General features: G+C 48.9%; 3 protein-coding genes and 2 long non-coding RNA genes across 17 annotated transcripts; 2 read left to right on the top strand and 3 right to left on the bottom strand.

Annotated features, from left to right (window-relative positions):
- Positions 1-24,913: 24,913 nt before the first annotated feature.
- On the bottom strand, positions 24,914-145,241 carry CACNG2 (calcium voltage-gated channel auxiliary subunit gamma 2). Its single transcript, XM_030856091.2, has 4 exons — positions 143,818-145,241; positions 41,233-41,316; positions 27,013-27,153; positions 24,914-25,529 (listed from the first exon to the last, which is right to left on the bottom strand). Exons 1-4 carry the CDS (start codon positions 144,026-144,028, stop codon positions 24,994-24,996), a joined length of 972 nt encoding a protein of 323 aa, XP_030711951.1. The 5' UTR covers positions 144,029-145,241; the 3' UTR covers positions 24,914-24,993.
- Positions 144,677-184,112, top strand: LOC132597889 (uncharacterized). 9 transcript variants are annotated; one of them, XR_009565305.1, is made up of 9 exons: positions 144,687-145,411; positions 145,968-146,005; positions 146,375-146,477; positions 156,443-156,645; positions 158,993-159,143; positions 163,655-163,933; positions 164,865-164,929; positions 166,046-166,155; positions 182,159-184,112. It is a non-coding gene; the product is annotated as an uncharacterized lncRNA (long non-coding RNA). The 9 variants fall into 9 exon arrangements; XR_009565302.1 differs by having other exon boundaries at positions 144,677-145,411; positions 145,968-146,477; XR_009565300.1 differs by adding an exon at positions 159,721-159,766 and having other exon boundaries at positions 144,685-146,477.
- A 4,930-nt stretch (positions 184,113-189,042) lies between these two features.
- On the bottom strand, positions 189,043-208,032 carry IFT27 (intraflagellar transport 27). 5 transcript variants are annotated; one of them, XM_060305927.2, is made up of 7 exons: positions 207,612-208,032; positions 200,712-200,791; positions 200,325-200,384; positions 198,616-198,723; positions 196,556-196,673; positions 195,531-195,640; positions 189,043-189,270 (listed from the first exon to the last, which is right to left on the bottom strand). In XM_060305927.2, the coding sequence occupies exons 1-7, from the start codon at positions 207,643-207,645 to the stop codon at positions 189,172-189,174; spliced, it is 609 nt and encodes a 202-aa protein (XP_060161910.1). In that variant the 5' UTR covers positions 207,646-208,032; the 3' UTR covers positions 189,043-189,171. The 5 variants fall into 5 exon arrangements, with proteins under 5 accessions (XP_060161910.1, XP_030711948.1, XP_060161908.1 ...); XM_030856088.3 differs by having other exon boundaries at positions 198,664-198,723; XM_060305924.2 differs by having other exon boundaries at positions 189,110-189,270; positions 195,531-195,697; positions 198,660-198,723; positions 207,612-207,785.
- Positions 208,033-208,252: 220 nt separating this feature from the next.
- On the top strand, positions 208,253-241,546 carry LOC132597979 (uncharacterized). Its single transcript, XR_009565539.1, has 3 exons — positions 208,253-208,382; positions 229,694-229,776; positions 234,008-241,546. It is a non-coding gene; the product is annotated as an uncharacterized lncRNA (long non-coding RNA).
- PVALB (parvalbumin) lies at positions 227,128-244,987 on the bottom strand. The gene is made up of 5 exons (XM_030856087.2): positions 244,965-244,987; positions 244,588-244,664; positions 242,755-242,887; positions 241,349-241,458; positions 227,128-227,344 (listed from the first exon to the last, which is right to left on the bottom strand). The coding sequence occupies exons 2-5, from the start codon at positions 244,646-244,648 to the stop codon at positions 227,316-227,318; spliced, it is 333 nt and encodes a 110-aa protein (XP_030711947.1). The 5' UTR covers positions 244,649-244,664; positions 244,965-244,987; the 3' UTR covers positions 227,128-227,315.
- Between the last annotated feature and the right edge of the window lie 18,376 nt (positions 244,988-263,363).

Below are 263,363 nucleotides of genomic sequence, written 5' to 3'. Positions count from 1 at the left end.
TTTTCTACCTGGCTTCTTAGGTTTCCTTATCAGCCTCCCAGCGTGTCTCCTTTATTGGGAAATATATTTTCTGTTAGATCAGATATCTGTTCTTGGCTCTGCCACTTTCTAGCTGTGTAGCCTTCACCTCCCTGGACCTCAGTTTCCTTATCTGTAAATTGGAGAAGATAAAAAGGGGGTGCCGTGAGGGTAAAGATAAATGTATGTGAAAATACTCAGGAATCCCACTTACCAGTTGGGCAAACTTAGACAGGTTATTCGATCTCTCTGAAACCTTATTCATTTGTAAAATGAAAATGTTAACAGCAGCATCTGTTTCCATAAGTACTCTCCTAATCCGCTCATCTTCCAGTTTTCCTACTTTTTGTTCATGCTATCCAGTGAGTGGTGCTCATTGCAAAACCTTGTAGTCAGTATTGGTAGCTCCTTTTCCCTTTTCCACCACATTCAATCCTTCAGTAACTCCTCTTTATTCTTCTTTCAAAAGACGTCTTGAGGGCTTCCCTGGTGGCGCAGTGGTTGAGAGTCCGCTTGCCGATGCAGGGAACACGGGTTCGTGCCTCAGTCCAGGAAGATCCTACATGCCGCGGATCGGCTAGGCCCGTGAGCCATGGCCGCTGAGCCTGCGCATCCGGAGCCTGTGCTCCGAAACGGGAGAGGCCACAACAGGGAGAGGCCCGCGTACCGCAAAAACAACAACAACAACAACAACAACAAGACGTCTTGAGGAAATTCCCTGGTTGTCCAGTGGTTAGGACTCTGTGCTTTCATTTCACTACAGGGGGCAAGGGTTTGATCCCTGGTCGGGGAACTAAGATCCCACAAGCCTCAAGGCGTGCCCCCCCCCAAAAAAAAAACCCATCGTGAATGCCACCACTTTTCCCCCACCATCTTCAGCCTCATGCTTGGACTCCCAGTGTCCACTCTTGTCCTTCTAGGGTTCCTTCTCTGCATGATGATCAAAGTAATCTATTCACAACCTTCTAGCAGCTTCCCATTACGTACTGGAGTAAAATACAAATGTCTTCCTGTGGACTGTCTGGTCTTGGCTACCTATCCTCTTTATATCCTGCCATTTTATACTCACTCTCCGCAAGCTATCATGCTTATTTTTGGCCGCACTGCATGGCTTGCAGGATAGTTCGCTGAACAGGCATCAAATTTGGGCCTCGGAAGTGAAGGTGCTGTGTCCTAACCGCTGGACCACTAGGGAGTTCCCAATCATGCTTTTCTTTTTATGCCACAGGGCTGTGGTGAGAATTAAATGAGTTAATGTAAGTTCTTGGAATGGTACCAGGCACATGGTGAGCAAGAGTGAATGAGGACAGGGCAAGTCTACTCAGAGGGGTGGTTGGTTGAGGACACAGGCTAATGAAGATCTAGGGGAGATGTATTCCCGGCACCAGGGAACAGCAGGTGACAGGGTCTCAAGGCAGGAAGGAGCCTGGGTATGACCCAGAAAGAGGAAGTGGCCACGTAGAAATGTGCAGGCCACAGAGCAGAGTATGGGATTTTATCCTCAGGATAAAGGTAAGCTGCTGAAGGATTTTGAAGTGGGGAGGGAGGGAGGTCATGCCCTAATGTAAAGGAGGGTCATCCTGTGGAGACTGGATGGGCAGAAAGAGGCAGCAGAGGCGTCTTGAGAAAGGAATGGAGGAAAGATCTTCCACCCAAGCCCAGGGGCCCATAATTGAGAATGAGACATACACTCCAAATCCTTCTCCATCTGGGGTGGGCAGAGACGTCACAGCCAAAATGGAAAAGACGATGAAACTTTGACACAAGAGAGAGACTGCAGCAGATGGCCTGTGGGCCCACAGCAAAAAAAAAAAAAAAAAAAAAAAACACCAAAAAACAAAAGACATGATCCGAGCAATTCAGCTAGAGTACATCTCCCCCTATATTTTAGCACATGTTACAACTTACTATTGATATTGAGTACATTATCATTAATTGAGTCCCTATTTATGTGCCCAGGGTAATGTGCTAAATTCATTTTCTCATTTAATTCTCACAAAACCCCATCCATTCATTCATCAATTCCCCAAATATGTGTCACCAGGCACTGTTCTAGGTGAGACAGCAAAGCCTCTACCTCACAGAGCTGACACTCTAGAAGCAGAGATGGAGCCTAAACAAGGAAACAAAAATATTTCAGAGCATGAGGAGAACGATGAAGAAATGAAGCAGAGTCGGAGGGCGAGGAGGGGTGGAGAGAGAAGCAGCTGTTTTAGGAGTGGTGGTCGAAGATCTCATTGAGGAGATAACTCTTGAGCAGACACAGGGATGATGGGACCAGGCCAGCCGTGAGTAAATCTGGGTTCATGCATGTTTCTTCTATCACATGGAGCACCCTGAGGGGGTGGGGGGTAGGGCCTGTGTTCTCAGTTGCTAGAACAGTGTCTGACATAGAGCAGGTGACCAGTAAGCATTTGTTGACTAAATCAATGAATAAAGGGATCAAAATTGGTGTGAGCTCATTTGTTCAGCTTGCATTATAAGAGCCACCACTTTTGCAGCAGGATCCTGTGTATATAATGATCAATAGTGAGAGTCTTGCCTTCAAAGAGCTTCTGTTCTAGCCGAGGGAGTGACTGCAAAAGCATTTTCTAAACTAAAAAGGGGAGACCGATAGGTGCCCGCCAGGCCCTCCATATTCATACCCTTATGTTGTGTCTAGAAGCAAGAGGCACCATTACTGCTGTTTTCTGATCAGCTCTTTGTGCTGTTCTGTTCTGTCCTGTCCCTTCCAGATAAAACAAATGCATTTTCTAATAGGAACCTCCAATGTTTTAAAAAGGGAACTAGCATTTATTGAGTGCGTACTATATGCCAGGTGCTGTGCTAGTGCTTTACATAAATCGTCATCTCTTCAATTCTTTCTGAGAGTTCTCTGAGACATTCATGCAGGAGGGAGAAACAGGCTCAGCGCGGTTGGGTACTTGGCCCAGTGAGTAAGTGGCTGCACTAGGATATGAGAGCAGTTTTGTGCCCTTAAAAGCTCCCTGGTGGCGCAGTGGTTGAGAGTCCGCCTGCCGATGCAGGGGACACGGGTTCGTGCCCCGGTCCGGGAAGATCCCACGTGCCACGGAGCGGCTGGGCCCGTGAGCCATGGCCGCTGAGCCTGCGTGTCCGGAGCCTGTGCTCTGCAACGGGAGAGGCCACAACAGTGAGAGGCCCCTGTACCGCAAAAAAAAAAAAAAAAAAAGCTCCCATCCACGGTGGTGGAGAAGGGCTTTCCTGAGGTTTGGGTTTTCTTTTTCTCGCCACTCTTCTGTCTCTTGCCTCTGCTCTCTGATTTACTCAAACCCTTCTTATGCTGGATATCAGTGGCAGCTCCAGAATTTCCCCATGGGAAGGGCATAGTGAGAGCAATCTGGTGGAAAGGGGGAGCCCCGGGCTTGTCTTGAAGCTGTGTTTGCATAGCAGATGTCCTGCTTTCACTGGGGTTGTGTGTTTATTTGGGGAAGGCGCTCTGGAGATTGTGAGGGGGCTGAGCCTGCTCCTTCAGCCGTCTCCTGGCAGAACTGCTGAGCATCCAGACAGGACAGAACTGGGAGAAGGGGAAGGGATGAGAGAACAGCACCGATCTCTCGAAGGCTTTCTATGTGTGTGGCATCTCATGTATTTTGATATTCTAGACTGTGAGGCGGAAGGTTGTTGCCAGCATCTGTAGTATGCTCTGAGAACTTGGCCAAATTCAGGGTGACCATATAATTTACCATCCAAATTGGGGCACTTTTTGGGAGAGAAGGGGTCAGTATCAATAATTATGCCAGACAAAAGGTGTAAATGGGGACTGTTCCTCGCAAATTGGGAGGTATGGTCACCCTAGGCAGAAAGGAAATAAAATTGGCCTCTGTTCTGGTCATCTGTTGCTGTGTGACATCTCTCCAGAACTTGGTGGTTTACAACAATCTGTTTATTCTCTCTCTTGGTTTCTGTGGGTCAGGAATTTGGGAAGGGCTTGGCTGGGTGGTTCTGACCTGGGGTCTCTCAGCCAATGGTAGTTAGATGTGGGGGGAGCTGGAGTAGCTGGAGGCTGGCCAGACCATTCTCTCTTTCTCTCTCTCCATTTCGTCTCAGGGTCTCTCTATGTGGCGAGTCCACATGGAGAGTTTGGGCTTCCTCACCACGTGGTGGTCTCAGGACAGTCAGACTACTTATATGGGGGCTGAAGGCTTCCAGAGGAAGTGTTCTGACCAGTAATCTGGGAGCTACATGGCCTTCTACGGTCTGGCCTCAGAGGTAACACAGCATCAATTCCACCCCTTCCCTGGGTTACCAGCGAGTCACAAGCCTGCCCATAGTCAAGGCACAAGGTTCTAGAAGAGAACGTGGAGTGGGAGATGCTATCGTGGCCTTGGTAGGAGCAGAAAATCTGCCGCGGATGTAAACTGGCCTTTTGTAAGAGTCACCAGTTGGTTGTCTGCAAACGTGTGGCTGCAGAGTTGGGGGCACATCAAATGCCAGGGTTTCTGAGCGAGTCTGGCTGGAAGGAGTCCTGGAATGGTTTATCAAGGGAACCTGATCACAGGGATGGAGGAGGGACTGGAGATGCAGAAGGGGGAGGGTCCTGGAGCCAGAGCGGGCCCTGTCGAGGGGGCTGGAGTGTCACCCCCATTTCCTGGGCAAGAAGGTCCCCTCAAGCTCCCTCTGCTGATGAATGCTTCTTCAGAATAACACTGCCACTTGTTCTGACTCCCTCCTATCACGACCGTGAATCCTCACAGAGCTTTTACTGAAGGGGGGTATGTGCTGGGCAGGCCAACAAAAGCGCCGGGTCCTGCTGGCGGCTGTATTTCTTGTGCTCTCTATTAATAGATGGAGCATCTGTTTATGCGTCAGCCTTGCAAGCCCCTGCCTTGTGTGCAGACTTACCCCAAACTGCAATGGACTCGCCAAGGCCTCCTCTGGGGACCTGTCAGTGTGGCCACCCCCTTCCAGTGCAGCAACCTTGTGTGCCTTCTAGGAACCAACACAGGGATTACCATCCCATTTTATAGATTTGAAAACAGAGGTGCGCAGTCAAGAGGAATGTCTTGCTCAAGGTCAGCCAGCTGCTAAAGGTGCAATTGGAATGGAAACCAGGTGTGCCTGAAACCAAAGCTGGCACTCGTATGCAATTCCAAGGTCCGAGAAAGCTCTGAAAACCGAAAGCTTTCTCATGAGGTTGGGGCAAGCATTTGATGACAAACCTGTTGTGAATTGGACGTGAGGTTATTTATAGTCTTTCTTTTACCCCACTTAGCATGAATATGTATGCATTTTGCTGTATAGGAATATTGAAGAGCTTACGCTGTGTATGAAAGGGTTTATGGAGCACTGCCCCAGAGATTGCTGGGCATGTTGTGTAATATACAGTAGGCCCACCATAAAACCTTTCTGAAATCCAAAGAATTCCGTTAGCAAACACACTGAGCCCCACGTGTTTCAGGTAAGGAATCGTGGACTTGTACCAAACTTTTCTGTCTCAGCGATGCAAAGGGCACTACCTCCATTTTACAGTCGAGAAAGACTGACTGTGGGGGAAGTGGTGCCCAGGCCAACTCTGTGGAACCGCAGCATTTTATCATCCTGTAGGAGGGTGCGCCGGGAGGAAGGGAAGCCTTTGAATCACCAGCCCACTCCAGCCTCCTAAGGGCCTTGTTGCCCCAGCAAAATTTTAAAAATAGAAAACCTGGAAGGATTAAAGCATCCCAAAGGATGCTTTAAGTCCCATGGAAGAAAGGGAGGCTTGCTGTAGGTTCCGATGTTTGGCATTCAAATTTATTTTTTATCTCAGCTGGATGTACACTCACCCATCACAGGATCAGTTCTCAGAATAGAGAGGTACCTGTTGAATCATCCACCCCACTTCCTGTCTGGTGCGGGCATCTCTCCAAATGCTGAGCCATCCACTTCTCTGCTGTGGCCTGAGATATATCAGGATTTGCAGCCCTGGTGACAGGAGACAAAATAGACTCCCATTTCCTTCGGAACCATTTAGCTAGTTTAGAGAGTGCTTGACTGTTTCAATGGGATGAGCGAGAACCAGGCTTCTCCTGGCCCCTCCTCTCTGCCCTATACATTTTCCTTTGTTAGAAGCTGGGGTTTGTTGCTCTGGGGTAAACGGTAAACACTGACTTTGGCTTGATCTAGCTGTATAGTCTTGGACTAGTACATACCCCTCTCTGAACCTCAGGTCCACTTTCTGCAGTGCATGCGTTGTTCTCTGTTTCTGCCACATGCCCTGGCTCCCACTGTCCTTAAGACTGGAAACCGTACCTGGCAGCTTCCCAGAGAGCTTTATCGGGGCTAAGTGACTGCAGGTGATATTTAAGCGGGGGGCGTCTCATGGGGCAGTATGGTATCACAGCAATGCAAGCAGAAATTTGTGGAGACAGACTGCCTGAATTTGCATCCTAGGTTATCAGTAGCCACGTGACCTTGGGCAAGTTGTGCGACTGGGCCTCGGCATCCTCATCTGTAAAATGGACAGAATCATAGTAGGTAAGTAATGGGAATTAAGTCAGATAATATGTAAAGTGCTTAAACAGTGTTTGGTGTGCAGTAAACCCTTAATCCATGCCAGCTGGATTGGCATGGTCACCAGAAACCTGTAGGGTTTTGACTGGGGCAAGATATTACAGCATTTCAAAAGCAATCTCTTGTCGCTTGTAGGGAGCCAGTTCCTGGGCTGCTCACTCAGAGTTCAGAGAGAGAGACCCAGTTGTGCTCTCAGGTAGCCCAAAGTCTAGTGGGAAAGTAGGTGTGACTAATCCAGGGGCTGCAATACCTATGAAGTGCCTAATGAAATAGATTTTGAACTACCTTTAAAAAGCAGATTTCACATAAAAATCCAGAATTTTGGCTTCTCTTAAGATTGAACAACACTGGGTTGGCTTTTCTGCCTGAGGATAAGAAGCTGGCACTGCATACGGGCTGCCCACAGACCAGGGGCTCTCTACCACAGTCCCCACTATTCCTTATTGCATCGTGTTTGACCCACTTCATGTTCATGAATGTGTGCTGCCTGGCCCCCTGGGAATTTGCAGATAAATTACAATGCAATGCTGTGAGTGCTGTGGGAACAGGATGAGGGATAATAATTCAGCCTTGGGCAGTCAGGAAGAGCTCCTCAAGGGAGGCGAAGTCACAGCTGCTTCTCTCTAAAACCTGCAGAAGCCGCTGAACACCCTCATCTTTATGGCTCAAGGACACTAATAGAGGACACAAAGGCAGAGCTGGCAGGGATCTCTGACATAACCAAAGCTAAGTGGCCTGGCTGAGGATGGCACGGCTAGGGCTAGAACCAGGACTGTCAACCAGAAATAGCTGGGGGCCTTGGGTATCAGGAGAATTTGTACTCTGGAATCTTTTTTTTTTTTTTTTTTTACATTTGTTTATAGTAGGCCCTGAACTGATACAGTAGTTAATAGAAAAATTTAAACAATTGTGTGTTTTCAGGTTGTTTCTGTTCTTTGGTTCTTATGAAAAATGCTACTATGAACATTCACGTACAGGCTTTTGTGTGGACATACGGTTTCTTAGTTATATGCCTAGGAATGGAATTGCTGGGTCATATGGTAACTCTATGTTTAAGTTTTTGAGAAACTGCCGACGTTTTCCAAAGTGGCTGCATTATTTAAAAAATCTCACTACCAGTGTAGAAGTTTCACCCTTCTCTCATGCCTTGCCAGTGTTTTGATATTGTCCATTATGTACTCTGGAGTCTTGAATTTGAGGCCTGTCTCTGCCACTTACTTGCAGCATGACCCTGGATAAGTTGTTTTACCTCCTGAAACCTCGTTTTCTTCATCTGTAAAAAGCTCTAAGGATTCTGACCTCAAAGGAGCATCCTGAGGGCCAAATAATGAGAAAATGGATAGGGGGACACTCATAAACTCAAGAGGGCTCTCGACACGTGAGGGTCATTATAATTGTTGCAAATTAGCCACCTTCCCCTGACAGATTTGTCACCATCTCTTCGACAGAGACCTTGAAGGGGACCTGCCCCCCATCTGCCTTTGCCAGTGCCTTGTGGGAGCAGGCATGGCCTTTTTCCCGGTGTGGACCCAGGAAGGGGATGTTTTGGGATTCTCTTACCTTGGCTGTGAGCAGGACTCTGGGTGCAGAGCCCAAGGGCTCCCCTCCTCCAAGGTCAAAAGAGGTGCTGAGCTAGAGATGGGAAGGAAGCAGAATTTCCTGGGAAAAAGAGGAGAAATATAAATAATTCCTTAATCTTCTTCAAGACCCCTACCCCTGCATATCAGGGGCTACCTTGAAACCCCTTGTCAGTGGCTGAAACTATTGAGGTAGTATAGCGTTGTGGTTGACTATCTCGATTTGGGGGTCACCTTGTCCTGAGGTCAAATCTTGGCTTTCCTCCTTACTAGTTGAGTGTGTGTTTTGGCAAAATTGTAAACATGTCTAAACCTCAGTGTTCTCACCTGCAAAATGGGATTCTTTTTATTTATTTTTATTGAAGTATAGTTGATTTATAATGTGTTAATTTCTAGTGTACAGCAAAGTGATTCAGTTATATATATATATATATATACATTCTTTTTAAAATATCCTTTTCCATTATGGTTTATCATAGGATATTGAATATAGTTCCCTGTGCTATACAGTAGGACCTTGTTGTTTATCCATTCTCTGTATAAAACCTTACATCTGCTAACCCCAGCCTCCCACTCCAGCCCTTCCCCAACCCCCTCCACCTTAGCAACCACCAGTCTGTTCTCTCTGTCTGTGAGTCTGTTTCTGTTTCGTAGATAGATTCATGTGTGTCATATTTTAGATTCCACATATAAGTGATATCATATGGCATTTGTCTTTCTCTTCCTGACGTACTTCACTTAGTATGATAATCTCTCGTTGCATCCCAAAATGGGATTTGTAAAAGTACCTATCTTATAGAGTGTTGTGGAATTAAATGAGATTATACCATAAAGGGTTAAGCACAGTGAGAAGTTCAATAAGTGCCAATATTATTGGAAATAATAATAACTATCATGTTTGTACATGATTTTACCATTTATGAACTAGTTGTGCTTTTCTTATCCCATTTGATCTTCACAAGAACTCTTTGAGGTGGCCAGTGTAGGGATTATGACCTCACTGCACAGATGAGAAAACTGGAGCCCAGAGAGGGCAGCAGTCTGCTCAAGGTCACACAGCTTATGAGTGACAGAGCCAAGTTTAAGTCTTCTCAGATGAAGGAATGACAGTGTTGTTCACAGCGCCAGGCCAGTCCACCTGCAAAGGTGGCCGGGCTGCTCCTTGGGCACACCAATTTTCCCAATGACCTCTTCACAGGGAAATAATCCAGTGTTGCTTCAGACCCTCGTTGCCCCTGTTTATACTCTGAACCTGTACCACTTCTGAGGGTGAAGAAATTTCTCCATGTTCTGTGTTGTCAGACTGATTTTTCCTTGCATTTGTCCTAAAACGACCTCCATGGGTTCCCAGCCATCCCTACCCAGCCTGATCCCTGTTGACCACCGGGAGGTCCATGTGTTCTGAGTTCTGGCCACACGATGGCGCTGCTCCCCAAGGCATGAAGAGTCCTAACCAGCGCTTTGACTGCATTTCAATGCCTTGACTATCAATTAAACACCTACTATGTGCAAATCACTGTGGCTGCTGAGGAGAGGGCTTCAGTTATTTATTAATGTCATCATAAGCTATGTAAATAACAACAACAGTAATAATAACATTGGTACAGATTTTCATAGTTCATTGAGCAATTCTCATACGTTCCTTTTGCCAAATAATCCTGATATCTTAGGTGAGGTAGGTCTCCTCACCCCCACTTGGGGAGGAGACTGAGGCACAGAGAGGTGACAGGCCTTGCATAAAGGCACAGAGTGACACATGGCAGGCACTCGATGAATCATAGGTGGTGGATTGAATGGGGTGGACCCGGCAACCATCTTTTCCATGCCATTATTTGTCTGGGCGGGCAGGGACTGTCTTATCTGCCTTTCAGCCCCAATCCTAGGCCGGTGCCTGGTCGAGGGCTTCAGAAGAACTCTGCAGCAGGGAGAGGGGAAGCAGGGGGCTCCCTGCAGGTTGCTCAGTCTCCCTGAAGCCGCAGTGCTGAACAGTCAGCCAACTGCAGCTCCCAGGCCAGGCCTGGAAGGCTCTCTGGGTGCGCTCAGGCTGAGAGATGCAGCCTCTGGCTTGGAGCTGGTGGAAGACACTGCAAAGAGAGGTCACTGCTTTCACCACAAGGCATGGGCAGGGCATGAGTGACTCACCATAATTTGACCCCTGACGGCTGCCAGGTGGCCGAGGGGACAGGAATTGCTCATTCGTTCATTCACTCATTTATTCATTCAACAAACATTTCCTAAGACCCTGCTAAACACGAGGGATACAGAAAATGTATCCATACATTTGAAGTGAAAAACACAGCCCCTGTCCTCTTGGAGCTTTCAGAGCAGCAGGGGAGACAGAGGGTAAATAGTGAACAATACAGATTGATAGGTGTTGCTCAGAGGTCTGTTCTAAGTGCCATGGGGGTGACTGAGTCCACCAGGGGCAGGAGGACAGGCTACACAGAGGAGGGAACTTTTGCAAGATCCTGAAGGATGAGATGAGTTTGCAGATTACCAGGCAAAGGGAGTGCAAAGGTGGAGGGAAGGAAAGAGTCAGGGGTGATGGCAAGTGCACGGAAACAAGTGCTGTCAAAGGCCATCGGGCATTTGAGGATGGGTAGGAGGTGCAGCCGAAAGACAGGGGGGCAGCCAGAGAGGGGCCATGAAAGCCATCCTCAGGACAGTGAAATGTGTCTCGTCAACGTCAGGGAATGTTTCAAGAGTTTTAATCATCATGCCAGGAGCTGTGCTAAACGCTGGGATCCAAAGTGGAACATTGTGGTTCTCACCGTCTCCCTGGTCGGGGAACTAAGATCCCACGAGCTGCGCTGTGCAGCCAAAAAAAAAAGGAGCTCAGCGTTTCATGGAGAAGGTGAACAAAGAGAAAACCATCACTCATGTTTCCCGAGCCCTGACTGTTTGCCATGCATGGCGCTAAGTGCTTCCTGAGCACTGATTTATCACCTACCTTGCAAGGTAGATACTGTGATCACCCCCATTTTACAGATGAGTAAACTGAGGCTTGGAGTACTTAAGTACAGTTGTCCAAGGTCAGAGAACTAGTCATGGTGGAGTCAAGGCTTGTCATTTTGGCCTTTGAATGGTCACCTTTACTAACGTTAATTCATTCATGTTATATAGATTTTTTTATGTATATGGTTCCAAATTCAAAAGATGCCCAGTGAAGTTGCTTTCGCTTACATCCCTGCTTCCGGCTCTCCCTCCCCAGAGGTGACCACTCTTACTAGATTCTGGTGTTTCCTTCTAGAGATGTTCTATCCAGACTCAAGCACAAAAGGTAAGAAAAGACAAGTGCATGTGAGTCACAAGCGTGGGCTTTGGGAACAGCCTGCAGGGGGCTGAATCCTGACTTTCTTGTCTGAGCTTTAAGAGTGTTATCATTATTTGAGCAGGGGGACAGGAGGGCTTGGAGGGTGGGCAGGGGGTGCCAGGTTGTTTGTGTGTGTGACGGTGCCGGGTTGGACTTGGGGGGACGGTGTGGTGATGGGATGGAGATGAGGGAGGGAGGACCGTGGGACCTGGAGAGAGACGGAATGGGGGCCGAGCAGGGAACAGAGGCTACAGAGGGGTTGTCATGCCAGGCAGGTGTCTGGCAGGGCTGGAGGTACGCTAAGAGGGACAGAGATGGCCCCTGGGGCCGGGACAGTCCATGTCTGAGGCCTCATGTGAACTCCTGGAACAGTTCCAGCTCATCAGGCCATGCACCAGAGCTGAGATGCTCGCAGTGGACTGACAGGGAGGCCGTGGGCTCTGGAGCCTGGAGGTCTGGCCCAAGTGGCCCACGGGGGAATCTGGGCAAATCCTTTCCCTCCCCAGGAGTCAGTGCCAGTGAGCGCCTCACAGAAGTTTATCTCCCCTACTGTTTTTCACTATGGAGGGAAAGGTGGGCTTGGGGATGGGGAGTAGAAGAGTTTGGGAGAGGCTCAGCCTGGGATAGGCTGTGGGCTCAGGATCCTGTTCTGGAAGTTTCCAGGCTGCATCTGAATGAGTGTCCACAGTGCCTAGAGCTCTCCTAGGCAGGGTAGGAAGCCTACCTATAGGTAGAATATTACATGTTATGCTAATGTGTATGTAATATGTTAATAACGTGTAATGCACGTGGATTTTATTTTGTTTGATCATCACCTCTCCTCTTCTGGAGCCCCATCTAGTTGGATACTGAGCCTTGTGACCCAGCCCTCAGGAGTCTCTGGTAACTCGCTGGCTTTCTGGAAGAACAAGATGTTCCCGACTCATCTTGTGCTTTCCCTTCCCCAGTCCTGGAATCAGCCTTTTCTCCAAGGAGCCCTGGTTCCCTCCCGTGAGGAGTACTCTTTGGGGGCTACGGCCCCGGGGGGAGAGACGGAGGGAAGTGGCAAGTTCTGGGGGGAAGAGCCTCTGATCTGGGCAGCCCCTTAGCTCTGAACAAGTCCCTCCCGCTCCCCCTGGGGTGGGGGATTAGAAGACCAGTTAAGTCCTTTCCCAGACTCGACTGAGGCCGAGAACAAGACGTGGGAAATATTCACACTGTGTGCCTTTGGGCGGCAGTGGCACTGTGGAAGCCCACGGACCTAGATTCAAGCCCTAGCTCTGCTGCCATGTGTCTGAGTGACTCTGCATGCATTACTTAACTTCTCTGAGCCTCGGGGTCCTCGTCTGTGACGTGGGGATAATAGCACCTACCTCGCAGGACGTCCAGGGGGATTACATGGGATGACACGTGTAGATGTCTGACTTATCTCGCCTAGAGCACGTGCTCAGTGGATGCAGATTCCCTTCCTCAATCACGTGACTTCAGCAGCCCAGGAAATGAGGACTGGATTACTGGACGGTCTGGGAGAGGGGAAGAGGGGAGGCTAGGAAAGAGGAGGAGATGGGAAATAGAAGTCCATGGACAAATAAAGAGGAGGGAAGGTTAGCTCAGAATAGGGAAGATGATTCATTGTCAAATCTGTCCAACAAAGAAGGCTCTCATTGCTTGGGGGAGGTGGAGAGCCTCCTGTCACCAGAGGTGTGCAAATAGAGGCTGAGCGACCGTGCGCCATAGAGATATTTCTGTGAGGACTCCTGCATTGGCCAGGAGGTTGATTCATCCACTCAGCAAACTTCTGGAGAGGGCTGTCCTTGTCCGGCCCTATAATGGGACAGGGGATGCCAAGGTGAATGGGACATCACCCCTGGCCCAAGGAGTGCCCAGTCCAGGGAATGAGCTGGACTTGAGGGTCCCTCCTACTCTGCAGTTCAGTCCTTTAAAGCATCCATGCCTTGGAGGGAGCTGGCTGAGGATTTTCAATACGTGCCTTTTGGTATTGATCCACTGGGGCTGAAGCTGGCCGGGGAGCGGCAGGAGAACGCCGCAGTGTTATTAGTGCGGAGGACACGCTGTAATCTGTCAGTGTCACCCTGGTCGCAGCTGGCTGGGGAGCCATCCTGCTGTTAACTCCTCCTTTCCCAGCAGCCACCAAGCACACAACCTGCACAGCACCCTCGTCAGTGCCTCCATCTGTCCCTGTAGGAGGCAGAATGTGGGTGTTTACTCTTTTTCTAGTTGGCATGAGCCCTCTGCCCCAGTCACAATGATTTATTCAGTGTTTTCCAAACATACCTGGGACATTCCTACCTCTGTACCTTCAGTTACCAGCTTTCCCTACCAGCTATGGTCACTGAGTTTACTTTCCATCCATCCATCCATCCATCCATTATTTTAATATCTAAAAAAATCTATCCATTTTTCCACTTCTCAAACCAGCTCTCCATCATCCAACAATCCATTCCATCATCCATCTTTCCACCTATCCATGAATCTATCCATCCAGCCAGCCAGCTATCCACCCACCACCCACCCTCCATCCATTCAACCTTGCAATTTAGTTCAGTCCAGTTCAGTTCAACTCAGCTCAGTTCAATTCGGCTCACCTTTATTCAGTTCATAAGATTCCTAGGTCTTGCCATGTGCCAAGCAAGTGAAAAGTGAGTCATGTCTCTGCTGTCAAGGAGCCCAGGGCAGAGGCCTCCTCATCCGTCATGGCCAGCTTTGTGTCTCACTTCTGTTAACACTTTGCCAGTCCCCTAAGCGGAAGCAATTGACTCTAAAGGGCTGTTCTGTGGAAGAAAGTTTAGTCTGGTTTTCACAAACTCCACAGGACAGAGCTAAGGCAAGGAGAGAGGCAAAGTGTGGGAAGGAGGTAAGAGTGTGGTGAGCCAGTGGGGCAGGGATTTTGGGTCCGTGGAGGGAGGAGCTTCCATTCAGTAGTGAACAATCTAGCAGACAGAGTGGTTGTGTACTGGGGGATGGAGGTAAATAGAAGGGGGCGAGGAGATCACTATTGGAGAAGTAAGTTCATGTAGGGGTGAAGACATGAGCTCTGGAGTCGACGGACTGCTGGGCTTACTGTCTAGACTCTACCGTATTGTTGCTGTGTGTCCTAGGGCACATATCTTAATCTCTCTGAGCTTCAATGTCCTCATTTATAAAATGGAGATAATAATAGGATCTAGCTTATCATGTGGCTGTTATGGTTATCATGGAAAATGCTTAAATTAAAGCCTGGCACAAAGGGAAAGCTCAACAGATTCTAGCTATGATTATTATCACTCTTTGTTGAGTACCAGCTACATCAGGGCACTGTGCTAGGAGCTTTCACATTCAGTGCCTCCTCAGAGCATCCCAGCCACTAATCCTACATGGAAATCATTGAACCCATTTGCAGATGAGGAAATGAAGGTTCAGGGAGGCTGTTTATTTTTAATTTTTTTAATTTTAATTTTTTTATTTTTTGGTTGTGCTGCTCGGCCTGGGGGATCTTAGTTCCGCGACCAGGGATCGAACGTGCATCCCCTGCGTTGGAAGCGCGGAGTCTTAACCACTGGACAGCCAGGGAAGTCCAAGGCTGTTTCTTGTTCACGTCACACAGCTGGTTAAGGATGGAGCTGGGCTTCAAATATAGGCTTTTCTAACTCTACTCATGCTCTCCTGCCGGCCCTTTTCTGCTGCCTTTCAAGGGGTGCGTGCTCTCAGATGCCAGGATTCAAAGACTTTCATCTCAGTTTCTGTTTGGGACACTCTTTTGGCCTTCCGTACTTTTAGCCTTGATTGTTAATTATTGTTTCATGTGTGTTTTCTCTCTTTTCCAGAGAGTGTGAGATCAAGAAAAAATTTTTCTTTTCTACAGCAACTGAAGTGTTGACTTTGACCATGAAAGCTACGGAATTTATGATGTTTCTCTTTTTGCCTTGCTTGCCAGGAAGCTTGTACTGTTGTCACATTGCTTCCTTCTCCTTTCCATGGTTTGGGTTTCTACTTTTAACATCCTTTTTCTTTACGTTTCTTTTGCTGTAAGCTCTTTCACCCTTGGGAGGAGCTTTTCATGAATAGACATTAATTGAATGGAAAAGGGCAGATTACAAATCACAAGTAAATAACTCAAACAAAACGATGAACTTCAGGAAAGGGATGTGTTTTACTTATATCTGTCCCTCCCACTGTGTCTAGCCATGGCTCTGGCTTGGTGAATTTTGCATGGAAACCTCAGTGGTGATTTTTCATGTCATTTCTGGGTCAGGGGCTGTCTTTGTACTTGGAATAAAATTCAAAGGCCTGCCCCATGAGGACCAACCCCTGCCCACTTCTTGCACCTCCTCCTGTGTCACTTGTCCCTTGCTCACGTAGGATAAAGATTGGATCATCTTTTAGATCTACTCACAGGCCAAGTTCTTTCCTGCCTTAAGAAACGAGTATTTGCACATGCTGTTCCCTCTGCCTGGAACCTCCCGCTCTCTTCCATCCCATTTTCCTGGTCCTCCCTCTTTACCCTTCAAATTTCAGCTGAAAGCCAGTGTCTCAGAGAGGTTTGTGATTATATAATTATTTGATTCTTAACTTGCTAATTTTTCCTCTTCCCTGCTTGAACATGAGTTGCAGGAGGCTGGGACCATGTCTTTCTTTTTTTTTTTGCGGTACGCGGGCCTCTCACCGCCGCGGCCTCTCCCATTGCGGAGCACAGGCTCCGGACGCGCAGGCTCAGCGGCCATGGCTCACGGGCCCAGCCGCTCCGCGGCATGTGGGATCCTCCCGGACCGGGCAGACTCCCAACCACTGTGCCACCAGGGAAGCCGTGTTCTAATGCTTTTTATTCATTAACTTCCTAACATAACTTAACCTTAACATAATTTAACCTTATGTGTTAGGTGCTATTATTGTTTCCCTTTTGCAGATGAGGAAACTGAGGCATAGATACCTTGCCCAAGGTTGTGCTGCTAGTAAGTGGCTAGAGCCTGGTTTGAGCCTGGGCAATGTGACTCCAGAGCCCACCCTCTTAACCCCCAGAACTTTCCGCCTCTCTGAGCCTCAGTTTCCACATCTGTGAAGCGGGTGACAATACTTGCTTGCTAACCTATAATAGTATGTGGTTTGGTAGTGCCTGGAACATTGTAGGCTCCCCCAAATTCCAGTTTGCTGTGGCAAGACAGATAACCAGGGGTCTGGCCAGGGAGGGCATTAAAGCCTTTACTGTGAGGGCACTGGGGAGCCACTGAAGGTTTTCGAGTGAGGGAGTGACATAAAGAAGCAGTGGTTTAGCTCAAGTCCTACCCTTTCCCTCCCCTGGCTTCCTCCCTCCTCTCCCCCAGGAATCACCCTCTGACAGCTAACGACATCCTGCCTGGCGTTGCTGTCTGAATTTCACATCCTTATGTCTTATCACCCCCATGAGATCTTGAACTGTTTAAGGGCCATGACAGGTCATCCCAGACTTCCTGACTTGAATTGGATGGGAAGGGCTACTCCCCTCCCTCTCATGACAGACATTCTTGCTCCTGTTGGGCTCATCTCAGAGGGCTGCCTCAGAGAGCACATCTGTGGGCCTCTTTCCTTCTCCTCTTTGAGTAGTAGAGGCGGAGAGAGGTGCCTGGGGGTGATCTTACCATTTGCTTCTTATTCCCTTGGGATCCTTTGCATAACAGTGTGGGTGAGGTGAGACAGACGGGTAACTCAGTGGGAGAGGAAGGAGGGAGAGAAAGCAAGGGAGACCTGGGGAAGGAGAGCCAGAGCAAGAGAGAGAGGGAGGCTGAAAGAGAGAGGAGGAGGGAGGCTGGGTTTATTGCTTCAGGGCTGGGCACTCCTGGTGACAAAAATGGGCCATCTCACCTAGGGTGGCGTTCCTTTGTTCTGACCGATGTTTTGAGCACGTATAGACACACGAACGTACACACATGCTACATGTGTCCATATAGATGCGAGTGCTTACCTGTGCCTGTAAATGCACAGACGGGTCTACAGGTGCACGTAGATTAAGTACGTAGAGAACTACGTGCGGCGCGCAGCACGTCATGCTGAAGCACCGCCTGCTCTCTGTGCCCACCCATGGTAGTTCACCCTTCTCGCCACGCCTTTGTGCAGCTTATCACATTTCTCAGCAAGCCTCTGTTTCCCTGTCCATGGTCCTGTCTCTACTGAGTGCTTCCTGCAGGAAAGTCTGTGTCCTTGTCACGTCTGTACACTTGGGACCAAGATCAAGACCTGGTGGAGGGGACGTGGTCAAGAAAATTTGACAGACTGAATGGATGTGTTTGTGTGAGTGGATCTAATTCCATAAGTGCGTGTTTGTGCACACTGGCACACACAGGCATGCAGGCACGTAAGAATATGTACATGCACACATGCTCACAGGCACACCCACTTTAGGGGCTATGAATGTGCCTCAGAGGTGTGCATGTGTGAACATATATGCACACACCATAGCTACAGCCTTATGCAGTGATATGTTGGTGTTTGACAATCAGCTCTCTATTAAAAAAGAATTGCCTGATTTGTAGCATTCGCCCATTTCTGTGGTGTAAACACTCCCATCACAGCCAATTTCAGGGTGCCAGTGTGTTGTCACTGAACTCAGAGAGGAGAAGAGATGCACGGTGGTGGGTTCGTGTGAGCCTGTAAGAGGCAGCCCTTGCACACGCTGGATTTCTGTCTGTGATAGAGTGGCGGAGAGGGCAGGCAGGGCCAAGTTCCTCTGGCCTGGCCTGGGGGAAGCTGCAAGCTGGCCCACAGACAGTTCTTTCCAGAGCCTGTGCACCAGGGGAGTGGGGCAGTCGTTGGCTACCAGCCAGCTTTCTCAGCATCGGCTTGGAAGCCGGTCCAAACTGATGCTCCTTGTTAGGCAGGTCTAGACACTCAACAAAACAGCAGCCTTCTCTCACCCCCGGCAGACACGCTCAGAGCTTTTGGAGTTTGGTGAGGTCAGCACTCCTGCGAGGAGCTTGGAGCATGAACGGAGGAGGGGGAAGGAAAGCTTCAAACCTTCATCAGACGGGGTGGCTGGGGATGCTGGAGGCCAGGTTCTGGGACCAGCAGCCTGCTTGAAGCCAATTCATTTTGCAAGTCTGGTTTGCAAGTTGCTTGACTTTTCTGGGCTCTAAATAGTACCTTTTTCCCATGAAGGGGTAGGTCTTCCGAGCTCTACATCCCCTTATCTGACCCTCCGGGAGTAGAAGCCCTTGGATTGTACCCTGAGTTCTATATTCAAAAGCCAGAGAGAGGATAAGCTGCCCCCAGACATGGACGAGAGGGGCCCTGGGCTTTAGGGGACCTTGCTCTGGCCCTCCTCCCACCATGCCCCTCCCTGTGGGGGGAAGAGTCCACAGACCAACGCGACGTGCTCACCCTGAGCCCACACCTCTCTTGTAGCCCTTTCTCTCTGGCGCCTGCTTTTCAGAATTTCTGCCCAAAGTCTCCTGAGCCAGCTTCCAGGGCTGGCCACCATCTGTCTTGAGGTTGGACTGGCCTGAACAGTGGCTGAGGAGTCGCTGTTTCAGGCGGCTGTAGCTGGAACTTGGATGTGCAGGCTGGGATGGGCATCCCCTTTGCAGGAGAGGCCCCGCGTGTGCTGGGTGGAGCTGGAGATGGGAAGGGAAGGGGGCTGGGCGGTGGGCTCCAAGCCAGGGTGGGCTTGCCCTGTGCCACTTTTGGGAACAGAATTCAGAGGGGGGTGAGAATTCTAAATTCAAACCTCGTATTTTAGGTCATAAGGAGATAGATTTGTCAGGATAGAACATATTTTAAAGTCAGTTAGTTTGATTTGTAGCTGTTAAATATTTAGATTGATGGTATGGGGGGCCCCATTTGACTCTTGCCCTTGGACCAGCAAATTAAAAAAAATTTATTTATTTATTTATGGCCTCTCCATGTGGCATGCGGGATCCTAGTTCCATGACCAGGGATCGAACCCACACCTCCTGCATTGGAAGCATAGAGTCTTAATCACTGGACTGCCAGGGAAGTCCTGGGACCAGCACATGTTAGGGGTGAGCTTGGAGGAAGAGATGCTTGAGATTGATGGGAAGCTTGGCAGTGTGGCCCAAAGGCTGAATTGAGCAGGGAGTTGTGAATGTTGGCCAATTCTAGAGGGGAGTCTTCTGGGGGCTCCGGGGTGTAGGGCTGGCCTTCTCTTAGGTCTGTGTCACTCAGGTCCGCTCTGTGTGCCATCTCTTCTACGGCCTTCCTTCAAATAACTGACCCTGGCAGTTTGCCCAGAACAGGGCCGGATATTGGTGGGTTAGTCCTTTAGCTGCCTTCAAATGGGGCCTTTCTCTCATGTCAAGGGTCAGATCCTCCTGAGAGGTTAGCCGCCTTTAAAGGCTGAATGTTTGTGTCCCCCCAAAATACATATATTGAAACCCTAACCCACAATGTGATGGTATTTGGAGGCAGGGCTCTGGGGAGGTAATTAGGTTTCAGATGAGGTCAGGAGGGTGGGGCTTCCACGGTGGGATTAGTGTCTTTATAATAAAAGAAGAAAGACCAGAGCTCGCTCTCTGCCATGTGAGGAGAACACAGTGAGAAAGTGGCCGTCTGCAAGCAGGAAGATTGTTTTCACCAGGAATGGAATCTGCCGACACCTTGATCTTAGACTTTCCAGTCTAAGAAAGTCTAAGAAATAAATGAGAAGCAAGAGTCTGTTGTTTAAACCACCCAGTCTGTGGTACTTTGTTACAGCAGCTTGAGCAGACTAAGCCACGTTTCATCTTGCCTTTCACATTAGGAGAGTCCCAAGGCCCCCTGCTAGACCCTCCCCATTCGTCTCCCAATGCACAGTCCCCTCCGAGGAGCACCTCTGTATGGGGGCCCTCTAAGTACAGCGGCAGGGTCATGTCCATTACAGGCTGCACACTTTCACAGGGAAAACTGAAACCCTGGAGTGTCACCGGAATGTTGATGGGGGCTGATCTATTCTAAAACTGAAAACTCAAGGATGTCATGCTCATGGCTTTCAAATATCGGAGGGACTGCTGTGCTAAAAAGGGAAGGGATTCATTCATTGTTGCTGGAGTCAAAGGAAGAGGTGGATTGAAATTCATTGAGGGGAGGAGACTTTTACCAATGAGCACTACCCTGCACGGGCTGGGGCTGCCTAAGGAGGGAGTGAGCCCCCTGTCACTGGAGGTGTGCAAATATCAGTAAGGGATATTTAGGAGGAAACTCATGACCTGGGGACTAGGGTTATTCTACTGCCTGGCTTCTAAGCCTCCCATCCCTCAACTGAAATCTGAGAATGTGAGTTCTCAGATTTCGGCTTTAGGATGGTTCTAAATGAGATGTCAGAAGTTGGGAAAGCAATGAAAGAAATCCACCAAAGTGAGGACCAAGCTATAAAAAAAATCTTTATTTCATGTACCAGGATTTTTTTCTTTTTTTTTTCTTTTTTTAATTTTCAGCTTTTTAAAATTTTTTTCTGTTAACAGTTTGAAAAAAAAAGGACCCACCAACAAAATAAAATGGAGGTTGGTTTCTTGGACTGGTTTGAGCTGGACATGAGCAATCGTCCACCCTGGAGAACGGCGCCTTTGCAGTCCTGAACACAGCTCCTTCCCTCCAGGCCCCCTAGCCCTTTCACCCCACACCTGGTTGGCCCTCTTCAAGGGTACCCAGGCCCCGGGTCTCATGGCCTGGGAAGAAGCGCTGATTGCCATCCCAGACACTCTGCCGGAACTCAGAGAACTGGGACCAATTTTCCTCTTTGGACCATGCCCGTGCGTTTGCTGTTTTCCTTCTTTCTCCCTTCTCTCTAGTCCTTGATCCTTTCAGGTTTGGGATCTGATGGGGGCAGTGGGCAAGGTTGAAGTGGGGAGGGAGAGATTGTGATTTCTGCCCAGACTGAGAAAGACTGAGTGGCCACCACACCTGGCACTGGCCGCCATGGCTCTGTCCTGGGGCTCCGGGACCCCCGTGCACTTCTGGGCTGGCAGGCAGATGTTCTGTCTTGTGGCTCAGGCTGGATTTAGGGTCCCAGCTGCTACTGACCTGAGAAAAGAGCTTTCCTTTCCCAGACAAGAGATGGAAAGGGCAGCTGAGAGTGGGCAAGCCCCCAAAACTTTTCCAGCCACTCCCCCCAACTCCCCAGACCTCAACCTAAGAAGCTTCAGGACAGGCCAGTGTTAAGAAAGAGACCAACCAAGCCGTGCTGTTGGGGACAGCAGGGGCCCCACCTTCGGCAGAGTGACCGGCAGGCTGGGCTGAAACCTGAGCTTGGGAAAGTGATTGGCTTTCTTTCATTCTGAAGTGGCCTTGCTGCTCTGGGAAGAAAGGGGAGCAACATGGGCTGCCCCCAAACTTGAGTCCGTGGTCTAAGTTTAACTTTGGGGGTTGGTCCTCATGCTGGGACCAAACTTTGTGAATCTCTGCTCTCCATCCCTCAGCCTTCACCCCTCCCAGCAAACCTTGGAGGACCCTCCTTTTCCCTGACCTCTAAAGACAGTGGGGGAAGCCTGGTGGCTCATCTTCTCCCAAGGAAGTCCCCTCTGCTCCCTGTGACCGGGTTATGGCATTCAAGGAAGGGGACACAAAGTCAAGAGTGGCTTTGGGGACTTCTGGTACCTTTCCCTCTCTGAATGGCAGAAGACGTTTGCTCACATGTGTGTATTTTTGCTTTGACACTGGATGCGGGGGTAGAGGGTTGGGAGCACAGTGAGGAGGCATATGGTGTGTGTATGTGTGAGTGTGTGTGGTGTGTGTGTGTGGTGTGTTTGTGGTGTGTGTGTGGTGTGTGTGTGGTGTGCGTGGTGTATGTGTGTGTGTGGTGTGTGTGTGTGTGGTGTGTGTGGTATGTGTGTGTGGTGTGTGTGGTGTGTGTGTGTGTGTTGTGTGTGTGGTGTGTTTGTAGTGTGTGTGGTGTGTGTGGTATGTGTGTGTGGTGTGTGTGGTATGTGTGTGTGGTGTGCGTGGTGTGCGTGTTGTGTGTGGTGTGTTTGTAGTGTGCGTGGTGTGTGTGGTGTGTGTGTGGTGTGTGGTGTGTGTGGTGTGTGTGTGTGGTGTGTGTGTGTTGTGTGTGGTGTGTTTGTAGTGTGTGTGGTGTGTGTGGTGTGTTTGTAGTGTGTGTGGTGTGTGTGTGGTGTGTGTGTAGTGTGTGTGGTGTGTGTGTTGTGTGTGTGTGTTGTGTGTGTGTGTGTTGTGTGTGGTGTGTTTGTAGTGTGTGCGTGGTGTGTGTGTGTGTGTGGTGTGTGTGTGGTGTGTTTGTAGTGTGTGTGGTGTGTGTGGTATGTGTGTGTGTTGTGTGTGGTATGTGTGTGTGGTGTGCGTGGTGTGTGTGTGTGTTGTGCGTGTTGTGTGTGTGGTGTGTTTGTAGTGTGTTTGTGGTGTGTGTGTGTGTGTGGTGTGTGTGTTTTGTGTGGTGTGTTTGTAGTGTGTGGTGTGTGTGTGTGGTGTGTGGTGTGTGTGGTGTGTGTGTGTGTGTGTCTGAGTGGCTGACTGATGTTTTGGGAATGTTCTTGATGTCTGGGGGCTGGATGGCAGCCATTTTGGTCATCCCTTGGCATCTTCCTCTGGGCAGGTGGCAGATCTTAAGAGTCATCGACACCAAGAAGAAGAATGGGCCTTTGGAGTTTCATCTGGGTCAATCCACATGCTTACACGGGGGGAAACTGAGGCCCAGGGAAGCCACACAGCCAGGGATTCCAGAATCCAGAGCTGGATTCTAGACTGGTGCCCTTTCCTTGCATGCGAGCGGTGTGTGTGTGTTTGTGTGCGCGCGCGTGCACACGTGTGCATGTGTGACCGTGGTGTGGTGGGAGTGCACACGTAAGCATAAAGGCCAATATAGAGCTTTGTTATCAATGGCTTTGGTGGGCATGAGTCAGTCTTCTCTGAATCCTGCCTCTGGTTGGGGAAGGGGATGGAAGGATATGGACTGAGTGTGTGTCCCCATGAGTGATTCCAGCGCTGGGCTTCGAGGACTGTGCATGCGTGTGTGTGTGTGTGCGTGTGTGTGTGTGTGTGTGTGTGAGAGAGTGGGGTGTGCGATCTCACTTGTGTAGACCGATTCTCTCTCTTTCACTTTAGTAGCACTTTCCTGGAGTAAGGAGGAGATCTTTTCTATCAGCCCCATGCAGCTCCCTGGGGCCTTTCTCCTCTCCCTCCTGCTTGAAGCCCAGCTCTCATCTCTCACAGCAGCTTGTTTGTTTCTTAAAATGGATTTGTATATTTGTTTTCTGTTTTCTCTTTACAAGTTCCCTGCTAAATTTTAAGTCCCCCACCCCACCCCATTTTTTTGTTTGTTTTCACAGTTTAAAGCTGGAAAAGAATTAAAAGAAAAATACTATCTGATTTTCTTGCAAGTAAATCCACTTATTATATATTTACATTTATTTATAGTCTGTGGTTTTTTTATTAAAAAAAATCACCACTTGTTTTTCCTTTTTCTTTTGTAAAAAGAAACCTTTTTGCAGTGTCATTGTTGGACCCGCTGGGCCCTGAGGGGGCTTCAGTGAGTCCAAGGACCCCCAAAGGGTCTGTGAACCCCCCTCCCAAGGGGCTGGGGGCTTATGAGTCTGGGGGTCCACCATCGCCCCAGGGTCATCGCATGGCCCTGAGGTGAGGGGTGAGGAGGGAGAGATGCTTTATATCCCCCGGGGGGTGGGCATCTCCTGCCCCCAAGACAGGAGCTTGGGGCAATGACCCCAAGAAGCTCACCCTGAGGATTCCGGGGTTTTCCAGGCATCTCTGCAAGCCACCAGCAGCCATCTCCTCTCCTTCCCTTCCCTCAAGGCCTAGGAAGTCATCACAGTGGGTTAAGGACCATTAAGGACTGGGAACCCTGGGGCCGGAGAAGCCCCAGGTGCACCCCCCTCCAGGCACCTTTCGGACAGGAGGGACCAGGGACTCTTGGGTCACCTGGAGGCTTACAATTGCCCCATCAATGCTGGGTGGAGCCGGCTTGCAAGCCACCTAGCGTTCCTAGGGCACCCATGCAGAAGCTCCAGGGACCTGGCAGTGACCGGGAGGCTCACCTGGCCCCGGGGCCCCTGAGTCTCCACCCCCCGACTCACCCAGGGAGGCAGAGCCAGCTTGGGGTTAAAGGGAACAGAAAAGTAACTCTTCCGCATGAAAAAAAAAGTAACATAAACCCCTGATAAATGCAAAGAACATTTCCCTTCCTTTCTGTTCCTTCTCCTTTTTTTTGCTTTAATATTATCTTGGTTCCCTTGTATGTTTTCATTTAAATTGGTTTTTATTAAACGTTAAAATAATGGTACATGGGAAATCATGCATTTTCTTTTAGATTTATTTTCTATTTTTAATTTTTATCCTCTCTTGCTTTTTTAAAGTTTGTTTTTCCTTCCCTCGTTTATAGTTTTGCACATTTTCTATTGTTTTGCTTCTTTGTTCCTCTTATATGTTGTTCTTTTTTTTTTTAAATTTACTTATGTTTTTCTCTTTTTTTGTTGTTTTTGCTTTTGGAAGGTTTGTCCCCCGTGGATGGTTTCGCTTCCTCCCCCTCACCCCCCCACCCCATGGCCCACCCCGCAGGCCGCGCCCCGCCTCCCGGCTCTGTCCGGGACCCTGGCGGCGGCGGCGGCGACGGCGACGGCGACGGCGGCGGCGGCGGCGGCGGCGGCGCAGGCGAGGCCCGCGGGAGCTTCATACGGGGGTGGTCCGGCGGTTGGCTGCGTTGGAGTGGAGAGAGTCTTTGTTCTCCTTCTGGATACAGTTGTGAACTTGGAGGAAGCTGTTATCCCTGTCGGAGTTGTAGGTGGCGGTGGGCGTGGTGGCGGCCTTCAGGGGGTCCCTGCTGAGGGTGTACATGGAGATCTCCGTGGACGGCAGGGTGTTGAAGCCCTTGATGCCCGCGGGGGAGGCGTCCCTGGAGTGAGAGGGCTCGCTGGAGCGGGAGCTGGAGCGGCTGCGGCGCTGGTAGCGGTAGCGGTAACTGGGGATGCGGGTGATGGCGGAGGCCTGGAGGTAGTCCGTGGCGCGGGCCGTGGCCCGCAGCTGTTTGTGCCGGTCGATAAACATGTGCACGGCCAGCACCCCGACCATCTCAGCGATGATGAAGGACAGGGCTCCGAAATAGAAGGACCAGCCGTACGAGTAGCTATTCTTTTTGGAGTCGCTCTTGGAAGGGTCTCCGGCATTGGCAGATATGTACACTATGATGCCAATGATGTTACTCAGACCTGCGGGCAGAGGGTGGGCGCGGGCGGAGAGGGAAGCAGAGGGAAGGATCGTTAGTTTCCAAGGAGGATGCCAGGCCCCGGGCAGGATGAGGGGACGGGGAATTGCTGGAGGGTCTTTTCCTGGTCCAGCGTTTTCATGGAGAACGGATGCGCCGGTCTAGAAGCGTGTTGCAAGCAAGCACCACCTTACTATCCTATTATTCCATTTGGAGAGAGCTGCAAAGGGAAGAGCTAATGGAAACAGAGCTATGGGAAGAAGGGAAAGAAGCAAGGGGCATCCTACAATGTATTGAGTAGTAATAGTAATAATAATAATATTGTTTATTGAGCATTTACTACCTGCCTTCACTGCTGAGTGCTTTTCAAGGGGTTTGCAGATGAGAAAACAGATTGCAGAGAGGTTAAGTAACTTGCTCAAGGCTGCACAGGGATTTGAAGCTGGTGTAGCAGGGGGTTAAGACTGGCTCCTAGAGCCAGACTGCCTGGATGCAAAGCCTCTGGCAGAGGAACCGGGGTCTGAATTTCCATATCTGTACTGACGAACCTAGTTGCAGGGCAGGAATAAAGAGGTAGACATAGAGAATGGACTTGAGGACACGGGTTGGGAGGGCGAAGCTGGGGCGAGGTGAGAGTAGCATCGACATATATACACTACCGAATGTAGAATAGTTGGCTGGTGGGAAGCAGCAGCACAGCACAGGGAAATCGGCTCGGTGCTTTGCGATGACCTAGAGGGGTGGGAGAGGGAGGATGGCAGGGAGGCTCAAGAGGGAGGGGATATGGGGACATGTGTGTGCATATGACTGATTTGCTTTGTTGTGCAATAGAAATTAATGCAGTACTGTGAAGCAATTATACTCCAATAAAGATCTATTAAAAAAATAATAGGACTTACTCCTGTCGGGTCATGGGGAGGATTAATACATGTGAATACATGTGAGTTGATGCATGTGAGTTAATAGACATGAAAGCTGTTAAGTCTGCACGTGGTAGGTGCTGCTTAAACGTTAGTTGTTCTTATTAAATGGCTCATACTACAGCCCATGTTCTTTTACTGGCATCTGAAGCCAATGTGACTTGTCACATAACTGGGTTGAGAAATGTGGTTTTGGGTGCCTGCCTGCTCCCACCTGGGTAGGACAGTGAGGGGAGAGGGCAAGTGAGGATAGGCCTAGTGTCCTGAGAGGATCCTGGGATTGGGGCCTTTTTCCAGGAGGTGGGAGAAAGATGCATCGTTGGGCTAAAGGACAGAGTCTGGGGATGGTCCTGGAGGACTCAGTGGCGGGGCTCGGGCATTGCGTTGGGGCGGGAGCCCCAGCACAACTTGTCTTCCTTGCGACTCAGCCTGTTGCAAGGCCCGGAAATTCCTCTCTGCTCTCCCCTCCTCTCTCTGCCAGGTCCTCCCAGCCACTGGGCACCCAACCTCAACCTTCTCCCCACTGGTGGGCCTGGACTCTGGCCCACCTGGCTCAGCAGCTGTTACCTGCAGACACAAAGAAGATGCCGGCACTCAGGATGATGTTGTGTCGAGTCTTGTAGAACTCGCTGGCTGCGATGCAGAGTCCACCCATGAAGAGCAGAATCACACTCAGGATGGGGAAGATGCTCGAGGCCCTCACAGCCCCTGGAGAACACGGAGGGTGGGGGAGAGAGAACAGCAAGGCTATGACACAGGGGTTGGGGGGGAGGACACAGGAGGGAGGAGAGAGAGCAGTCTACAGGAGCCGGCTGGGGGGTGGGTTATGGACACAGGACCAGGGTGGAGGTTGTTTCGCAGTCCTAGAGAGGGAGGGAGAGGGAGCAATACACTGTCTAGCTCACAGCCCTTCAGGGATGCTCCACTTCCTCAAGGATCAAACCCCAGCGCTTTGTGAGCCCCACAGGGCCCCGTGGGACTTGGTCTCTGCCCATCCCCACATTCCCTCTCATCCAGCCATGGCAAACTTCCCATGACTCATTAATGCACGTTTCTTACTTTTGACATACTGAGCTTTCTTCCTAGAATGTCTTTCCTGCTCTTTTTCACTCAGCAAACTTCTATTCATCCATCAAAACCCAGTTCAAAAGTACCCCCCCCACACACACAAAGCATTTTCTGACTTCCTTAGGCAAAGTTATTAGCTCTCTCCTCTGCACGTTGGGGCACTTGGGGCACATGGAAAGGCAGTGTGTTTTAGTGGTTGGATGCTGGCTTTAGTGTTTATTAGCTGGATAAGTTTGGGTAAGTCATCTCACCTTTGTGCCTTAATTTCCTCACCTGTAAAATGGGGATGGTGATAGTGCCTGCCTCCTAAGATTGCTGTGAGGATTAAATGAGTTAATTCTGATAAAGTACTTAGATAAGTCTCTGAAGGAACATAGTAAACATTTGATAAATGATAGTTATTATAGTAAATATTTGCTTATATATATATGTGTCCACCATAGGTCGTGGGTTCCCATGAGAGCCAGGATGTAGCTGTTTTTTCAGTTCTCTCTCTTCATTTGTTCTGTCCCCACCACCTAGTTCAAAGCCAAAGACACAGTAAGCCTCTGATACAAGCTCGCCTTGTGAATAAACACGGAGAGGTGGTCCAGGAAGAGGAAGAAGCTGACACATTGCAAAGAAAAAAGAAAAGCAAAAGCAAAAGCAAATTAAAAAACCCTTCAGGATAAGTTAAGAAGGAAGGGCTAACAGGCAGGAGAAGAAAATATTTTAATGAATATTTTACTCCTGCGTGTGGGAGGATGAGAGTGCAGAGGGGCACAGACGGCTGAGGGCAAAGGGAAGGCGGCAGGGGGTGTATAGTGGGGGGACAGTGTCTGAAAGGGGACCCAGAGGGGTGGAGTCCTCTACAAAGTGTGTTTGGAAAGTAAAATATTTTTTTCTATCCAGATTCAAATAGGCAGAGAGTGATCTCAGGGCTCCTGACTCCCTGTCCTAGGAGCTATGGACAGGCAGGAGACAGAGGTGTCTGGAGGCTAGTGTAAGGAAAGGGATGCTTTCTTGACATGTTTGGGTGGCTTGAATGGTAACCTAGGAAGTTGAGTCCTTTTAGACAGAGGGCCCTTTGGCTCGGCCCAGAGGTTGGCTGAGGGTCTGTGTTTTGGAGGGGAAGTGCCCCTCCCAGTGCCCCACCCCTGTTCCTTTTGGTGGCAGTGTGGCCACGAAGGATATGTGAAGAAGAGAATTTTTCTATATAGCACTTGAAGAATTTTTCTAAGAGTTTCAGGCAGTTTGCGGTGACGTGTGATGTAAGACCCTTCTCTCCCCCCTGGATCTTCTTCAGTAAGGCTACCCTGCAAGTGATGCTCCTGGATGAGTGGATTGCTTTGGGGGGCCTTGCAGAAGGGTGGAGTTCTGTATCCGGCAGGGGGGACCTGAGCTGCCCATATAGAAGCAGTGGCGAGAGGGTGGAGGACAGCTGTGTTACTCGGCAATCTAGTACCCCTCTCCCACTGCAGGCGAGGACGGTGCTGCCTCCTTCCCAGACCCGAGTGGATGTTCTCTTCCTGCAAGTCATTTCTGAGATAACAAGCTGTATCCCCAACCTGATCCCCCAGCCCACACACCCCCGCACAGACACGCATGCTCAGACGTGCACACTCATAGCTACCTGGATGTCATAAGCACGCGGAGACGGTAAGAACGTATTGAAGACCCAGAGCACAAGAGATAGTATTGGTGAAGCACCCACACCATGTTGGGTCTGATGTGCACGTTATAATTTAATCCTTGTAACACCCCTGCAGGGTGTATTTTTTGCCACAATTTACAGATGAGAAAACCGAGTTTCAGAGAAGTGAAGTAACCTGCTCAAAGCCACCCAGCTAGTAAGTCAGGATTCAAGCCCAGATCAGCCCAACTCTTGGACTACCCTGGACTCTCCCTCTGGGGCTTTCAAAGAGCCTGGGAAGCATGCAGGGTCCAGAAATTGGGGTTCTGGTCTCAGCTCTGCCACTCACTTGCTGTGGGGCTGAGATAAGTACCTTGCCCTCTCTGGTTTCCCCATGTGTAAAATGGGTGTGGACTGTTAGCCGATTTCTAATGCTTTTGCCCTCTCCACGTGGATATGATTTCTGACTGAACTGGAAAGGGGGACGACAGCACAAAGAAAGAAAGAGAGACTGGTGTGACTTCCAAGGGGCAGTGGTGGCCGCTCAGATGAGCGAGGCAGATGAAGTTCTCTGACCTTCTCCCTCCAAGAAAGCAGGTTCTTCCTGCCCACAGTATGCTGCATTTGGCAGACTGGGACTGCATCCTCAGAGCTCATGCCTCACAGCAGCCCTGGGCCTGACGTTTCCAGTTCAGTCTGGTCTGCTGTGGGAGCCTGGATGTCCCAACTCAGCCTTCCTGCTGGCAGAGAAAGGGAGCGCCAGCTGTGGAGGGAGATGAGAAACTGTGTGTGTGTGTGTGTGTGTTTGTGTGTGTGTGTGTGTGTGTGTGTGTGTGTGTGTGTGTGTGTGTGTGTGTGTGTGTGTGAGATAAAGAGCCGGGAGGCTGGAGGGAGAGGTCTGTTGTATTTCAGCCAGCAGAGAGCAATGTGGAGAAAACAGGACCACTTCACAAGGTAGCAAAGCAGCTTATGATATGGCGACAAGCAGGCAACACGAACAGAAGCCTCTTCATTCCGGCAGAGCCAACCCAGACACTAGCCTCCCTTGGAAGACGCCTCTTTGCCCAGAAAAAAGGTGACAGGGGAAGCTGGTAAACAGCGCCAAGCCTAGGAAGGCCGAAGTCCGCAGGACCCAGATTCAGGCTGGCAGGAAGCTGGTTTGGAGCAGGCAGGGACCCCTCCACTGAAACAATCTCTCGAAAGAGGTCTTTCTGGCTGGGCAATGTCACAGACAGAATGGGGATTTTGGAGTTAAGTCACACCTAACTTGAGATCCTGGCTTTGTCACTTACTAACTGTGTGACCTTGGTCAAGAAATTAATACAACGTTGTAAATCAACTATACTTCAATAAAATTGAAAAAAGAAGAATCTGCATTTTAACAAGATCCTGGTAACAAGACTTGTATGTGTCTGAAAGTTTGAGATGCACTATTGTAAGGATTAAATTGGATAATTTCTGTATTGTTTCTGATGCTAGGCGGGCAGTAAAAGGTAGCAAGTTTTGTTATTTCTAATGTCCTTTCCCCTTCATGCCAGACACAACTTCGCCACGAATTGTCCTGACTTCCCGCTAAGGCTGGGGTGGTCTTACCGCTAAAAATCTATCGTGAGGGGCAGAAAATAGCTCATTTATTCAATGCACAAATATTTATCGATCCCTATGAGCAAGCGTATGGAACTACGTAACACCTACTGACATTTCTGGGGCTTCCTATGTGCCAGGCCCTGTGCTAAGTGCCTTCCATGGATGAACCCACTTAAACCTCCTACCAACCCCATGAGCCATGGGCCTTGGCTCAAAGGAGGTTACAAATACCTAAAGCAGGCACTGGTAAACTTCTTCCGTAAAGGGACACATCGTCAATGTTTCTGGCTTTGCTGGCCGTATGGTCTCTGTTGCAATTCCTCAACTCTGCCCTTACAGCCTGAGAACAGCCGTGGGCAGTATGTGAACAAATGAGTGTGGATGTGTTCCAATAAAGCTTTATTTATAGAAGCAGTTTGTAGGCCAGAGTTGGCCTAACCGTTGCAATTTGGCCACCCCGGGCCGAAAGCATAATACACTGTACTGGGGAAAAGCTGTGCGGTTCAGAGTGGGGAGAAGCTTTGCTCTTGACTGAGTGGCCGTCACCATGCCTTGTTCCAGGCTGGGCACAGGAGGCATAGGGGTGCAAAACCAGGCCTGGCCCATATGCCTTTATAGGGCTTACATTCTCATGAAGGAGATACAGCACAGATGAACACGAAATTACCAACCAGGATGAAGTGCTGAGGAAGAAAGGGGCCCATTTGGCACTGTGCAGGCAAGTGACAGGCTAATGTCACCCGTCGATGGCCGATGTTGCCTGAGGCATCAGAGTGTGGCGGGACTGTGTACATATATGAACCCATTGCTTTCATTTACAACTCCACGCAGTTAATTACCCCCATCACACACAGGCTAAAGCTGAGGCTCAGAGAGGTTAAGCCTTCGCTCAAGGCCACACAGCAAGGAAATGGAGGAGCTGGGTTTGTGAACCCAGGGATTCTGACTCTAGGCTCTGGGTGCCTAACCACTGCACCCCCGGCTCTCAGAGCATCCTCTGAACTCACATGGGCAACAGGGAGGGTTTCCCCGAGAGGGGGATGTTGGTGCTGAGATGGATGGATAAGAGAAGCTAACTGGCAGAATAGAGGCAGGGTGTTCTAGGGAGGATGTGGCATGAGCAAGGGCTGGGGGAAGCATGGCTCGTCTGGGGACTTGAAAGGGCTGATCACAAAGAGTTAGTGCGGGGCCTTGGGGAGCTCTGAGGAAGATGAGGCAGACTGGGGCCAGGCCACACAGGAACTCACGGGTTGTCTTTAAAGGATCCGCCTGCCAATGCAGGAGACACGGGTTTGAGCCCTGGTCCGGGAAGCAACTAAGCCTGTGCCCCACAACTACTGACCCTGCACTCTAGAGCCCGCGAACCACAACTACTGAGCCCACGTGCCACAACTCCTGAAGCCCGCATGCCTAGAGCCCGTGCTCCGCAACAAGAGAAGCCACCGCAGTGAGAAGCCCACGCACTGCAACGAAGAGTAGCCCCCGCTCACTGCAACTAGAGAAAAGCCCGCACACAGCAACGAAGACCCAGTGCAGCCATACATGAATAAATAAATAAATACATACATACATTTATAAAGGCCTTAAAGCCGACAGGGCTGTCATGATCTGATGTGCATTTTAATAAGCAAATGAATATGTCAATCCCAATCTCTCAATTTATCCACCTTCCTTACCCCCTGGAAACCATAAGTTTGTTCTCTACATCTGTAACTCTATTTCTGTTTTGTAGATAAGTTCATCTGTACCCTTTTTTTAGATTCCACATATAAGCGATATCATATGAGGTTTGTCTTTCTCTGACTTACTTCACTCAGTATTAGAATAGATAACTAATAAGGACCTACTGTATAGAACAGGGAACTCTACTCAATACTCTGTAATGGCCTATCTGGGAAAAGGATCTGAAAAAGAGTGGCTATATGTATATATATAACAGATTCACTTTGCTGTACATCTGACACTAACGCAACATTGTAAATCAACTCTACTCCAATAAAAATTAAAACAAACAAAGCAAATGAATTAAGAAGTGGTCCAGGGTAGCCACAGGGCACCAGGAGGAGGTTATTGCTGCTGACCAGGCGATGGTGGTACTTGGACCAGGTGGGTACAAAGGGTGTGGGCAGAGGTGGCTGGGTTTGAGGGATGTTTAGGAGTGATGAGTGGATATGGGTGGAGAAGAGGGTGGTGTTGAGGATAACTTCTGGGTCTCAGGTCTGCTGGCTGGCTGGATACAGCCACTTATGCAACTGGGAGAGGATCAAGCCTAAGGGGTGAGGGGAGGGAAATCAAGGTGTGGTTTGGGGCACGCGGAGTCTGAGGTGTTGTGCGGAGGGACAGTCGAATGTGTGAGATTGGGAAGTGGAGGTGCACTCTGGGCTGAAGCTGTAATCAGGGGTGTCACAGACACAGACGTGAGCACAGCAGTGTTTGAGCTTGGAAGGGTACAAGGGTTCACCGTGAGGCTTGGGGAGCCCCAGTGTTTAGTGGTGACACAAGTCATCCCACCCACTGCTCACACACTACAGCCAAATTCTGTAGACAAATCATTTCGTGATCCAGTGCCCTGTGGGCCTGGCCCCTATGGTGTCCTGCTGTGGTGGGCACAGCTGGAGGACAGGCAGACAGCTGCACACGGGGGCCCCGCTTCCTCACTCAGTCTGGCGGGGGTGGAGAGAGGTGGGCAGACCTCTTCCTGGGGCCCACTCTTTGCCTGGCCCGTCCTGGGGCCTGAGTGTGGGCTTTCCCTTCTTTGGATCTCAGGTCTGGCTCAGATGAGGTTGGACCAGATGACGCCTAAGGTTGCATCCATCCCTCGTGGTCCTGTGCCCCCCAGACCTCTGCTTAGGAACCACTCAGCCAGGCTGGCCAGGTGCTGGTCATGCCTTTGATCAAAATAGTTGCCATGATCAGGTATACAGAAGGCAGGCTCCTTATTTTCTGGGCACATTTAACTTCATGCCTGTTATTCCATTTGGAATTTGATCCATTCTAATGGGATAGAATCGCAGATGTGCTGGGGTTGGGAGGAGCTTCTGGGCTCTGGGGTGTCTCTCGCCCTCTCCTCCTGAATGCTGTGAAAAGGGATAGACTGCCGTAAATGCATGCAAGAGTGAGTGTGAGAAAGTGTGAGTGTGAGAGAGAGTGATGGGAGAGAGAGGAGGAGAGGAGGGGAAAGGCAGGGGGAGGGAGAGAGGGAGGGAGGCAGAGCTGCCCAGAGTGGTGGTTAGGAGCGTGGGCTCCTGATGTGCACCACTTACGGTCCCATGCTGGTTCCCCCACTGGCTGTGTGGCCTCTGTGCCTCTCCTTTCTCATCTGTATAATGGGGACACCAACAATACCCACCTCCTAGGGGTGTTGTGAGATGAATGAAGGTGACGTATCAAGTGTCAGGCCAGGCACACACATAGTCAAGTGTCCCATGAACGTTTGTGATATCTATTGACACAGGAAAGGGATTTTGGAGTCCAGCAAGCTTCCTCTGGGAGCACCACCTGTGCAGGTGCCGGATGCTTTCCCACTTCCTGTGGTCTCTGGGGTGGGTGATCAGCTGCATGTGCTCAGGAGAGACGGCCTGAGCGCATCTCACTTGCTGCATTGCCCGCCACCCCCCTGAGCCTCAGTGCTCTCCTCTGCGGCAGGGCAACGACCAGCACACCCAGCTCCCAGGGCAGCAATGAGGGGTGTTGAGTCAATGCATCTGAGGCTATTAGAACAGTGCCTGGTACCCACTAGCAACAGGAGAAGTTAGTTCTCACACAGCAGAGCGTATCATTGCTGCTTCTCATGGGCCTGGGGTTACCTCCACTGAGGTTTACTAAAGTGCAGGTTGCGGAGTCAGCGTGGTGGTTGCTGGATCCAGCACTTAAATAAATGGACCAGGACAGAAGAGAAACTGTCTCTGCGGGCGGAGGGCGCGAAGGGGAGGCGCCGTTCGAGAAGCGTTCGCTCTGGTTGCATGGATGTGAGTTAGTACGATTTATAGCTTAGATGTTCCCTGACTGCAGGATGTGGTCACACCCACTGTGGTGATCTCTGGAAGGAATGTCCCTCACGACAGTTTTGCTGGAAGGGGCTTCAGGTCCGGGGCAGAGGACAGGAGCACGCAGCCTGGAAAACCATCACGGAGGCAGATGGCATCCCAGAAAGTGTGCTGGGCTGGGGTAAGTCACTTTCCCTCTCTGGATCTCGGTTTTTTCCTCATCTGTAAAATGGGAGGATGGGGCTGGGTGACCCTCGGGGCATGTCTATCTCCAGTATTTCCGGAGCTGCAAGGATGTCTCCCTGAACTTCTAAACTCTAGTGGGAAGGAGGGGGTGGTGGACTTCCCTCAGTGCTCCCCTGGGGCAGCTGGGGAGCCCTAACAAAGCACCTCCCTAACCCTTGTCTCAGTGTATCCTCAGAGCCCCCTGGGGGACTGGTATTCATCGAGGCTCAGAGAAGTTGAGTAACTGATCCAAGGCCACAGAGCAGAGCTCACCTCGGATTCAGGACCTTTCACTCCAAGTCCCAAGCTCAGACCTTGACTCCTGGTATCCCTCTCACCTCCCACCTAGGAACCCGCTGTGTGCCTGGTGGTACTGGCAGAGGGGAGTGGAGAAGGGGGAACAGGGAGGAGGGGGTTCTCTGAGGCTGGGAAGGGTGGCTTTGGTTCAGCTTGAGACCCTGCATCCGCCTCAGTCCTCATTCTGGGGAGAGGGTGAACGTTCCAGGTGGCTCTAGTGAGGGTGGTCCCTCACTCTGACTCAGCAAACATCTCCCGAGCCTGACTGGGGGCAGGCCCTGTGCTGGCCGGGGTGGGAGCAGACTCCCTATCTGCAGCTACTCCCTGCAGTGTCCTCAAGCTGTTCACCACCCAGTGGGAAAGAAGAGTCTGTAACAGAAGTCGTAACACGCAGGCTGGAAAACAGAGCGGTCGCCTCCCTGCGACCCAGCCTTCTCGACATTCCCAGCCTCAGAGAAGGGTAGCACTGCCCACTGTCTCCCAGGCAGGATGCCTAGATGTCATCTTTTTTTTTTTTTTTTTTTGGTACACGGGCCTCTCACTGTTGTGGCCTCCCCCGTTGCGGAGCACAGGCTCCGGACGCGCAGGCTCAGCGGCCATGGCTCACGGGCCCAGCCGCTCTGCGGCATGTGGGATCCTCCCAGACTGGGGCACGAACCCGTGTCCCCTGCATCGGTAGGCGGACTCTCAACCACTGCGCCACCAGGGAAGCCCCCCTAGATGTCATCTTGCGTCCTCTTTCTCTCACCTCCCCCCACGCAGGCTGTCAGTAACACCTGCCGGCCTCACAACCCGCCCCCTTCTCATCTACCTCCCCGACTTCCACCCTGGTCTGAGCACCTGTGTTTCGAGCCTGGATTCTGGCCGTAACCTCCTACTGGTCTCTCTGTTTCTGCTGGGACCCCATAGTCAGTTCTACAGCAGAAGCAGAGCGGTGCTGTTAGCGTGGATGTCAGTCCTCGCCTCTCTGCTCAGAACCTTTTCGTGCTCCAGTCTCAGAGTAAAGCCGACACCCACAAGTCCTGGCCTGGCTTCCCACCCACTGCTCACACCCTCTGCCTCGCCGCATGCCAGCCTCAGACACTTTGTACTGGCTGTTCCCTCTGCCTGGAACCCTCTTCTCAGGGCATCTGCAGGACCAGACACGCTCCCTCACTGCCTTCAGGTCTCTGTTCAAACGTTACCTCCCCAGTGGACCTCTCTGACCACTGTACTGAAAACTCTCGCACTCCCTCTCTCCTTAATCTTTATCCTTCCTACTTTTCACTGTGTAACATACCGACAATAATGGCTAACGCCTCCTGAATGCTTACTGTGCTCTGGGCTGGAGGGAAGAGCTGTCTTACACTGACTCACTCAAGCCTCATTACAACCCTGCGAGCATACGGATGAACATCCCATCGGGAGGAGTCTGAGTACCGGGGGAGTTAATTGAGAAGTGGCAGAGCTGGATTTGAACCCAGGCAGTGTGTGCTAAAGCCCGCCGTCACATTCTCCTGTCTCCTACTGGTGGTAAAGTTCTGTAAATTTACCCCCAAATAATCCTCAGGGTCCTACCTGCCTGGGCCGCTTTCCACCTCCCTTACAAATGGCCCCTCTGTCTCCCTTACAGGTGTCCGCCCCTGACCCACGGCTGCCCCCAGGGAACTCTCCTCCTGCCTGTTCTTGATCTCAGGGGGTCAGTGACTCTGGGAAGATGTCAGCTCCCAGTTCAAGCGTAATCAGGTGAGATGTCTCCTGAGGGGGAGGAATAGGCCCTGTCCAGAGCCCTCCCTCCCTTCCCCCTTCTGTCCACTTCTGGCTTTGGAAAAAGAGTAGTTGGCATGGCAGGGCCCTGATACTACAGCTCTGGGGTGTGTGTGTGTGTGTGTGTGTGTGTGTGTACATGAGCGTGCGACCTATGGGGGCCAACCCCTCTCCTCCCCCTGGGCAGAGTGTGTCAGGGACAGCAGCCGTTGCTGGGAGAGCTTCACCCCACCCTGCAGTTAGGGGCCACACTACAGGGATTTTGAGGTCTTGCACACAGTAGGTGCTTAAGACATGATTGTGGAAGGAAACTGAATTCTTCTGAATCTTCTTCCCCACTCCACACCACATTGGGACAGCTGGGAAATACCACACACACACACACACACACCACGAAGAGACCCATGCGCACACAAGTAGACACATGCAACCACACAGGCGCTTACATTTAGATTGATAGCCACTCACGCATGGACGTGCAGGCATCAAAACACACGGAACACAGTACAGACTCATGCTCTTGTGCACAAGACACAGACACACCGACACACCCTGAGCGTCATAGGAAGTCACACCCTGGTCACCACTGCCTCTGCGCTTCACCAGCTTGAGGTAAGGAGCTTTGGTAAGGAGGGAGGGGGCTAGGGAGGAACCACACACCGCAGACCCAGCCGCTGGCCCTGCAGAGCTGCCTGGGGAAAACAGGCTGGTCACCTTTCCTTTGTGGGTAAGGTAGCAATAGGTGGGCAAGGCTTGTATCGGCCACATCTTCTTGGGGCCAGAGGTCCAGTGGCCCGGAGTGATGACTGGAACCGGCTAGAGCTGTTCCTCCCTGGACACTGCAGCTCAGGAGAAGCTGTGGACCTCCTCAAATACTCATGGAGACTGGGGAGTAAGAGCGTGCATGCGTTCATTCAGTCATTCATTTGTCCCATCAGATGTTAATTCGGCGCCTTCCTTCTGCCCCATCCTCCAAGAGGCACTGGACTTGCCTGAAGCTTGGCCTGCTGGCTTGAGAGCAAGTGAGCCCCACTTTCTCTGCCAGCCCAGGAGATAAGCTCTGCGCTCCTGGCCAGCCACGCCCTCCTAGCATTCTCCCTCCTCCCTCTCTGCTCCAGATCCCGCATCCAGCTGGTGGATCGTGGATGGCAGGGGTTAACCAGGCCCCCTCGCTGGCCACCCCTCCTCATCTTCCTCCCTGGGGCCTCCTCCTCTGCCTCTAAGCCTTGGAGTCTGAGGCTCAGTTCCTGCACCTCTTCTCTCTCTGCACCACTCCCTTGGGGCCTTCATCGAGTCTCACGCCTCGAAATATCATCCCCATGCTGACAGCTCTTAGACTCCTGTCTCGGGCCAGGACACCTCCCCGTGGGCCTCTGTAACTTAATGTGGCCGGTCCTGAGCTTCCATCCTTCCCCATCCCAACCTGCCCCCTCCACGGACACACACCTTGGAGTCATCCTTGATTCCTTCCTGTCCCTGGAAATCCACATGCCGCCTTTCAGAAAATCCTGTATGCATACCCTTGGGAATACTTTCAGGCTCTGACCCCTTCCCACCTCCTTCACTGCCACCACCTTGGTTCAACCTGCTGTCGTCTCTTGTCTGGATGATTGTAACAGGTTCCTTGCTTTTTGCTTCTTTCCTTCACCAGAATGTAACCCTCACAAAGGCTCTGACTTTCTTTGTTTTGTTCACCTTTGGGTCCCCATACCATCAACAGTGTCCTGTACATGGTGAGTGGTAGTGAATGTCTCCTGAGTGAATGAATGAATGAATGAATGCTTCTAGAGTCCAAGTCTCTGCATTGGTGCCACCTTCCTTAGGGAACCCTTCTGGAATGATCGCCTCCAGTCTGGGTTGGGGCCAGGCTCCCTCAGCACCCCACACTGCCTTCTATCCCTGCCTGAGGCGTCTCTGTTAGGTTCATGGGTCTGTCCAGCCTTCGTGGCAGGTGTGCTGTAGGTTTAACAGGCCAGAACTGGAAGCTGACTCAGGCCCCGCCCACCCGGGTGCAGCTCCACCCACCTCCCTGGGCCAAAGGCACGCCCATCTCCAGGAGAAGCTCCGCCCACCTCATTGGGCCAGCGATCCTCCTAGAAGAACGACCTCTGTCTTCTAGCTTCTCTAGCCAATCAGGTTACAGCTTAATGGAGGATGATGGGAACTCACATCTTCCGACTTTAAAAAGTCACTTTTGTTGTCTAGCCCCAGACTGGCATATTACAGATCAAGGGTCAGCAAACTCTGCCAGGTGAGGCCTGCTGCCTGTTTTTGTAAATGAAGTTAAGTTTCAATGGAGCAAGCACAGCCGCGCTCGTGTGCTACTGTATTTGCTTTTGTGCTGCAAGGTCAGCTATGAGTAGTTGGGACAGAGACTGTATGGCCCACAAAGCCTGGCATATTTACTATCTGTCCCTTTACAGAAAAAGTGTGCCAATCTCTGTTACAGATGCTCAAAAAATATGGTTGGATTAAGTCAATTCAAGTCAGACCCTCGGAAACCTGCGCTGCTAATGTACGTTCAAGTCTTCTGTCCAGAGACACCAAAATGAACCAAACACTCTAAGCAATTCTCTCTTTAAAATTAGGGAAATGGAGGTATAGGATAGGTAGAAATAGCCATTGAAGAATCCTATATCTTTCTTTTGTTTAACAAATAGCATTTATTGAGAACCTACTATATTCCAAGAGCTGTTCCAGACAGAGCAAAGAATGAGACAAGGGTCCTGTCCCAACAAGCGCTTGGCATCTGGATGGTAAAGCATCACACCCTCACTGTGTCCAGCCAGTGCAGCTTTGGGTGCTGGCTCTGCTGTGTCCCTCCTTCCACCTCTGCCCTCGGGTGTGTCTCTGCCAGCCCCCGCATCCCAAGTCCAGCTGTTCTCAGAGGGTCCTCCCGCCAGGCTGTGCTCTACCTGCAGCCACGGACTGTGTCTTACTCATTCCTCTGGATCGCCACAGCGCTGAGTACGGCCTCTGACATACAGAAGGTGCTCAGTCTGCCTTAATGCCACCACCAGGCTCCTTTGAGAGCCCCAGACCCGGTAATGGGGATGACGACCTAATGACCCTTTAGGAATTCCATCTAAGAGCAGCATCTATGCAGGAATTCATAAGGGGAAAGGATGAGCTTTGTAAGATATTTCCCCCCTTTAAAAAGAAAGCTATAAATGACGTGATGTTTCTTTCCCTTCTCTTCCCAGCTGCCTGGCTGGCTTCGTGCTCCATGGGCTTGCAGTGAAACCCAGATTTCAGGCTGATCTGAGAGCTGGGTTTGATGTGAGGGGTAATTATTGAAAGCGACAGGGGTGATCCATATAATAAAATGCCCCCTATATTTTTCATAAAAGTGATCCAAGGGTAATACTAACCGATGCTGTGGGGGGATGGGAGGGAGGCTTTGGCCCAGGAAGGGCACCTGGGAGCAGAAGGGGACGGGCAATGCTCCTGGGAGGAGAGTAAACTCCCTCAGGAAGTGCTGCCTGAGAGCCTGGAGCAGAGCTTTCAACCTCGTCTGCTCGGGGCGGCTTTGCTGTACCAGGTATCAAGGACCCTTAGCCCATCTCCTGGAAATCCTTTTCTCCCAGAACATTTTGCCTTGTTAGTTTTTGCTGATTCTTGAGAGATTTCCTTTGGGTCTCAAAATACTTTCTCTTGATAATATGTCTCAGGTGGATTTAAGATCACAGCTATTACATCAGGATTTAACTTTGACTTGACTTGTGGGGAAAGAAAAAAATCTCATTGTTTCAGTAGAAGTTCCAGTCTGGCACCACCTGATAAGTTTCTTCATTGGGTTATTCAAGAAATAGCTACTGAGTGCTTTCTACATGCTGGGCCCTGGGCTGGGAATACAATCATGAACGAGATAGGTAGAGTCTATCAGAGTCCTAGTGGAGTTGGCAGCACTGCGAGGGAGCTGGTTGCTCAAATAGACAAGGACCCCACAGCGTGATAAAGGTGCTAGGCTCTGGGAACCCCTTCAAGGGCATGGAGGACTTCTTGGAGGAGGTGATGTTTCAGCTGAAACCTGGAAGATGAGTAGGAACTTTCCGACAAAGAGGGGAGAGAAGGGCGTTGCAGGCAGAGGGAAACGGCATGCATGAAGATTTGGCCACTGGGCAGGAGGGGAGGAGGGAGGCTTAGCTTTTTCCTGCCCTCTGTGGTGACAGGGACCTCTAGATAGTCCTGGCCTTTGACTCTCGAAGGATGGAAGGGCAGGACCCACCACGAGGAAGGAGATAAAAAAAAATTGCATGCACTCACGGAGGAAATATTCTGCTGTGTCAGCTTCGTAATCTGCATCCTCTGGGAAGTGATCAATTTGCTTGCAGAGACCTTTGAAGTTCCCTGGAAAACAAGGGAAGAAAGAGCTCGTAAGACATCCTAGGCTCCGGGGATTCAGAGCCCACCGGCCTCTTCCAGACTTCTCGCTCTTCTGAAACTGGCTCAGCCCTCTCCCTCATCCCCGGAGGAAGGTATCGCTTTGTCTGTTTGGACATCTGTCTGGTGAATCAAAACACACACACCCGCGGTGCTGTGGAGAGGATCTAAGGCTTAAGACTTCAAAACCCAGCCTTCCATCTCTGCATCGAGGCTTCTGAGGATTAGCTGAGGCGTGGCGGGCAGTGGAGGTTTGAATCTGTGCTGGGGACTGCCACGGAGGAAGCTGGTGAATGTCAATACACCTGCCTCTGTGCCCCAGCCCGGCTGGGAGTCACCTCACGTCTTACACGCGAGAAAGCAGATCGCTTTCCAAAGAAGGCCGACCCCAGACGGGGCTGGAGAACATTCCCACAGACCTTTAGATGAGATTGCAAAGCATTTTCTCACTGGCAGTTACATAGAATTCACTATATGAAGCCCCTGAAAGTTCTGAAATACCCCTAGGGTTGAGCCCCCCAAGGGGGCTGGGCCCTCTACCAGGCTCTTGGACTAGGACCCAACCTGTGAGAGGGGTATTAGCATCCCCATTTCACAGATGAAGAAACTGAAGCTCAGGGAGGCTAAACGACTGAATAAGTACTCATGGCCAGGAAATGATGGAATAAGGGCTCAAACAAAGACCTTTCGGTGCTAAACATCTCCTTGGTGATTGCTGAGAAAGTGAGAGCTGGCTCAGATGAAAACCCCTAGCCCAGTGTCCAGCGGGCCCCCAGCAGTGATCCCTAAATGAATGAGTGAACTATTGAATGCGATCTTCATAAAAACTCATGTGGAGACTAGAATTACAAGCACGGCTGCTTCATGACACCAGAGACTTTGTCTGTTTTATTTGCGTTGTATCCCCAACACCAGCATAGACACTTAAATTTCTCTGAATGACTGAACCCTCGAAGCTGTGCAGGGAGATACGGCAACCGCGGGTGAGAGGCAGGCTTTGCGGCTGGACTGCCCTGGCCTTGGGTCTGACTCAGCTTCACAGAGACGCCACACCTCAGTTTTCTCAGAGGAAAGTGGAGATCAGAGCAATTCTTCCTTCACAATTGTCATGGGGATTACACGAGTTGACATGTCGAAAGCGCTCAGGGCGGTACCTGGCACGTTAGTAAATGTACTGGGGGTATTGACGTGAGAGAGGTATGAACCTTGACTACATTTAGCCCCTGACATTCAGGATTTTCCTGTGACGGTAGCTAATGTAACCTAATTAATACAGTCCCCAATACGTGTTAGCAATTTCTTTTCTTATTACAGGATATTGAATATAGTTCCATGTGCTATACAGACCTTGTTGTTTATCCATTCTATATATAATTGCATCTGCTAATTCCATCCCTCCCCCATACACCCTCCCCCTTGGCAACCACAAATCTGTTCTCTGTGTCTGTGAGTCTGTTTCTACTTTGTGGATAAGTTCATTTATGTGATATTTTAGATTCCACATATAAGTGATATCATATGGCATTTGGCTTTCTTTTTGACTTCCTTCACTTAGTATGATAATCTCTCGGTCCATCCATGTTGCTGCAAATGGCATTATTTCATTCTTTTTTATGGCTGAGTAGTATTCCATTGTATAAAGAAGTTTTATTATTATTATTTTCAATTTTATTTATTTATTTATTTTTGGCTACGTTGGGTCTTCGTTGCTGCGTGCAGGCTTTCTCTCGTTGCGGCGAGCGGGCTTCTCATTGTGGTGGCTTCTCTTGTTGTGGAGCATGGGCTCTAGGTGCGCGGGCTTCAGTAGCTGTGGCTCGCGGGCTCAGTAGTTGTGGCTCACGGGCTTAGTTGCTCCGCGGCACGTGGGATCTTCCTGGACCAGGGCTCGAACCCATGTTCCCTGCATTGGCAGGCGGATTCTTAACCACTGCGCCTCCAGGGAAGTTCCTCTCCAGAGTGCCCGAAAGCCACAGACCTCTCATTTTCAGGATCGACTTCCAGCCCTCTGGCGCGGATCTTAACGCCCCCGCCCTCACCCGAAGGAGCAGTTTCTTTTCTTATAGGATCCTGAGCCTTTGTAACCCATGGAGTAGGTTTTATCATGTACTATAGAAATTATTTAGGAATTTTAAGGCATTAGTACACAGACCTGTGCATACCACATATAGCTGTATACATAGGATACAGGTGTGCTTATATAACTAAGTACTTTAGGTATTTCTTGCTGTTATCATGTTACGTAGGTAATTCTATACTACATATTACAGAGAAGATGGTTGATCCTTACTCTCCAACCCCCCCCCCCCAACTGTCTCTGAACCAAATTCGCTTCCTTTCCCAACTTTTGCAAGAAAAACAATTCCCCAGAGCATAACGGAACTTCGGGTAGCTTCACTGCAGCTTTTTAGGATCCGAAGAGCACAGCGTTTCATTCCAGATGCTCCCATCAGGGCAGCCGTCTTCTAAGTGTGGTGGGCAGTCTCTTCTCTTGCTCAGCACCCTCCCCACCCCATACCTTGCTGTCTCCCCCTCCTCTGTTGTCCTGACCACGTCCCACGCTGCTCTCGGCATCTTGCTGCATTAACCGGAGGCCTCGCGCGCCCCCTACTAGCTCATCCTCCGTCCAGCCACACACTCTTCTCTCCTGAGAAGAGTCTTTGTACCCGCTGCTAAGAGGATAACATAGCCTCCCCATTGTTAAAAGTAGAAATCAGTGTATTTACAAAGCACTTTGCAGAGCACTTTCATTTTCTCTCAATTCAGTCTGGCAAATATTTCGTCAGTGCCAACTTGGTGCCAGGCGTCTTTACGAGGAATCCGTACGGGAGGGGAGGTGCGGAGAACGGTACTGACGTGCCCCGAGACTCCTAAAAAATTGGGGTCAGTGTTCAACCCCCAACCAAGGGATCACAGGTGGAGCCCCCACGTCTGTCTTCTAAGGGCCCCACCCTTCAGGCTGGGGGACCACACCTGCACCTTCTCCCCACGCAGCCTGGCTGTCCCGCTGCCCCAGCCCGTGCCTCCGTCAGCCTTGGACCGTTGAGTCCCAGCATGATGCCTAGCGCAGGAGACGCACTCCAGAGATGCTTGTTGAGAGACTGTGTCAAATAATCAGCAGCCAGACCTCTCCGGACCTGGGAATCCAGCTGCTTGTTTGATGTCTCCTGGTGGATGTTTTAAAAGCACCGTACACTCAGCAGGTCCAGACTGGAACTCATGATCTGTCCCTCAAGCCTGGTCTTCTGGAGGCACCAGCTAGGTCAGCCAATGCCTCTTCATCGCTCCCTTGTGAAAACTGAGCCTAGCCATCATCGCCGACATCTCCTCCTATTCCCTGCAGGCTCCATTCATCACGACGTCCTGTCTGTATTTGCTCTCAGTATCTCTCAAACCCATCGATTCCTTTCCAACAATAGTGACACCCACGGCCAGGTGGGTGCTTGCTTCCCTGGATGACTGCGGTAGCCTCCCCACTGGTCATTTTGTACCCACTGTTATCCGTCTCTACAGAGTAATCATAGTGAACCTTTGAAAATGCAAATCTGTTCAAGCCACATCCAGTTTGAAACACTCAACAGCTTCTCGATGCTCTTAGGGAAAAGCTCAACATCTTTAACAGGGTCTGACCCGGACTTCTGTCTGGTCTCACCTCCCTCTTGGTGCATGTGTCATCTCTGCTGTTCTTCCTGCCATGCTTGCTCCTACCACAGGGCCGTTGCACACGCTGGTCTACCTTCCTGTGCCCCCATCATATCCTTTGCCGTCCCTCTCTCAACCTTCTTTGGCCCTCCTGCACTGTGCTAGTGGGGTGTCTGCCACTATGCTGGCTGCTCTGTGTTGGAGGGAGGTGTTAAGGCATGAATGATGCCGGTGGGAATGTTCTGGTAGAGAGGGAAGAATTGATAACCGAGGGAGGGGATGGGGCAATGCAGGAGCAATGTGAGAGGGGATGAGGTCTGGGACACAAGTGCAAGGTTGGCCTTATATGGACGATGGTGTGTCCACCGCACCGGGAGGGAAGGGGCATCTGTGGGTACAGATGCAGGGGATGAGTAGGCATGGTGGGAGCTTGTGACACTTCTCTTCTGGTTGCTTTTCTTGATGAAATGGGAAGCATACTCATCAACTGAGGATGATGAAGGGGAGGAAGGGTTGGAGATTTGAGGGAAGTGGAAAGTGAAATTTTTCTCCATGAGAGTGGGAGAGGGAATGGGCCAGGCTTGAGACATGAAGTGTGGGTGTTGGTGGCTTGAAGGTCCCTCTTGAGATTCTGTGGTTTCTCTGAATACATTTAGTATGTGGCTGCAGTCTAGCTGGAGAGTTGCCTTTAACCAGGATGAGAGTCAGTGAGATGAACGCAAGAAGGTGAGGGGAGAAAGGCAGTGATTCTGAAGATGGATCAGGCCCTAAGCTGGTAAAGGGGACAGTGAAAAGGTGGTGGGATCAATGTACTGGAAACGTAAGGTGAGGGTCAAGGGATGGTGGCGGGAGTGAGCTGGAAGGGTGGGGCATGGGAGTCAGATGCAAAAGACTGAGATTGTGGAAGGGGCGTGTTTATTGGTAACGTCAGGGTCAATGATAAGACCATGAACCGGGTGGCTCAAGTCGGGTGGAGGTAGGGATGCCATTCAAAGTATTTAGCAAAGCTCATACAAATTAATATAGAAGACAAAACGAAATAACTTTTGTACATAAAATAAAACTAAATGTTTGCTTTTATTTCCTACATACATCAATTACATATTATAAAACTGCTTACCAAGTTAAATGTTGACGTGCAAATGATTCATCAAATTATTCTAATGAACCCCAACTCAGTGGTTGGTTTTTAGAAATTATTGGTGTGATCTTTTGATGATGAGACTCTTACAAGCTAAATGATGGCCTTGTCTGGACCGAGATTTGACACAGGGAACCATACCAGATGCTTCTGGCCCTTCTCTGTTAGAGGAAGAGTCATCCTGTCTCTGTGATATAGAATTTTCTCCTAACCCGCCTGATGCAGTTCAGTTGGGGACTTCTCTGAGAAAATAGCCCTCTGTCCTGGAAAGTGGCAGAGCTGGGAGTGGTAGAGTGGGCGTGGTGGTGGAGGTGAGAAGGACGGAAACCTCAAGAGGCAGTGCTCTTGTGGGCAGTGGGGTGAGCACAGCCCGGTCCTGCCACTCAGGATCCTTCGAAGGTTCTGTTCTTCTTGGGTCCTTGCATACCCCCTGCAGAGCCAGATGTACCGGGGCCTGTAGAGGCACAGAGCTCACCCTCCATCCATCCTTGGGGAGTGGGGAGAGGCCATGGGCCTCAGTCCCAGCCCCTTCCTTCTCTGCCTGTCACAACCCTGCTCAGCCCTCTTCCCCATACTTGGTGGGGCTGATTGATGCTGTGGGGTTTCAGTATTAAACAAGCAATGATGCAGGACTTGTAAGGGCTGGCTGAGCGAGGGGGAGAGGCCAGGTACTGCGAGGACTCTCTGCCTGCTTGTGAAATCTCCCAGAGGACCACAGAAGTAGCACTAGGGAATGAGGCAGCAAGTGTCTCAAAGAATGGGTGGGGGGAATGCCCGGGAGGCAAAGAATAGAGGTGAGGGGGAGTCAGGGTAGAGAAGGCTGGGATGAATTTCAGGGAGAAAGGATTTTAGGAGAGAGGCCGGGAGATGGAAACAGCAGGGAGGGTCCCACCACCCTCAGGCCCAGGGCTGTGGGTGATAAAACACCCCCGTGTGGGGGATGGCAGGGGGTGGTGTCCTCAGGGGAGGACAGGTTTCCATCAGAGCAAGAAGAGAAGAGATTGAGAACATGGGGGATTTTTGCCGACATCAGGACAAAATTCCAGAAATCCCAGAGCAAGGATTTGTGGGGCTGGGGGAGTTGGTGATTGGGTTAGAACTCTGAGGGATGAATGGTTGGTAGTGAGGAAAGACCCAGATAACCTGGAACTCAGGCTATGGCAGGATTGGTCCCAGTGGTCTCTAGGTTGACGGTGATGATGAGGCTGTGAGCGTCAGCTGGAAGCATAAGGGGTCTCCAGGAGCACTCGGGGCTCTGTGGCCCAGGACTCAGTCTGACTAAGGTGGTGCTACCAGTAGCATCCCATCACTTTTGGTGGAATTTAAGTTTGGTAGAACATCTGTGTCACAGACATTACTACCGACAGCGAAGAGGGGTGTCATCTTGTTTTCCTGATGCCAGCCTAGAGTTCTGCTCTATTTCTTTCTGGTTGGTGGTCATCAAGCCCAGGAGTTGACACATCTTCAGGCATAGATGGATCCAGGTGCTCAAAAATCTGGTGTCTCTCACCATCTCTGATCATCCTTCCTCTCTCCCCAGGGTAGAGACTAAGGGCTGACTAAGTGCTTGGGCCTGGTGTGGTGGAGGGAAACCTGACCTGATTCTTGCTCTTCAGGGGCACGCAGTCTTGGGGGAAAGACAGAAAGCACAGAATTTATTAGAATGTAATGTCTCACGTCATTAGAGGGATGTATAAGGCCTTATGGGAGCATAGTTTTTCAGCTGACATTTGTGTAGCACCAACTGTATGCCATGCTTGTGCGATCTGCTGAGGACACAAAGGAAAAAAATATACTTTCTCCCACAGAGCATGCCATCTATGGGAGACAGAGAACAGAGGCTGTGGGGTAGCAGGATGTGTGTTGTGACAAAGCAGGGCGTGTCTGGGAGCACACAGAGGGCTGCAGATCCAGGTGTGTGAGTGTGCAGGTGTTGACACAGGCCTCCTGACTTGGAAGGTGGAGGAGTTAGCCAGGTGAAGCAGGTAGGTAGGGATGTGTGTGTGTGTGTGTGTGTGTGTGTGTGTTGGGGCATGTGAGGAAGCGGTGGAGGATGAGAAGGGATTCTAGGAAGAAGGGCCGGCAAGAGCAAAGTCAGGGACCTGCTGGGCACACAGGAGGGAGCAGAGTGTCTCAGGGGTCAGGCAGGTCCTCCAGGGCAGAGTTGTGGGTAACAGGGAAGCCTGGAAGCAGTGGTGTGCTGGAGCCGGCTTACATCAGGGGAGCTGATTGTTAGTGTCTCTTCCTAACTCACATGAGTAGCTTGAAATCAGCCATGGTGGTAGTGTTTGCACCACGGGAATCGGCAAGCACTACAAATCAAGGTCCCCTTTCCCTGCCCAGAGCCAGCTGTTAAACATTTACCAGGACACACTTGCATGAAGGGCAATCCCGTATGAGGGCTTGGCTGGTGCAAAGACGTGACATCTTCGTGGGATTGGAGATTTACAGAAAGATTGGTCCCATTGGGAGGGCTGGATGGGTCAGTGTGAGGGCAGGAGATAGCTGGGGAGGGGCAGGGGCCAGGTCCCGCAGGGGCTTGTGGTCCAGGCTGAACTGAGGAGGGGGCATCTCAGCGTCCACTCCCCCTACAAGCATTGGCTTTGAGCTTTTGGAGGATGAAGAGGTGGGGGGACTCTCCCACCATGAACTATATAAAGGATTATTCTAATCACCGCGAAATGTCTACTGAACCTCCACCCCAGAAGGGCCAGCGATGCCACGTCAACCCCAGAGCCCAGGGACTTCAGGCCAAGCTGAGGTGGGAAGGCCACGGGCTGTGCCTGAGGCAGCTACAACTCTGCCTCCAGGAATTTCCCACTTCAGATTGAAAATTTCAGCTTGCAGGTATTAAGTAGTTTAAAAGGAGGTTTCATCCGCTTTGTAAAAAGCACATTAATATCTCACGGCACCCACTGCTGTCTCATTTATTTGAGATGCAATAAACTCTCATAAACCTGGTCATTAAGGGTTGAACAGACACTGTTTTATTTTCCACGTATTCACGAGAGTCTGAAAGAGCAGCTCGGAGCCGGGAGGGTGCGCGGAGGGGGCCGGCTGATGCACGGGGAGGAGATCGGCTAAGCGATATTTTAAGTGAAGCAAAGGAAGGGCTTGGTGGGAGCTGCTTGTGCTGCGTTTTAGACCTTTTCTGCTCCTGGCTGTTTGCTTTGCTGGCAAGGGCCCTCCCTGACCGCAGGGATTAAGGACACCTTGGGGCAGGTGGGCGAGTCCTGGCTCGTCCCTCTCGGGAACCCCTGGCCCCAAACAGCGCTGGCACGGGCTGCTGCTGGAAGGTGTGAAACGACAGCCTTTGTGGCTGTGATAAGTCCACTCGTTCCCCGTTCATTCATTCGCTTAACTGTTTTGAATGCCTGCTATGTGCTAGGTCCCATGCAGGCACCGGGCCGGGTTACGTGGGGTAAGAAGGATGTCCTGCCTGCCTGCCTTCCTCGATTCTGCCCTATCTTGTGTCCTGAGCTCTCACCTTCCAGAAGCCCTGGGCACAGCCCTGAGCACTTGCCCACACAACCTCTGGAAGTATATCCTGTCCTGATTCTTGTCAGCTCCTTCTTTAGTCCTTTCAGTGTGATGTGGGGGAGAGATTGGACCCCAGACTCAGAGAGTTCCAGCTTCTAAGCCTGGCTCTGCTCGCTATGAGCTGTGTGGCCCTGAGCAAGCCATGTGACCTCCCTGTGCCTGTTTCCTTAGCTGTCAAAGGGGGATATTAATCTCTGCCCCGTGGGGAGATTCTGAGGACTCAAGGAGATAACAGAAGTGAAGGCCCCTTGTGCAGTTCCTAACCCAGAGCAGGCACTCAACAAATGTAATCCTTCTTTCTCTTTCTTCTTCAAATGATGCCTCTTTCAGGAAGCCTTTCTTGATTGCCCTTAGTTGGAAAAACTCTCTCCCTCCTCTATGCCTCTGTGAAGTGCTTCTAGATTTTAATGGGCATAGGAGTCACTGGGGGATCATGTTAAACCAGATTCTGACTCGATGGGTCTGGCCTGGGGACTGAGACTGCATTTCTCACAAGTTCCCAGGTGAGACTGATGCTGCACGGTCCCTGGAGGACCACACTTCGGGGTGGTTTTCGAGTACTTTGTATCTGCTTTGATCATATTTTGTGTTCTGGTATCATTGTTTAGGAACAAATGGCTGCAAATCTGTAAGTTTCTCAAGGACAGAATTTCTTCTAGAGAGTTTCCTGAACATACCACATTTCCCTTGATTCCAAGATGCTCACATGCACATTTCAGTGAAATTGGGTTATGTCTTATAATTGATGGGTTCATTTACTGCTGTGTGTCTCTTTTCTCCTGAAAAATCATTATTACTTTGATGGTGTGTCTCATAATTAATGATAATGGCTACACAACAAGTGTTTATTGAACAAATGGACAAATAAACAAACGAATCTGTGTGTATTTGTGTGTGTGTGTGTCTGTGTGGGCAGAGAGTGTTCTATACGTTTCCATTCTCCTGAACAGATGAACATTATGACACTATTAGAATTCCTGGGGCACCAGGATCTTTTGTACCTCTCTTATTAAAAACTTATTTGACAATATCAAAATATGTGTATAACCCAAACCCCAGCAATTTCTCTTAGAAATTTGCCTTGGGAAACCCTTGCATGTATGCATGAGAAGATGTGTACGAGAATGTTCCTAACAGCATTACTTGAAACAACAAAACACTGGAAACAACTCACATTTCTATTGTCAGAGGAATGATAATATCTTGGAGTACATTAATATAATGGGATATTACACGGCATTGAAAGAGAGTAGATTACAGCTACACATGTCAACACGGTTGAGTTCTACACACATAATACTGAACAGAACAGAACAGAAATAGACTCACAGGCATAAAACATGAACTTATGGTTACCAAAGGGGAAAGGGGGGAGGGATAAGTTAGGAATTTGGGATTAAAATATACATGTTACTATACATAAAATAGATTACCAGGGACTTCCCTGGTGGCACAGTGGTTAAGAATCCACCTGCCAAAGCAGGGGACGTGGGTTTGAGCCCTGGTCTGGGAAGATCCCACTTGCCGTGGAGCAACTAAGCCCGTGCGCCACAACAACTGAGCCCGCGTGCCACAACTACTGAAGCCCGTGAACCTAGAGCCTGTGCTCCGCAACAAGAGAATCCACTGCAATGAGAAGCCTGTGCACCACAACGAAGAGTAGCCCCCGCTCGCTGCAACTAGAGAAAGCCCGCGCGCAGCAACGAAGACCCAACACAGCCAAAAATAAATAAATCTATAAAAAAAATTTTTTAAAATGGATTACCAACAAGGATCTACTGTATAGCACAGGGAATTATATGCAATGTCTTGTAATAACCTATAATAGAAAAGAATGTAAAAAAAGAACATATATATATATATATAAAACTGAATCACTTTGCTGTACACCTGAAATGAACACAACATTGTAAGTCAACTGTATTTCAGTAAAAATAAAAACAAAATACTGAACGTAAAAATCAAGCCACGGAAAAATACATATGATATGATTCCATTTTCACATAGTTAAACGTGGACAACTGAACTGGACGATAGATTGTTTAGAAATACGTTTGTGGTGAAACTGTAAAGTCAAGCAAGCAGTGTTAAACACGGAATTCAAGAGGGCATTGCTCCGAGATGGGGGAGAGTGGTTGTGGTGGCAGAGAGAGGACAGGTCAGCTTCAGCGCACCGGGAGGCGCCATTTCTTAACCTGGTGGTCAGTGCGCAGGCCCTCATTTTATTGTTATTCTCTATGCTTCGCTATGGCAGAGGCTGCTGGCTGTTTCCTAATGTCTCGTTCTTGCCGTCTTCCCACATTTTGCCGGGACAGATGGCTTCCCAGAATATAGACTTTAGTTCCCAGCCTCTCTTGCAGCTGGCGGTGGCCATGTGACCAAGCTCTGATCAATGGGGTGTAAGTGGAAGTGGAGGGAGAAACTTCTGAGAAATGTCCTTCGGGGGATGGCATGTGCCCTTCTCGATGACCCTTTCCTCTAGGCACGTGGAGTAGGGAGCTCCAGTTGCCATCTTGGACCATGACACAACCTTGAGGATGGAGAGCTGCATGATGGAAGAATCAAATACAGACATCTGGGCCATGCCGCCATGGAGTGTCTTATCTCCTGAACATTGTGTCTCCAGAGTCAGGTGATGGGAGAGAAATAAACTATCTTTTTAATTTTAGTTAAAAGCAACAACCCTTGTTGCCAAACCTAATCATAATCAATGTAATCATACGTATTAAAATAGTCTTCTGTATGTATTTAATATTAGATACATTTTAAAGAACCCTCAGTGCCTGCATAGAGCAGGTGCTCACTACATATCTACAGGACAATTGAGCAAAAGAATGAATTAAAAATTATCTCAATGTTCCTCACAACCCCTTTGTTCAGGATAAACTTTGCTCCGGTTCAGTGCTGGCTGTGCCTGTAAATAAGGGAAGAGGTGGGCAGGGGCGTTGCTGAGAATGAGTGTGCAAGGGAGAAAGTCAACTTAGACAAGGGAGCCAGGAAGGAGGTGCAAGACAGTGGGTTTGACTTCAGACAGGAAGAGGGAGTGGATCCCGGTGAAGATAAGTGAACGAGGATCGTCGGTGCTTAGAGGTTGTGGACGAGGCCCCAGAGATGTTGGTCAGGGCCTTACACTGGGGGCTCTGGGTGTCACAGGCAGGGGTGCCCTCACGGGCTGGTGGATCAATATAAGCCTGATGAAGACTGAGAACTTGGAACGATCTGGGTTCTGAACTTCAAGCCCCCTTCATCACAGCCTTGCAGCTCTGTCCCCCCTACCCCATAGTGCTGACACTGGAGCAGGCTCCCGGGGGCAGGAAAACCTCAGACCCACAATCACCACAATGTGATTGAAAGCCTGTTCCCGATGAGGTTAAGGACACTCCACAGAGGTAACAAGTCAACCTAAAATGTACTCTATAAAATAGGCCTGTAGGTTTGGATGTTGTCATAAGCCGTGAGGAAACCTCTCCCAAACACAATTCTATAAGTTCAACTCCTGCTGCTAGAGAGATAGCGAAGGTCAGTGGTTAACCTCAGAGTCTGGAGGCGGGCAACCTGGGTTCATATCCCAGTTATGCCACTGAACCTCTCTGAACCTCAGTCTTTTCATCTGTAAAATGGGCAGACAGTAGACCTATCTCATAGGGCTGTGAGCATTGCATGACACACTGAATTGAGAGGGCTTAGCACAGTGCCTGGCATCCAGGAGGTGCTCAATATAGTAGCACCAGTCAGGTGCTACTGCCTGGGCCCCGTGCGTGGGGTACAGAGGGGTTACACACAGTCTCTGCTTTCAAGAAGCTCACAGACTAGTGATTACATTCCGATGTCAAGACTGCTCCCAGGTGGAGGCAGGCCCAGGGAGTACGGGAGCCCGACAGGCATAGATCCTCTGGAACAGGACTGGTCAAAGGACACTGTCAACCCCAGAGCCCCAGGAGTAGGCGGATAATGAATAAATACTGCCATGTGCCAACAGCTCTAATTCATCTTGAGAGGCTGGTGGCATAGTGGAAAGGTGGCTGGGCCACATAGTGAGAGAAGCTGGTGCTTGAGCCCTCTTTCTGCCACGTCTTAGCCGTGTGATCTTGGGCAAGTCATTCACTTTGGGATTTATTCAATATTTCAGCTGGTCCTCAAACTTCTCCTGAGTGCCCACTAGCTATGGTGGTTGAGCTGGGCGCCGTGGTAGAGAGGGGATCGGTACAGCAGGAGTGGCCATCCCCAAGAATGGTGTCTAGGAGACACTGAGACAAAAAATCAACTTATCTGACCCAGAGTGAAAACAACAGCAAGGGTGGGGATGGTCACGGTTTTGGTCCCTTGGAGAAGCCGCCACGAGCTAGGTGCTGGGCTAAGCACTTTACACTTAATCCTAAAAAACCCCTTTTATTATTGTCTCCACTTTAAAGGTGTGGAAATAGAGGCACAGAGAGGTGAAGACACGCACTGAAGGATTCACAGTGTGAGCGAAGGAGCTGGGATTTGACCCCAGGCAGCGGGGTTCTAGTGACCACTAGGTGACATTGTTACAGCAGAGCATGGGAAGGTGGAGGGTGGGCGGGAGGGTGCCTGGCTCCGTCTGGGTGGTGGTGGGCTGTCAGGAAGGCTTCCTGGAAGAAGCTCCATCTCAGATGAGCCACGAAGGATAAGTAGAAATTGGCAGAGGAGTGGGAGGGTGGGGAGGTGCTGGGAGGAAGAGCGAGGGTTAACCAAAAAGGGAAGATGGGATCCTGCAGCCGAGAGCTTTGGTCTGTCTGAAGGACAGATGGTTGGGCTGGATATAAGCCTGTGTGTGTGTGTGTGTGTGTGTATGTGTGTGTGTGTAACCAGTCCAGAGAGATAGTAGCTGTGGTCAGATTATTTGGGACCTAATAAGCCACGCAGAGTATGGACTTAGCAGCAGTGGGGAGCCGCCTGCTTTTAAGCAGGTGGTTAATGTGACCAGACTTGTGCTTTAGGATGATGGGCCTGGTGGCCGCACGGGGAGTGGACTGGAGGGACAAGCCTGGAAACCATGAGCCCAGTCCAAGCCACCAGCATCTCTTGCCTGGACCAGTGCGATGGAAGTGGTCCAGGTGAGAGATGGAGGTGGCTCAGGCAGGGTCAGGACAGTGGCGATAGAGAGATGTGGGTGGATATGAAGTCAGTTGAGATTTATTTATCTGTAAAATGGGGAAATGGGCCAGTCCTACTTTCCTGAGGGTGTAATTGAAGAGATGAAATGAGGTGAAATTGAGAGCTAATAAACCCACTTGGTAACTTGCAAAACTCTCTGCAGAGGTGCAGGCTGATTACCACAGTTATCCTTCAGCGAATGTGATGGGGCCAAACAACTCTCCCTCCATATATATACCTCCTAGTCCCCGGACAAACTGCTGCTCTAAAACCCACTAGTTGTGCCACCTTGGGTAAGTCACGTCCCCTCCTCTCAACTTCTATCTTCTCCTTTGTAAAAGTGTTTATGTTGTAAAAATGAATAAGATAAGGTGAAGAGTACTTGACACTATGCCTGCCACATAGAAAGCGTTAGGAAATAAAGATCTTTCCAGAGCTAGCGTCTCTTCCACTACTCTGTGTACGAAGATCACAGGGCCTGGCTGCCAGGATGCGTCCCACAGGCACTGTCATCTGAGGGACCCTCCTTCCTGCCAGCATCTTGTGAAGGTCTTCAACATGTTGCCCAGATGTCTCCATGGAATGAGAAAATGCCAATGACCTTTCCCGCTTTGCATACTCTCCCTTGATTTTTTTGACCACCAATTCCCCCAACCCTCTTTGATTCATTTTCGTCTGCTCAGGTGTCTTCAATTTCATGGCAGAGATCCAGGCCAAAGTGGTCAAATGCCATGGAAACCACTGGCCCACGCGGATGGAAATGTTTCATGAGATGAGGATCCACAGGCCTGGGGATGCCCATCTAACCACACTCTTGTTTCCAAACCAAACATGCTCAGAAATCTTCAAGTCTCCCATTACCTGAAGCACAAAGGGCAGACATCACGGCAGAGCCAGATTCTCAGCCGTGTCCAGTTGGACCCAAAGCTTGCCACCTTATCTGCTCTGACTCTTGTCTCCCAGCTATGCTGGACTCCGGAGAACGTTTGCCTTTCCCCTTTCCTCACCATTGCATACACTTTCCTTCCCTGCTGAATCAGACTCTCTCCTCTTCTCCATCTGAAACAATGCCCGTTTCACTCCAGAGGGTAGGAATGTACATGCAGGACCGGGACTAGGGTCAGGTGCCTGGGGTCCAATTTAAGGAGGCACTCATCCTCAGGGTCGTGCAGGTGCAGTGAGCACCTCCTTCAATTCTGCAGCTTGTCCTAGCCTGGCCCAATGAAGGGGAGAAGTCAGATCAGCACCTGGGTGGGTGTTGTGGTTTTCAGAACTCCCACGGTAGTGAGCTCCCTGTCACTGGAGGGGTTCAAGCAGAAGGTGGTCAGCTGCCTCTTAGGGATGCTGAAGAGGTCATTTCTATACTAGCTGGGAGGTGGAGTAGGTGCTTCTTAGGTCTTCCATCCTCCGGAAGCTAAGATTTACGGAGCCCTCCCTAATCCCACAGCTCAGAGCTGCCTCTCCTTTCTTTCAACTGTGCTTTCACCTCCAGGATCACTCATCTGGCAATTAACCACAGGCTGCCTCATGACGGCTCTTGTATTGCCGTCTTGTCATTTCAAATTTCACAAGTGTACGTGTCATTTTCCTAATAGCGTTCCACATGCATTGAGGAAAAGGATTGAACTGTACGCTTTCTGTTCTCTCTCTCAGTGGGTGAGGGAGCCTCTCTAATGTTTATTAAAAATCTTCTCTGTGCCGATACTTTACACCTCACTTGATTCAATTATCACATCAACCCCTTGGGTAGGTTCTGTTAATGCCCATTCTACAGATGAGAAACTGGAGGCTCATAGAGCTTGATTAATATCAGCTACTCTTTTTAATAGAAACTCGGGACTGATGCTATCCGGCTGCCTGGGTATGCAGCCTCCAGCAAATTGCTTAAGTGATTTTGGCCTCGGTTTCCTCACTAGAAAATGGGATAATACGGACTTCCCTGGTGGTTTGGTGGTTAAGACTCTGTGCTTCCAATGCAGGGGACACGGGTTCGGAGAACTAAGTTATCCCTGGTCGGAGAACAGAGATCCCACATGCCGCAGGAATAAAAAAAAAAAAAAACAAAACCGACAATAACATCACCAATTTCACAGGTTCTTGTGAGGGTTGAATAAGTTAACATGCATGTCAAACTCTTCGGACAGTGCATGCCATGAGCCTTCAGCACATATCACCTGTTATTAGTTTCTATTGTCATTGTTATCAAAGGAGTCGTGAGCCTTGTCATATCTAGAAAAAACAATGATCAGAATGCGAGTCTTAGTATTTCCCGGAGTTTAAATAAATCTGGACCAGTCATCCAGGTGGGAAGACAGGGCCATTCACTGTCAGAGCTTGTGATTTTCTCAGAATTGTCCCTCTCTCCGGGAGAGAGAATCCTGCCCAGAAGCCATTTGTAGAAATGGAAACGTGAGTATCTCATGAGTCTAATTGGCAGGAATCCATCCCCCGGAACTTGATTACCGCTGGGGAAATTGCCAAAAGAGTTTTCAAGCCTACGAAGCTGGGACTTCCCTGGTGGTCCGGTGGCTAAGACTCCGAGCTCCCAATGCGGGGCGGTGGGGGGGCCTGGGTTCAATCCCTGGTCAAGGGAGCTAAACCCCACATGCCGCAACTAAAGATCCCACGTGCCGCAACTAAGACCTGGCACAGCCAAATAAATAAATACTTTAAAAAAAAACCCTGAACAACTATTTCTAGAATTAAAAAACTAAATCTAAAACAAAACAAAAACTACAAAGCTGCGGGCAAGACTCGGTCTTCAGTTATTGATTCATTGATTGATCAAAAACATGTTGGCAGACTTCCCTGTGCTAGGCACTCTGCTAGCGGAGCACATAGGGATGAAAAAAGCAGAATCTTCTCTCTGAAGCCTTCGTAGTCTGGGGGAGGGGTGGACCCAGTGAGCCTCAGCCCCACAGAGCCAGCCTGTACTCAGAGAGGTGCAAACAGGACAGCCAGGCTGCCCGCCTTCTGCCTTTTCACCACAGTCTGCAAGAGGAAAGGAGTTCTTGAGGGATGAGGAAAATTACTGAGAGAAGTTGCAGCTGACCCAGACAGCTCAGCTGGGACGAGGATCAGGCGGCAGGCGGGGCTGGGTGAACCAGTTGCCGGGTGTGTGTGGAAGAGATGGAGGGAGGCTCTTGAAGGGGGTGGACCGCCAGAGCCTCTGCCACCCCGCTGAAGAAGGGTGGGCTCTGGGAAGATCTGCTCCGCCAGTGCCTCCGACTGCAGTTGGCTGCTAAGAGCAGCACTTTGGTTGCTATTGGAAATGCAAATGCCATTTGCATTTCTGTCACTTAAAACAATGTGGTGTTGTGACACTCTGGAATTTGAAGATAAATGTTTAATAAAAGGATTCAGTTTGATAGAATGTCAGAACTTAATTAGATCAACAAAGCATGGAGGGTTTTTCAGGCCCTTCAATTAGGACCTATTTCGGGGTCTGGTCTGATGAATCTCCAGCGCCACTGAGGTACTGCACGGGCTGGCGTGGCGCTTCCGAGTCTGAGGTCTGCCATTCGCAGATTCTAGTTCAAGGGCACTGCTTTCTGCAGCTGTAGTAGAGGGAATGCAGGGTTCCGGCCCACTCTGTGTGGAAACCTGCATTTGCTAGGGTTGGGGCTGCAGCAGTCACCGTAGAATGACGCAAATGAACCCTAACCTATGTGAGGTTCAGGGCCATGACCCCAGGTCGGGTGAGGACTCCTTGCACTGAGGAACTGTCTTCAAGCCCACTTGGCCCTGACCCCAGGGGCAGAGAAGGTCCAGGCTGCTGGACACTGGTAAACAATCCTGTTTTCGATCCTAGCCAGGGCTGACGTTTTGCAGATATGTACTGATACAACTATAGTGGTTGTCATATGTGGCTTAGTGACGAGAATGCTGTCCAAACACCCCCAAATCCCCCTTCTCTCCACTTGCCTGGCCACACTGGCCCCCCTTTAGGATCTCCTGGACTGTTCCCCCAACCAGCTACTAAAGTGTTGGAGCCCAAGGCAGGTGCCTCCAAGATGCTTCTCCAGCACCATGGCCAGCCTCCGTTCTGCCTGGTCAGGGTCTAGATCTCAGCAGTCATGCAAAATGCTATCGCCCCAGTTCCAGCCTTAAAAGTGACAGCAGTCTGGGTGGCAAGAGGTTATAGACCTAGTAGTGGGAGCTTCGGGGTCAGACCCCACTGAATTCAAGAGCTACAGCACCGCTGCCTATGAGCTGTGTTAGTTCTCTGAGCCTTCTCTGTGAAGGGGGTTAATAACACCTACGTCCAAACATTGCTGCAAAAATCAAAGAACATAAATAATGTAGGTGGTTCCTGGGTGTAATGGTTAGCACTTCAGATTCATACTCCAGAAATCCAAGTTCAAGTATCAGTGGGATGTTTTTAAAGGGTGTAGAATGTATAGTTTAAGAGTATAACGTCTGGAGCAGACTGTCTAGGTTCAAATCTCAGCTCTGCCATTTACTAGCCACAGTCTTGGGCAAGAAATGTCACCTCTCAGTGAGTTTCCTTATCTGGCAAATGAGATCGTAAATATCTATTGTTGGAAGGGTAGATGAGCTAATGGGCTTAGGAGAGCATTTGGTGCAGAGTAGGAATTCAGTACATGTTACTATATTTATATTATGTAAATGTCTGGCATAGAATAAATGCTTAATACGTGGTAACAACCACTTTTGAGGATGGTCCTTACCAGTATTCTTCACCGCCTGCATCAATGTTTTGCACTGCTTTTGGTCCCCCAAACCTCATAACTTCTTAGAAGAGAGAAGACCATCTCATGGTGACGCTTCTTCCCTCATCCCTCCCAACTGGCCAGCATCTGCCAGGTTATTTGGCTCGTGACATAATGAACACAAGCATACAGGTCCAAAGAATGCCCTCCCCCGGGTCTCCTCAATCCTGTTCCCCTGAAAGTAGCATGTCCATCACCCTCCAGGCTACGATGCTACTTAGCAGGCAACCAATACGTTTAAAATCAATGAATAACGAGGGAATTCGGATCAAGGAAGCCTTTCATCCTAAACTTGGGAGAGGATGTTTTTAACCAGTGGTTTACCAGCTGCAGACATTTCATCAGTGAGACATGCCCTTTCCCATGAATACTGTGATTTCCAAAGTGTGTTTTGCTGTTGCCAGCCCAAGAGATGCTAGTAAGAGATACATCATGATGGGGTTCCTTTAAGTTGAGGCAATGCTGGGTTAAATGAGGTTAAATACATTTCCTTACTGTAGGGCTTTCTGAGGCTTTACTCTGCTAATTGCATTCTCAAAATCACCTTTGGGAACATAGTGCACAACCCTTCCAAAAATTCATTTCAGTAGATGTGTGTGTGTGTGTGTGTGTGTGTGTGTGTGTGTTTCATATCATGGGGCAGATTCTTTAGATTGTCCTTTGGGAGACATTGCACTAAATGAATCTTGGATTTTACACCTGTGCCTTCATGCAGAGCAGAGGGTAATGAAAAAGTATAGAGTACAGAGGTTTCCAACACCTTTTTTTCCTTGAGTGCTAGCACGGGAGGTGTTTTTACACATGTCCCTACATCTGCCCGCTTCCGCTCTGCCCTGTTGGCACCATTTGACCCAGCCAAGCACTCCTCCCTCCTGAGGCACCCTCTTCCCGTCATGCCTGGGACCACACGGTTGCCTAGTTTTCTCCCTGCTCATTTTAGACTCCTGTGCAGCTCCTCTTCCTCTGATTATCTTGTTCATTTGGTGTCCTTGGGGCTCTCCCCTTGACCTTCTTCTCTTTTCATTTTATGTAAGTTCCTCCCAGAATCTCATCTCATGGCTTCAATTTTCATCTACATACTGATCACCCGCGAGTCTCTATGTCCAACCCAAACCTGTCTTTTTGCCTTTGACTTTATGGTGCGCTGGCTTCCCCTCACACACATCTCACAGATATCTGCACCTCAGCCTGAACTTACTGCCCACTGTCTACATAGACCCTCTTCCCAGAGGCTCTTTCTGAATAAACCATACCTTCATCCAGCCGGTTTCCCAAGCTGCAAATCTCGGAGTCATCCTTGATTTCTACCTCTCCATCCTCACTCTTGTCTAATTGCCAATTCTTTAACACGTCTTGAATCATTCATGCCTCAGTGCAGACTACTATCCACTTTCTGTGCATTACTACAATACCCTCCACCACCCAGCTGGCTTCCTTGCTCTCCTCTTACCCACTTCCAATCTACCCTCCACCCTGCAGCCACTGTGATTTGCAAAAGGTGAAATCTGGGCTGCCTCTTCTCTGCTTAAAGACCTTCAGTGGCTCCCCATTCCTACAGGATAGGGCTCTTTGGCAAGGCCTCCAGGACTCAGCACAATTTGACTGCCTCTCCAGTCTCTAGCCTCATCCTTCTCCAGAAGCCACGCCCCAGCCACCCTGAGCTGCCTCGACTCCCATGAGCCACTCCACGTGCCTGCTCCTACCTCGAACTTTCCCACATCCTTTCTGCATGTATTTCCTTTCCCTCTTCCCTACCACTCCCTCCTCTCTGCCCCCCCTGCCCCCATGCCTCCTACTGGTGCTTCAGTTCTCAGTTTACTCATCAGTTCCTCTAGGAAGGCTACCTTGAAGTCTGCTCCTGCCTCCACATCACCCCAAAGAATGGGCGGACCCCTCTTCTTCTTCCCACAGCCCTCCATGCTCTCCCATTTGGTAACACTTCCCACACCACCTTGAGATGGCCTGTTTCCTTGCCACTTAGAGAGCTGCTGGGTGTACCATCATGTCTTTAGGCAAAAGGCAGCCTGCCCACCTCCTCGTGTCTCCAGATGTGCCCACGCAACATCTCAGCCCTTGCCAGGGAGCAGCAGGCAGTGGGGACTAGCTAGTGGGGATGCCACAATCACTTTTCCTGTGTTAGTGTAGCTAGCGAAAGGCTTGTGGAGGGAAGAGATTGCAACTTTTGACTTAAATGAGGTTTGGGGATTTTCTGCGGTTTGCAACAATCCATCTGCCCGTTACCAGCTGTGATGTGGAACTGACAGCACTGCGACTTGCTGCACAGGGGGGAGGGGCTCTGGAGCCTGGAGGCAGAATTGACTTCTCCTCTCCCAGCTTCTCTTGTGCCTTCCCTCACCCCCTGAGCAATGCCAGACTGGCAGCAAGGGTCTTTGTCACCAGGCACCATGACTTGGTTTACTTCCTGGTTCCCTCACAAGAGGATGCCCAGCATTGGAGCAGGGACTGTAGAGGTTTTATTCACAATGTATTCCCAATGCCCAGCGAGGGCCTTGGCTTATAGCAGGTGCTCTGCAGAATGAATGAATTTAAGGAATGTGTTTGCAGCCATGTGACCGCTACAGCATATAAGCCTCCATCGGATTGCGTAGGAGGAACAGTGCGCGCACAAGGTTTGTAGTGATCGGCTGGAGTCTCGTACACAGAAGACCAGCGAGCAAACTGCACGAGCTGCTGCCCAGTGGACACATTTTGTATATCTCATAGGTACCAGGCTTGGTTTAGTCTGCAATGACTGCTACACTTAGCTGCCACCCTCCCCCATTCACTCAGCTCTAGCCACATAAGATTCCTAGTTTGTCTTGAAACACACCAGGCAGGCTTCCCCCTCGAGACCTTTGCACTTGGGACTCCCACCCACCCTCTTGTCCAGCATCTACGTGGCTGCCTCTCTCACTTCATTCAGGTCTCTGAACAAAAATCGTCCGACGACCATCCTATGTCCCCTTAGCAGGATTTCTTTTTGCTTCTTATTTAACCACTAGCTGATGTCTCATCACATTTTAATTTGTCTCTCTTGTTAGAATAGAAGATTCACAAGGGCAAGGCTTTGATTTGCAGCCCCAGTGTTTAAATCAGTGCCTGCCACATAGACGGTGCTTGACAAATACTGACGGGTTACTTGAATCAATCTCTGGCCTGCTTTGATTTAGCCTTCTTCTTTCTAAAGAAATAATGTCATAGTGGGTATCAGGTAAAAGAAAACAAGACCTTAACTGGCAAACTGCACTGAAAGATAAGAAAGTGTGTTTATGTTCATCCCCTCATTTATTCCTCACAACTACTTAGGAGGTAGGGGGAATTTTCAGTTCCTATTTTTCTAACCCAGGGCTCAGAAAAATAAAGTCATTTGCCCCGAAGATTCCAAACCTGATATCCCTTGAATGACAATGTCCTCGAATTACTTAACCTCTCCTTGTCTTGGTTTCCTTATCTGTGATACAGGGATAAGGAAAGTAAATGCCTCATTGAGTTGCTGTGAAGGAGTTAATTTGGTTCAGTGCTTAGGGAAGTGTCTGGCACATTCCAAGAACTCTTTAAGTGTTAGTTATTATTATTGGGCCATTTTCACACTGAATTTTAATTGAAATTCCCCCTTATTAAAATTCTATCCTTGAGTTTCGGATGTATTTTTCACGCAGTTGTATTGTAGGTAAGGTTTCTATTCAACAGTTGTCTTTTACTTTTGAGCTCTGTCCTCGTGAGGCTGCACCCCTATTGAGCAGGGCTTTAAGGTGCATTGGATTTTATTGTTTCCAGTTGTTCTTGTTGCTCTGTCTTCCCAATGAGAATGTAAATCCCTGAAGAATATAGAGTATGGCTAATAGAGACCTGGATGAAGTTTACAGTTTTCCCTTTCTCATTTACATATGCAATTTGCTAGGAATTGATTTTTTTTCTATGTGGCGCGAGGTAGGGGTTGAGATACGTTTGGTCCCCCATTTGAGTATCCAATTGGCACAGTCCTGCTTATTTGGCTCATAAGGTACTCCCTGCCTGGATTGGCATCTCCTTTCTCATGATCTAGTTGAGTCCTCCACGTTCTTCAAGGCACAACTAAAATCCCTCCTCCTTCATGAAGTCTTTCCTGATGAATCCATTATTCACTTGTTCGATCATGGTTTATTTTCTACTCTGTGTTGGGCATTGTGCTAGGCATTGGGGATGCAAGGCACTGGGGCAGAGAGAATGAATCAGGGACCATCCCTGTGCTCACGACATACACAGGGGAGGGGCACAGAGATATCCACTGAGTGATGGTACATGTGGGGGGTATAGGGAAAGAGAAGTTCTGAGAATCCTAGAGATGTGTAACTAGGACATGACCCAGTCTGGGTGTTCAATGAAGTCCTCCTTGAGGAATCTGTGTTGACGTGGAGACCTGAAGGATGACCAGGAACTAGCTGGGCAGAGAGCAGGGAAAGGGGACACTGATATTTCCCCATCATCAAGTGTGTTAGAGCACTGGTGTATTTATCACTCTTCAGGCTTCATGTCTTATCTACCTACCAGGATGGATGTTCCTTGGGGACTAGGAGCAGAAACTATTTTTTAAAAAATTATTACGGGGCTTCCCTGGTGGCGCAGTGGCTGAGAGCCTGCCTGCCGATGCAGGGGACACAGGTTCGTGCCCCGGTCCGGGAAGATCCCATATGCCGCGGAGCGGCTGGGCCCGTAAGCCACGGCCGCTGAGCCTGCGCGTCCGGAGCCTGTGCTCCGCAACGGGAGAGATCACAACAGTGAGAGGCCCGCGTACCACAAAAAAAAAAAAAAAAAAAAAAAATTATGGAGCCTAGCATAGCGCTGAAAGCAAAGTAGGTAAGTTAGCTGGTGATGGGTAGGATTATTATGTCAATCTAGTCATGTTGAAAAGGTTGTAATCTGGAAGTTGCTCAGAGATTGGACCCGAGGGAGGGGAAGTTCACGGGCTTTTGGAAGTGGACACACCTGGTGTGAACCTTGGCTTTGTCACTTACTTAACCCATTTGAGTCTCAGTTTCCTCATCTCCGCCCCCCCCAGCAAAAAAAATAGATGTATAATCATATCTACCTCATAGGCTTATTACGAAGATAAAAGGAGGAAATCTATGTAAAATCCCTATCCCTGGCACCTAGAAGGTATTCAACAAAAAATCAGTCTCTTGTCCCTCTTCAGTTCAAAAGGCAATATGGTGTGGTGGGATGGAGATGGGCTTGGGAATCAGACAAGGATTGAACTCTGTGTTCATCGCCTCTCTGAGCCTGTTTGTTCACCTATAGAATGGATTAGTAGCTTCTGCTTTTGAGGATTTCTGAGAAGATTCATCAGGATAATCTATGTTGAACACCTATCCCGTTCTAGGGTCTGGTAACTCTGTTAGTCATCAGTCTAAAACTTAGAAGCCTGACATGTTTTAGCTGTTTGCCAAGAGTATAAACATGAAGACCTTGTAGTGTCTGTCTGGCCATAGTAGCTGATGAGTTAACATGTGTTGAACGACTGTCTCTGACTTTATGTGGCTACACTCCGTCCTAGGCAGAGGCAGGGGGCAGAAGTGGGGGGGTGGGTGGTGAATTCTGAGTTGTGTGCTGGTGACACCTGGTGATTTCTGGATGGGTCCCAGGACTCGGGTCTGGGACTCTGCCAATCTCTCCTCTGTGACTTTGCTCCCTTGGGTCTTGGAAGCACTGACCTCCTCTTTCTTCCTCCTCTTTCTTCCCGAAGAGGAGCCCGCTGCCATATGGCCATGACTTCATTTGGGCTGGAACCTGGGTGGAACCCAGAGGAAAGCAGCCAAGTGTGCCTGCAGGGGCCCCTCTGAGGCAGCTGCTCCTCTGTCACATCCCAGGCTGCAGAGGCTGCCCCGACTTGCTGCCAGGTCTGCTCTCTGGCCTCACACGAGTGACTGGCTTTCCCCTTCCTGGGGAGGCAGGTGGCAGCTATGTGCTCTTGGTCCCCCTCCACCTCTCTGTCATCCTGATGGCCACGGAGGCTTGCCTGCTCCTTCCTGCTCCTGGCAAACCAGAAGGAATGAAATGGGCGTGATTAAGCAAGAGGTGTCACTGTCAGTGTACGCGGCTGCTCTCCTAGGACACTCCTCCAGTTTTGAAAGGAGTCAAACGACAGAATGGCATGCAGATGGAGATAAAACTTAGAGAAAAGGCCAGGAAATTCACTTTTAGTGAGTGCCTACGACATGCCTGGTACTTTCCATAAAAGATCTTTTAAAATTCTCACAGCCAACCACTCAGATGAGGAAACTGAGAACCAGAAATGTTGATGAGGGATTGCCCAAGCTCACACAGCAGCCGTGGGCCAGAGCCAGGATTTAAACTCAGTTCTGTCCACCTCCCAATTCTATGCTCATCCCACTGCATCAGGATTTCTCAAACTTGAGTATCGCAGGGGTGTATTAAGTGAATATCATTCTTATGGCTCTGTAAGATGACAGATTAAAACAAATTCTGATGTTTATAATGTAAAAACCAATTTCTTATGCTCACAGCATACAAGCTTAGAGCTCTTATACAATTTTAAACCATAAACAAAATTACCAAGGAAATACAGAGGTGCTGTACTAATTGAATTCAAATGAACAACACTGATTTAATGTGATGAATGATGTCATTTTGCTGGAGTCTCTTTTGAGTTCATTATGCCTTGGCCAGTACGCGCCAAGTGATTACTCTGTTTATCTACCAGTGTTTTCACTGTGAATTAACTCAAGACCCTAACATGTAAATATCACCACCAACTAAAAAAGAATATATATATATATATCTGAATCACTTTGGTGTACATCTGAAACTAAGACAACATTGTAAATCAACTATACTTTTAAAAAAGAAAGACCACCATCATGTCACCTCAGTCCATAGGAGCCTGTCATCCACGTTGCTTCTGTTCTTTTCTCCTTAGTCTGTGACAATTAAGGCAGTAAATTTCCTGCCCAGTGATGCTATTTTTGTGATGTAAAATTAAATTTATCAAATAATTTAAGAGGTGAAAGCGATGCTCTACGAGTCTGACTTGCCGTCGCCACAGACCACAGCAAGAGAGAAGTTCAGTCTTTGTAACGTAAAAGATTTCAACCTGACAGCCGATTGTTGTCGCTTGAAAGTTGGACATACCTGCCACTCTAGTGGCAGCTGGACATGTTTATCAACCTGTTAAAAGTTAAATGCTGTCACTTGGGGTGGTTGCTTTGTGTGAACACAAAGGCAAGCTCCAGCGCTGAAATGGTGTTCAAAGGGGTCTCTTAAGAACCGTATAAGCCAGTTATGCATAAGTGGATTTTAAAAGATTATCATCAGCTAGAAAATGCATACGAGTGTGGGCGTACACACACACAGAGCCTGGACCGTGAGTCTAGGAAGGACTTCACTCTGGGAAATCCTCCCCTGCCCCCTGTGACTGCGCTCAGATTAGACTAGCAAAGACAAGTGATGGGACATTCACCTTTCAGCAGAAATCTTCCCAGTCTGTTTGCAGAGAGCAAGTGGCTCAGAGAAGCATTCCCTTACTGGCAGGAGAACTTAAGGCAGGTGGTCCTCTTGGAGGCAACTGAATTCTTCTCAGCCAAGTGATAGCACAATTCTCACTGCAGAGTGAGGCTTATAGTATGGAAAGGAATGTGTTCACAAGGATGCACTTGGAGGAAAAGGATTCTAAAATTTTCTCTCTTTTCCTTCAACTAAACAATTGCTACCTACAAAATCTCCTCAGGTTCCTTCTGCCAGTTCATTTGTTCTATGATGTCGTGGAGTGTTTGAGAGTATAGACTTATGAGTGAGGTGTCCCGGATTTGAATGCCAACAACGCTGTTTACTGGCTGTGTTACCTTGGGCAAGTTACTTAACCTTTCTGTGCCTATTTTTGCTCATCTGTAAAATGCTGCTGATAGTAATGTGTGGCCACCTACCAGGTTTGTTATGGAGCTCACATGAGGCATGCATATTAAATACTCAGTGTGTGGTTTTGTATCATTGAGTCCACGAGCCAGTGCAAGATCACATCTGCATTATTCACCACCTTGTATCTGGCCAGAGACCAGTAAGAGCTCCAAAAAGAAGGAATACAGTATTTACTATTCAAGTCCTTATCCTTCAAGATGGCTAAGTTGTGTTTCACCTCCTCTGGGAAGCCTTCCCCACTTCCGGAAGCTCGGAGCGAGAGCTGTCTTCACCAAGCCCACTCCTGGCTGCTGGATTTGCCACCCAGTCCAAGTTTGTTTATTCTGGTGACATATTTTATCTTTAAGAATCTTTCACCTTATGAGATGGGAGCATTTTGAGGGCAAGGATGATTTTGTTTTTGGCTTCAGCCTAATGATTAATAATGATATGGCATAGGTATTGAAATCATTCTTGAAATTGAAAAAGAAGTCATAAGAACAGAATGAATTCCATCCCTAGTGCCCATATGTGCTTTTTACTAAAAAAATCAAAGGTTGAATAGAGTTTGTGCACGTGCGTGCATGTGTGCGCACCACCCCGCCCCTCCAGGAGCTTTCCCTTTTTGCTCCACACACCCACAGGTGCTGGGACACATGCCTGTCCCCCTCCTTTCCCCACAGTACAGCTGCATTTGTCTCCTGGGACAGTGTCTTATTCATCCTGGCATCACAGAATCGAAAAGGTACTGGCAAATAATAGATGCTCAGTAAATATTTCTTTTTTAAAAAATAATTAAATTAATTAATTAATTAAATTAATTTTTTGGGCTACGTTGGCTCTTCGTTGCTGTGCGCGGGCTTTTCTCTAGTTTCGGCGAGCAGGGGCTACGCTTCGTTGTGGCATGCAGGCTTCTCATTGCGGTGGCTTCTCTTGTCGTGGAGCATGGGCTCTAGGCGCAGGCTCAGTAGCTGTGGCACACGGGCTCTAGAACGCAGGCTCAGTATTTGTGGCGCACGGGCTTAGTTGCTCCGCGGCATGTGGGATCTTCCCGGACCAGGGATCGAACCCGTGTTCCCTGCATTGGCAGGTGGATTCTTAACCACTGTGCCATCAGGGGAGTCCCAGTAAATATTTCTTGAATGGAGCTGAATTAAAAAGACAACTGGTGCTCCAGCCATTTAAGACAAACTTGCAGGTTTGCAAGACAAGCCTCAGTGTTTTCCATCTTGTTAAATATGCATGTTGGTTCATGTATTTGCCAACGACAACAGCACTTAAACAGCGGGTGACATTTACTGAGGACTTGATATCTGCTGCTCTCTCTACTCAATGCTTTATACCTATGATCTCATTTAACCCTCCAAACATGATTATAAAGCAGGCGCTACTATCACCCGCTGTTTAGAAACCGGGAAACAGACATAGGTGAAGTGACTTGCCCAAGGTTGCCTAGCTAGTCAGTGGAGGTGAGGGATTCAGACCTGGCCAGTTGGCTCAGACTCTGTTTCCCAAGTCCCCACTATGCACTGGGCACAGTCTAGGTGTGGTACAAATCACTTCATCAGTAGCTCTCAATTGTCAGTGTGCCCCAGAATGTCCTGGAGGGCTTGTCAAAATACAGGCTGTTGGACCCCAGTCCAAGAGTTTCTGATTGAGTGAGTTTGGGGTGAAGCCAGAAAATCTGCCTTTCTAACAAGCTCCCAGGTGCTGGCAGTCTGGGGATGCACTCTGAGAACCATTGGTCTAAATCTTTCTCCCTCACTCTTAGAATAGGAAAAGCGATACTAGCAATGTATGTAGACACAAGCTATCGATGGGCTGGACCGGGGCCAAAAATTGTCCAGTGAGAACAGAAATTCAGCTCTGGAACTCAAGTGGGAAGAATGAACAATTTTTAGCCCCTTCTTATATGCCAGCCCCGCTCTGACACTAACCTACTTCAAAGGCAAGACATCTTCCTTATTCAGTCTTCAGAACTCGGAGAAGTAACAGAGGCATAACTTTGGAGAAGATTTTGAAGTGTTAACAGTATAGAACATTTGACATTCATATGCTGGGGCCAGACCAGCTCAGTAAAAGTCACAGCTGTGCCCCTTCCTGGTCATGACATCTTGGGCACCGGATGTAATTGCCTTGTGCCCTGTTTCCTTGTCTGAGAAATGGGGTGACAGGAGGACCTACCTTGTAAATGTTCACTGTGAGGGTCGAGTGAGTTAGAACAGCAGTGCCTAGCCCGAAGTTTGTCAATGACTTTGTTAATGGTTAGTTAGCACAGAAAGACTGGAAGAGTGAAGTTCAAGCCACAGAAAGGGAACTGGACTGAGAGTCTGGGGAACTACTTAAAAACCCATGGTAATAATACTGATGATAATGATGATGATGATAATAATAATAATAATAGATACTTGTATTGCTCATTGAGACATTTGTGGGCCAGCCATGTGCAAAATGCTTTACTGCAAAATTTCACTGTGTCCTCTCAGTAATCCCAGTTATTACCTCTGCTCTCAGGAGGGAGAGTCTGAGTCCCTACCTGGCCTCATTAATACTCTGTGTGACCTTGGGTGAGTCGCCTGACCTCTCTGGGCCTCCAAGGTGTGGCTGGCCTCAATGTTCTCTAAGGGCTGTGCTGCTCCTACCTGGTGGCTCCTCATATCCCGTATCATTAAGACACATCCGTTCTTAAAGCCTTGGGATCCCCAGAGCCGAGAGCTCCTCTCCCTCGAGCTTCAGGTGTCAAAGGACCAAGCGCCCTGGAACTCGTGATTTGGAATTCTAGACACCTCACGAATCGTTCCCAAACCATGCACGACTTTTTTTTTTTTTTTCTGTACGCGGGCCTCTCACTGCTGTGGCCTCTCCCGTTGCGGAGCACAGGCTCCGGACGCGCGGGCTCCGCGGCCATAGCTCATGGGCCCAGCCGCTCCGCGTCATGCGGGATCTTCCCGGACCGGGGCGCGAACCCGCGTCCCCTGCATCGGCAGGCGGACTCTCCACCACTGCGCCAGCAGGGAAGCCCCCACGCAGGACTTTTGACTTCTGGGCCTCTGTGTGGGAGGTGGCGGGATGGCCTGAGGTGAAGCTGTGAACCAGACAGCGGTTTCAGGCACCTTCTCTTACCCACCCGGTGGTGGAAGTCAGGGCCCTTCTTTATGTGGCGCTGCCTGCCTGCCAGATGCCACACGACATCCCCCGGGCTCCCTGAGCCTGTGTAGCGAGCCCATGATGGAGGGACATACGAAGTGTCCCTTTTACAGATGAGAAAACAGGTCTGGAGAGGTCAGGCTGCTCACCCAAAGCCACCTGGCTCGAGGGTCAGAGCCAGGATTTGAACCCCGGCTTGCCTGTGTCCCAAGCCCATATTAGTGACCACCACCCTAAACTGTCTCTCCGTGTTTATTTCTTCCACTTTCCCCGGATTCCTAGTTGTCCCTTCACTCGGCTGGCCTCTCTCCAAACCTGCTCTTAGTGTCCCAGGGAAGATCTGATAAGCACCTTCAAGGCATTAAGAAGCAGTGAAGACATCCAACCGCCAGACTGTGGTTTGGTAGCTCTGGGGTGATGTGTCCTCTTGATTATGAGCCACAAGGTCAGATGATCCTTGGGGTCCCTTCTGGATCTAACATTCTTTGAGGCTAGGGTCCTAAAATGTGTTAACAGGGGAATCTCGGCAGCTCCCTTAGGCTTTGCACAATCCCAGGTGTGGGACTGTAGCCCATTTCAAAAATTAAACTCAACTCTATTCTTTATACAGTGGAAAAGCACCGGATATGGAGTATGAAAACTCCCTCTTGCTCCCCCAGTAACTCTCTGTGTATGACCTTGGGCAAGTCCCTTCCCCTCTCTGGGACTCATTTTAAACGAGGGTTGGATGAGATGATCCTTCTTGGTTCTACAATTTGGAGATCACATTCTGCCTTCCAAATGCTTGTGTACCTGCCCACCCCCTTGCTGGAAGGCAGGGTCCTTCCAGAAGGGCACCAGTACCCCTCCTTTGCCTTGGTCAGTGTTTCCAGGGTCCAGACAGCACTTCTCATAAATTCAGTGTTCAGTCAGTACCGTAGAATGAATGAATGATGCCTCAAATGTATCTAGTAGGCTGTACCATTCTGCACATGGTAACGTATTACATCCAGATAATCATCCACGATAGCAGCTAACCTGGGTTCTTAAAAAGGAACTGTATTCTCTTTTGTCTGACTTGATAAAACAGCTCAGCTTTGGAGACATTGTGTTTATCTTTAACTACAGTTTAAAAAAATAATTTCTAATAAAACCTTCTGAAAGTAATTTGACAATCTGGGGTTTTCTACCTCTAGTCATTTTTCTTGGAGGAAAACAAACAATGAAAACAAGTGCTACGCAGTTACAGGCAATGCTGCTTGGAAATTTAAAGGTACAGAGAGGAAAAATGGAGCAGAGTGAGTTGGCCGTCTTAAAACCTGGTTATACATTTTCATGGACAACCTTAAAATTAGTGTCACTTGCAGACCAACTAAGAGCTCCAAATTCTAATGCTATTTCTCATCCTGACTTGTTTTAGCCTCTGAACGAGTCATTTAAATGCTCAGACCCAGTTTGCTCTTCTGGCAAAAGCTGACGGCACCGACCTACTTTCTTCTTATGCGCTGTTTCTTTCTCTCCCCATCCCCACTTTTTTGTCTTTTAAAGGTTCATCGAATCCATATCGCTCTTCCCCATTTTCCCCTCTTCTTCCTTCCTCTTTCTCCTCCTTTACCCTGCCTCTTCTTTCTTATTTTTCGATTGGATGAAATGTGGGATTAGAAAAGAGAAACTGTCAGGGTTTTGTCGGTCTGTTCCCTTTCTTTATCAATGAAGGCAGTATTTAAGGAAGAGCTTTGTGGATTTCCCTGCAAAGGCAAGCTGAGAACCTCAGGCAACCGGGAGAGAGCATTCTTCAGAGTCGAGTGATAGTTTGGTTCTCATCTACTCAATGTTTGGCTTTTAAAACCAGATTCCCAGCCCTTTGTGAGAGTTCCAGCTCCAATGTTAAAATGTATCCCTTTATCCAAGCAGAAAAGTCCTGGCTGATTAAGGAGATCTTGGGCTTGGCCTTGGCCTGAGGAAGGATGGACAAGTTCAGAGTAAAACTAAGGCCCCAGAGATGGTCAGCGAGCCTATGAGGAAAGCATTTATTTGGTGCAAGCTTTTTCAGAGATTTTTGAAATTGAAGTATAGTTGATTTACAGTGTTGTGTTAATTTCTGCCGTACAGCAGAGTGATTCAGTTATACATATTCATACATTCTTTTTTATATTCTTTTCCATTATGGTTTTTCCCAGGATATCGAATAGAGTTCCCTGTGTTATACAGTAGGACCTTATTTATCCATCCTATATATACTAGTTTGCCTCTGTTAACCCCAAACTCCCACTCCATCCCTCCCTACAACTCCTCCCTCTTGACAACTGCAAGTCTGTTCTCTATGTCTGTGAGTCTGTTTCTGTTTCATAGGTAAGCTCATTTGTGTCATATTTTAGATTTCACATATAAGTGACAACATATGCCATTTGTCTTTCTCTGTCTGACTTACTTCACTTAGTATGATAAAGAGATTATATTGTTTAATTGTGGTATAATCCTGCAAACTAGATATCATCCTCACTTTACAGATGAGGAAACTGATGTTCAGAGAGGTTAAGTGACTTGGTCAGGGTCATACAGACAGGAAGTGGCACAGCCCTTCTGACATCAAAAGCTTATTTCCATCAAAGTTTGTCTCCTTTCTGCTGAGCAATGCTGGCTCCTGGCATCAGGCTCCAGATGAGTGGATTGGAGCCAGACAGGACAAGACTGAGGGATCAGGTGAAAGCCCCCTGCTCCCATTCCTGCCCGCCCAGGATCCTGGATGGGCAGGGGAGAGGGAGGAGGGAAGAGGGATAAGTAGGGCTTGAGGTTGTGCACCTGGAAAGTGGGAGATGGGAATGGGGCTCCTGGCTGTGCTTGTGTGTGTGTGTGTGTGTGTGTGTGTGTGTGTGTGTGTGTGTTTGTGTAGAGAGAGAGAATGAGGATGAGAGAACCAGGGTAAATATATAATTAGGTGTTGTCTATTTCCAAAATGAAAATAGCATTATGGTTTATTTCTGATTTTAAAAGCAAGGCATGCTTGTGGTAGCAAATTTAGTCTGTACAGAAAGGAATAAAAAAGAAAGTGAAAACAGCCTATTATCCCCAAATCTGGAGGTAACTGTGACCCACGGCTGGACTTGGAGTTCTACATTCCCAGGTTTAGCTACCTTAAACTCACCTTGGTCTTGCCTATTGGTGAGTTGCCAGGGAGGCCTCCAGAAAACAGTTACCATGAATAACTCTGATTTTCAACTTTTAAACTCACTTGTCACTTTGGGATAGCCAGGTTGTTGTCACCTGATAACTTCTTTGGGTTTATTTTATCTAAGAAGAATTGTAAAGCTAACAAAAGAAAATTAGCCCATTAAAAGTCATGTTTTCAAAGATTAAGGAGATGGGAAAAGTTTTGATATGATATTAAAAAAAGAGAGAACATAAGATTATGTATCCGTTGTGATCTGAGTCTTGCTTAAGATACGTATCTACAGTAGAGAACAAACTAGTGGTTACCAGTGGGGAGAGGGAAGTGGGGAGGGGCAAGATAGGGGTAGGAATTAAGAGGTACAAACTACTATGTATAAAATAAATGAGCTACAAGGATGTATTGTACAATGCAGGGAATACAGCCAACGTGTGATAATAACTATAATGGAATATAACCTTCAAAAATTGTGAAGTACTATGTTGTACACCTGAAACTTATATAATATTGTACATCCATTATACCTTAATAAAAGGAGATATCTCATTCACAGAAAAAAAGACATAGAAATTCAGTATTTTTCCTGAAATGTTATCAATGTTTATTTCTGGGTGAATTATTTTAATTGTCTTCTTTATATTTTTCTGTATTTACTAAAGTTTTGTAATGAACATGTTTTGCTTCGACAAAGAATAATACATGTTATTTTAAAAAAGATAGATGTTTGGGACCGAGATATTTTCGAAATACACAGTGACTTGTATGTGCGGAGACAAAATGAAGCTGAGTATTAAGCAATTTCCCATTGACCTTAATCAACGTTCTAGTCTGGATGGATATTGGGGGCTGGGGTGGAGGAACTGGCAGAGAGAATATTTGAGTTTGCGAAATATTTCTTTCCGGCAAATGCCTCAACTCTGCACCACCTCTTATGAGTGGAAACACCAGTTAAAATGAGCAAGAAAAAGTTTCTCTCGTGATTTCCCTGGCGGTCCAGTGATTAAAACTCTGCACTTCCACTGCAGGGGGCGCAGGTTTGATCCCTGGTCCGGGAACTTAGATCCCGCATGCCAGGCAGAGCAGCCAAAAAATTTTAAAAGTAAAGAAAAAAATTTTTTTAAAGTTTCTTTCTGTAGACACTGCAGTTTCCCATTGGAAACGGATGGTTTTGCCCATGGACATCTGCCGGAAATCAAACAGAAGAGACAGGTAGGAGAAAATGGCCTGTAATTTTGGCTCTGTGGATGTGTGTCATATAGTACATTCCCCCAGCTTGGTATATGTTTCTGGTAAGAAACTGTCAAGAACTCCCTTGAAAGCTGCCTCTGTTTGGGTCCGCTGGCAGGGAGATTGGGAGCCCCAGTCCCTCCCGGGTGGAGCTAATATTCCTCTCCATCCTCCCACTGCTCTGTCCTTTCCAAATGAGTGGTAAAGACGACAATAAAAACCAAGGATCCTTAAGTCTCAGGAGAGAGTGGAGAGGTGAAAGAAGGTCTGTTTTATGGTACATGTTCAATAAAAAACGATCTACAGTTAAGTCATTTTTTCTTCTTTCTAAGTGTTAAATTGAGAGGATCCAGTAAACTAAACCCCAGAGAGAGCTTGGTCTAAATAAAAAATTCCGAAAGCTGTCAAAACAAATAGCAGCCAATCAGAAATACAATGTCGAGGGAGGCTTCAGTTCCCAAATAGTTCAGAGAAGTGTTAGCCTGTTACAGCAAGAGTATAGACTTAAAGGGACATCGGGAGGGAATTTAGGATGCCTCCCAAATCTCAAACTTGGAGGCTGATTGAGAGAAATGAGTAATACGGGTCTAATTTTATCTCTTAAGGAATAATCAAAGCCCTAACTATCAGTGAAGAATACATTCTTTCACTCATTTACTAGATAGTCACTGAGTGCCGTCTCTGTGACGGCTGTGAACTGGGTGATGGAGATGCAGAGTGGAAGGGCCCATCCCCAAGGAGCCTGGAGTGCTGGGGGAGGAGCCGTAGCTATAATTCAGCTATATATCAGCTATACAGTGATAGGGGCAAATGCTGCCTATTATTGTGGGAGATGGAAGAGAGGCAACTCTGTGTATGTATGTGTGTGTGTGCACACGTGCGTGTGTGTGCGCGTGTGCCTGCACGCAAGCTGATGATTGGCAGCGCTGAGTCTGAAGGATGTGAAGGAGTTAGGCAGGTAAAGGGGGCCGGGTGATAAGCATATAAGCCAGACAGGTAGAATAACCGTGTGTTCATTCATTCATTCAACACGTATATTGAGCTCTTACTGTGTTCCAGGCACTGTCCCAAGAACTAAGTGAACAAGAGAGATGATGTCTCTGCCTTCAGAGAGCTTATATTCTAGGGGAACAGGCAATGAACAAGTAAGCGAACAAATCAACCAAGAAGAGGCTTTCAAATAGTGATGGGTTGTGACGAATATAAGAAAGTATAAGGTGACCTTAGGGCACAGTGGGCATGTAGGGGGCCAGAGAAGTCATCTCAGAGAGATGACCTTCCATGCCATGGAAGGTCACCTTCCAAGGATCCTGTTGGCCCCGTGAGAGGGTCAGATGCAACACTGAGTCAGCAATGCAAAGACCTGGGGAAGAACACTCCAGGTGGAGAACACAGCAAGCGTAAGGGCTTTTGGATAGGAATAAGCTTGGTGTCGTCAAGGATCACAAGATAGGGCTGTGAGTGAGGGGGACGGTGGAAGGAGGTGATGTGGTCAAAGAGGTGAGCAGGGGTCAGATCATGGAATGCCTGTGGGCCCTGATGAGGAATTTAAGAATTGTTTGTAAGGGGTGGGAGTGGGTAGGTAGAACAGTTGCTCAGCTACTGTGATAGAACCAGTGAGAAGTCATGGCGGCCTGGGCCAGGGTGGTAGCTGTGGACATGGACGGAAGATGACAGTTTGGGATTCTGTTCAGGAGGTAGAATCAACATTATCCATGGAAGGATCAGATGGGATGGGAGAGGGAAACAGGGGAATCGAGGATAACGCCTAGGGTTTTTGCCTGAGCAGCAGGTAGATGGTGGCCATTTACAGGGGTGGGCAAGAGAAACTTTGTTTTGTCTTGTTTGGATTTTGATGGGGGTGGATAACAAACATTTTAGGATCTACAGATGGTTCAGTATGGCATAAGTTTACAGAAAGGGGCACGTGATAGCTGGAGGGGCAGGGCATGGTCAAGAAGGATCCTGTTGGCCCCGTGAGAGGCTCAGATGCAACACTGAAGCCTCAGGTGTCAATGAAGGCCTTTACAAAGTAGGGCAACATTGTCTTTTGAAAGATGAGCTTCCAGTGTAGATGTTTGTTTGGAAGGATGTGGCAGAAGCAGAGAGACCAGTTAAGATGCTGTTGTAACAGCCCAGGCAGAGTTGATAGCCTGAAGTAAGATGGACTGGATAGACATGGGCAGATTCTTGAGCTATGTAGTGGGTGGAAGATGCAGGACGTAGTGACTCATTACATGTGTGAGATGAGGGAGAGGGTGAAGTCTTATTTTCTAGGTTTCTAAGTTCACAGATGGTGTCTCCATTCACTGCAATGCAGAGTAGAGCATGGGGAAGGTTGAGGAGGAGGAGAGTGCAGTTATGGACTCCAGTGTAATCGAAACAGTGATCTGCTCCCCTAGTATCGGCCCTTCCTCCTTCCTCACTGAATGCTGACTTTGTTCACAACTGCCTCCCTCCCCTTCCTCGGTACAGTCATATCCTTCAGGGGAAGCTGACCACACCCTCAGCTCCAGGGATGGTTCTTGTGTTTAGGTAGGTAACCCACCACTGGCCAATGATTAACATGAGAGCAGTCATGTGACTGACTTGGACCACTGAGATAGGAGGAGAGGTTTTCTGGGTGCTTCTGGGAAAGCAACTTCCTTGCTTTTACCCTGAAAGCACCTGAAAGTGACTCTCTTTGGTCCTCTGGGTGTTGTCCTTTGAGGATGTGTAGCCCTAAATCACTGTAGCTGTCTCACTATCACCCTGAGGATATTGAAAGAAACAGGCAAATGGGTTGGAGCAACCCAGTTATGTGAGCAGCCCATTTCCATATTGTGAAGCCAGTTTGAGTTGTGTTTTCTCTTACTTGCGGCTCAGAGCATCTAAACTGATACAAGGGGCAGTGGGACATCCAAGTGGAGATTTCCAGCAGGCACATGGGCTTTCTGTCTAGACCTGGAGATCAGGCTGTGGTCTGAGATAGACAAAGAACTCTAACGCTCACACTGTTCTGAGAGTTGGTATTAATAGGACGGTTTTCCTACCCAAATAAGACTGTTTTATTTATTTTTTTTAAAACAAAGAAGGAGGTGGAGTAATGAAAGGAAGAATGTACTTGAAGAACACATTCCATGGTGTGGTAGTGTAGAGAGGTGGATTATGGAACCTCTTTTATTAAAAATCCAAAAGAGATGCTAATCATTAAAATGATTCAGACACTGTTCAGAAAGAAGCTGAATGACCTATTTTCTGAGATTTTTAAAAAGTGGGCATTCATGTTGCGGTGGTTGTCCCAGACGACCTCTAAGGGATTTGGCTAAGCCCAGAGGACAAAGACGGGAGCTGTGGGGTCTGGCACACATGAAGGTCAAGTCCAGCTTTCACACTTCGGAGCCGCATTGTCTCCCCGAGTCTCATTAGTAAAATGGAGAAAAAAAAAGTGGTCCTGTGAATGAAATTGGGAAACTCATAAAAATCCTGTACTGTGCCCAGAAAATGGTACGGGTAAGAAAGGAAGGGAAGAAGGGAGGGAGAGAGAGAGAGAGAGAGCTTCTTTCTTCTATTCTCTCTTCATCTCTCCCCCATCAAACCTTCATCTCCAGCAACCTCTGCTTGTCGGATCTGATGGTTATTCTCTGTCCTACCTTACTTGACCAATCAGTGGCGTTTGATCTGGTTGACAACTCTCTCCTTGAATTTCTTCACTGCCTTCGGGCACTCCCTTGCTTGGCTGTCTTCCTACCTCACTGGCTACTCCTTCTCGGGATCTTTGCTGCTTCTTCCCCTCTTCCCTGAACCATGGAGTGCCTCAGGTCTCCTTATCCCAGTTCAAGTAGAAAGCCCAACATCGTTATCATGGGCTATAAGCCTTTACCCAATCTTTCCCCCTCCCCAATCTTATCTGGCACCTCTCCTACCACTCTCCCAGGTCACCTGGTCTCCTTACTGTTCCTGGAAAATGCCAAGTACACTCTCCCTTCAAGCCTCTTCACTTACTATCCCCTCTACCTAGAGTCTCACAACCCTACTTCTTTCAGGTCTTTGTTCAAATGTCATTGTTTCAGAGAAACTGTCCCTAGCCACCCCGTATAACCCCAGAACACCCACACCTTATCAGTTTTCATCCTCTCTCCTTAATCTATCTCCATAGCACTCAGTACCATTCAGTGCATTATATATTTATTTGTGCATTTACACCAGTAGAACAGGGATCTTGTTTTATCCACAGTTCTATCTCCAGTTTCTACAACTGTGTTTAGCACAAAGTGAGCTCTCAATAGATATTTATTGAATGAATGCATTCATTGAGGGTTACAGCTACTGTTATTACTAATGTCATTATTTTTCCCAACTTTAAGATTCTACGGTTTAAAGCAAGAGGGAGAGCCGGTGACTTCCCAAGATCCCTTTCGGTTTCCCTAGCCCAGGATCTGAAGCCCAGTGGATGCTCTGTAATTTGCTTACTGGGAAAAGATCCACACAGAATTACTGATGCTACGGAGCCTCAGATCACCACGCTCCTGGATGTCCTAGACTTCCCGAAAAGCCATCCTGAGCGATACGGTTAGACAGCCATTTAGGCACGTCTGTTTTGGAGACATTTTGACCTATGGTGAATGTCAAATGAAACAAAAACATTCTGACACTTTAAGAGCTTTAATTTACTCACGATAAGAGCCGTAGCGTCTGAATATGTCAAGTTTATAAGGCAAAGGCTTCGGAACGGGAATATATTCCTATCTAATGTGAGAGCATGTCAGCGAGTTGACTGACTGCTGAAGGAGGACACCAGTAACACATTTGGAAGTAACAGAAGTTGAATCTGCAAAATACCCCTGAAGATTGGGTTTAGGGTGAATCTGTCACTCTCACTGCCATTTGAATTTGGGTTTTATGTGAAATCAAACAATTGCCAAGGTGAGTCAAATAGACGCATCTTAGAGGCCCTGGAAGGACAGCACCCCAATTGTTGCTGTCAATCAGTAGGACATGGTAGAGAAAGCATGAACTTTGGAGTTATACAGACTGGGGTTTGAAACCTAGCTGTCTTGTGTATAGACTGAGTATCATCAGGTAAGTTACTTTAGCATCTCTGGACTTTGGTTTCTATCCTCACATGGCAGAGACTGCTATGATCACCCAAATCTGTTTTGCCTGTAGTCTAGCACTCAGCCTGACTGCGATTCTCAGCCCTCCTTGCAGTTAGGCACGATCCCATGGCTGAGCTCTGGCCAGTAGGATGTGACAAATGTGATGCGTGTCACTTCCAAGCCTAGACCATAAGAACCTCTCCTGGGCCATCTGCCATGCTCCTTCCCCTTCTGGTTTGAGGCAGAGGAGCCTGGTGCCTTCAGAAGCCGTGTGCTGAAAATGGTGGAACCACAGGTGGAAAGGCATATGTCTCTGAATCAGTGCTTGGAGGAGAGCTGTCTGTTTTGGACTTTCAGAGTGAAAAACAAATGCAAGTGAGAAATAGACTTCCATGTATTAAGCCACTGGGATTTGAGTGTTTAGTTGTTATATCAGATACCATTACCCTAATACCTTTGTAAAATGGGGATAAAGATTTTTTTGGGGGGGTTGATATATATTTTGTTTAAAGCTCCCAGAATGTCTTGGTATGTAGCAGGGGTTTAATAGCTATTCGTTCTTACCATCCTCTTGCCTAGTTAATCTACGATAGTCATCACACATCGACCCTGTGAGGGTTTTGCTAGACCCCAAGGAGATATAAGGAGTGTAAATTATAGTCCCAGATCTCTAGTTCCAGATACCTACGATGGGGAAGACAATTACCCTTCATGTGTATCTGTATCCTAAAATATGGAGCCTCTGAAGGACAAGAATGGAGGGAGTGTCTCTAGTATTAATCATTAGAATTCAGAGAAAGAAGGTCCCTTTGGTTGGGCTAGTTAGGGAAGACAATAAATCATCAATATCAGAAGAGAGCAGTTACATAGGTTGCCACAAATAGTGAGCAATCAGAAAAGAATTTCTGTTTCATTTTGAACACATGATATATTCATTCTTTTAGCAGTTATCCATTGTTAACCATGTTAGCAAGGAAGGCTATTTAGAAAATTGACCTAGAATATGGAGAAAGCTATAAATTAGGACAAGGATGCTCATTACTAAGACACTTATAATGTCAAATGATCAGAAACAACCCAAATGTTCAATACGGGGAGAATGCTTAAGTAAACCAGGGCACACTCTTTAGATGTAACCTGTCCCTAGGACATCTCATCAGAGTCCACAGTTTAAACTACCACCTGCACAGAATGACCACTGCATTATGACTTTGGCCCTGATTTCTCCAAACTCCAGTCCGATGTCTCTAGCTGCCCACAGGCTGTATTTATTTGGATGTCTCAAAGACATCTCATACTCAGTGTTCCCAGACCTGAGCTTATGATTCACACCCCTTCCCCACCCCTCTTCCAGCATCTCCTGCCTCACCATCTCTGGTAGTGAGAGTCAGGATTCTGGGAATCATCCTTGATCTTTCTCTCTCTCGTCTCCTATCTAATCTATTAGGTCCTAAATATCCTTTAAATCCATATTCTTCTCTTCATCTCTGCTGTTACCTCCTTGGTCAAAGCTGCCATCTCCTTTCACCTGGACTGTGGCTTAGCTTCCCATCGGCAAACTAGGTTCCTTTTCAGTCTGTTCAAGGTCACATCTGATCATGTCACTTCTGCTGCTCCTCACCCCCACCTCCCCAAACTCCACAATGACTTCCCACTGCTTTTAGAATAAAGACCAATGTTCTTCATACGGCCCACTGATAACCTCATTGTCTGAGCCTTGCCTGTCTCTCCACCCTTTCTACTCTTCTCTACCTCCTTCTCCACAGTCTAGCCACAGGATATGGGACAGCTGTTCTCTCTGCTCAGAATTCACTTTCCAAACCCACTCCTCTGCCTCCAAATGCACCCTTGCCGGGTTCATATCTACATATCTTCCAGATCTCATAGACTCAATGACTTCAAAAATGCTGTCCATGGTCCTGCATCTAGGTCAGGTTCCTTTGGGACCTGCTTCGTAGCTTATATGGGCAAAAGAAAAGGTGGCTCAGGGAGTTCTGGGTGGTAAGGAGCCAGAAATTAAAAAAAAAACCACTCATCATTGATAATACAGAGTGGATATTCCACCTTTATACAACTCAGTGTCAAGCCGTAGAGCATAATTCTGATATTGAACTTGAATCAGGGCTGGTCATTTATGCCAAAAATATTTATGATGTGCCAGACCCTCTGCTATTTCCCCTACTCTGTGGAACTTACCACTTACTTAACACATTTCAAACACCCAGTATTGGGAAAGCAAATTTGTATTCAGGGAACTCCTGCGAATGTGTTTTATTTCCTTGAGTAAGATATTTAATTTTCTGGGTCTCCGTTGCAATAACGATCCTTGCTGACTGCCCTGTGGTGGCTGGGGCTGGCATTCACGCTGCTGAAATCCTTGGGCATTGACTCAGGCCTTGAATATGCTGCAGAGGAGAAATGGGGCTTTGAATCTGAGCAGTTGAAAGCATGGCTTTCCCAAGACCCTTCCTTGATCCCCACAAAGGACTTGTGTTATTAAACCAGAGAGCTGAGCAGGTCCTGGCTGGCAAGGACCCAGGGATTAATGTCCAGGGCGCTAACATCATAATTGGGTCACCACTGAAGGTGTCAACATCTGCTGTGTGAGGCTCTGATGCCAGAGCCCCTGTTGCACACCCCCTGGCTGGCCAGGACCTCCATCTTGCGAGGCAGCCTGGGTGGCCTTAAGGCTGCACTTAGCACATGCTCAATAGCTACTGTCAGGTGTTGAAAAGCTCTCATTAGGGCCAAGAAATTGACTTGTGTCCTGGGCTTCTCAGGAAAACAATGAGGACCCACGGGAGAGGCTTTGTGCCTGAAGGTGCCCAGGGACTGGTAATTTAGTTACCGCGAAGGCAATGAGAGGCTGTGGTCAGGGACAAGTATTAGTGGCATGAGGTTGGCAGGCTGATGCAAGGCCACCCTGCATTTTCTCTTTGGCATGGAGTATACAGGGATTAATTCTTTCTTTAAAAAGATTTACTGCGGCAGTAGAGCCCAATAATCAAGGAGGGCAGTTGGGAAATCAGACTACCAGTATCTGGAGGGGGCAAAGGGATGCTTGTTTGTTGGGGGAGGGTCACCACATTCTGCACTGTCACATGTCTCATTTAATGACAGCATTCTCCGGATGCTCGTTCTCTTATCCTCATTTTCTTTCTTTCTATTTTTAATTGAAGTGTAGTTGATTTACAATGTTGTGTTAGTGTCTGGTGTACAACAAAGTGATTCAGTTTTATATATATATATATAAAAATCTAGGGACTTCCTTGGTGGTCTAGTGGTAAAGAATCCGCCTTACAATGCAGGGGACATGGGTTTGATCCCTGGTCAGGGACCTAAGATCCCACATGCCGCGGGGCAACTAAGCCTGCGCGCCACAAATACTGAGCTCGCGCTCCTCAAATAGAGAGCCCACGTGCCACAAACTACATGAGCCCACGCGCCCTGGAGCCTGTGCGCCAAAACTAGAGAAGAGAAAACCCGCACGCCACAACTAGAGAGAAGCCCGTGCGCCTCAACGAAAGATCCCACATGCCTCAACAAAGATCCCATGTGCCACAACTAAGACCCAAGGCAGCCAAAAATAAAAAAATAGTAAATAAATCGTTAAAAAATCAAAAAGAGTTAAGAAATCTATTCTTTTTCATTATTTGTTATTACAAGATACTGAGTGTAGTTCTCTGTGCTATGCAGTAGGTCTTGTTGGTTATCTATTTTATATATAGTAGTGTGTATATGTTAATCCCAAACTCCTAATTTATCCCTTCCCCCTTCCCCTTTGGTAACCATAAGCTTATTTTCTATGCCTGTGAATCTGTTTCTGTTTTGCAAATAAATTCATTTGTATCTTTTTTTTTACATTCCACATATAAGTGATATCATATGATACGTGTCTTTCTCTGTCTGACTTACTTCACTTAGTATGATAATCTCTAGGTCCATCCATGTTGCTGCAAATGGCATTATTTCATTCCTTTTTATGGCTGAGTAGTATTCCAGTATATATATACCACATCTTCTTTATCCATTCATCTGTCGATGGACATTTAGGTTGTTTCCATTCTTGGCTATTGTCACTAGTGCTTCTATGAACATTGGGGTGCATGTATCTTTTTGAATTAGAGTTTTCTCCGGAATATCCTCATTTTCCAGTTGGGGAAACTGAGGGTCCAAGAGGTTCAATGCCCTGCCTACAACCACATAACCATAAAAGATAGATGGTGGATTAGAATCTCGTCTGTTTCCTAAGTCCACACTGCCTTTAGTACACCATGGGTCCTTTACTACGTCGTAGAAGTGACCAAGTTGTGTAAATATTTTCTTGTGTGCTCAATATCCTGCTTCCAAAGGAGATCTCCAATCCATCCATTTCTCTTCACTACGCCTGGCCCCAGTGGTTCCTATCTGCATGCCTAAAATAGCCTTTTTTTTTTTTCTCTGCGGTACGCGGGCCTCTCACCACTGCGACCTCTCCCGTCGTGGAGCACAGGCTCCGGACGCGCAGGCTCAGCGGCCATGGCTCACGAGCGCAGCCGCTCCGCGGCATGTGGGATCTTCCCGGACCGGGGCACGAACCCGTGTCCCCCGCATCGGCAGGCGGACTCTCAACCACTGCGCCACCAGGGAAGCCCCTAAAATAGACTTTTAACCAGTCTCTCTTCTTTCTTCTCTGGTTTCCACGCCCACATAGCAGGATCAGATTTGAAAATGTCACGTCTTTGCTTCACACCCCTGAAAGGGTTCCCATCGCTTTTGCTGGAATCCAAGATATTTAATGAGGCCAACAAGGCCCTGCCTGTGTCTCTTTCTCTCTGTCTCCTTCTATCTCCTCTACTCTTGGCTCTATCCACACTGGTCTTCCTGTACTTTCTGGAAGGCTTTAATCTCTTAGTCCTGCCTTAGGACCTTCAAGTATGTCCTGGATGACTTTTACTCAACCTTAAGTATTTCTTACTCAGAGAATGTCCCTGTCTAACCATAACCCTGTCCTTAGTATCCTGTACTCTCCCTTTATCAATTTGCAAGTATTTTTTCCTTTGTGACATCATTGGCTGTTAGCTTGTCTTTGGTCTTTCTCCCACTTTACTTTATGAGAAGCTCAACATTACGGACCTGGCTGGTTCTGTTCCCCACAATCTCATCAGCCCAGTATGCAGTAGATTTCCAATAAGCACTTTTCAAATTTGTTGAATGAATAAATGGTTCTCAAAAACAGTTGTCATTGTCTCTGACAATGTAAGTACATATGAGCATATTTTAGAAGCCAGTTCACTGTAACTCCGTTTTCATCCATTTATTCATCTGTGCGTCATCTCCATCAGTATTTACTTAGTACCAACTGGGCGCTGAGGATACAAAAGGGAATGAGAAAAAGTGTCATCCCTCCAGTAACTCAGTTGGGGGTGGACTAGGGTAGATGTGGAAACATGGGAGGGCAAAGGCCTGAGTCAAGTTGCTCCAGGTTTGCATCACTGGTACTTCAGCTCGTTGACTGTGTGACCTTGGGCAAGTGACGGCACATCTCTGAGCTCTGAGTGTCTCGTTGTACAATGGAGATAACCACATGCATCTTGCAGGGCTGTTTTGACGCTAAATTGAATGAGACAAAGCATGTAAAAGCAAAGCTCAATAAAGAGAAAGTGGTGTTGTTATTATTGTTTGTTTTTATCACTTGGATGTGGCATAAAGAGGAGTTTGGTCAGTTCTACCTAAGGAGGGTGATTAAGGAGGCTCTGATGAATGAGTAAGTGCTCTTGAGGGAAGGTAGATAAAGAAGGAAATGTTTTTGGAGTGAGAGCAAAAGAGGTAATTCTGGGGGAGTCTGGGATTGTGGTATTTTGAGAATCAGCATTCCCCCGTTTCTCCCTCTCCCTCTCTCCTTCCCAGAATAGTTCAGTTTGTCTTTTGGGAATCCCTCCCCCCCATCCATTCCTCCTCCCTGACTCTCAACCCTGTTCCCATCTTTGTCCTCCCTGTACTAGCCTGTACCTCTAGTTACCCCTTTCCTCTTAAAACTGAGAAGAAAGAAGGGTTGGAAACATGTCTGTCATCCATCAAATAAAATTGGGAGTTGGCAGCTGTGGTTTTATTAACGACTACTCAATTCTTCTCTCCCAACATCTGGAAGATTTGTGCCCCGGGATGGACAAGCCAGTGACCCACGAGGAGAGATTTGTCAACAACTTGGAGATGGATGGGGGCCTCGAGGCCGCCTCATCCAGCTTTCACCCTGGATGGGAAGCCCCTGGCAGCACTCTTGAGGAGGGGCATCAACCCCTGCCTGGACACTTTCCAATGACCCCCGAGCTCATGTCAATGGACGTCAGCTCAAATGTGTATCAGTAGCGTGAATTTTAGTCTCCGAGTCCCAAATTCAGTACAAAAGTACTGAAAAGTAAACACCTCTTCAAGGAAGAAATAGTATGATGTTCAAGAGCGGGGGCCCCGGGAACCAGACTGCCAGGGTCCACATCCGCACTCTATCACCTCGGATCAGTTAACATAGCTGTGTCTCCATTTCCTCATCTGTAAAATGGGAATGAAGAGAGTTCCTCTATGGCAGCTGCTGTGAGAAATAGGTGCAGTAACAAGCGAGAAGCACATAGAGCACTGCTGAGTCCATAGTAATAGCCTGGTAAGTGTTGAGTATTATTATTGACTCTTGGAGGAGCCCTTTTAAAGCAAGGGCTAGAGTGAGATTACAAGGGCCCAGAAAAATCCTCAGCTTCCCCAAATCCTGCTACTTCCTGCTCTATATTGAATAAAGTTTATTCACCAAAGGAGACTTGCCTTTCATCGCCTGGTAACAGAGAAGCTTGTGGCAGACTAAAGGGAGTCAGGCCTCTGCAGCTGGGCAGCCTGTAGGACTTGGTCTGGCTAGTAACCAACTGGCCATGAGTAATTGCCTACTTTTTCTGTACCTCAGTCTCCTTACCTGCAGGATGGGGACCATTCTCCCCACATCAGAGGGTAAGGTCTGACTGATAAGCATCACCTCCCTGCTTCACTCCTGTCCAGGCTGCCTTCATTTCTTGCTTTAGTTACTGCAACTTTATCTGAATTGGCCTCTGTTTCCACACTTGTTCCCACACAAGCTATGTTTCACCCAGCAACCAGAGTGAGCTTCTGAAAACCCAAGACAAGGAATGTCGCTCCTTTCCTTAGACCCTCCAGTGGCCTCCAATGTCCTTCAGTGTGAAATCCTCATCCTAGCCTACAAGCACCTCCATGTCCGGCCTCCACTTCTTTTCTGTCCCACTTCCCTCCATTTTTCCCTTATTTACTCTGCTCTCTTCCATTTGCCTCCATTTGGAAATGCTGAGCATCTCAGGGTCTTTGGACTTGCCATTCCCTCAACCTGGAAGGTGCTTGGCCCCGATATCAACATGGCTCATTCACTCATCTCCTTTGAGGGCTCTGCTCAAGTGTCACCTCCTCTGAGAGGCCTTCCAGAGCCACCCTGTCTCGTATAGCATTCCCTTTCTGTCAAAATCCTCTACGCTTCTTTATTTTTCTGCATAACACTTATCATCCCCTGACAAATGTTTATGTATTTGTTATTTTATTACTTCTTTCTTCCCATTAGGGTGTAGAGCCCATGAGGGGAGGGTCTGACTTTTCTACCTCTGCTGGATCTCCAGTACCCAACTGCATGTCTGGCTCGGTGTAAATAGTAAGTATTTTCTGAATGAACAATTGCATAATATGCAACCAGAGTTAACATTGTTTGTGAAAATGTGCCTGGTCCATAGTAGGTGTTTGATAAACGAGAGTTTTTAATCCCCTCGTTATCAAACTAGAAAGAACATTAAAAAAACAAATACCCGTGGGAGGAGCAGCACATTGATTTAAATTCACATGGGATTCCTGTAAAAGGGAGGCCTGAGTTGGGAGGGCAAAGGAAGGCAAGCCAGGGGCTCCACGAACTTCACTCGCTAAGCAGTTTTGCCTCTGGCCAGCTCTGTTTATGTCTGTGTGTACAATGATTCTCCAGGCAATTGAATTGCATTACCCTTTTCATTCTAATAATATGAACAGAATTCAGATGTGGTATTTGATGATGTCTTTTCTATTGAACGACTTCAGGACTGCCTAGCACATTGCAGCAAATTACTGTCAACTTGAGGGCCGCCGTGCCTCTACCAAAGTGCCAATATTTCTGTGAAAAATCCTGGTCATTTACAGTTTATGTTTCAAAAATGAATTTTTATTTCATTGGCTTAATCTTTAGAGTTATCAGAAATGTGTGTTTATTCCCAGGGCGACTTCAAATGCAAGATTCTTGTAATAAGACCAGAACTGGAAGATTTCCTGAAGGGGGAGAAAGAAAAGCATTCCCTGCCTGGTTGGAATTGCTGTGTGTATAATACCTGCTGAGAGAGAGAAGAGGGTAGACTGGATTCCTTCCAAAACTCAGAAGGGAAGCTGATTCCAACTTGGAAGTGTGTTAATATCTTAAGACCAAGGCTGACAGACAAAGGGGAGGAAGTGGAGGAGAGAGGGGAATGTGTGAGCATCTTTTCCAGTTCTTACTGTTCAAACCAAATGCCTGGAAATTTGCGGCATCCAGCAGTTCCCTGGCCTGGCACATAGTAAGCACTCAGGAAACATCAATTGAATTGGAATTGAATTTAGCTTGTGAGGGTTTGGAGGCTGTGTTAGCTGCTGTGATGTGGATGGGAATTTGACCACGTCTCTCCCCTCTCAGGCCCTCTGTACATTCATGTTGCCTAATAATCTGTCCCAAATAGCAACAGTGTTGAAGACTTTGGCTGTGTCACAAGGAAGGATCCAGCGCTTCCTGGGGGAATCTCCCCATCACAGATAAGGCACATCTCGGCCCACACACTGGGTCTCTTGAGACAGAAGGGCAAGTTTTTGCTGTGACTGATTTTACTACTGTTGTTTCTATTGCATTGATTAAATCCTGTTAGCTTTTTAGGGAAGGGGCCTGCATCAGCTGAGATCTCAGTATTAGTTACCTTGATAAACAGGAATTTCCATAACAAGCCTCCTACTCTGCTTCCTCATTTTATGTCCTTAAACAACAGGGGAAAGATAGACTGTACTGTGGATAGCATCTTCACCGAAATGTCCCCTGCAGCTTGTGTGCTAGGCAAGGGCTCTTGGAGTCATGGATAATTAGTGAAGTTGTATCAGCCAGCTAACCCAGCACCACTGCAAAGCTATTGGGTTAGTGATTGTAGAAATCCAAGTAAAAAGATTACTCTAAGCATCAGTTATAGGCAGGTGTGATTACCTTGTACTGTCCTAGTCTTTTGCAAGTATAGCAACAAACAAAGCAGGCAAAACTCGTTGCTCACTTGGGGCTTATAGTCTAATGATCTACATCTATCTATCCATCTTATGCAGTGACCTGAAATGACACCAACAATAAAATCACAACAAGAATCAGGATCAAAGAATAGGTCAGTCAGAGGGGAAGGTCAGCAAAAGAGGAGAAGAAAAGAAATGCCAATGGGCAGTCCATAGGGTCCTAAAAGGTTGCCAGTGCCAAGTGGGGACTTTGGCCCAGAGCTCCCTGATACCAGGGCAGAGTGGGAAAGTATGTCAGTGACATGAATCTCATTGTTCAGAAAGAGACATCACTACTTTCCCTATTTCTTCACATAATGAAATCTGTTATCAAATCATGTTACTTTATGTAAGCCTTAGAACAAACTTGTGGCTCAGTGACCATTATTAGCCCCATTTTACAGATGTAAAAACTGGGACTTGAAAAAGTTAAGGATGTTGCCCAAAGTCACAACGGGAAAGTGGCAGGGCTGAAGTAAATTTCTGGGCAGTTTAAATTCAGAGCCTGTACTCTTAACCATATACTTCACTGCCTTTCCTGCAGGGTAATCTGAAAAAGTACATCAATGGTCCTTGAGCAAAAGCCTATTTGCCGGGGGAGATAGTCTCCTGCCAGGGATCTGGGAGGAAAAAAGGAAAAAAAAAAGAGAGAGAGAGAGAGAAGCAAATCCATATGCAGTGGGAAAATTGGATGTTACGTATGAAATTCATCAGCTTTTAGGCCCAAGACACCCCAATAGTCCATGAATGGGAAAACCAGAGCTGTCAGGTCCCAGGCTCGAAATGACCGGGGCTAAACTGGCCTGACAATCCTGTACCTATTTTCTGTTGTCTTAAAGGGATGATCTTAGTAAGAAAAAGGAGTAAAAAAAATCCCCGTTAGCTTGGCACCTGCCTATACTCAGGCTCACCCTGTTATCATGGAACCTCATTAGGCCTCCAAGAGCTGCTGTATTGGAGGGGAAACACTCGGAAGGCGCTCTCCAGGGTGCTGAAGCAAGCTGAGCTTATTTTCTCAGATTGGGTTCTTGCCTCTGAATCACTACTACTGGTAACCATATGACTGGGGGAAAAAACCAACCAAACAAACAAAAAAACTCCTTGAAAAAAGATACAACCTGCATGACCAAGTTAAGAAAATGTGCCTGTTTTCAAGAGTTCAAGTTTATTTCAAGTGATGTCAACCCTGAGAGGTAGCGTAAAGGATTCTGGAACCAGACTATGTTGGCTCTGTTATTCACTGGCTGAGTGACTTTGGGTCATATGCCTCAGTTTCCTCATCTGTAAAATGGTAACAACAATAACTATCTCCCAAAGAGCTGCTGTGAGGATCAAATGAGTTATAAGTTACTAAGCACTTAGAAGAGTGCCTGGCCAAAAAAAAAAAAAAAAAAAAAAGTTCTGTATATGTGTTTGTTAAGAAAGTCTGTTACATTCCTTAAGGCAAAATTGCTTGGTAATGGGGTCATCTCTGCGATGATAAACCTGGCAGAGCTACTTCATGCCAAGAGGTAAATCTAGCCTTAGGGGATGCAGTGACGGCAGATGACATAGAAAACAATATCTTGCTCTCATGCCTCTTATCACGTTTACACAAGACAAAAATCATGCACCAACTCCAATTTTATGTTGCATCTTGGAATTCTGACTCCAATAATTTTCTAAAATGTTGAATTCTGTTTGCTATACAGTTTTTAAACAACAGCTGTTCACCCACCCCAGAGATGACAGCGAGTCCGCGTCGGGCGTTGTTTAACGCGTACCCACATATCTTGGCTCCCTCATGGGGATGTTAGGGGGTCTAATTAATTTCTGTTTGCAAAACACTGAGAAATCCTCTAGTGAAAGTTGCTATAGAAATGCAAGTTGCTGTGTTATCATTACAGGTACTTGTAATTGTTTTCAACATTTACTTACTGGGTAGGGAGAGAGGGAGAATGTATTTTTTCCTTGATAGCAGTGGATAATGTTCTGTCGACTGGCATTTATGGATGTTAACTCACTTTATGGAAACATTGTATCTCTAGAGTTACAGGAATCTCATAATGGGAAGTATACATAAAGCATTTCTTCTTTCCCTTTTGCACCCTCCCCCTCATTCAACTCCTATTTCCACAGTAAAACAAATGTGAAAAGAAACATTATAAGAAGCAACCACGTGTAACCAAACCTAAGAAGCCCAAATACATGTTTGGACATAAAATTTCCTGTATAGAGTCAGTGTTTTCTGAATAGAACACCCTTCCCATTAATTTATGCTAAAGTTGGAGCAATGTTAAGTTGAAATAGAAATATAAAGCAGAAACAAAGGAATTAAGGATAGACATAAACATCGATTAAAATTATGTGTTGGGCTTCTTATCCTAAAAATAATAAAAAATCTTGGCTTGGGCTTGATTTTATTAAAAAAAAGTGTGAAATGACTAATAGCAAGCTCACATCTCAGAAAGATCTTTCTATGGTGATACGTGCATTTCTTTTTTCTTTATTATCTATTTCCCTCTGTCTTATAGGGAAATACTTATTTTATGAGTATGGTTGGCCACTGTTAGATGAAACGTATCCATTTACTTTAAGGTATCTGTTTCCTAACTCAAGTTTGAGATAATGACAGCAATCCTGGTGTACTGCAAAAAGAAAATTCACTGCAAGTAAAATTTAGCACTACACAGGGGAAGAACATAAGACTTTGTCTGGGAGCTGTTCAAGTGGTGATGAAATCCGAATCAGATAGGAATGCTATCATTGCTGCTATTAGCAGCTCCTCGGCCAAGTTTATCCACAGCCTCACAAAAATTGATTTGCAATCAGCTATATTTGCTTTGTAAACTCCCATAAAATCTAAGAAGCCTATTTTAGTCCATAAAATGGAGCAAATAATTACCTCTTTTCTATGAATAAAATGTAAAACCCATATCTAGAGTAATGGCCGTTTTCTTATTCCTCAACAGTTTGAGCTCCAGTCACACCCCACACCTCCTAGATTTCCCAGTGTTATGACTTTTTATTCCGCTTGGGATTCTCATCAGCTTTCCCTACTTTTTCCTTCCCCCTGCCGCAACCTTCCCAGCTCCAGACCTTGGTGTTCTTTCCTCTGGGCTTCCATAATCTTTTATATCTTATGAGATTTCTCACAATCATAGTAAACAAAAGAAAAAATGAACAGATGAGCTGGGTGTTACTTCACGAGGTAGGGGGGGGGTCTTCATTTTATATTTTCTATAGCCTTTGGTATGGTGGTCTGATTGCGGGGGGCAGGCAATGATGCTGTTTATTCAAACCATCCAGTCACTATCGGCTCACAATAGCTCCAGAAAGCTTTTGTTCCTAGTGAATTAGCCTTATTGCAAATGATCAATAAGTCAAATGATTCTGGCATATCTTTTTTTTTTTTTTTTTGCGGTACGCGGGCCTCTCACTGTTGTGGCCTCTCCCGTTGCGGAGCACAGGCTCCGGACGCGCAGGCTCAGCGGCCATGGCTCACGGGCCCAGCTGCTCCGCGGCACGTGGGATCTTCCCAGACCGAGACACGAACCCGCGTCCCCTGCATCGGCAGGCAGACTTTCAACCACTGTGCCACCAGGGAAGCCCCGATTCTGGCATATCTTCATTTTAAATTCCCATGGATGCTGTCACTTACCTAACTGCATTCAGTCTTATTGATTTACCTCTCAAATCGTTCCACTTTTCTCCCTCTCTACTCACCATCCTAGTCCAGGCCACCATCATCCCTCACCCGCACAGCTGCAGTGGCCTCGTCACAGGTCTGCCCTCATTCATTCTTGCTCCTTCTTATCTCTTCATCTGCACTGTACCCAGAGGGATCATTTAAAATGCAAAGCTTATCACATCAATCCTCAGTATCTTAAGACCTTTCAGTGGTTCCCATTGCTCTAAGGATAAAAATAAACATCTGCCTGGGTTTTGCCTTCTACAAGTCTTGCTTTACTTTTTGCTTTAGCCCTTCTGCCTTCCTTCTTGGTCTTTGTCTCAGTTTGCTCTCCTGCCTCAGGATCTTTGCAGATGCTGTTACTTCTGCCTAAAACTTTCTTTTCTTCCTCACCTTTCATCTAATTACCATGTCATCCCTTAAAGCTAGCTAAATCTCTGGTTACACACTCTCCTAACTCCCAGTACATTTCCTTCATAACACTTAGCACAGTTTGTAGGGATGTGTGTGTGTGTGTGTGTGTGTGTGTGTGTGTGTGTGTATGTCTAAGCTTCATGAGATTAAGAACCGGCTCAGTTGTTCACTCCTCACTCTATCCCCAGAGGTCAGGCTCCCCTGGAACAAAGTTGGGTTTTACAAAATTTTGTTGAATGAATGAATGAATAACTCTGGGTTAAATTTAAGATCTTTATCTAATAAAGCAAAATCCAGAGGAGAAATCTATATGCTCTAAAAGTCTATTTTCCAATTGCCGGGAAGGTGTACATCACCCAGGTAACACCATCACCCAGCTCTACTATCAGCAAGTCCTTGGTTTCAACCTGAGAAATGATGCAATTCTTTTCCCAGCCCTTTATAAAACGATTCCAAGTCGTGGCAAGTGTCCAAGAGGCCCATAATGAAATGAAAATAAAAAATTTGAAAAGACCATATGATTTCCAAATCAAGCAACAGAAAAATATAGTACCATATATTAGAACAATGATGATTTTTTTTTATTGGTGAAATAGGTAACAAATGATCCATTGATATAGAGTGTCCTCGTGACCCATAGCTCTGGGTAACATGAAATAAACGACTCTCCTTCACTAGGCTCCTGCTGGCATTTCTAGCTTGTCTTGCCATCCACTGTTCATATCTTACATTGTAGCACAGCCTTGTTCAGAGTGCCCCAAACAAGTCCACACTGGAAACACGTGGTTCCCTTGGCCTCAAACCGTCTGGCCTTTTCCCTCCTTCCTCTTCACGCTTCCATGTCCAGGATCCCCTGGGTGAACATCCTTTTATCATTTCCTTGCCCAAGTAACACCTTATCCAACATTTCCGCATAAAACTGAAGTTTTAATTTCCCCTTTTCCATCTCAGTAAATGGCCCCATCTACCCCGACATTTGCTCAAGACGGACCTCTGGGATTCACCTTTACTTCTTTCTCCTCTCTCCAAGAGCAGTCACATCCCATTCATCAGTGAACCCAAATCTGTCCCAAATCTGTTCCTTTTCTCCAATTCTATTGTACTAATAGTAATCACCATCCTCTCTGCAGAGATTTCCCAATGAGCCTTCTTGCCTCCACCTCACCTCAGTGGTCAGCATAATCTTCTGAAAGTAAATTAGATGGTACTTAAAACTCTTCTATGGTTTCCGATTTCACTAAGAAAAATATTCAGGCTCCCCTCTGTGACCTCCCAAGCCCTATGTGAGTTGGTTCTTGTCTTATTTTACTGCTGTCCCCACCTCAGGGCCTTCCCAACTCAACATCCTCACTTCAGGGTTCTCAAACTTGACATGTCTTCAACTGAGCTTCTGATCCCCTCCAGCCCCACATCTGTTCCTCTCCCAGCTTTCTGCCTCTCAGGAAACGGCAGCTCCATCCCTCCGGTTGCTCAGGCCAGGAAACTTGGAGTCACCTCTACTTCTCTCTCTAATTCACACCCTGTTTCCAATGAACCAGTAAGTCCTGTCAACTTCGCTTTCAGAATGTGCCCCAAATCTGGCCACTTCTCACAGCTTCTCCTGGGACCACCCTGGTGCAAGCCACCTCCAACTCTTGCCTGGATGATGGGGACAGCCTCCCAGCTTGTCTTTCTGTTTCTCTACTTGTCCTCTGTCCCACTGGCATCATCTCCCTTCCTTAAATTCTCAACTCAGAGTCTGGAGTCATGATGTTAAAACACAGGTCAGCTTAGGCCATGCTTCCACTCCAAACCCTCCAATGGCTCTTGGGCAAGTGACGTGTGGCAGGATGCCCTGCTGAGCAATTAATTTAGGTTGAATCTTCATTGCGTAGTTGGTTTTCACACTCCATCCCAAGAAGGCAGAAACACCTCAGGGCGAGGGCAATGGCATTAGGCTGTAGGGCCAAGATGCAATGTTGCCCCCATGTTGGAGGGCCTGGGCTGAGATGCAGAGATGCCTTGTTTGGCAAGCACAGAGTTGGCCCACATGGTCTTTCCTTCCTTCCAAAAAATTTGGACGGGTTGCTAGCGTCGAGAAGCTGAGAGGTTTAGCATAAAAATTTGAATATTTGGCTTCTTCTGAAAAATCCAGCAACTTTGGGCCTGCAGTACGTCAGCTGACTGGAGCTGACTTGGGGCTGCTTTGGCTGGGGCCTGTATGTCGCAGCTGCCCGCAGTCCCCACCTGGAATGCTTCCTCCATTAGGCTCCCCACCTGGCCTTTCTGAGTCCTGGAGGTGGTAGCATCCAGCCTTGGCTTATGGAGACCACAGAGCTGCATTATCTAAAATGAGAAGGGCTCCAAGGGCTGTGTGAGGTCATGGAGACACAACCTGGAGAGGCCAGAGGTATTCGTAGACTCTAAAGGCTCTGGGCTTTGTGGGGGACCCTGGCACTGAACTTCCAGCTTGGGCCAGTCCCCTGTATCCAAGCTTGTGGAAGCAATGGAGCTGCCCACCTTCAGGACCAGGAGGACCCAGACAAGGAGATGACCTGAAGACTACAGGCCATTTCTTAGAGGTTCTTGATGGTATAAGACCTCAAGGATTCTTACCTGATGACAGGGAAAGAAAAGAGGCCTTTCAAAAATGTGGCAGATGTCAGAATTTTTTTTTTTTTGGTTGCTCCAAGAAAAGTGTGTTTGCATGTGTTGAGAGTTGCATTTAATTGTTTTAGAACAAATATAGTAATGCAGCTTTTTTACATGCAAAAGCTGTGGGCCAAACTCATACCTGCCTCATATAAATGATGGTTCCTGTATTCTCAGAAGAGAGTTAACCTTTCTCTTTCAGGAGCGTTTTTCATTTCTTCTTCCATCTATTCGTATTAAGAAGTGAATTTGCATTTGCATTACTCTGCATGTTCCCATTTCTTCTTGTGATTTAAAAAAAATATTATTTTATTTTTTTAATTTTCTTTTTGGCTGCGTTGGGTCTTCATTGCTGCGTGTGGGCTTTCTCTAGTTGTGGCGAGCGGGAGCTACTCTTGCTGCGGTGCGCAGGCTTCTCATCGCAGTGGCTTCTCTTGTTGCGGACCACGGACGGGCTCTAGGTGCGAGGGCTTCAGTAGTTGTAGCACTTGGGCTCAGTAGTTGCAGCTCATGGGCTCTAGAGAGCAGCACGGGCTTAGTTGCTCCGCGGCATGTGGGATCTTCCCAGACCAGGGCTTGAACCCATGTGCCCTGCATTGGCAGGCGGATTCTTAACCACTGAGCCACTGGGGAAGTCCCTCTTCTTGTGATTTTTAAAACCCATACTTAGAAGAAGTCTGCGTTAGGACACTGCTCATTGTTACATGTATTTGGAGAGACTGGAAAAAGCCAAGCCCTTCAAAAATCAAAAGTCAAAAACCAGATGTAACCGTCCATTAAGAAGTGCCGTCTTAACTTTAGCATTATAAAAATGTTCTAGTTTAATTCAGACCTGTTATAGTGTCAGAGTGACCTTCATTTAGAAGAATTTCAGAAGGACCTCTTAGAACTTCAGATGCTTGAGTTTCTTCTCCATGTTGGGCAGTCTGGTTATCAAGGGAGGATCTCAACCTCCTTACACAAATGTGATGGGACATATTCCTCCTCTTCCCCATCCCAACTTAGTTTTTGCTAAACTGGGGTCTGAGTCTTTGTGATGCAGAATGAGAAAAAGTGTTGAGAGAATCAGAGAGGCAGACAGAAAGGGGACAGGATTAGCGAGGAAGCCCAAGGTCATCCCAACTAAAGGTGATTGGGAGAGCAGAGAATAGAAGGCTGGGTCTGGGGCTGGAAGATTTTGGCATTTGGTGTAGGAGGCTCTAGAAGTGAGAAATGCTTCTGTGGGTCATGAACTGGATCCTCTTTTAAAAAAAATATTTATTTATTTTGGCTGCGCTGGGTCTTAGCTGCAGCATGTGGGTTTCTTAGTTGCAGCATGCAAACTCTTTAGTTGCAGCATGCAAGTGGGATTTAGTTCCCTGACCAGGGATCGAACCCGGGCCCCCTGCATTGGGAGCGCAGAGTCTTAGCCACTGCTCCACCAGGGAAGTCTCTGAATTGGATCCTCTTTAATGTTCTTTAGGGATTATGAGTAGAAGTTGGATTGACATTCTTTTTCAATTACTCTTTGGCTGGTTTCTTGATAGCAACTCTTTGCAGAGCTGAGCCACTTGGAGCTTTATTATTTGTTAGGGTTACACAAGTTTAGGTTAGTGGGTTTATGGCAATATAGTGTCTGTAAGGAGAATATCAACTCTTCTACCTGAGGTCTTAGTTAAGTGACAAAAGTCTGGATCAAGTGAAGCGTTCCTCTCTTCCTCTGCAGTTAGCTAATTTCTTGACACCCCCACACCAGTTTGTTTTTGGTTCTATTCTAGTGTTCAATTCCTCTTCCCCTGTATGGCAACTTATCAATTTACATGTTTGTTTCCCTTCCTTGGCCATAAGACTCTGGAAAACAGACACTAACTATGTTTTATTGCTCTTTATGGATTCAGCCCATAGCTAAGACCACAGTTGCTGACACATACAAGGCACTCAGTAAATGTTTGTTGAACAAATGAATGAGGCTCCCAATGGATGTGATTGACTTAAGCCTCTCAAATCTTAAGCCTCTCAAATCTCTTTAACTAGGTTCATATCAAGGGCTACTGAAAATATTCAGGCAGCAAAGGATGGAGTGGTCTGATGAATAGACCCTAATTGATTACTTCTGGGAGCTGATTTAAATTAGGAAATGTGTTCCCAGGAAACAGTGTCGGGCCCTTTAATTTTGTTTCTTATAAATGATTCAGGGGAGGGAGAGACCTTCAAGAGGGCAGAGGAGTAATATGTGGAGATCATCTTCCTCCCCACAAATACATCTACATGTGGAACAACTCCTACAGAACACCTACTGAACACTGGCAGAAGACCTCAGACTTCCCAAAAGGCAAGAAAGTCCCCACGTACCTGGCCGTGGGCTGACAGGGGCTGGGTGCTCTGGCCGGGTGTCAGGCTTGTGCCTCTAAGGTGGGAGAGCCGAGCTCAGGACACTGGTGCACCAGAGACCTCCAGGCTCCATGTAATATCAAATGGCAAAAGATCTCCCAGAGATCTCCACCTCAATGCTAAGACCCAGCTCCACTCAACGACCAGCAAGCTCCAGTGCTGGACACCCTATGCCAAACAACTAGCAAGACAGGGACACAACGCCACCTATTAGCAGGGAGGCTGCCTAAAATCATAAAATGTTCACAGACACCCCAAAACACACCACTGGATGCGGTCCTGCCCACCAGAAAGACAAGATCCGGCCTCATCCGCAAGAACACAGGCACCAGGCCCCTCCACCAGGAAGCCCACACAACCCACTGAACCAACCTTAGCCACTGGGGACAGACACTGAAAACAATGGGAACTACGAACCTGCAGCCTGCAAAAAGTAGACCCCAAACACAGTAAGATAAGCAAAATGAGAAGACAGAAAAACACACAGCAGATGAAGGAGCAAGATAAAAACCCACCAGACCTAACAAATGAAGAGGAAATAGGCAGTCTACCTGAAAAAGAATTCAGAATAATGATAGTAAAGATGATCCAAAATCTTGGAAATAGAAATGTGAGAGTTAACAAATTGTTGAACCTGCAGCCTGAGAAAAGGAGAACCCAAATGCAGTAAGTTAAGCAAAATGAGAAGACAGAAAAACACACAGAAGATGAAGGAGCAAGGTAAAAACCCACCAGATGAAACAAATGAAGAGGAAACAGGCAGTCTACCTGAAAAAGAATTCAGAGTAATGATAGTAAAGGTGATCCAAAATCTTGGAAAGAGAATGGAGAAAATACAACAAATGTTTAACAAGGACCTAGAAGAACTAAAGAGCAAACAAACCATGATGAACAACACAATAAATGAAATTAAAATTCTCTAGAAGGAATCAATAGCAGAATAACTGAGGCAGAAGAACAGATAAGTGACCTGGAAGATAAAATAATGGAAATAACTACCACAGGGCAGAATAAAGAAAGAAGAATGAAAAGAATTGAGGACAATCTTAGGACAACATTAAATGCACCAACATTCGAATTATAGGGGTCCCAGAAGAAGAAGAGAAAAAGAAAGGGACTGAGAAAATATTTGAAGAGATTACAGTTGAAAACTTCCCTAATATGGGAAAGGAAATAGTCAATCAAGTCCAGGAAGTGCAGAGAGTTCCATACAGGATAAATCCAAGGAGAAACATGCCAAGGCACATATTAATCAAACTATCAAAAATTAAATGCAAAGAAAAAATATTAAGAGCAGCAAGGGAAAAGCAACAAATAACATACAAGGAAATCCCCATAAGTTTAACAGCTGATCTTTCAGCAGAAACTCTGCAAGCCAGAAGGGAGTGGCAGGACATATTTAAAGTGAAGAAATGGAAAAACCTACAACCAAGATTACTCTACCCAGCAAGGATCTCATTCAGATTCGATGGAGAAATTACAACCTTTACAGACAAGCAAAAGCTAAGAGAATTCAGCACCACAAAACCAGCTTTACAACAAATGCTAAATGAAGTTCTCTAGGCAGGAAACACAAGAGAAGGAAAAGACCTACAATAACAAACCCAAAACAATTAAGAAAATGGTAATAGGAACATACATATCGATAATTACCTTAAATGTAAATGGATTAAATGTTCCAACCAAAAGACATAGACTGGCTGAATGGATACAAAAACAGGACTCGTATATATGCTGTCTACAAGAGACCCACTTCAGACCTAGGGACACATACAGACTGAAAGTGAGGAGATAGAAAAAGATATTCCATGCAAATGGAAATCAAAAGAAAGCTGGAGTAGCAATTCTCATATCAGACAAAATAGACTTTAAAATAAAGACTATTACAAGAGACAAAGAGGACACTACATAATGATCAAGGGGTCAATCCAAGAAGAATATATAACAATTGTAAATATTTATGCACCCAACCTAGGAGCACTTCGATACATAAGGCAAATGCTAACAGACATAAAGGGGAAATCGACAATAACACAATCACACCAGGGGAATTTAACACCCCATTTTCACCAATGGACAGATCATCCAAAATGAAAATAAATAAGGAAACACAAGCTTTAAATGACACATTAAACAAGATGGACTGAATTGATATTACAGGACATTCCATCCAAAAACAACAGAATACACTTTCTTCTCAAGTGCTCATGGAGCATTCTCCAGGATAGATCATATCTTGGGTCACAAATCAAGCCTTGGTAAATTTAAGAAAACTTAAATCATATCAAGTATCTTTTCAAACAACAAAGCTATGAGACTAGATATCAATTACAGGAAAAAATCTATAAAAAATACAAACACATGGAGGCTAAACAATACACTACTTAATAACCAAGAGATCACTGAAGAAATCAAATAGGAAATAAAAAAATACCTAGAAACAAATGACAATGAAAAAACGATGACCCAAAACCTATGGGATGCAGCAAAAGCAGTTCTAAGAGGAAAGTTTATAGCAATACAATCCTACCTCAAGAAACATCTCAAATAAACAGCCTAACCTTACACCCAAAGCAATTAGAGAAGGAAGAACAAAAACCCCTCAAAGTTAGCAGAAGGAAAGAAATCATAAAGGTCAGATCAGAAATAAATGAAAAAGAAATGAAGGAAATGATAGCAAAGATCAATAAAACTAAAAGCTGGTTCTTTGAGAAGATAAACAAAATTGATAAACCATTAGCCAGACTCATCCATAAAAAAAGGGAGAAAACTCAAATCAATAGAATTAGAAAGGAAAAAGGAGCAGTAACAAGTGATGCTGCAGAAATACAAAGGATCATGAGAGATTACTACAAGCAACTATATGCCAATAAAATGGACAACCTGGAAGAAATGGACAAATTCTTAGAAAAGTACAATGTTCTGAGACTGAACTAGGAAGAAATAGAAAATATAAACAGACCAATCACAAATACTGAAGTTGAAACTGTGATTAAAAATCTTCCAACAAACAAAAGCCCAGGACCAGATGGCTTCACAGGCAAATTCTATCAAACACTTAGAGAAGAGCTAATAGCTATCCTTGTCCAACGCTTCCAAAATACAGCAGAGGGAGGAACACTCCCAAACTCATTCTATGAGGCCACCATCACCCTGATACCAAAACCAGACAAAGATGTCACAAAGAAAGAAAACTACAGGCCAATATCACTGATGAACATAGATGCAAAACTCCTCAACAAAATACTAGCAAGCAGAATCCAACAACACATTAAAAGGATCATACACCATGATCAAGTGGGGTTTAACTCAGGATGGAAAGATTCTTCAATATATGCAAATCAATCAATGTGATACACCATATTAACAAATTGAAGGAGCAAAACCATATGATCATCTCCATAGACGCAGAAAAGTCTTTCAACAAAATTCAACACACATTTATGAAAAAAACCCTCAACAAAGTAGGCAAAGAGGGAACTTACCTCAACATAATAAAGGCCATATATGACAAACCCACAGCCAACATCGTTCTCAATGGTGAAAAACTGAAAGCATTTCTACTAAGATCAGGAACAAGACAAGGTTGTCCACTCTCACCACTATTATCCAACATAGTTTTGGAAGTTTTAGCCACAGCAATCAGAGAAGAAAAAGAAATAAATGGAATCCAAATTGGAAAAGAAGAAGTAAAGCTGTCACTGTTTGCTGATGACATGATACTATACATAGAGAATCCTAAAGATGCTACCAGAAAACTACCAGAGCTAGTCAATGAATTTGGTAAAGTAGCAGGATACAAAATTAATGCACAGAAATCTCTTGCATTCCTATACGCTAATGATGAAAAATCTGAAAGAGAAACACTCCCATTTACCATTGTAACAAAAAGAATAAAATACCTAGGAATAAACCTACCAAAGGAGACAAAATACCTGTATGCAGAAAGCTATAAGACACTGATGAAAGAAATTAAAGAAGATACAAACAAGTGGAGAGATATACCATGTTCTTGGATTGGAAGAATCAACATTGTGAAAATGACTATACTACCCAAAGCAATCTACAGATTCAATGCAATCCCTATCAAACTACCAATGGCATTTTTCACAGAACTAGAACAAAAAATTTCACAATTTGTATGGAAACACAAAAGACCCCGAATAGCCAAAGCAATCTTGAGAAAGAAAAACAGAGCAGGAGGAATCAGGCTCCCAGACTTCAGACTATACTACAAAGCTACAGTAATCAAGACAGTATGGTACTGGCACAAAAACAGAAATATTGATCAATGGAACAGGATAGAAAGCCCAGAGATAAGCCCACGCACATATGGTCACCTTATTTTGATAAAGGAGGCAAGAATATACAGTGGAGAAAAGACAGCCTCTTCAGTAAGTGGTGCTGGGAAAACTGGACAGCTACATGTAAAAGAATGAAATTAGAACACTCCCTAAGATGATACACAAAAATAAACTCAAAATGGATTAAAGACCTAAATGTAAGGCCAGACACTGTAAAACTCTTAGAGGAAAACATAGGCAGAACACTCTATGACATAAATCACAGCAAGATCCTTTTTGACCCACCTCCTAGAGAAATGGAAATAAAAACAAAAATAAACAATTGGGTCCTAATGAAACTTAACAGCTTTTGCACAGCAAAGGAAACCATAAACAAGACCAAAAGACAACCCTCAGAATGGGAGAAAATGTTTGCAAATGAAGTAACTGACAAAGGATTAATCTCCAAAATTTACAAGCAGCTCATGCAGCTCAATATCAAAAAAACAAACAAGCCAATCCAAAACTGGGCAGAAGACCTAAATACACATTTCTTCAAAGAAGATACACAGATTGCCAACAAACACATGAAGAGATGCTCAACATCACTAATCATTAGAGAAATGCAAATCAAAACTACAATGAGGTATCACCTCACACCAGTGAGAATAGCCATCATCAAAATCTACCAACAATAAATGCTGGAGAGGGTGTGGAGAAAAGGGAACCCTTTTGCACTGTTGGTGGGAATGTAAATTGATACAGCCACTATGGAGAACAGTATGGAGGTTCCTTAAAGAACTAAAAATAGAACTACCATATGACCCAGCAATCCCACTACTGGGCATATATCCTGAGAAAACCATAATTCAAAAAGAGTCAAGTACCAAAATGTTCATTGCAGCTCTATTTACAATAGCCCGGAGATGGAGACAACCTAAGTGCCCATCATCGGATGAATGGATAAAGAAGATGTGGCACATATATACAATGGAATATTACTCAGCCATAAAAAGAAACGAAATTGAGCTATTGGTAATGAGGTGGATAGACCTAGAGTCTGTCATACAGAGTGAAGTAAGTCAGAAAGAAAAAGACAAATACCGTATGCTAACACATATATATGGAATTTAAGAAAAAAAATGTCATGAAGAACCGAGGGGTAAAGCAGGAATAAAGACGCAGACCTCCTAGAGAATGGACTTGAGGTTATGGGGAGGGGGAAGGGTGAGCTGTGACAGGGCGAGAGAGAGTCATGGGCATATACACACTAACAAACGTAGTAAGGTAGATAGCTAGTGGGAAGCAGCCGCATGGCACAGGGATATTGGCTCGGTGCTTTGTGACAGCCTGGAGGGGTGGGATAGGGAGGGTGGGAGGGAGGGAGACGCAAGAGGGAAGACATATGGGAACATATGTTTATGTATGACTGATTCACTTTGTTATAAAGCAGAAACTAACACACCATTGTAAAGCAATTATACCCCAATAAAGATGTTAAAAAAAAAAAAAAGAGTCATGTAACACAATGTTCATTGCAGCTCTGTTTACAATAGCTAGGACATGGAAGCAACCTAAGTGTCCATTGACAGATGAATGGGTAAAGAAGATGTGGCACATATATACAATGGAATATTACTCTGTCATAAAAAGAAACAAAATTGAGTTATTTGTAGTGAGGTGGATGGACCTAGAGTCTGTCATACAGAGTGAAGTAAGTCAGAAAGATAAAAACAAATACCGTATGCTAACACATATGTATGGAATCTTAAAAAAACTGGAAAAAAAGGTTCTGGGCAGGACAGGAATAAAGATGCAGACATAGAGGACATGGGGAGGGGGAAGGGTAAGCTGGGATGAAGTGAGAGAGTGGCATGGACTTACATATACTACCAAATGTAAAATAGATAGGTAGTGGGAAGCAGCCACATAGCATAGGGAGATCAGCTCGGTGCTTTGTGACCACCTGGAGGGATGGGATAGGGAGGGTGGGGGGAAGACGCAAGAGGGAGGAGATATGGGAACATATGTATATGTATACGTATAGCTGATTCACTTTGTTCTAAAGCAGAAACTAACACACCATTGTAAAGCAATTATATTCCAATAAAGATGTTTAAAAAAAATGATTCAGGGAAAGTAGAGACTATGCAGTCGTGAGTTTGCCAGTGATACTAAGTTGGTCCCAAACTTAGACTCATCCTTGACTCCTGTCTTCCTCTCCTAACCCACATTCAGTCCCTAACAAATCCTGTGGGCCTTACCTTCAACACGTAGCCAGAATCCACCCACTTCTCATCACCTCCTCCCAACCCTCCCAACCGAGGCCACATCCTTGCTCAGCCAGACTATTGTAAAGGCCTCCTAAGTGGCCTCCCGATCTGCACTCTGGCCCCTGGGGTCTGTTCCCCACCCACCAACCAGATCATGACCCTCTCCACTCAAAGCCCTCCAATGGCTTCCAACATGCTCAGAAGAAAAGCCAAAGAAAGTCTTTTCTGTCTCGCCCCTGCTGCCTCCCCGACCTCCCCAGCTCCAGGGACACTGGCCTCCTTGCACCTTTCAGATACGCTGAGCACATGCTTTATTCTCCTGCTACTCGAGGCCCAGACATCACTGTGGCTCTTTCCCTCCCTTCCTTCCCTGGCCTACAAAGTGCAGGTCGTTCGCCCACCCTCCCTGGCCCCCTTCCCTGTAGAATTCTTCCCCATAGCACTTACTTCCATCTGACCTACATTTGGCGTTTTGATTTGTTTATTGACTGTCTATCTTCAGTAGAACGAGGGCCCTTCATGAGGGTAAGGACTTTCGTTTGCTCTGTCCACTCTTGCGTCCCAGCACCTGGCATGGCGCCTGGCACATAAGAGTGCCCGACTGTGTCTGTGAAAGAAACGCCAAGAGCTCTCACCGGCAACGGGTGGTCGCTTCCGTGTGGCATGTGCCTTGGTTTCTGAGGTTTGCCACGATCATGCAGAGATGATTGTGTATATGTGTGAAATGCCTGTGGCTTAATTATTGTGGATGAATGTTTAATTCTTGCCTTTGTGCTTTCTTCAGGAGAGATCAAGTGGCTCTGGGCCTGCAAGGAGAGCTGAGCAAAAGGGAACTCAGGTGTCCACATCTTTAGTTCAATAGGAGATGGAAACCAGGGAAGGTTATGCTTTGTGGTTAGACTTGGGGGTATACAGAACCCAGCCTCAGAGGAAAAGAGCCACCATCCCTGGAAGACACATGTGGCTCACATGTCAAGGACAGAGAAGCCTGGCCTGGGCTCAGGAAGCCTCTGCCTGGGAGGAGAAGGGGTGTGAAAGCTGCTCTAGAAGTCAGGCTGTGGGACCCTTCGGCTGGAATTGCCTTTACTTGGACGAATGTTCCCTGGATTGAGTAGTTTATCTTTAGAAGATTCTGTTTCCTAAATCAGATGGGGCTGGACCCTGGATTTACACTCTGCCTATAATTTTTTTTTACCTGTACAAAGTTTTCATTTTTATAAATCTTAAAACATTTATTTTGCTGGACATAGATTGGCCTGTGAATGGGCAGTGCTATCATGAGGAAGGACGTCCTGAGGTTTGTGCGTTTCCTCTGCCATGACCCGGGGACTGGAAGCTTCTGATTGCAGAATGCCAAGCAGCACAGAGGGCTCTGGGGCCCTAGTGAACCAAGCAGGCGGTAACATCCTGGTGTGGTTCTGGCGCCTGGGGGCTCAAAGCAGTTCTCGAATCCTTGTTCACTTCCAACTGCAGTGAGTGCAGAGGCCCTAGAGAGCTTTACTGAGACAGTGGGCCAGCAGGGACTTTGCGTTTCGGGAAATGAGCCTATAGACTTGGTATTTCTAGAGGGCCGTCCAGCACATTCCTCTGGATTGTCAGATATAAGCGTATTACCCTGGAGAATTACAGCATGTACTGGTTTGCAGTAGGGCTGCCAGCGTGGTCCATGGGAATCCTTAAGTTGTTTGAAAAAATACAGGGGCAATATTTATGGACAAAGATCTCACATTGCCACAGGAGTAAGGAAAAACTGGCCAGTGAACCCAAGTGCAGGCAGGGATAAAGGGAGAACAGTCTAACCTTGATTGGGAGAAAGATGGGCTGTGAATTTCAAACCAGGACAAGAATCAAGATCAGGGCAGATGCTTCCCTTGACGTTAAGGGAACGTGGTGCTGCCTCACCAAAAAGGGCAAGGGAGTGACAGGTACCAGTGGACAGACTGATGGAGGCTGTTAAGGGATCTGGGGGAGGGAAGATGAGCAGATAGTAGCACTCACTACAGACTAAGCATTTCACAAATGAGAGCACCTTAAAAATCCTGAAATGCTTATTATTATTCCCATTTCACAGATGAGGACAATGAAGTTCAGAAACTAGTTTACTGACGGTCTCATGGCTTCTAAATGTTAGTCTGGGATTCGCACCTAAGCCTGTCTTTCTCTTCCATCTCTTCTTTAATTCCTTCCTTCCTCTGATACATTCATATCCAATGCCCTCTTGGTGCCAGGTCCTGCTCAGATACTGGGTAGCTAGCGGTGGCCCAGGCAGGAATGTTTCTACCCTCATGGAGCTTCCAATCCATGGAGGAGATGTCGACAGTGAACAAAGTAACAACCCGGTGAGACAATCACAGATTGTGACAGTGCTGTGAAGGGATAACAGGGTGCAGTGATGGGAGGGAAGGGCGTTTTATGTCATAGGAGCCAAGAGAACACCTGGGAGGCGGCAGAGGAGCGAGCAGAGGGAGGAGAGGGTCTGAAGGTGTTTCTCCATAACGCGTGCACTCCTCATGCTAGCAGGTGGCTTCACAAGAGGGAGTCCAGTCAGAAGAGGAAATACCGCTTTATACAGTGGGTAGGAAACCTGTGGCCTCTGGAAATGTAAGGGACGGTGCGGGGGGAAAACACCGACTGTTTTCCTGTAAGTGTAGACACAGCGCCACTGAGAGCTTCCTAGCGCATTACTAAGGCCACAGAAACAGGGGCTCCACCCTTTGGAGGGAGAGGTCCTGGATGGTAACCTGTCTTCCCACAGCACGAGCTCTGACCCCAAATCGGAGACGAGGCTGGGGTGGAACCACGAGGGGGTGGGTAGAGGCTGGGGGGCCACGTGTGGCTGGGAGCCCACCTACCATGGAGATCCCGATGGCATTTCTCAGGGACAAGAAAAGGAGAGGGGGAGGGAGGTTACGCCGGCCAAAGCTTCTCTGCCCTGAACATTGTGTTACTTGTTTCACGTGCCTCACTTCCTAGAGGGTTCTCTGTCTCTCTCTTACACATGGGGAATCTGAGGCTCAGAGAGGTTAAAGTAACTTGCCCGAGCTCACTCAGCTACTAAGGGTGTGCATGTCTTCCTGACTCCAAACCCATGTTCTTCCCTGTGAACCAGGCTGGGGGGCAGCGGATCAGCTGGGCTGGGGAGGGACAAGACCAGAGGAGAAGGACCTGGGGGTCATTCTGGGGGGGGGCAGGGGGTGGTGGACAACTCTGGTGTGCTGGGGTGGGCTTTGTTTTTGGAATCAGAGAGACCTGTGTTCAAATTGCCCCTATGCCATTTGCTAGAATCTAGCAGCTAAAGGGAGCACCTTGAAGATCCCAACTCCCCCGCTGCCCCTCCCCCAGCCTGCCACCCGCCCCTCCCCCCCCCCAGGAGGCCCTTACAGCTTCTCTTGCCTCTGGCGGCCTGAGTAAGCAGTCCCCCAGCAGAGCCTGACTCATTCACCTTGGCTCCCTGCCACTGGAGTTGCAGGGAGGACAGTGGCCCGGTGGCCCCGTGCCTCCCCAGCCTGGTCTTACTGCCCAGCCTCCTCTGGGGGACAGACCAGGACAATCCCATCACTACTCTGATCCTGGTACCTGCAGAAGCCTCAGCCTCCCAGGTCGCCTCTCATCGCCAACACACACCTGTACCGCTTTATTCTATGTGGTTGTATGTGAACGTGTCCCCCTCATTAGGCTGTGAGCTCTTGCAGGGCAGAGATGCGCCTGAGTCATCTCCTGTCCCCAGTGCCCACAACAGGACCTGGCACAATGTAGGGGCTGCTCAGCAAATATTTGTTGAATTCCCTTCTGAATCGAACAGGAAACCGCCCCCACCCTTGCCTGGGGATGATCCCGGTGGAGACAGTCCCGTGATCGCCGAGTCTGTGAGCTGCGCTCGCTACAATGGATGCAGCAGCCCTGCATGCAAAGCGCGCATAGGCATCTGCTACATTTCAGCATTGTTTTCCTTCTGATGCTTTCGATTGCTGGTTTTATTCCAGCCCATTCTCACTTTCTGTCTTGGAAAATCACAAGGAAACTCCACACTGCTCCTGGAATTCTTGCCAACGTGATTCAGGCAGAATCGAGCACATGACCCCTAGTTCCTGCACAAACAAAGACTTTGCCACTTCCAGCTCGGTGGCCTCTTTCCCTCTGCCAGCCTGGGCCTCCGGCCTTGCCCAGAAGAGAGGGGGCAGCGTGTGTGCCTGGATGGCCCAGTTCTCACCCACATGGTGCCCCATGGTGGGTGCACCCAGGGTCGGGAGCTGTGGGCTGTGAAATAAACATGGATGTGAGTTGCCCAGTGGGAATAATCCTGTCAGTCACCACATCCCAATCCCTACTCATGCCCCCTCGCCCGTGGTTTTCTAAATCAGGCATCCTTCTAGTTTCTGATTTGCTGTGTGACTTGGGGTAAATAACCTACTCTCTCTGTGCCTCTGTTTCTCCATCTGGAAAATGGAGGTGTCACAACACGGGATGGTTATGAGGATTAAATGAGATATGGTTAACATGATGGTAGGATGGTGCCAAAAAGTTACTTTACTTGACCAAAAGGAAAGAATGGAAATGGATTGTAATGTACATTTATAATGTAATGTGATTGCAAATTACCGTAAATATAAAATAAAATGTCAATTCAAAAAATGTATAACATTAATTTTTTTCTGAGTATAACATTAATGCATGTTTATTGAGAAAATTGGGAAATACAGGAAGTATAAAGAAATAAAATATGTCAACCTTTAACCCAGGGATAACCACTCTTAATACTTGTTTTATATCTGATAGTCTTAAAATGTATGCATATATATAGCTTACGTACTTTGCAACAATACTATAGATGCTGTATTGTAAACTTTTTTCCCACTTATATAGATCCCGTTTTCCATATCTTTAAATGTTAACAATATGATTTTAAAAGAATACTATTCCATTTTTTTCATTTTTAAATAAAGCCATAATGAATGTCCTCATACTCCCCCCGCACCCCCCGCAAAATAAAGAGATCAAGTGACATCTCTGCACAGGGCTTGGTAGACAGTGAATGTTCAGGAGCTGTTGGCTGTGATGCTGAGGTCCTGTACCAGCCTTAACAAGTGCTCTCTGAGCTCAGTGCTTCGCAGGGCACTATGTTCCTTGGCCATAAGCCCCATGGCCGTGAAATCAATCATCCTTGTGCTCAGACCCTCCCAGGTACACAGTTTGAGAGCAAATTGGATGAAGTCTCCAGTGTCGAGGAATGGCATGAGGGGCTGGGCTGACATGTGGACTGGCCTAGGTGTGGTTCTCTCCTGTCCTTCCATGTAGGTAGCGAGGAAACTTTAAATGCTGGGTTCCTGAGAACATATTTCATTTGGAAGCATATTGCCTACTCAACTGGATATTATACGATGAAGAGGGAAAATGTTGCCTTGGCACTGCACCTCTGCCACCTCTGAGCTGAGTTAGTTGGGACAGGGGACTCAACGTCTCTTGTGCCTACGTCCTCGTCTGTGAATCAAGTTGATAATTGCACCTACACTCAGGGAGTTGGGAGGGTTTGGTGTGGTCTTGTGTGTCAGAGGCTTAGCATGGAGCCTGGGGTGTGGAATTTAAAACCGAGTTCTGTTCCTAAGAGCAGCCCCTTAACCAGTGATGCTGTCATCCCGAGGCCCTGGAGTTCTCCCGCGCGAAGGGCTGTGGCATCCCCGGTGGAAGGCAGAGCTGTTTTGGAACTAGCTCCACTTTACGCCACCAAATGAAAGGGACACCAAAATTGATGGTCCCCTAGGTTGGGAGGACCTGGTCCAGAACTTATTGGAGGATGAAACTTCTGGGACTGGATTCAAAGTGGCCTGATGGGCTTGGGACTTGGACTGACTGAATTTGAACAGTGTTTCTGCCCTCACTCCCTGTGGGGCCTCAGACAAGACCCTTAACTTTTCCGAGCCTCAGTTTGTTTGTCTGGAAAATGGGCATAACAATATCCCTCTTGCAGATGTCTTTGTGAGATGCCACGTAGAGACGTAGGGACTCAAACAACAGTTACTGAATGAATGCTGAACACTCACGATGTGTTTCTGGAATAATCATAGTTATTTTAAAAAGCAGATCTCAGTTAAGTAGCCCCTGTTCCTAGCCTCCTCGCTGCTTTAAGACAAGTTATTAGGAGCGTAAGCCCTGGAAGGGCAGATGCTCGGGGGGAAGTGCTCGGGAAATACGGAGTTGAGAATTAGGTGCATTTCTCCCTCATGCGTGAAATCTTAGACGGTTCTGCTGTCTGTGGATCCAGTCTACTGTGAGGCCCCCGAGTCCAGCAACCTTTGGCTTATGCCAAGGGATACGTAGAGGAAAGAGCAATCCCTACTCTCCCCAAAGTCAGAGAAATCAGAGTTATGATGACTGCTGCATTTCATAAGCAAGAAATGAAATGACAAAGCGGTATGAAAGTTACAGCGCTCAGAATACCCATCTTCTCCAGACATCCTGAGTTTTTCCTTTTTAGAGCAAAACCCTGCAATATTAATAAATGACAGAGAGAAGCCTAGAAAAATGACTCTTTCGCTTTGACATGGTGAAGATCACAGGGACAAGAGGAACCTTTAATCTTTATTAATGTATCGCGAGGGGGCCTCTCCCGCAAGCCGTGGGAAGCAGACATCCAAAGAGTTTGCATCGCTTGCAGTCCTCCGCATCCCCGGGTGCCTTAGATGACTGTCTGATACTGTTCAGAGTCTAGCAGGGCCACGTCACGGGGACCCGCTGTGTCCTGGCCAAGAACAAGGCAGCTCTAACCCAGCTCCCATCTGTGGGGGGGCTGGAAGACAAGAGAAATTCAGGACACAGGCTTCAGTCACATGGGCCCGCTTCTAACCAAGGGCACAGATGTCCCGAAGAGGCTTAGAAGGAACCAGGCTGTTCATTGCAGGGACAAACACAAATCATGCCTAGGAGGGGTCACACCTGAGTTCAGTAAGGAGCGCACCCAGTCACCAGCACCCTCATCTCCACCCACAGCTCTGCTCTTCGCTGCCTGGCTAAACGCTTCTGCCCACGCCTCCTTCCCTGTGGCTGGCCATGGCAGGAGGGTGGCCAAAAAAATCTGTAACTTGATATCATGCAGACCTCATTCCACTGACTTAGTGAGTCAGGAATTGCAAGATAGTTTCAAGAAAGCACAACAGGACTGAAAAGTTTTACAGTAATGACTCAGGAGCCAAGAATGTTGCAGGGTCAGGCGCGCGCGCACGCGTGCGCGCGCGTACACACACACACACACTGAGAAACGGAGAGGCATATTTTGACATTCATTTGTTCAAAAATACTTATTGATCATCCACTCGGTGATAAGCACTGTTTTGGACACTGGGGATCCAGCAGTGCACAGGACCGCTAAGGTTCTTGTTGCCCTAGAACTTAAACTCATTTCAGTGTTCTCGTGGGAGAGTTTCTCCAGGAGCCAGGATGTCACAGAGTTAATGTCACTAAAGCCACATTATCACGCAATGGGTGTGGACACCACCTGAATCCCCACTTTCTGGACAAGGGATCTAAGCTCAGGGAGGTCAGCTTGTCCGAGTTTGTGGACCTGGAATCTGATTCTAGATTCTGGACCCCTTCTCTTTCTACTCATTGCTCAAAGCCGACTAAGAAAACTGAGCTGAGAGGGACTGTGCCATCTGGGAGGAAGAATGCGGCTGAAGTGTGCTCAAATAAGGCATCTCCTAATTCGATTATGTTTGCTAGACTGCAATGTAATAAAACGGAGTTCTCTCATAAGCTTCATCTCCTAATGTGTACAGAACAAGAAAGCAAAATTAAGATTGGAATTTCCAGGGAGAAAGCATGTGTTTTAGGCCGAAATGTAAAGAGAATAGACCCAGAAGAAATCGATGCCTGATTATACAACTCAGCACAGATGAGGGGGTGCCAGGTGCCCTGAGAGGCTGGCAGGCCACGGAAGACCAGGCTGGTGCCTGGAGGGAGATGCCAAGGATGGGAGGTCCCACTGTAAGGATATCAGGATGGAACAGAGAGGCTGATGGGAAGAGAATTGTTAAAAGGCAGGAGAGTTTGTGGAGGCACGCGATAGTGAAGATCTGGGTGACCCGCTGGATTTAGTTCAAACACCTGCTCGACCCTCTCTAAGTCTCCTGCTTGTTCTCCCAGTGTCCACCTTCACAGGCAGCAGAGTGATTTTTCTGTCAACAGTAGATCCTGGTGCTGAGCATGTGAACCCTGGAGCCAGGCTGCTTAGTTCTGAAGCCCACTGTGTCCCTTCTGATGTTGTGTGAACCTGGGCAGATTACTTGCCCATTCTGGGCACCCATTTCCTCATCTCTAAGTGAGGGTTGAAGTAGTGCTAGACTCATGGTTGTCATGAAAATGGAATGAAACAAGGTGCACGAAGTACTTAGAATAGTGTCCGGCATGTAGTAGGTGCTCAATTAAAGTGAGGTGCGGTCTTTGTTTTAAATCTACATATAGTACAACCTTTCTAAAAACCATGGGTTGCCCTCAGAGGAAACCCTGGCATTTGAGGCTTTTTGAGATCTGGCCTCTGCTGGCCCGTCTAGTTTTCTGTATCACAGCTCCCTCTGTCCATCCCTGCCTTCCCACAGGACTCAGTGACCAGCAGCTCCTGCCAGCACCTTGCTCTTTCCCCCTCTGGGCCTTGCTGGTACTTCTTCCTCTGCAGGGACCACACCCCCGCTCCGCCCCCCGCCCCCCCCCCCAACTTCCCATATGCAACACGAGTCAGCTTTAAGACTCAGCTCCCACCTTGGAGAGAACTTTCTGACCCTTTCGTCCACCCTGGAATTCACTGCTCCCACCCTTGTGCCTGTACTGAGCCCTTCCAAGGTTCTGGCCCGGTCCCCTCATGATTTCATTGTTCTGAGCTGTTCACATGACCGCCTCCACCACTCCACAGTTAGGGCCCAGGCTCGGCCGAATCTGAACTCCCTGTTCTGCTCAGTTCTTAGCACTGTGCCTTAGTCAGCAGCTGCAGAATATGAATTTGGCTGTTAAAAAAGGAGAAAGTGCAGGCCAGAAGGGCCTCCGTGACCTGTTATTATTACAAAGTAAGTACATGCCTAGTGATGGGGAAATGTTAAGTCCACGCAGAACCTTGAAAGCTGCTCAGATTATTTCCCTGGTTAAAACCCCTTGAGACGAAGAGCCGGGGGAGGGAGGGCTGCCTTTGTGGGCACATCGCCTCCGGAACTGGGAGGAATAAAGCGAAGGTTGGTGTTTCTCCTTCGAGAAATTAGGTCACTGGGTGTTGTTAAGTGTGCCTTACAGAGCTATGCTAATCAGTTCTCTCCTGGCCTAAGTATCCGGTAATTATCTTGGTTTTTTGCTTTGCCGGACTTGGCTTCCTGAAACAGTTCATCCACACCATTACTTCTCAAGACCTTCAAGGATGATGGTAACCACGCCACTAGACAGCAAGCGCACCAACTCCAGCCTGGTGCTGGGCGCCGTTCTAAGTGGCCCATGGACTCCTCAGATCCCTGCACAGTCTAGGAGGCAGGTGATACTATTATCACCAGGTTACAGGCAGGGGACGGAGGCTCACTGGTCCGGGGCATTTGGCACCTCTGCGTGGCTCTCAGACCCCCTCTCCCTCCCCATTCTTGTTTCCCAGGCCCTCCCCTCACTCCTCATGCTGGTCATGCGGGGCATGTGGCTTCCCAGGTATGAGCCCAAGCTCCAGGGTGATGGTGATCTGGGGTCCCTGCCTCCCTATGCTCTCGCCCGCCTGCCCCAGGAAGCCCGACTGTCTCCAGTCTGTACCCCGCCACGCATCCTCCAAGGCATGGCTTTTGTCTAGACTCCGCCAGAAAGTACTTTCTGTACTCCTGTTGCACTTGGGTTCCAAACCACCTGCTTTAACGTTTGGTGGTCCAGGGGTGGTGTGCATGCTTGTGCGTGCCTGAGTGGGCATGTATGTGCAAGTGTGTGCATGCCTGTGGGATCACTTTCTCTCCATGTTGAGATTATAAACTTTATGGATGTAGGGATCGAGTCTCTCTCTGCCTCTCAGCTTCAATTGAACACAGATCAGTGTTCAATTGAACACTGATCTCACTGTAAGATTCTCCTTATAGATTTCATTCATTAAAAAAATCAACAGCAAACATTTATTAAACACCTGCTGTATACTAGACACCACAACCTGCACTGGGGTGCTGGACTAGACTGTGATTGACTGTTGATGAGTGATGTGAAAAGGGAATTAAGGAAAATCCAATAGATTAGTGCCTGTGCAATTTTTGAAACCCAAAGGTCCACAATCTCAAATTTGACCTAACACACCAAATGATGCTGTCAGTTACAAATAAAATTAAATATGAAATAGACATATAGATTATATAGCTTAGCATCTTCTGACTAGCTGGCTTGTCTGGAGGGATCTATTTTTAAGTATGTATCTTTATAACAGGACAATCTTGCTGGGCTGTGATGAAAGAATAATTATCATAATAGCTATATAATTGAGCTTTTAAAATAGGCTTTACTTACACTGTGTTTAATGTCCAGAACACCCTCCCAGGGCAGGCCTCCTCATACCCATTACTCTGAAGGAAAAACAGAGGCTCAGCAAGTTTACATCATTTGCCCAAGGGGCAGGGTAGCCGGATTTGCAGGCTAGGTCCAAAATCTATATTCTCTCTACTTCTGAGTTCTAAAATTATAGACATAGAGAGATAGTTTGACCTTGCAGTAATACATTTTCTGTAAGGCCAGAAATAAATAAGTGAAAATTAATCCGACAATCTCCAAGCAGGCTGAAAAATACCACTCTGTTCCCCTTGGATTCGACCCCCATAATTGTTCCACTCATTGACGGCTGATTGGTTTAAATAATTCGTAGCCTTTCGTGAGACCTGTTGTTTGGAGTTGGCATTTGCTTGATGAGGGCTCTGACTGATGGGAGATTACAGGCTGACATGTTCCAGAAAGAGGCGCAAACTGGCACCTCCCCCAGCATCTTAAGGCAAATCTCTGTTAGGATCTCACCCTTCTGTAAAGCAATTTTTGGATATTCTGAACATATGTGTATCCTCAGCCTTCCTGTGACCCAAGGGAGAGGGTTGACCATGTTTCCTGGGACCCCTGGAGACATCTGTGCTCTAAGTTACAGATTTGGCTGGAGCTGCTTGTTCCAAGGGTCTACATGGAACCCCTGCCTTCTCGTCCTTTAGTTCAGAGCTTCTGTCACCTTTCGAGGCTCACTACGACTCAGACCTTCTGCAGTTAAGGAGGGGGACTCCAGTTTCTCCCAGCCACTTGTCAGGGATAGAAATTTCCCCTTTGGGCAAAGTGGCCAGGCTTTTTGAAGAGAAGAGAAAAGAGGTATTTTCCTGGAGGTAAGAGGTTAGGGATGGGGGGAGGGGCTAGGAGGGGTAAGACAGTGGTAACTTCAACTTCTAGAAAAGAATGAGGAGGGGCACTAAGCAATGTTGGGAAGAAAGAAACAGACCTAGTTCTCAGAAAGGGAAGAGACATTTCCTCGGACCTAAGGTAAGAGAGAGAAGGTGAACACAGGCCTCGAAGCTACACCTGTTGGGAAAGCGTGGAAGGGAAGACAGCAAGGGGCACGAGGTGGGGCTACATTCTGAATAGGGTGGGAGGAGGCTGAGAAACCGCAAGTAATGTGGCTTCTTCCACAGGCTGGCTTCAGCCAGGCTTGGTGGGGATAGCAGCCACTCGAATTAGCTGGGTCTTAAGATGTCCGATTCCCCAGCTTGTTCGGGTGACCTTGAACCTGGGAGCAATTTCAGTTCCCTTTCAGTTCTCAGTTCACACGATCAGTCCTCCTTCCCCAGCCTCCCAGCAAACCCTCTGCTTCCCGCATCATCACTGCCAACGTACATCATTGGGTTCCCTACAGCAGGGCCCCGCCCCAGACCCACTGAACCTGAATCTGCGTTTGAACTGGACCCCAGGTGATTCGCGCACATTGAAGTCTGAGAGGCAAACTTGAGCTTGGTGCGTGGGTTCAGCAGCGTCTACCTTGCTGACTGTTCTGATTCTGAAGCGCAAGGCTGGACACTTAATGGGACCTTAATAGATACACACTGAAGGAGTGACCTCATGAATCTCTGTAGAAGCAAAGGCGATGGGGGCGGGGAAGGTGGTCCAGGGGAAGGAAAGAAGGCGATCAATCAATTTGAGTACCCTGCAGGGATTAGGAGAAGAGAGAGAAGGCTGGTGGCCGGATTCTCTGAACTCTAATAATGTCAGAACCAGTGGTAAAACTTTTATGTGGATGGTAGCCTGCCTATGAGAAAGACATCTTGCAGGACGCACATACTGATCTCCTTTACAAATTCTTAAATGCTGTGAAAACGCATCTCCGTGGAGAGGTCATTGCAGTGGAAAGAACAGTCCAGAGCAGGATAGGCAGATGTAGAGGCAGGAGCGGGGAGAGAAGTTTGGGCCCCAAGTCCAGGAAGAGGGAAGATTAGAGCTGGTCACCTTTCTGCTGCACTGTTGCTGAAAGACTGGAGAAAGGTGAGTGCAGGTAGGGGAAGAAGTGCATGGACTCCATCCAGGGCTGCCAGCCTCCGTACCGAGACCATGCATGAGCAGTGCACCTTACAATTTATGGAGCTGTCACATATCCTCTCTGCTTTTCATTTCCAGGAGGTGAAAACACTCAGGCAAGTGGGACAAGTGGCAGCATCTGGAGACACATCCAGAGGATGGACACGCTTGTGAGTAAGGGGGACAGGATGATCGGTAATGGGGTCCCATGTGAATCTTTGCAGATTGCATTTGATGGCTGGTGGGTCATGGGGCTTGGGGCAGCTGGTGGCTGTCCCTCCTTCATGATCAAATAGGAAACAGGCCTGGTGGTACCCGTGGCTTGGCTGAGTCTGCCCTGGTGATAGAAGAGATAGAAGAGATTGGTCCCCACACTGTGGCTGACGGCTGCGGGCTAATGTTGGTCCTGGTTGACGGTGCCACGTGGTAGGCTCAGGCCAGGCTGTGTTCCTGGCTCTGCCACCTCTGAGCAGGGGGAAGGGTGACTGTGGGAAAGCTACTTCACCTCCTCCAGCACCTGCTTCCTCAGGAGAAATCTGCAATACACTCACTCATTCTCATTTAATTCTTAAATCACGCCTGTGATGGGGACACTAGCGCAGGCCACCTAAAGAGCTGGTTTGAACGCAGGAGGTTTGAGTCCTTAGACCATGCTCTGACCCGCTGTGCCGTGCTGCAGGGGAGGGGGGTCACAGAGGCTCCGAGTGGGCGCTCTGGATCCAGACTTGAATCCCAGCTCTCTGCTAATTGGCTGTGTGGCCTTGAGCAAGTTACTTCATCTTCCTGAGCCTCAGTTTCCTTATCTGTAGAACAAGTTTAATTATAATAACTGTCTTAAAAAGTCATTCTGAGAAATAAAATGAGGTCCCACAAATAAGTCCTTTAGAACTGTATCTGGAATATAGTATGTGCTCAATAAATTCTCACTCTTATTATTCATAGGCTTGGAGGGAGGATGGAATAAATTTATGAGGTGGGTGATCAAAAATTAATAGCCCTTTCCCCTGTCCTTCTTCTCTGAACCAACAGGTAAGCTCTGATCCGATGCTAAATCCAGGCAGGAGTGAATTTCATCCTATGACACACACTCCACTTTTTTATGTTGACTTTTTTCAAAGAGCTGGGAGTACTTCCAAGATGGTGAGTCTCATTGTGTGGATAATGGTTGTAGGAATTACGTCTCATCAAACAACCATGGGACTTTTGGGCTACCTTAAAGTTCTGACGTCACCCTGCCAGTGGAAGGCATGGCTGTCACAGCAGTGCCAGGGTTCTGAGGTGCCCAGTTTATGGCTCCTGTACCGCTGTGCCTCTCTCTTGCCTTCCACCTAGTTCCCTGTTATTATAGCAGCCTCTTCCTCCTTTTCTCTCTCCGTAGGGAGATATTTGAGAAAGACAGAGAAGGAAGAAAAGAAAAACTGGTTGTAACAGTCTGTTACTACCACTAACAACAGTGACTGTCAACAATTATAACAGGGCGATCGGAGCAGCCACTATCTTTACGGAAGTGGCCACTGGCAAGATCAAGCTGAATCTTTGCAACCACCCTAGGAGGTTGGTGTGGCCACACCCCTAATTTTAGAAGGCACAGAGAGGTGAAGTGGATTTGTGTCCACAGGGCCGGGCAGTGGTGGATGCTTGCGAGTCATACCTGGCCTGTGGGACATCAAGGCCACTGGGTGGTTCCAACCTTCTATCCCACGTTACCTCTTGGGAAGGCTAGACAGAATATTTGCTGCCCCATGTGCATTTTCACAGACACAGGTGTTCTTGCCTTCCCTGGAGCTGCACTTTGACCTTTAATTATGACTGTCTTGGAAGTCCCTCCAAACCCAAATCTTGTTTGGCAGCAGCAGATCCTTCTCTGGTTGGGACCATGACCCTCTCTGTAGAAGGGTATTTGCCATCTGTAACTAATGCACACGGCTGCCATTTATGTGTCCCTACTGTGTGCCACAGGGTCTCATGAAACTGCAACAGCGCTCATTTTGCAAACGAGGAATGTGAGGCTCAGAGGGGCTAAACCACTGGCCTAAGGTCATCATCTGGCTCCTATTTTAAGTCATTCGATTCTCAGACCCACCCAGGTCTTAGAGTATTGTGTCGACACCCGCTTCCTCATGGGGCTCCGGTGGGGCTTGACGTGAGGGGCTCCCTGGAAAGGGGCTTTGGAAGCTGTGACTTACTCCTGAAACGTTAGGTGTTATCCACTTCCTCTGTTATGCAGAGGAAGAAATGGGTGATTGGAGAGGTGAAGAGACTTAATCAAGGTCATTGTGCTCAGAAGTGGAAGACGTACCCGCCTCTAGCCCAGATTCTCTGCCTTCACATCCAGTGCCACTTCTTCTACCCCATTGCTGGGAACATCTGCTGGGCCAGCCTTGGTGAGTACCCTGGAAAAATGGCAGGAACCTCATTTCCCTCAGCTGCCTGTTGCAAGACTTGTTTCTCTTTCTGCTTCTTTTAACATGAAGTGTGTGCGTGTGTGCACAAACGCTTGCATATGTGTATTTAAAAAATCTTTTGTCAGCACCAAATTCATTTGAAATTGCGGCAGGAATAATACTTCAGTGTCCTCTTTACCCTCTCTGGTAAATCTAACAATATCAGACAGCCTCCGCTTCAGAGCAAAAATAATAATGAATGACTTAAAATAACTCTGCTGAAGAAACTGAAGGTCTGATTTGAATTGCAGAGGGAATGACTCCCTTTTAGTTCTTCTTTCTCTTCGTTTCCTGGCAAAGGCTTTCAGAATCTGCAAGATCCTTCTACATCCAAAGATTCCAAGAGTCAAGAAAAACCAGAGTCAAATCATTTGATCTAAAAATGTATTTGTTAGGTATCTATACTGGTAATTCCCAAACACCACCAATGTCGTCTTAAGAAGAGGAAGCACTGATGTTGTAGTCTCTCCTTGAAGCTTTCTCTGGTCCATGGGGAACGATATGGTCTCCTCACCACTGTACTGCCTACACGTGCATCTCCCTCTGGGATGGGTCAGTGTGGTCCAGAAGCCTATTACAAGCTTATCCCATTAATCACCGTGATCCGTATCAATAGAAGGGAATTCTCAGAAGAAGCCGAGATGCAGATTTAACCAAGGTGGCCCTGAGTAGATTCATTATAACTCCTTACGTACGTCTCCAGAGGACATGGCAAGTCATGGGTGTACTGTGTGCTTCAGCAGAACCTCTTCTTAACCCACATGGGCATAAATGAAGCTGAAACTACCAGAGAAATATATACTGGTGTGCGCTGGCCCTGTGGCTCTGTTCAATCGTCATAAACTTCTGTGGATTTAATCAATTTTCTCTGTAGAGTGTCACAGCAGACAGAGCGGTGAATTGCACATTCTGTTTTGGCTTTGAGAATGGTTCTGTTCAACCGAGTAGCCAATGGGAGCACAGTTAATTAATAAAAGTACCTTCCTTTTAAGTACAATTTTGAGTATTGCTGTGGTTTGATGGCCTCATAATACCAGAGATTTGAACAAAGCCAGTGTGAAGACGGCTCAAATGAACGTATTACTCAGCTTTTATTTACAAAATATATTTTGAGGCTCCACGTCATGTGGTGATCATGAAGTGATGCCAGTGGTTGGGAAAAAGAGAGAATTGGTGTTGACTTTGTTGATGAGCAGAAACCCAAAGGGAGGGCAGTTGCTCACCGGGCTTACGTCCCGGGTAAAATGAGGCCACATCAAGTTATGGAACTGTTACTTCCCCAAATGCCAATCTGGGCTGGCTAGCAAAGTGCTGAAGAATGAGTTATACCCTGTCTTGGAGGAGACTTAGGACACCCAATTTGGGATAGGAGTAGGAAAGCCTTACTTTATCTAACGTTACATGAAGGAAGACTGCAAGTCAATGGAATTGAGAGGCAATGACCATAAGGCAGAGAAGTTCAAGTTTTAACCCCTATGTGGGTCCAAGCTGCTTCCTCATTTCCCTCCCCCTCCGATCTCAGAGAATCAGCCCACTCTCTATATCACCTTCTACTACCTCCGCTCCACACACATTCACACTTGACCCAGTTCCCCCTTCTATCCAAAGACTCGACCCAATTCTCGAGCCTTCTCCCCCACAGTTCTGACCCAATTCTCTCATCATTTCCACAAAGACGTGACCCAATTTGCCTCTATCCTTCCCCATGCACATGCGATAACATTCCCCCTACACCTCCCCACACTACAGATCTGACCTAATTTCCACCTCCATGCTAGTCATTCACACCTGTTCCCCACCCTCCACCCCAAACGGACCGGAGCCAGAACCGTTACATTCTCCTCCTGCACACGGGCCACCAGCTCCTTCTCTAAAAATACTGAAGACACAGCTTCAACTTCTGCACAGCAACATTTTCTCCCCTCAGGTATACGTGCAGGGATGTGATGTGACCTGATTCTCCCACTCCTCACACCCTACGCAGGTCACCCATCTCCTCGCACCCCCTCTTCCCAAGGACACTGTGTCTGTGTCATTGCCAGAATGTTCAGCCCTCTGACAGAGTCAACATTCCCCATGAAAGTCTGCGGCACAGCCCAGAGCAGGCAATCACTGTGGCACCTGGCATGGCCAGAGGAAACTGCACAGCTGCCTGTGCCTTTACCTGATATTCGTTATTAGGTTATTTTTAAAGAAATTATTTTGTCGACAGCATATCTGTCAGCATTTTCAATTTTCTTTTTTAAAAAACTATGATGTGTGACCAGTTCCGGTGAAGTGGAGTGGACCGACAGTCAAGGGCTAAAGGCCTTTGTAGGAAAATGTGGAAAAGAACAAATAAATGCATCAACTACCAAGCACCCCTCTCGCTATGTGATTAGGGCTCCTTAAGAGGTTATAGGAGTTGGCTCTCCACGGACTCCTCATTCTCTGCTGCTACCTAATTAAAAAGTAAATATGTTTCAATTATCACAAATGATTTTTATTTATCCACTGGAACCAGACCACAATCATTTATGCATTTTATAAAAGCTACAAAACAGCTCTCAGGTGACAAGGGCATTACGTACTATTAATTTTGGGCACTAATTTGGATGAATAACCTTGGGGCAGGAGCAATTGGTTGAGGGAAGACTGGAGAGGGCTTTTGTGGCATTGCCCTAGTTTCCATAACTGTCCGTTCATCCTTGTCTAACTGTCCACTTATGTTTGACGGGGAAAGAGCCCACTGCACTCCTTTTTCTCTGAACTCGGTTGAGTTGGGATGACACTCGGGGTGGAACTAGGATTAGAAATAGTCGTTGTTTTGAAAAATCTAGCATCTTGTTGTGAACAGAGTTTTTCTTCTAAAATGAAGTAATGCAAGTGGAAAGACTTCGGATACTTGAAGAATGTTCCAAATTAGTCATTGTTATGATGTCAATCCCCATCCCCATCACAGTTATCACCACCTTCATTACCGCCATCTTTATCATTACCTCTTCATCACTGTCACCATCATCACCACCAACTTCATCACCACCAGCTTCCTCACAATTATAATCACCTTTGTCATCACCACCAATACCACCACCACCGCCACCATCACCACCACCATCTTCATCACAACCTTCATTGTCACCACCATGATCACCACCACTGTAACTAAACAACTCCGATCCTGGTCTTTACCTCTTAAATTCTTTTCTCCTGTCAGACTTGTTATTTATAAGTTTATCCTTTATAAAGAATAAGAATGAAAAATCATTTCCTATTTTCTATTATTTTATTTTAAGAATTTTTATCTGTTTTATTCATGAGTAAGTTAGAAGCTCAAGACCTGCCTCTATCTCTCTATGTATCTATGTATCTATCATCTATCTAATCATTTTCTTTCTATATTTGGTGGTATTTCTGTGATTATTCCTTTTTTCTTTTTCTTCATTCCTCCACCATCGCTTGCAGTTGGTTTAGATCTCAGAGCCTAAAGTAATTGACACAGCGCCTGAAAATACAGAAAATGCTTCCCTACGCCCTAGTAGAGATACCAGACTGTTCATGTTTAGAAACAGCATGGTGAAGAGCAACTAAATTACGTTACCTTTTTGTGGGAAAAAGAGTACAACTCTTTATTCAGAGAAGAGGTTTCTAAAATGGAAGAAGGCAGTAAATCCAAACCTTTGATGAGCCCCTGGTACTTTAGCACCATGGTGTGCACATTGGTGACATCCCGTGAAGGCTTGTTGAATTGAATTTCAGTGTCAGCTTTTGGACAGGAAGGGAATTAAATCCATTGTCTCTTGGGCCACTTTATTCTCAGTCATAATCCTTTATTTTCAGGTCATATCCCTAGTCTCTCCCACTTCTTCCTTTTGTCTTTTACCAAAATTCATGACCCAGATGCTAAAGTAAAATTAACCATTAGTGTTTGGAATCCATTGGGTGGACTAGGGTTTAAATTCCAAGTCCACAAATGATTAGCCTGAAAAAAATCATTTAACTTCAAAAGAAGTTCTTAGTTTTCTCATCTGTGCAATGGTAGTCACTGCCATACAGGAAACGTTGTGGAAGTGGAATGCAATAAGGTCTATACGGTAGCTCCCAGTGTGTTCAGTGCACGGTAGGTGTGTGCTCGGTACCTGTACATTTCATGTGGAATATTGTTTCCTCTTCTCTCTGTGGTGTCCATTTCTGGTACAGCCAAAGGATGACTGGGTTGCATGCTCTTGGGGATCAGCTCTCCCTCTATCATCAGCTTATCTTTACAATGCTCAGCCATTAGGCAAATCTGATAATTGGATGAGGGAAGTGTGACATAGGCAGACCAGGAGGCAGAGTTCCCATGTGAATTTGATGTCCCTTTACTCACTGCAGGAGCCATAGGAGGCGGCCCATCTCCACAGGTTTGCACAGCCTGCTGATACTTAAAGATGGAAGCCCCGTGCCGGAGTGGAGGGCAAAGAGGGAGTTGTGAACCTGACTCGTACCTCTGCACCTGTTAGCTTTGTGACTTTGGGCAAGGTATTAATCTCTCACCTCCTTAGTTTCCTCAGCAGCTACATGGGGATCCTAAAGCAGCTTCTGCATGTTGCTCTGAGGATAAAATAAAAACATTTGGCGCCCACGATGGTGCTCAATAGATGCTGTTTTTTCTCCTTTTCCTTCCCTCTCTATCCCCTTTCTTTTTGAAGATTTCCTTTTCTATGTATTTCCCTTTCCTCCCGGGTTTCATGATACAGATTTTGAGAAATGCTGGGTGCTCGTGAGTGGCTTGCATGGAACCTGCAGTCGTTAGGAGAATGGCCACTAAAAAAATCCATTAAGCGATACACGTTTGATTGCGTAAATAAGCACGACACAATTATTGGGGTTCATTATTAAACTGTGATAGCAAATGAAACCAAAGTAATAATAATTGCATTGAAAGTCGGTGGACAGATACACCCTCTAATTTGTTTGAAAATACTACCCAACTTATTATTGACGCTCGATCATTCAATTATTAAAAAGAAGACCTCCAAACTGACAATGCTACTAATGGCGATACATCTTCCCAACACGAAGGGCTCTCACTTTGTTTTAATTAAAGGGAAGCAATGGAAGTGTTTTCCCTCATTTGAAAAAAAATCTTCCTTTTTTTCTCAGACCATCTGTCTGGCTGTTAAAATCCCATCAGCATCATTGCGAGAACGCTTACTTCCCCCATGCCTGCCATCCCAAAGGGGGTTCCGGAGCCAACGAGTTCATGATACCTCAGGGTCCTCCAAAGGAAGGTGTGCTGCTCCTGACTCTTCCTTTGAGGCATCCTGCCTTTCTTTCCTGGCCTCTCCATTCACAGCTGCACAGACCCTGTGATTCATTTCCAACCCCTCACGTTAATACACAGAAATTAGTTTATATCTCAATAATGTGTTGATTCATTCAACTGTTTAAGGAATAACTGTCTCTTCTCAGCGGTTTAGGCTCTAACGAGACGGTGCTGGGTCTTCACGATGAACAGCCTTGAGGTGAAGATCAACACTGCAAGTTCAGAGCATGCTTTATAGCTGAGGGGACCGAAGCCCACGAAACGAGGTGACTGAGTCAGGAACAAAGGTAGGGAAAGTAATACCTGTGTTCCTCTGCTCGGACCCAACGCCGGGATTCCTAACCCTTGAGACTCTTGGGCTTGTGTGTCACCTTATTTCAAACTGTTCTTATATTTCCCCCAATCCTTTCTGCCATTACTGTCCTGGGAGATATAGTCATTACTATTATTAAAAGGCTGACTTTTCACGTCCCCTCTGCCCCCCCCCCACGCCCGCCGGGGCACATTCATTGCTGAGAAATCTCATAGTACCTCTTCACGCTACAGGCAAATCCTATGTCTGAAAGACTCTAACACAGAGAAAGAAATCCCTTCCCCTTTTGTAGATGCAGTGGAAAGAGCTAATTGCTCTCACTATGGTGGTCTTGGGAAGGGGCATCTCCTGAAGACCCTGCAGGAAGACAAAGGGAAAACCCTCCAACTCAAGCCAGCATGTCAACAAGGGAGTCGCTTTCACTACCTCTTTCCTTGGGCTGTAGTCCACACCATTGTCCTTTCTAGATGGAAGAATCTGTCAAATTATAACCAAGAGCTGAGAGTTCCTGAGGCCGCAGAACGGCTCTTGGAGTCCACGCAATTTCTCTGGATTGGGCTCTGACCTTCTCTTCACTTTCCATCCCACTGCCCCTTTATCATCTAAAGAAAAAAGCTGATGAGTGATGGGGATGGAGGGACACCAGTCTCTGCGTCTCTCTCAAACCCAGTGGTTGGTTTATTAGTCACGATGGTGCTTTTGCAAAGTAAATGATGGGTTTTTGTAGTATCTGAGGTGAATTTAGTTGGTAGAGGGATGAATGTTTAAACAAATTTAAGCTGAGTATTATTAATGAGTGTCAAAAATTTAACCAGTGCATTAAACCAGTGATTCCTTAGATATTATTGCTTAGCATGAGGCTAAAATGGGATCAATTTAAAGATATGTGTTTGATTAATAACAATGTAGGTGGTCCCTGGATATGGCAAAAATAATGCAGGTGATACCCCAAATACTGGAGGATGGGAAACCTTGATTAAAACAACACCCGCCAGCTTCTGAGTCCCTATTCTGTGTTCAAATACTTTTTACAGATTTTTTTTGGCGGTACGTGGGCCTCTCACTGTTGTGGCCTCTCCCGTTGCGGAGCACAGGCTCCGGACGCGCAGGCTCAGCGGCCATGGCTCACGGGCCCAGCCGCTCCGCGGCATGTGGGATCTTCCCGGACCGGGACACGAACCCGTGTCCGCTGCAACGGCAGGCGGACTCTCAACCACTGCGCCACCAGGGAAGCCCCTATACAGATTACTTTAATTTTTATAACACATTGCTTGATAAGCAATATTATTCCTGTTGCAGGCAAGAAACGGCGGTTCAGTGAGATTAACCACCCTGCCTGAGGTTGTAGAGCTAGTCGGTCTTCAAACCCAAGCCCGTCTGATGTCCAAAAGGGGCTCCTTCTCCTGGATCCTGCTGCCCAATCAATCCAGAAGAAACTAGGGCAGGCAGTGGTTGGGTTCTAGGGAAAATCTATGGTCCTAGGCTGCCCCGGTGTGTGGTCCTGTCATCTGGCCTGTAATTTTAGCCTGAGTCCTGGCCACAGGCTCTGCGGTTTCCTCGCTCAGGCCACAAGCATTTACTCCCCTGCCGGGTAGTTCTCTTTGATCTCCAGGTCCTCATTGAGTTCTCCTTCAGCAGTGTTTCTGGGGCTGGAAGGCGTGTCTGTTCCTGCCTGGGGGGCGGGGCAGGAGGCAGGCCCCTCCCTGATTTCTGCTGCCGGTCCTCTTCCCTCCCACCAACTGTCATGGACCCTCTGGCCCTCGAGTTCCGTCTGCTCCGAGAGGGGGCAGCCCCCGTGCTCAGGCAGCCTCTGCCCATCCCTTCTATGCTTTCGCGCACCGCGCTAACCTCATTATGCTGAGCATCTGCCTCCCGTCTTCCTTCCCATCCCTGTCTCCTTCTCTCTTCGATGTGGGATGGGGGTGAGTTCCTTTCCCTCTGCACCCCGCTTTCCCTCACACCAGCCACCCCACCAATTCTGCCTCTGGCCACATCCCTGTAACCCTGGCGCCAGGTACCGTGGCCACGGAGGCCCATTGGGAAGCCTGAAAGGCACAGTGCTCTCAAGCTGGAGGGGAAGCCCTTTGAAACAGAACTTCCGGGCCAGGGTCTCCGGTTCGCCTGTGAACTCGGCGGGGAGGGATTCGCTCGCTATTCCAGAACTGAGGCCGGGAGAGCCGGGGAGCTGCAGCTTCCACGGCCAGCCAAGACTCAAACCAATTTCTTTCTCCCTCCCTTCCTCCATCTGTCCTTCTTTCCTTTTTTCTTTTCCTTCTTTCCCTGAAAAATTTTGCTGAGAGCCCACCACATGCCAGACACTGCCTTGGCTGCTTCATTTTGACGCATCGACCAATCCCCCGTTTCTTAACCAAGTGCCTGCCACGTGCCGGACACCATGCCGGGCAAGGGGCACAGAGGCAAACCCGACACCTCCTGTCTCAAGACCCTTACTGCCCCGTTGGAAGGACAAAGATTTGAGAACAAAGTACAAGAGAGTGCCCAGATCTTGTACGTCTGAACTGGGCGGAGAGAAAAATGCCCGACAGTGGAGCTCCTCTGGCGTTTGCAGCCCGTGGGAAAAAGTTGAGAGTTGCCACGTGGCTTCTGGCTTTGATCAGTCCCCATATCCCTCCTGTCGCTGTGTCAAAACGAAAACTGTGAAACGCCAAGACAGTAGAAATGGTTTCTTGTCACAATTCACCCCAGATGTAAAGCCCCATCTCTAAGCAGGCGTCTCCCTCACAGAGAAAATCCCAAAGAGGAGAAAACCGTCCATTTCTCAGTGCTACCTGAGGCCTCTCGTTTGCCAAATCCTACTGCCCTTTCATGGGACTTTGCGGGACAGGTAGAGAAGCCCAGAGCTTATCCGAGGGTACGAGCAGGGATGTAAGCTGGGAGGAAGGAGGATAAAGAGACCCAGGCTTGCAGTCGGCCGGGCCTCCTAAAGGTGGGATCTCATCTGCCCTAAAGCATGAGCAGCCGAGTGTGTGGTCCAGACGGGACCGTCTGGTGCAGTGGAATGGCAAACTCTCTTCAGTTCCACCAGCATCCTACTATGTGCCAGGCACTGTGCTAGGTGCTTGAGGCTAAATGTTGGACTGGGACCGGGGTGCGTGGGTCCTAGTCCCAGCATTGTTGCTAGCTGGCTCCATGCCACCAGGTCCCTTCCTTCTCTGGACCTCAAGCTCTTGGGTCATAAGGTGAGGGTCTGGACTAGGTGAGCTCCCTGGATACACTGCTACTTGCCTTCCTTCTTTCCTTTCCTTGTAGCAACAGAAGCCCTAATTTTTCACCATGCCTGTGGCCACTTGGGAATAAGATTATATTTTCCAGACTTCTTTATAGTTAATGTGTGGTCACATGACAAACTTCTGGCCAATGAGACCAAAGCAAAAATGCTGTGTGGTGTCTTCCAGGAAACCTCCTTCAGAGCCATGTGACAGGTGCCTTTTGCCTTTGTTTCTTTGTGCCATCCTCCACCTTGATGCCTGGAATGTGAAGGCAGTGGCGGGAGCTCTGGCAGTCACACTGGAGATGTGAGGTTAAAGGCCATACTCTACGGATGGTGGGGCAGGGAGCTGGTAGGAGCCTGCATTTGCTAACCAGTTTGTGGAGTCTCAAGACCAGCCTTGTATTTCATGTCTCCAGATTGGTTTCCTTGAGAAAGGATAAACTTTTTGGCTTATTAAGCCACTGTTAATTTTCTTTTTCTGTTGCTTGTTGTCAAATCTAATCCTTCCTGATACAAGCTCTAAAATCCCTTCCAGGGGAACGATTCTGAGCTTGTGATATTAGGGGAATTCTTTAAGCACTCACTCCCTGTGCTAGGCAGAATAATAACCTGCCAAAGACGTCTACAGCCCCATTCCTGTAACCTGCGAATATGTTTCACATGTTATGGCAAAGGCCAATTAAAGTTGCAGATGGAATTAAGGTTGCTAATCAGCTGACCTTAAGATAGAGAGATTATCCTTGATTATCCAGGCACGGGCAATGTCGTCACAAACATCGTTAGAAATGGAGGAGGGAGGCAGAAGAATTAGCATTACAGAGTTGCGCCATGAGAAGGACTCTGTCTGATGCTGCTGGCTTTGAAGATGCAGGAAGGGGCCACTGGCCAAGGAATGTGGACAGTCTCTAGAAGCTGGAAAAGGCATGGAAACAGATTTTCCCTTAGAGTCTCCAGAAGGAACACAGTCCTGCTGACACCTTTATTTTAGCCCACTGAGACCAACTTCAGACTTCAGACCTACAAAAGGGTAAGACCATAAGTCTGTGTCGTTTTAAGCCATTAAATTGATGGTCATTTGTTACGGCAGCAATGGGAAATGAACACATTGCCTCTGGTTTCTTACTGGCAAAGTGAGAATCATATAACACCTATGTTATAGAGTGCTGTGTGGTTTAAGGAAGGTGACATCTGAGTGGTCCATAGGACAGGGCTCAACACACAGGAGACCCTCAAACAACGTTAGCTCTCAGGGAAAGTCATCCCTTTCTCTCACACCTCTATACAATCGCCTTTAGCCGTTAATGACAATAGTAGCTGAAACATATTGATATGAAGTGCTCAGGACTGAACCGATGGCTTTACCAAATTCAGGCACTCTGAATTTATTCGGTGCCTGGGAGGAAAGTTGTCATCACCATTTTAGAGGTGAGAAAGCAGGCCCAGTCTGCCAGTGGCAGAGGTAGGATTTAGACCCATGTTCACCAGAGCCCACTGGCCATGCTGCAAAAGGTTGCTTCTCAAAGTGTGGTATCAGCCTCACCTGGGAGCTAGAAACACAGGCTCAGCCCCCACCTGGACCCCACATCAGCATCTGCAGTTCAACAAGATCCCCGGTTTGTTAGGGTACACATCCAAGTTTGAGAAGTTCTGCTCTAGACCCAGTAGTGCTCTGTCCTCTCCTTGACCTTATTCTTTGGGAGGCAGCCTCCAGTGGTATCATTTTCTTCATCTGTGTTTCGCCTTTCCCCTCTGTTCTACTTGGCAAACTCCTCTTCATCCTCCAAAACCCACTTCAGAGGGCACTTCCATAGGACCTCTTCCGGACCTCCCCACGTAGAGTTGTTCTTTTGTCTGACCCTTACACAGGCCTTCACAGTGCCCGAGCTCACTGGTAATAGTCTCGGTACATGCCTATCTCTTCTTCTAGGCCTTGATCTCCTTTGGAGCAATGGTATGTCTTCTGTCATCCAAATAACATTGAAACTGACTAAGCACCCTACTAGGTGCCAGGTCTGATCTCAGTCCTGGGGCTATCGTAGTAAATAGGACAGAAAAGATCCTGGTTTCTCAGAGCTTATATTCTGGTTGGGAAAGAAAGAATAAACACTGTAGACAAATTAGGAGAACACGAAATGAAGAAAAGAGAGACTGGGAAGAGGATGGTTGCTGTCAGCTGGGGGGATCAGAGCAGACCAGCCCCCTTAGGAGCTGACTTGTTTCTGTGCCCCCACAAATTAGCATAGAGCCTGACATAGCAAACATTCAAAAACTGTCAGATTGGATCAGATCTGACCATTCTCCCAGATCAAACTGCATGTCTTTAAGTTCATGTCCTTTCCGAGCAATTGCTAGGCAATTTTTTTCCTACCAAGAAACTCCTGAAATTCCCCTCTTCTCTGTGAAGTCCTCCGAGGTAAAAATCTAAAGCAGAGAATCCCCCATTCTCCAGCGCATACCCTGCCTCTCTCTCTCTTCATCCAGCACCGACGACGCGGACCATCTCCCTGGCGTCTGCCATTTAGTTATTGAATAAAGCACACCACGTGGTCAGCACGACAGGGTGCATTTCCCCGAACTGGGGTCAAGGTCAGAAAATGTCAGCTTCTAAAAGAGAAGCTCTGAAGGTAGCATAAAATGGGTGAGAGTCTCTCTTTTTAAAAGCAACAACTTACCCTAGAGCTGCCGAGTAAAAAGGAGTAGATTAGCTTGCCTTCCACCTGAGTCTTATCAGCGAGCACTGCTTGGGAATGTTGGATGTTTATGCATTTATTTCCAGATGCATGGCTTTATTCACTCTGTTAGCTGCTACACTCTGCCTGGGCTGGTGGTGTTTTGCTTACGTTTTCAGCCCTTGGAAGACAAAGACTCCACCTGTAATTTGTCATTGGCAGAGAGAAGCGTTTGCAAACTCGGATGCCTACAGAGGCCAGAGGAAGGCCAAAGCAGCCCAGCAGCCTTGGGAGCGGTGGGGACTTTGGGGAACTGCAGAGAACCTGCCATACCTGCCATACAGGATGTCCCTGTCCCATACCTGAAGGGACATCGGCTGCCCTGCTCCGATGTTGCCAAGCAGGAGGGGGGCTCAGGGTTACAAAAATCTGATTTTTTCCCCCAAAGGAAGCCAAACACAGGGCTTTTTTAAATAGGAAATTTCTCGATTTGTAGAATATTTTGAGTTGCCAAACAGTGACAGCTCACAGGTCACTGTTTGCAACTGTTGGTATAATCGATAATAAACACGCCAGTGATAAGAGCATCTGGCATTTAGAGAGTGTTTACTATGTACCAGCATCTTGTTAAACACTTTGCATGGGGCATCTTACTAAACTTTCACAATCAACCCATGCGTGAGATGCAATTTTCCCCACTTAGACACGAGAAAACCAGCTTAGAGAGGTGACATTCCTTGTCCAAGGTCACAAAACGGGTAAGTGATAAGGTTGGAATTTGAACCCAGGCTGTCAGATGCCAGAGCTGACACGAACTACAGGCCTGGCTAGAGCATAACGCATTCTTTCGTTATGATGATGCTGGGGAGAATCTGAGATTCGATACGCATCATAATCTCAAATGTAAAGCTTTTTTTCTTTATTCATTCATTCAACACTGACTGAGCAGCTACTACTTGCCAGGCCCTGGAAACACAGGTGTGGAATCACTCTACCCGAGGTTAAAGGTACCATCTTCCTCCTGCAAATTTCTCCTGTTTCCCCTGTCTCAGTGAAGGTCACTCACTGTCACGCCTTGCTCAACACAAGTGACAGTCCTGGATCCTCTGATTCTGTTCCCTTGCTCGACAGCCCCCCTGTCCCGTGCCCTGGGTCAGCTGCTTCCTCAGTTGCTGGGCTGGGCAACCATCTCCTCCCTGGACTCCCTTCTCTGTCCTCCCCTTCTTCCCATTTCTACTTCACATGGCTTCCTGAGCCATCCTCCTAAAATGCAAATCTGATCATATCATTTCCTTCTCAAAATTCTCCTCTTTAGACTCTTTACACGTGAACCATCCCTTCATGACGTGGTCTTTGTCTAACCTCATCCCTCAGGACTAACACCTTCCCCAGCCTCCCTTCCTGCACCTGATCCTCCAGCAATACTAGAAACTTGTGTGGTCCCCCAAACATCCCACACCCTCTCACACGTCTTCCTGGAAGAATCTCTCCACCCCTAGGTGTGCTTGCATGGGTCCTCCAATCCCCCAGTGGGGCATAAGTTCCTTGAGGGCAGGGGCTGTGTCTTTTCGCCTTTGTAAACTCAGAGCCTAGGATGGTAACTGGTACATGGCAGTGACTGAGTACATTTTGTTGAAGAAATGGACAGGGGGACTCATGGTCTGGAGGTGGAGACAGAAATGGAAGCAGGCAACAAAAAAGATGGAAGATGCTGCGTCGGAGACATGCAGAGATGCTGTGGAAGGAAAGAGGGAGGGAACGTGAGCCAGGTGGGAGCAGGGTAGGAGGGGGCAGAGCTGTTGGGGGAAGTGACAATTCAACTGAGTCCTGAAGACAAGTGGAATGTGGTTGGAAATGGCCCTCTAGGCAGAGGGCTGGGGAGAGGGAATATATGTATGTATTCACCTCCTCCCCCTCCACAAACTACAGAGAGGGATGTCTATGCGTTTTGAGGCATCCTTTTGTATTCAGAGCTGTGGGAAAACCTGGTAGCCCCTCCACTTTTCCCTACTCTTCTCTGGGTAAGGAGCATATCCTAACTGAAGCTTCAAAGTTTTAAAAACTTCATCAAACGTGGAGCACAAACAGCAATTTCTGCTTAGCTTTGCCTTCAAATTCTCAAAGAAATTTATGTATAGATTTTGGGGCCAGGGGAAAATTGTAAATATAATTCATGTAATAGAAGGCTGTGCACAGGTTTTGGGGTTGGACAGGCTTGGGTTAGAACTCCAGCTCTGCTACTTGCTGTGTGACCTTGGGCAAGTCACTTAACTTCTCTGAGCCTCTTATGATGGAGATAGTGGATATCATAGCATATACCTTTAGAATTGTAAAGACTAAATAAGAGTTAACCCCTGGAAAGCATCTAAACAGTGCTCAGCACAAAGGAAGCACTCAATGAATGATTAGTTATTATTATCGTATTATTAGTGTTAAAATGATGGCAGAATAGTCATTTTTAGGGTTGCTTTCTTTGCAAAATACGTTGGAGGAGAATTGGGGAGGAGAGTTCTCAACCATAGGGAAAATTCAAGAAGGATAAAGAATAAGACTTGTGCAGACAGAGATCCAGGTTGAGGGGAAAAGGTGGCAGAAATGAATGAATGATCCTTTATGCAGAGAAAGTGAGAAAAGACAGCCTGGGGCAAAACTGGGATAAAGAAAGGTCTAGGGATGGATACAAGTATATGTATGGTTGAGTTGCTTTGCTGTACACCTGAAACTATCACAACATTGTTAATCGGCTATACTCCAATATAAAATAAACAGTTAAAAAAAAGCAAAGCAAGGTCTAGGGATCAGCAAGCACTGGCCACCAGTGAATTTTGTCTGATGACAAGGCCAGAGAGAGGCTGGCACTGGGGCATGTAAATTGCACGGTGGATGGTGTAGCAAAGCAAGGTACCAATTCCCCACTCAATGAAGCTACGGCAACCGTGCACCTAGGATCCCATACCTAATCTGTGGCCTGCTTGTTAGCAGCTGGAAGACTACCCAAGGTTGAGGAAGTTCAGGGAAAAATGAATAAATATAGTGTCAACAAGGAGAAAGGGGAGGCGGCTCCTCAGAGGCCGACTCACGGCTGCCAAGTCAGTACCTCTGAGCCAGGCGATCACGTATGAGGGTTTGGATTGAGAGAAAAGGTACCAGCTGCCCAGGAGGGAACAGGCTCACGGGGGCTAATCAGCATCCCAGGTTGCGGGGTGCAAGGGAAACCCTTGCCTGTTCTCAAGGATCTTTCAGATGCGGTTCCAGCCAAACCTTGGAGGGATGACTGGGCAAGAGGAGGGAGTTTTTAAGAGCCCACCTCCCTCCCCTGATGGGAGCTCCTTGAGGCCAGGCAGCGTTGCCTTCCTCATTCGCTCCACATTTAGCTCCTGAGCACGCTGTTTGTGCCAAGGCTGACAGGCCCCTGCCCTCACATGGCTCACAGTCTCCTAGGGGCACACAGACCATAAGCAAATAAATGCTCAAAAGAAAAAAAAGTCAATGTTAAGATGTTAAAAAAGGAAATAAAATCGAGTGACTTGACAGGGAGCTCCTTTAGATGGGGCAGTCAGGAAGGCTCCTCGAGACGGTGGTACTGAGCAGAGACTTGTCTTCATCCTCGTCACCCCAGCGCCCAGCCCACTGTGTGTGGCCAATAAAGGCTTGTTCTGCTGGGGAGGGAGCGCCTTGAAGCACCTCTACTGTATATCACTTACAGTCTTCTTCCTTCCCCCTCTTACTCTCTGTTCACTACAATTGACTTAGGGCGAGTCACCTGGTCACTGCCACAGTCTCCTGTGCTCACCTCTTCCCAGTTAAATCACACCAGCTCTGGCGACCCCAGCTCCCATCCGTCAGAGTCCGAACAGCCAGTGATCTCACTAACGGACAAAGCCAGGTGCGCCCCTCCCTTGCTTCCCACCTCTCTGGACCCCCCTTTTCTCCCACGCCGAAACACTAACTGCTCTGTGAGAGCCATTTCTGTCCCTTTGGGATCCCATCTCCACTGCCTCCCAAACTCCCCCTCCCTGCCTTCTACCTTCCAGCCTCACTGGACCATCGGCATGACTGCTTGGGCATCTGTGTTTCCGCACATGCCGTTCCTTCTGTCTGAGGTGCGCTTCATCTCCCCAGCTTGCTCACCCTTACGCATCCTCAGAACCCTGTCTTGCCTGGCATCCCCTCCTCCCCAGTCTCTCTGCTCCCAGAATTCCCCGGGCTTATGCTTCCCACTGTGTCATCAGCATCATCTGTTCACTGGTTTGTCTTCTACTAGATTAGAAGTTCCTTGAGGGCAGATGGAGACTTTGCCTCTGTCCTAGACTCTCACACGGCACCTGGCAAGGACTCGGAAAGCTGTGGAACAAAGATCAACTATCACCCTTTTCTTTGTCAAGAAAGGTTCTCGTAAGACCACACACTTCCCCCACATTGTTTCCTGAGTCACGGGACAGGCACTAAGGGCAAGTGGGAGAAATCCCTCGGGCTCTCTCAACACCCTGTCTGCATTTCTCTCTGCCAGCAAGATAGTTTTCCATCTCCCTTTGATTCCAAGACACAAATTTTAAGTTTTAAGGTTTCTGAAATTAGAGTATGTTTTACAACTGATATGTACATGAAATTTGTTTGCCCCTGTCCCGAAAGCTGTTTAAGTAGCTAGTTCATTTTTATTTTTTATTTATTTATTTATTTTTTTTGATAGTTCATTTTTATAATCAATGGCATCAGAACTGAGGGAAGATGGAGCTGGGAGATTACAGCCCTTTATGTACCCAGGAGAAAGGACCGGGATGTGAGGCCATAGAGTTCAGCGACGATCCCACAACGCTGACATGCATTTCTTGGCATTGGGGAGCACAGTTCACATCCCTCTACTCTCATTCCTATTTTCAAAAAGTCTGGCGGATTTAACTGAGCCTCATTGCCATTCCAGCTCAAATCCTCAAAGATCGTAACTGATCGTAAGAGATGCCAGGAATCTCTCTGAGTTTGGGGGAGGGTGATAAGGCGAGGTGGCAGCAGGCTATGTCAAATGTCTTGCATGAGACAGAGTCATTCTGTGAGATGCCTGTTCTTTGGGATTCCCTGCTTGGACTCACCTGGAGGGTCCTGAGGGAGGATGGGTCTTGTTCACTTCTGCCTCCCAATGTCTACTGCAGGATTGGAACCTACCATCAACACCTCCACTAAGCATAGTTTGAATTTTGTTGATTGGAGTTGAATCAATCTATTTTTTCCCTTCTCTGTGCTGTCATGAGTTTTGAGGCCAAAGAGACCACCGCACTCAGATGTGGGTGGAATCAGGAAGAGCATGACAAAGAGAAGGGAAGGGTGCTCTAACCCCCACAACAACCTTAGGGGCAGGCATCGTCAGCTCCATTAGATAGATGGTGTGAAGGAGGCACAGAGATAGAATTAACTAGCTCAAGGTCACACAGCTTATAAGCAAGAAGCTAGAAGTCAAAGAGCAAAATTCTTTAACAAGACTAGCAAGGCCCCGCACCCTTGGGTGCTAACTATTTCTGCATCCCCCTCCCCACACCATCCAGCAACCTCCCCTCCCCATCCCCCCTCCCTCTGGGTCCTCCAGCCACCCTGGCCTCCTCCCAGGACTTGCTCCTTCTCTCCCTCACTGATCTTTGCACTTGGTGCCCTCCAACCTGGAAAGTTTCTTCTTCACCCAGTTAACTTCTATGCATCCTTCATATAGCCATTCACATCTCACCTCCTCAGGGAAGGCTCCTCTGATTAGAACGATCTTAATATCATAAACTCACAGTCTCGTGTGACTCTCCTTGAGAGGACTTAGCATAGTTGTAACTTACTTCACAACTATGTTAAGTGAGAGTCTTTAAAGTAAGGTCTGTCTCTTCCAGAAAGCTCTGAGAGCAGTGACCCTGAAGGGAGTTGCTGCCCACCATGACCCCAACACTTGGCCCAGCACCTGGCACGTTGCAGGGGCTCATCAAAGATTTAACAAATAAAATAAACGAGTGAAGGAATTGCTTGATCTGTGGCTGTAAACTAACCTGGAAACTTAAAGTGCATATTTCATCTGAATATGGTTTTTTGGCCAAAATACTTATAGTCAAGGCTAAAAGGAACCATTGCATTTTTGAACCATTTAAAAATCTCCTGCATTATCAGTCTGGGTACATATCTCCTCCTCCCCCACTGACCTGAAAGCAAACACTCATGGGAAACTCTCCCCGAGGATCTTTGTGACAGACGCTGTGGATGATGTAGAGAGAGGAAAGCATGGCCAGTATCTATTTAGAGGATGTTCACCCCCCAGCACTTTCTTCTCAGGCATTTATTTTCTCTCCAAACACTTTCTTTCTTATTATCTTTGTTATTGTCCCTTGTGTGTTGAAACGCTCTCTCTCCTTCCCTTCTCTCTTCTCTCTGTGTTGAGTCCATTATTTATTTTTTGGAATGTCAGAAAAAAAAAAAAAAGAAAGAAAGATGCTTCTGCCACCATTGCTCACGGTTTGTAATTTAAGGAACAATCCTTTGACGATATGAAGGGATCATTATTTCTCGATGCCCACCCTGTAGTGGGCAGTGGTGGTTTTGTTCATTTGCCAACAAAGGTGGGCTGACTCTTGCACTATCATAATTGCTGCGGCTACAGCAATGGGCAGAAAAGAGATCCCTGCCTTCCTGGGGCTGACAGTCTAGTGGTGCAGACACACAACAAATGGCATGAGTAAATTTCATAGCGTGCTGGAAGGTGGGATGTACTCTGTAAAAAAATATAAATAAATAAAACAGAGCCAGGAGGATTTATGAGGGGTACAGAGTAGGGGTTTTTGACTGTAATTTCAAACCAGGTGATCAGGAAAGAAGGTGGCACTCATTGGTTTAATCCCAACGAATCACCCTGTGAGAAGGCTGTTAGACCTCCTTTTTGTGGAAAGGGAAACGGAGGCTTGGAGAGGTTAGATGACTTGCCCCAAATCGCACAGCTCGTAAAGCTGCAGTGCTTGAAGGGAACCCAGGTCTGTGCGGCTGCAAAACTCTTTCAACGGCACCACATACAACAAAGCTGCATCTGAAAACTCCTGCGACTTCAGGGGACATAAATTTGTTATTCTTTGAAAACTGCTTGCCAGCGTAAAACTCACGGAGAGCTTACATCGAGGACACTTCCAAAATGAAAGGGCAAACACGAAGAGGCGTGTGGTGGGTCCAGCCTGAAGTTCAGTATTTGTTCCCTTGGGCTCGTGGGAGTGAGAAGTTTCTGGCAGAGTCACCCGGCAAGGTGCAGGCAGCTGGAGGGAGTGGCATGTGGGGGAGTCTGGTGGGTCAGAACTCAGGTGTCCTGACGTGCTTGGGTTGGGCGCTCAGAACGGACACTCGGTGGGATGCAGACAGAATAGAATCCAGTGCTGGCAGTGAATCTGAGCACAAGACCACAGAACGCCAGGTTCATGCATAGAGCCCTCTGGAGGTTTGCAGGGTGGAAACAAGAGGCCTGGATTCAAGTTCTCCCTCTGCCACCCTCTGCCCATGTGGCCTTGGTGTGAGGTGTCACACCTGGCACCTGTAAAGGGAGGGGCAGGAGGGCAATGTGAATGGGCTGCGATTTGCAGGGCTGGTTCCTCAATAAAGGAATCAGGTTTGTCTTACAAGGTGAGAAGGGCTAGGAAAGTGGGGCCTGGCTCCACGGAAAACTGCTGATCAGTACCTACGACCTTAGGCAAAGTTCTCGAGGTCCTGGGAACTGGGTGGGGAAGTCTGGTAAAGAATTCTGGGGCAGGTTTTGGGGAAGCTACGTAGGGATGGTCCATGATGCCTGCTCTCTGCCCAAAGTGTCTGTTCTAGTGAGTATTAGGATCAAACTAGATTTTGGCATCCTTTAAAAGCTGAAGAGGGAAGAAAAGCAGTGGGTTAATGTTTTTCTTCCCCATAGAGACTGAGTGTACTGATAATTTTTCTTTAGCTCATTAGGAGCTGTGCAACCCAATGACTGACTCTTTTTGAATTTTCTCATTTTACAACAATGAAGTCATGACTCATTCTTTTAAAAAAGAAATTCCATAACCTATATGGGAAAAGAATCTGAAAAAGAATGGATCTATGTGTATATATAACTGAATCAATTTGCTGTACACCTGAAACTAACACAACATTGTAAATCAACTACGCTCCAATACAAAATAAAAAATTAAATTAAAAAAATAAAAAAGAAATTCTGGGAAGAACAAACCAATCGTCCTGATTTCCTCATCCCCTTCCCCCCCTCTCTCCCCCACCCCCTCTCTCTCTCAATTACTTGCTTGCTGCATGACCTTATGATCTTTGAATTAATTTCAATAATTTAAGAATTTCTGAATCAATCCATTGATAGATATTTTTTCTGGACCTACTGTGTGCAAAGGACCTAAAGAGAATCAAATTATCTTGGGAATTATGGAGCGATAGGTACACAGTATGAAGGCCCATCAGTAACTTCTAAACTCAGCTCTTCCACACGTAAAGACAAGAGTGTCCGGGAAAGGCAGTTCGCATTTCTAAAATAAAAGATATATACTTTCCTTCTGCAGAACAAGAGAGCCATGGCTGAACCCCGCGTGGGGCACTGGGCACCTTGCAGGCCAAGCAAAAGCTATGCAATTATGAACTTGGAAAAGATAGTTCAGGAAAACCCAGACACCTCTTACTCAAAGAGAACAGGGATGGAGAATGGATGGCAGAGCCCCTGTGAGTAAGCAAGTTGTGGAGGAGAAGAGAGGAAAAGCCAGGAAGAAGAGGAGCTCAGAAATTCAGCAGAGGGATTTGAACAATCTGGACAGAGAGAAAGATTTTTGCTCTCCCTCACAGCAAGGAAAAGGGCGAGAGAGGGAGAGAGAAGGGAGAGTGCATTTCTGCCTTGGACCACGTTGTACTGCTGCTGGCTCCTCCTCTGCAGGGCTGGGAATCCTCTGGGGGAGACATGGAGCCCAGACAGAGGGCAGGAAGGTGCAGGAGAGAATAAACACAAAGAGTGAATTTCTTGCTGCCCCTGGAGACGATGATTCCTTTTGGTGACAACAGAGGTTAATACACGGAACAGCAGGTCACCGCGTGGCCCAGAGACAGCACGCTTGGAACAAGCTGTTTTAATGTCCTGTTGTAGATTTTACTGAATTCTTCTCTGAAAGGGCCAATTCATCTCTCCATTCGGAGGCTCTTAAAGCAGCTTTCCCGAAAAGTTCAAGAACTTTTCCTATCACTTTCCATCTACATGGATCCACGGGCAGACCGTCCCCCAAGCCCTCAAATCCCACGAAGGACACTAGTTTGCTGGGGGTTTCAAGTTCACACCCAGAGACACCACTACTCTTCACTCTGCAGAGGGAGAAAATAAAGGCTGTGGTTTCTTCTTGATTCCTCTCCCCTTCCCACTGTGTCTACCCCTAACAAGTGGTCCTGTTCTCTTCTCATTCCGCAACAGAGGAATGCATTTCACAAAGAGCCATAGAGGCAAAGAAAGGTTTTCTGATTCTTATTTTCATCAAGAAGTGAACAGCCACAAAAAAGTCATCTCAGGAGATAAAAAGCCCTCATGCAAACCGGAGAGCCAAAGAGATCGGAAGCAGACAGGGTTGTTTTTCATGTGGAGTCATTAGCAGCATGTTGGAGAGAAGATTGGAAATCTGTTCGCAACTTTTTGGATACGGGCAGGAAACACAATAAAGGGGTGATGGGAAATCTTTTCTGAAAGTCCAGTTTCTCACAAAAAACACAGGTTGGGGGAACCTGGCAACTTGATTTCCATAAAGGCCAACCCTATTTTGAATGCTCAATAAAGCAAGTACACGAACGCCCCACAAGAACCATCTGTGTCAACCTGCAGAAATAAATGCATTTATAATCTTTGGAAATCAGTGCAGTCTTTGAAAATATGTGGCTTTAAAACCTTCAAACCACTTCCTAAGTGGCCAAGGCCCAACTTCCTAAGGGGGAGTCTGAGGCCTTCAAAACTCCATATGGACAGAGGCTTTGGAAATTAAAGGCCAGGTTGAACTGGGGCCCTGAGTACCCACCCTTCCTGCCTGGACCTTGGCTACAAGTGGAAAAGGCACAAGAATCCTAAAGCAGCCCGGCCCAGCCTTCCCCACCATCCCCCCACCCGCGACTGCCGGGAGGCCCCAGTCCTGGGGAGAAGAGCCAAACCCACAATCCTTGGGAAGTGTTGCAATACTAACCCTTTTAGGGATGATTCAGGGAGGGAGGTGTGGGTACGGCTTGGAGAGAAAGCTGAAGGGGGCGGGCAGCACATTTGGGGATGTGGACACCAAACAGATGGAATTTTAATGAAAATACTTAAGCCTTTTAATGCATAAGTGATCCAAAGCCACAGTCTAGTCCTCTTCCCTTCAGGGAATTAGAAACTGTTTAAAAGATCATGGTATTAAGAATTTGCACATAAAACCCTGATAAAGTATATTTATACCAACTCACCAATTGCTGGGAATATTTCTCCTAAAACCATGTCCTGTCTTTCGTCTCATCTCTTGTCTGCATATCTTCATCCATCTAACTAAAGTCCAAGGAAGGTAAATTGCTACTATGACCATTTCCCTAAAGCAACCCTCATTCACTTTGCTTTCCTTCTCTTTTGGAATAAAAGCATGCCATAAATGTTTAATTAACTGGAAGTCTTTCCACTGTTAGTGACTAGCTGCATGAAAGCCTCTTCATTTTTTTAAAGGAGGGGTGTGTTTAAAACAGTGCCTATTAATTTCCCGATATTGATTCTTCGGCTGGGGAAGAGCATATAGCATTCAGCATAGAGCTCCGCTGCAGACCATGTTCAAGGCAGTGGTTTGGATTGAGAAAGGGCACCAAATGCAGTATGCGTCAAATAGACCATCGCTCAATGAAGTCACTTAGCTATTCAAAACATGTTCAGCCGTCACTCAACCACTTGCACCAAGATTGTTGGGGGGGGGTGGGTGGGCATGGAATTGGTGCTCTTTCCCAGACATAAATATTTCCCAAAGAGCAGCTTTTGCTCAGTTTGGGTTAGACTCTGAGGCCACATCATTTCTCCCTCTCCCTGTCTGTTTCCTTCTCTTCTCCACCATCTCCTGGCTTCAACTCCCTGCATCACCATCCCATGTTGAGCTTAACAAACAATCCTGCGGTCCCCGCTTCCCGACGCCGCCTCAAACGGCCTCCGTATTGGTTCATAGCAGAAGCAAAGCACATAAGCTTTTCTTTCCACCCAGAAACATGTATCTCTCTGTGCATGTCTTCCTATGGGTGGCTGTAGCTTGTACACACAGACATAGGTAGCCGCTCAAATGCAGCCCCTCATATTAAAGTCTGTTGCTAAATGCAGGTTGTATGACCTGCAGGAGTTTTTCCCCCCTGTGTTTATTAATGTGTCTCAAAGCACATGCTTTCACCCGTACCCTGATCTTCCAGCCTTTCCACCGTGGGGACCGCTTTGCCCACAGCACATGCACAGGCACACGTGTCCCAATGACCCTGCAAGATCAAGACAAACAGCTGACACTCCTGACCCACTGCTCCCTACTGTTCCCCCTCAACCTCCCCATGCCCTCCTCTCCCTCCCAGCCTCCCTGCACAATGTCTGATTCCCAAGCTGGCTGCAATGCTGATTCTACACGCTTCTGGATAATAGACATGTCACTCTGTGTGGAAGTGAATCGGTTCTCAGCCTAACCTGCAAGTGAATTGCTGTTTATTAGAACTTGGGTCTGTTTCCTGTGAGAGACGTTACGTGTTTTTAGACTTTGTAAACGTTAAAACACACATACACACACAGCCAGTCGCCTCGAACGATATGTGTGGCTCATAGACATTACGAAATGCTCTTGAACTCAGCTTGCGATCCTGGAATAATTAGGATTTACCAAATAAGGGTTCTTAGAAAAAACAGATTTTTTTTTAAAAAAAAGGAGATTTGCAGATGATGAGGTGTCTGGGACTTTTGGGGAGTAAGGGGAGGAGGACGGGAAAGGAAAAGCATTTTGGAATTCTTCATTACGAAAAGAGGAGCGGGGTTGAGAGAGGCAGTTATTCTCTACCCCCTCATAGATGGCCATACTACATCAAAAGGCAAATCCTAATGATTCCAAAGCAGGTGGAGCACATTTGACTTTTAAAGACAATCTCTTGTTGTTTTCATCATATCATAGATGATTTCAATGAAGAGGTTTGAAGGAAGGGGGGTGGTGGAGGCTGGAGAGTTGAGTATGGCTTTTGCTTATTGATTTTCTTTCCTCTGAAACTAACCCAACCAACCTTGATCTGTGGTGGAAGGAGTGAAGTAAGAAAATGGTGGAATGTAAAGGGAACTTATTTGGAAGCGGGTGGGGAGGGGGAGTGAGAAGAGGAGGGGGGGTGGAGAGGGGGAGGAGATGGGAAATCAAATACCTTCTAGGCAGCAGGTTCTCCATAATCCAGAATGGGTCATAACTTCCTCGTTCTTTTTGCTGGTTTCATTCTCACTGACACTTTTGGTCTTGCAAACCCCTCTGGAGTAGAGCCAATAGTCGGTTCCCACAGCTATGGTCATCAGACTGAAGGCAGCGAAAGCACCAACGGTGGTTAAAAGCATTTGAACACCTCGATCAAACAGCCCCATAATTCTTCATTATATAAACACCCAACCGACTTCTGGTTCTCGGGAGAGTGTGTGTGAGGGTGCGAGTACTAAAGCAAAAAAATAAAAATAATTCCACTACGAATATAATGGATATATGTGTTAATAGAGGATATGGAGGGATATAAAAAAAGGGAGGTAAGAAAGCTCACGGAAAAGAGTGTAAATTATAAAGATCACACGGGAAGAGAGGCTTGCCTTTTGAGATCAGAAACTGTTCCAGTTGCAGTGATTAAAAAAAAAAAAAAAAGGAAAAAATAAAAAGACACCCCCCACCCCCCCAAGTGAGATGCCTTAATCTCTTTTCCTAAAATTCTGGTCTCCAGTTTCCATATGTGATAGCTAATTTGGAGAGGGCTTCCACAGTGAACCAGGGATCAGCCGCATTCTCAACACAATCTCTCATGGTCGGGACCTAGACAGTTAGAGATTGTAAAAGCCGAGATGCAACCTTCCGTCTTCGCTCTCGACTCTGCGGCCTGCGCCATGAAAATCCTTTGCTTCGCCAGTTCTCTTCCTTGGGGGGGTCTCGGGCGTTTTCGTTTCAGACCAGACTTCCCAGTATTCTGTAAGCCCTTGATTTCAGCTGAACAGGTGCGGGGGTCTCGCCTTCCATGGTTGTGCCCCGGCAGCGGCAGCTGCAGCAGCAGGGCGGGCAGGCGCGGCGGCGGCGGCGGCGGCGGCAGGACGAGCAGCGGCGGCGGTTATTGTTGTTGGTGGCGGTGGTAGTGTTGGCGAAGTGGGGGAGGGAGGGGGTTTCTCCCAGAGAATCGAGGCGGGTTTCCCTCCCCCTATCTGCAAAGCTCCTGGAAACAAGGGAGCCGGCGTCTTGCTGCAGGATGGGCCGTCCGCCTGCCCCCTCCCACCCCACTCCCTGCCGGCTCGGCCCCCGGCGGAGGCGCTCCCACCTACTGCATTACCGGGTGGTGCTGAACTGGACAGCTCCCTGCGCCGCCCGCTTCGCGCGCTCCCCGGCTCCCCCGGCGGCCCGCCAGGAGGGGGGCGCGGGCCAGAGTCCTCCCTTCCCTCGGGGGCAGCAAGGCCAGGGCAGAGCGGGGGCTGCCTTTCCTCTTTTTACCCCTCTCCCAGATCCTGAAATGAGCGCTCTCCTGGGCTCCCGGAGCTTAGAGGAAGGCGTAGCTAGAGATAGCTCCGCTCCCTCTCCCTTTCCCTCTCCCTCTCTCTCTCTCTCTCACTCTCTCCCCTTCCCTTCCCCCCCGCTGTTTCTTCCAGCTCAGCCTCCTTCTCATTCCATCTCTACGTGCCCAGAGCTTCAAATACAACCCTCCCATCACAATCAGACGGGCACAAAACTTGGACCAGCCGTTTCTTTGCCTGGAAGCCCTGAAAATATAACCTGGATGGGTAATTACAAACACGGTCTCTATGTGTTTTTTAAATCATCTTTTGCACTTTGCTGTTTGGGGGATCTGTTTTATTTTGTTGGCACGTTAGCTGTTCTCCTTTTGGTCGTTTCTGTCTCGTCTCTGTCTCTTTCTAGCTGACAGGGTGTGTATGTGTGTCTCTGTAGTTTTCCGTGAAATCCCAAATCTTGCTCCTACAAGCAGACATTTTGGAAAGATTATTCATGGAAAAGGGTGCAAAAGGGTGACTGGCGGCTGGGGCTTGGGCGATGAGTTTCATCTCAAGGATAAACATGTTTGAGGGGAAGTGAGTGAAATGTGAGTCCTTCTAAGTTTCCCATGTCATTTGTGAACTGGATGGGAAGAGATAAAAATCTCCCTGCTGTGAATAAGGAAACACATCATAACTCTCCGCTTTTCCTCAGCAGAATGGTTGTCTTGTGTTAATTACAGTGTCACCTCTTGTTTCTATATGTGCAACTTTTCCTTAATGCGACCCCTGGAGAAAGAACCCCATCAGATTCCTGCTGCTACTGATTATATTTCTCTCTGATCAGTTTCCTAGTTAGGTGAGGGAGAGCACATGAGGCATGAGGTAGGTGCACTGTTTTTAATTTTGGGTGGGGGGAGGAGCCTAGAGAGACGTGTAAATCTGATGGGTCAGTTGGGGGTTAGCGATGTTTCAATTTCATAGCTCAGCTATTCTATACTTTCTTCTTCCATTTTTGTCTGGAGATAATTTGCTTGACAATTTCTTAGTGATCTGGTGATTATCAAAGAGTATATAAAAGGTGACTGAATTCAAAACAGACTTTCTTTGGTATTGCCTAACGTCTTTCCCTTAGCTCAGAGTTGGTCTGAAGGTATGGTCAATACATTTTTTTTTTTTTTTTTTGGTGTAGAAAAACTACCTGTTTCTCCCCTCCTTGAAACTTCCTTCTCTCGCTCCCTTTTCCCTTCTCAGAAAGGAAGGACTCTTGAGAGGGGTAATCGCTGTGCTCCTGGCACCTTGGAGAGGGTCCTGGTGTCCGGAGAATGCGACCAAGATTACAGCAACCTCTGCTAAGGTACGTTTAGGGTATATATAGCAAGAGCTACTTTTGCGGACTGAGGATTTCTCCTGTTTGGTTTCTTGTCCTTTGAGGATGGGGATGGAAATTGGGATGGGAGAGGAACTGACATGCTGATCTCACTCAGCAGGGAGCCTAGCAAGTTCAGCCAGGGGTTCAGATGAGTGATTTTCTTGGCTCTCTTCCTTGAGAAAACAGTGAGGGGCAAGCAGGAAGCCTTCTTAAACGGGACTTTTGGGGAGAGTCGAGAGAGGTTTGGGCACAGCCACATGAGCCCGAGAAGCTTGCTCTCACTTACTCCTGTCACCTTGGTTGCCTTTGACCTGTCCAAGAAGTCCCTTCAGACTGGAGATAGAACCCTCCTTCTTAGCCCCCCATCCCTTTCAGACCAAGCCCTGAATCTTTTGCTCTAACAGAATCAGTAACAGAGGCTCAAAAGCTCCTGTTTGACTGCAGAAGCAGCTAACATCTTAGCCACTGACAGTGGCGGCAGCTTCAGCAGCATTTGATTAATCTTCTAGCCAGATAATCATTGAGTAAAGGAAAGTGGGTGCGGGGGCACGTAAGAGCTTTAGGTCGACGGTGTGGAGAGAACAGACACTTCTGGAGACAGAACAGGCCTGGGGACACAGCTTGCCTCTGTGCTGCTTGGTAACTGCAGGATTCAAACAAGTCGGCTTCCTAGAGCCTCAGTTTCACCACATGTAAAATGAGCGCATAGTACTGCCTCCCCCTTTCTGAAGTTGTTCCCAGTTGCTCCCTGCTTTTCACAGCTGCCACCCTGCTCAGATTCTACCATCCCTTTCGTAGCACTTTATTTTGTGCCTGTGTCAGCTCTCTCTGACCTGTGAGCCTTTTGAGGTCAATAGCTGTATCTTGTTCACCATTGTACCTTTGGGAGCTAGTGCAGGGCTTGATACATAACAGATACTTGATAAATAAAGGCTGAGTGATTCTAGTGAGTTTTAGATGGTGTACCTGGCACGTAGTAGGCACTCAGGAAATGTGCTTGCCTCTCATTTCTCCTCCCCGCCATTTACATCCAGATTGGTTTCCAGCCTCTTCTTCCATCTAACTCGTGTACCACTTCCCTTCCCCTCCCCAACCTAGCTCTGCTCCTGCGGTCCCTTCTGCAGACCAGGCAAGGCTACCTGGGAAGACCTGGCTCGGTGCAAACCACATTAGATGCTTTGGAGCCACCAGGCACACACACTTAGCAGCTGCTGAATGGGTGCTCTTAGGGGAGCAGCTTTGGGAGTCTGCAGTTGGCGACTTGGTAAAGGCTTAGAGGAAATTAGCTGAAATGCCACAGGCCTATTTTGAGCTCCTTCTTTGATGGAGTGGAAATAACATGGGATTTGGGCACAGCAGACCTGGCCTTGGAGCACAAGGCTGCCGTTTCCTCATTGTATGACCTTGGGCAGTCACTTAACCTCTCTGGAAATCTCTCTTCATCTGTCAGGAGGGCCACTGGCAACAGCCTTACAGTGCGGTTGTCAGTGTTATGTGTAAATAACCATGACAATAGCTAACAGGCCAGGCACTGATCTAGGCTGAGTCCCACAACAATCCTATGAGGGAGGAACCATTTTACAGATAAGGAACCTGAGTCACATAATGGTTTAAATATCTAGCCTAAGGTTGTGAGTGACAGTGAGTGAGTGGCAGAGCTCTAGCCTAGAAGCCCAGCAAACAGCCCTAGGTCTTAACCTCTGTGCCTTGACCCAAGATAGAAGCTTTCTGAATAAGGATCACACCAATGCTATTTGCTTCTCATCCACAGATTTGGCAAGGATTTAAGGGAGTAACTTCTAGGTTCCACATATTTTCACACAGATTGTTTTTTTAACATCTTTACTGGAGTATAATTGCTTTACAATGGTGTGTTAGTTTCTGCTGTATAACAAAGTGAATCAGTTATACATATACATATGTCCCCATATCTCTTCCCTTTTACGTCTCCCTCCCTCCCACCCTCCCTATCCCCCCCCCCAGGTGGTCACAAAGCACCGAGCTGATCTCCCTGTGCTCTGCGGCTGCTTCCCACTAGCTGTCTATTTTACGTTTGGTAGTGTATATATGTCCATGCCATTCTCTCACTTTGTCCCAGCTTACCCTTCCCCCTCCCCGTATCCTCAAGTCCATTCTCTAGTAGGTCTGTGTCTTTATTCCCGTCTTGCCCCTAGGTTCTTCATGACAATTTTTTTTTTTAGATTCCATATATATGTGTTAGCATATGATATTTGTTTTTCTCTTTCTGACTTACTTCACTTTGTATGACAGACTCTATGTCCATCCACTTCACTACAAATAATTCAATTTTGTTTCTTTTTATGGCTGAGTAATATTCCATTTTATATATATGTGCCACATCTTTTTATCCATGCATCTGTTGATGGAGACTTAGGTTGCTTCCATGTCCTGGCTATTGTAAATAGAGCTGCAATGAACATTTTGGTACATGACTCTTTTTGAATTATGGTTTTCTCAGGGTATGTGCCCCGTAGTGGGATTGCTGGGTCGTATGGTAGTTCTGTTTTTAGTTTTTTGAGGAACCTGCATACTGTTTTCCACAGTGGCTGTATCAATTTACATTCCCACCAACAGTACGAGAGGGTTCCCTTTTCTCCACACCCTCTCCAGCATTTACTGTTGGTAGATTTTTTGATGATGGCCATTTTGACCAGTGTGAGATGATATCTCATTGTAGTTTTGATTTGCATTTCTCTAATGATTAATGATGTTGAGCATCCTTTCATGTGTTTGTTGGCGATCTGTATATCTTCTTTGGAGAAATGTCTATTTAGGTCTTCTGCCCATTTTTGGATTGGCTTGTTTGTTTTTTTGATATTGAGCTGCATGAGCTGCTTGTAAATTTTGAAGATTAATCCTTTGTCAGTTGCTTCATTTGCAAATATTTTCTCCCATTCTGAGGGTTGTCTTTTGGTCTTGTTTACGGTTTCCTTTGCTGTGCAAAAGCTTTTAAGTTTCATTAGGTCCCAATTGTTTATTTTTGTTTTTATTTCCATTTCTCTAGGAGGTGGGTCAAAAAGGATCTTGCTGTGATTTATGTCATAGAGTGTTCTGCCTATGTTTTCCTCTAAGAGTTTTACAGTGTCTGGCCTTACATTTAGGTCTTTAATCCATTTGGAGTTTATTTTTGTGTGTCATCTTAGGGAGTGTTCTAATTTCATTCTTTTACATGTAGCTGTCCAGTTTTCCCAGCACCACTTACTGAAGAGGCTGTCTTTTCTCCACTGTATATTCTTGCCTCCTTTATCAAAATAAGGTGACCATATGTGCGTGGGCTTATCTCTGGGCTTTCTATCCTGTTCCATTGATCAATATTTCTGTTTTTGTGCCAGTACCATACTGTCTTGATTACTGTAGCTTTGTAGTATAGTCTGAAGTCTGGGAGCCTGATTCCTTCAGCTCCGTTTTTCTTTCTCAAGATTGCTTTGGCTATTCGGGGTCTTTTGTGTTTCCATACAAATTGTCACACAGGTTCTTACACTTACCATTCCAACAACACTGCAAATGCATATTACTATCTTATCCTATAGGTGAGGAAACAGAGGGTCAGAGAGGTCATAAATCAAGTCCCAAGGTCATATATCAAGTTAGGTGGAACAGCAGAGAATTGAACATTTTGCATTGCGTAATCAAGTTCTACTAGATCCAAGTTTCATAGTTTATTCATTTGTTCATCTAGTCGTTCAACAAATCAAGCACCTGCTATGTGTCAGGTACACATAGTAGATTTCCTGGGGATGTTGAGTAGGAAAAACACGGTCCCTTCCTCCAAGGATCTGAAGACAATTAGAAGGAGGAGACAGGTGAGGAAGAGCCATATTAAAGTAAGGAGAATGTTAGGTGAGGGATGCTGTGGGGCCATGGATCAGGGAGACTAAACTCAAGCTAGGGTGTGAGGGACATCCTCCTGGAGGACAGGACATTTAAACTGAGATTAACTCAGATTCAGCTAGGCTAAGATGGGGGTGGGAGGGTGGAGGGGAGCTGAGAAGAGGAAGGGCATTCCAGACTGAGGGAACAGACTGTGCAAAGGTGCAGAAGTGTGCACTGGAGGGAAAAGAGGATTGGCCAGTTTTAGGGAAAAAATGCTAAGCAATTTAAAGATAATGAGGGGGGCACTTCCCTGGTGGTCCAGTGGTAAAGAATCCATCTTCCAGGGCAGGGGACACGGGTTCGATCCGTAGTCAGGGAACTAAGATCCCACATGCCGCAGGGCAACTAAGCCCACGTGCCACAACTACTGAGCTCGCGCACCTCAATGAGAGAGCCAACGTGTCACAAACTACAGAGCCCATGCGCCACAACTAGAGAGAGAGAGAGAAAAAACAAAAACCAAAACCCAAAAAAACGCGTCACAACTAGAGAGAAGCCCGAGGACCACAATGAAGAGACTGCTCGCCACAACCAAATATCCCGCGTGCCACAACTAAGACCTGACGCAGCCAAAAAAATAAGGAAAATAAATAATAAATATAAAAAAATAAAAATAATGTTGGGGAGTGTTTTAGGCTAAGAGCCTGGAGGCCATGGAAGGGAGACTGAAGCATAAGAAGCCACGCGGAGGAGACTGGTGGGATAGGAAGTGTGAGAGGCAAACCTGGAGGCATGGAGACAGTAAGGTAGCTATGGCTGGGAGGCGAGCAAGAGACAATGGTGGGCTAGACCAGTATGTGGCAATGGGGATGGAAAGAAATTGAGGGATTTGGGGTATTGGGGAGAAAACTGATGAATATTGGTGTCCATGGCTGAGATACGTCGCTCTGAGGAAGAAGCAGGTTGCAGCATGAGTGGGCTGCGGGGAGCGGGGGAAACTGACAATTCTGCTTTGGCCACGTGCACAGTTTTGTTCCATGCTACTGCTTCTTCACTCCCTGCTCCCGTTCTATGTCTTCTCAGCACGTGAATGAATGAATCGGGAATGGCAATCATTCATTCAATTACATTCTATGCTCGCTAGAATGAAGGCTCACGAAGGCAGGGATTTTGGTCTGCTGTGTTCTCGTGTTTCCAACACTTAGTGCCTAGCACAGAGCGGGCACCCTGTACAAACAAACTACTTTGTGGATATAAAAATCCAAAGGCAGGCCTGCTCTGTGCCAGGCGATGTGCTAAGGTGCTCGGGAGGCAGATGAGATGAAAATACCCAAATCGGGGCGATCGTCAAGCAGACAGCTAATTCCAAGGCACTGCGACCCAGGCCCGGGAAGACCTGGGGTGTCCGACGTTCCCTTCTGTGCGCTCCTGCAGCTCCCCTTCTCCTCTCATGGTACTTCTCTCTGGGTTTGGAATTTCTGTTTAATGGCTGCCACACAGTGGGCCCATAGTACACAACTGAGGAATAAATGAACAAAATGAAGACATGTGCCGTGAAAGCCCAGGGTAGGAAGCATTTATTTCTGTCTTGGAGTGTCCCAGAAGGCTTTGGTGACAAGCTCACCCTCAAAGGCCAGGAGAAAAGCTCACAACTGGTCAAGGAAGAGAGGAGGGCGTTGCAAAAACAGGGGAACAGCACGTGCAAATGCAGAGACCTGAAGTAGGATGAGGAATCTCAAGGAGGCTGGAATGACTGATGGGGATGGACAGGGAGGCTGGGGCTGAATCCAGAGAAACTGCTGTGTGTGGGGTAACGAGCCATCCATTGGCATCACTGTCCTTGCCTGGCAGGAGCAATGAAGTGGGAAGAGAACAGGCCGTGGAGTCAGATGGACCTGGGTTTGAATCCCAGCTCTGCTGCTTACTCTCTGTGTGACCTTATCCCCTCTGAGCTTCCTCACCTGTAAATGGGGTGATAGGTGTCTCGATTGTTCCCACCTGAAGTTAAATCCTTTGCATTTGCTGCTCCCTCTGTTGGATGCTGTCCGCCCTGAAGGCTGGACCCCTAGCACATCATTCAAGTCTTAGCTGAAATATCACCCCCAGAGAGACATTCCTGGTCACACAATTTAAAATGTCACTCTATATGACATTGACCTGTTTTGTTTTCATCACCGTGCTTGTTGCAACTTGACATTCTCTTATTTATTATCTGAAGCCTGTCCCCAGCCGCCCACTTCCCCCCGGGATGTTGGAGCACATGTGTGATACTCAAATGATACTCGTTCATTGCAGTATCCCCGATGCCCAGAAAGTGCTTGGAATATTGTAGGTGCTCAGTGAATGGTTTTTTTTTTTTTTTTTCTGTACGAGGGCCTCTCACTGCTGCGGCCTCTCCCGTTGCGGAGCACAGGCTCCGGACGCGCAGGCTCAATGGCCATGGCTCACGGGCCCAGCCGCCCCGCGGTATGTGGGATCCTCCCGGACCAGGGCACGAACCCGTGTCCCCTGCATCGGCAGGCGGACTCTCAACCACTGCGCCACCAGGGAAGCCCAGTGAATGGTTTTTGAATGAACGAATTAGGTTAGGGTTGTGGGGATTAAACAAGATATAAGCATTTGGAAAGTAGTAGGAGCAGGTGTCTAAAAGCCCCTGGAGCTTGGCAGGTGGGGGCGTGGCTGGGAAAGGTGAAGGTGCCCCAGGATGTTATCGGAGGACCGGGGGCAGACAAGAGATAAGGCAGTACCAGAGTCGGACCTGGGAGGCCGGCACTGGCCTGGTTTCCCCACGCTGCCCCTCCTGGGCCTGCTCTGCTCTCTTGTCCGCACATCCAGCCCGCTGTGGATCACCAGAAGCTTCCAGCCCGCCTCGCTGTTCAGCCCCACGCCGGGGCATCTGCTGCAGAGATGCCCTGATGGGGGTGTCAGGCTCTGGGATGGGGAGGAAAGGAGATGCTAGGAGATAGCAGGCAGGTTTTACTCCTTGCAGAGCTGAGAGCAGCTGAGGAAGCCTCAGGGAGCCCCCGGTGTCGGCTGCTGGAGGGGCTGGGAGAGTGGAGCACGGCTGCATGGTTAGTTCCGAGCCTGGTGAGAACCGGAAGCTGAAAATGCATGCGTAGAGGTGCCCGTGACAAGGATCCCCACAGAGGGGTAGCTTCCCACTGGGACTTCTACCCCCAGTCTGAGCTCTGAATCCGTCTGATGCTTCTTCCCCCCCACCTCCCACCTCTGGGGTTAGTGTGGGATTTCACCAGGAACTGAGGGACAGCAAAGAAAATGATGATAGAAAATGGATAATAAAGTAATAGAGTAAAATACAGCGGTCACATAAAGATGCAGAGGAGAAGCAAGAAACAGAATGTTAAAGGGCAGGGGGAAAAGGTGATTTCCAGTGACTTAGGGGAGAAGGAATCCAACGGGGGATGGAGAAAGTGAGAGGGAGGTAGTGCACTTGGGTGAGTGAGTTTGGGAGGGGACAGAGGATGGGTCTTGAATGTCCTACTCGACCAGGCTCACCCACCTCTTAGCCTCTCCTCTTCCATGCTCTCCCGTCTTACCTCCATCTCCTGCAGTCAGACTCCTATTCTGGATCCCGTGGCCCCCACGCCTACCCCAGTGCCTTTGCATAACACTTCCTCTGCCTGGGGTGCTCATCTTCTGGCAGCTGGTTCAATCCTTTATTTCCGCAGCGGTCTGCTCAACTGACCACCTGATATAAAAGCCCACCTGCCCCTCTTCCATCATCCTCATTCCTTACCTGTATAATTTCTCTCCTTAACCCTTTGCAGCACCTCTCACCTCACATATGTATTTATTTTCTTATTTATAGTGTAAAGGTAGGGGCTTGGTTGTGTTGCATTATATTCCCTGCCTCTCACGTGGGGTCTGGCACATAGTAGGTGCTCACCAAATATGTGCGGACTGCACAGTAAAAATCCCTGGGTCAGTAGGGAGCAACTGGAAGCTCAAGCAGGCTAGAGGAGTAAGGAAATGGGGACCATCTGATTGGGACATCCTGGGAGAGCTGGCCTGGAACTCTGCACGGGGTTGTCGACAGGATCTTCAGAAGAAGATGCTGGAGGTTTCTGAGAAGAATAGGGGGCGTTTCAGAGGTTTCTGGGCGATGTGGAACCTGGGGAGGTGACCCACAGGAAAGAAAAGGGAGGGCACTCCTCTCCATGTGGATTTCAGGCAGATGGAGGCATTGCTGAGGCGGCAGGGTTGGGCCACAGGGGATCAGGTGCCAGTTCTGCTGCCTCCTAGCAGTGTGGCTTCGGGCAAGTGACCAAACATTCCCAGTTCTCAGCCGGCCTGTCTGGAAAATGGGGAAGCATGCTTGCCTCGAGATGCTGTTCTGATAATGAAATGAAATAAAAAGCGTTTGTGTGCCTCCACCATAGTAAGCCCTAAATAAATGTTAGCGACATGTTGAGCTCCTACTGAGTGTCAGGCGTTTTGAATAAACTGCACAATGAAAAAGATGTTGCTCAGAAGCAATCAGCAGAGTGGAGAGAGGCCTGCAAGTGGAGGGAGGGCAGGGAATGCCCTCCGGGTACTCAGCAAGGGCTTCCAGGAGGTGGTGAGAGCTGAGCTGGGTCTTCAAGGAGAAGCAGAAGACAAGGAGCAGAGAAGACCAGGAAGGGTTTTCTAGGCAGAGGGAACAGTAGATGCAAAGATAGGGGATGTGAACATTCACTCAGCAAAAGTTTGTTGAGCACCTATTAAGTGTCAAGGCACATCAGTGAACAAAACCAGTGCCACCAGGATCACACATGCACGGGAGGCTGACATCAAGTCATTGATTACACAATTGATTGTTTAATTGCAATCACAGTGCACTTCTGGGAGCTACAGGTGATTCTGTTTTGCCAACGTGCCTGGAGGAACTGGCAGAGATCAGGCTGGAAAGGGAGGTGGGGCAGGTCAGGGAGGACCTTGCACCAGGCACAGTAGCTACTGTGTGCCAAGCCCTGTGCGATGGATACAAAGATGAACAAAACCAAGTCTGCTATTGGCAGGAACCAAAGACTGAATGTGGAGTGATAGAGGGAGGGCCGTGGTGTGACAGGAGCACAGCATGGACAGGGAAGGCAGGGAAGACTTCCTGGAGGAAGTGACCTTTGCCTCTTCAATTGAATAGCAGTCCCAAAGCTCACCATCCTGGCTTTCAGGATTCAACCTTCCCTACCTTGCAGGCTTAAAGGGGCATTAGTCGTACCCGAGGGTGGCTCAATAGCAAAGTGTTCTGAGCCTGGCAGGGTTCCTTCTCTAGGCCTGGGATGCAAGTGAAGGAGCTGTTGGCATCATATGGAGGTATAGACCCAAAGACCAGAATGTGGGAAGAACCGACAGGCTGACCATGGGGCCAGGGGCTCTAGCAATCCTGGCTCCACACCTCCCTCCTAAGCTATGTGAGCTCGGGACAGGTTACTGACCTCTCCGTGCCTCCATTTACTCATCTGTAAAATGGGCGTCATGGTGGCTTCGTGGGGCTGTCGAAGTCACGAGGACTGAGTTGGGTGGAGGAGTCTCTCCTCTCTTAAGTTTTCATTACAAGTGATTTGTTAATACGTTCTGCTAAGTACACCACCAATTCCATAAATGTGGCTGGCCCGGCTCCTTACGGAAGCGGTCAAAACAGCTGAAGGGGCTCCGTGGTGGGTGGGGCGGGTAGCCAGGTTCTGAGCATCTGCAGGATGGGGCCCAGCACCGTGCCCTGCTTTGGCCAGGCCTGATGAGGGTGGACGATGACCCTGTCTACTGACCCCTGATGGGTTCTGCAGGATACCAAGTTCCTCTTCTCCTAAAATAGATTCCTCTTCAACAGCCCGTGGGTGCCTGAATAACCCCTCAGGGGCAGTTGGAGTCTCTTGCACTTTTGTGGACTGTCTATGATCCAAGCCTAGTAACTCACTGGGCACCAGCCGGTCAGCCCGCCCCGAGGGACTTCTTGGAATTCAGTGTCTCCCAGGTGGATGTGGGGCTTCCGAAGGCCTGAGTGGAGCCCTGCCCCCAGACCCAGCCAGGCTTGGTGCACTAACTGGGCTCCCTCAACCTCCTTCCTTGGGCCTCGCCCTCCTGTGACTCAAATGTTGTTTCGTGTCTTTCCTGATAAGCCCTGAGTTCTGAGAGGCTGGGTCCTTGTCTCTCGTGTTCCTCGTCGTGTCCTTCGCATCTTGGCACAGAACAGGCCCTCGATACACATTCATGGATAAATGGGCTGGAGTGAGCGGAACGAGAGGGAAGAGGAGAAAAAGTCACAATATTTGTTTTAATGACGGGACTCCTGCCGGCCACCCACTCCCCGTGACATTTGCAGGTAACTTTCACATCGTCTGAACTCAGGTAATCCTCCCAGCAAGCCCTCGAGGGAAGTTCTGTCACGGCTCTCATTTCACAGATGGAGAACCCAAGGCACAGAGAGGTTAAGCACTCTGCCCCAGGCTGCACAGCTCATAGGGGCCAAAGTCAGTTCCAGCCCTGAGGCTCTCATGCCCTAGAGTCCCATATTGGCCGATTGCCTATCATGTGCCAGGGCCCTCTCTCCTTTAATGCTGCAGAAACCTTGGGGAAACTGGGGCTCAGGGAGGTTAAACATGCCAAGCCAAACAGCCAGCAAACAGCAGGTTCACAGTTTGCACACAGCTCTGCCTGCCTGCACAGCCTCGGCCAGTAGGTAATCAGGACCCCAGAGTGGGGAGAGTCTCTGTGGGTCAGCTGCCTTCTCCCTTCTGCTTGAGACTCAGTGACAAATAGAGATCTACTGAGCTCTTGTCTTCTTTCTGTTCCCACAGGGGGCTTCGGGGCTCACACCTAGGCCCGCCCCCTCCACCAAGGGGATTATATTTAGCTGTGGAAGCCAAACTGAATGGTTAGTGGAAAGAATGTGGAGTCTGGAGTGAGAAGACTGGGTTAGAGTCCCAGAGACCCTGGGGAAGGTGCTTCGCCCCCGGAGCCTCAATTTCTTCATCTGGGAAATGGGAAAATTAATATTGATGCCCTCAGTAGAGTATGGGTTAATTTATATCGAGCACCCAGGACTGTGGGGTACATAGATACTCAGGAAAGGTGTGAGGTCGTAGCATCTCCCTGTTAGAACCTGTACCGGAATCTACACGCGGTTTGTGAGACCAGGCCCTGGGTCCTCCAATCTCACCCATTGTCTCACCCTCTCCCACTCCTCTGTCCTGCTCTCCCCATCTCCACATACACACTGTTCCAGCCACACTCCTTTTCTTTCTCTGGACAAGCCATGCTCTCTTGTGCTATCCATTCTCCCCTGTTTTCCTCTGTGAGGCACCCTTGCTTCATTCTGCTTTATCCTTCAAATAACAACACTCATGGGATTCCCTCTGAGTCAGCTGCAATAGCTCTAATTCATTCTTTTAATGGCAGCATAATATTTCATAGTGAATAATTACTGTTATTTCTTCATCCAGCCTTCTACTGACAGGCATTCACTTTATTTCTTGGTCCTACCCCTGCTTCCACTATAACAGTGCTGCAATAAACATCCTTGTACATACATCCTTTCCAATGGCATTTTTATTTCTATGGATTGGGTCCCCAGGAGTGAGATTGCTCAGTTGAAGGGTATATGTATTTTTAAATTTCAGTCAGTGTTGCCAGTTGGCTTTCCAAAAATGCTGCAACGAGTCACATTTTCTTCAACAATTCATGAGTCTACTATTTCCCCACATCTACTCCAGCAATAGGTGTTAGTATTATTTCTAGTTTTTGACAGTTTGATGGGGATAAAATTAAATCTCATAGTTACTTTAATTTCAAGTTCCTCTACAACTAGTGAGCTTGTGCACTTTCCTCGTATCCTTGGGCCATTTGGATTTGCACCATGTCCTGCCTAGTCTTATCCTTTGCTTGACTCCAATCCTCTTCATTCAATTGTTATTCATTTGTAAGAGCTCTTTGCATATGATAGATATTAACCTTTTCTTTGACATCTGTGTTGCAAATAATTTCATAATCAAAGTTTTTGTTTTTATGTTGACTTTGTGAATGATGTCTGTTGCCATGAAAGTAATTTTGTGGAGTAAAATGTCTTTCTTTTTAAATATGATTTTCTTGTTTTTTTAATGCTCGAGACTGCTCTTGTCATCTTTGCATTTTCTTTCAAGGTATTTTTTATTATTATTATTTGGCTGTTAACTCTTTAATCCACCTGGGGTTTATTTATGTATATAACGTAAAATCAGGTTTCAACTTTCTTATAAAAGCTAGCTGTTGTGTAAGTTTCATTAATTAAACCATTACTCCTTTTTCAACTGCACTGAAATGCCATCTCTGCCACATATTGGATTCTCACGGCTATGTTGATCTAGTTCTGATCTCGCTGTTCTGTTCCACTGATCTGTGTATTGCTTCCTTGCCAGCAGCATTTGGATTTGATTGTAGAGGCCTTAATATGTTCTGATCTCTAGTAAGCCAAGTTCTTCCCCAATATTCTTCTCTTCCATATGATCTGGTTATTGCTGTGCCTTCATTCTTCTACACAAACTTAGAAATTATTTTATTCAGTGGTGTCTTAGTCACCACTGGATCTCAGCAACTTACATGGAGTCAAACATTCAATTGGAGAAAGGAGGTATTTGTTGAATGTTGTTGCTGTTCTTTTCCTTTCCTAATGTGTCCTATCTCTCTTCCGCCAGGACTAGAAGAGGTATCGAATAGTAGTATTCAGACCAAGAGTAGTTAACGTGAAAATGTGTACGGAGTGGACAAGTATAACTAAATAGAGAAAGCTTCAGAGATATTGAGACACCGGAAGGTTGTCATATTTGAGACCCTTGAAGCAAAGAGGTAAGTCATTCCTGTATTCAACACCGATTTCTTGAACACCTATTGTATACTAGACCTTATTTTAGGTTTGGGGATATAGTGGTGGCCAAAGCCAAGACAAACTTGATTTTTAAGGTGTGACAATGGTATTATGTTCATTATTTTTCAGTGTGATCATGATATTGTGGTTATGCTTAAAGAGTCCCGGTCTTTTAGAGATAATACTGAAACATTTACAGTTAAAATTATATAAAGTCTAGAGTTTGTTTCTAAGTAAGCTAGGGGTGGGAGAAAAGGATGGAAATATAGATGAAACAAGATTGGCTGTGAATTAATAATTATAGAAGCTCAGTGATGGTTTAATAAGGATTTATTATACTATTCTCTCTACTTTTATTTATATTTGAAATATTCCATAATAAAAAGTTTTAAAAATGCATTCAGAACTTATTGTTTTAGGCATTGTCCTAATTGCCTTACGTCTATTAATTCATCACATCCTCAAAATAGCCCTGTCTTAGATCAGCTTGAGCTGCTATAGCAAAATACCATGAACTGGGTGGCTTAAACAACAGACATTTATTTCTCACAAATTCAGGAGGCTGCGAAGTTCAAGATCAAGATGCCAGCAGATTTGGTTCCTGGTGAGAACCCTGTCTTGGAGACGGCCACCTTTTCACTGTGGTCTCACAATGCAGAGAGAGAGAGAGACAGGGTGTAAAGTGGGCTCTGATCTGGGGCAATAAAGATACACACACACACACACACACACACACATACACACACACACACACACACATCATTATTTCATACATCAGGAAGGGCTATAGAAGATATAAAATAGGATTGTAGGGGAGAGAAAGACCGTTAGTGGGTGAAGGTGGGACTGAGGATACAGGGGGTGGGGACCTCCTTCAGTGAGGGTGAAGATGGGGAGGCTGCGTGGAGATCTGGGCCAGGTGTTCAAGCGGAGGGACTGGCAAATGCAAAGACTCTGAGATCAAAATAGGTTGGTGGGGCTGGAGCCCACCCAATGAGGACAAGTGCCGTATAAGCAAAGTGGCGGACCAGGTCTTACTGCAGACGGTAGTAAAACAACGTTTACAGGTTCACACAAAAGAACTAAGATATCTCAGTAAGATCAAAATGATTTATTGGATTTATTAGCTCAGTGATCATTTAAATACATTTTCCCACATTTTGCCGTGCTAAGTTCATCTATAACAGGGGAATAATTTAATTCCAAAGGCAAATTAACCGCTCTTTGCCTTGTCCCAAAGTCACCCATTTTTGATATTTTTTTGCATAACTTGATTCAATTTATTCTGCTCTTGCCACATTTTCTCCAGCTCCTACACACTTTTTTGGATGGTTATAACATTATTATCTTATTATTAGTCGCTAACTGGGGAAAATTCACTTTTCCAATTGATCTATGCTGCTTATAAAATGCCAAATCAACTGGGAGCAGAGGAAGCAAGTGGTTAGTGACTTCTGACAGCCAGTGTAGACAGAAAACTCTGTGTTTTCTGGGGACCAGAGTGGACCAGGCATCGATGACCTCTGATAAGTTGAATTTACCCATGGTCCAAAGGTCCAAGTGTCAGAGGAGCGTCCACAATGCAGATTCTCAAAGACGCAGGTGGTTCATCAAACTGCTTGCATCAGACTCATGTGGTGTGTGTTTAATATTTTGCATGGTCCCTCCTAGTTTGTATTTGTAGGTATCTGACAATGTCAGGTTCAATGGATTCTGTAGATAAAATGCACCCAAGCACAGTGTTTCCCTTGAACAAAGGCTGGCGATACAAGCACATTGGTAGTGTAGCCTTCACCTACCACAAGAAAGGCGGAGAGGGAAATGGACAAGCGCTGTCTGCTGGGAGCTCTGAGGGAATTTTTCCTGGTGTTGGAAGAAAGCACGTTGGAGGAACTTCAGGAGGGATGAGGGAGGCGGAAGGGAATGGAAAGGTGGATTTTATGAACTATGCCTGCAGGTGATGTGTCCCTTTATAGTGTTTGAGAAACATAATCAAGGCGTTTAAGTCCTCTTGAGCTTTTGGTTGTTGGATTGATTCTTTGACTCTAACACCTCTTTGTGGCCTGGACCACATGGGTCACGGCTTTAACAAGGCTGCAGGGCTCAAAGGAGAGTATGCTAGGGGAAGCTGCTCTGAAAAGATGGTAGATTGGCCAAAGATTTGGTGAAAGGTCGTGACAAACTATAAATTTGTCTTTTGGTTTTGGGTGTTAGGCAAAAAAGCCAGAAGGAATAAACAGCTCTAGATGGAGAGTCAAGAGACCTACATATTTGTCTTTGCTTCACTAGATGGTTCCTTCCTTCATTTAATAGATAATTGAGCGAGTGGTGCTGTCTGCCAGGTCTGAGCTAGGTGCTAGACATATAAAGATAAATTGTTCATCTTTGTGGGTAATTTTAAGCTGCGGTGTTTTTGTTTTTTGTTTTTTGTTTTGGCTGTGCCATTGCAGCATGTGGAGATCTTAGTTCCCCAACCAGGGATCAAACTGGTGTCCCCTGCCGTGGAAGCACAGAGTCTTAACCCCTAGACTGCCAGGGCGGATAGGAGCTTAACAGACAGAGATGAAAGGAAGCGGGTGTTAGGCAGAGACATAGAGGCTGAAAATGGCAAGGAGCCTTCCAAAACCAGAAAACAGATTGATGACCTCAAATCTAAGATATGTCTGGTTGGGAAAAAAATGTGATCAATTTCCCTATTGTTGCCATTAAGGATGTCTCCATTTTAAATGATTATAAATAACACTGAGGTGAACATCTTAGTGCATAAATGGTTTCTGGGTTTTGTCTTAGGGTAGATTCCTAGAAGTGAAAATCACAGTGAATTTCAGTGGGAGAGAAACCTGGTAGGCTCTGCCCTGCGACTCTGGCCAAATCACTGGGCCTTCTGGGTTTCTGTTTCCCCATCTCTCAGAACATAGAGCCCAGGAGCAAAAATGGCTTTCTAGCTCTCTCATTCAGACTTCTAATGGCATCCCCATGCATGCCATGGTGAAAACGGTCTGGAGGGGAGGAGGGAGGGGGTGGCAGAAAACCTCTCATCGGGCCCTGGACCTTAGCAGCAGGTGGCCACTGACTTCATCTGTGCTCATTCGTCCATCCACAAACATTAAAAAAAAAATTTTTTTTTTGGCCATGCTGCGAGGCATGTGGGAACTCCTGACCAGGGATCGAACCTACGTCCCCTGCAGTGGAAGCACGGAGTCCTAACCACTGGACCACCAGGGAAGCCCTGCAACAAACATTTACATAAGCACTTACCACGTGCCGGGCATGCGCTCTGGGGCCATGTACTCACTCTGCTCGGTCTGTTCCCATATTTCGCTTCCTCATAGTGAATTCTGTGGAACCGGATGTTAACCAGGGTGTCAAAATGAACATGACAGCAGGAGGGTTTTGTGGCAGATCAAGTTCAAGAACCTGCATTAAAGGGCACTGGACAGGCTCCAAGGGCTGCAGGACTCTTTCCCCTGAAGCTCTCCAAGAGAAGGATGTGGAATGTGGGTGTCAGTGTCATGTGACCACAGGACTCTTTTTGTTGAAACATCTGGGGCTTCCGTAACGTCTCCCGAATACACATTTTCCTCTCCATCCTGCTGCCACCATCTGTCGGGCATCTCCCTGCCTTGCTGGCTGCCATAGCCCCGTTCCTGGTCTGAAGCCCACCTCCAGGGGAAGCAGAGTCAGGATTCCAAAACTCATGTCCTTCGCTTGAGCCATACACTTTCCCCCCGTGCAGGAAACGTAGAGAAGCCACATTCTCTGGGCTGTTCCCCCCACACCAGCCAGAGCTTAAGTGGGCTTCCTTGGAGTAAGCAGGCCGATCTGGGTCTGGGATCAGCATGCCCTAAGTGGTGTGACCTTGGCAAAGTTGCATCACTCACCAGGTCTCAGTTTGCCCATCTGTCAAATGGAGGGGACTGTGCCTTTTCCTTCAGAGTGGTGTTGTTGCAGGGATAGAATGAGAGAAAGCATAGATAGCACTTAGCAGGGCAAATGGTAATCATAATCATCATTATCACCTCATTTAATAACAACTCTTACAACTGGGGATACAAGGGACCCCAAAGACACTCCTTGGTGTCTTTGATCTCAAACTTGGAATAGTTATGTCATCCCTCTCTCTCGCCCTCACAGGCCAGGTCCACACTTGGGGGCATTTTCTTGACATCATGAAAGGTACAATGCGGTAGCTCCCTGGGGTTTGCAGAGCACTAATGGCTGGCACAGGTGTAGCATTTCACAGCGTACAAAGTCCTTTATTCTACACGGTACATATCTCTCCCTCACACCCCTCTAGTTCTTTACATGTATACATCATGAAGTGTCTGCTGGGGTTTAGGGATGCTGACCCTCGACACAGATGAGTTCACGGAGGCTCAGCCAGTCACACGTGGGCCCTGCCTCTGGGGTGGCCCCTGGGGGAGTGGTCTGATTCTGACTCCACTCCAGTCCCCTGGGCTCTGCCTCCTTGCTCTCCCTCTGTGTCCTGCAGAAGATGGTGTCTTCCTGAATGAGGTTCGGGAATGCTGCTACCATTCAATGAGGTAATGGTGAAATCGGAAACTCAAGGCTGGTAGCAAAGGAAAAAAAATAAAAAAGATGAGCTTTGATTCATGGTCAGGAGGATCCGTGAATGGGGAAGGCTCATCCTGCAGTAATCAGAGGAAATGCGAGCGGCACATCCTTCCAGCAGAGTCCCTTCCAGAGAGATGAAGGTCATGCTAATGGAGACCTCAGCCAGCCTGTTAGCATCCGGAGCTGGACCAGGGAGGTGAGGAGTGCTCCTGGACTCAGGGCAGACAGATCTGAGCTCAGATCCCAGTGATGCTGTTAGAGCAATACTGCTGACTTTCTTCATGAAGTGGGAGTATTTGTTATCACAGGGGTCTCCAGAGCAGGGTGTCTAAACAGCTGGTAGGAGCCAGGCACAAAATAGGGGATCGCAAAATAAAAACATCTGCAAGTTTCTTTCTTCCTTCCTTTCTTTCTTTCTTTCCTTCCTTCCTTCCTTCTTCTTTCTTTCTTTCTTTCTTTCTTTCTTTCTTTCTTTCTTTCTTTCTTTCTTTCTTTCTTTCTTTCTTTCTTTCTTTCTTTCTTTCTTTCTTTCTTTCTTTCTTTCTTTCTCTCTCTTTCTCTCTTTCTCCCTTTCTCCCTTTCTCCCTTTCTCCCATTCTCTCTTTCTTTTCTTTCTTTCCCTCTCTCTCTCTTTCTTTCTTTCATTGCACCGGGTCTTAGTTGCGGCTCCAGGGCTTCGTAGTTGTGGCTCACAGGCTCCATAGTTGCAGCTTGTGAACTCTTAGTTGCAGCATGCATGTGGGTTCTACTTCCCTGACCAGGGATCGAACCTGTGCTCCCTGCATTGAAACTTGGTTATAAAATTTCTTTAGACCTTCAGACGGGTGAACTTTTCTGTAAACATACTTTGTGATATGAAAGCAACTAGGCTGCAGTGAGAAAGCCTCCCAATCAGCGATTTTTTGGTTTACACATCAGTTTCCCAAATTAAGGGAGGCTTCTTCTGTGTACTGGGAGGATGGCAAGAAAGTTTCCCAGCCTGAATGGGGCGATGATAGTACTTAATAAAGCCGCTTTGTGTGAGGAGATTCAGTTTGTCAGGTCAACTGAAAAAGTTGTATTTTTTTTCAAATAACTGCTCCCACTCTGCTCTACTGAGCTTCATCTTTCTTGCTGGTTTCCATCAGGACACCTCAGGCCGCTTCCATAACTTTCCAATCTCTTTTTTATTAAAAAGAACAATTTCCTTTTGGTGAGTAAGACTCAATCCTGTTCGTTTTAAATTGTCAATCTCATATGAAACTCGGTGCTCCCCCCGGGGTTGCATGTGTGTGCACGTGTGTGTGTGCATGACTGTGCATGTGTGTGTTCACATGCGTGTGCGCATGTGCACGTGTGCATCGTCTGGAGTCAGGTCCAGGAGAAAGTTGCCTTGTCCTGTGATTGCATCTGGTGAGTGGGCTGTGCCCACCAGGGTGGCTCAGACCTACTGCTCCCTCTGCAGACAGCCCTGTGTCAGAGATGGTGAGTTTGCTATACATCCCCAACCATAGTTTTGCCTGTATTTCTGTCCTATACACAGTAGCTGTGCGGCTGGTACCCAAGGGCAGGCTCTCTAGAGAGCAGGTGCTGGTCGGATGTATCTCAGACTCAGACTCTCCCTCTTTTTCTCGGTTCTCCCTGGCAAGTAGGAGTCCGTCTCAGAGCTCTGACTCCCAGGGCCCTTGATCTTGGGAATGGGCTAACACATTGACTTAAATCCTTGCCACCTACCCTGATGTCCATTCCAGCCACTGGATGCCCACGAGTCTTTGCCACACCAAGCAGTGTGCACCCTTTGCTCTGCCCTGCCATCTCCTCTGTCCCTTTCTCCATACACTTGGGGGTCGTCAAACCTGGAGGCATGGGATGCGTTGCAGTTTCAATGGCTCAGAACAGTCAGAGGAGGAGACTTACTTACCTGGGGAGGGGGGCAGATGAGGCCGTTTCAGGCACTCCTGGTCTTGTCGAGAGGCAGCGGTACCTGCACTCTTCACTCCATCCCCAGACTTCTCCCCTGCAGTTCTCGCTGGGAAACGCTGTCTTATCAGCTTGGTGTCTCCTGCCCCTGGGGCTGCGGGAAGTCTGAGGACTCCAAGAATCAGAACTTCTTTGAGATGGCCCTTTAGAATTTAGTCACAATGTCCATTTGGAGCCCATTGGAGGGAGGCCATGTGGGTTGGGGAGCCCTAGACTCGTGGCATCTGTTACATGCAGTCCTGTTTACTGAGCACCCAGACCGCACCAGGTACTGTCAGGTACTTGATAAACATTATCTCTTGATGCTTCTCACGTCCCTCACAGTGGGTTTATTATTCCCATTTTACAGGTGAGGAGACCAAGGTCAGACATGAAATGGCTTGCCCAAACTGGCATGGGCAGCGTGTGGCAGAAGCAATATTTGCATCCAGGTCCGCCTGTCTTCAACGCCCAGAAGTGGTAGGTGTGGGTTATTTGGGGCCACACAGAATCGATTCCCCATTCTCTGGTCACAGCACCCTGGTTTCTTTGGGGGCACTTAGCTCTTCCCCATTGGGTACAGTCTTGGGGGCACTGTCAATTCAGCTGCCCCTGACCCCCCCTTAGATACACGACCCAAACTCAACTCTATGGGACCCTCTGTCCAGGCCTTGAGTCTAGAACAGAGAGATGCAGAGACAAACATCCCCCAACCCCCCCCCCCCAAAAAAAGCAACAGACAAATGATAAAGAGGAGCTGGCGCCCGTTCACCCCGGTCTGACGGGCTGTTAAGTAGCCCAGGCCTCCCGGGTCATGGAACCTTTGCAGTTCCTGCCCTTTTCCAGACCCTAGTTCACCTAACAGTTCAGCGAACTAGCCAACGTCTTTCCACTAAATCCCCTCCACTCGCATTTTTAAAAAACTTTTTATTTTATTTTTATTTTTTTAACATCTTTATTGGAGTATAATTGCTTTACAATGGTGTGTTAGTTTCTGCTTTAGAACAAAGTGAATCAGTTATACATCTACATATGTCCCCATATCTCTTCCCTCTTGCGTCTCCCTCCCTCCCACCCTCCCTATCCCACCCCTCTAGGTGGTCACAAAGCACCGAGCTGATCTCCCTGTGCTATGTAGCTGCTTCCCACTAGCTATCTACCTTACGTTTGGTAGTGTATATATGTCCATGCCTCTCTCTCGCTTTATCACAGCTTACCCTTCCCCCTCCCCATATCCTCAAGTCCATGCTCTAGTAGGTCTATATCTTTATTCCTGTCTTACCCCAAGGTTCTTCATGACATTTTTTTTTCTTAGATTCCATATATATGTGTTAGCATACAGTATTTGTCTTTCTCTTTCTGACTTACTGAAAACTTTTTATTTTATATTGGAGTGTAGTTGATGAACAATGTTGTGTTAGTTTCAGACGTACAGCAAAGTGATTCAGTTATACATATACATGTATCTATTCTTTTTCAGATTCTTTTCCCATTTAGGTTGTTACAGAATACTGAGCAGAGTTCCTTGTGCTGTACAGTAGGTCCTTGTTGGTTACCCATTTTAAATACAGCAGGACTCCTCATTTTATCTGCTGCACTCAGCCACAGTTGGCTTCCATAATCCTGTCTGGTACCCTAAGCGTGGTGGTGTTGGGGGGTTTTGCTCTTTGCCTGATGGGACCCCTCTATTTTCTGTGTCTCAGTGCGTTCTGACTTACAAAGCACTCAGGACACGGGGCCTGGTGCAGGCTGGCACTCAGCGAATGACCATTGCCATTATTATTACTGTTCTCCTCTTGGGCTCTGGTTCACATCCTGGATCCAAGCAGGGTGTGTGGCCACACCTGGCCCTCCCAGGCCTCGGGGCTGTTGGGGAGCCTCCCGAGACCTGAACTGACAGATCTTGGTTCAGTTCCTACCAGGCAGATGCTCGTGTCACATCAGATGGCCACTCACCGCAGCTGGCACTAATGGACCATGTTATGGCGTGCCAGTGGGCTCAGGTGCTTGGCGGGTGGGCGTGTTGGTGGGAAGCCATCCCTGCTGCTGTGTTCCAGGGGCCTTAGGGTGGGGGCCGACCGTCTTGTCTCCCAGTTCTGCGGGCTCTCACAAATAGGCAGGCGGGGCCTCAGTCGAGAAGGGCCAGACTCACCATTCTCCTCGTCACCAACGTCATCATCAGCGTGGTTATTAAGAGCGACACTCGTGATTCTTCTGTGCACCTACTACGTGCCTTTAGGAGTGTAAGGACAGCCCTAGTCATAAAAGTAACAGCAACATATGTTGTCCCAGAACTCCTAAGAGGAGACGTACACCCATACTTTGGATGAGTAAGTTGAGGCTGAGGGATGTTTCTGGGGAGACGTGGAAGGTGCTTTGTTTCCACCCAGGGTCGCTCCTTCAACAGTGACTGTACCTGGCTTCTTCTGATTTCCTTCAAGGCAAACACAGAAGTATTTGATCCTTCCAGAGATGACAGTTTGATCTACAGGAGAAATATACACACTCCTCCTATTAATACAGTTTTGATTCTGCTCCTTGTAAAAAGTTATCCTGACTCTGAGATACTAATGGGGACCTCACCTCCTCCCTGGACTACGTCTGGATCCTTTGGGGACAAACGGCGTTACCCTCACCAATGCCCTCTATCCATGGGTGATGCTACCTCCAGTTGGAGCCCCCTCCTGTACTCTGGACTCTTCCCTCCCACAGGCTTCTCCTCGCCACTGGGATATCTGGCAGACACCTCAAACTCCACACATCCTAACCCCGGGTCTCCTCCATCCCCAGCCCTGCCTCTCCTGCAGCTCCCTCCACCTGATTCCTGGTGTCTCCAGCCTTCTTGTGTTCCATCCATAAGCCCTGGAGTCGTCGCTGGCTCCAATCTCTCTTAGACCCCGTATCGAGTCCATTAGGAAATCCTATATTCAGAATCGATCACTTCTCTCTGCTTTCACCCTGGTTGAACCACCATCCTCTCCTGCTTGGATCATCCTTTTACCTTCCTAACTGATCTTTCCATCCTGGCTCTACCTTCATCTGTCCCCAACACAGTAGCTGGAATGATCCTTTGAAGACTTAAGTCAGACTGTGTCATCTCTCTGCCTGAGCCTGGGTGGTGACTCCCCATTTCACTCTGGATAAAATCAAAGGTTTGAAGTGGCCTCCAGGGCCACTGACCTGGCCTCCTATCTCATAGTCCCCCCGCTGTCCTCTCTGCTCAGCCAGACGGGTCCCTTTGCTGTCCCCCAGCATACTAGGCACATTCCTGCCTTAAGGCCTTTGCACTGGCTGGTTTTACTGGCCCCAGATACACACATAGCTCACCCCTCACCTCTTTTGCATCTCTGCTGGACAACCCCTTCCTCCCTGGCCACACTAAGATCGCATCACCCACATCTCAACCCTCAAATCTCAATCCCACTCACCCTGTCCTACTTTTTCTTGGTTTCATTGCAAGTCTCACCTTCTGACATCTTACACAATTTACTTAAGGTGAGTTAAGATTGCCATTTATTGTCTGACTCCTGAGACCAGCATGTCAGCTCCTCAGGGGTGAAGTTCTTTGCCTGTTTTACTCACCCACAAGCTTCTGGAACACAGCTTGGCTCAGAGTAGACCCTCTATGATGAATCCCTATAGTTTTCCTCTGATCCTCAACTTTCTCCCTAAAACCGGGGACTGGAGAGCATAAGTTCATTCCACTGGACAAGATATTGTTAAAATCTCCAGGAAACAAAGTGATTCTGCAGGGAAGGTTGATGACCTGGCCCCTGCCCCCGCTTCCAGGCTCATCTCATCTTCTCTGGTTTTCACTTTTAGGCTCCTCCAAGGTCAAAGTCCTTGTAGGCTCCTGCTCCACCATACCTCAGGGCCTTTGCACATGCAGTGCCTCTTTCTGCCCCGTGAACTCCTGGGTGTCATTCAAAGTCCTGGTTAGGTGTTACCTCTTCCCTGAGGTCCTTTATTACTCTCCCACCCCCCTAAGTCCGGAGAGACTCCTTCCTCCCTCCAAATGACTTCTGTACCTCGAGTGCATTTCTCAGTGCGGGAGTCGCGGTGTCTCCTGAGGTCGTGTCCGTTGCACCATCAGACCGTGTGCTCCTTGAGGGTGGAGGCTGGGCTCTGGTCCTGTGTCTCTGGCCCAGGGCCTGGCATGTGGCGGTGGCGTGGTCAGTGTTTGTTTACTGCGAACGATGGAGCAAATCTGGCACAAGCCAGGAGAGGACAAAACAGTTCTGAAGACCCTTTCAAGGTCACCAGCTGGCAGGGGACGAACAATGTCTTATTATTTGATCATTTATTTATACTCTACTTTCAAGTAGGATTTGAGGCAGCCTGAGATGAAAGGCACAGATATGGCAAAAACAAAGCCTGCACCTCAAATGACACATCCCTTTCCTACAACTGCCTCTTCCTCGCTGGTGTGTAAACGTGCCCCAGTCTTAACGAGAGCACCCCCAAGCCCCCGCCACTCTATCTCCCTGTGCGGCTACCACTTTCAAGCCAGGCTTTCAACGCTTGTTTCCGTCCAGACTCACTTCCTCATCCTTCCTCTAAGCTGCCCTCAGCCAGGACAGCAGCTACCCCTATGTCACCAACTCCGCTGGACGGCTTTCAGACCTCCATCACTGGCGCTCTGGGTAGCACTGGGCCTTTCGATGTCTCTTCTATTCTAGAACCCCTTGCTTCTCTCGGCTTACGTGCTACCACCCTCTCGAGGTTTCCTTCTACCTCTCGCTTTCTCCATCCCAGCCTCCCTTGCAGACGGCTCATCCTCTGCACATCCCGTAAACATCTGCGCTCCCCAGTACCCTCTCCCTGACCCCCTCTCTGCTCACCTCCCCACTTTCCCTGAGCAGCTGTCTATTCCTTTGACGGCAGTTGCTAGTGGGATTCGCTGGGGGTAATTCTAGAAAGAGATAAACTCCCAAACCTCAGTGGCTTAGCGCAGAGAGCGTGTTTTACTTGCTTTACTTGCATAGAGTCCATTCAGCAGCGAGGGGGGGCGGGCTCTGCTGCCTCTGGTCATCCAGGGACACAGGCTCTTTTCACTTGGCTGTCACTGACCCTGGCTCTGTGTTCAGGCGGGGAGGGGAGGATGTGCCTCTGGGCAGGGGGCGAGGAGTGTGAGGTAGAGCGCAGGGCACGTCAGGAGGCTCTGAGCCCCTGACCCAGCCTGTCCCCGTAGACTCTGTGGCGAGGCTCTGCAGAAGCGTGGACTCTTCGCGTCCTGACGAGGAAGTCCGCTGCGGGCAAGGACAGGCTTCCCGTTCTCATATGCTGCTCACATTTCTTGGGCCTGGGAAAGACCTGACAGTTGGCTGAACCCAGGAGTTGGGCGTGTGGTTAGGAGGAGATGTGATCTGGAACCAGCCATGGGTGGCTTGCTGCTGGGGACTGCGCAGGGACATCCTGGGCGGAGGGCAGCTGTAGGACTGGCTCCTCCTCTATAAATTCATGGCCAGAGCATGGGGACTCACCCAGAGGACTGACTCAGCCTTCCCACCGGTGCTCAGAGCCTGTGCTGGGCGTGCGGCATGGCTGACTGTCAAATCCATCACCCAGGGTCAGTGGCATGACAGTGGGCATGTGTCACCGGCTCTTGAAGCCAGGCAGGCTGGACCCTCCGTCCTCTTCAAAGGAAAGGAGATCTGACAATCTGACATTGATTGAGCACCTACTGTGTGCCAGACCTTCTCCTAAGTGCTTTATATCCATTATCATTGAATTCTCAAAAGAGCCCTGGAAGGAAGGGCAGGTCATCATCCCTATCTCACAGGTTAAACCAAGATTTAGGAAGACTTAGGAAGCTTAACATATGAAAAGAACAAGGGGGGGTGCCCAAAGATTGCACATTGCAAAGGCCCAACAGCTGATTTTTGAACTCTCACTTGGTACACGTTTAACTCTTCGATAGAAAGGGAAGGGGTGTGGATGGTATGGGAATACCTGGGCCTACAGTCCAGAGTCCAGCACTCACTAGAAGAGTCATGTTGTACGAACCATTTTAACCTCTTGAAGACTCAGTTTTCTCATCCATCAAATGGGCACAATAATGCCGCTCTCCCAAGGGCAAGTGAAAGAGATTTACAAACTGTAAAAGTCTGAGTATTTTCTTTATTTAAGCTGCTGTCATCTCCTGCTTAGATGTTTGTTAGGGGTCTTCTCTTTTTTGCTCTCACTCCTTCCTCTGCAGCGTCTTCTCTGCACAGCAGCCAGAGGAATTTTTTTTTTTTTTGAAACAGAAATCAGTTCATGTCAAGTCCTTGCTTAAAACCTTTAGCTAGGCTCACATACCTCCCCAGTACCCTGTGTGACGTGGCCCTTCCTGTGCCCCCAGGGCCCACCCCTTGTCACTGCCCCTGCCTTTAGCTCTCTCTCTCTTCAGCTCCCTGGACACGTTTCGATTCTTTCACCATATTATGCTCTTTCCTGCCACAGGGCCTTTGCCCATGCTCACCCCTCAACCTGGAACATACTTTTCTTATGCTCGTCACCTGGGCAACACCAGCTCCTCCTTCTGACTGCAACAGAAACTCTCTCAGGGATGATTCTTTCTGCCTTCTCTCTAAATTAGGTCCCCTGACTTTTCTCTCTCGTGGCACTCTGTATGTTTCCTTCACCCTGTATAATCTGTCAGTGTTTTTACTTGTATATGTGGTTTGCTTTTTCTGGAAGTCTCTCCACAGACTGCGTGAGGACAGGCATCTTGTCTGCTCTGCCCACCATCATATCCCTGTCCCCCTGCTCGGTGCCGGGCACACAATGGGCACTCGACAGTATCAGTTAAACAAATGAAGATGTTTCCTGCCGTTTCCTGAAGATGCCCGAAACTGCCCGTTCCAGTCCTGTGCTGGAAAGAGCTGAGGAGACGGAATCACGCAGTTGTCAACCAGGAGTAGCTCTAGAGCTCTCTTCAGATCTCTAATCTCATTTAGCTCAGCCCTCAGGACATTTAAACCTTGATTTCATCATCTATAAAATGAGAGTCACTTGGGCTGCCTCTTTGGCTGGGAGGTTAGATGTGGCAAAGTGTGGAAGTACCGGTACAGTGAAGTCATAAATAAAATGTTGCTTCTTCCCCATTTTACAAACGTCCCTGATGGCTCTGGGGGTGATAGTTCTATTTTGCAGACGAGAATGCTGAGGACTAAAAGAGTTAAGCAGTTAGCCCAAGAACACAGCAGCAGAGCTGAGCACAAGGGCTCTCTGTGTTTCCTGTGAGATCAGGCTGGCTCCCTCGCCTGCCAGCCATCGGAGGAGGCCCTCCTTGCATCTTCCTGGAGGCGGCGCTGCGGCCACCTCTGCAGAACCGGCCCCAGATGACGAGGTTCTCCTCTCCCCGGGACCACTGGGACACTGCTCAGCAAGTGACCTATATTAATCTCAAGTGCTATTCGCTGTCTTGGTCCCCTCCCACCCAGCATGCGACCCCACCCTGCAGAAACACCTCGATCTATCCAAGGACGTTGTAAAAATAAAATGATCACAACCTGGCCCTCCGGGAACCTCGGCTTTACAGCGTGTCCTGCTCCGAGGCAGATGGCATTCACAACCCAGTTTGAGGAAGAGAAGAAAGAGGAGAAAATGCAGGGAGGAGCTGGGACAGGGAGAGAGTGAGACAGATGCTCACACATTTGAAAGGGCGAGGGCGGATGAGATGAGAGGGATGGGCGAGAAAGGGGCCAAAACAGGGGGGAGAAGACAAATTAGCAAAAGAGATTCAAGGGTGACAACAGGGTTAGAGGGACTAAAATGTTGAAAAGAACAAAAGGAAAGTCCTAGAAAGAACAGTAAGTGGATGGAATAGAGGAGAGACAGAGTCCTGGAAGAAAGTTGTTGGAAGAGGAAGAATAGGATGAAGGGGACAAAGAAATGAAAAGTGGATGAAATAGACCACAAGATAGGATCGGCTGTTTGTTGGAAATAGAGAACATGAAACAGAACAAGAGTATACAAAACCTCAAGGCTAGAGAGTTGGGGAGGAAGGGCTGGTCAACAAGACAGGAAGCAAGTTCGAGCAGGTCCGGGGCAGTTGGGGTCTTTAGGCAGAGTGAGTAGACCAGCCTCTAAGATCTGGGCCATGCTGTGGACCAGCCTCTGAGAGCTGGGCAGGTCTGGCTCCTCCACGGGGTCTTTCCCAGACTCCATGCCTGCCCCACCCTGCCCGAAGTCATCAGTCCAGGGGGTCCTACTGCTGGTTGCCCAAGTGCAATCTGCCCTCTGAGCCCCAGGTCACATTGGATCTTGTGCAGCCAAAGGGCTCTGTCTGGGAATTTATAGTCTCTCCTGGGTCCATGCTGGAGTTTGTCTCCAAATGTGCATAAGAAAATGCAGCTCACTCAGAGTTATGGTCCTTCTCTCTCCCTTTCCTTCATTTATTATTATTAAAAAAATTTATTTGTTTAATTTATTTATTTGGCTACGCCAGGTCTTAGTTGCAGCACGCGGGATCTTCGTTGCTGCACGTGGGATCTTTAGTTGCGGCATGCAGGATCTTTTAGTTGCGCTGGACCACCAGGGAAGTTTCTCCTTCATTTATTTAGTTGATGAGTATTAACTGAGCACCTAGTTTGTGCCAGGCCTCTTCCGTGAATGAGGCCCACAAAATCCCTGCCCTGTGGCACTTCTAGTTCCTTCTTTCTCCCTCTTCCTTCCTCCCATCTTTGCCTCTTCCCTTCTGTTTTGCCCTGATTCTTTTTTTTTAAAAAATAAATTTATTTATTTATTTTTGGCTGCATTGGGTCTCCACTGCTGCGTGTGGGCTCTCTCCAGTTGCGGTGAGCGGGGGCTACTCTTCGTTGCGGTGTGCGGGCTTCTCATTGCAGTGGCTTCTCTTGTTGCGGAGTGTGGGCTCTAGGCGTGTGGGCTTCAGTAGTTGTAGCACAGGCCTCAGTAGTTGTGGCTCGCGGGCTCTAGAGCGCAGGCTCAGCAGTTGTGGCACACAGGCTCAGTTGCTCTGTGGCATGTGGGATCTTCCCGGACGAGGGCTCGAACCCGTGTCCCCTGCATTGGCAGGCGGATTCTTAACCACTGTGCCACCAGGGAAGCCCTGCCCTGATTCTTATATTCACCCCAGTTGCATCAGTTATTTTTGCTGCATTAAAAACCACCCCAAATCTAGTGGGGGGATGTGTGTCAAACAAAAACAATCATTAATTATTATTATTATCTGTCATGGTTCTGGGGGTGACTGGGCTTGGCTTTGTAGTTCCCGCCTGGGGTCTCATGGGGTCACAGTCAAATGGTGGCTGGGTTGCGGCTGGAGTCCTCCCATAGGCCTCCTCTCTCGTATGGCTGGGGGCTGGGACCTCACCTGGAGCTGGCAGCCAGCATGCCTGTACTTGGCCTCTCCACGTGGCTTGGGCCTCCTCACAGCATGGTGACTGGGTTCTAAGAAGTTGTTTTGCCTTTAATAACCTAGCTTCAGAAGTCACATAGTGTCACTCATGTTGTACTCTATTGGCAATAGTGTTATAGTCTAAGGCAGTCACACAAGTCCATCTAGGTTTAGGGGGCGGGGACACAGACCCTCACCTCTCGGTAGGGGAATTGGCTGATCACCTGTAGGAAGATCATGTGGGAGGATCTTTGGAAAATACAATGTGCCGTCATGTACCCTCTGGCCAGAATGATTCATAACAACTCACGTCCCTCGGTGTTATGTTGAGCTGTGTCACCCCACCTGGAAAATTCATATGTTGAAATCCTAACACCCAGTACATCAGACTGTAACTATTTGGAGATGGGGTCTCTAAAGATATGATTATGTTGAAATGAGGTCATTAGGGTGGGCCTTAATCCAATGGGACTTGACCGGTGTCCTTATAAGAACAGGAAATTTGGACACAGACCCATACAGAAGGAAGACAATGTGAAGACGTACAGTGACAAGACTGTTATCCATAAGCCAAGGAGAGAGGCCAGGAACAGATCCTTCCCTCGTGGCCCTCGGAAGATCTTGATCTTGGACTTCTAGCCTCCAGAACTGTGAGGAAGTAAATTTCTGTTGTTTAAGCCCCTCAGTCTGTGACTTTGTTATGGCAGCCCTATAGCAAACTGATACGTACCTCCACAGGCAAAAGATATTTATTCTCCTCTCCCAAGACCTTGTCATCTAAATCAGGTGCAGGTAGGGACATGTCTCCTTAGGCGGAATTCCTTGGGTACAAATCCTTGAGCATCACTCCTCTCAATAGGAAGATCTGTGAGCTAAAGAAACAAGTTCTCTGCCCTCTGCCCCACAGCCAGCAAACAAAGGTGACACAGGTGATAGGACAACCATCATAGACACTCCCACTAAAAGAAGGGTTGCAGGAGGCACACAGCAGTCACTGGACCATAGCAATTCTGAAATCCATCTGGGAACATGTTGCCAATGATTCTTGTGGTTCTTGACGCTGCCCTCTAGGTTCTTGCTTCTTTTCTCTGAGACATTCTTGTTATTTCCTTAAGAAATGACCAGGGTCTGCAGCTGAGTAATTTTCTTAGCCTGCCTCCTACCCATAGAGATTTGAGGGTCTAAAGAGCTCTCTTTTCATTTGGTGCTCTCTCTGTCCCACTCATTCATAGCCCAAACAATTCCTTTCAAAGTTTTGTGGGTTTCCTATGAAACAATTTGTAATTCATTCCATTTAACAAAAGGCACACCCACCAATTTCTTTTTTACTTTGGGCTCCTGGCAAGGCTGCCCTTGAGATTCTTCAAATTTTGATTATTTAACAGAAAGGGTCTACAGCATATGCTGTTAAGATCCTCAGAAGGACTTTGTGGCTTTGAGAGGGTCTATGAGGCACTCGAAATTTTTCTCAGGTCTTAAAAAAAGACTTCATAGTCACACCTTGGATTCATGTTTACACCGTTTTCCTGATAGTGGCTTTGATCTTTGCCTGGGTGTCATTTCTTCTCTTGAGAATCATTTGTCATGTGGATAGATTGGGAATGAGAAAAGTTTTGAAACCCAGAAAGTCCTGGCTCCTCTATATTGAACAGTCTGTTCTTTGGCTTCTCTTATTGACAGAGGCAGGATTTGCACCCAGGACTCTCTGTTCTAAAAGCCTGCACTCTTGTTGAGAAACTCTGTTGCCGCTTTGAACACTGGGGCACCCAGGGACTTCATTAAGTCCTAAAGGAAGGGTGGGGTCAAAGCAGGTGGGAGAAGGAAGGGCATGTGAGGCAGGGGTACCACATGAACAAAGGCACAGAAATGGGGGAAACACACAGTGTGGAGGGAACAGCAAGTCTCCAAGAGTGTGGTTGCTTTCTATCCCTCTCCCCTTAGCTTTATCTCCAAACATCCAGTTCCTCCTTCTTAGTCCTTTGGGACCACTTTTCTTTCTTTCTTTCTTTCTTTTTTTTTTTTAAAGAGAAGTTCTTCTTATTTTATTTTATTTTATTTTGGCTGTGCTGCGTGGCTTGTGGGATCTTAGTTCCCTGACCAGGGATTTAACCCGGGCCTCAGCAGTGAAAGTGCGGAGTTCTAACAACTGGACCGCCAGGGACCCTTGGGACCACTTTTTTATGTCCCTTTTGCAGCACAAGCCCTATGATATCCTCCACACTCCACTCTTCAATGAGTTGGCTCACAGGGTTCCCGTCTTCCCTAAGAATTCCCTTCCACATCTTGCCAGCCTGGAGAGTGCCTTACTCCCATGTCAAAGACAAAGATGAGTGCCACCTCCTCTGTGAAGCCTTCCATGTTCGTTAGTATTTGCTGTGTGTTACAAATATACCCCAATACCACAGTGGTTAACACACAAGAGTTTATTTTTCACTCAGAGCACAGTTGAGTCAAAGTTGGCTGGGGTGAGGTATGTGAGCTCTGTTCCACGCAGCTATGGGGGGGGGGGGTTCAGTTCCTCTGTCCAGTGGCTCTACCGTCCTCTAAGACAGGCTGGCAGACGAGGACCTGTTTTTGTAAATAAAGTTTTATTGGGACACAGCCACGTCCACTAGCTACATAGCTGCCATAGAGACTGGATGGCCCACAAAACTTAAAATGTTTGCCCTCTGGCCTTCACAGAAACATTTGCTGACCCTTGCTCTAGGGCTCTGTAGGCCTATGAAGGGAGTGTGGAAGATCTGGTGGGAGGTTTCTATGGGCCAGGCCTGGAAGTGCTGCACCTCACTTCCTCCCACATTCCACTGGTGACAGCTAGTCACATGACCCCACCGAGCTGCAAGGAAACTGGGAAATGTAGTCTTTCTGGTGCTCAGGAGGAAGATGAAGCAGGGTTGGCTTGGCACACAGCCTTGTCCCTCCACACCTTTCCTACACCGCTTTGCTCCCTGCACGAATGCCCCCTACCCCCATGGGATGGGAAGATCCCGGAGGGCCGGGACAGTGCCTGTTTTCTTTAGCACTGCCTGCCCTGTGCTCAGCACAGAATAGGTGTTCTAGAGACAGTTACTGAAGAAGGAATGAATCTGTCTTTCGTGCACGCTCCCAGAGCTCTTCGTAAATACCTCTGCTCTGGCACTGACATCATTGTGTTTTACTCATTCTGTGCCTGTTTCCCCACTCAGATTCCTCTCTCTACTCCACCAGTTTGTTTTGGGGCATCTCCTGTGCAGGAACCCTGTGCTAGGCCCTGGGGTGGTCTCTGTGAACAAAACAGACCCAGCCTGTGTCCTCAGGGAGCTTGCAGTCCAATGGAAGAGACCAGCAATGAGCAGAGAATCAGAGAATCGCAAACAGTCGTGCAAATAAATTTAAAGTGACAACAATAATTAAATCCCCTGAAAGAAAGGGGCAGAGTAGGTGCTCTGAGCACATCTAAGGGAGAACCCGATCTAATCCAGTGGTCAGGGAGGGCTTCCCTGAGGAGGTGACATTTGGGCTGAGACCTGAAGCAAGGCAGATGTTAACCAAGTGGAGAGAGGATGAGCAGAGAAGAGTGTGCTAGGCACGGGGAACAGCCTGGACAAAGGCCCTGAGGTCTGAGAGAGTTTTATGCCAGTCGTGACAACAACAATAATGACATTAATATTATTATAGCTCAGACTGAGTACCTACTATGTGCCAGACACTGTATTAAGCACTTTATAAGTATTATGTCAGTTAATCTGCACAATGCTATGAGAGAGATATTCCCAGTTGCAGAAGCCACGAATGCCCTGCCTGTATTCCTTCTGCCCACCCCAGGGGTCATCTAAGGACAGTTCTCACATTTGCTGGTAGCTTCTGTTGGCTGGAGGTACCAGAGAGTCTACACTCCCCAGGACTGCCCTCGCCAATAACTGATGGGAATGGGAGGATAAATATCCCGGCTTCCTCCCCATTAGTGGGCGATTCTGAGGCAGCTTGACACTGCCTCTCAGAAGCCCCAGGTGATTGGATGCCCCATGCCGCAGGGGTACCGCCATCAGTGTGCACCTCCTCAGATTTTCTCCCACCCTGTCTCACTCCCCCTCCCCACACTGTGCTTCTGAGGTCACCTCGAAAATAACTATTTGCTCCTGAACACTTGTCTCCAGGGCTGTTTTTGGAGTAACCAAAACTAAGACACTATTAAGTACCCCATTTAATAGGTGAAGAAACTGAGGCACGGAAGAGTTGCAAACATAGAATTGAAAAAAGGTCTTTGAAACTAAAACACCAACAGTGATGTGTGTGTGTGTGTGTGTGTGTGTGTGTGTCTGAGATGGGACAAGATGGGACGAGGTGAGATGGGTGTGCAGGCCAGGACAAGGATCTGGGTCATTAACTTAGGGACATAGGAGGCCTTTGAAGGGCTTTATGCAGATGGGGTGACGTGTTCTGATGGATGCCGGGACAGTGTCACCATGGTGACCAAGGCAAACCAGGATTAGAGGGGCTGGAGCAGATGAAAGGGGAGGGGTGGGGGCTCTGGCAGTCATTCGGGCGGCGCTCATAGGTCTCTGGAGCTCTGGGGTTACCCTGGAGGCGAGGGAGTATCTGGGCATCAGAGGGCCTCTGTTCTCTGCACCCAGCCTGCAGTGTTCGTCTCTCACAGGGGGACACACACCTGGTGCCTCAGCTCCACCCCTCCCCAGGCCCCTGTCCCACACTCTTAGGTCACAGAGTCCCTCCTTGCCCCCCACCCCTGGCGCCTCTGTCAGGGAGGGTCTGGGCTGGAGCCTGGCGCCCCTACAGGCTGGCCAGTGCTGGCAGCTGCAGAGGAAAGGCCAACCGGGCCTCCTGACTGGGCAGGCCCCGGAGGCCAGCACATGGCCAGCCTGGTGCCGGCTCTTTCTGCCCCAGTGCCCTGCGTGGCCTGCGCCTGGCTGAGCAGATGGTCTTGGAAATGAGCGTTGTCTGAACGGGGTCAGGAGGGTCTGCCGGTCCCATCTTGTCTGTCTCTGCCTCTGCTGGGCTCCGCTGCCCTTGCTGCTGTCCTGGAGAAGCCAACAAGCTCGGCTGCCCAGGGCTACCGCGCAGCACGGTGAGGTGTGATGAGACATGGCCCAGACGCCCAGCAGTCCCGGGTGTTCGAGAGGTGGGTTCCACGGGCTCTGGGGCAGCTGACGCAGGACTGGAGTGGGGGAGGGTGGCAGGAGAGTGCGGGGGGAGGGGCGGGGTGCGGGCCACCCTACAGATGCCTCAGGGAGTGCGTGACCCTCAGTGCGTGGCTTGTGGTGGCAGCAGGACCTCCCTTGGGGCGGTCGGGGAACTCAGGTTTGCCGAGGTCTTACTGTGCGCCCGGTCCTCAGTGAGTGTGACCTTGGTCCCTTACCCGCCCCTCTCCAACACTTCATACCCTCTACCTCTGCCCTTCCTGGGGGGCCTTTCCCCAGCTCCCAGAGCTCCCAGTGTTTATTATGTGGGTTTTCCTCGCAAGTTCTCCAGGACAGCTGCTTCCCTGCCGGCCTGTCCTCAAACATCCCTAGCCGCGGTGTCCTTCCTGGGTACCTGCTCGCCTACTGGGGCTGCTTCTTGGTGACACAAAGAGCACAGGTTCTCTGTGGGTTCCACTTTCTGGCTGAACTTGAGTCACTGGCTTTATCTCTCTGAACCTCAGTTTCCTCACCTGTAAAATGAGCCAAACCACGCCCACCTGGAAAGGTGGTTGTGAGGATTAAGAGAGGTAAAGGATGTGAGATGCTGGGCACAGAGGAGGGGCTGGCTGGGGGCTCCTCTGCCTTCCCCCTGGCTGGCTGTGGGGCTGGGACAAGTCACTTCACCTCCCAGGGGCCTTGATTTCCTTGGCCCTCAAATGCGCATGCGCTGCCCTCTCACAGGGAGGGTGGGAGGGAAGGGAGGGCAACGTGGTGTGTGAGCTGCCTGGGCTGTGCGCTGGAGCAGCTGGAGCCGGTCTTATCTTCCCATCTATGCAATGGGAGCTTTGGGTCGATGAAGGTGCCTCCCCACCCCGCCCAATTAGAGTCTGGGGGTCTCGGAGCCTCCCCTGCTCCACGTGGTTCTGTCTCTCACCTCTGAGGCTCAGCAGAGTCCTCCCTCAGGCCTGATTTTGCAGCCTGTGCACGGGCCTGGTGGTGAGTCAGTCCTGTGTGGAGCCCCAGGGCTGCCCATGCCATAAAGGAAAGAGGGGGTACAGCCACCTTAGCTCAAGGCCCATATCTGAGCATCTGTTCCATATCTGGTGTCTTCGATTCTCTTGGGGGTGAGAGTCCCCCCATGTGGAAACCCTGGGAGAGTGAGGGCCGAGAAGTAAGCTCCGTGAGATGTGCTGGGGATTGGGGCTGCTGCTCCTCTCTGCCTCAGGACCTTTGAACATGCTGCTCCCTCTGGCTGACACACAATTTCCCTGTTTCACGCCCAGCTCGTACCCCTTCATATTTCAGTGGAGAGGCTTTCGCTGGACAACCTTCTCCCCAACCTAAAGTAGGCCTCCTTTGTGGTCTTGTTCAGAGGGCTCTGGTCTTTTCCTTTAAGCGGCTTTTACAACTTGGTTATACACGTGTTTATAAACGTGCTATTGCCTCTCTCCCCCGCTAGACTGTATGGGGCAAGGAGAGGGGCCTAACATCTCCTGTTCAGCCTTGAAGACCCTGCACCGAGAGCAAGGCCTGGCACATGGTTGGCATTCAGAAGGCCAGGGCTGACTGAGATGCATCAGCTCTGTGCCCAGAGCAGTTGTTAAGCCCTTCTCGCCTGCCTGCTGGGCATGGAGAACCAACGAAGTTAGAACAGCGAATACTCTTAGGGATCATCAGTCCAACCTTGTCATCACATACACCCCAGGGGCAAAGTCCAGTGCAGGGAAGAGGTGGACTTGAACCCAGGTCTCCTGGCGCCCCCCCCACCCTGGTCCAGTCTCTCTCCAGTCTTCTCCGGGCCATGGCCGGCCATTTCCCAGGGTTCACGCATAGGGGACCCAGGCCTCCCAGTCCCAGAGCTCCTTTGAATGAAGGGTCGGGGGACAGCAGGCTCAACTTCTTCATCCTGGGATTACCCAGGGTGGGGACCACACAGCAATAATGATCGTAAAGCCTGAACAGGTACTGTTCCAACACGGGCTGAGCGTTTTGTAAGTACCGCCCTATTGTTAATCTTTAGCAACCATCCAAGGGAGGTGATGTTCCAGGGCCTGGAGCAGTGAAGTGACTTGCCCAGGGTCACTCTGTGACAAAGTGCCTGAGTGGACACCTGAACCCAGAGCTGTTTGACTCCAGAGCCCAGAACGCCGTGTGCAGGCGCACGGCTGCACGCTCTGCTTCTTGGAGTTGTCACCACCTCTGCTTGTTAGAAGAGGGAGCTGTTAGAACAGCTGAAGGAAGCCTGATGGGAGAGACCCAAGCTTCCCCAAGATGTATCTTGAGATTCACAGTGAATTGCCGATATGTTGTTCGGGAAGCTGTTTCTTGATCTTTGCTTGAAAACATCCTCCGCTATCAGCAAGAATCCACCGTGACCTGGATCCTGCGTGCTCTTAATTTAAATACCGTCTTACAAAGGATACAGCACCCGAGGAAGTTCTGGACCATGAACTCACTGCAGTCCTTATGTTAGGATGCTCAGTGCTTACAGTTGGAATGGCTTTGTCACTGAAGCTTGGCTAATGGTGACCCTTGGACGAGTCCTTCTTTGAGCGCTTGTAGGCGACATGGGAAGAGCATAGTGCAAACGGGAGGGGGAGAGTCAAAGGCAAGCAAAGCATCATGACCTCCACCTACCGAGCAAAACTCCAACGTACACCCAGGCTGCCAGAACCAGAACCAGCCTGGTCTCCGTATTTGCATGTAGAGCCAGGCCTCAAATGTATCTTAATTTTAGTTCCTCTTCTCAAATCTGAAATAGATTGTAGGTTTTAAGCTACAGCAAAAATGAAGGAGAAACAAGGTAAGTGCCTACTACTTCCTTGCCCTCCTCCCCATGCCCTTAGCAAGGGCGAGAACAGAAAGTACCCCCTGCCCAGCACAGCCTTTGGGGATGGAGACCCTTGGCCCAAGCTGAATTCTATAACCTTCAGAACAGGGTCCCTGGATTGTGTGCACGATGGATGGAGCTCTTTCTTGGGATTTTCGGAAAACAGACAAGCTCCAAGCACAGCTGGGCTGCAGCTTCGCTTTTTTTTCTTTCCACCTTCAGCCGTGGCAGCCTGTTCCTGATTTCTCTGGAAAGGCAGCTCCTAATTAGAATGGATCGAAGAGTCTTTGCTCGAGCTTTGTTCTCCGTCTCGATTGAATCGTTGTTTTAGGACTTAATCTGGTGCAGTCACCAGTGGGCTGGGACACTTGCCTCTCCGAGCTGCTCTCAGGCGCGCGGGAGGGCTGGTCCCTGGGGGCCACCGAGAGCTCCGAGGAGCTCTCTGCATCCTCTCCCTCCAGGCCTCTCTTCCTTTCCCCTTTTCCTCCCCACCTGCTTTCTCTCCTCTTAATTTCCTTTCATTAACAACCCAAAGCCGTCCAGGGTGCCAGTCCCTGCTGGTGGGAGTGTAAATTGGTACAATTTCTCTGGAGGGCAATTTGTCAAATGCTATTAAAAGCCTTAAAAAAAAATGCATAGGCTTTGACCTGGAAAGTCCCCTTCTAGGAATTTGTCCTGTAGAAATAATTGGACAGGGGTCCGCGAATATGTGCAGAAGGATGTTGCCCTCCGTGCTTTTCATGAGTGGCAACTTGCAAAGCTGGTATCCATCCACAGGGGGCCATTAAAAAGGATCATGTGATAAACCAACTGTAAAAGAACCTTTTGAAGCTAACCGGAGAAATTTGAATCCTGACTGGGCATTCGGTGCGCTTAAGGAATTACTGTTAATTTCGTCAGGTGTAATAATAACCTTGAGATAGGTTTAGAGGCACACTGCAAGAGGGTTAGTATTAGGTTTAAACGGTTATAACGATAATAATAATGGAAGGGGGAAGAAGATGAAGCAAGGGAGGCAAAAGCTTACAAGTTCTGAATCTGGCTGATGGGCAAAGGAGCATCTGTTACACTGTTCTCTTTATTTTTGTGTATGTTTAAAATTTTCATGATTTAAAAAGAAATAAAATGATCACATAAAACTGTATTTTTTGGTCTGAAATGATGTCCGCAAGATATTTTTAAGCGAAAGGAGAAACATTTCAAGCAGCATATATGGCAATATCACATTTCTGGTTAAAAAAAATATGTATGTATTTTTATATGCAGAGGAAAAAGGACGGAAGTACACACACCAGAATGTTAATGGTGGCTATTTCTGGATGGAAGGAGTTGAGTAATTTCCATTTTCTTCTTTATATTTTGTAATAGGTTCTGACTTTATTTTGGCAATAACCATACATTACTTTTATGCTCATAAAAAAGCCAGTAAAGAAATTTTGGAAATCACCTGGATTTTTTAATACACCATGCTTTGTAGAAGGAGGTTTTACACATCTCAATCTACACACGATAATATGTAAGGTTGATGCTGTCATCCCCATTTGATAACAGGGAAGCTGATGCTGGCCATCAGAGAGGGTGAGTGCCTTGCCTGGAGACACACAGCAGCAATTCTAATTCCATTCTTCTGACGTGAAACCATTGCTTTTTCCACTAAACCCCAGATGCTTCTAGAGGGCCAATAAGGAGTATCCGATGTGGTTCTTGCCTGCTAGGAACCGACACTGTCTTTGCTCTCCTGGTCGCTTGCCACCATGCTCCATTCTGGAGTCACCCCCTCTGTCCCTAGGACAGTTACGTAAAGGCTTCCGCAAAAATGCACTTTCTCCCCCGTCACATCACAGGTAAAACTCAGACACTGGCTGTTCGATACTTTCTCCTGATGAATCTTCCCAGTCCTCTTGCCTTTTTAGGATGGAAAGAGCTCTTCGTGGCTGTCCTCTTCATATTGATCAGCTCTGTTTACTGGCAGAGCAAGAGTGAGCGGGCATCGTATACATAAATATCATAAAATCCACCGAGGGCTGGCAAGCCCAAGGTCTTCATCCCGGCTCCATCACTAACAATTTGCAACCCAAAGAAGTCCCTCTCTCTGTGTTTTCTCTGTCTCTAAAGTAAATAAAGGATAACGTGTTTAAAAAAAAGAAATCAGTTGGTGTTCTGAGGAAAAGGGTGGGGTGGGGGAGAAGACAATTCTAAATTGGGCTGAAAATACAAAGTTTTTGTTAATGCTGGAGATGGGTGAAGCCTTGTCTCCACATCTTCCCCGTCAGCTCTCAGCCAGAATACTGGGACGTCTCTGAACTCGTCTCCTTAATCTCCAAGCACCTCCTCTCCCACTGCCTCCACCGATTTCCCCCCAGGCTGATCTTTCTAAAGCGGAAATCCAGGTGAGTCGCCTCTGTTAAAACCCTTAAAGCTTCCCATTTCTTTCTGGAAAAAGTCCAACTTCTCTGGTCTATGTACCCAAACCTCCATGCTCTTGTTTTGCCTTCTCTCCAACCTCTCACCAGCTGGGTACCCCTCACTCCTCACCCAGTGCTCAACGCACAGTTCCTCAAGGGGGACCCTGCTTCATGCCTCAGGGCCTTTGCACGTGTGGTTCCCTTTGTCTGGAATGCTTTTCCCTGGTTGACACTGGGTGTTTCCCTGCGAGGTCCCTGGAAACCCTTCTTACCTGTGAGACTTGAGCTCCTTGACGGCACAGCCTCAGCCATCCTGATATGCAGCAGGGCCCCCGCACCGAGATGGACCCAGGGATGGGATTGGCAGGTGCAAAACCAAAAGCTTCTCTCAAAATCAAAAACTCCTCCAAGAGATCTGGGTTAGCATGATTCTCAGCTCCCATCCTGGGCTCCGCTGAATCTGCTCTGACTGCCATCCCAGTTCGGGACAGGAAACTTTTAATTTGCAGTATACCATTTTAAAATGCACATTTTAGCACCAGAATGCATGTGTTTTAGCTACAGCAGGTAGCTTCCTGCTCTCTGAGTCTCCTCGCAGGAGACCATCTAACCAAGGCAACTTTCCCAGTCATGGAAAACTAAGGGCTGGTGCTCATGGCAAAAACGGTGTCAGGGTGAACCACTGGGCCCAGGACACCCCCCTGGGGCTGCCTCACATGCCATCCACACCTGAATGGGGAACTCTTCTGGGGTGGGACCCCAACAAAGAACTCAGCCTGTAAAGTGCCTGAGGGCCCATGTTGGAACTGGGGTCTATATTTCTAAGCGACCGCTCCAAAATGCGATGGGCCCCGCTGTGTTCCCACACTCCCACTCACCCAGGCTTCTCTGCCCTCTTGGTGGGTGAACCCAAGTGATGTCAGCAGGCAGCAAAAGGCACCGCAGAAGGGTCGGCTTCACAGAGCCAGGGAGTGAACAGAAAGAGGCCAGGCCCCTGCCTCAGATCATTCCTCGCAGAAGGAAGGAAACCGTGGAGGACAGGGAATGTCCCAAAGACAGCAGGAGAAGCGCTCAGCTCCTGTGCTCGTCCACAGCAGTGGGGGACCCTGGCGCCTATGCTTTTGGGGTTCCACTGGGGTTTTTTTTTTTTTTTGCGGTACGCGGGCCTCTCACTGTTGTGGCCTCTCCCGTTGCGGAGCACAGGCTCTGGACGCGCAGGCTCAGCGGCCATGGCTCACGGGCCCAGCCGCTCCGCCACATATGGGATCTTCCCGGACCGGGGCGCGAACCCGTGTCCCCTGCATCGGCAGGTGGACTCTCAAGCACTGTGCCACCAGGGAAGCCCTCCACTGGGGTTTAGAAGTGAAGTGTTGGCTCATCTTTCTCTTCTGTGGCTTGTAGGTGATTCTAGGGCAGGGACTGAGTCCCATCCATCTCCAGATCCCCCAGAAGTCCATGCACGCAGCTCAGACCCAGTGCCAGCCGCCAGGTAAAGAAAGTGGAAGGCGGGCTTTCCACTTCTGAGGGGCCTATGAAATCAACCACACCGAGAGGGGCCAGACATTCTGCCCTCTCAGATCTTGCTGAAATGTCCCCTTCTCAGGGGTATCCTTTCTAACCTCCCTATTTCATACTGCTACCCCCTCCCTGGCACACCCTCTGCACGCCCTGCTCTGTTACCATCCATCAGACCCCTGGATTTCCCTAAGCGAACCTCTTTCCCACCCCATTAGAATGTAAGCACCCTGAGGGTAGGGATTTTTGTTTTACTCTCCAAGTCCCCATTTCCCAGAACAGGGACCGACACTTTGCCCTCAGCGTCTCACCCTCTGTGTGGGTCCCCACGTTAGCCCCCTGGGGGCCATGAACAGCGGAGGTGGGAGCACCTGCTCCCCCTGCTGGTGGCGCAGGCTTCTGCACCCCCCCCCGGAGGGAGCCAGGCACAAGGCTAGGGGATGCGTGTCAAGCTCCCCCAAGGACGCCCTCAACACCCTGTCCCTGCAGTTGGCACCAGGCTCCTGCAGCTCTGCGAGCATGCAGCTGGGGAGCAAGGTGCCAGCCTCCTCTTCTCGGCTGTCTCGTCTTAGGAGGATTCTCCTGGGGTCTCCAGTGCCTGGTTCTGGGGGTGGGGCCGGAGAGGGAGTGGTACCCATCCACCAACACTGTCCACCCTCACTCCCCCCTCCTCTTGACCACTCGATCTTCTTATATAAACAGCAAAGAGCAAGGAGTGGAGAGGCGAGGCAGCTCCAGGATGCCCCGGGGAAGGTGTCTGGCCCCAGCCTTTTGTGATCTCTTTAGGAAGTGGGTTTCTTAGCATCTCTTTGGCCACAGCCTTGGGTCCCAGTAACCAATTCTGGGGCAACTGGAAATGTCCCCTCCGTGTCTCCTTGGTTGTTTACTGTAGATCTTCCCTTCCAGAACATGGGCCCAGAGACCCACAGCTTGACGTGACCAGTGCCTAGGAAAATGCCCGGCAAATTGCAGGCCCTTATCTTCCGAAAGAAAAGACTCACTGGGAAGATGGCTGTGGTTACAGTGAGTTTGTGTTGAGAAGCAACAGGAGGGGGGATGGCAGGGGCCTGAGGTGGTCGATACGTGGCCGATGCCCTTCACGTGTTATCTCACTTCTCACAGTGACCTCGAGGGGCAACCGAGCCACCACCTCCACTTCCTCCCGGCCAAGCTCAGGCGGATGCAGGGAGGCGGCGGCTGTGGGCCGGGCTCTGGCGTCCATGATCCTGACTCTGGTTCCTCAGTTGTAAAAGTGGGACGGCGAGACTCCACGTTGTAAGGGTTAAATTAGCTAATACGTGTAACGTGCTCAGCTCATGTAGAGACATGGCAGGTCATAAACAGGAACCAGAGTTAATTTCCATTATGACTGCTATCACTGGGACAGACCCAGAATCTGCCTACCGCCAAAGCCAGCACCCTGCACAGCACCCCCACTCCCACCAAGAGGGCGACTGAAAGAGGGTGATGACCCTCTGGGGCCCTGGAGCTGAAAGGAGCTGAGACCCCCGGGTGAGGGTGACAGTCAATGCCAGACCTCGGCCTGCAGCCCTGATGTAAGGGGCGACGAGGAACTTCTATGGGTCTTCAATCAGGGGAGTGAAATGATGAAAGTGGTGTTTTAGGAAGATTAATCTGGCAGCAGAGACAGGATGGAAAACAGTCAAGCTCAGTGCAAAGAATTATGACCGCTTCCCGGCTTGCTGAGAGGAGGGTCATTAAAGGAAAGTGGCCTTGTTCTTGGCTCCCTGGGTGCCAAGCTCAGGGTTCCCGGCAGCTGGGAGGGGCTGGGTCTTTATCAAGAAGAGGCACCCAGGGCAGCCGGCAGGGGGCACTGTTTTTGCCAGGGACAGTAGCCATCACCAGGGAGCTCTGGCTGAGGAGCAAGGTGGACAGCGGGACAGGCAGCAAAGTCGAATCTGCTAGAATAAGGAGAGGGCCATCAGCCCCCTGGCCACATGGCAGATTCCAAGCTGAGCACCTCAACTACGGCATGGGGTGGGCTCTTGCGGGGAGGTCCTTCGGGGAGGGCAGGACACCCACTGTCACAGGCACCAGCTCCCACCACGGGAAGCTGCTCTGGAAGCAGCAGGCAAAGTGTAAAGTGGCACCAGGGCTGCCCCGACCAAGAGCGGAATGAGCTGCTGCTTCTCCATTTTTCTCATTTTATTTAAAGCTGTCACGATAGATTGGAAGGGCTCAGGCCACTCTATCTTCTCCCATCTCCCGAGGAGACGGAGCCCGCGGCCAGGTTCCAGCGCGGGGAATGGTCCAGCCAGCCCCTCACACCAGCGCCTGGAAAACCTCCAGCTTCTCCCGGTACAGGTGGTGAAACTGCTTGGCCAGGTAGTGGAAGGGGGCTTTGTAGTTTTCCATCTCCTTCTGGAGAGACAAATTGAAGAAGTCAGTTGGTTGGTTTTAGGACTGTCACAGAGAGCTGGCATCGCCCGCTCTTCCCTCCTGCCAGGTGCTCCGCCCTCTGCCCCAACTTCTCCTTCCCACCACCCCCACCACTCAGGGCAGCTACTACCATTCGTCCCGTTTTACAAGAAGGAAACTGAGACGTGGAGAGGTTGAGGTCACGTGCCGAAAGCCACACACTTGCCCGTGATGGAGCTGGGTCTGAACCTAGACCTGTTCCTGCAGAGCCTGTACTTTTAGCCACTCTCACTCTGTGTGTGACAGGATGTTAAAATGAGACTCTTTCTTGCTTAGTTTTGACTGAGGCCCCAAAGGTCAAAGCAAAACAACCGATGGCAAGGACCTCCACACTCTGGAGGGAGGAGCAGACAGGGTGGAGGTCGGGGAGCGCTGTGGCATTTCCCCCAGGATGCGGGTGCTTCTCCCTCATCCTGAGGTCAGTGGGAGGGTCCCAAGAGGAAGCCTGCAGCCCGGGGACTCAGGCCAGTGCTGGACCCGGGCCTGGGAAGCATCAGGGTGAGGCTGGGGTTGGCTGTCTGGATGGCCAAGCAGGAGAGTGCAGACTGGGGATGGCCTGCAATGCCTCCTCTGTCAAACTGGGGCTGCAGTAACGCTTCCCTGGACCAGCGGCGGGCCCAGCGGAAGCCCAGCCTGGAGCTGTCTTAAAGGGAGTCCGCGGGGACAGCCTCCAGGAGGGTGATGGCTCCCAACAAGAATGGACGGCCTGGAATTGAGGTCACAGGAAAGGTGAGGAGGTGTCCTAGCCTGAGGAGGTGTCACCTGTGAGGTGGAAGCCGCAGGTGAGAAAGCGCCCCTGATGGGCGCAGGGAGGGCATCTCTGACACCTGGCAAGTCCAGAGGGGCCACAGCAGGTCCCAGCAGAAGCGAGCTGGTGGGGAAGCACAGGTCCAGAAACACAGATGCAGCAGCCTGGCCCTGCTTCCCACAGCAGGCTCAGGAGGCGAAGCTGACTTTACGAATTCTGACAGTCACTCAGCACTGGGCATTTTAATAAGTGAAATCATGAATAATTTTGTGACTAAAGGTGACCAAAGGATGTTTTTATTATCTGAGAGAGATCAGAAAAGTTCTGGAACTTGCCCTAGGTTTTCTTCATCTGGAAGGAAGAACCAGCCCTATAGGGTGAGCCTGACAGGCTCTGGGAGAAAGAAAATGGTACCCTCTCCACTTAGCTATCGTTTCTCACTCTCTATGTGCGCATCCACGGGTATTTTCAATTTTTTTTAAAGAAATAAGTTGGCAGAAGAAAGCACCCACTACTTTCAAGACAGTAGCTCAAACTATGAATGCACAAGAGCCTGTGTGTATGGATTTTCAAACAATCCGTAGCTGGCGGCAAAAGTGCAGCCTTGATAAGAGGTAATGAAGTATCCCCAACAAAACGGAAGGATTTCCAAACCAAAGGATGGAAGGAAGTCGTCAAGCTCAGTGCCTTTGTTTTCTAGACAGCAGTCTGGGGCCCAGGGGTGCAGCGGCCCAGCTGTTTTACGCAGAGCCCAGTCTAGAATTCAGATGCCCCACATTTGAGAAGAGCAGCCTTTTCACTCTGCCAGCTGGGGTGACAGAAGCGCGCAAAAGGAAACCAGTTCCTGCAGAAAGTTACCGGACTTCCTGTCCCCAGGGTGGAGGAGAGAAGTCACCAAGAGCAGAACCAGAGGCGGCAGTGCTGAGAGGGTGCTGAGAAATGAGAGGACAGCTGGTGGCCCAGACGAGTGTCTATACTCAACTCATGACTGCCAAGGACCGGAAGGCTGTCACTCTTCAGCAGGACGTAAGAAGAATAACTCAGTTATATTTGCAAGACATTTTTGACTGTACAGAGCATAACGTCCTAGGCTACGCCAAAGTCAAATAGCAAAACGTTACGTCAGTTGCAAGTATAGTTAAGCATTGAATGGGAAGAGAATGAGGACTGCAAGGCACATGCACAAGGATTTCTAACTGAGTCTGAAAGCTCTTGAAAGCCAGATCTTCGGAGAACGCAACATAAGAAGTAGGGAATTCAATGGAGGCAAGTCTCTTTATACACATGGAGTGCTCCTGAAATAGCAGATGTAAACAGAACCGTTTTCCAAATGCATTAGGAGGGCTTGCTAATGATAGGAATGCTTTTGTTAAATGATGAATCATAATCTTGCTGACATCGTTTGACAGCTGTAGAGTAGGTCTGCTCTGCGTGAAGAATCTTCAGAGCGGGCTCAGACTAGTGCTTAATCTGGCCTAGAATTCTGCCCCTGAGACTCCCAAAGTAGGCTCTGTGGGAGGCCAGAGCCCCTTCTAGAAGGTTATCAAGCTGGACAGGCTGGCCTGTGTTCTAGTTCTGGTTCCACTGCTCATTAGCTGGGCAACCAGGGAAAGCAACACAGTCTGAGTCTGTTTGTCATCAGTGAGATACGGATAGCAGCAGGACTGCTGGAAGCCTAAATAGATAATGTGTGCAAGACACTTAGCACACAGTAGGTGCTCAACAAACCTCAGTTCCCTTCCCCTCACCTTCCTGCAAGGGAAGCCATCCCTATGGATCTTCCCTGAACTCGCTTTTATTTAATACTGTCCAACTTCTTGCAGTAATAAACAATGCGTTTTAACTGCTGTTTGAAGAAATGCTCTTAAATTTTTTTGGTGTGAAAATGCCAAATATTGAGGGGTGTTAGAAAGTCAAAGAGAAACCACAAAGACCTCGAATAGCCAAAGTAATCCTGAAAGAGAACAAAGTTGGAGGCATCACATTTTTTGATTTCAAACCCTATTACAAAGCTATAATAATCAAAACAATACGGTCCTGGCATAAAAACAGACACGAAGACCGATGGAACAGAATTGAGAGCCCAGAAATAATTGCCCCACATATACGGTCATCTAATATTTGACAGTGGAGTCAGGAATACTCAATGGAGAAAAGATAATCTCTTCAATAAATGGTGCTGGGAAAACTGGATATTCACATGCAAAAGGATGACACTGGATTCCTATTTTACACCTCCCAGAAATTAACTCAAAATGGATTAAACAGTTGAACTTAAGACCTGAAACCAAAAAAACTCCTAGAAGAAAACACTGGGAAAAAGATCCTTGTCAGTAGTTTTGGCAATAATTTTATGAATATGACAACAAAAGCACAAGCAACAAAAGCATAAATCAATAAGTGGGACTACACCAACCAGAAAGCTTCTGCACAGCAAGGGAAACCATCAACAAAATGAAAAGGCAACCTGCAGAATGAGAGAAAATATTTGCAAACCACACATCTGATAAGGGGTTGATATCCAAAACATACAAGGAATTTGTGCAACTCAACAGCAAAAACACAAATACTCTGATTAAAAAATGGGCAAAGGACGAATAACAGATATTTTTACAAAGAAGATACTTGAACGGCCAACAAGTACCTGAAAAGGTACTCATAATTATTAACCGTCAGGGAAATGCAAATCAACCACAATGAGATGTCACCTCACACCTGTGAGGATGGCGATCATCAAAAAGACAAGAGGTAAGTGTTGGTAAGGATGTGGAGAAAAGGGAACCCTTGTGCACTGTTGGTGGGTATGAAAATTGGTGCAGCCACTATGGAAAACAGTATGGAGGTTCCTCAAAAATTAAAAATAGAGCTGCCACATGATCCGGCAATCCCACTTCTGAGTGTGTAACCAAAGGAAACGAAGTCACTTCCTTGGAGAGAGAGCTGCATCCCCATCTTCACTGCCAAGAGAATAGTCATGACAGTAGTCAAGACATGGAAACAATCTGAGTGTACACTGATGAATGAATGGATAGAGACAATGTGGTACACACACACACACACATGAATACTATTCAGCCATAAAAAAGATGGAAATCCTGCCACTTGTGACGACGTGGATGAACCCTGAGGATATTAAGTGAAATAAGCCAGCCGAGAAAGATAAATATTGTTATGTTCTCACTTATGTGTGGAATCTAAGAAAAAACAAACTCAGAAACAGAGAGTAGACTGGTGGTTGCCAGGGGCGGTGGGGACGGGGGTGGGAGAAACGGGTGAAAGTGGTCAAAGGGTACAAAACCTCCAGTTTAAAAATGAGTATGTTCTGGGGACGGAATTATAAAGAAAAAAGAAAGTCAAATGGCCATGTAGGTACCTCCTTTAGGTCTGCAGGACAATTATGGCTGCATTTAGAAAGAGAGGAGGAGATGGGCTTGGTGTCAGGACTTGGCTGCGTTTCAAATGGCATTTGGTTATATCTCCTTTTTAATTACAGCTTTCTTAACCGAGCTGCCGGGTGGTGCTTAGTCGCCCCCATCAACTCAGGGGGCGACTAGTTAACCTGCACAGTTAATACCAAGTGCTTAACTGCAGCCTCGTCAGACATCATTTATACCCTCCCGTTTCAATCGTGTAGTGGCAAACACCTAACCAGAGTTTAAACATGCAGCCCAGTGGCCTTTGGTGATGGAAGTGTTGGGAGTGGGTGTTAATTTCTGAGTTCCGTCAAGAGTTCCAGGGAACGTGGATATTGGGGTAAGGAGGCAACTTCATAAATGTGAATGGAGGAGGACGGAATAGGAAGATAATGTTTGCTGTGGGTGGTACAGCTCACTGCTTTGCTCAAAGGTGTCCTGCATAAGAGATGGGCAACCCTCTATATAGTAAAAGCCTGCTAATTGGAACTTCACTAATTTAGCATTTGTGATCAACTGGACCAGAGGCAAAACTGACATTTATCTCTGCACAATCTAGGAATACAAGGATTTAGTGAGTAATAATAGCATAAATGAGATTACTAGAGGGAATATTTATATTTAAAAAAGCTAACATTGACTGAGCATTTACTATGCCTCAGACCTCGTGCTAAGTGCTTTTATATTCACCATCTGACTTAATTCCCATATCTATTACTCAATGAGGGATATATTTTACTATTCCCACTTTATAGGTGAGGAAACTGAAGCACCAACAGGTTAAGTAACACAACGAGCGGCCCACAGCTAGTCCCGCTATTCACCATCGGAGGTCAGAGCACCTGCCTGCACTCGCTGCTTTCTCTAAGGAAGCATGCCGCTTTGAGGGGGTTTAAGAAATTCACGTCCATACGGCAACTGAATAGCAGCATTTGTCAAATTTCACAGATGCGACAACAAGGGTGCCTGTAGCTTAAGGAGAGTTTGAGTAGAAAACGACCTCAGGGCTATTTGTTAAGTAGCCCACTGACTCTCTGGGAGGACCAAGGAATCAGTCGGGGCCGGAGGCCACAAGGCCAGGAATGAAGTCCACGTTACCGCCATGGACGTTTCAGGCAGCGCCGATGGCAAGTCTCCCCAGCGACCCCAGGAAGGAGCACTGCAGCTGGCACCTTGGATCCTGCTGGCTCTGAAGTGGGCGTTTCTGGGCGGCTCCCGCAGGGGGAGGTGTATTCTCTTGACCCCCTTCCATAGTAGCACACGAGTGTTTCTGATTGGTGTAGCCTGGGTCACGCCCCTTCCATAGTAGCACACGAGTGTTTCTGATTGGTGTAGCCTGGGTCACGTGCCTGCACCCTGGCTGCAGGGAGGCTGGGACCTCAGAACTCCCCACATAGGAGGGAGCTTCCCACAATACTCTGAACATGCCCAAATCATGATTATCGGGTACTGAAGGGGCCGGGAACAAATCCCTCTGACCGTCCCCCTTCCCAAGGGCTCTTGCTGAATATACCAGAGACACTCTGTGGCCTGGTGTCACACTGGGGCTGCGGCACGGTGGGGGCACGGAGCACGGGAACCAGAAGTCAGGGATCCTAGTCCTGGCTCAACCCTTCGTGAGTCAGCGTGACTCACGGGCCAGTCACTTCACCCCGACACTAAGTGGGCAATGGGGGCCAGCTCCTGGATCATGGGGCTGATTTTGAGAGTCTATGAAATAGTGTGCCGACAACACTGTAACCCAAGATGTCTCATGCCAACATCAAGTGTCTCTGTAACTGAACACAGTACACTTGTGTTTCTTCCTAATTGAGATGTAGCTTTTCCCAGGGCCGGCTGGCTGGCTGATCTGCTTGTTCGTAACCCACGAGTGACTCCTGCTATACTGAGAAGAGATCTTGGGCTAAGGGTGTAAACATCAGCTCCGAATCAGGCTCTGCATATGGTGGACTAACAACTCGATGCATGGGAGGTCATGTGAGAAACCGCTTCCAGCCGAGGTCTGCTCCAGACTTGGCTACGGTGCAGGCGGAAATACTTACCACGGATGTTTCAAAACATTCCAGGCCTTGGCCCAGTGCCCATGCCCGGGTCTGGGCCGACTCCACCACTCGCCTGCTGGCCAGGTCTGTCTTGTTCCCCACCAGTACACCTGCTCGAGAGAAACAATCGGAGCGTCGCATTTAACCGTGGCCGTCTGGGAGGACAGCTGGAGAGAGAAAAGAGCAAGCAGCCTAATTCTGAGGTGTGTAAAACCTCATCTGAGAGAGGCTCCCTGATCCGAGGTGATGAGCACGACCGGAGACCCCGCACCGGCCCCCGAGGGCCGCAGCGGAGCGGGAGGCCGGCCCTTTGCACCTGCAGCTTTCGCTCAGCCCCTCTGCTAGACCTCCTGGCTACCTGTCCGCCTCCTCTCCCTCAGGCTGCAAACCGTGAAGGCGAGGACCAAACTGATGTGAGCATTTGCGATCACTTCTAGCACATGGAGCAAACTTTCAAAACGGTCATTAACGCTAATCTGAGGGCTGGGCTCAGAGTCAGGCATTCAGAGGTAATTTGGTTCTGTTGCCAGCTGCATCCGCTGCGGCTAATTTTTGAGCCTGTCTCTGGAGATCGCTTTCCCTGGTCTCTAATGAGGAGAATTTGTTGATCTCACATAGGGATGAAAAATAAACTGATTGAGAGCATTCAGAAGTGAAAACGGGCCTTGCATGTTTACTGGTGCCCCACATACAGGAGAAAATGAGGACTGCTTCCCTGGGGTTAGCTTTCCGGAAATAACAACTCATATTCCTATCACAGCACCTTCCCCCTCGTTATCCTGAGTCACCCCGTAACCCTGCCGGGGGGGCGTCAGCAGGCCCATTTTATAGACTCACAGAGGTGGGGCAACTCACTGAGGTTTCCGTGGTTGCTGAGGCAGAGTCAGGGTACGGTCTAGATCGTCACACTCAAAAGACCAGGGCACCCTTTTCCTGCACCCACAGCCATTTCTGCAGTGACCTTGTGCTCTTGAACTTGAAGGTCAGAGGTGCTGCTGGGAACCCCGGATGCCTGCAGCTCGTACCTGGGAGGGTGGCGCCTGGCATCTGTGACCGAGCCTTCTCCAGCCACTTGCTGCAGTTGCTGAAGGACTGCTCGTTGGTCACGTCGTAGACGAGACACAAGACGTTGGGACTCTCCCACTGTGCAAGGGGGACAGGATGGGGACACGTCACTGACAGCGAAAGTGACTTCTAGACTGGGAGGAAATGTGGCCTTCTAAGGGAAGGGACACGTGGGCAGAGGGAAGTGAAAAATTCTAAAGGGGATGTGAATCAGAAAACAGAGCCACATCCACAGAAGAAAAGGATTCACCCACAGGAATGAATGGGAGGGCTGGGCGAAGTGGCGGGGAAGGCCTAGGTCTGGGATGGCGACGGTGAGGGTGAGAGCTCGCATCCGTGCCAGGCGTTTTCTGGGCATCATCGTGAAACCCCCCAGCTTTGCAGGGCTGGTCTGAAGACCCCTACTGTGTAGCTGAAGAAACTTAGTTCAGCGAGGGTAACTGACTTGCCCAAGTCACGCGGGCTTTAAACACCAGGGTGGGGCTGAGGCTTTTCTCTACCCAGAAACGCTTTGCCTGCCCCAGTTCCATCAACTCATTCTTCTACTCATTCTCATAGAGGGCCCACTATTACGCAAGGTGATATGTTTTCTGCTTTGCAGGCCTGAAAGAGCATCCTTTTTTCATTAGCCACTCCCTGGAAGCTGGTTTGCATACATTTTCCTAATAAGGGCCGGCTTTTCAAAAGGCAAAGGGCACTTTCTGCTTCTCCTGCAGCGTATCAGCCCTAATCCAAACCAGACCAGCAACTGCACAGGGTTCGCTGTCCCAATGAAGAAGCAGTGCTATGCTCTCAGGGGCTGGCGCCTTCAGGGGCTGCTCAGACCCCTGGGCCATCCTGCTGCCTGGCACGGGGCCGCGGGGCAGCCCTGATAGGCTGTGAGGCTAGTCCTGGTGCGTGTGACTCTTGGCGATGCCCCGGTCTCTGGGGACCCCCATCCTGCACAATTAGAGGCTGGTTCATCTCTGGGGTGTTGTCACCTCCCAGGGTGTGAGGGAGAATCCTTTTCCCTCCAGCTGTCCTTGGAAGGCGAGCCCAGAACTGGCTCTGGAGGCCTCACCCTCCTGCCCCTGAGGCAACACTGCCTCCCCTCCTGGACGTGCCCAGGATGGGAGGAGCTTGGATTAAACTGATGATCCCTTCACACCTTCACTCCACAGACTACAGAGCTCTAGCTAGAGTCACACTGACTACCCCTGTGCACACGCAGGAGAGACCTCCTTCCTCCAGGCCCCAGTGAGGGGACCCAGCATGGGCAGCGTGTGACCCTGACTTGTCTAGACACATCATCTCCTCCGCGGGGCAGCGCCGGACAGTGTACGAGGGAGCCGCGTGGGAAAACACCAAGAACTGATGTGTGAGGCCAGCCCTGTGTGAAATTACCATCATTAGATCTATTTCTCTTAGGCGAAAAAAAAGGGTGGCAGCAAACAGTTTCTATTAAAATGTAGCTGTTCTTGGAAAGGCAGGGGAGGGCCCTGGAGACCTCAAACCTTCTAAGTAGCTCACTGGCCCACATTAGCAGAACCGTTACCTTGGAAGGTACAGCAAGCTGGATCCTAAGAGGAAGGCTGGGAGGGCTGGAGGAGCCTGGGCGGCAGCAGGGGCAGGTCCCAGAGCAATCCTAGGTGGGCCCAGGGGGTGGGCTGGGAAGGTAAGCCTCACTGTGGGGCCTCTAGGGCACCCCCTAGCGGGGAAGGAAATCTTTGCTCCAGACCCAGGAGGCAGAGGAGGGCTGAAAGAACACCCCCAGGAGGGGGTTGCTCCAGAGAAGGGAGGCCCCGGAGTGGGGGGCTGCGAGGACCGAGGTGCACAGCTCTGGTGCATTGGGAGTCAGCCATTCCAGGGCCGGGGGGGGGAGAAGCAATCACGAATCACATGCAAGAGCTGCTCCTACCTGCCAAGGGGCCACCGACCCCAAGGCTGGGAGGAACGCCCCTTACAGGATGTTGCCATGGTAGCTTCTCCTGGTGGCTGCAGTGAAGTGAAATTCCTGTGAGGGCATTGTTAAGGGGCAAACCTTTGGCGGGAGGTGGTGGTGATAGGAAAAAGACTGAATCCTACTCGCCAGTTTATCCAGCATTTCAGAAAACAGCTCCTTGCCGGCCGAGTCAAGAATGAAGAGTTCCTGGAATCAGAAAGACAGGTCCCAGGAAAGCCTGCACGTGGGGAAACCCGTCTGCAAATCCCCGCTAGGACTCCCGGCGCACCTTCGGGGTGACACACGCATGCGCACGCGCACACACATTTGTCTTGTGTCCGAGGCACGAGGAAGACGGCGGGAGGAGGAGCAACGGTCTCCCACCCCAACTGGCTCTTTCTGGGCGGCATCTCACCCCTCCTAACCCCGAGTGCAAAAATACCAGGAACAAGCCGACTTCCCACCTGGCAGAACAGAATGCTAGACAGGCTGACAAGTGCTCTGTTTTCCAAAAGGGCATTCTGCACTTTGTTAACGAAATTGATTTTCACATCTTAAAACGATCCTTTTTAAAGGAGGTCACCGAGGAGGCCTGGGGAAGGCATTTAAAGCAGGACAGTCTGTCATGGTTCTGGGTGGCTGCGGTGTGAGTCTAGCAGAGGGCGCAGGATGACCCTTCCTGCCCGTGTCCGAACCTTCACCGGCCCAGGTGAGAGCCCCTCCCCAATGCTGCCATTCCAGGAAGTCTCCCCTAAGTTCCCCGTTAATTTCCTGCTGGCTCGGGCCTCTGGCTCATGCCGTCTGAAGGTCAGCGACCTCCTCTGCTTTGCACATTGGCCGTCGGTGCATTCATCTTACCCCTTCTCACTGTATCCAGGGTACTTAAAATTGCTTTTTGCTCATGGACCTCTTTAAGAATCTAGCAATTCTCAAGGCTTCTCTCCAGAAAAGCACATGCAAACCTAGCATCTTGCAATTCAATTTCAAGGGTCGACGCTTCCCACAGAGGGACCCAGGTTAGGAACCTCAATACTCGGTAAGTTCTGAGGGTAAGATCCAGAGCCCAGCCTTCCTCACGTCTTCTTCCTCATCCCTTCCATACGATGCTTCCCGTGTTCCCCCCAGCCTGTTCCTGAATGCTCAGACAAGTCTAGGCCAAGTCCTGGCACTTTTAGGTAGCTAGTCAGACATGGGTGGGTCTTGCCCCATCGTGGATGGGGTCATCTTTCCCTCCCCAACCTGGACACTAGTGATCAGAACCCACCCAGAGATCCTCCCTCTTCTAGTCAAGGACCACCAGCCTTATCAGGACCAAGCAAGATAAACCTACCAGCACAGGTCGGTGCAGGTGCACCAAGACCTAAAAGGTGCCTCAAGGTAACCTGGGGTTCATTATGCCGTATTTGTAATTCATTAGCATTGTGGTTTGGCTGCTCGTGCGCAAGCGCCTGTGCACTAGGAGAAAAGTTACGGGACCTAAAGCTGTCAATCAACTTGTCAGTCAAATGACGCAGGACACAGGGAGGGACCACCACTCTCAAAAGCCCAACCCTACCCCACTGCGGGCTGCTTCTGGTTTCCAGACAGCCCACTCTCATTCGTTCTTGGGAGTGCACTCTTGCTCTGCTTAAGAAAACTCTTAGTACTTAAAACCATTCTATGTCTCTCGACTGAAATCTCTCCCTTGAGAAGGCAAGAACGGAGGAAATCACTGCCCTGGTGACAGCACTGCCTCGCTCCGTGACCACGGAGCCCTCGGGCGCAGCTGGGGCAGCACTGAGCCCCCTTGGGGCAAGGGCACCACTCACCACACTGTCCCCTGTGTCAGGGACTGGCACCGTCTTCACCACCAGATCCACCCCTGTTGTCTGTGGAGGAAAAGGGAGAACACGCATGTCAGGGGTCCCAAGGGGATGCATGTCTCCGGCTCCAGTGTCTGTGCTCTGGACTCACTTCTGGTGTGGAAGTCAGAGACGCCCTAGTCTCATCCAACCCCCTGCCCACGAGCGAACTGTACACGGTGACCAGCCAACCACCGGCCAGTCTGCTCCACACACTGCCCCGTGCCCCGTGGCTTATGGCCGTACGGTCAGGCCTCTTAGGGCTTCTTAAGGACATTTGGAAAGTCGCTGCCCCAGGGTTATCTGATCACTTGTCTTTAAGCCCCCGCCAGGCCTATGATGCCCACATCTCACCAGGGTGTAGTTCTTCTGGAAATGGGCTCCGTCGCTGCGGAAGATCTGGGCCAGGGCGGTCTTGCCCACGGTTGGGTCTCCTGTGAGATCAGAGCAGAAGAAAAACACCGCTTTCATCCTAAGCTGACTGGAGGCTCTCCCATTCCAGAACACTGGTCTAGAAACCGAAAACCTCAATGAGTTCTCAGGGAAAAGGTGATTGATTCTCAAGGGAACTTGCTCCGGGGTCGCTGGCAGGGCAGCGGGTCTGTGAGACCAATCTTCCAAACCCATGATGGCCAGTCTCTTTTCTTCCGGGCTAATCCTTTCATCTACAGAAGCCCACCCAGAAGGTAACAGAGCTGAAGGAGGGCTTCTGAGCATTGGAAATAGAACTGACACTCTTCCACTGAAACACACCCGACGGGGAAAACCTGTCCCTTTCAAACTTGAAATTACTTTGAAGTCTTGAAGGTAAGGAAGTGTGTGACCAGGTACAGACTTACAGGTTCAGTTCTCTAATGGAACCACTTTGAGTTTACAGCGTCCATCCTGAGAATCCTGCATACTTTTCTGGGGTGGGGGGGAGAGGGGGAGAGTTGGGTGGGTTTCTACATTTAGGAGAAACAAAACGTCGGGGGCTACATTTGCCATCCTGAAGCCCATTTCCAAGTGACATTTTCCACCTCCACCTCCTGGTAACCCATCTGCGACCACTGCAGGCCCATCTTCCCAGGGCCTCTCCTCTAAGTCTATCGGCAACAGCCACTGGTTCCTCTAAGCCCGTCTCATACCTACCGGCTCCATCTTCTCGGCTTTCCTTTGTTGTTGGAGAGCCCCATAAACTGGTACCTGGAAACTAAAGATCTATGTCACAGTTTCAAGTCTGAGACCTGGACCTTTCACAAGGTGGTCAGGGGCAATTTATTCTGGAGTTCTCTCCGGGCCCCCAAGGGTGCTGGAGGCTCTCCGTGCCCATCCTTAATTCTCCTGCACTCTCCCCACGTCCCCACCGGTGGCTCTGCGTGGCTTCCTTTGATACCACACTGTGTTCATCTACAAGACCTTTTCCACCTTGAGAGTCTCACACTGATTCTCCCTCCATCACCCAGCGCCCTGGCAGAACACCTGTCTGCTGCTTTCTCACCCCCTTGATCCTCAGCAAAATCACCACGCTCGCATCCTTCTGCCTTGCGTCCCTCGATGCAATCGTCTCACCTTCACCCCGTTTTACAGGCGGCTTCAACTCGCCTCTTTACTTGACTCCTCGATAGCCTGCCGCCCTGTTCACTTTTCAGTTTTGACTTTTCTCACCTATAATTTTCTCTTGGGAGATAATTATTTGCCTACTTGTGGCATTTCATTTCACGTTAACTCCTCCAGGTCTGAGTGAGCTAGTCAGGTCTTGCTTTTCTCTTTGCCTCTGTCATGGACCCATTCATACAATCTCATTCGCTCCTTCCCAGCCCCCAGGTCCCAGCCTTCACCCCCTGCCCCCCCGGGGACTATCATTAACCTCATTTGACAGATGAAGATATTGAGGCTTAGAGAAGTTGGGTAACCTGCCTAGGATTCCAACATGGCCCTCTCTCCGCCAGATCCCACTCCTCTCCTAGAGCTCAGGGACCCTTCTGACCCATTTCTAACACTGCCCCTGCAGGTCTTCATCCCCGCAGCCTTCCGGGACACCGGGGGGGACCGTGGGCTGGACTTTCACCGGGTACCCATCCAACTCAGGGCAAACAGAGCACATCTTGTGCGATGACTGCATCCACCCTCCCGACTTCAATTTTGCCACTGAATCCGGTTGGAAACTGGCTCTTCCCGCTTGTGAAATTCCCTACAGATTTGTTCCGGCTAATTTCATAACTCTTGCTTCCGACTGTCAGTCAGAGTCACCCACACTTCTGGAAAACCCCCTGTGTCGGCTGAGGAGGGAGCCGAGCGAGCCCAGGAAGGCGAGACCACTGATAAAACACATGTGCAGGGCAACAAGATGACAAGTGCAAATTCAAAGAGCACAAGCTGAGAATCGAGGCGTCTGAGGGTGCGGGGAGGAGAGAAGCTGATGAGGGCTTTCGTCAGCGGGGAGGACTTCCCTGGAGGAGGCTGAGCCCAGGGGTGACGGCGGGGGGGGGTGCTCTGCTTGCTGGAGAGGGTACCATCTGCAAGGGCACGATGCGAGGTCACCTGCGACCTCATAGTCGCCAAGCCCAGGGGTTTTTCCTCAGCTCTCACGCTCCCCGATGCCTCTGAAGCAGCATCCCGCCCCCGGCAGCCCTCTGGCCCCGGGGACCCTGCACCGGCCTGGTCCTCCGGCTGCTCTGCCTGCCTCCCAGATGTGGACACTCCTGTGGGCCTGTCCTTGGTCCTCTGTTCCCATCTACTCGGTCCCACTTACTCTCGTTACCTCGACCGTCACTTCTCGTGCCAGGATCCCTCTCCCAAGCTTTGTGTTTCCCACACCCTATGGGTGTTTCCACTGGAACGTCAGGCTTCCCACCGGATCTCAGTGCCCACAGCCAGGCTGGGTCCCGAGCAGTCTCGCCCATTTATCTTACTTGTTCTCTTCACCACTCTCGATGTCCCCAGACTTCACCCACGGTCACCTCTGAAGGCTCCTTTTCCTTCCTCCCAAGTCCAGTCAGCCTCTTCTTTCCTTACATCATTCTCTGTGTCTCCAGCCCGCATCTCCTTTGTTGTCATGACCAACACTGCCCTAGTTACCTCAAACTTCAACCTGGGCTCCTGTCTCAGCCCCGAACCCACCCATCCATGCTCTGCCTTGTGACGCTGGAGCTGGGACTCTGCACACGTTTCTCTTTTGCCAGGATTTCCCGTCAGGCTCTGCCGATGTGAGTTCAAGAGTAAGGCTGGAAGGCTGGGGGCCGGCGGGGGGGGACTTGCTCCTTCCCCTCGGCTTTGCTGTTTCTCTTAGTGTTATCCTACTGATGGCCTTGACCCTGCAGCAAAGGTTAGCCGCTGCCTCCAACTGGGTTTTGTGTTTTTGCACTTCTGGACCAGCCTCAGAGACACCAGCGTCAGCGGGCAGCGTCCCCTTCTCAGAGATCTGCGGCTCAGCTCCCAGCACCCTCCTGCGCTTTGAGGTTCTGACAACCTGCCCTCTTCCCTCTCGTCCCGCAGCCCTGGGATGAGGCTCCTTCCTGCAGTTACTCTCCGTGCTGCCTTACTGTCCCCTTTTGGTCTTTCCAGTCCTCCAGCACCTGTTTAATGAACACCCCACACTAAATCCTCACTGTCGAGATACCTGTGTAGTTTCAGCTTTTTGCCTGGACCCTGCCTCGTGTAGCACTTGGTACCAGGAGTGGCCTCAAGACACAGACCCTCAGGATGGTCTGGAATTGGTTTGGCGGTTTCTCACCCTAAACACGGGGCTGAGCTCCTGGCCAGTGGGCAATGGGTCCTAGTGATGGGTGGCACGTGCTGGCATCACACACTGGGTACCACCCCAGCCAGGCAGTGCCCCCTCCTCAGAGGTCTGGATCCCAGCCCAGGGTTGGGGGAGGTTCTTCTTCAAGCTTCTGACAACCTGACCGCCACCCACCAATTCTGTGTCATCACAACGTTGTCTTCTGGCTTTTTCAGTTCTCTGACACACGCTGAACCAATTCCATATATTAAACTCTCTCTGTTGAAGTGCCTAATGTATTTTCTGTTTTCTTGACTAGGTCTGGACTTAAAACACCTCCCAACTGGCCCTCTCTCCTTTTTGTTTTTCTCCCTGCTCTAACCCACCCTGAGCTTGGCATCAACAGACAGATCTTCATAAAACAGTGCTTTCCTCCGGTGACGCTCTCACACAGAGCCTGTCAAAGGATTCTTTCCGCCGTACGCCCCTCCCCACCTTCCGACTCTGTCTCTGACTATCCCTTACACAAAATCTGGGCTCTACAGTCCTGTTCTCTTGATCCCTGAAAATTCCTCGAAGATAACCTCCTTTCAGGTCACCCTAATCCAAATCCTAATCCTGCCCAGGCTCTGCCAGGCAAAGCTCCAACACGGCCTTCCTGCCCAGCCTCTGAAGGTCGTTTCTCGCTCCTTTGTCTTTACCTGCATGGCGAGTGCAGCTCACTGCTGGTGGCATGAGACTTGACATCAGAGCAGCCCTCCAGGGAGTCAGGTTTATCATCTCCATGTATGTCAAGAGGCAGTAAGCACAGCATGGCACTCAGGGCACGGACTACAGCTCCATCGCTTACGAGCTGTATGACCTTGGGTCAGTAATCTCTCTGGGCCTCAGCTGCCACATCTACAAGATGGGGATAACAGCTTCTATCTCATAGAATTGTTATGAGGATTTAATGAGTTAACATGTACAGTGCCTGATATATATTAAGTAATATTTACGTGATTTGGAAGCACATAAAATATAGATAAATGTTAAGTGTTGTTTTCTCTCCATCTGAATCAGAACAACTAGCAGCTGTGCCTTGAGGTATTTCTCTGGGATCAAAGGGCATTCGATTCCTGTTTCTTGCGTTATAAGCTATTATGCACAGTTCAGCACTTCCTTGAGTGCGGGGGCTGGCTGGGTTCACCCTTGTGCTCCCAGTGCACCTTGCGTGGCAACTCACATATACTAGGTGCTCAGTAACTATGTGGACTGAATAAGCACTTGAATTATCAGGTCCCTCGGTGACTAGTTATGTGAGAGAAAAAAGGCAGATTGACTCCATTTTAAACAGTCGGGGGACTTCCCTGGTGGCGCAGCGGTTAAGAGTTGCGCTCACAATGCAGGGGGCCCGGGTTCAATCCCTGGTCAGGGAACTAGATGCCACGTGCATGCCGCAACCAAGAATTCACATGCCACAACTAAGGAGCCGGTGATCCACAACTAAGGAGCACACGTGCCGCAACTAAGGAGCCCACAAGCCGCAACTAAGGAGCACACCTGCTGCCACTAAGACCTGGCACAACCAAATAAATAAATTAAATAAATATTTTTTAAAATGTGGTGTTTGTTTTAAAAAATAAGATAAAATAAAGAGTTGGCCGGTGAGGGGGTCTGTGTGGTGAGGGTGGGGTGAAGAACGAGGTTTTGATGGGTGGTGGAGGTAGGGCTGTGTGCAGTGATTCATTCTGCTGAGGTCTTTTGGCCCCTGAAAACTTCCAAGAGGAGATAGATACCCTTGGGGCCTCAAAAGGAGGCTTCAGATGGAGGGCTAGGTTGGAGTTCAGGAATGACTTCCTAGGCAGTGGACGAAATCAGGTAAAACTAGTACCTGAGGGTGTGGGTATAAAGAAGGGCAAGGAGTCTCGAGTTGAGGCCTGAGGATGGTAGAGTGTGGGGCTAAGAACAAAGCCCTGGAAATCATATCACCTGAATCTAGATCCCAGCTCAGCCAAATCCAGCTGTGTGACCCAGGGCAAGTGTCCTAACCTCTCTGGGTCTCAGCTGCCCCATCTGTAGAGGAGAATGACAATAATCCTGACCACACAGGGTTGTTGAGATGAGCCGTGGTGAGGGTCTAGCACAGTGCTGACACATAGATGGTGCTCAGTAAGTCAGTCTCGTGATGGGAGTTGATTTAAAAAAGAAATAGGAGAAAGAATAGTCAGAGAGAGAGGCCCATTTAGAAAAAAAAAAAAAATCTAACTTCAGAGAAAAACGATCCCACCTTATCCATGAGGAAACTGAGGCTCAGAGAAGTGCTTTGTCCAAGAGGACACAGCCAATCTGAGGAACAGCAGAATTAATTTTGTTACACAATACTGCCCCCACTGGAAACTAGAGACTGCTCTTGAGAACCACTAATTTCTTTTGCTCAGTATGATACGATTGACTATGGTCAGTCAACTTTCTGCGTGACCCTTTTATTTCCAAATTGGAAAAGTCATTAAAAATACCATCCTTTTTGGTCTGGAAGAGAGGAATCAGAAAAAGGGATCTCTTTTTCCTCTGCATAATTTCTCACTGCTTCTTTCCTGAACTGGTCAGATAAACCCAGAAAGGTCACAAGTTTCCACAGTAACACAAGTTAAGAATTTTGGAGGTAGGAAGTTAGGAATTTTAGGCCGATCTCGGGGTTGAAATCCTGCCTATGACCTTCCTTCGCTAGGGGGTGACCTTGAGCAAGAGACTTCACCTCAGTGCCTCGGTAAAGTCAGAACAATCCGGCACTTACCCCAGGGTGCTACCTACTGTGACAGGATTAAATGAAATGCACGAGCCTGACAAGCAGTAAGGACTCAGGAAAGTACATCTGTGCTCTGTGGTCCCAGGTCCATAATGCAGGCAAATGTTTTTCTAAATGAGCAGTGTGCATGCCACACAGGCATTCATTCGACAAATATTTATTGAGCACTTACTATGTTCTGCATATATGTTCTGGGTGCTTGGGATGTATCAGTCAGCAAAACAAACATTCCCACTTTTGGGGGATTCAACACTTATGTCTTCCTGACCATGAGGCAGCACTGTAACTTTGGATCTTAAAGTCAACACACATAGGTTTTTGTAAACTCTGGTCAACTGTACATTACTGTCTCCTATCCCTGTCTGCATAAGACTGGGGTCAGGAAAAAAATCCCATAAGTAAAGACCACCAAAGTCACTGATGCCTAACTTTGGGGTACAGCACCTGGTTTAGTTGAAGCGCTTATGGTGTGCTTAGCCTCATTTTCTTAACAAGTCTACTCGTCCTGAGTACAGCTCTAATTGGTGACGGTGGTCTCAGAGTATGATAGGGAGTGAAGGAAGCCACCTGGAGCTACAAATGTGCTCTGGAAGATAATTCTTCCACGCCTAATGAAATTTACTCTATCAGTAATTGCATTAACTCGCCTTTGCGAGACAGAAAGGGAAAGAAGGTAGACGATTTACGTGAACAAAAGCTCTCGACAATTTATGAAGTCTCTGGACTCCGGAGACTGTATTCACCCGCAAGTTTTCAGACTCACCTGCCAGGATGCATTTGGCTGCCAGCTTCACCATGGTAACCAACCACCTCCACGGACCAGACAGAAGAGCAGCTGCTGGAGGCGTTGGTGGCCCTGCCTGGGAAGGGGAGTGGGGAGGGCTAGCGCTCAAGGGGCCTGTGACCGCGGTGGGGACAAGGACAATGGGGCCTGGACCCTCCGGACAGCCCGCGGGGAGGATATCGGGCGCTAGGGTCGCAGCGGGGCTCACAGGAGCGCCAGATGGGGCCAGGTTCAAGGCCTCAGAAGGCAGCCTGGAAGGTGCCGGCGAGGCGATGCGGCTCTCGTACTCGGCCCAGCCCCTGGCAGTGCGGTCCGGGAATAGTGACCCAGCAACCCTCCAGCCGCAAGCACGGAGACAGATGCGCTCTCCAGGAAACCATAACCCGCCTGCCCCGCCTCCTCATCGTCGTCCTCCTCCTCGTTGACCGTCGATTGGCTGCCATCAAAAGCTCCCACCCCGAAGGCTCACGGAGACCAGTGGGAGGAGGGGGCGTGGCTAACAACATTTCCTCGCAGGATAATTCGTAGTAGTATCTGCTCTTCAAGCTTATCTCGCTTGACTAATAGTTGTAGGAGATGTCAATCATCTTCGCCTCCCGCCCCCGCACAGCCTGAAAGTTCACGGAAAAGCAGTTCCAACGTCGTGTATCCAGAGGCGGTGTTAAAAGAAGCTTTCTGATTGGCCAGAGACTGGCTTGGACCATCTTCGGGAGGAATGGGGACTCGTCGTATCCTCCTGCCCTTCTAGAGGTGGGTTCGCCCACGAAGTGGGCCGGTCGGGAGCGCGGGAGGCTGGAGCGTCGCTTGCCCCGTGGACAAGGTGCTGTTGCCCAGGCGGAGCTTTGAGCTGGTTTGACTTTGCCGAGGTTCTTGTCGCTCCCCCAAGTCCCAGATTCCGGGGAGGGCGGCCGTACGGTGCATCAATCTCGCAGGGGAATCTGATTTTTAAAGCCCAGGGATATTATGCGCTTTAAAATGTAAAATATGAAAGTGTTAAAAGTGACGTCTGTGGAACAAAGACAAGTGAGGGATGTACAGGAGTCGTTGGACTCAGGAACTGGAGGCTGTACTTTCCTCTGAGTCCAGCCCCTCTTGTAAAATGGACAGTGTGTCACATACCACATACGGAATGAAAGCGAGCCTCCAGGACACTTCCCATCCCACAGGGAGGCTCCGGATATATCTGTGGACGTTCCGGGGAGGCCCCTCTTGCTGGCGGTCAGGAATCCCAGTCTGCAGTCACTGCTGTCTTCCTGACCTGGACAAGTCACCTCACTCCTGAGCCTGGTTCCTCATTTTTAAAAGGGGCTAGTGGAACCCACCTTCTGAGGTTGTCCTGAGGCTTAGAAGAGAGAGAGCATCTGTAGGTGCCTGGGACATAGCTCAACGGTGACGAATGGATGAATGAGAAGAGATTTATCTGGACAGATTGGGTTTACCGTCACTGTCATATGTTGGCCAGGTGCATGCACCCCTCTTCTCACTCTCGCTGGTTCCCCTGGGGTGGCTGGTGCTGGAAGGGAAGAGCAGCCCCTCAGGGAAGACGCCTGCCCCCAGGATTCGCCATCACATGCCTTTCATTTGGCTACCAGCCTTGTGCAGGGCAATGAACACACACACGCTCTATAAATCGCTGTGAATGCTTCAGCCTTGAATAGGGAGTGAAACAGTGCGAGTTGTCTGGAATTTTCTTTCCTTGGCAGTCATTCTTGGTGGTGTGGTTAAGACCTGTCGCCTGCATTTCCCTTACCTACTTGTCTTCTTTGGAGACATCGGGCAAGTCTGTCTCAGACACCCCAGGCCTCGGTGAGTCACGAAGTCTCTGCCTGGTCTTCCTGCCTTCGCCTCCATTCTGTCCTGTCAATCCCTTAAAGGACCTCTTGAGTGAGTCACCCTCCTGAGGCAGCTCATGGGGCTCAGATGCTGAGATCTGGGAGCCTCAGTTTCCTCATCTGCGAGGGGCGGGGGTGGTAATAATCGCACCTCCCTCCTAGGGCTGTCCTCCTCGGCACCACATCTGCTCGGGCCCTTTCCTTGCTGCTCCTGTGTGCGACTTTGGTCAGCACCACTGTAAGCATTTTGGATCTTCCCAGAGAGGTGGTAAACCCCATACGATGAATTCTACTACCTCACTCCACCATCCCAAGGGCCTTCTATACACCACTGATGACGAAACGAAAGCAGCATGACTGTCACTGGGTTTTAGGTGATCAGAGAGTTTGGGAGCCCTGAGGGCCCTTGAGAAATTCTAGTCTCACCCCTCCCTGAGCAGCTATAACACAGCTGGCGTTTGCTGAGCACACACCGAGTGCTGGTCTCATTCTGATTGCTTTAAAGAATTCATTAATTTAATATTCATCTGCTTATTTGATAGTCACAGTAACCCCCGTGAGGCTTGCATCATCCCTGTTTGATAAACAGGGAGACTGAGGCCCAAATGAGGTGAAATCCAATGCCCAAGGTCACAAGGCTAGTGAAGGGCAGAACTGGGAACTGAACGCAGGTAGACTATCAACCTCCTGCCCCTGACAGGAACCTCTCCTGCTTCTAATTCCCTCGCACTTCTTCCCATCCTAGAGAGTAAATATTTATTGAGTTCACTGCACGAATAACTCCTGCTGATTGAGCATTAGATATGCCAGGCACGTGCTAAACCCTTCACATCCTCTCTCTTGTTGGATGCAATGACTCTAGGAAGTAGAAACTGTCATTCCTTTCATTTCACAGGTAGGGAAACTGAGGCCCACAGAGAGCCCAGGCTCGTGCAACAAGCCAGCTAGAAGCAGAACCCAGCACAGGTCTCCTGATCTTGGAACCGGTGTTTTTTTTTCCATTGCTTGATGTAGTCTTTCCTGTTTCGTTAATAAGCTTTCCTTGAGTGCCTACCCTAGGCCAGGTCCTGAGCTAGTCGCTGGAGCCACGAAGTGAAGGTGACAGAGCCCCAGGCAGCTCCGGCAGACCATGGACACGTGGGAGTACCGGCCCAGAGCCGCAGGACCCTGCGTTTTCTAGAGGAACCAGGAATCTGGATTTTTTTGTGTGAATTCCCCTCTCAAATTTTGGCAACGAACTTCAATTTAAAACACCGCAGCTGCGTAGAATACGTCTGTTGTCCTGTTCACTCTGGGGGCTGCCCGTTTGTGACATGTAGTCAAGAAACACAAATGTGTGAACAAATCCTCTGACAAGGATCGATACAAGACCCCAAGGGGCACCCGTAACCCTGGTTAGGCGGAGGGAGCTGGGAAAGATATTCTGGAAGGAGAGCCTTGAAAAGTGGGTAGGAATTTATGAGGCAGAGACAGGGGAAGGGACTTCCTGGGCACATGGAACAGCACGTGCAAAGGCATGGAGTTGTCAGGGTGAGTTGAGCATTTGGAGAATGGCAGGTGACTCTCTTGTCTTAGGTGTGAATGGGAGACTGTAAGAGATGGGTCTGACCCAGGCCTTTGCTCGAAGCCAAATATACAGCGGAATGGCAAAAGAAAGTGAGGCAAGGCCTAAAACCTTCTTTGAGGGATTCATTCAACAAGGATTTTCTTGAGTACCACTTCCTAAGTACCAGGGGCTGAACCATCATAGTGGCTGTTCTCAGGGAGTATCCAACCCAGTGGGGAGGCAGGTAATCAAGCAGTGATGATCTATGACTGCTTGTGGTCAGGGTTGAGTAGGAAATGACTAGTTGCATTAAGAAAAAACATTCTATTCTGTGGTGCCTGGACCACACAGTGAGTTGTTAGAAATGCACATTCCCAGGTCCCACCCAGACCAACTGAGCTCTGGGGGTGGAACTCATGATCTGTGTTTTTATAAGATTTTCTGGTGATTCAGATGCATGCCCATGTTTGGGAACCACTGCTCTTAGGTCATGCCAGGACCCACTTTTTTAACCAAAAAAAATTTATTTATTTTCCTTTTTTTTTTTTTTTTGGTTGGGTCGAGCCTTAGGTGCTGCACATGGGGTCTTTGTTGAGGCACGCAGGATGCTTCCATTCCAGAACGCGGTCTCTTCGTTGCGGCGCTCGGGTTTCTCTCTAGTTGTGTCGTGTGGGTTTTCTCTTCTCTAGTCGTGGCACGCGGGCTCCAGAGCGCATGGGCTCTGTACTTTGCGGCACGCAGGCTCTCTAGTTGAGGCTCACCAGCTCAATAGTTGTGGCACGCGGGCTGCCCCGTGGCATGTGGGATCTTCGTTCCCCGACAAGGAGGGATTGAACCCGTGTACCCTGCATGGAAGGTGATTCTTACCACTGGACCACCAGGGAAGTCCCTGCCAGGACTCACTTTTATCCACTTTCTCTGGTTGCTTTACTATTTCTTAAACTCCCCAAGACCCTTCCTGCCTCAGGGCCTTTGCACTTACTGTTCTCACCATGACTGCACAACTTTCTCACGACCTTCAGCTCTTTGTTCAAATGTCATCTCCTTGGAGAGGCCCTCCGAAGCATCCAGTTGAAAGAATCGCCCCCAATCTGTCAGACTCAACTCTTCGTCTTACTTTACTCTCTTCATAGTATCCACCACTACCTGGTATTACTTTCCGTATTAATTTGTTTATTTATCTAGTATCTGTCTCCCTCCACTAGAAGGTAAGCTTCATGGGAACAGCGACTTGGTCTCTTTTGTCCTCCCAGCATCTGGGACAGTGCCCAGCATGGCGAGATGCTCAGGAAATATTTTTGAATGAATGAATGAATCTCATAGAATTTACTCTTTGGTCATTCATTCATTCATCCAACAAGCACCGATTCTAGAACCAACTCTTGTGCAGGTAATAGGCTTACTGTTGGAAGGAGTGCCGTGGCCATTTGGACGGGGGCAGCCTGATGCCTGGGTCTTCCACACCCCCACCTCCCCCGCACTGCACAGCCAACTCCCAACCCGTAGAACCTCCAGACCTTCCAGACCTTCCAGACCTTCCAGACCTGAGGGCTCCGTGGAGGAGGAGGGGTTAACAGCGCTGCTTCCCAAAGCCAGGGACTAGGCTGTTTGGGCTGATTGGGAAGCGAGGGCTTTGGGTGAGAAGGAGGCAGAGAGGCAGCTCCTGACAAGTCATTTCCAGGGAATGTTCAATCATCCTGGGGTTGAATGCTTCCTGACAGCCCTGACAAGCAGCGTGCATCTGAGCTGCGGCTCGGTGCCAGGGACACCTGCAGTATTCCACGCACGGCACCCTGGCCGATCGTGCCCACTTCAAGGTGCGAGTCCCTCTGCCGTGGTTCCAGAGGTTTCTGCGCTGTCTGGGCTGCTCCTCAGAACCCCATGCTTGTAGAGAGTATTAGCAGGACTGTTGGATGCAAAACAATCCCACTGGGGACATAGAGGCTTTAGGAGAAATTAGTGGGGAAAGGCCTCTTGAGAGTTATCCGGCTTGAATCCTCAGGAAGACTTGCTCTAATGCCCTCATGTGAGAGGGCAGTGCAAAAGAGAGGGTTAGTAGATTTGTAGGAATTTTATATATTTGGATCAGGGTTTCTTCATCTTGGTACTATTGACATTTTGGATTGGCTAATTCTCGGGTGTAGGGGCCGTCCTGTGCATTATAGGGTGTTTGGCAGCATCTCTGGCCTCTACCCATTAGATGCCAGAATCAGGTCCCTCATTGTGACACCCCAAAATGCCTCCAGATATTGCCAAATGTCCCCTGGGGGGGAAAAATTAACCATGGATGAGGACCACTGATGTATGAACTCAATGGGTAGGGAATATTGATTTTAAAATTGAAATCTGAAAGGATTGGGATTCAGTCTTTCTGCATTGGAATCCTGCTTTGCCTCTCAAGCTCAGTTTCCTCATTGCTGCACGTCTGGGTGCCACGAGGATCAGCTGAGTTAACATATGACAAGTAAGGGTTCTAGACCGGCACCTGACAAGTCATGAGATTCAGTAAACACCTGCTCTTATTAACAGCCATTGGGATGCTGATGAATCCCCCTGGGGGGCCTATAATGCAGCGGTGGCATCTGTTGGGCAATTCCCTATAACGCACTGTGTCGCAGCTGCCTTCTGGTACACTGCTTTCTCATGGTAATGACCTTTGCTGTTCAGTTTTCCACTGTTCACGTGGGCCTGGTGGTTTATGTCTCCGCTGATGCAGTACCCGGCGGTGGCCATCTCGGCAAAGGGCAGAGGAAATGTGACTGACTCACCTTCTGTGTGCCCAGAATGCAAAGTGGAGCCCTGAGCTGTGGCCTCGCAATTGCACAGAGGCTGCGATATCCCAATTCTGTCAGCAGGGGGCAGCAGCAGCTGGGAAAATGCCCGCTGCTGCAGGAGGGCGCCCAGGGGCTGCCTCGCTGTTTTGATTTACTTCGCTGCTGCAGGTATTCCAAGTTGAGCAAATCATCCCTCCAGGGCCACCCGAGGTTTCCTTTACCAGCTCATGGTAGTTTATCTGCGGGAGCCAAGAGTTGCTTTTGGAGAACATTCTACATTTAGCGTGTCTGTCCATTTCCAGATGGCTCAGTCTGAACCTAGGCCAAACTGTGCTAGGCACAAAGTTAAACTGGTTCCTGTTGTTCTATTTTCCTTTCGCCCTCTGCTCACCGCACCCCATCCTGCCCCTTATCTGAGTGACACAATGCCCTTCCCAGAAAGCACCCCAAGCAGCTGCACCCTATGCTCAGGCGCCATCTTACCTTGTTCCCCATCCTGCCCCAACCACAGAAACTCAGCAGTCCAGAGTCTCATTGTCTCATCATTTCCCTGAGTCCACTCTTGACCTGTTCCATTGCATTTTCTACCCAGCAGCCAGGGTCATATTTAAAATTTTTAAATTTTGAACAGTCTCTTCCCTAACTTTAAAATTTAAAAGATGGAAAAGAGTACACAGAAAACATTTCCTCCCACCCTTGACCATAGGCCTGCAGTCACCATCCCCAGGGGCTACCACTCTTAACAGTTCCTCGTACATCCTTTCAGAGAGATGTTATGTACATTGCAGCAAATATGCATGAACGTTCTTTCTTAGCCTTTCTCTTCTCCTTTGCCCCGCAAATAGAAGTGCCACACACTCTTCTGCACTTTGCTTTTTTCCATCTAACCATATACCTTGGAGAGGTTCCGTGTCAGTACCCACAGGGCCCCTTGTTTTATTTTTTAATCGCGGTGTCCTCTTCAATTGCAGAAAGTGGTTTTCTAAATCTTGTCGTATCGCCACTGCAACCTCCTCAAAGGCTTCCTACTGTCCTGGGTGGGTAAAGTCTGCTTCCCCCATAGAGCTGCCAAGCCTGGGGAGCAGCCACTGCCTATCTCCAGCTTCACCTCACTTTCTGTGCCCTGGGAAGGCTGGCTTTCTCTGTCCTCAAACCTGACCCGCTTCTCCTGCCCCAGGACCTTTGCCCCTGCTGTCCCCTCCTAACCTAGCTTACTCCTACTGTGTTTTTCTCAGCTCAAACATCACTTGCTCCATGTGTCCTGTACATTTCATTACAGTGGTGACCATTGTCTGTAGTTATTGGCACTGTAGCATGGTGATTAAGTCATGGGCTCTAAGGCCATACTCCAGAGGTTCAAATCCCAGCTCAGCCGCTCTGTGCCTGGGTGACCTTGGGCAGCTCACCGCACCTTTCTGACAAGCGGAATGAGAGCAGTAGATCCTTCGTCCTGGCTTTTGTGGTGAGGATTCCATGACTAGATGAGCAGGCACAGAGCAAGACTCCGTAGCTGTGAGGATTGCAGCACATCTCTTTTGTAACTGAAAGTGGGGTCCAGCTGCTCACAGCTCAAAAGCCAATAAAGAGGCAAGGTTTGTGGAAAGGAAAGTTTGCTTTATTTCAGATGCCACCAACCAGGGGCTGGGGGGAAGGGGGAGGGCAGACTCCTGTCCAAAGGCCGACGCCCCCCATCCCCCCCACTGACAACCAGGGAGCAAGAACTTTTATAGGTGGAGGGAGGGGGCTACGTGCAGAAACAGCGCAGTCAGCTCTGACACTCATCTTGATTGTTTTAGGTACAGTTAATCTTCAGTTCCAGGGTCAGTTTATTCCCATTTCTTTGAGGCCAGTTCTCGGAATTGTGGCAGCTTGTGTCATGGCTACAGTCTGGTCATCATGCAGTTAACGTCTTCCATCTGGTGGGAGTTTCAGTATCTATAAGACAGCTCACAGGATATGGCTCATAATATTATCTATAGCCCTTGAGAAGAAACTGAAGGTCCTTGACTTTGCTTAATGATTAAACTAGTATTATTTGGTCTCCTTTGACTGTTTTCCTTTGTTTCTGCATTTTCTCACTTCTCTGATTAAACTTATTTTTTAGCTAAAGTTTTTCCACAGACAAAAGGCAGGTGGAGGACATGGGGGGCAACGACCATAGGGTCCTGCTCTGTTTCACTTTCACCTGCTGCATGCAAACCCTGACAGTGAGGGCTGTGTCTCTTTCTCAGGTGTCAGACCCCAGTGCCTGGTGCAGAGCAAGAATTGTAGAAATATGGGCCAAACCTACTGGGCGTATTTACATATTAGAAGGAATCTCTGGAGGAATTGTTGTCTTAACCCACTAGTTTTTGAACCACGCCTCTTGTGATACTAGTTAATAATAACAGCCAACGGTTGTTGACCCTGGTGCCAGGCTCATCCTTAGATTATTTCATCTGTTCTTTACAACAATCCTGACAGGTAGGTAACATCATTGGCCCTATTTTCCAGGTGAGGAAACTGAGGCACAGAGAGGTTTAGCAACTTGCCAGAGGTCACACAGGAGCAGAGCTAGGAGTCAAACCCAGGAAGCCTTCTAGGAAACAATAAATGTTTATAAAGAACGTTGCCTTCACTCAGAGATGGCCGTCTCTGTGACTGAGTGTGGGCTGTGCTCAGGGGTACCCTTCCCATCCATCACTGCCTGTTTCAATTCTAGGCAGGTTTCGAGACCCAACTCCAGTACCCGCTCCTTCCTCCAACCTGGCAGCCCATGTCCTGATCTACGTCTGGACTCCTGGAGAGAGAAGGTGGCCAGTCCCTCCACCTGGGTTCGGGCCCCCTGCTGTCCCCTCTGGTAATTATACCCTCTTTCTCCTGGGCCCTCTGTTTCCTCTGCCCACTTCTGCCCCACCCGCCTCCCCCCATGCTGCCTACACAAGCTCAGGCCGTTCCTAGCTCTCCAGAGGAGACCATCCCTCAGTCCTGTGTTGTCCACACCTCCCCTCCAAGGTCACTCATGGCCGAGTGGTCCACTGCAATGCCAAGGCTGCAGGAATGGGGGACGCTGTGCCCTTACTATGTGCCAGGCCCGCGATAAGCACTCAGGCCTCATGGTACCACGTGAGGTGAGGATGAGAAAACCGACGCACAGGGACGTAGAGCAGCGTGCCTAGGATCACACGCTTGAAACAGCGGGGCCGGCTTCGAACCCAGGCCGGCGTGTGCCAAGAGCCATGGCCGCTGTCTGCGATAGGGCTCCTCTGCCGGTTGGCAGGCCTCTCCTCCCTCCTGGCCCTCTCTCCGCCTTGCTTGGTGACACCTCTTCTCCTGGCCCTCCACCTGCCTCCCCAGTGTCTTTCTCCAAAGCACTGGCGGAGGCTCTGCTCCCTGCAGCGAGACGGTGGCCCCCAGGGCTGTCAGCCTGCCCTCCAGGCGCTCCCTGGAGAGTGTGCTCAGGCCACGGCTTAACTCCTACCACAGCCCACATGACGTGGCTGGACCTGGAGTCACGATTCCTCAACCCTTGCTCTCAAAGGGTTCCTGTGCGACTCAAAACTGACTCTGCCTGTTGCCTCAGACATGCTTGGCAAACTGTAAAGTGCTGGACAAAGTTAAGGGCTGTCACTCTTACCATGATTGGCTCCCTTCCGAGGTCGATTCCTGAGCTCTTGCTCCAAGGGTTCACGGGACACGTCGTCAGCACCCGAATGTGGCATCCGTGGGTTGCCATCTGGCAGCCTTCGAACAGACTGGAAGTACCTGACAGCCGTTCAGAATTCAGCGTTGAGGGGCCTTTTCTACATGGAACCACGGGGCTAAACATGGGCTGGTGAGCGTGTTGCCCTACGGGGTGGCCTCCACGTCCACCTGCCAAGCCTCTGGTCGCTGTAAACAGGCGTGATCGCCTGGAGACACAGGCATCCCTCGCTTTAGAAGAGGGAGCTGGCAGGACACGCGCCACCCAGAGCCTCTTGCCTTATGCTGCCCAGGGGCTGTGTGCCTGATGGTGCCGGAGTGACAGGGGGATGGACTTTTAAGTCAACAGATCTGGATTCAGAGTCTGATGTGAACAAAAAGACGGCTCTGGTCTCGCCTCTCAGTGAGACGACCCTCAGTTTTCCCAAACGTAGTTCTGACGCCTTGCTTGCTGGGAAAGATTTTTAAGATCTCATGAGGAGAGAAACAGTTTGGGGGTATTTGAAATGAACAATAGATACCAAGTCATGTGGAGTCGCCCTTCAAAGGGCTGGCGCTTCAAAGCTCAAAGCTCTGCCCTGTCGTCTCAAACTTCAACAGTCAGTGCGTCCATTTTCCAGAGGAGGAAACAGAGGCTTCAATAAATGATTTCAAAGACGTGTCTGACGCCGCATGGCTAGTGAGAAGGGAGAGTGGAATTAGAATTCATACCTTCTCTCTCCCAATCCAGCTCCCCTGCTTACTGGCCTTGGGAGAGCTCAGGAACTCGTCTGAGCCTCTGTTTCATCATCTGTAAAATGGGACCAATGACCTACCTCAGAGAGCTGTGAGGATTAAACAGGATAACGTAAACCACTTGACGCAGCCACAGCGTACACACCCAACAAATACCGGCAGTTATCACTACTTTAGGACTTGCTCTTATGAATGAATGAATGAATGAATGACTTTAATGTACTTCTGCCCTCTCCCGGGCCTAGGAAGCTTCCCTGGCAAGAAACCCAAAAAACGAAGGCGATTTCCTTTAGATGGAAATAAAGGCCCACTGAAGCCGTGTATGGTGGCAGAAGAATTGGCCCTCATTTCCTCTACGTCATTCACCTTCTTGAAGGACCTTTCCCAAAGCCAAGAAAGGGCTGGCCTGCTGCGCAGACCATCCGCGATGATCTCTCCAGCGACGCTGACAAGGTGGCCTTTTGTGATGATTATGCAGGAAGCCTTCCAATAACTGACCCTCCGCTCCAGCAAAAAGCTTTGAATTTTGCAAGACTGCGGCGTAGCAGTTTCTCATCTGACCCTGGCTCACCCTGCAAGTCTCACAGCCAACCCAGAATAGTCTCTGAAGCGCTCTGCCCGACTGACTGCCCTCTGCTCATTTCTCAAGAGTTAACAGGTGTGAGATTTAGAGGAGAGGGTGACAAGTGGCCCGGGACCTGGAGAAGCTGGAGTGGTAAGAGAGGGGCCGGCTTCTCGCTGGAGCACATCCAAGTTGGCACTGCGGGGACCGCAGTGAATACAGAAAATGCTAGAATGTTCAAGGGCCTCCGCAGTCAGAGCAGCTTCCGCGCTGGTCCCTTAGCTGCTGCTTCCCTGCTGCATCCTGCTCTTGGTGGCAGGTAGCCAGCTACTTTTTAATTTGTGTCCCTAAATATGGGACACCCATCATTTATCTATCCCATAGGGCAGAGGACTGTAGTGGATCTGAGCTGGGGCTCTGGGGTCAGATAAACCAGGGATGGTTTTTGTTTTGTTTTGTTTTGTGTTTTGGCTATGTTGGGTCTTCATTGCTGTGGGCGGGCTTTTCTCTAGTTGTGGCGAGCGGGGGCTACTCTTCATTGCGGTGCGCAGGCTTCCCATTGCGGGGGCTTCTCTTGTTGCAGAGCACGAGCTCTAAGCGCGTGGGCTTCAGTAGTTGTGGTTCATGGGCTTCAGTAGTCGTGGCTCGTGGGCTCTGGAGCGCAGGCTCAGTAGTTGTGGCGCACGGGCTTAGTTACTCCGCGGCATGTGGGATCTTCCCAGACCAGGGCTCGAACCCGTGTCCCCTGCATTGGCAGGTGGATTCTCGACCACTGCGCCACCAGGGAAGCCCAACTCCAACACTGTTTTGGTTTGGGGTTTGCCCAGAAGCAGACCCTGACCAAGGACAGATTCCCAGAAGTACCACTCCGGGGGTGGGGACATGAGACAGGGAGGGAAGAGGAACCAGGAGGGCTCAGCACTAAGCCACCTGCCGCTGTGGGCAGCTCAGCCCCCCGGGGACTCAGGGACGCTGTGTGGAGCATGCCTGCAGTCACCCCAGCTCGGCTGAGGGACCTGGCGAGTTCTTATCCACCCCACCGTCCGGCACTGGTCGGAACTGCACAGCTGTTACCCTCCACACATCCGCCTTGCCCTGTGCGGGTGCTGGACGTCCACAGCCAGGAACCAAAACCCCTTGGACAGCGAGTCTCGGGTCTTCAGGGTGAGAGGTGAGGGCACTGCAATAACTGCTGTGACCACTGCCCCCACCCACACTCCTCTAACCTGTCTCTGCCTCAGTCTCCCAATCTGTTAAAAACGGATAACAATACTGACTAGGGAAAGGAGATGCAAAGCATGCAGCAGAGGAAGTGCTCACTACTGTTGCCATTCTCATTAGAGTTTGCCGCCCGTCCTTCTGGAAGGCCCTTCTCCTCTTTGTTAACCAACGAACTTCTATTTATCCTTCAAGTGCCCAGCTTAGGTGTCCCATTTTCGATGGCACCTCCTTTTCTGTATGTATTAGCATCCTGGGGCTGCCATAACAAATGACCACAAACTTGGTGACTTCAAATGGCAGGGATTTATTCTCTCAGTTCTGGAGGCCAGAAGTCTGACATCAAGGTGTCAGCAGGGCCACGTTCCCTCCAAAGGCTAGGGGAGAATCCTTCCTTGCCTTTTCCAGTTTCTGGTGGCCGCTGGCATCGTTGGCTGCAACCAGGAACGGCAGAGGTCTCCATCCTCTGCCTCTGTCTTCACGTCAGCCTGCCTCTTCCCTGTGTATCTTCTCCTTTTCTGTCTCTTATAATGACACCTGTCATTGGATTTAGGACCCACACTAATCCAGGATGATCTCATCTCGAGACCCTTAACTTAATTACATCTGCAAAGACCTTTATGCCAAATAAGGGCACATTCAGTGGTTCCAAGTGGACATGCAACCCACTACATTTTACAAATTTTCTTTAATTATGATTGCACTGGTTTGAGTTATATTTGCTGCATGTACTAACCACAGCAACTTAACCAGTAAGGGTTTATTTTCTTCCTGTCACAAGCACTCTCAGGCTTGACAGCTTCCAGCTGGTACGATGGCTTCAAGGAGCCATGAGGGACCAGAGTCCTAGCTTTCTGAAGGCACCGTCACCAGCTGCGTCTTTAATCTCCATGGTCGTAAGAACGCAGCTCTGTGTTTGGACACCAAACTGCATCCTAGACAGGGTGAAGGAGGAAGGCAAAGGCCAAAAGGTTAAGGGGATCTGCTTGTCCGGAAGCTTCCCTGCAAGCCTCACCCAGGGATGTCTGTTTATTTGTCATAGACAAAAACCGTGGCCCCAGGTCAGGTATTTTTCTCAGGGTACGTTGCTGTCCTGCCCCCAAATGGGATTGTGATAGAAAGAAAGAGGTGAGAATTAGTGAAAAGTAGGCAACTATAATGATGAGTAGGCAAATTATAGTATAATATAATATAATATAATATGATACAGTAAGTCCCCTATATATGAACCTTCAAGTTCTGAACTTTCAAAGATGCTTCGAACTTTCAAAGATGCGCGTTCGCATGTCCAGTCACGTAAGTTAGTTCATGTGTCTGGCATACATTGTCAGGTGCACGCATCTGACAACAAGTGGTTGTGCTTTTGTGTACTTTCCTGTACAGTACTATATAGAGTACAGTAATACAGTATCTTTATTTCAAGCCCAGGAAGTCCAGAAGCAAACGTAAAAGCCAAGGTGATGTAGCTGGTACTACTGTCCTTTTCAAGGTACTGTACTGTAAGACTTTAAGTGTTTTCTTTATTTTTTGTGTTTGTTTTTTATGTATTATTTGTGTGAAAAGTATTATAAACCTATTACAGTACAGTACTGTATAGCCGATTGTATTAGCTGGGCACCTAGGCTAACTTTGTCGGACTTACGAACAAATTGCACTTACGAACGCACTCTTGGAACGAAACTCATTTGTATATAGGGGACTTACTGTATAATATAATATAATATAATATAATATAATATAATATAATATAATATAATATAAATAATATAATATATTGCCCGTAAGCAATTAAAATTCACATCACAGATCTCTCCCCATGTTATTATGGAAAATCCACAATTTCTAGTTTAAAGGACATACTATAGCGTGCTTGTGGATGGCCCATAATTTTCTCAACCTCGTCCCTCCTGGTGTTGCAGCAGCCTCCTTTCTGCACCAAGGCCTGGCGCCGAGGGAGAGAGGGGCCAGGATGTGAGCATTCTGGGAGGGGCCAAGGCGAGCCCTGTGGAGTGGCATCAGGCACAGCTGTATCTGGCAGCAGTGCTGTTAGTGGGAGTCGGCACCAGGGCCAGGAGGTGGTGGGCACACCAAAGGGACAGCAGAAATCTGCAGTGGACCTGGCGACATCGGCATGTCACCTTCCCGAGGTGGCGTTCTGAACCCTGGGTCAGGTCAGGAGGGAGAAAATAAGAAGAGCAACCTGGAAACTTCTCTGCTTCTCTAGGACATGGCACCCTCTTTGGATCCACCCTCCTGACATCTGTGCTCAATAGATAGCCAGTGGACGATTGCTTTAACAAGCAGCCAGCAGGAGATTAAGAGGATTTTTAATGCCCCATAAGTCGGCTTAGATCACAGCATCTCAGAGTTGGAAGGAACGCTGTGTCTAGGGAACTCTCCTGCTGATGCATGACTTCTTTCAGCCTGTTCCCTCCTCTCCACTTGCATGCCTCTCATGACAGGATGCTCACTGCCACGCCAAGATACTTTCCTCCATCTCCTCATCTACAAAACAGGGATAATGAGGGTCATCTGGCTCGGGTGCCACCACGCATGCGGCAGCCTGCCCTCGGCCCTTGGGAGCCTCAGAGCTGATCCCCATACAGCCCCACGTGCAGATACATCTTCTACTGCTTCCCCGAGAAGGTACAGGAAGAGCAGAAGCAGAGGCAATACAGGTGAGGGCCCGTTGTGATGCGGTTTGGTGTCCAGGCTGGCTGCTCCAATGGAGAAAGGTGCAGAATGGGCAGAGAGTCCCACTCTGCCCTTCACGGAGAGCCCTTCCCAAACGACGTCCTGATTCCTATATAAGCCCTGTAGAGTGGGCTGATGTCCCCGTAGAGTGGCAGCCAGGGCACTGGGGCTCCAGCATCTTTACTGTAGGAGACAGGGCCAGGAGACTGAACATTTTGGGAAGAGTTCTCGCAGTTACTGTGATGACTTAACAAGGTAATGCTTCTGAAGCGCTTAGCTGTGCAGGGCACAAGTAATCATTCAAAAATCATTTGGTGAATGGATGAATAAGTGTTTTCAATTTTCATTTTTTGTTTTCATTTTTATTAGCAGTGTGGTTTGGACAAATTACCTAACCTCTCTGAACCTTAGTGTTTTTCACCTGTTGTCTTCCTTCGAGGGTCACTGTGTAGATTAAGAGGTGGTGTATTACGTACAAAATGTCTGGCGCATATTAAGTGCTCAAAGGAGCAAGAGGCAGATGTGGACGGAGGCTCTGTCCAGCCCCAAAGCTGGAGCCTGGCACAGTCATATTCTCCAAGTCCATGGCTGAAAGAGAAGAGCGTCTCCAAGCCCAACTTTCCCCATCCATCCTTCTCCACCTCTGGTCCTTCCTTGCTCCCCCCACCCCACCCCGCCACCATCTGCATGCTTTCCCTGCTCTTGGCCATCCAGTCCATCATTCAGCTCTCTGCCCAGGTGCAGGCTGCTCCCGCTCTTATCAAAAGGCACTCAGGAGGGCTTCCCTGGTGGCACAGTGGTTGAGCCTGTGCGTCCGGAGCCTGTGCTCCGCAATGGGAGAGGCCACAACAGTGAGAGGCCCGCGTACCGCGAAAAAAAAAAAAAAAAAAAGGCACTCAGGAACCCATTTGCCGGCTCCTCTCCCAGCCCCGAGCTCCCTCCTACCTGCTCCCGGCCTGTCCCAGACAGAAGGGAGACAGAGATCACAAGTGAGGCTCCTCTGAGCATAACAATGAAGAAAAGGAGTCGCGTTCAGCTGATGAGCAAACGAGGAAGGGGGCTCAGAGCGTGACGAGGTGTTGGGGCGATGGATGCTGGGTGGTCAGAGGTGGCTGACACTCGGCCTACAGCAGGGGATGCTGGGCAGGCAGGACTTCCCCTGTGCCCCTCCCTCCTTGCTGAGTTAGAAGGTCCCTTTGGATGAGGCACCCTTTGGATGGCAGGGTGGGAAGGCAGGAGACAAGTTCAAGTCCCCGTTCTGCTCTGCACTTCTGCGTGGCCTCGAGTGACTCACTGGCCACGTTGGGCCTCTGTGGCCACATCTGCGTCATGCCACCTTTTTGTGTGCCAGGCCCTGGGATCCAGCAGGGAACCCCACAGACATGCCCTCGGCATCTTACGATCTCTGGGACACATGGCTGTGTATTAGCTGGTCATACTCCCCCTCCTTTTCACCTGTGATGGGGAGAGTTTCTGACGCCAGCTGGGTGCATCGTCCAGGTGGCTTTCCTGAGGATGAAGAGGGCTGAGCCAGGGAAAGAGGGGTGAGGAGGGCAGGGAGGGTAGAATGGTCCAGGCTGAGGGACCAGCTTGGAGGGAGAAGGCAAAGATGGAGGATGGGGTGGGGGAGTGGGAGGTCAGGCCGTCCCTGGGGGCAGGGAAGGCTGGGCTTGGCTTTTTTTTGTTTCTTTTTTCTTTTGCAGTACGCGGGCCTCTCACTGTTGTGGCCTCTCCTGTTGCGGAGCACAGGCTCTGGACGTGCAGGCTCAGCGGCCGTGGCTCACGGGCCCAGCCGCTCCGCAGCATGTGGGATCTTCCTGGACTGGGGCAGGAACCCGTGTCCCCTGCATCGGCAGGTGGACTCTCAACCACTGCGCCACCAGGGAAGCCCCTGGGCTTGGCTTTTTATCTTATAAACTGATCTATAGAGTACTTTATTATAAATATATTACAGAATTATAAATAAAATAGGTTTATTTTATTCTATAGAAGGGGCAGTCACTGGGTAGTTTCAAGCAGAATGATGTGACCTGGTCTGTTTTGGAAAGGGCCCTTGGTGGCTCTGGGTGGAGAATGGATCGGGGAGCGGGAGATGAGACGAGCAGACTGGGTAGGAGGCCGCTGCAGTGGTCCAGTGGCCGGGGCAGCTCCCACCAGCGTCTCTCAGAGTCTGGTTGAAGCCAAGTCATACAGTAAACTGCCCCGTTTATAAAAGTGCCAAACCTGAGTTACCAACAGTGACTGGCAGGATCACCTCACGGGAGGAGATGCCAAAAATGCTAATTGGAGGCTCTTCACAAGTGTGAGACCCAGGCCGCGTGGCTCCGTGGAGTAGGGCCCCTACCAAGCCCACGGTCAGGCGTGGCCGCCAGGGACGAGGTGGACCTGTCATGACCGCGGTGTTACTTGTCATGACACCTCCTCTGACTGCACCACTGCTCCCCCCGCCCCCGCAAGGTACCCCTACCTTGTCCTTCCCAGGCTCTAGGCAAATCCTTTCCCAAACAGAGCCCCGGAGCCAACGTCCCGGGTCCCCTATGAGGTCAAACAAACGCGCTTGGTGATTGTGCCACGCGCTGCCCCGGGGCTGCATCGCGATGTGTGGGGCTGTCGTTTGCGTGTAGGGCGGGACGCGCTGAAGGCCACCCCAGACCAGCAGCAGCGGCCGCTGTCACCGTTCCTGACCCGTGTCCTTCTCGCGGGGCCCTGTACTGGTTTCTGTGGGAGACGCCCCGTCTCCCCAGCCCCTCTCCTGTAATCCACATGGGCCACGTGTAGGGCGGCCCCTTTTCATCTGTCCTGTCCTCAGTGTCCAAAATTGGGCCCCGTTAGACTTCATATGGAAACCCAGGTCGGCCCTGGTCCTGACTGCTGTCACGAGCGCGTGTGCACACACGTGCCCTCACACCCACCAGCTCATACACACCGTCTCTTGCTCACACGTACTCACACGCTCAGGCTCCCGCAGGCCCACTTCCAACCACTTGACCTCTGGCTCACCCTCTGCCTTCTCAGCCCCCGAGGCCTAGTGCCAGGCTGATCCCCAGCAGGGCGGCCCTCCGGGGCTTGCACCTGCTTTGGCCCAATTCCCGGTTCTGGCCCCAAGTCCCCTCCCAGGCCTGGGAGTGCTGGCTCTGTCCGGCTGCTACCATGGAAGGTGGCCCATCCCTCCCTCTCAACCTGGATGCTGGTGGGTTGCCTGCCCAGGCCTCATCCTCAGTGAGAACCTTCCCTGACAGCCCCACCCAGGGCAACACCTCAGGGCCCAGGGGAAGGGTCAAGAGACACCGCTGGGCACGGGGTCTGGAAACATGGCACGGGAGGGGAGAACACTGCTCCAGTTCCCACCCCAAGGCTGTTGTGGGGAAGAGCAGAAGCCATCCTGCAGGGCCGCTACCATGCTTGCCCACCCGGCTTCCCTCCCCTCTTCTGATGTCCACGGGGACCCCTCTCCCCTACTCTTCTCCAGACTTGAGCTCTCTGTGTCACTGACCCTGCCTGTGTCCCTAGATGGGCACCTTCCAGAATGGGCCAATCAGGGCTCCCATGCTTCAGGTGGCCGTGACAGGTCCAGGGAGGGATGCAGGCTCTGGAGGTGGCTGCGGGGTTGGGGTCCTGGTCCCACCACTTACTCACAATGTGATCTTGGGTGAATGTGTAACTTCCCGTGCCTGTTTCCTCATCTATACAATGGAGAGAATAATAGTCCCCACTTCATAGGGTTGTTGTATAGATGGAATCATGTACAAGGGCTCGGTGCAGAGTAGGTGCTCAGTAAACCTGAGCTACTGGTATTAATAGGATTAAATTTGGGGCCTTCTGATGGAGTGATTGCGAAAGAGAAGCTCTTTTTTTTTTTTTTTAACTGATATTCTGAATATACACCTTGAGTGGCTGGAGGAATCTTGCCATCAGGAGGGAGAGCCTGCCTGATAATGAATCCAGCACAAAGGAAAGCAGTGCTCAGAGATGGGGAAAGAAGGACTTAATCCTGATGAAATCACTTAAGTTCCTTGATCCAGCTGTTCCTGAAGATCTACCCCTGGACTATTCAGGAACATAACCAAGTCTTTGTTTTTTCTTCCTTGTTTTCTTAAGTTACTTTGAGTTGGGTTTCTATCATTTGCAACAAAAAGAGTATTAATGAGTAGCCATCTGTCCATCCGTCCGTCCATCCATCCAACCATCCACAAGTCCTAGCTGTGTGGGCTTAGACACGTCACTTTCTGCAAGACTCAGTTTCTGCACCTGTAAGAGTTTCAGCACCTACCTTATGGGTGGTTTCAAGGATGAATGGGCAACCCACGGGCCAAAGGCCAAGGAGGGGCTCAGTAAATTTCCCTTCCATTTCATCTTTTCTGTCTGTACCCTGCCCCATCCCCGTGCAGGTGTGCCTGGAATGCCAAGGCAGGAGGCACACCCCACCAGGCCTGGTTCCTCTCAAGCAGCAGAATCTGATTGGTACAGCCTTTATTGATTCTCCATCATTTTCCAGAAGAATGGTGTCCTTCAAGGGCCACAAGGGACGGGGGTAGTAAAAATAACATAAACAAACTGAACAGAAAGGCAGGAGGGGAGCAAGTGGGGCTGAGATCGGGTGTTTGGGGCAGAGAAGGACGAGACCTGGGCAGGCAGAGCCGCTTAGCTTTCAGCCACCAGAGCAGTGAATTCTGCAAAAGAAAATGACAGAGGTGAGTCAGAGGTGGTCCGTGCAGCAGAGACTGGCCAGGACCTGACTGCGGCCCCCTCACCCCACACTGGTGTTTTCTCTTGATTCTCGAATCTGCTGCAGAAGGGAAAGCTGAAGTGATGGAGCAAGGGAGCGTGGGGATGAATGAATGAATGAATGAGATGGGAAATGATGAGCCTACCATATCTTTCGCTTCACGATGCCATGTCACCCACAAATTATTAGTAATAATAACTATAATAATAGTGGTGATGATAGTTTTCTGAAGGTTAATCATGTCAGTTCCTTTCCTAAGTACTTTATATACAATGTCTTATTTGACTCTGACAATAATCCCATATTGTACATTTTATCATTATTCCCCTTCCACAAATGAGGAAACTGAGGCTCAGAGTCCAGCAATGTCTACGACGTCACACAACTAGTAAGAAGCAGAGCCAGGCTTCAGACCCGGGTGTGTCTGACTTCGGACCCTGAGCTCTTTCATAGCCACTTGTCTTAGCCCATGAGGGTCACCAGCGGGATCTAAGAAGATATAGAGTCCCCTTGCCTTGAACTTTCTGACTTAGAAGGTCCGGGGAAAGGGATCTGGTGAGCAGCCAGGAACCACTGTGTGTTCCTCCTCATCTGGGGGACGGAGCCAGACCCTGGAGCCCGTGACCTCAGCTCAGAGGGGTGACCGCATCCAGGTGCTCAGAATGAGCTGGGCTCTGTCTCCTCATTAATCTTTGCAAACACTCAGGGATCTGGGACTGATTGTCCCCATTTTACAGAGGGGAAAACTGAGGCCCAGGGAGGAGAAGTGACTTTTCAGAGTGTCCAGGTTGTAAGTGGCTGAGGATTCAAGCTCTGGGGTCCAGGCCCCTCTATGTGGGCTCGCCTGCAAGCCACAGTGGCCCTCCCCCATCTCTCCAGCAGTGTCCATCTGCTCTGCTTAGCCTTAATATTAATTAAGGAGGTCAGAGACTGGTGTCAGCACCAGGGGTTGATCAGATGTCCCTCTATTGAATCCAACTCCACAAAAATGAACAAAGGGATGTCCCAACCAGGTGAGGGGAGACACAGGGGAGCCAGAGTTGGTCCTGCACCCCAGGAGCTTCTGGAAGAAGATGATATCAGGAAATGCTCTGTGCTGCTGGCCTTTTCTCTGAATCTCAAGCACGCCGATGGCATTCGCACCCCAGCATATTTGCACCTGCTGTTCTCACTGCCTGGTACACTTTCCAGGCTGTCTCACAGCCAGCTCCTTCTCACTTACCTAGTCTCAGCTTAAACGTCACCCCTCAAGGGGCCTTCTCTGACCACTCTGGCACAAGCAGTGACCCACCCCTACTGCGACCCTCTTTGCTTTCATCATTATTTATTATATTCCCAGCACTCACCACTCTCGAAACACTTCTGAGTATATTCTTGCTTATTCGCTTGCTGTCTGCCTCCCCCATTGGACCCTAAGGCTGCAGCCCCCACTTTGTTCCCTCCATCCCACCTCCTGGCTCCTCAGCTGACACCGAGGGGACCACATGTGTTTGTGAAAAGACGGGAGAGGCACAGAGACTTCCCATTCACAGGAGAAGAGGTGCCTTCTATTTAAGGGATCAGCAAAACCTTCAGAGGAAGAGTAGCTTCTGATACAGGCCTGTAAGCAGATGCAGGATTCCCATAGGAGAAAGCAGATGGAGGGGTCAAGGCTCAGAGGGCGGGATGCAATGGGGTGTATTTAGGAAAGACCCAATAGCCGTGCTGGGCTGGCCTCTTGTGTGATAAGACGAGCTCAGCTAAAGAGGCCTGGGCCCCCGAATCTGGCTCTTCCCTTGACAGGCTGTGTGACCTCAGACAAGGCGCCTAGCCTCTCTGAGCCTCACTAGCATCGTAAAAGGAAGGAAAGTCGGCTTTGCTGCTTCTTCTTTTTTTTTTTTTTGCGGTACGCAGGCCTCTCACTGTTGTGGGCTCTCCCGTTGTGGAGCACAGGCTCCGGACGCGCAGGCTCAGCGGCCATGGCTCACGGGCCCAGCCGCTCCGCGGCATGTGGGATCTTCCCGGACCGGGGCACGAACCCGTGTCCCCTGCATGGGCAGGTGGACTCTCAACCACTGCACCACCAGGGAAGCCCGGCTTTGCTTCTTGATCCAGAGACAGTCAGAAGAGAAGTGCTGGTGCACAGGAGGCCTCAGCCCGCATTGGGAACCCCTCTGCACCCCCTTCCATGTCCTCTCAACTGCGGGGCCCTCGTGTGCTGGTTAGAAGGGGTGTTGCTCACTAGCCAGGTCTTCGGAGACCTTTATTTGGAAGATTTATTTTAGGAGAGTCTTCTCTGTTGTTTTCTCTCCAGGGGACAAGAGAGGACAGAAGGAGCTTGCCACCCTCTCCTGGAGATGCCAGGTCCCCAGTCTGCCAAACACTGGGGGGCGTCAGGTAAGTCACCATCGCCTCTGGAAACGCAGTGTTGTGATGTGGGGACAGCGCAGGTGGGGATCAAGAGCTAGGCTTCGAGGCCCAGCCTGGCCCTGTTTGCTGGGAAAGGTCCCCCTCTGGGCATCTGCTCCCCCATCTGCCCGTGCAGTGAAGGAAGGGGGCGGTAACAATTCCTAGTGAGAGACAAACGAAAAACTGAATGTGCAGAGTCATGTACCAAAATGTTCACTGCAGCTCTATTTACAATAGCCAGGACATGGAAGCAACCTAAGTGTCCATCATCGGATGAATGGATAAAGAAGATGTGGCACATATATACAATGGAATATTACTCAGCCATAAAAGGAAACAAAATTGAGATCTTTGTAGTGAGGTGGATGGACCTAGAGTCTGTCATACAGAGTGAAGTAAGTCAGAAAGAGAAAAACAAATACCGTATGCTAACACGTATACATGGAATCTAAGAAAAAAAAAAAAAAAGGTCATGGGGGCTTCCCTGATGGTGCAGTGGTTGAGAGTCCGCCTGCCGATGCAGGGGACACGGGTTCGTGCCCCGGTCCGGGAAGATCCCACATGCCGCGGAGCGGCTGGGCCCGTGAGCCATGGCCGCTGAGCCTGCGCGTCCGGAGCCTGTGCTCCACGACGGGAGAGGCCACAACAGTGAGAGGCCCGCGTACCGCAAAAAAAAAAAAAAAAAAAAAAAAAAGGTCATGAAGAACCTGGGGTAAGACGGGAATAAAGACACAGACCTACTAGAGAATGGACTTGAGGATACGGGGAGGGTGAAGGGTAAGCTGTGACAAAGTGAGAGAGTGGCATGGACATATATACACTACCAAACGTGAAATAGATATCTAGTGGGAAGCAGCCGCATAGCACAAGGAGATCAGCTCGGTGCTTTGTGACCACCTAGAGGGGTGGGATAGGGAGGGTGGGAGGGAGGGAGATGCAAGAAGGAAGAGATATGGGAACATATGTATATGTATAACTGATTCACTTTGTTCTAAAGCAGAAACTAACACACCATTGTAAAGCAATTATACTCCAATAAAGATGTTAAAAAAGAAAAAAAGGCCACAAGAGGTATCTGGGGCTCCCCTGAGGTACGTCCCACCCTCCCCAGGCTTAGTATGAAGCACATATTGTAAGAACCTCCCAGTGTAATTTCTTCAATGCACGTGGTTATGTAAAACGTTAGCATTAGGAGATACCGGGCGAGGGGAATATGGAACTCGCTGTACTATTGTTAGACCTCGTCAACAGAGCTAGAAGTATTTAAAAATTACAAAGTGAAAAAACAAAAACCACCCAAACCAACACGTGCTATCGTCATGGAAATGACCTGCCACTGACCCCCGCCAGGTGGAGGGCTCCTCACCTTTCTGGGCTTTGACCCGGGAAGTGGACACCACTCTCTCCTGTCCCCAAGTAGTCCCTGAGGCCAGGAAAGGCAGGTGACCTGGATGTAGGGGCCTGGGTATCGACTCAAGGTGGGAGAGGGGAAGGGTTCTCCTGCCGGTCCTGAGAACCCTCGGAATCACTGGCTGAACCATCACAGTGTCAGGAGTGCAACCCGAACACGAAACATTAAGAATGCCTCTCACAGGCCAGTGTCAAGGCATCCACTTTCTCAGCCACGAGCTCCTCCGATCCTACGGCACCTTGCTAAGCCAGGTGGTTCTTCTGAGATGTCTTTCATCGGTAGTACTTTGATTAGTATTGCCGATTTTTATAGAATTAACAAATTCTTCAAGAATCACTTCCTCCATGGGAGAGACGCTTTTGTCTGCGTTTTACAGATCGGGAAACAGGCCCAAGAATCAAGTAGCGTGACCAAGATCACACAGTGGACGTGATTCAAACTTCCCTCTTTGCCCTGGAGGTTTCCGACCTACCTTGACCTAGGTCTAGAGTGACACAGGAGCCAGCTCAAATGTCACCACCCCCATGAAGGCCATATTAGCCGTTTTTTATTACTTCGTGGTACTTAGCACTCTCTGAGAATGATCTTATTAATGTACGTACTTACTTTTTGTCAGTTTCCCCCTACCAGGACATAAACTCCAGGAGGGCAGGGGGCGCTGTCCATCTTGTTCACCACTGTCCCAGCAATAGAACACACCTGGCCCCCAGCAGGTGCCCATAAAAAAAATGTCAAATGGGTGGACAGATGAGTGGATAGATGGATGGACAGATGCATGAATGGATGGCATGGCTCAGGAGTCTTCCTCAGGGTTCATAAAGTACCGACTTACTGCATATAATTCAGCCCCTGGAGGTGAGCGGGATGGTTCCCATTCTATAGATGGGGAAGTGGAGGCCTGGAGAGGTCAAGTGGCAGGGCCACGCGGAAAAGAAGGGGCAGGGGCAGGAGTCGGCCTGAGGTCCCATGAACACCCCCTACATCAAGGTGGAGAGGCCGTTCCTGATGGGGCTAGCATCCCAGATCGGGTGGAAGCAAGAACTCTCTCCAGCTTTAACCTGCCATTTGATCTGGAAAACTGGCCAGAGCCAGTAAAGCCTGTCCTTGGGCACTGAGTTGTTCTGTCCTGGGATCAAGGAGACATGAGTCCATCCACCAACACCGGCTCATGGAGTGATTGGCAAGAGGGGAAGTTGGTCCTTACCGTTTCCTGACTTCCATCTACCTGCCCCCTCCCCCCAACCCTCACCCTAGAAGTTTCGGGTTCTCGGCTACTCCTTAGCAAAGAACCTGACCATCACCTTCACACCGGATGGCATTTGGGGCAGTCAGCATGAAGGGGACCAAGGGACACCAACCAAGGGACTCTCCAGCGGTGGAAGGTCAGACATTTGGGAGCCTGACTATGGGAGAGGTTTTGGACCTGTGGGGTTTTCAAAAGCCTCTAAAAACAGACCCCTGGGATCCACCGTGAAGCAGCCAGGTGTCACAGTGGCACATGCCCTGGCTTTTTGAAGAGAACACAGGATTCTAATTTTGTCCACCCAGAACCTGGAGCAGGGCACTTTGGAGACAAATTGAAGGCAGGAGTCACCTCTTTTGTACCTTTTGTACACCTCTTGGGGCAGAGCTCAGGAACCAGCCAATTAACTAATGCCCTCCTATCAAAAAAAGTCTCCTCTAAAACATCTAGGTCTCTCCTGAGAGAAAAACAAACGAGCAAACATACAAAGACCCTGCAGAGTCTAGGTCAAGTGATTTAGCGGCTGGATGTGGGACGGAGAATGGGCATCAGAGGATGGGGCTCTGGTTTTGCTTCTGCTCTTCACTCGTGTCCCTGGACAAGACACCTCACACTTCCACGTCTCTGTTTCCTTATCTGTGCAGCCTCGGGTCTAGAAGATGCCTTTCTAGCTCTCCTCCGGAGTTTGGAGCAAGGGAGCTGGGAGTCAACCCTCAACTCCCATTTCTTGCTTCTGTGACCTGGGACTAGATACTTCACCCCACTGTGCCTGTTTCCTCAACTGTAAAGTGGGCCTCCTTGGGTTTTGCAGAGGAACCAGCACTAAATCCCTTGTCGCCGGCCTGACCCATAGCCAGCGTGCAGCGTTTGGTGGCTGTTATCATCAAGATGCTCCTTTAGCTCCAGCCACTTGATTTATTTTTAACATCTTTACTGACGTTTAATTGCTTTACAATGGTTTGTTAGTTTCTGCTTTATAACAAAGTGAATCAGCTACACATATACATACATCCCCATATCTCCTACCTCTTGCGTCTCCCTCCCACCCTCCCTATGCCACCCCTCCAGGCGGTCACAAAGCACCGAGCTGATCTCCCTGTGCTATGCGGCTGCTTCCCACTAGCTATCTATTTTACATTCGGTAGTGTATATATGTCCATGCCACTCTCTCACTTCATCCCAGCTTCCCCTTCCCCCTCCCCGTGTCCTCAAGCCCATTCTCTACATCTGTGTCTTTATTCCTGTCCTGCCCCTAGGTTCTTCGGAATTTTTTTCTTTTTTTTTTTAGATTCCATATATATGTGTTAGCATATGGTATTTGTTTTTCTCTTTCTGACTTACTTCACTCTGTATGACAGACTCTAGGTCCATCCACCTCACTACCAATAACTCAATTTCGTTTCTTTTTATGGCTGAGTAATATTCCATAGTATGTATGTGCCACATCTTCTTTACCCATTCATCTGTCGATGGACACTTAGGTTGCTTCCATGTCCTGGCTATTGTAAATAGTGCTGCAATGAACACTGTGGTACCTGACTCATTTTGAATTATGGTTTTCTCAGGGTATGTGCCCAGGTGTGGGATTGCTGCTCCAGCCACTTTAAAACCAAGTCCATGAAACGCCTGGCTGCTTCCCGGCACAGGGGGAGGACGCCCCCAATGGCACTGTAACCTTTATTTCTTGGCCTTGTTGTCGCCATCCCCCACCATTTCCCATCCTGCCTGGTACCTGCCGACGACGTTCCAGTAATCCTGGAGTTGGATCTGAATCTTGTTCCATCACTTTCTGGCTGGGTGGCCTTAGGTCAGCACCTGACCTCTCTGAGCTTCAATTTTCTCTTGTGTAAAATGGGTATGATAACGTCGACGTGCACAGCTACTGAGAAGACCAGATGAGAAAATACAGAAAGATGCCTGGCACACAGGAGACGGCTTATAAATGTTAGCTCCTTGGATCTCCTCAGCACCACTGGCACAGGCTGGAACTTTGAAATAATAACACCAATAGCCACAAAAATCCCAAAACGAAGACAGGAAGATGTAAACAGACAGAGGACACGGGACGCCCAAAGAGCAAGTTTCTGACACTGTCTATCCCATCCGAGTTAGGATTCCATCCCTAACATGCCTGTCCACGGACACTCAGTCTCTGCCCCTCAGTTTCTGCGTCTGTAAAATGGGGACGATGAGAGTATCTCCTCATACGGCAACAGTGAGGACCACATGAGGTACAGTGGTGCCTGGCACACAGAGGGAGCGCAGTTCAATCAAGTCTTAAGTTGAGGTGTGAGGGAGAGTGTTCCTGGGTAGACGGGGGCGGGATCCAGAGTCCTTCCTCCTATAAAAATGCAGGCACACCTCTACCTTTGCCAAGGAAGCCTCACGTGAGGGCCCTGGGGCCAGCTCGCTGGTATCTTCATCATCCAATCAGGAGACAAGGGGTGGGGCTGGGGATGGGGTGCAGTTGGCAAAGGGTCAGAGGATGGGCGGACTCACTCCTCTCCTTTCCCTTAAGATACTGAAATTAGCCTAATGAGGTCTGTCCCTGTTCCGGGCGCTGTGGGAATTGGACAAAATTAGAAGCTATTGACAGGTGAGAGCATGGCCGCTGATAGCCCGAGGTGAAAATGAGATGAACTTTGAGTCAGCTCCTGGAAGACTCTCTCCTCCCCTCCTTCGTGATGACCAAGGTGAAGAGGACCGGCCCCCGGTTTATCACCTCACTTCGAAATAGCTCCCAGGCTGCGTTTCTTATAATTTGGTCTTGCAAACAAGGATCACTTTCCCACCCCAGAGGACGGGGAGGCCGGGTCATTTGGGGTCTAGCCGGACGGCCGCAAGGAGCCGGTAAACAGTCCTGGGGGCACACTCTGTGCCAGGCACCACCCTGCGAGCTGTCCCATTTCGTCCTCGCCAGCTCCCTTATCCCCATTTTACTTACAGGGAAACTGAGGCCGAGAGTCACTCAGCCAGGAAGATTGTGACTCGGGCCTGGCTCGTGGCAGGATGTGTCTCTTTCTCAGGGCTTGGAGTTGAACAGCCCTGGGTTCTTGAATCAAGCTGTAACCTCCAGAGGCAGGAGAGGGATAAATGGAGAAGGAAAGTCTTCTTTCTGCCCTCACTGCTGCTCCTTTTCTCAGGAGGGCAGTTATATAAGGAGGGCTGCTTTCCCTCCTTCGGCTAAATCTTATCTAGTGCAGCATAAGGTCGGGAGCTAGGGGGAGTCCACACGGGAATAAGAACGAGCATCCTGCTAAGCACAGAAACCATTTATACCTCGAATGTCCCAGCTCAGCCTGGTGGAGGGAGTGGTAGACTCAGGAGACCTATAGGTTCCATCTGGCCAAGGGCTCGCTGGTGACTTTGGCACGTCACATCTGCTGGGCCTCACTTTCCACGTCTCTCACTGGGGACCACAGCCTCTGTCCCCCAGACCATGTTGGGCTGGGATGAGGATGTAACGAAATAGGGCAAAACACTGCATGACTTGGGGCTCTGCCATCAGGGCTGCGGGCTGGCCCCGATGTGCATATCCTGCCTTGCTTGGAAATCAAACCCCATAGGGGCTGGAGGGCTGGAATTACAGGGAGGCAGGCATGACTCTCCTTTTGTCCCTCTCAGTTTCTTCCCATCTTAGACTCCATTTCATTTCCTTTGAGAGTGGGTATTCCACTACTTCCAAAGGGTTTTGAGGTAGCTTACAAGAGAAAGCACGCAAAACAAGAGGAAAGGAACTGTTTCCAGAACACTCACAGTTCTTGCGACAACCTTTGAAGGTGGTTATTTTTAACCCTGCTTTGGGATGAGGACGTCCAGAGAGAGGAGAAGCCTTGGCCATTCACACTGCTGGTAGCAGCACTCTACAGGTTGTATTTTCTGCCTGACTTCAGGAGTTTCAGCCCGAGGGCTTACTCCCTCCCTCCTGCCTCCCATGTTAAATATGCTACTTAAGGATAAAAGAGAACAGATTTTTGCCAGAAGGAAGCAGAAAAAGCAAATGCCTTCAGGCATGCAGAAACGACTGCAAGGGTCAGGCAATCATTATGACTAAATTTTCCAGCCACGGAAACAAAAGCAAACCACGGGCTCTTGAGTTGGAACAGGCTTGAAGCACAGGAAACGGGATCTGCCACTGGGATCAGGTTTCAGGGAAACTAACTAGGATTGCATGACTGCATGTGTATATGCGGGGTATGCAGTTCCTGCCGACAGCATGGCGGGGCAGAGAATGTCGAGGTTTGAAGCAGCGCCCCAATGCTGAGTAGCTGTGTGATCCTGGGCAAGTCACCCCACTTCCCTGAGCCTCAGTTTCCTTGCCTGTACAGTGAGGGCATGTCTTGTGATGCTCTTGTGAGGACGGAAGGAAATGCCACACGGATGGTGCCCGCTGTTCCCAGCAGCCTGCACGGTCCATGCGGGCAGGTATTGGGTACGGAGAAGCCAGGCTGGGGACACATGCAGGGTGGCAGAGGGTCCTGCCTGGACCTCTGAGTCTCAATTTTGGCTCTGCTACTGAGTGACCCTGGGCACGTTCCTTAACCGCTCAGTGCCTCAGTTTCCTCAACTACAAACCGGAAGAGCGATGGCATCTGTTTTCTAGGCTAATTATAAGGCAGTGGTTCTCAGAGTGTCATCCCCAGACCATGAGCACCACGTGGGAACTTTGTAGAAATGCAAACGCTTGGGCCCCACCCCGGACTTAAGGAATCAGAAGCTCTGGGGACGGGGCCCAGCCATCTGTGCCGTGAAAAGCCGTCCGTGATTCTGATGCCAAGTGCTGTTGGAGACCCGCCGTGGGGAAGGGCAGGTACTTGAGAGAGAACCTGCCACTTACTAGTCTCGCCTGTTACCAATCGCTGGGTCTGGGGTCACCTTCCACCTTTGATCACCTTCTCCCTCCTTCTCTGCTTTAAATCCCCCCTTTACCAGCTCTACACCAGGCTTCCAAGGGTGGCCATCGAGAATCAATCGACCACATCTATAAAAGCCTTTGAGCTTCCTGGAAGTAGTTGCCCAGAAGTGGGAAAGCAAAGGGGTATTATTAAAACTTTGTCTTTCTACCCACTCCCATCAACCTGTGATCCTACAAGACCTGGTAAATATCACTCACCTTCAGAGGGGCAAACAGCTAGAGACGGAGGCAGTATCCCTGGTTCTAGAATCCCCTAGCACCTGCAAGCCCCAGCCCAAGTGGGTCTCCACCCTTAGCCTGTGGACCTCTCCCTATACACCATACTTCCTCATCATTGCATCCCCAGAACTGGACACATTCATTCATCAAACTTTTCTTGTGCCCCTACTATGTGCCAGGCCCTATTCTAGGTGCTGGGGTCAGAGCTGAACAAAACAAAGTTCCTGCCCTTGTGGACATGACATCCAACCCAGTGGGAGAGAGAGAAGCAAGCAATAAGTCAGTAAATAAAATCGTCTCCGGTAGATGCTCTTTGACTTTGAATGAATGGATGAATGAATGAAGCAGGCGGCACAGGGCATGTGCTTTGGATCTGGACAGACCTGAACTCAGATCTTGACCTTGTTTCTTCCTAGGCAAACTCTTAGCTTCTCTGAGACTCAGTGTCCTTATCTATAAAATGGGGATAGTAATAGTATCCTCAAAGAAGTTGGGAAGACTAAATGAGTAAAATGCTAAGCACAGTGCCTGGCACACAGAGGACTCCATGAAGTTAGATGTCATTGCTGTCGTTATTCAAGGTCACATAGCTGAGCCTAGATGCCAACCTGGTCCCCTGTCTAGAGGTGTATGCACTGGGGCACCTGGAGAGTCCCAGGGCTGGAAGGGACCCTAGTGATCAGCCAGTGACCTGACCCCTGATTTTAAAGGGGCACCTGAAGGTCAGAGAAGTTCTGTGACTCGTCCCAAGCCCTACCGGGAGTTGAAGGCATCCTCCAGCTGGTGGACAGGGCTCAGCCTCTTTGGCCTTTAGAGGGAGTGGGCAGCAAAGCAGAGGGTCTAAAATAGAAAATCCTGGGCCCACGAAGGGCTCTTCTTCCCATCCCGCTGTTTATTAGGCACCATCACACCCATCCTTCCTGTCGCCCTCCGGATAAAGGACTGTGTTTGGGGGCGGAAGCGGGGAGGGGGCGTGTCTGCATCTCCCCACCTCAGAAGCACGAGGTGTGGGCCCCCCTGCCTCGGGTGATCTGTTCTCATTGCCCATGTCATCTCTTGCCCCCCTGTTTTGTTCTGCCCTGATTTCCAGACTTTCACCAGGTTGGCCTGAGCCTGGACTGTGCTGGCAGACAGACCTGGGTTCGAATCCATGTCACCTTGGGCACTGGAGCTGCTCTTTCTGCATCTGCATCTGTGTCCTCTGTCATCCTAAGGTCAGATGAGGTGACACGTGTGCAGAGTCCAGCATCGGGCCGGGTGCACGTTACTCACCCTGGTAATAATTCTCTCTCCCCTCCCACCCTCAGCAAACCAACCTTCTTGCCCCCTTCTAAACATGCCCTAAACTTCCCAGCCTTAGTGCCTTTGTTGATTGATACCAAGGCCTCGCCTGGACCTCGCTCCACTTGCCCTCCTGGCCTGTGGCAGCCCTGCCCGTGGTCTCCAGATCCGCACAAGTGCCCACTGTCTCCCGCTCTGAAGAGCTCGTCTGCACCTCCTGGCCTCTGCCTGGTATTACTGTGTGTTTGTGTATAAATCATAGAGCTGTAAACATCGTGCAGGTAGAATAGAAATAGTGTTGCAGCCGCTATTTACTGAGCATTTACTGTGCGCTGGGCACTGCACTCAACACTGCCATACATCGTGTCACGAAATCCTCACAAAATCCCAGTGAGCTCTGTGTTGCGTTGTGATGCCCCGTTTATAGATGAGGGCTTTACAGTCGGGGCTCAGGGGCCCCCGGCCAAGAAGTGGTGCCTCTGAGGGTTGGGTCTCGTTCCACTTTGCGTCCCCCACTGCCCAGCACAGGGTTGCTACTCAGTAGCAACAGTAAAGATCTGTTGGGTCTGATGGAAGAGTTGAGTTAGTGCTTTAAGATCTGAGTTGGGCAGTTAGGGAGGCAGGGAAGCAGGCCAGGATCTGACCTGGTTTTCCTTCACCGTGTAGGTCGCTTCTGAGCTGTAGCATAGTGGCTGCAAATAAAAAAGGAAGGGAGGTCCAAAGGCCTGAGCTGGGGTCACGGGGGGAACCGAGCTCGGGGTGGAACTGTCCGATAAGTGACTTAGTGAGGATGGGGGTGTGGGAGAGACACGCCTCTCACTGGAATCACCTAGACCAGCCACCCTTTTCCCTCCAGCGCCCTCTGCTCCACCTCCTTTAAAACCACCTCCCTCTTTCCCAGCCACAAGAAGGGCAGCTGGCATCAGAAGGTCAGGCGGCTCATTGCATCTAACCTTTCTAGAGTTTCTCCGTTCTCATTTCTGGCATAAAAATTTAATAAACGATGCCCACGTTCAGATTCCTTGTACATTTCCCAAGGCAGTTCTGTGTCTGCAGCCGCTTAATTTTCACAACGAGCCCAAGCAGGTCTTACGATAAAACTGTACACCCCGTTTGTCAGACACTGGAACCTAGGTGTGGAGAGGTGATGGTCAAGGTCACAGCTGGTGAAGAGCAGGGAGCGAGCAGAGCATAGGGGCTGGGCTTCACACTCAAGCTACAGGTGTTTATTAAATGCCTGCTTTGGGTTGGGTATGGGCTAGACACTGGGGCTACAAGGATGAATACAGCCTAGCCCCTGTTAAAAAAGTAGTTAACAAACATGTATACAGCAATTCTTCCATGCCACTGTTCTACACACGTCACACATTAACAAATGTAATCCTCTGACAATCCTATAAGAGCAATCGTTATCCTCAGTTCAGAGACGAGAAAACGGAGGCCCAGAGTAGTTACTTGAATCGCCCCAAATCACACAGCTAGCAAGTGGCCGGGCTGGGATTTGAACCCAGACAGCACGGGCCCAGAGGCCGAGCACCTACACATAGTTTTCTCTTAAATCGGCAGAAAGGATCATCACGAGGTCCAGCACTGGTATGGCATAGAATATTGGACAGAGATATTCAGAATTGGTTCTAAATCCCCGCTCCCCCACGTATGTCCTAGCTCTTTGAACAGGCCAAGCACCTTCAACCTCACTTTGCCCATCTGCAAAATGGATATGATTCCCAAGGATGTTGTGATGCTAAGAAAGATAATGATGCTGGGATGTGAATGCTGGTTAGATCTGAATGGAGAAGGATGTGGAATGGTGGACCGCCAGCCCCTCGTCTGTTCTGAAAGCAAAGCTTGAAAAGCAAGGTCAGGCCAGATGTTCCTTTTCCTAATTCCCAGCTCATCCCTGGCCGGCTGTTTTTTCCTGGCTCTCGTGCAATTCTGAAATGGTATATTTGGGTGAAGCCGAAACAGGTTTTGAGGCTAAGTTACAGGACACCCAGGACAAGATGCCGAGGAGGATAGGAGATAACGAATTTCCATCCCTGGAATCTGAGAATGTGAGAGTCAGTAGGTCCTGGGGGATCAGTTGGCCTCATTTCCTTGGGTTACAGATGGGAGACTGAGACCCAGAGCAGGAGAGAGACTGCCCAAAGTCATATAGCTAGTTTGGGCAAAGCTGGGACCAAAACTCAGGCAAAAGTACAGACAAAGTTCAGGAAAAATCCCAAATTCTCCTGGATTCCTTACACAGCAAGGAGAAAAAAAAAAAAGAATCTATTCCTTTTGGATTATTCAAATCTAGAAAACAATATGCCAGTTTTTTCTTTGCCTGGCTTACATGAGAGAGCTCTCAGACCTAACGGATTGGCTTTTTTCTTCTAATCTTGGGGAGTGGGGGACGCTCTCCCCTTCCCATGGTGGAGGGACATAGCTCTGAGCTTTTAGCATCCAAACATCCTGAGATCCACCGCGTGCCCAGGCCATGGCTACTCACCATCGACCCCAATCTTGTCATCCCCATCCTTGTCTCCAGCAGCCAGCAGTATTTTGACTTCCTTAGCAGATAGGTCTCTGGCATCTGGGGAGAAGGCTTTCAGAATGGATCTGGAGGAGGAAAGGGAGAAAGTGGGGAGGGAGTCAGGCCAGGGTCGCCTTGCAGGAGCACCGTGTGGGTGGTGGGCTGGCGTCTGCACAGGGGAAGCAGGCGGCCGGGACGGGGGGCGAGCAGCGAGCAGCCAGCACGCGTGCGGTTGTGCTGGGCCGGGTAGCCCCGCCACGGCTAGGCTTCGCGGGTAGGCGCGCAGGGAAGGACAGGCTGTCCTCTGCGAAGGGTTGCCCTCACTTCAGCCAGGGCACCTACGTTTGTTTAGTTATTCAGGCAGCACAATAAACACAAAAGTGTCTTCTCTGTGCCACGGTCATGCTGGAAATGGGGGGCACAGAGATGATCTTAGGAAGCCACCTGAAAAAACAGGGAGGAGGCCGTGTCCTCTGGGAGAGACCACACAGTGTGATGGATGCAATGATGGGAAAGTGGAGAGCGGTGCTTGAAGGATGCATCCATTCACCTGGGGGTGAGGGGAAGAGTCAGGAAGGCTTCCTGGAGAAGGTGATGCCTGGAGGATAGGTAGAAGTCAGCATCTGTGTGTGCGCGTGCGTGTGTGTGCACATTGGGCATGGGAGGGTGGAGGAGAAGGTTCTAGACAAAGGTTCCCCTTGTGGGATGGTTTCGGGGAGAGACAGGATGGATGTGGAAGTCCCTGCTTGAAAAGCTCCTCTCCACACCCTCTCCCTTCTCTTACTGACAGAATTCGAGGCAGTCTTGGCCAGAGTGTTACATAAAGCACAGCAGGGTTGGCAGACGTGGGCCAGGTGGCCAAGAGGGTGATGGTGGGAGGTTTTTTGGGGGATGTCATCTTGCATTTTCCTAGTCATAACCTTCTCTGTCTTGCTCCTAGGACTCCTGAACCCCCAAAGCTGGTTCTGCATCCCTGACTTGCCCAGAAACTGTTCTAGCTGCTGGTACAGAAGGGTAGGGGTCGGCAGGATGGTAGAAGTTGCCTTTTAGAGGAATGAAAGTCAATGAAATTACTCAAGGGAGCGCTCTCTGCCTTGCCTATGGTGCTAGGCAACGAGAAAGCTGCCTCTTGGTCTGTATTCAATTATTACGTAGCATCATTCCATTAGCAATATTAAGTGGCTATAATTTAATCTCATTAGTTGCACTTTCTGCTGAGGATTTTATTTTCTGGAAGCAACAGCGATCAGGCAGGGATGGTTATTTTCTGTGAAGGGTGCAGAGGGACGGGCAGCTGGACAGGAACTCCAAAGCAAGAGCCCCAGCCCCCAGCCCCTCTCCCAGAGCCACAGGCTGGGCAGCCCCTGCAGGCCTCAGTTTACCCCAGTTCCTCCTCCTCGATGAAGCCGCTCTCATCTTTATCCAGGATGTGGAATATCTTCTTCACGTCATCTGGGCTCTTTTTCTTCAGTCCGACCATTTGGAAGAATTTTTTGTGGTCGAAGGAGTCGACAGCTGTTGGGGGGTGGAGAGAGGAGGTGAAAATGAGGACAGACAAGGGGCCTGGGGAAGGGTGGGAGAATGTGGGTGTCACAGCACTTTGATCGCCTCCGCAGGGCCAGTCCTGTGGGATGGCAGAGGCACACCTCCACGGGAGGGCTGAGGGAGCCCAGGCCAGGCGAGGGGGCTTGGCCCAAGGTCGCACAGTGGCAGAGGTGGCCTTGCACCCAGATCACCCTGGCTCTCCAACCGGACCCCACCCTCCACTGTACCCTTCACTAATGGCGGGGGTAGCATTTGAAGGCAGAGGGGCTTCCTGGTTTCCATGAAGCCTTTTGGGTGGCGGCTGAGTCGGGGTGGGCAGGGGAATTGGAGGCAGTGGGAACATGCTGTGTGTATGCTGCAGGGGAGAAGGGAGAGTCGACCTTTTTCTTGGTCATAGATTGTGTCACCAGAAAATCAACACAGAGAGGACAAGTTTCTCTCAAGGTCACACAGTGGGAGAAGAAAGGGGACGACCCAGAAGTCCCGGCTTTGCTGCAGAAATCCATTCTGGTGGGAATGGGGACGGGTGTTGGAAGGCTCCCCAAGAATTCCCAGTTAGGTTTCTTCTCCGAGGGAGCAAGATGGGTCAAGGAGAAGTGGGGGGGCTATCGCAGGGCCCTGGGAGGGTGGCTTCCCAGAGTTTCTTCATGCCCAGGGGAGGGGTTGCCAAGAGAAAGGAAATGGGAGCCCTCTTCCCATTTTCTATGTCCCGAGCTCCTTTTTAAGGACACCTGAGAAAAGAAACTTTAGACCAAGTAACTTATGTGTGTGTGTGGGACGGGGGTGGCGGGATATGGGCGATCCCGCGAAAACTCACTGTTCCCTCCCTGGGCTGGAGGGGAGGAAAGCTGCTCTGTCCACCTCAGACACTAGATGGGGAGGGGTGGCGTCGCAAGGGACAAGATCCGGAGGTGAGCCCCGTGCTAATTCCTCTGCTGCCCTGCCAGGTAACCTTGGGCAAGTTTCTAGCCCTCTCCCTGCCTCAGTTTCCCCATCTGGGTGACAGGAGGGAGAAGGAAGGTAAGCAGCTAAGCGCTCAAGTCCAGGGCAGCTCAGAGACATGAGACTGCCGGCTCCCCTCCCTCCGTGCCTGAGGAGGCTGGAAGTTGCAAGCGCGGAGGATGCTTCTCGCAGGGCTGAGCAGAGCGGAGCGCCAGCTACGGGAAGGTCACCTCGCTCCCTCGCAGATCCGTTGCGGGGGGCTGAGCTCTGAGCCCCGGAGAAGGGGCTTAGACATTCAGGGAGCCAGGAAAGAGGCCTGTCTGGAAAGCGGTCGCGTGGAGAGAAGCATGCGCACCTATAGTCCCCTCCAAGTGCCTTTCAAAGGAAGCCCCGAGCGCCCACAGGACCCAGAGATGCAGCTTTCCACCCCTCTCTTCGCCCTTGGTCCGGGACCCGGGTCCTCGCAGCGTGGCCACCCGGCCTTTGGCGCCCGAGAGTTTCGGTTGTCCGGCAGGGCGCACGGCCTCCCCGCCCGTTCCCTGTGCCAAGTCCGGCCCGGGCAGAGTTTGGGAAATGCCGTGGACCCCGCTCCACGCTCCACCAGCGCCCCGCGAGATGCGTGGGCAGAGAAGCGCTGAGGAAGACTGGCCGTCCGCGGGAAGCACGGGGTGCAGGGGCCAGGGTGCTGGATGCGGGGAGAGGGGTGCGGAGGGGAGCGCGCTGCTCACCGGTAAAGGCACCCACTGCCTTCATGATGTCCTCAGCGTTGAGAAAGTCTGTCATCGACATCCTGCAACTGTTTGAGCTGGCAGAGCAAGTGCGAAAAGATTAAAAAGTGCTTTTCTCATCGTTTCTGCTCATATGACCTGCGCTGCAGTGCCGCGCGCCGGGCGCACGCCCGCCGGCCTGGCGCAGAGCCAGGGGGCGCGGGGCTCTGCGCGCAGCCAGAGCAGCTCAGTCCAGCCGCGCCGCCGAGCTGCGCGGTCCGGGCCGGCGGGCTGGCGAGCCATCGCGCTGCCGCTGCCGTCCCGCCCCGCCGGGGGGCCTTGGGATCTCAGGGGCTGCGACCAGGGCGCCAGGGGAAGGGGCAACCTCTGGAATTTACCGGGCGCCCGAGTCCCCAGCCGGGTCTGGAGGGTTCTCCTGCCGTCAAGGGCACGCAGAAGGCGCCGGCCTGGTGCGGCGCAGGGTCTCGGGTCAGCGCACCTCCGAGGATGTCCCGCCGCTTCCGGGAGGATACCGAGGGTGTAGGAGGTCTACACCCTCCTGGGCCCCTTGGCCCTGCTCCCATTCTCTCTCCACTCCTACCTCAGCCTCCACTCTGTCTCTCCTGGATGCAAATTTATGCTGCAAAATCTGAACGCTGAGGTCTGGAAACCTGACCCACTGGACGGGGTGGCACGGATAGGCCGGTGCTGCTAGGGCCCTCAGCGGGTGCCCCATCCCACATCTGGCCAGGGGAGCACACACGGAAACCAAATTTTTTTTTTCCGTAGTCTGACTTTTCAAAGAACCCTTCTCAGATCCCCACTAACTACTTGCTTTCCTGGTCCCCTGAGCCAAGGAGAGTATAGTGCGGGTCCAGACTCCTGCCCCCATGAACCAACGTGGGTGGGGGGTGGGGGGGAGGGAGAGGCTACTTGGAGTCTCTACACCCTCCCCCGACTTGGAGACCAGAAGGCCTATGCCTGGGGAGAGGGTGGCCCCCTCAGACTACACTTTCTAGACAACCAAAGCAGGTTTTATGTCCTGAACTTCGTCTCTGGGAAATGTGACACTTCCTAATCTTTATGCCGCCAGAGACCAATTGCATTCTCTCCCACGGTCTCCAAAGGATTCAGGCTGCAACCAGCTGTCTTGAAAGTGTGCAGAGCACTGGACAGGGAGTCAGGAGGCCTGGGTTCTAGATCTGGGGCTGCGCTAAGTCCCCATGTGACCTGGGGTTGTGACCTGCCCCATCTCTGGGCCTCAGTCTCCCTCTGCTGTGTTGATGGTATGGGAGGTCCCTTGTGGCGGGATCTTGAGACTCCAACTTAAGGTGTGGGCAGGTGTGGGTGGGCTGAGATGGGGGTCCTTGATGGGGGCGCTGGGGAGAGCAGCCCAGCTGCCGTGTAGCTCAGGTTCCCTCGCACTCGCTGCTGTCAACACTGTCTCCCTCAGCTCGACCCTGGACGGCTGCCCTTCCTGGAAACCTTAGGTTGCTGCTGGCTCCAGCTGGCCCCCTCCCTGTGAGTCAGCTCCCTCAGGTGACAGCCCACCAGCTGGCTTCCAAGGCGCCGAGACTGCAGCTCCCAACCTGATCTCTTACAGTGTGAGGCCTTCCACGGACCCCTCAGCTGCCCCTGCTGCCCCTGCCCCAGGCTGGGCTGTTAACTTGGAGATGCTGGGCTTCTGTGCTATCATTTCAACCCCCAGGCTCAGCTCACTCCAGGGACCTAGTTGGAGAATCTGCTTCCCCAGCGGAAGGATCCTTATGCTATGCTAGTGGGGAAACTGAGGCCAGAGAGAGTCAGTGAATGGCCTAAAAACACATAGCAAGGCAGTGGCTCAGAGAGGCCCGGATGTACTAACTTCAAGTTCAGTGCCCCCCTCCATGGAGCTCCTCCTGTGCTCAGGACCCAGCCTAGTCAAGTCCCACATGTCTGAGCCAGAGACCGGCTCCTGCAGAGTCCCCAGACACTGACCCCTGTGGCAGAGACTGGAACAGCAACAGAGGCCCCATCCTTCTCCCTCCTTCCTCCATCTCTCCCTGCTGCAGAAGCTTCCTATCAACTTGACACCCTCTCTGGGCTGAAGTCCACCCAGACAGAACATCAGATGATGCCATCAGGTCAGCCCATCAGCCCTCCTACCCCTTCCTCCTGCCTCCTCTGCCCAGGCAGGGGCCTCCTCACCTGAACCCACAGATGTCTGCCTCCACCCCTCTCGTTCTATAGGTGGGGAACCCGAGACTTAGCCAGGGGGAGGGATTTGCTTCGGGTCACACCAGGAGTTAGGATGGATCCTAACTCCTAACTCCCAGGATCCGTACTCTCAGCCCTAGACTCCACAGCTGCCCGCCTCACAACATCCACCCCCACCCCAGCCTGTGTTACTGGGGGAAGGGGACGTGTGGCTGTCCCTTCCAGCTGGCCTCCTCCCTGCTGCATACCTCCATCCCCCGCAACCCCAGTAGCTGCCACTCACCTCGGGTGGCGGTGGAGGGCTGGAACCTGCGCTGAAGGGCTGGTCCAGTGGGAGGTCCCGTCAGGAAGTGAGCCTAGTGGTAGGACGGCCACCTATATAAGCTTCTGCTCCGGCTATTTTGGGACGTGGTACTCCCCTCTGCCCCCGGCCCCCTCCCCTTCCGGTGTCAGGTACTCCCCAGCCACGGTGCTGGGTGTCTGTATCACATTCGCCCTCCCTGGGCCCCTCGAGCCAGGCCTATTAATAACCCTTGGTCCCTGACTCCCTCCAGCACCCAAAATTGAGGCTCAGGCAGGGCTCTCCTCTTCCACGAAGGCTTCTGTGACCACTCGAGATGGCAGTAACATCTCCAGCCTCCAAAAGCCTACAAGGAAAGGAAGAGAGAAAGCAAGCAGAAGGATGGAACAGGAATTGTCTTCCATGCACGGGGCTGGGCTAGGTTCCTATTCCTACACCATCTTCTAACTACAGCCTTGCAGTGCAGGCCTGGTCCCTCTTTCGTGGGTGAGGAAACAGAGATGTTAGGGGTTCCGTGATTGACTACTCAAAGATATGGACCCGGAGCTGCGAGTGGACCCAGCATTTTCCTAAGATGACCTAGTGCCTCCCAGAAACACATGGTCTGCATGTTCTCTAACAAATTCCTTCCTCTCTTTGCATCTCACTCTCTCCACCTGTAAAATGAGCTCAAACAGGGGTAAACTTGGCTCTATGGATGGACTGCGGGACTAAGAACCGTCTGAAACTATATTCCCAAAGTCACGTGCAAGAGCTCTTTTGTGAAGAGAATGGCCACAGCTTTCATGACACTGGGTCTCTGGGCTGATCTGTCTTGGATTGGAGATGACCATCCAAGGGGTGTGTTTTGGAGAGCGTGAGGGAATGAATGAATTTAACACATATTTACTGAGTATCTACTATGAACACCGTGAAAACTTCCTCTTCTCGTCCCCAGCCTTAAAAAGAATCTTCAGGGCTTCCCTGGTGGTGCGATGGTTGAGAGTCCTCCTGCCGATGCAGGGGACGCGGGTTCGTGCCCCGGTCCGGGAGGATCCCACGTGCCGCGGAGCGGCTGGGCCCGTGAGCCACGGCTGCTGAGCCTGCGCGTCCAGAGCCTGTTGCTCCGCAACGGGAGAGGCCACAACAGTGAGAGGCCCGCGTAGCGCAAAAAAAAAAAAAAAAAAAAAAGAATCTCCAGGCACTGACGTTGTCAGTAGGGCAGTCTAGTTCCTGACAGTGACATTAGGAGGCCCAGCCTCCACGCAGAGGTGGATTGGGAGGGAAGCTGCCCCGGTCCTCCATTGGCCACTGATTGACTCCAAGGATGGAAGGAGCAGGGAGGGGACTGGACGGGGAAGCCAGTGCTGGACCGGATGTGTAGGACTAGGGATCTGGACTAAGGTGGTGGTAGTGGCATCAGGGAGGGCTGTAGAGATAGGGTAGCATCTCTGAGGAGACTCTCCCAGACTTGGGGACTGTGATTAACAAGATGGACAAGACCAAGCTGACTCTAAGTTTTCAACCTGGGGTTCATTGGAGAATGGTGGCACTGCTTTTGAAGCTGGTAAGTCTGGGGAGGAAGTGGTGTCAAGCTGGGGGGATGATACATGACAGATGAGAGTCCTAGGATGTTAGGGCTGGGAGAACCTCTGTAATGATCTACTACAACCTTCTCATGTTATAGGTGGAGAAACCAAGACCAAGGTGACAGACCCACATCACACAGAGAGTAGTGAACCAGCCAGAACCTTGTGCTGGGTTTGGGACGCCTGGAGGACATTCTGGTGGACGTGCCCAGGAGCTCTGACCTCTGGAGAGAGGTCGGGCTGGACACAGAGCTTTGGTGGTCATCAGGGAGGTCAAGTCACAGGCACAGCTGAGCTCTGGGGGGCGGGAATGCAGCATCTGATGAGCCCTAGAGGAAGATCCCTGGCTAGGATCTGGGGAAATAATCACACTCATTTGTTGAGTACTATGCGGTACACACTGCATCATGCTTTTGTCCTTGTAACGCTCCTTACAAGGTAGGCACTGCCTTCAGGATTTTACTAATGAGGGAACAAGGCTCAGAGAGGTTAGGTGACTTGCCTAAGGTCACAGAGCAGAAAGAAAAATTCTATGCCAAAAAAAGGCAAAAGGGGTATTTATTGACTCATGTGACTGATAAGGCCAGGAAGGCTCAGGTATGGCTTGATCCAGACCTCGGCTGCCACGAGAATGCCGTTTCTCTCTATTTCTCAGCATTGTCTTGTGCTGCACTGGCCACCTTCTCAGACTGGCTGTCCCCTGAGGATTACAGCACTGCCCTCCGCTGCAGTGCTATAAACTTTCAGGTCCAAGTCCTGTGGGGAAAAGGGAGTCCAGTGCCCTAAGATCTTGATCAAAATTCCCAGAGTTGAGTTTCACTGGCTGTGATTAGCTTGGTTTGGTCATATACCACCCCTAAACTGGTCACTATCAATTACAAGGATTGCACAGACCTGGGCTGCAAGGCGCCTTCAAGGCGCCACACCATAGGAACTGTGTGGGGAGGAGGTAAGGGATTCTGGGTGGTCAGAGCCATGAACTATTCACTGAGCTAGTCTCTGGGGTCGGGGGATGCCCAAGCATGCCAGGCACTAAGGAGGTTTATGCCCTAAGTCCTTGGTGAGTTTGATGACAGAATACATCCGAACTTCTCAAGAATGAGTCACTCTGGGGCCCAAAGTGGCCTTTCTGAACTTGAAATCTCCAACCCCATCCTGATCCTTATGAGGCCTGACAGGCAGCTACTCCCACCCCCTTGGGCCTCTACTTAAAGGCAGCAGCAGTGCCCAGTGGAATTTTCTTCTAGCTTCAGGGTTTCTTACTCTGAACAGTGATGAGGTGGGCTGGGTAGATAGATGGATGTCACATCCCCACCCTGACCTCGCCTCTTCCATCCCCTTGGTCCCCAAACTGTGTCTGGCCTTCAGCTGAACACTTCCATGTATATATTACTGAAATCGATCCCATTATCTTCTTTTTATAGATGAAAAAGCTTAAGTTCAGAGAGGTCAAGTCACTTGCTCAAGGTCACACAGCATGCAGAGACCAGAGCCTGGTGTGTCTGCCTCTACCCCTGTCCAGTGTTCTTCCTAAAGCCCGCTCTGGCCTCCCAGTTGGTGGAGGGAAAGAGGCCAGTGTGTGTGGGTCAGCAGTCTCCTAGCTGCCATCTGCCAGGAGACGAGCATTCAGCTTTTAGCTTCGCTGGTGATATTTCATTAGCTCACACTATTTCCACGTGCTGTGGCTGGGAACAGGATACAGAGTTCCTCACGTCCAGGGCCCTGGCAGGCTGGGTGGAGGCTGCAGGATCTAATGATATTTATGAGGTCAGCCCTGTGAGATGATGTGTATTAACTCGAAGGAATCTTGGCCCCATTCCTGAGAGCCAGATCTTGAGCGTGTGGCCTTGTTTCCCCTCCCGCCTTTCACCTGTTTTTAAGTACAATTTCACCACTGAGAAAGAGGCCAAGGGGTAGAGAGTCCCAAAGGTGCTAAAGGCATGCAGATAGACAGCCCTGGGTCCCTGCCACTTACCCACTGTGTGACCTTGAGCCAGTCGCTTCGCCTCTCTGGGCCTCAGTTTCTTCATCTGTAAAATGGAGCTGAAGAGGAAGCTGTGTTGAATACTAAACGAGACCCTCTCTGAGTAAGGGCTTTGGAGGATGCAGAAATGATAATCAGGGTCATTATCATTGTGAGGAATTTACCCTTGACCCAGTCCTCCCACTGAGAGGACCCTAGAGTGGCTTTGTGAATGGAAACACGGGGAACCAGGGAGTGCCAACCCTGGCTTTCCCAGGAAGGTCTCTGAGGCTGGACTCAGTGTCCTTGCTGGGGAAGTCAGGAGCTACCGACAAGGGAGAAGGAAAGGTGGAGGATGTGAAAAGTGCAAGGGGCTGAGAGTGGGTTCTGAGAGCCAGGGTGATCCTAGATGGAGCTAGGACTCTGACAAGTAAGCCAGGGTTGGGGGTCTGTAAACCCAGGTGATTAGGGCTCTTGGCCACCTGAGTTTGTGTCCCTCCCTTGAAAATTCCATCCCATCTCAGTGGTGCTCAGAGAAAATCAGGGAAGGGTTTGGTCCCTGTGAAGCTGGAGTTATAAAGGGGAGCAGGACACCCCAAGGTCATGACTGTGAAAGTCAGAAAATCTGGTAGAAATTGGGCAGCACCTGGAACTCTCCCTTCTTGGATCGTGCTGGGGGATGTGTGTGGACAAGCAGAGAGAGGTTGGTCTGCAGAGTGTTTAAGGGCTCTCTTGGCTCCCAGACACCTGCTGACATCAGGGGAACGGACAACACCCTGTCTTGAGCCCAGCTCAGATGGATAAAGCCATCCTAGGTTCTAAAGGCAGCAGCTTTTCTCACATTATCATCTCTTCCTCAATCCATTTCTACCTGCATCTGTCCTGGTTCCCATCACCAAAACAACCCACATCCCATAACGAAGAGTTAGAATGATCATTGAAAGAGGTTGTGTGTTTCTGTGTGTATGTGATGTGTGCGTTTGTGTGTTTGTTTATGTGGTCTGTGTGTGTGTGCGCACACTCATGCGTGCACGCAGGCGCACCCACAGGAGAAGGGTGATAAATTTCCATGTGTTTTTCCAGGACTCCCATCCGGTGTGCTCTTAACTGGCTCTTGGGATGGACGGTGGTGCCTGGTACTTCCCCACAGGTGGCCCCAGGAGCTCTACCAACCCACATGCATCCTCTCCAGCATCAAGCATCCTTGCATAAAAATCAAGTAAATACTAACGTTCTGAACTCTCCCACAGCGATGGGGGAAAACAAAAGACTCATCTTGAACTATTTATCTGTACCTCAGTGTTATGGACTGAATTGTGTCCTCCGAAAATTCATCTGTTGAAGTCCTAACCTCTAGGACCTCACACTGTGACTGTTTTTGGAGATAGGGTCTTTATAGAGGTAACTAACATGAGGACACTAGGGTGGGCCCTAATCCACTGTGACTGCCGTTCTAATAGGAAAAGGAAATTGGGACACGGACACACAGAGGGAAGACCATGTGAAGACGCAGGGAGAAGATGGCCGTCTGCAAGCCAAAGCGAGAGACCTCAAGAGGAACAACCCTGCTGACACCTCGATCTTGAACTTGTAGCCTCCACGACTGTGAGGAGATGAATGTCTGTTGTCTAAGTCCCTCAGCCTGGGATCCTTTGTTGTGGCAGCCCCAGCAAACTATTACGCCAGCAACAGAGAGGGGCTGCTGGAAGGGGTGCAAGAGGGAAGGGGTCTCCGTTTCCACCACCAAGACATGGACCACGTTCTCATGAAAACTCTCCAAGTCTTTTGAAATGGTTACCTTTACTTTCTTAAAAAATGTTTTTATTATAAAAGCGATATATACTCTTTATAGAAACAATGGAAAATAGAGGGGCTAGGGTGGGGGAGTCACCCATATCCATTGCTACCCAAGTACAGCCACTGTTATCATTTCTGGAGGCCTTTTTGCCTTCCCATTCCTGCCAGGTCATCCACCTGCCAATCACCCTTGGTGACTCAGCTTGGATGCCACCACTTACTGGAAGCCCTCCTTGGTTTCTCCCCCCTGACCATATGCCACTCCTAGCCCCTGCATTGACCTCTATCACTACCTTGGTAATGGCCCCATTATTCCACTTGTTCTCTCTGTGCTTCCAGCTGCCGTTTCAGCTGGGAGTCTGAGGCACAAACACCAGCATCCAGCTTCTCCAGGAGGGCCTCCAAGGAGAATAATTCAAACTGATGTTTTTATTTCGGGCTATGTGTGGACAGTTGCTGTTCTCTAAAACATTCTTGGATTGCTACTTATAAAGCCATCTAAATCCACTTATTCACCTGTACTTCAGGGGCACCTGCTGGTGTATAATTAGTCGTTCAGGAACTGCAGCCTTCCCTTGGGGTTCAAGCCTCATATTCATGGGGTTCTCACTTATAGGCCAAAAATTGTAGTTCATATTCTGATAAGAGAGGGTGCTTTGGGGAACAGGGAACTGGATATTTGAAACCAGACTAAGCAAATCTGGAATATTTGGTGCCTCCTACACATCTTGGTGTCCCTTCAGCCAATGGGGGGAGGCCTGATGTTGGCCCCTAGTGGGAAAGCCCTTGGTGACACGACCAACGTGTTTTAAGGACATGGTTGAATCATCGCTTTTTCTTATCTGCTCTATATTGCTTTCATTCTGGTTCTGGGTCAAATTCTATTGAAAAGATATCGTAAATCACAGAAGCTGAATCTATTTGAAAACCCTGTGGTTCCCATCTTGCTCCAGTACTGTAGACTAATCCACAGATTGTATGAGAGATCGGACTGGAGTTCGGAGAGTGACAGTGACTGACAATAACTGAGAATCTGGAAATAAACACATGGGCAAAGCAAGGCAGAGAAAGACTGCAGGACAGCCCTCTTCCCCTCCCCCCTTCCCCCTGTACATCTCCTCTCTCCCTCTCCCCCTTCCTCTCCTTCCTTTCTCCTTCCTTCTCTCCCCTCTCCCTCCTCTCCCCTGTCTCTCCTCTCTTACTATCTCCCCCGTCTGTCTCCCCATCCCCCCTCTCTCCATATCCCCTCCTCCTTCCCTCCCTCTCTCTCTCTTCCTTGACTGGACATTTCCTTTCCTTCCTTTGTCTCCTTGGCCAGCCTTTCTTTTCCACGCCTCTCAATCATGAGTCCTTGGCCTTATTGTGCTATAGGACTGGGTGGCTTTTAGCCATCAATTGATCAATTCAACCATCTCATTTTTAAAGTTCTTTCCTTGTATTGCTTTTTTAAGAATTGTGATTAAAAAATACATAACATCCACCATCTTAACCACTTCAAAGTGTAAAGTTCAGTTGTGTTACGTGTGTTACGTTGTTGTGTCAACCATCTCATTTTACAGATGGGAAGCCTGAGGCTCAGAGGCAATGGAACACGTCAAGGGACACAGCAGAGTGAGGACACACACCCAGGCCTGTGGATCGCCTTCTGGCTCCTGAAGGAGGGTAGGACATGCCGAAGGGAAGAGGAAGGAGAGATGTGGAGGGAGAGGGTCCAGGCAGGGGCTGGAGACGCTGGGTCATATTTAGACCACGATCCGTGCTCTGTTCTCTCCTTCTTAACTGGAAAAGACATAAATTATCAAATGAAACCTTGAGAACACGCTCAGTGAAAGAAGCCAGTTACAAAAGGCCACGTACTGCACCATTCCATTTATATGAGATAAAATCAAGAATAAAATCCATAGGGACAGAAAGTGGGTCGGTGGTGGCCAGGGACTGGGAGAGGTGAGAATAGAGGGTAACTGCTTAATGGATAAAGGATTTTATTATGGTTGATGAAGAGGTTTGGGAACTAGATATAGGTAGCGGTCACACAATACTGTGAAGGCATGAAATGTCACTGAATGATTCACTTTAAAATGGGGAGCTTTCTGTTGTATGACTGTCACCTCAATTAAAAACATGTTTTTCACAAGATTTTTAGTGAATTTGCAGATGACAAACACGACAGCTGGTTTCACAGGTGTAGTCATGGTGGTTCACACTCATCGGAGACACTGCCCTCCGTTTGCTTTGAAGGATTTCCTAGGCCACCATAACAACGGCTTGTAGGAATGGCCAGGCCTGACACCGTGCTCCCTCTCTGGATGTTTCCTCACCCTCTCCCTCCTGCAGGCCCATGACAGCAGCCACTCATCCCTCACGACTTAATTCAGGCGTCACCGCTTTCCAGAAGCCCTCCTTGATTGCTCCCCTCTGCCCTCTGATTACACGCCATGTTCATGCTCCCTGCGTTTACTAGGACAGTTCCTGTGGAGCAATTATCCACTGACTTGCCTGCTCCCACCCTGTCTGGTCCCTGCTGAGGTCAGGGACCTTTTAGCGGCAGAATGCAAAGGAAACCATGTAGATCTTCGTGCCACATCGACCTGGGTTCAAAGCCTGGCTTGGCCGACTTATTAGCTGTGTGACCTTGGGGCAAATTGCTTAACCTTTAGGAACATCAGTTTCCCATCTGGAGAATGAAGTTGATATTTTCCCTATAGGACGGTGCCAAGGTGTCTTGATTATATGATCTCATTCCCTGAGAGACTTTTATCTTTTCCTTTTTCTTGTCCAACTCCTTCTCCTTCTCCATTATTATTGTATTGCTTTTCCCTTAGTTTCAGCTATTTCCGAATATTGTCAGACTATCTCCCTGACCAGACGGACCATAGAATGGGCAGCCTGGTGTCCACGAGGGAGGGCTGCAGTGGTGCAGGAGGGTCGAGCTGGGGCAGCGAGGAGGTGAGTCCCGGGGGTGAGTGTCTGGGGACAGCGATGCCTGCTACCATTGCCCTGGGACAGGAAAGGATAGTATTAGCTTGAGCTGCCAGCTCTTCCTGTGTGATGTGGCCAGAGAGTCACCCTCTCTGAGCCTCCATTTCTGGTTGTGCAAATGGGGACTCATGAGAGGACTTCCCTAGAGTGTCACACCAATGGGAAGACCTAATGCAGAGAGTGGCCATAGGAATGGGTCATGCACTCGATAGCTGCACGTGCGCAGAGGTACCACCAGGTTGCCTTGCTTGTGTAGCATCACTGTGAGATGGAAGAATGATGTCTTGCACCAGAAATAGAAATATACTCAACTCTTTGCTGGGTTCTGAACAGATTCTTCAGCAGTGAACTTTCAGGAACTTCAAATTCCTACCCAAATTCTTAAAATGATTTTCAGATAAGCAAGAGAGGAGAGAGTCTTTCTTTCTTTTTTTGCTTTTTAAAAAAATTGAAGTATAATTAATTTACGATGTTGTGTTGTATGTTTCTGGTATACACCAAAGTGATTCAGATATACATATATATGTATATATATATATATATTTTTTTTTTTTCATATTCATTTTCACAGCAAAGGAAACCGTAAACAAAACAAAAAGAAAACCCTCAGAATGGGAGAAAATATTTGCAGATGAAGCAACCAACAAGGGATTGATCTCCAAAATATACAAATATCAATATCAAAATCAAAAAAACAAACAACCCAATCAAAAAATGACATTTTGATCTAAATAGACATTTCTCCAAAGGAGACATACAGATGGCTAAAAAGCACATGAAAAGATGCTCAACGTCACTAATTATTAGAGAAATTCAAATCTTTTCCATTGTAGTTTATTACAAGATATTGAATATAGTTCCCCATACAATACAGTGGGACCTTGTTGTTTATCTATTTTATGTATAGGAGTTTGTATCTGTTAATCCCAAACTCCTAATTTATCCCTCCCTCATCCCTTTCCCCTTTGGAAACCATAAGTTTGTTTTCTGTGTCTGTGAGTCTGTTTCTGTTTTGTAAATAAGTTCATTTGTATCATATTTTAGATTCCACATATACGTGAAATCATATGATATTTGTCTTTCTCTGACTTACTTCATTCAGTATGACAGTCTCTAGGTCCATCCACATTGCTGCAAATGGCATTATTTCATTCTTTTTATGGCTGAGTAATAGTCCATTGTGTGTGTATGTGTATATGTATGTATGTGTGTGTGTGTATATATCACATGTGCTTTACCCAGTCATCCGCTGACGGACACTTAGGTTGCTTCCACGTCTTGGTTATTGTACATAGTGCTGCTGTGAACACTGGGGTGTGTGCATCTTTTCAAATTAGAGCTTTAGGAGAGTTCCATTCTTGTTGGCACAGCTGGTACCTGGTGTTGCAGGCTGAGGGGTGAGCAGTTAAGGGCCAGAGGCAGGAAGTGATGCCCCCACTTGAATTCCCTCAGACCACAGGTGTGGGCTAAGGCCCCTCCACTTCTGGAGGGTGAGAGGGAGAGGGGAGGGCCATGACCAGAACTGTCCTCCAGGGCGAGTGAAAGTCAAGGCCCACAGTTAAGTGACCTTGGAGAAGGCGGGAGGGGGGCCCCACTCTCCAGGCTGACGGGGCTACAGCAAGCAGCCCCCTAGAGACTCCAAACTCGAGGGCAAGAGTTCAGTTAAAGTCTTAGATCCACACATGACAAAGAAACGTCAGTAGGACGAATCAAACACGTGGGCTGATCCCTGAATGCCCTCCTCTCACTTCCCTCCCTGCTCATTATGATGGAAGGAAAGGTACTGCAAATTCTAGGCTGCCTGAGAACTCAAGGAACTACGCTAACCGCTTGAGCTTGGTTTCACCGCCTGTCAAATGGGCACCATCCACCCACTTCAGCAGATTGCTGAGATGCTACATTAAGGCCCCAGTTCGCACGGGCTCATCAGGGTTGTTCCCTCCGTTCCCTCTCACATGGAATGGAACCACTTGCCTCTCCGGACCTCCATTTCCTCCTCTGGCTAATGGGGGAAGTGTGCTGCCCCTTTTCCCACGGAGGAAAGCCTGTGAGCTGTAAAGGCAGTGATGGGACTCCCCAGTCCCCTCTGAGCCCAGGAAGTGCTGAGGGGGGAGTGCGGAGGGGCAGAAATGTCCCAGGAGCCAACCCTGCCCCAGAGCACGGTCACTCGTCCCACGGCTGCCCTCCAGGTCTGCTCCCCGTTCTCCTGTACTCTTGATCTCTGAGGAAACAAGAGATTCCAGCCTGGCTCCATCCTCACCTGTCTCCTGTGAAGCTCCCTCAGAGGTCTGCAGACTCACTGCCCATCCTGGGCCGAAAGGAGTCTTCTGTGTCCTTCTCCAGGTCCACGTTCTCTGCATTAAAGACAGACCCCAGAACCTTTCTCTCCATGATGGGAAATCAGTCAGTGGGTCCCTAGCAGGGGGAGCAAAACACCTAGGAATATATTTCTGCCCTCAAAGAGTATACATTTACAGTATAGATAGATATATCAATATAACTATATGCTATTTGAAATAGAAGTAGATACGTGTAACTCTGTAGATACATGTAAATATGTATGTGCCTCCAACTATTTCTTCACCAGCTCTCTATGCCCTACAGTTCAGGCCACTGCAAAGACTTTCTTGGACCATAGTAGTAAATGTCCATATAAATATATACACACATAAGAGGTGATAATATTCCTACGTGGTGTTAACCCTGGGTGTAATTCCAGCCACTTTGCATTTTTCAGCTCCTCTATCCTCTAAAGCTATCAGCATTCCCATTTTACAGATGGAAAAACTAGGGCATCAGAGAGGCTAAGTATCTTGCCCAAAGCCACACAGCAGATAAGTAAAAAGCTGGGATTTGAACCTAGGCAGTCTGGCTCCAGAGCCTGTGCTCTTCATCCTATAAACTGACACTCACCAGCAGCAGCCTCTATATGCGCCTCTGTCTGCAGAATCAGCCCCTCCAACCACCCTCCACACACTCTGAATCGACCATTCCACTGCCTAAAACCCTCCAGCCCACCCCTCACCCCTGACTTTGGGATAACATTGAAAACCCTTGAGCAGGTCCTGCTGCCCTCCTCTGCCTCATTTTTAGAAGTGACCCTTTTGTAACACTCATTTGAGAATCAATGTCTCTTTTTCAGTATAAACCTCCTTTACAATGTCAAAATAATTCCTGAACCAAGCATGGTAATAGTTCTACTTTTAGTTGAGAAAACATCTACCAAAAAAAGCTGCCATGAATTCAGTAATACTTTAAAATACATTTGACGAATTGTGATATGGATGTATTATTTTTTTCAGTTTATAAACCAGGCTGGATTCAGAGATAAATTCTCAGACCATACAAATCCTTGAACCCAGAGATCCTTATCCCTCAGCTGGGAATCTTTATCCCTCCACTCTTCCAAAATCTTGCAGGTTCCCGAGGCACATTTGAACATGCTGATCCCTTGTCCTGGAGTGACCCTCCTTAAGGACCCAGCTTAAGCACCACCTCCTCTGAGGAGTCCTCCCCTGACTCATCTCATCACCCCACCGTTGCCCAGCTCTGCTCCATTATCTCTGTACCATGGCCGGTTCTTTACCATTGCTCACATCACACTGTCTCATGGTCGTTTGTTTGCAAACACCATTGTATAATTTGACCATTGAGTACAGGAACTTTGGCACCCACAAGACCCAGTTTTCTGTCTTGGCTATACCGTCTTCTAGCTTTGTGAACTTGGGCAAACTCGAGCAAATACCTTCACTATTTTTGACCATCAGATTCTTGACCCGTAAAATGAGGATGCTCGTACGTACCACCTGTCTTCCCAGCATCACGTGACTTTCTGATAACAGAGCCTTTCTTTCTCTCTTCCTTTGTCTCTATTTTAAAGTAAAGTAGCCATCCCATGTGGTTTGATAGGGCTACAGTGGTGGGCAGGTGTTCCAGACCTGGACAAAAAGAGGGCTACGGGCTTCCCTGGTGGTGCAGTGGTTGAGAGTCTGCCTGCCGATGCAGGGGACACGGGTTCGTGCCCCGGTCCGGGAAGATCCCACATGCCGCGGAGCGGCTGGGCCCGTGAGCCATGGCCGCTGAGCCTGCGCATCTGGAGGCTGTGCTCCGCAACGGGAGAGGCCACAATAGTGCAAAGCCCGCGTACCGCAAAAAAAAAAAAAAAAAGATGGCTCCATCTCCTGGTCACAGTGACTGGCTTAAAGATAGGCAAGTGGCTCCAAACAAGCTAATCCACGCCTGTCTGGAACTTTCTATAAGAAAATAGGAAGAGATTGTCTCTTCACTCAGGGATTGCTAAGCAAGTAGAATGTGGTTCTAGAGAGGTGGGCAGCTATCTTACCCACCACATAGAAAGAATCTATCTAAGAAATGGAGAGAAAGATGAAACACTGATTGTATCATATGAGCCCCTTGATCCAGCCATTCCTGAAGATAGATAAACTCCTGGGCTTCCAATTACAAAAGCCAATAAATCCTTCCCCACACCTTTCCTTTGAAACTTAAGTTAGCAAGTGTCAAGTTTGCTTACACCTTACACCAGAGAGAATTCTGACTATGATTGGTGGTTCCTGATGAGCCATGCTTTTTAGTATTCATGCCCTTGTGTTGTTAAGTCCTCTTGACTATGGGCAGGGCTTGCAAGTTGCTTTAATCAATGGAACAGGATGGAAATGATGTTGTGCCAGTACTTGGGCCTAAGCCTGAAGAAGGCCTGACGGCTTCTGTGCTCCTGGGAGGCCTGAGCTGTCCTGTAAGTTCAGGAGAGACCTTCTGGAGATGCCACATGAAGAGGGAGAGGTCCAGATGCCACACAGAGAGTTAGAAGCTCAGCTTCCCGGTGTCCTAGCTGAGTCCAGCCCCCTGTCAACCTACCAGCTGAATGCAGCCATGTGAGTGATCACAGGCGAGACCTGATGAATCACCCAATCTAGCCCTGTTCAGGTTATGGTATTTGGAGCGATGATAAAATGATTGTTGTATTAAGCTGCTGTGTTTTGGTGTATCTTGTTGCACAGCAGTAGATAACTGAAGCACTGACTAAGGTACTTCTTCATAGGGTTGCTGTTAGAACTAAGTAATATAGTGCATGTAAATTGCTTAGCACAGTGCCTGGCACATAGAAAATGTTCACTAAGTATCAGCTATTCTTTTTCTTATTGTTGTTGTTATTGTTTACATGTTTGCTGCCCAAATTAGATTGTGAGCTCACTGAGGGCCACAAGCGTATCATATGCATTGCCGTATCCCTGGGATCCAGCCTAGAACGTGGCGTACGTTTGACTTTCTATCAACATTGCTTTCAATGAATGAATGACTGAATGAACAGCAAGGGAAAGTGTTTGCAGAGGGCAAAACCCAGAACATTAGGCACAGTTCATCCTTAGAATGTATTTTTGAACTGAACATACTTCAGATGGAATTCAGTCCAAAGGGTATATGGACTGCTGAGGGTCCAGAAAACTTTCCAGGACAGCTGATCTCCTTGTAGCAACTCAACAATCCAGACTGAGGGAGATTTCAGAATCCTGTGGCGGCACCATCTGGAGCATGGCCTCTGATTGGTTGGCACATCAGGTGAACACAGGCATGGAGTACAGCACATTGGCTCTTAAGTTCTTTCCCTTAGAAGGACATGCCTTACTTCCTGTTACATTTCATTGGCCAAAGCTAGTCACATGGCCCCATCTAATTTCATGTGTGACAGGGGGCTGTTCTCAAGGAGAGGGAACTGTTTTAAACCAGGAAGCCACCCCAACAGGTGCTTACACTTTATGGGCAAGATGGTCAACAGCTCTACCACTCGGATTAGCCCTGGTATAGTGAAAAACAGGGAGAAGAATACTCCATGCATCTCATTTTTCAGAGAGAAAATCAAGACTCTAATAAGTAAAGTGACTTTCTTAGACCTTAGGGATTGATTAATTTTTATTTAAAAAATTAAAATATATGAGATAAGGCTAGTCTAACAAAATGCTAAGAGTAATTCTCTGCAGTGGGTACCTGGTATCCAGTAGAATTCCTTCAATTTCTCTGTACATTTGAAATTTTTCATAATAGAATGTTGAAAAATTTTTTAATTTAAATTTACTTTTAAAGTAGTAAATACATTTACATGCTTCAAAATTTGGAAGGTATCAAAAGTTAAACAGTATAGTCTTACTCCTCTGCTGTCCCAAGCACCCAGTTTCCTCCCCAAAGACAACCAATGTCATTAGCGTCTTATGATTCCTTCAAGAGATATTCTGTGTCTGGGCAACCGCAATTCCAAACAGATGCAGGCTTCTCCCTTTTTATTATTATTAGGAGGTAACCCACTGTACACACAAGTAGGCATCACGAATTTCCCCTGCACCAGCTAAATGCTTGGTACCCATTATCTCTTTCATCCTCATAGCAACTGTGTGCGAGAGACATAATATCCCCATTTCATGGATGAGAAAACTGAACTATAGGGAAATTAAGTGAATTATTCTAGATCCCCTGAATAATAAGTGGCAGCATTAGGATTTGAATCTAGGTTTTCTGACCCCAAATCCCATGCTATGAGCCTCCACGTTGCAGCACAGGCATGGAGGGTCAGGGAGATGTTCTGGTATTTTGTCCACAGGGATGGCGTTGAAACCACACTCCTTCGGATGGGACTCGAACCCAGCTGCACCTCAGATTGGGACTTGAACCCACAATCCCTGACTTAGGAGGGGACTCGAACCCACTGTCTTTTAATTGAAACCTCTCACCTGGTCTCAGGACTTACTGAAGCTCAGGTTCTTTTGTCTCGATGCAGAAAGAATTCAGTGTGAGGCAAAGTGATAGACAAAGAGTGAGTTTATTAGCACAGGATGCTTATGAGAGATACAAGCGGGCAGGCAAGGGAGCACAGCCCCAAGAACAAAGAGGGCTACATTTTTATAATCAAAGAAAAAGTGGGGAGAGGAGAAGACAAGCTTCTTCCTCAATTTTGGGCAGACGTCAAGGCTTACATCCTTAGTTCCTCCTTTGACCCTATATGGTCTCACTGGGACTGTCATGGTGCTATTTACATCATATGTATAGTAGCAGAAGGGTGATAATATATACTAAAATATGGTAATTCATCTCAGGTTTTGGTGTAATATCCCCTTTCCCGAGTATTTTCACTTTTCACTTATATTCCTGTACTAGCTACACGCAGAAGTGCAATTCTTCAAGGACCGTTAACACTGTGACTTCATGTTACAAGATTCAGACCCATATCTATTGTCTTGTGTTTTAACTATCAGGATTGGTGGCTTGAGTGTGTCTGGTGCTTGAATGTGCCTGGTCTTCCTTCAAGGTAGAGTAGACTGTTGCTAGGTTACTAGCTTCTTTTCTTGAGTGGTCATTAGCTTACAACAGTCTCCCAAACTCCCTTAAAATTCCCTTTCTGTCTTTAATCCCCTGGTGGGATTTTTAAACTATTTAATGATCCTACTCTATCCCTATCAGCATGGGATAGAATTTTTAAAATCAAGCCAGAAATGAGAACAGGTACATCACGGTGCGAACCAGGACCCATTTGAGCGTTAATGGGCCTCCAGGGCATCCTGCTAATTTTCACTGAGCCTTACCCAAGCAGTGTCCTCTGGGATGGAAATAGATTTACAGCTGTCACAGCGACTGAGCAGGTGTAACCAGAAGCAATTTCATCTCTCCTGTCCCACACCAATGCTATGGGGCTTGTTCTACTCTGGTCCTGGAGGAAACTGTCTCACTCTTAGGTAATTAAAAGCTCTCTCGTGCCGGTAGCCACCGTAGATATCAGTTCCATAGCTAGCATGTCCAGTTTTATTTAATGATTTAAACTCCAGATTTTATTCAGAGATAAAGCTTCGCCCCTCGTCTAGCTGCCAGAGGGGGAACCTGCAGTGGGGCCCACTTTTCTTGGTTCGCTGCATTTCACTCTTATGACTCATCCCCTGGCTTGCTAAGAATTGATGGTGAGGGGACAGGGAAGTTCTTACCTCTCTGGCAC

The sequence above is a fragment of the Globicephala melas genome, chromosome 10 (assembly GCF_963455315.2).
Source record: "Globicephala melas chromosome 10, mGloMel1.2, whole genome shotgun sequence".
Taxonomy (NCBI): domain Eukaryota; kingdom Metazoa; phylum Chordata; class Mammalia; order Artiodactyla; family Delphinidae; genus Globicephala; species Globicephala melas.
The sequence above is the reverse complement of the archived record's forward strand: the minus strand, read 5'-3'. Positions and strand labels throughout refer to the sequence as shown.

Bases quoted from the DNA above. Each gene is read 5' to 3' on its own strand.
- CACNG2 (XM_030856091.2), bottom strand. From the start codon at position 144,028: ATGGGGCTGTTTGATCGAGGTGTTCAAATGCTTTTAACCACCGTTGGT. The intron at 27,154-41,232 runs GTGAGTGCATGC...CGTGTTCTCCAG, and splicing joins CACAGCAGAATATTTCCTCC to GGGCTGTGAGGGCCTCGAGC. The intron at 25,530-27,012 runs GTAACAGCTGCT...CTCTGCCCGCAG, and splicing joins CATCTTCTTTGTGTCTGCAG to GTCTGAGTAACATCATTGGC.
- IFT27 (XM_060305927.2), bottom strand. From the start codon at position 207,645: ATGGTGAAGCTGGCAGCCAAATGCATCCTGGCAG. The intron at 196,674-198,615 runs GTTTGCCCCTTA...CCCCTTGCACAG, and splicing joins ACCACCACCTCCCGCCAAAG to TGGGAGAGTCCCAACGTCTT. The intron at 189,271-195,530 runs GTAAGTATTTCC...TTGTCTCTCCAG, and splicing joins AATGTTTTGAAACATCCGTG to AAGGAGATGGAAAACTACAA.
- PVALB (XM_030856087.2), bottom strand. From the start codon at position 244,648: ATGTCGATGACAGACTTTCTCAACGCTGAGGACATCATGAAGGCAGTG. The intron at 242,888-244,587 runs GTGAGCAGCGCG...ACCCCCCAACAG, and splicing joins GGCAGTGGGTGCCTTTACCG to CTGTCGACTCCTTCGACCAC. The intron at 227,345-241,348 runs GTGAGTAGCCAT...TTTCTTTTGCAG, and splicing joins TGACAAGATTGGGGTCGATG to AATTCACTGCTCTGGTGGCT.